The sequence below is a fragment of the Dermochelys coriacea genome, chromosome 9 (genome assembly GCF_009764565.3).
Source record: "Dermochelys coriacea isolate rDerCor1 chromosome 9, rDerCor1.pri.v4, whole genome shotgun sequence".
Taxonomy (NCBI): Eukaryota; Metazoa; Chordata; order Testudines; family Dermochelyidae; genus Dermochelys; species Dermochelys coriacea.
The window spans coordinates 16,829,058-17,081,822 of record NC_050076.1 but is presented as its reverse complement, the minus strand read 5'-3'; the positions used below and the strand labels follow the sequence as shown (position 1 = coordinate 17,081,822).

General features: G+C 41.2%; 5 protein-coding genes, 1 long non-coding RNA gene and 1 pseudogene across 22 annotated transcripts in view; 6 read left to right on the top strand and 1 right to left on the bottom strand.

Annotated features, from left to right (window-relative positions):
- Positions 1-21,806: 21,806 nt before the first annotated feature.
- PHC3 (polyhomeotic homolog 3) lies at positions 21,807-122,565 on the bottom strand. Of its 14 annotated transcripts, XM_043493014.1 has the most exons (17): positions 122,350-122,471; positions 118,796-118,988; positions 115,665-115,823; positions 115,081-115,137; positions 113,126-113,203; positions 109,884-110,042; positions 105,466-105,564; positions 55,878-56,118; positions 53,516-54,390; positions 46,781-46,916; positions 43,197-43,450; positions 42,053-42,212; positions 34,744-34,858; positions 27,985-28,135; positions 27,662-27,893; positions 27,359-27,476; positions 21,807-22,285 (listed from the first exon to the last, which is right to left on the bottom strand). In XM_043493014.1, exons 1-17 carry the CDS (start codon positions 122,361-122,363, stop codon positions 22,264-22,266), a joined length of 3,063 nt encoding a protein of 1,020 aa, XP_043348949.1. In that variant the 5' UTR covers positions 122,364-122,471; the 3' UTR covers positions 21,807-22,263. The 14 variants fall into 14 exon arrangements, with proteins under 14 accessions (XP_043348949.1, XP_038272424.1, XP_043348959.1 ...); XM_038416496.2 differs by lacking the exon at positions 27,359-27,476 and having other exon boundaries at positions 118,796-118,943; positions 122,350-122,565; XM_043493024.1 differs by lacking the exon at positions 27,359-27,476 and having other exon boundaries at positions 122,350-122,486.
- Positions 65,466-67,835, top strand: AKAP4 (A-kinase anchoring protein 4). The gene has a single exon (XM_038416500.1). It carries the CDS (start codon positions 65,466-65,468, stop codon positions 67,833-67,835), a length of 2,370 nt encoding a protein of 789 aa, XP_038272428.1.
- Positions 95,820-97,803, top strand: LOC119861324 (annotated as a pseudogene).
- LOC122455951 lies at positions 103,708-107,623 on the top strand. The gene is made up of 4 exons (XR_006274492.1): positions 103,708-104,108; positions 105,081-105,234; positions 105,417-105,626; positions 105,901-107,623. It is a non-coding gene; the product is annotated as an uncharacterized LOC122455951 (long non-coding RNA).
- Positions 122,566-133,260: 10,695 nt separating the features above from the next.
- On the top strand, positions 133,261-178,617 carry PRKCI (protein kinase C iota). 2 transcript variants are annotated; one of them, XM_038415818.2, is made up of 18 exons: positions 133,261-133,773; positions 143,669-143,790; positions 147,608-147,697; positions 151,567-151,617; positions 153,662-153,747; positions 156,476-156,616; positions 157,828-157,882; positions 160,678-160,736; positions 161,106-161,282; positions 161,570-161,667; positions 162,954-163,040; positions 164,834-164,969; positions 168,022-168,109; positions 169,791-169,916; positions 170,767-170,846; positions 172,764-172,853; positions 173,164-173,279; positions 175,692-178,617. In XM_038415818.2, exons 1-18 carry the CDS (start codon positions 133,646-133,648, stop codon positions 175,777-175,779), a joined length of 1,818 nt encoding a protein of 605 aa, XP_038271746.1. In that variant the 5' UTR covers positions 133,261-133,645; the 3' UTR covers positions 175,780-178,617. The 2 variants fall into 2 exon arrangements, with proteins under 2 accessions (XP_038271746.1, XP_043348962.1); XM_043493027.1 differs by lacking the exons at positions 133,261-133,773; positions 143,669-143,790; positions 147,608-147,697 and adding an exon at positions 147,422-147,427.
- A 17,796-nt stretch (positions 178,618-196,413) lies between these two features.
- SKIL (SKI like proto-oncogene) lies at positions 196,414-231,096 on the top strand. Of its 3 annotated transcripts, none has more exons than XM_038416829.2 (8): positions 196,414-196,587; positions 198,032-198,424; positions 198,893-200,006; positions 206,513-206,610; positions 213,740-213,978; positions 214,219-214,460; positions 219,157-219,381; positions 225,624-231,096. In XM_038416829.2, exons 3-8 carry the CDS (start codon positions 198,900-198,902, stop codon positions 225,783-225,785), a joined length of 2,073 nt encoding a protein of 690 aa, XP_038272757.1. In that variant the 5' UTR covers positions 196,414-196,587; positions 198,032-198,424; positions 198,893-198,899; the 3' UTR covers positions 225,786-231,096. The 3 variants fall into 3 exon arrangements, with proteins under 3 accessions (XP_038272757.1, XP_038272760.1, XP_038272754.1); XM_038416832.2 differs by having other exon boundaries at positions 196,417-196,587; positions 214,246-214,460; XM_038416826.2 differs by lacking the exon at positions 196,414-196,587 and adding an exon at positions 197,131-197,302 and having other exon boundaries at positions 198,032-200,006.
- A 5,759-nt stretch (positions 231,097-236,855) lies between these two features.
- The window catches only part of CLDN11 (claudin 11), a 16,935-nt gene continuing 1,025 nt past the window's right edge, over positions 236,856-252,765 (top strand). The window contains exons 1-2 of the mRNA XM_038416625.2: positions 236,856-237,309; positions 241,376-241,540. Of these exons, the coding sequence (XP_038272553.1) occupies positions 237,084-237,309; positions 241,376-241,540 (391 nt within the window). The 5' untranslated portion in view covers positions 236,856-237,083. The remainder of the gene's footprint in view (positions 237,310-241,375; positions 241,541-252,765) is intronic.

Here is a 252,765-nt window from a genome sequence, read left to right as displayed (position 1 = left end):
TTAGTCCCCAAAGCCCGCCGGGGATGTCAGTGGGCGGCTCCTTCACGGAGCCGTGAGCACGGGCGTGTACTTGGCGCGGTTCACCACAATCCCAGACACCTGCCCCTTTTGCGGCGTGAGGGATACCCTGGCACATGTCTACCTGGAGTGTGCCAGGCTGCAGCCCCTATTCCGGCTCCTCACCAATATCTTATTACGTTTTTGGTTGCACTTCTCCCCTCACCTTCTCATTTATGCACTCCCTATCCGTGGCCCCACAAAGTCCCGGGATCTCCTGGTCAACCTCCTCCTGGCCCTAGCTAAAATGGCCATCTACAAAACCAGAGTGAGAAGGTTGGCCGATGGAGTCTCCTGTGACTGTGGGGCCTATTTCCGATCCTCGGTCCGTTCACGTATCCGGGCAGAGTTCCTCTGGGCGGCGTCCTCTGACTCCCTTGACGCCTTTGAGGAGCAGTGGGCTCTGTCCGGGGTTCTCTGCTCGGTGTCCCCGTCCGGTTCCCTTCTTTTGACCCTTTGACCGCACTCCTGTCCCTGTTATTTTATTAGTTGTCCCCCGGAATTTTTTGGGTATCTAGGTCCTGTGGATCCCCCTTTTAGGCTGGGGGGGACCCTTTAGCAGTGGACGGGCTTCGCCCGCCCACTTCCCGGATCCCAATAAGACTCCCACTGCTCTCCCATAGCCTTCTAGCTTGGAGGGAGGTGGGAAGCTGCTACTCCTGCTGCTGCTAGGCCCTAAGCTCTCCCTGCTGCTCCAGCTGCTCCCCTGGCTGAGCCAGACACCCCCATTCTCTGCTACTTGGCTGCTGGACCCCCCACTCTTAGGTGCTGCTACTGCTGCAACTGCAGCCCCGGGGGGGGGGGCTGCTAGCCCACTCCCCAGAGGGGAGGAGTGAGGGACCCCAGCCACTGCTGTTGTGGATAACACCACCAGCACCACCACCTGAGAGGGGTCCATTCTGCCTGCCTGGACGACCACCTGGAGTTCCTGGAGCTGCTGCAGAGGCCGCTGCCTGGAGCTGCTGAAGCCCGAGGAGGAGAAGAAGAGGATCATCTGCCAGTGGGGCAGCACCTAGAGACTTTGCCGACCACCGTGGAAGGGGCCTAAGACTGAGTAATTTCAAACTGTGCTCTTGTGGTGGGGGTTTTGACTGTGTTTGTAGGGACACGGGGGGTGTGGCGTGGAGCTGCCCCCTGATCCATCTGTGTGTCCCCCCCAACCCCCACCACTGTTATCACCACCGCTGCCCCCTCCACCACCCCCACTGGCTGTATACCATCTGCCTCAGCTCCTGCCTCTGGACTCAGCTGCTTGCTTGGCTTGCCACGCCCTATTTCCACCCTTTGGGCCAGAAGCAGCAGCAAGCTAAAAAAGACTTGTGCAAGTGCACATGGGCACATGTGCCCCCCCTGGACTGCCTATCCCCCAGCTTTGCCCTTTACTACCTGCCCCATTTGCCACTTGCTTTGCCTCCTCTTTTTTGCTCCAGCCCCCCTTACTAGCTTCAGTTTGTTTGCCTGCCCCGCCCATTTCCTTCTGCAGCCTTTGTTTGTTTGCCCCGCCCCAGCCTCTGAAGCTAGCCCCTTGGTTTCCCTGTTCTACCCCCAGAGCGCTTAACCCCTCGCTCCATGTGCCCATGCCCCCTCCCATGCACTTGTGCAATTCCCCATTTCAGTTGCAACCCTCTTCACTGCACCTTCAATGTTGTTGAATCCTGCCCCCCATAGTGCACCAAGAGGAGCCGGAATTTCCACCTTGTGTCGGTGACTGACCCCTAACCCCTGATTGCCCCCCGTCCAGCCCACCCCTTTTGGCGCCCTCCTCCCCTGCCTGCAGCCTAGCGGGGAGGAGTGGTCGACCTGCTTCCACTCTCTCCTCCTCCTTTTGATGTCCTCCCTTTCCTCCTTGCTCATGATGGCGGGGGATGAGACGGGTGAGACCCCTCCAGCAGCCCGAGCTCCCCCTCCCCCGCCTGCCCCTCTGTCACCCCCCCAAGCTTCTACCTCTGCCGCCAAACCATCTGCCATCGCCCCCGCTGGGCTACCAGCAGCGACGGGCACCGGGGTGACCTCCACTGCTACCACATCTCTCCCCCCCTCAGATTTGGGGGGAGTCCCCCCAGCCGGCGGGAAGGGCCAGGGGAAGAAGAAGGGGAAGGGCCCCGCTAAAAAGACCAGGCCCTCCATGGCAGGGGCTGTCCCCGATGCCCCGGCCCCATCTCCAGCTGGGGCGCCCCTCCCCGCTGTTCCCTCCACCAGCTCTGCAGGTGACCCTCCCCCGGCCCCCAGAGCATACGCCCAGGTGGCGGCAGCCCCCCCGCCTGCCGCTACATCATTTCTCCAGCCCCCCGCCTCCGCTACCATCTATAGCGGCCGGGGCCCCTTTCCCACCATGACTAGGAAGCACGGCGTCCGTTGCCTCCTGGTGCCCGCCTCACCCCACGTGGAGACCTATGTGCGGGCGTTGGCGAGGGTGGTGGGGCCCACGGCCATTGTGGCGGCCTCCAAAATGTATGGCAAGGTCGTCTTCTTCCTAGCATCGGAGGCCGCCGCCCAGGAGGCGGTGGAGAAGGGCCTGGCGGTGGGGGGCGTGTTCGTCCCCTTAGAGCCGCTAGAGGACCTGGGCGTCCGCCTGGTCCTGACCTCCGTCCCTCCCTTTCTCCCCAATGCCGCCCTGTTACCCGCCCTTTCTACCTTGGGAAAGCCCATCTCTGTCATCAGTCCTCTCCCGTTGGGCTGCAAAGACCCCGCCCTCCGTCACGTCCTCTCCTTCCGCCGGCAAGTGCAGCTTCAACTGCCACCGGCGGCACGCGACGGAGAGGCACTCGAGGGGTCCTTCCTAGTCCCCTACCAGGGGACCCCTTACAGGGTGCATTATTCCACGGGGGAGGCCCGGTGCTACCTCTGCCGGGCGATGGGGCACGTCCGGAGGGACTGCCCCCTGGCCCGGGAAGAAGAGCCATCCAGGATCCCCGAGCCCCGGCAGGGCACCGGCCACGTCATCGCCAAAGCCCCTGGCTGCCCGGCGCCCGAAACCGCCCCTCCTCCTTCCCAGTCCACCATTGCTCCCGCTCAGGCCCAAGGGGCAACTCCCCCACTATGCCCAGACGAGCGGGAGAACCCTGCCCCCGCTGTTTGCAATCTGGCAAGGCCTGTGGAGGAGGGTGCGGCAGGGACACCGCCCTGCATGGGAGAGGACCCGCCCCAAGGGGAATCTTCCCTCCCTTGTGCTGCCCCACCGTTACCCCCTCGAGTCCCTGAGCCATCGCCTCTGCCCCCTGACACAACCCCTGCTAGCCAGCCCCCGGATGATGCCATGGAGGGCTGGGCCCTAGTCCAGGGGAAGCGGGGCAAGCGGAAGGCTCGAGCTCCGCTCCTCCCATCTGATGCGGAGGCCCCCCGGAAGACCAGGAAGGGGGGCACCGATGCCGAGCCTTCCGCTCTACCTACGGGTGTGTTCCATCCACTAGAGCCGGCTGGGGAAAACGTGGCAGCACTGGAAGATGGTATCTCCCCTCCACGGGAGTCCCTCCCCTCCAAGACCCCCGAGGCACCATCTGAAACCCCAGTGTGCCCCGAAGTAACCGTCGCATCAGGTGCCGACGGGGAGAATCCCGGGGTAGCGGAAAACAATTTCCCCTCTATATATGAGGAGATCGAGGCCCTGGGTCTGACCCCAGTCACCCAAGGGGAGGACGATCCTATGCCAGCGGGCCTCGATCTGGGCGACTTCTTTCCAGCCCCCTTTTCCCCATACTCCCTCCCCGTAACCGTTGCTTCTGCTCCCACCTCCGAGAAGCCCCTGGACTCCTCCATCAACCCGGCTGCAGAAGGCACCCTGCTGAGAGCCACCGAGCCAGTTGAGGCGACGGCCAGTGCCACGCGGCTGGAACCTGAGCCACCAGGGGCATCCCTCGCTGGTGAGGAGCATTCGACCTCCTTTCCGGGAGAGGACCCTACAGAAGAAAGTCCACCTCCTGATGCCGTGGCTGCCAAATCTACCAGACAGCTTGCGCCCGGCATCGGTGAGAGCCCTCTCCTGACCCAGAATCTCACCTCTACCCCTGCCCCTGCCCTTCTCCCGCCCACCTCCCGAGATATTATTGCCACCCCTGGGACAGTCTCCTTCCCCTTTCCAACAGATGACTCCCAGGGAATGGCCTTTGTGTTTGCCCGTCCCGACCCACCAGGGGCTGCTATCCTCCCTCCGCCGCCCCCTATCGCCCCAGCATTCAGGTCAACCCATCAAGAACCCCGTCGGGGGTCCGCACCCTGTCTGCCCGTCCCGCTGGGCCAGGGGGCTGTACCAAGGGCCCCATTGGGAAGCAACCAGACCATAACCCCAGCCCCCCATGCGCTGCGAGAGGAGTTGCGGGAGTTCCTAGAAGACGTCCGTGGCTCCCGCAACAAAGTCCAGCTTGCCCTCCAGCGATGGGGGGACTTCAATCAAATCCTCCGGGCCGCAAGGGCCCTCATGGGGGAGGGGAAAAGGACCGGGAGACAGGGCGCCGCGGCCTACCAGCGGGTCCGCCACTTCCGTGACTCCTTACTCACCTACGGGGTGGGTCACGGACTGCTGCGCGGCCCGCCGGGAGCCACGAGCATCCCTGCCGGCGAGGATCCCCCCCAGCCCTCCTCATGGCACCCTTTACCATCGCAACATTGAACACCCGTGGCTGTAGGATGGGTCTCCGCAGGTCCCAGGTGCTCTCCTTCCTTCAAGAGGGGAGGTACTCTGGTTTTCCTGCAGGAGACCCATACGGATCCGACCGCCGAAGACAGCTGGCGGCTGGATTGGGGGGACAGGGTCTACTTTAGCCACCTCACAGTTCATACGGGTGGAGTGGCGACCCTGTTCTCCCCCGACCTACGGCCCGAGGTGCTGGGGGTCGCCGAGGCTGTGCCGGGTCGCCTGCTGCACCTCCGGGTCCAAATGGAGGGGCTCGTAGTCAACCTCGTCAACATCTATGCCCCAGCAGCGAGCCCAGAGCGGCTGCAATTCTATCAGCAGGCATCCACCTTCCTCGGCACCTTGGATCCTCAGGAGTGCCTGGTCCTGGGAGGGGACTTTAACATCACCCTTGAGGAACGGGACCGCTCAGGAACCGAGCAGAGCCCGGCCGCCGTCGCCGTCCTCCAGGAGATAGTCGAACACCACTCCCTGGTGGACGTCTGGCGTGACCACCACCCGGATGACACTTCCACGTTCACCTTTGTCCGGGTGGAGGCCCATCGGTCGCGCCACTCCCGGTTGGACCGCATTTATTTATCACGCTTTCATCTTACACGAGCCCACTCCTCCAGCATCCGGCCGGCCCCATTTTCTGACCATCACATAGCCACCGTGACAGCCTCCCTCTGCGCGGAGAGGCCGGGACCGGCCTATTGGCATTTTAACAACAGCTTGCTGGAGGATGCGGGCTTTGTGGCGTCCTTCCGGGAGTTCTGGCTGGCCTGGCGAGGGCAGCGGCGTGCCTTTCCCTCGGCACGGCGGTGGTGGGACGTAGGGAAGGTGCGCGCCCGGCTCTTCTGCCGTGACTACACCCGGGGCACCAGCCGACGGAGGGATGCAGCGATAGAGCAGTTGGAACGGGAGGTCTTAGAGCTGGAGAGGCGTCTGGCCGCCAGCCCCAAGGATCCACCCCTCTGCGGAGCGTGCCGGGAGAAGCGGGAGGAGCTCCGGACCCTCGAGGACCATCGGGCCTAGGGTGCCTTTGTTCGATCCCGCATCCGTCTCCTTCGGGAGATGGATTGCGGCTCCCGCTTCTTCTACGCTCTGGAAAAAAAGAGGGGGGCTAAGAAACATATCATCTGCCTACTGGCAGAAGATGGCACCCCCCTCACGGATCCGGTGGAGATGTGCGAGAGGGCGAGAGCCCTCTACGCAAGCCTTTTCTCCCCGGAGCCGACCGATCCTAACGCTTGCAGAGTGCTGTGGGAGGAGCTCCCGACGGTCAGCGTGGGCGACCGAGACCGGCTAGAGCTGCCTCTCACTCTGGCCGAGTTCTCGGAAGCCCTCCGTCGCATGCCCACCAATAAATCTCCGGGCATGGACGGGCTGACCGTGGAGTTCTACCGCGTGTTCTGGGACGTCCTGGGCCCAGACCTAGTCACCGTCTGGGCCGAGTCTTTGCAGAGCGGGGTCCTCCCTCTTTCGTGCAGGTGAGCCGTGCTCGCCTTATTGCCGAAGAAGGGGGACCTCCGCGATTTACGAAATTGGCGTCCCGTCTCGCTCCTCAGCACGGACTACAAAATCGTGGCAAAAGCCATCTCCCTGAGGCTAGGGTCCGTGCTGGCGGACGTGGCCCACCCAGACCAGACCTACACCGTCCCGGGCCGCAGCATCTTCGACAACCTCTATCTGGTCCGGGACCTATTGGAACTTGGGTGTAGGGATGGTCTGTCGTTCGCCCTCCTGTCCTTAGATCAGGAGAAGGCGTTCGACAGGATGGATCACGGGTATCTCCTGAGCACTCTGCAGGCGTTTGGCTTCGGACCCAGGTTTGTGAACTTTCTCCGGGTGCTGTACGCTTCCGCAGAGTGTCTGGTAAGGCTCAACTGGACCCTGACCGAACCGGTCAACTTCGGGCGAGGAGTACGGCAGGGGTGCCCCCTCTCAGGCCAGCTGTACGCTCTGGCGATCGAGCCCTTCCTCTGTCTCCTCCGAAGGAGGTTGACAGGGTTGGTGCTGAGGGAGCCGGAGCTGCGGCTGGTCCTGTCGGCGTACGCTGATGACGTGCTCCTCATGGTCCAGGACCCGGGCGACTTGGTGCGAGTGGAGGCTTGCCAGGCCATCTATTCAGCAGCCTCCTCTGCGCGGGTCAACTGGGTCAAGAGCTCTGGCTTGGTGGTAGGGGACTGGCGGCAGGCGAGCCCCCGCCCACCCGCGCTTCAAGCCATCCGGTGGAGCACGGGTCCGCTGCTCTATCTGGGCGTTTACCTTTCTGCCACGCATCCCTCTCCGCTGGAGAACTGGCAGAATTTAGAGGGCGGGGTGATAGAACGACTCCGGAAATAGACAGGACTACTCCGGTGCCTCTCCCTTCGAGGGAGAGCGTTAGTGCTTAATCAACTAGTCCTGTCCATGCTCTGGGGGTAGTGGGTGGGCGGGGCGTGCCCTCGTGCAGGACCCGGTCGAGATAAACCCGAGCAGCGGGCGGCAAAGCGGCCTTCACCTCCTGAAGTATGCGCCGGCTCAACACCCTGGTCCCGGCCCCGGCTTTCCTGACCTACCTGCGGACATCGATTCTGGAGTTCTTTTGGTCAGGACTGCACTGGGTCCCTGCAGGGGGTCTCCATCTACCTGTGGAGGAGGGAGGGCAGGGCCTAAAATGTCTGCTTACTCAGGTCCATGTCTTCCGCCTCCAGACCCTGCAGAGGCTCCTTTATGGTGCAGGTAATCCGGCGTGGAGCATACTGGCGCACGCCTTCCTGTGCCGCTTCCGAGGGCTCCGATACGACCGGCAGCTCCTTTATCTCCATCCAAGAGGTCTTCCGCGAGACCTCTCTGGGCTGCCAGTCTTCTACCAGGACCTCCTCCGGACCTGGAAACTCTTTACCACGAGCAGGTCCGTGGCGGCCACCGAGGGGGCAGATCTCCTCGCGGAGCCCCTGCTACACAACCCCCAGCTCCGTTTGCAGGTGGCGGAGTCCCGCTCGGTGCGCCAGAGGTTGGTCCTGGCAGAGGTCACAAGAGTCGGAGACCTCCTGGACTATGACCGGGGAGACTGGCTGGATCCCCTAACCTTCGCTCAGCGCATGGGGCTTTCCAGACCTTGTACTCCCCGGCGCATACTTCAGGAGGTGAAGGCCGCTTTGCCGCCCGCTGCTCGGGTTTATCTCGACCGGGTCCTGCACGAGGGCACGCCCCGCCCACCCACTACCCCAGGCCCGCCGGACCTTTTAATTGGACCCCTGCCCCGTGGACCCAACCGATCCCTTCACCCCTTCACTAGAAGCCGGCTGCACGAGATGCAGCCGGTCTGTTTTCAAACCGCGCCAAGAAAACATCTCTACACGCTCGTGCTCCACACCCTTCACGCCCGCACCCTCGTGTCCCGCCCCGATACAAAATGGCGGGACCTTCTGCCACCTTTGGAGGGTGAGGAGCCCCGGTGGGCCAGCCTATATTCCATCTTAGTCCCAAAGCCCGCTGGGGATGGCAGTTGGCGGCTCCTTCACGGAGCCGTGAGCACGGGCGTGTACTTGGCATGGTTCACCACAATCCCAGACACCTGCCCCTTTTGCGGCGTGAGGGATACCCTGGCACATGTCTACTTGGAGTGTGCCAGGCTGCAGCCCCTTTTCCGGCTCCTCACCAATATCTTATTACGTTTTTGGTTGCACTTCTCCCCTCACCTACTCATTTATGCACTCCCTATCCGTGGCCCCACAAAGTCACGGGATCTCCTGGTCAACCTCCTCCTGGCCCTAGCTAAAATGGCCATCTACAAAACCAGAGTGAGGAGGTTGGCCGATGGAGTCTCCTGTGACTGTAGGGCCTATTTCCGATCTTCGGTCTGTTCACGAATCCGGGCAGAGTTCCTCTGGGCGGCGTCCTCTGACTCCCTTGACGCCTTTGAGGAGCAGTGGGCGCTGTCCGGGGTTCTCTGCTCGGTGTCCCCGTCCGGTTCCCTTCTTTTGACCCTTTGACCGCACTCCTGTCCCTGTTATTTTATTAGTTGTCCCCCGGAATTTTTTGGGCATCTAGGTCCTGTGGATCCCCTTTTAGGCTGGGGGGGATCCTTTAGCAGTGGACGGGCTTCGCCCGCCCACTTCCCGGATCCCAATAAGACTGCTCTCCCATAGCCTTCTAGCTTGGAGGGAGGTGGGAAGCTGCTACTCCTGCTGCTAGGCCCTAAGCTCTCCCTGCTGCTCCAGCTGCTCCCCTGGCTGGGCCAGACACCCACCACCCCTGTTCTCTGCTACCTGGTTGCTGGACCCCCCACTCTTGGGTGCTGCTACTGCTCCAACTGCAGCTTGGGGTGGGGAAGGGGCTGCTAGCCCACTCCCCAGAGAGGAGGAGTGAGGGACCCCAGCCACTGCTGTTGTGGATACCACCACCACCACCACCACCACCACCTGAGAGGGGTCCATTCTGCCTGCCTGTAATACCACCTGGAGTTCCTGGAGCTGCTGCTGCTGCAGAGGCCGCTGCCTGGAGCTGCTGAAGCCCGAGGAGGAGAATAGGATCATCTGCCAGTGGGGCAGCACCTAGAGACTTTGCAGACCACCGTGGAGGGGGCCCTAAGACTGAGTAATTTTCAAACTGTGCTTTGTGGTGGGGGTTTTGACTGTGTTTGTAGGGACACAGGGGGTGTGGCGTGGAGCTGCCCCCCGATCCATCTGTGTGTCCCCCCAATCCTCACCACTACTACCACCACCACTGCCCCCTCCACCACCCCCACTGGCTGTATACCATCTGCCTCAGCTCCTGCCTCTGGACTCAGCTGCTTGCTTGGCTTGCCACGCTATTTCCACCCTTTGGGCCAGAAGCAGCAGCCAGCTAAAAAAGATTTGTGCAAGTGCACATGGGCACATGTGCCCCCCCCCAGACTGCCTACCCCCCAGCTTTGCCCTTTACTACCTGCCCCATTTGCCACTTGCTTTGCCTCCTCTTTTGCTCCAGCCCCCCTTACTAGCTTCAATTTGTTTGCCTGCCCCGCCCATTTCCTTCTGCAGCCTTTGTTTGTTTGCCCCGCCCCAGCCTCTGAAGCTAGCCCCTTGGTTTCCCTGTTCTACCCCCAGACCGCTTAGCCCCTCGCTCCGTGTGCCCATGCCCCCTCCCATGCGCTTGTGCAATTCCCCATTTTAGTTGCAACCCTCTTCACTGCACTCTCCACATAACTCTTCTCTCTCTAGCTTCGCCCGCCACTTACCGGATCCCAATAAGACTGCTTTTCTATAGCCATCTGGCTTTGCCCCATCACAAAGGGCATAACGAATGGGGTCCTGCAGGGATTGGTTCTGGTTCTGTCCAATATCTTCATCAATGATTTAGATAATGGCATAGAGAATACACTTATAATGTTTGCAGACGATACCAAGCTGGGAGGGGTTGCAAGTGCTTTGGAAGATAGGATTAAAATTCAAAATGACCTGGACAAACTGGAGAAATGGTCTGAAGTAAATAGGATGAAATTCAATAAGGACAAATGCAAAGTACTCCACTTAGGAAGGAACAATCAGTTGCACACATACAAAATGGGAAATTACTGGCTAGGAAGGAGTACTGCGGAAACGGATCTGGGGGGGTCATAGTGGATCACAAGCTACATATGCATCAACAGTGTAACTCTGTTGCAGAAAAAGCAAACATCATTCTGGGATGCATTAGCAGCAGTATTGTAAGCAAGACACGAAAAATAATTTTTCCACTCTACTCCGCACTGATTAGCCCACAACTGGAGTATTGTGTCCAGTTCTGGGCACCTCATTTCAGGAAAGATGTGGACAAATTGGAGAAAGTCCAGAGAAGAGCAACAAAATGATTAAAGGTCTAGAAAACATTACCTAGGAGGGAAGATTGAAAAAGTTGAGTTTGTTTAGTCTAGAGAAGAGAAAACAGAGGGGACATGATAACAGTTTTCATGTACATAAAAGGATGTATGACAGGGCAAGGCCAGATGGCTACAAAAGTAGTGGGAGAAAGCTATATTAGCTCCAAGCTAAACATATCCCTGGTACCAGGATAAGTTAAATTAAGACACCAGGGGCCAATTAAGAGCTTTCCACAAGGCAGGGAGGAAGCTAGGTTCATTGTGACACCTGAAGCCAATCAGGGGCTAGCTGAAACTAGTTAAAAGCCTCCCAGTTAGTCAGGTGGGTGTGCATGTCAAGAGCTGTGGGAGGAAGTTGTGCTCTTGGAGAGACTGAGCAGTACACACCATATCAGGTATAAGGAAGGAGGCCCTGAGGTAAGAGTGAAGTGGAGCTTGAGGAAGTGGGGGCTGCTGTGGGGGAAGTAGCACAGGGAATTGTATGTGTCATGTTTCTAAAAGGTCAGCTACCATAGCTGATAATATTAGGGTCCCTGGGCTGGAGCCCGGAGTAGAGGGCAGGCCTGGGCTCCCCCCCACTTTTGTCCCCCTGATTCATCACTGAGACTGGGAGACAACAGAGACTGTGCAAGGGAGGATAACTTCTCCTCACCTCCCTCGCTGGCTTATGATGAAAATGGCTCCATAAACTGACCCTTGTCTCTAGAGAGAGAAGAGTTATGTGGAGGGTCACAGTGAGCCTCTGAGGCTAGTGAAATCCGCCAGGAAACGTGGAACACTTGGAGGCAAGAACAGAGCTTTGTCACAGATGTTACAAGGAGGATAGAGAAAAATTATTATTCTTAACCTCTGAGGATAGAACAAGAAGCAATGGGCTTAAGTTGCAGCAAGGGTGGTTTAGGTTGGACATTAGGAAAAACTTCCTGTCAGAGTGGTTAAGCATTATAATAAATTGCCTACGGAGGTGGTGGAATCCCCATCATTGGGGATTTTTAAGAGTAGGTTGGACAAACACCCTGTCAGGGATGGTCTACATAATACTTAGTCCTGCCTTGAGTGCAAGGGACTGGATTAGATGACCTCTTGAGGTCCCTTCCAGTTCCATGATTCTATGAAAACACAGAATTCCCAATAAGTTATTGGAATGTATTGGGGATAACTTTTTGTTTCAGAAACTGGAGGAAGTAACATGGGAGATAGCCATTTTAGAATTGATTCTGACCCACAGGGAAGAATTAGTTGCAAATCTGAAGGTGGAGGATAATTTGGGTGAAAGTGATCATAAAATGATAGATTTAATGATCCTAAGGAAAGGAGAGAGTGAGAGCAGCAGCATAAGGACAAAGGACTTCAAAAAACACTTTGTAAAACTCAGTAAACTGGTAGGTATGATCCCATATGAAAAAAATCTAAGGGATATAGGAGTTCAGGAAAGCTGGCAGTTTCTGAAGGAGACAGTATTAGACATGACTGCAAACTATCCTGATGTGAAGGAAAAACAAGGGAGAATAGTAAGAGTCCAATATGGCTCCATCAGGAGCTCTTTAATGACATGAAAATCAAAAAGGATCCTACAAAAAGTGGAAACAGAAAATTGCTAAGGAGTAGTGTAAAAGAATAGGACAAGCAGGAAGGGAGAAAAACAGAAAGGCTAAGGCTCAAAATGAGTTACACCTAGCAAGGGATATAAAAGCCAATAAGAAGAGGTTCTTTAAATGCATTCAGGTCAACAGAAAGATGAAGGAAAGTATAGGTCCTCTATTTAGCAGAGAAGGAGAGTTAATAGCTGATGACATCAAGAAGGATGAGATGTTTAAATGCTCATTTTGCTTCAGCTTTCACTAAAAAGGTTAATGATGACCATATAGTCAACACAATTAACATTAACAGCAAGGGGGAAGGAATGCAAGCTAAAATAGGGAAATAACAGGTAAGTTTCAGAGTAGCAGCCATGTTAGTCTGTATTTGCAAAAAGAAAAGGAGTACTTGTGGCACCTTAGAGACTAACACATTTATTTGAGCATTGAGCAATGCTCAAATAAATGTGTTAATCTCTAAGGTGCCACAAGTACTCCTTTTCTTTATATTTAGGTAAGTAAGATGTATTCAAGTTGCCAAGGCCTGAAGAAATTCATCCTGCGGTACTTAAGGAACTAATTGAAGCCATCTTGGAACTCTTAGCAATTATCCCTGAGAATGAATGGACAATGGATGAGTGCCCTTCTTCAGTCTCCTGGGACAACATGGTACCTATCCTTAGAAAGGTGAACAAGAGGACAAGTGGAACTATAGATCAGTCAGCCTAACTTCAATACATGGGGAAAATACTGGGACAAATTTTTAAACAATCAATTTGTAAGTAAGTACCTAGAGGATACCAGGGTTATGAGGAATAGCCAGCATGGATTTGTCAAGAATAAATCATGCCAAACCAACCTAATTTCCTTCTTTGACCAGGTTACTGGACTAGTAGATGGCAGGGAATAATAAATGTGACAACTTGATATTAGTAAGGCTTTTGATGACAGTCCCACATTACATTCTTGTAAGTTAGGGAAATGTGGTCTACATGATACTACTATAAGGTGGGTTAAAAGACCACAAAGAATAGTTATCAATGGTTCACTGCCACACTGGGAGGGTGACCCACAGGGGTCACTACTAGGTCCAATACTAGTCAATCTGAGATGATCCACAAATGCTGATAGTCGGGATGCAGAGTGAGGGCAGCTGGCTTCAGCAGTGTTACTGAGAATGCTCAGTACAAGCCACATAGCAAATCTGTGAGGGCATGTGATCCAGCATGTCCCCACCACCACACGTCGCCTCTGTAGTAATATTTTAATTAATGACTTGGATAATAGTATGGAGGATATGTTTATAATATTTGCAGATGACACCAAGATGGAAGGGACTGCAAGCACTTTGGAGGACAGGATTAGAATTCAAAATGACCTCGACAAATCAGAGACTTGATCTGAAATCACAAATATAAAATTCAATACAGACAAATGCAAAATACTTCACTTAAGAAGGAAACCTCAAATGCACAACTACAAAATGGTGAATAATTGGCTAGGCGGTAGTGCTGCTGAAAAGATCTGGGAGTTATAATGGATCAAAAATTCAATGAGTCAACCATTCTGAAAAAGGCTAGTGTTTTGGGATGTGTTACCAGGAGTGTTGTAGGTAAGACATGGGAGGTAATTGTCCCGCTCTACTCGGCATCAGTGAGGCCTCTCCTGGAGTACTATGTCTAGCTCTGGGTGCCGCATTTTAGGAAAGATGTGGATAAATTGGAGAGGTTCCTGAGGAGAGCCACAAATATGATGAAAGGCTTGGAAAACCTGACCTATGAAGAAAAGTTTAAAAAAAAAACAAAACAAAACTGGGCAGGTTGTCTTGAGAAAGGAGGACTGAGTGGGGACCTAACAACAGTTTTATGTTAAGGGCTGTTATAAAGAGGTCAGTGATCAATTGTTCTCCATGTCCACTGAAGGTGGGAAAAGAAGTAATTTGGCATAATCTTTGACAAGGGAGATTTAGGTTTGATAGTTCAAAAGCTTTTCCTACTATAAGTATAGTTAAATTCTGGAATAGGCTTCCAAGGAAGGTTGTGGAATCCCCATCACTGGAGGTTTTTAAACAGGTAGGACAAACACCTGCCAGGGGTGGTCGAGATTTACTTGATCCTGCCTCAGCACAGGGGCTGGACCTGATGACCTCCCAAGATTTCTTTCAGCCCTACATATCTGATTTTATATATGTATGTTTTAAATTTTGTGCAATATCTAGATCAAATACATCTATAAAATATTTATCAATACAGAATGGGATGCATAAAGGAATTGTACACAAATTAAAAGATTCTAATTAAGAAATAGAATAGGAGATTATTCCACAGTTGGAATGTTGTACATATCTTTAGATATTGATTTTACAGATATGGGGAAGGCAGGCAGGCTGATATAAGGATCTTGGTTGTACAGAATGGGTAAAGAAACTAGGCCTGTGTTTTGTTGTTTACGCATATTTTTAAAAAAAGATGCTCAGTGACATTTTAAAAATGTTTCATGATTTATTTGCCAAGATGGGTAAATATGCCTACTTTACGCACCAAAAACGATAATGTATGTGCATACATTTAAAAAAAACTAAATTGCAATCTGACAACAGTCAGAAAGGACAGTTACTTCCTGGTTAAAGCGAGAGGTTTTTTTATAGTTGGAATATGAAAGCAAATGTTTTTAACTAAAAACTATATTCTCTACATTAGTGGGAAAAATATTAACTTGTAACGGCTAACCCAACTCAAGTGAATAGATGTTGGTTGCTCTTCTCCTGTTCTTAAAGCTTTATGTAGCATTTGATTTCTAATTTTAAAGTGAAAAAATAAAACCGATTAAATAATCAAAGTAAACAAATGGAAGTAGCTTTTATTTTTGAAGCACCGAACTCACAATACAACATAGTACTGAAATATAATGATATAAATAAATGATGCTGTAGGTTGGCTAATTTTCCACTTAGACCCACAGGGAGCAATGTTATCACGCAAGAGTGTTCAATAAGAAAAAATGTGCAGATAACAAAAGGTGCAATTACAAGCAAATTTAAGCAGCATAGTATAAGGTGCTTTGATTCAACACTTGTATAATCAGATTATCCATTCACAGACATGTTGCTTAAAGGTAAATTTTACTTCACTCTGTTACAGACTAACAAATATGAAAATCTATAATTCATTCACATGCTGGTTAATAAGAAAGTGCTTTTTTCTTTAAAAATGATACACAAAGTGAAGATGATATTTTACATAGATCACTGTGCTCTTCAACAGTAAAATTTCTTTAACTTAATTTTGGTTTAACATTTACATTATTACTTTAATTATAGACACTGATATTACACTTTAATTATAGACATTGATCTAGTTGCTGAATTTGATACTACATATGCTAAAACTTCTTGGTAAAGAAGAATCCAGTCTGATATCACTCCAGAACAAACACATATTATTCTCTTATATATTAATCCAAATTTGTTTCTGCAAACAAAGTCCAATTGTCAGTTTTAATACATGACTTTACCTTGCATAAAGCTTCTCTCATTCACCGCGTGCCACATCTTTCTGAGGTTTCAATAACCAAAGCGTCCTTTTTTAAGATGTAACCAAAAGGAGGAGCAAAAATTTAAACATATGCAAAATGGTTGGGGGAAGTACAGTTAAAAAGCAAGTGAAATGACTATGGTGTCATTTGCTAAATTACCAATAAACAGTTGAATTTTAAGAACTAGTGCAAATAGGAAAAGGCAATATTTAACAATATGTAGTTTGAAATGTTTGGCACCACAATCACAGCTTCATCCCTTATGCTGGCTTACACAGCATGGAAACGGTATTGTATTTTATATTAAAAATAGGAAAATAACAAATACCTTCAAGAACAACCATGAAAAACACCAACCAATAAACTTAATTTCTAGTTATTATTTGAAAAGATATAGGGCAAACCCTGCCCTACCACATTTCTGAACACTGTTTCTTCAGTCTATATAAACTGGATACACACCAAAAAGGGCTGATAAAATATTTACAAAAACCCAATGGAATTTAAAAATCAGCATATCTCAAATGTATTCATGCACCAGGCATTTAAAGATAATGAAATAAGTAAAACTCTACCTAATCCACAGGTTTATGTATGAAAATACTTCATTTTAACTTCATATGACAATAGGTGACGATTATAAGGTTATTTCCTGTCACATCCATTTTAGCAGCTCCCGTTTAATGAGGTTAATCTAATCTCTAGTCGAATAAGAATTATGATACATCAACTTCTCAAATGGAACAGGAACAATAGATGAAATTATAAAAAGTTAGATTACATTGACAAATCAGATTTGGCTTTTAAAATCTAGATCTAATAGTACGTTACACACTTTTTCTGTCCTGAGATGGCAGCATTCTTAATATTTGCTGCAATCATTTTAAAGGTAATCGCAATTTTTACATGGAAATGTGACAAAGCAAATCAATTTCAATTCACAAACTTTATATTACAAAGAATACTTTTAAAGCAAGATTTAGAAAACTTTAAAATACTTTTTTTTTTTTTTTTTTTTACCCACACACTTTGGGAAAAGGTATCAGATAGGATTTCAACCCTCAGGATGCCAATGTATCCATTGAATAGATAACAGCAGGAAGACCAGCTTCTACATACCATCCCCCTTCTGTGCTTTAACCCAGTGTTGGAGGAACTATCTTTAAATATGAAATAGTAGTTTTCTCTTTATGCTCATTTAATCCTTGTTTTCTTATTTAAAAAAAGCAATTAGCATGTGGAAAATTGTTCACTAAATCCTAGACTGAGATCATAGACTCATGTCATGTAGGATACCAACTTGAGGATAACTATTTATTTTTTTAACATCATAGTTGAACCCCAGTGACCTATGGTAAAACTATCTGTACCCCATTACCCTTCCATAAGCTATCTGTGTTCAAATAAAGGATCTTCTCTCTCTATCCCATTTTCTTCTCTTAGCTGATACTACAGTGAAGCTATAATGCTGCATCTTTGATATAACAATACAACTGCCCATCATGATATGATTAACAGGATTACAGATTCACTGCAGAATCCAATATGTTGAAAAGGTGGTAACTGCAAATATTTCAAATACTGGCAAAATAATTATAGAAAAATCACTGCCAAATGTGCTTTGTGCATTAATTTATGTGCATGCTTGTGTCAGCATTAAAGTCCTCCTTTAACAGGCCACATGCCATCCAAACGCTCTATAGTCATCTAGCCATCATTATTATAAATACCCAATAAATTCATGAGAAAGGTGCTACCTTTATTAAGAACTTTCTGTACCCATCTCATCTTAGATTCCATTAAGAAGCAAATGAATTGATTCAGATGAGACAGAGTAAATCTGCTCTTTAATGAGAGATTCTATTTGCTTTTCAGCTCCAAATGGAAATATTAGGTACTTATTAATCTTTTATTTTTCTTACTAATGCTAACTCACATCTCTCCTGGATCAAACTGGTTTCATCTGCAGAGCAGTTGTACATAATACACCATTCTATACTTGTGTTAATTATTTTTGTGCTTCTATTTCTACTTCCTCATCAGGAGGCTGAAATATGCTGATTTATTATGTGTGAACAATGCTGTACTTTCCAACTGCAGCTATATAAGAATACAGTACTTTAAAAATGTTCATTAAGTATGAATTAAACATTGTACTTATTTAATATTTATTTATCATTGTACTAAGATATTTGTGCTCAAATTATAATTCATATAAAACTCTTCAAAAGGCTCTATTTCTAGATGTTTATTTCATATCTAGATGACATTTTGGATAATTTAGCAGCAAGTAGCTTGCATTGAAAGTCAGATTGAAATTTTCACTCATCCTCTCAATTTCTCTTGAAATATATTCACCCCACTGATTTATGCATGTGCTTTTTAGGAAAAGCTGAATCCACATCTACGTCAACTCCAAGTGAACTGTAAGCTTATTGAAAAATTTAAATAATATGCTGCTTATATATTACCTTTCTTCTCAGAATTTCACCATTTCAACATTAATTTGCCCCATAATAGCATCTGAGATGTATAAATATTACACAATTTATAGAAGGGTAAAAACTGAAGTGTAGAAACGGTAACCAAAGTTACACTATGATTTTAACGTAAGACTTGAATAGAACTCTGAGAGCCTAGTTATCAGTCTCTTGTTCTAACCACTATACAAGAGGCACTGGTGCACACAGCCTGCACTCATGATGTAAAAATCACATATTTTAATCTCTATGGTGATGCTTGGGGAGGAAATCTGGCATAGTTTAAAACTTCTTAAGATGTGTGGTAGAAGAAAACAGCACTATTTCTCTCACTCAGATATTATTATTTGCAATGCAATGAGAACACAAATTAAACAGAGTCAAATTCTTCTCTTCCATAAACAGGTGCAACTCTATAGAGTTGAATTTGCTTATGCCAGCACTAATTCCCTTAATCTTCCAAGACAAATATTAACTGGTCTAATTTTAGTCACTTTTTCCATTAAAAATAGTGAAACTCCCCTCTCTAAGAATGTACTTGGCCATGTTATCTAAATTACATTTAAACCAAACAGGGGAAAACGACCTTTTAATCATGTTTACAAAGAAATTTTTGGCAAAACTGATAAAATGTTCTTACCTTGTGACTCACACTTCCCTGATAAGCACACTGCAAAATCTTGCTCAAACTATAACTTATTTCACTATATCTACACACATCTTCAATAAATAAGAGAAAAGACTTGCAAATACTACCAGTGAGATGTCTTGACTTAATTAAGGTTATTTGGTAGTGCTCAGTTCATTAGCACGTTCAGATACTTCTCTCTTTAGCTTCACTGAAGACCTGATCCAGCACCTATTGAAGTCAAGGGGAATCAACCTTCAAAGACTGCTGGACCAGCCCCTAAATGCCAAAAGCTTCATCCTTTTAGCAAAATAAAGCACAAAACAACTAACTCATAAGTTATTACAATAATAAATAAACAATGCTTGTAAAAACCCTACTGTAACAACTGTACTCACAACTTGAATGTAGGTGTTGACAGGCCCTACTACATAATGAATAAAAATTCATATAAGAGTATGGCCAAAAATGTATAGAGCCTTTAGAACACAAACATCTTTCCTCTGGTTCCACACAATTATTACACATTTAGGGCTCAATACAACTTCCCTTGTCTCCAGAGATAGTTGGCTCAGGCCCTCTTATTCTTAAATTATTGGTATTCTAACACTTTAACTGTCTTCTGATGTACAGTGGGAAGGTTTTATTTCATGTGCATCCTACTGCTTTCAATTGAAATAACGGAGCTGACTTTTACAAGGCCTGGCACATGAGAAATCAGTGAAGCTTTTCTTAGTATAAAGATGCAACAACACCTGTCAAATATGGGTCTAACATTTCAATGTATAGAAGAATCTGAAAATGATACTGAGATTAAACTTTTTAAAATGCCCCCACATTTTCAAAGCAATTTGCAGGGATTTAGCCACACAGTCTATTGGCTCTAATGTAAGTCATATGACTTACACCTATATTAATTCCTCTGAATATGTAGATGTTTTATTCTATTTTAAATCTCTCTAAAATATTTCCAAACTGAAACTATAGCTCATTGTGCAAAAGTGACTTTTTAAAAATTTATAATTACTTCTGTAGGAACAATAAACAACATCTAAAACTGAAAAATAAGAACTTGGAGCTCTGTTCAGCCGCATATCCCAATCAACATTCAATAGTAATAATTTTAAAAAAACAACTCCAAGACCACGCACATTAGAAAATCATAAGCTTCTCTTCCTTTTTGATCAGCTAGTTTTGAAGCAGCATCAATTTAAAAACTGGTCTTACTGAATAAATTATGCCAGGAAAATCCCCAGTGTGGACGCAGTTATACCAATATTAATTACTCTAATCCAAGATAGCTTATTTCACTTTGCCAAACCAGAATAAGTTATAGTTTTATACTAATATAACTGTATCTACACTAGCTTTTTTGGTTGCACTGCTTTAATTATGTTAGCACAGTTAAAGCAGCAAAACTTTTAAGTGTGGACCAGGCCTACAATCCCCAGTTCTCCAATCCATGATATTTTAAAGCATACATAGTGTTTTGTGGCTCTCCCAGCTCTATAAGGAATTGTATATAAAGTGTAGCTCAGCAAAAGAGCCAGAATGAATGTGTACAGCAATCTGGGTTACTTTGAGCTCCTGGCAGTCTGTCAATAATTAGTCAACAAGGATTTATATATATTAAAGGCTAATATATATAAAAAATCCTTGTTGACATGCATATTATATCTATCTATCTATATCTATATCTATATCTATATATATATTAGTCTTTATATACATATAACTGCTAACTGTAGAAGTGTTTTTCTGAATACTGTCCAACAATTCAAGACTAAAACAATAACCAAACTAAACATGCATGTGACACTACAAACAACTGTAGATCTAGGCTACGAGCCTCACGATATAAGATCACATTGTCTAACATACTGTAATTCATTATCAATTCACATGTAACACATGTACTTTCTACATTGCCAAACAAAGAATAACACAGTAATCATACAAAGATTAAAAAATTAGCCAATAGTATTTTTGTATACAAATAATTAACCCTCTCTAGTTTTGACAAATCCGAGATAAATATCAACATATCTTTAGTCTTCTACTAGTTTATCAAACGAGCACAGATAAGATTAAAAAAAAAAAAGCTAAGCAGAACCCAAAGTAGCCATTATTTTACCACTGAAATGAACACTGCCAACTATCTGTACAGTGCACTTTCAGCTAAGAAGTTTGATTTAACCACACTATGATTAGCCAGATTAGACTGTCTTCCCCATACCACTGGGTGTACAGAAAAAAATAAATCTAAAAGTGCCTTGCAAAAAAACCCCAGCTTTTGGCTGTGTATTTTTCTAAATCTTTTGGTGCCCCACTGGGTGTTAAGCTCTCACCATACATTTTGGCATTAAGTAGGTAACTTTGGGCAATCTTAACTTCCATCTTCAGAGGCTGATAGAAAATATCAGAACAGAATCTTTTGATACAGTCAGTTCAAGAAGTTATAATTCAATGCAGTGGTTCTAATGCTGACCTCTAGTAGATAGAAACAAAGTGTTATGTTTAATGAAGGAAAGGGAAGTACACCATTTTCTGCAGATCCAATTTGCTCTTCAAGGTCATCTGTGAAATAGGAGCACACCTTTGACTAATTCTTTCCTTTTACCAGCAACTGTGTGTTGGTCTAGGTTAACTAGCAGGAAGCAAACTAGAAGTATAACAACTTAATGCTGTCTTAGTGCATACCAGCATACAAACAACAAAAGTAATGTATGTGCTTCAGTACTCTCTGGGAAGAGGGTCATGCCATTTGCATGTCAGGAGCTCTACCATTGTGAATGTCAGGATTATGATGAACATCCTACATTTTACAGAATGCTTCCAAATGAAGAAAATACTACAATGGCAAACAGATAAGCTTTAGGCTATAAGAAGAAGAGGTTTGTTACAAATTCCCTTCAAATGATATGCTCAAGACTAAATGAAACTCAGAGCATGTCTAAATGCATAGCATTTTACCATAATCAGTGCTCTTCTGTAATTCCATAGTCTAAAAAATGCTTGTGGGAAAATTTGTTTTTCTGAACATATGAACAAAATTTAAATGATGATCAGTTTGTGTTAAAAACCCCTTAACCTTGTATGATATAGACCATGGTTTTGGGTGTTTGTTTTTTTCTGGTGGGGGGGGGGGGGGACTAGTATAATCTACCACAACATATTAAGTTTTATATAAGACACTCATCCTACCTCACCCTCTGCTTTCTTCTAACAATTCACAAGCATTGCTTATAAATTTGCTAATTACTGGAAGTTTTGGAGGATTATATGATACGGCTGGAGGAGTAAATTTTAAAGTCATTATGTGGGAAAAAAAGATATTTAGCAAAACATCACAGTAATAGGTATGCCATAGTATGTATCAGTCTGTTAGAGAGAAGCTACTGTCTAAAGCTTCCCATTAGGATTCCTTCAATGAGTTGATGCGTGCACAAATTTTCAGTGCAGGTCCAAGCTTAATGTTCATTGCACTCATAAGGTGATCCTCTTTCAACAAGAGAAGGGCCTGTCCATCGATCTCTTGTGCTCTAAATTCATCTGCAATATCTTGACAACCTGTAGTGGAATAAGAAATAGTAGGTTAGAAATAAATGCTGACAGATGCAATGGCCTTGTATACACTGGAATTTTTCTGATTCATAATTCCCAATGGCTGTATTTTTCATTGGTGGAAGTTGTAGTGTAGATGAGAGTTAGACAACGATTGCAAGAGCTCCTGAATTCAGCTGAGTCCTATCTACATTACATCATCGACTGGTGCTACCACTGGTACAACTGTGCCCATTAGAAATTAAAAATCCTAGTGTAAAACAAGGCAATTTTTTCCTGTTTTGTTTACAAGAATGATTGCCATGATCTCAGAGTCCTTTGAAAGGATCTGAGATGCAGACTAAAGAAATACCCATTAAATAAAAACACAGAATCCATCTGGGTTCTCTCAGCAAGAAAAGATGATATTAATATTCTGCAGGTGCGAACAGCTCAAATCTCAGAGGCTCAGAAAAAATTACTTACCTGTAATTTCTGAAATATCCCCAGTTTTTGGGTTCACATGTGCAACTCTGACTTAAATTTTCAGAATTTTTAGCTATGACGTTTTATTAGAACTCCCCCAACAAAAATCATTAATATTACAGGCATTGATCGAAGGGCATATTCTATGTCTGAAGAAGGAAAGATAGTAGACTGGCATGTCAATGGAAGTGAGTTAAGGTAGTTTGGTGCCTTGTTTGAGGAGTACCATAATGCTGCGTTTCCCAGGTTTGTTTGTTTTTTCCTTTCCTTAACTAACAAGGTAACAAGCATTCAGCTCACTGATACATGGTTGCAACTTTAACACAGAAAATTGGGATGTTCAATGGGAAAGACTGTTTCAAATAACCAACAATCTCTCCCACAGTTTGACACTGGGGGAAAGAAAATGATTCTCTGAGAGATGTCCTTATGAACAGTTTTCCTAATCCCATTAAGTGGGGAATTCTGTTATATTTTAACCTGACCTGCAACATTCTTGCTATTTCAATTCCAGCCCAAGAATCTGTTAAGCAGAAACTGTCAATTATGCCAAATTGTATAGTAGCTGTGTCCTATGGAGAATGTATATGTATACATGTATAAATGTCCTCTAGCATCTAGAAGACCACTCATTTTCAGTTGTAACTTGAAGATTCTCCTTTCCCCCTATACCTCATATTTTATATTAATTTAAAAACAATAACTTATTTTCTTAATCCACTTGTCTGGCACATTTCTTTTCATAGCCTTTCCGATGTTTTCTCCCTTAACCTTCCACCCCCCATTCCTGATTTTAATTATTACTCAATAAGTTTTACTGTCTTGATTTCATTTAATGTTTTTGGCTTTTCCCTTTTATAAAGAATCTGTACAGTTATGGGGAAATCCTCAACATGGAGAAGTCCGTATTTGTGTTCCCAACAGAACTGGGCACCATTTTCCCTAGGATGAGAGCAAGTGACTAATTCTGGATCTAGTTGTAACTTCATGTTTAAATTCTATAAAAGAATGAATATTGTCGTCTTTTCAGTCTGATTTATAAATGAGCAAAGGATAGGTAAATAGAAAGTGGTGAAGAAGTGTTAGTTCAGTTTGAGTGGCGTGTTATTGCGTATGAAAGCAATAAAATTTATGAGCTGAAAACAGGAAGCCCTCCAAAAAGAGTAAGCCCACTTTCTATTTCCATTTTAGTACTCTATACACAGATTTGGTTATTTATTAAATCAATTGACAATTTATTAAGGAGATGAACGAGTTACAGTCCAGGGTGATGCAGATTAGAGGACTGTTGAGCTAAATGGTTAGGAAACAGGAATGTCTTGATGGAGAATTCCATAACATAAACTATGTCTTCAGGAACTTTAAGCTACAATTCAGTAACACAATAATTAAGATTGTCTTCTGTGTTAACTGTCGGTATAGCACCTACCACAATGAGGTCTTGATACCTGATTGGGGTTCCTTGACACTAACAAGTATAGAGTGGCATAAAAAGAGGAAAAGAAAAATTAAACATTTCATAATGATCTATACACCCTGATAACACATCAGAGAAAGGATTACATATTCTATTATGCAAACTGGATACAATTAACTTAGGCTTGAATAGAGACTGGGAATGGATGAGTCATTACACAAAGTAAAACTATTTCCCCATGGTATTTCTCCCTCCCACCCCACCCCCCACTGTTCCTCTGATATTCTTGTTAACTGCTGGAATTAGCCTACCTGCTTGTCACCATGAAAGGTTTTCCTCCTTCCCCCCCCTGCTGTTGGTGATGGCTTATCTTAAGTGATCACTCTCCTTACAGTGTGTATGATAAACCCATTGTTTCATGTTCTCTGTGTGTGTGTATATAAATCTCTACTCTGTTTTTTCCACCAAATGCATCCGATGAAGTGAGCTGTAGCTCACGAAAGCTTATGCTCTAATAAATTTGTTAGTCTCTAAGGTGCCACAAGTACTCCTTTTCTTTTTGCGAATACAGACTAACACGGCTGCTACTCTGAAACCATATTCTATTATGAGCATCAAGTGATAGAACAAGGGGTTTTTTAGGCTTAGGTCATGAATTTATTATGTAAATTCTACTACACCACTAAGCATTTCAGATGTAATACAGTGATGCTTTTGTGGGCCCTACCTGAGTAACAACTAGATCACAACCTGTATGCTAAGAACCATTGATGTCGTAATATACTTTCACCATGGATTCTTGATCGTACAGACATACACAGAAAAAAAAAACTTTTAAAAGCATCAGAAATCAACCTTTCAGGTATGACTTGAAGACAGTGGCCTCAATAAGCAGAAATGAAATTAAAACAGCATAGACTACTGGTTCCCACACAGATGACTGCCAAACTCACACCCTTGATGCTACAAATTGCAGGCAGATGTGATTTTTTTTTAAAAGTTCTTATTTATTGAATGAATGTAGCTAAAACTGTCACAAGTAAACCGGAAAGTAAATACTTCTTTGAAAGACTATGTCTGGCCTGGGATCTGAACATGGCAGTTGACAGACATTTACATGCATTTACAGAGATGGACAAGAGCAAACGATTATTTTAAAAAAACAGAATCAATTAATCCTGTTAGAAGAGATTACCTGCTCTTTTTTTTAAGAGGCTAGCTTTATCAGGCACCTAGATAAAGAGTTTTACTAAGAAACCTGTTTTAAAGTCAGTTTTGGAAAATTGAGGAATTGGAGTTTGGATTATTTCAATTCCCTTACTCAAATATATACTGGTTTCAGAGTAGCAAATATATACTAGCATTCACAACCGCCAAAAGAGTGAGTATACTGTATATACCTTGTATTGCACCCAGCTGGTAATGAGTGTTTGGGGTTATATAAAGACCACTAACCTTGGAACAGTATATGTGAAAGCGGAACATCTCTGGAGGAGCATATGCCACAGCAGATCCAACAGTTCTTCTTCTTCTCCAGGAGAAATTAGTGGCAGTAAAAATGTCACAGAAACCAACAGACCCTAAAAAAGCTCCAAGGGAACTCAGGAAAAGCTACGTATAAATGCCAGATGAGGAGACCCTATTCTGTGCTTAGATTTCAGTTCATGGATTCTATTTAGAAGGCGTAAACCAAAGGTATCTAATGGATTACCAAAGACAGAAACTGACAAATCAATGTTGTATAACAAGACTGATGGCCTGTACGGCGTGCATTAGATTCATAATCCAAAATAATATATGCAGTCCAATTACTATCCTGATATTTTTCTGTACAAAGGTCAATCACCTCTGCCAATTTTGTTAGTAATATAGGAGAACATTTTCTAGAATACTGCTTGAAAACATACTGAAGGTGTGATGAGAACCTGGAAGTGCCCAAAAAGATAAGAAATGTAGCCATATAGTAATAAGGAAGGTTTTTGGTATGTTGGGGCCCATCATTTGGATATCTAGAAGATAAATAATTTCCAAGGAGAGCAGAAAACAAGACCTTAGACTGGATTGAAACCTAATGTTAACTGTAGAGAAATTTCTGAACAAGTCTCATTTAAATTCAGAAATCAACATGTTTATCAAACATATATGAGGAACAGATTCAGTATCCTGTAGAAACTTCCTCAGGTAATTGTTTCAAAGTAGAGAACTATACATTAGGATTTTAAGAACAGTGTCCTTGTTTAGCACAGTTGCACAGGAATTTCTCATGCCTAGACTGCTCTGCATGTTTTTTAAAAACGTACTGTAGGGTGAGCCAAGGTAGATAATGCAGCTTAATATACATCCACATATTATAGTCACCAGAAGGAATGTACATCAAGGGTAATTTCTGTGGAAATTAAAACTTTCTACCTCTTTATAGAAGCATCACTTACTGTCAAATTAAATTCTTCTAAATTTGATTTACTTCATAAAAGACCAGTGGCAAAAAGGCAAGTTTTATCACCCAGGGATGAAGATACTTTCCCACAAAAAATCATCCTACTAAAATGTTTGTGTTTCAAGAGAAATTGTTTGCTATCACTATAAATCCCAGAAGCGAGTAAGCTAATAAGAACAGAGCCAACCTGAGTTTAAATGTGCAGAGATGTAAGTGGCATGTTTTGGTGAGAGAAGAATCTTTGATTGCTTCAGGTAGTGAGGTAGGCCTCATCACCAGAAAAGGATAAGATATGTGCCTGGGCAAAACTACATTTCCCCAAGGGGGAATCAGATATGGGGACTAGTCACAGAAGAAAATGCCAAACAAATGTAAAATCACAACTATGAACACTGAACTAAAAGAGAAAATATGTAAACAACAAGACAGGAGACCCATCCTAGATATTAGAATGGAATATTACAATTGTCTGTACGATTTCTAACACATGCATCCTTAGAGGCTACATAGAAAAGGCTCTCTGTATTTCAGGTCCTCTGAAAAGCCAAACAAACTGTGGATTTAATTTTATATAGGAAAAAAATTTAAATCAGTCTTTTATATTATAAAAGATCTTTAATGTTAATCTTTCAATAATATATAAGGAAAGAAGAGCCCCTTTCTTGCTTTCTCTTTTAAATGAAGAATGAGTAAGGAGGGAAGAGATAGAAAGAGAAGCATAAAAGGGAGGAAGTGTGTCTGATTCAATCTCTCTACTGACCTCTTGAGAGAAATCAGACTGAAGGGAGGAACACCTTTACTCTCCATCAGCTGGGATGCCACAGCAGAGGTGGGACTAGTTCTATCGACATGGGGCTTGGAGGGGAAACCCGGTTGTGCTGAGGGAACAAGCAAGAGGAAACAAATCACTTTCCAGCCTCTACTACCAATTAACTAGCATCTGAGTGCTGTTACAGTACCTCTCCTTCATAACCATGCTAAAAAAAGCAAAGAGCTTTAATGTTCCAAAACTGTGTGTGTGTGTGTTTTTTTTTTTTAAAGTGAAAGTATCTACATTACATACCAGGCAAAGAACGTATGAAGGCCCAAACTTCATCAACTGTCCACATTGATGGATCAGCTTGTACAGATGGTAGCAAGTCAACGTTCTCTGGCAGTTTTCTAACTTTTAGTTCCCTAAGTTCACGCTCTCTTTCCCTCTCACTTTGTCTTCGCAGACGAGTGGTCATGGCAGCTGGCACAGCATCATCATGAGAAGCCAAATCATCTTCTGCAGATGGATAAGTAACTGGAAGCTGGAAAATGTAATACAAAGAAACTACACTATTATATTTCTTTTGCAATTCCTAAAATAGTGCTCTAGTTTTAAGTAAGTATTCCACAGACCTGTCTAAGGAAATGCTCTCGTGATGCCCCATCAGAGCCACTTGGTCGACGCACACATCGTCCAAGACTTTGGCTATCTGACTTCCGATTCCAACGACTGTTCTTGTCTGATGTAAACAGCCCAAATTTTTTAGTGCAACTTATGTTGTGCCTAAAGAAACAAAATATATTCAATAGTGTACTGATAACTCAGTAGAATTTTTTTTAAATCAATATAAACAACATTTTATGCTTCCTATGGAAATGTAGTCTGCTTGGTGGAACATGTTTGTTCCAATCCTGTTTCCCTAGAAAAGTTGGGGAGCTGTAATAGTGCTTGACCTGCATGCTAATACTTGTGTACTCCCTTAGCCAGCAGTACCCATTATTCAGATTATTCTTAATTTTTAGTAGGGGCAGAATGCCTATTGAGCCTGTACATATAATTGCTATTATACAAATTACAGGCACACATGAGCATTGATTTTTGCAGTGTGTACATTCTGGGGATAACTACACCACTTTTCCCTCCCTTATCAGAATTTGGCCATTTAATAAACAAAATATTTTGAACAGGGGGCACACACAAATCATGCCTTGACAGATTATGACCAAAAATAATAGGACAAGGTTACTTACCAGTAACTGAAGATCTCCAATATATTTTCTCTGCAGAGCCACACTGTAGGAGCCACAAACTTACTTCACAGATCATCAAACCATTGCCAGCAGTGGCAAAAATCATCAGTGCTCAGTGCATTTCCCACTCAGAGATGTTCTGGCAGGTAAATCTTGTCTACACTGGGAAATTTATAAGATTAACTCAAGTGGGAGAAGCCCCAGTACAGACAATCACTGTCTACACTGGGGCTCCAGCTGACACCACCTTTGGTTTGAAAGGTCCTGCCTGTTAACTATCCTTCTGTTTCTCTCAATTCAGAAGAGCCTAACACAAATTCTGAAGGTAGAGGTAAAATGTCTGGGTCTAGTATGGAGTGGCAGAGGTAATATAATTGGAGAACTTCTGTAACTATTATGAAATATACTTTTTTTTTTTCACCCCTCTCATGAAACCAGCTCCAAAAAGCCCTATTCTGGAGCAAACAGGGGATCCTCAGGACAAGGGCTACAAGGTACTACATGAACAGAGACAAAAGCACTGGTCCCCTCACATGAATATCCAACCTTGTTGCCAAACAGAGACAATTCTTTGTAAAAGCATGAACTGAACTTCAAAGGGCAGCCTTGCCAATTTTCACAAATGACATTAGTTTAGCCAAAGACTAGTAGCTGCGATTCTTCTAGTGAAATGGGCTCTAATGAAAACATTGACTTTAAGGTGTGTCTTTCCTGTGGAGGTAACTGAATTAGACACTCAAGTTGTTTCTCTTGAATTAGTTTAGCTTGAATAAGAGTAGCCAGACTGCAAAATTAATCTCAAGTTGTTGTGTCCATATTAGCATTGCACTCGTTCATGTGTTGCACTAAGATTTGTAGAGGCATATCCTATGGTTCTTTGCACTGCAAAAAGCTGAGCTGCTCTGTGACTTCTTTCCCAAAGAATTGTGAGAGAACATGTTTATTCTTTCTGGGCACTGGAGGAAATTATGGGATGCTACTGAGGACTAATGACACTGAAGTACAGTATGGACTCAAACTAGCTCCAGAATGGTCTTATTAGCAGCTGTTGTGCTAACTTGAGCTGTAGCATGAACCCCTGATGAGCCAGCCAATTCAAGTGAAAAACAGCACCACATTTGAGTTAAGGGGTTTTGTGTTTGCGCGTGGACGGGAAATACTCGAGTTATAACTCAAATTAACGGCAGTGAAGACAAGTCCTAAGTCATTCTGGCACAGGAACACAACAAATCTGAATACATAACTTGATCCATTTTGATGATTTCTAAACTTCAACAGAGACTTTAGGTTTCTTCACCAATGCCACGAACAAATTAGGTGACTTGCAGAAAGGTTTATATTTATCTAAATTTAAAAAGAGATGCACAGCATCCTTGTAACATCTAACCAATGGATTCTGAATCTGGCCTCTCATCATAAATCACAAGACCTAGGAAATTAAAGGTTACAAACTAAATAAATGGTTTGGGATGAAATTTCCTGTAAGATAGCCTAAAGAAGGATCAGCCACAAGGGCATGGATTTATTGAGCCTTATAGCCAAAGTAATGGGAATAAAAATGCAAGCTTCAAAGGATAATGGCGAAAGCAGTCACTTATCAGCAGAGCTGGTCAAAATAGTTCAAATTTTGATGAGAAATGGCAAAGAAATTGATTAAATGTTTGTGGTTCCTCCCCCCCACTTTTTAAAAATAGCTCAATTTATCAGTACACAAAAGAGTTGGTCGGATCAAATTGAAATCCTGAAGACTTCTACAGTTAAAAATTAATAAATACAAGTGTAACAGCCCCTTAAACAGTTTTTCAGTCTCTTCTCACCCCTTTGTATAGTAACCCACAGGTGCATGGTAAACGTAAATGACTGCCAGATGTACCTTAGGCAGAAATCATACCATCTTTCTCAAAGAGAGGGTAACCAAAAGTAACTGTGATTGGTCAATTAGTAGGATCAACATTTTCAGGACTTGACTACTCCTTTAAACATTTCCACTTCGAAGTATAACAATGCCTAGTGAAATGCTTTCTGGATTTCAAAATAAACTTTCCAACCTCTGTTGAGACCAGAGATGGAATTCTATACAGACTATGAATGACTAGATTGTAAAGAGAATTTAGCCAGACCCCTAAAGCAGATGCATAAGAAGTCTCATAAATGGCATTATGAAAGTGCATGAAGCCATCAGTCCTACCACTGTAAACAGATGCTTACTGGGAAGTTCTAATACAACCGCCTTTTGTAGAATCAGCCTTGAACCAGACAAGCAGGGATCCTTCTGGAATCCAAAGAAGCTCCTATACATTGTAGCATCTGAGTTGGACTCAGTACAGACTTTTTTACATGTATCCTCATTCCAAAAGGGTTGAAGCATGTTATCTTGCTGATGTGACTCACGCCTGATCTGACAGAATTCTTATGAGCCACTTGTCCAAATAAGGATACATCTGTGATCCTTAACAACAAAGGCAGACAGCCACAACTGCTCAAATCACTAGGGTGAGGAGCAGAAGGCTTTGGAGCCTCCTCATCATGAGACATCATCTGAGGTCAGCGGAATCAAGAGGTTGACAAATATTCCTCCACTAAATGGACTTTGAGCCTACAAATTCCATTGCCTCTGGCTTGGGATGTAAAAGCCCAAACAGACTGTAGAGTTATAGTGTGTATGCTCGTCATGCAGACACCAAGGATAGTAGTATGATCTAAACTGACACAAGAGAGAGGTGGAGATCACATGGCAACCCTTGATGGCAGAAAAAGGAACAGAGGGATGGATGATTAGGAAGCAGGCCCTTTTACCCATACTGCTGTATTTCCAGAAAGTCTGGGGTACGTATGCCCCTTAGTTTTTTTTCTACTGAAATGATTCTATGGCTTGTAAAACAAAGCAAGGCACTCCTAACAATGGGTATCTGCACAAGTAATTTCTGCTATGAAATTTTTTTTTCCTCACTGGCAAAAGCTTAGTGGGGCTCACCTCAGAAGCTTTTTGTGCATGTTCATATGAATCTTTTATCAGAATCTAAACAGAATGATAGATTTTTCCCATGTCTAATTTCAATCTCCCACCCAGTGTAGGACTATTCCCTACAGTACATAATTCAGTGCTTTATTCAATCTATTTTTAAGTAGCTCAAGTACTGGGGCTTCATTCAGACCACCTTGGGAGACTATTCCACAGACTAACAAACCAGTTGGTCAGGCTATTTCCCTTGACATTCAAGTTTTCTTTTTTACTTTAATCTCATGGTCCCTAACTATGCCCCCTTGAAGAACATCAAATGATTTGTCTCCCTCTTTGGCCTTCAAATATCTGTAACAGTTCTATTATCTTCATAGTCATGGGTTAGTTAGCCAAGCTATACATGTTTAGCTCTTTTAATATTTCATCATTAATCATTCTGGTCCAGCTCCTTAATTTTTGTTGCTCTTCTCTCATTTCTCTCAAAGTTATCAATACTGTGTCATTTTGGTAATGTGATGCTCAGAGTGTCCATTACTGTCTTGTTCCTCTGTGTACACAGCCCAAAAAGTGCATGGGACATTTCTCCTGCCACATCACATTTGTGAACTCATTTAATTTGGTTAATTAAACCAAGTTCTTAATTTAGCCTAAAGGGTTCACCCTTGTTCCATTGCTTCAGAAGGTAGGTAAATAATGGGGAATGGACTTTTCTACTTTCAGCTCAACTATTAAAAAACAAACAATCACTAACTGGAAAATTTAATTCTGAGTATTTTCATTAAATTCTTAATGCTCTTTACACAAAAAGCAGCTTAAGTTCTTAGCATCATGCAAAAAAATCCTGCAGTATTGTAATATCTGTAGTTATAAATGGAAGATATTTAAGATCATCTAACATTTCCCTTACAAGTGAAGGATTGTTCCCTATATTATGGGTCAGATTCTCAGACAGTGTAATCCATGCAGCTTCATTGATTTCAGTTGAGCTACGTTGATTCACATGTACTGAGAATCTGGTCCTATATTTTCTAATCCAACAATCTCATGTTCTTTAGATGTAGGGTTGCCAATTTTCAGCTCGCACAAAACCGAACACCCTTGTCCCACCCCTTCTCTGAGGCCCCATCCCCATGCTCGTGCTCCCCATCCTCACTCATTTTCACCAGGCTGTGGCAGGAGGTTGGGGTGCGGGAGCAGGTGAGGGCTCTGGACTGGAGGTGTGGGTTCCAGGGTGGGGCCAGAAATGAGGGGTTCAGAGTGTGGGAGGGGGCTCCGGTCTGAGGCAGGGGGTTGGGGAGTGGGGGGTTGAGATGAGGTCTCCTGCTGGGGGTGCGGGCTTTGGTGTGGAGCCAGGGATGAGGGATTTGGAGTGCAGGAGGGTGCTCCATCTGTGGCTGAGGGGTTCGGAGTGTGGGAGGGGGCTCTGGGCTGGGACAGGGGCACGGGCGGTGTGAGGGATCCAGCTGGGGGTGTGGCCTCTGGGGATAAGGGATTTGGGGGGTACATGAGGGTGCTCTAGGCTGCGATTGAGGGGTTCAGAGGATGGGAGGGGGATCAAGGTTAAGGCAAGAGGTTGGGGTGCAGGGGGGGTGTGAGGGCTCTGGCTGGAGGTGCAGGCTCTGGGGATGAGGGGTTTGGGGTGCAGGAGGGGGCTCCAGGTTTGGTGGGACTCAGGGCTAGGCAAGGGATTGGGGTGTGGGCTTACCTTGGGTGGCTCCCCGTCAGCGGCGCAGTGGGGCTAAGGCAGGCTCCCTGCCTGTCTTGGCTCTGTGCTGTGCCCTGGAAGTGGCCAGCAGGTCTGGTTCCAGGGTGGGGGATCCAGGAGGCTCCATGCACTGCTCTCGCCCACAGGCACCGTCCCCCCACAGTTCCCATTGGCTGCAGTTCCCAGCTTAGTGCTTGGGGCAATAGCAGTGCGCGGAGCCCTGTGGCCTCCCCACCTCAGAGCTAGACCTGCTGGGTGCTTCTGGTGTGCAGTGTGGTGCCAGCACAGGAAGGGATTAGCCTGTTTTAGCACCGCTGACTGGACTTTTAACGGCCCGGTCGGCGGTGCTGACCGGAGTTGTCAGGGTTCCTTTTCGACCGGGCGTTCCAGTCTAAAGCCGGACACCTGGCAACCCTATTTAGATACCTCAGTGCCTGGAATCCTGAATTCACCAGAAATCAAAAAGAGTTTAAGTTCTAGTGTGATCACCAACATCAGCTCCAATGCACCTAGGAAAAGCAGAGCCACCAAACCTCATCTCTCCTTGGATCTATAGTACCTATGTCTAGCCTTAAGTTTAATAGATTCTATCTATTTACTCAACTAATCTGTGACAGAAACTGTCTGACTTTTTTACTCATAATGATCTCATTCAGTTTTCAACAATTTCAAAAGAAGATCCAATTTGGAGAAAAATGACACATACTTTTCTGTTTTAGAATGGTCAGTGGATAAATCATGCTTTCCTCTCTATGCTCTGGAATTAATGAAAGCAGTTCTATGAAAACTTACAGTAAAATGAATTTAGCTTACTTTTTCATTCTAAATTAAAACTGGTTTTAAACATTCAAACAAGCAAAAAACACAATATAAAACTTCTACAGCAAAAGACCACTAAAAGATTAATATCTCTAGTTAATTAAGCGTAATGGTGTATCTGGAGACTTCAATATTACATTTCTACCCCACCAGCACTGACTAAAGAGCTCACAAATAAAAGTTTGATTTTTTTAAAAAACAAAGTCAAATATAATCAGACCACAGAAGGACCTGAAACCACGTGTTACTTTGTTAATTAAGTAAACAGGTAACTGCTGTGCAGCTTGGTTTATTTGGAGCATCAGAGCAGCTTTAGAAAACATCAACTTAACTATACTTGCTCATTACATTTTTTATTTCTCTTTTATGTATGTAAGTAAAGACTATTCACACTCAGTCTAATAAAGATCTAAAGCCCTACCTATTCTGTGCAGCATTTCAGCTGTGCCAGAACACATCACTCTGTTTTCTGAATTGCTTTTTAGTATATTACACTGTATTCCCTTATCACTGTACATTGTAAAATCTTTGGGGGCAAAGACCCTGTTTGTTATTTAGCATGTATGGTTTAACTATTTTTCAGGGCAATATACAATTTTAGTGTTATATCCTGATTAATAAATATACATCCATTAATAATAATAATGCAGAATACCTTTTGGCACAGGACATGGAGCAGAATCGCTTTGACCGTAGGAACTTATTAGCATATCCCATTTTTCCACAAAACTCACACTTCAGGAGATCATTTTCCATTTCATCTAGTCCCTCTAAAGAAAGGAGTGACATACACACAAGAAGTCAGTTTGAATGATTTAAACATGATGCCATTTAATTTCTCATCTCTTAAGGAGGCTCTTAAAGTAAAATTCAAATATCAATATCAACACATTTAACTGAATGTTTTTAAAAAGGGAAACGGACAACTGATGCCAAACCAATAGATTATACAAATCATTGTTTGACTAGAGTGAAGTGTTAGTTTATCTAACGAATTTAGCCTCTTTTGTTTTGTTTCATTTGCATACTATCCATGAGCAGGTAATGTCCTCAAATTTAATCAACCTTCCACAACTCCCCCCCATGGACTGATCACAAACAGTTCACTGTGAGCATTTGACACTCCATATTCAAAATTCAGTACTATACTTTGATTAATTTTAACAGCAAATTTCCCAATTTACTGACACACAAGAAAACTTAAGGCATTGTACCCAACCATATCATATAACCCATAGAAATTATCCTTCAGCCTCCTGCCCTCTCACCTAGGAAACTTAACTCCCCAAAATATTATAAGAGAAATCAGACTTTATATTATGCCTGGAAAGTTAACAAATCCAGGTTCTGCTGGAACCAGGAGGGAAGCAACTGCCAAAGATGAGGACCTGTCATGTTGTAGACACTGTTAGGTCGACCCAGCTACTGCCTCTCAAGGGGGTGCGTTTACTTAAGTGATGAAAAAATCCGTTCCATTGCTGTACCACGTGTTGCTGCAGCTGTGCTGCTGTAGCCCTTGTAGTGCAGACATACTTAATGATGCAGTGACATCTGCCTGCTTTTGGAGAATTGGAAACAGCTTTTAGACATGCGATCTGCCCATTTCATCTCAACAGATGCTAACTTGCATGTCAGTGAGAATATTCTAAATGTCACATTGTTGTTAACTTCAGAGCATGTAAGAAAGGAGAGGGGCTGATCATATTATGGATAGCTGAACAATCTATTTTGACAGTTTATTTTGGTGCCACTTCTTCCCAACCAAGGAGGAGCTCAGCAGGGCCTCTGAGCCCCTCAAGGGGGAGCCAAGCTCAGGAAGCCCAGCAGGGCACACAAGCCTCATTGAGAGGAAAATAAGCCTGAGAAGCACAGCAGATCATGTGTTGTGCTGTGCAAATGGATGTTTCCAAGTTCCACTGAAGAGGAGCCAAGACCAAGAAGCACAGATAGCATGCCTGGTCATATTTTGACCATCTGCACAATGTACTATGAGCAGCATCTTACCTGGGTGGAGTGGGAAAGAGTACCATCAGCTTTTTCCCCCCACTCCCCAATCTGACCCCTGTCTTCAGACAAGTTATCCTCATGCACAATTATTGAAATATAACACTACTTGTGCTAATGATCAAGAGAGCAAATTTAACATTTATATTCTGCACGCATTCATGTGAGTAAATCTCAACTGCTTACAAAACGGGTGCAAGCATGTTCAAAACAAATTCATTTTAAAATGCAAGTGAACATATAAAGAGGGGCTTTTTGTTTTAGTTTCTGGGGTCCCCCCCATTATTTAGCTATTCCCCCCCATCAGGAAATTCACTGAATACTTCTTACTTCTTGCTCTTTGTCCCTTTTCATTCATATTTAGCGACACAAAATTTCCACTTTGTTTGCAACTATGGTTGCTAATTTTTGGTTCTAGACTGTTCATGGAACTCTAATACTAGCTAACAAAGACTCTAATATAGTAGTTTAACACAAGGGTCAGGTATTTGAACCTTTAATATTCTGACTGGGTTATATTTACTCATCAAGAATCTTGCCCAACGCTCACTATGCTACATTGTTAATAGGATAGCAAACTGGAAAGCACTACTTCAGCATTGTTTGATTTCTTCTTGTTGAATAGATTAACGTGGGGAAAAAACTTTGAGGTCCCAGAATCCTAATATATTATTAAAGCTAAACTCATCTTAAGAATGAAAATATTACCATGTTATATACCAGTTTTATAAACTCGTAAAGTATTACAACTGCAGTAACAATGGAGAAAGGACCTCAATCTCATCTGATTAAAAACTGAAAAATGCATCAGATCTCATCAACTTTGCAACTGAAGTGATGAAAACCACACAAATGTACCCTTAAAATCAATCTCTCTTCCTACAGGAAAAAGGAATATACTGATACAATTCAACCTAGATCACGCTACCTGAAAAAAGAAGAAGACCCTTAGAAGACTGCCGGGAAAATGGGTAAAAAAGAAACTGTTCTTTAGCATATGAAGCACTTTTTTCTTCCTTTTACCCACAGCTTAACTGTTGAACGATAGGAAAAGGGATTAAATTATTTGATCTTGGTGTTTGTGAATGGCTCTCAATGCTGGGTAAACATTTTCTGACTCATCAACTGAATAACTGCAGAATGTTTATGATCCAACAACCAACCGTTAGAAATGATAACTACAATGAAAATGTTTGAACAGTGCTGTAAAATAGATAGCAACTGTCTGCTTGAAATCTGCTCAGGAACAAATGCTTATTTTTAAGGCTACAATTTAGTCATGGAATCCATGACTTCCAGTGACCTCCGTGACTTCAGCAGTCTGGCAGTCCCACAGCTCTTGCCTCCACAGGTGATGGGGGGGAACCCCCAAGCTCCACACGGGGTCAGAGAAACCCTGAGCTCCTGGCTGCAGCAAGCCTCTGGAGTTGCAAGCGGTGGGGGTTCCTTGCAGCTCCCAGCTGAGATGGGGATAGGAGCACCCCAGAGCTTCTGACCCCCACAGGCAGCGGCGGACCCCTGGAACTGCAGGTGGCAAGGGTACCCCACAGCCCTCAGCTGCTGCTGTGGCTCCTAGCCCCTGCGCAGCTGCCTTACTTCAGGCGGTGTGGGGACCCACAGATCCCAATTTTGTCCCGGATATTTTTAGTAAAATCATGGACAGGTCACGACTTCCATGAATTTTCTTTTTTGCCCATGACCTTTTACTAAAAATATCGGTGACAAAATCTTAGCCTTACTTATTTGTTAGTACACAAAGAACCCTAGAGAATCCTGTGAAAAATGAAACAGACAGTATTCAGTGTAACTACCAAATTTAAGATGACTTGCTAATTACTCCACTGAAACTGCAAACACTCTAAAGCATACACCAAAAGAAAGTAAAAGTCCTTAATATTTTTGAAATATCTCACATGAAGTAAAAAATTAGTAATTACCAATGAGTCAGGCAATTACCATCTTGATAGTCTAATAGCTTAATATAAATCAAAAAGTAGAGCGCTCCATACATAAACATGAGGTAGGAGATTTACAAAGCTGTTGCAAGGTAAGTTTATTTGTCTAGAAAGGTATTGTATACAGTATTGTTAAATTAACAAAAAAAGTAACAGAACTTACCACACATATAACAACTTTGAAAGCCTCCTGCCTCTCTTACGCTGTCCATGTCATCAGACTGTACTTCCTGCCTGAAGAATCAGTAAAATGGCAGCTCTCACTGAGAGACATCGGCGTCATTCACAATTATGAAGACAATAAAACAATGATAGATAGTTCTAAAATATTTTGTAAAATATTCTGTCAGTTATCATCTTTTCCTTTACCATACTCCATATCCCTCAAATGTTATGCAACATGCAAGCCAAGGAGTTAAGTAGCTTTCTCAGGAAAAAGACAGGGCTCTGAAAAATCTTGCCTACATGCGATACAGAAAGGCCAGGGGCTCAAATCTCATTGGTTGTACACATTATAGAGTACAGAATGTTCTATTGATGACTACCAAATAGCTGAACATGGTGAAATTGCTGTGTTTTTTCATTTTAAAATATGTAGGAAATGTAATTTAAAAAACTGCATTAAAAGAGTGTTACGGTTTCAAAGTGAAATCCTCAAACATCAGGAAATAACTAAGTTAAGGCTGTCCTTGCAAAATGCAAAAAGGTTTTGGAGGACTTTTATGAGCCATATCAGCAGTTGTGATCTCTCAGACTAAAACAAGTCAGAAAACCCTGAACTGGATGCTTAAAATTAATTTTGTATTTAATTTTTAGCTACCATCTCATGTGTTTTGACTTGCAACAGGACTGCAAACTACTATATCCCATTTCAATAAAGTGTTTCCAAGATAAATAATCACAGGTTTCAGAGTAGCAGCCATTGATGACATCTTCATCATCTGGACCCATGGAAAAGAAGCTCTTGAGGAATTCCACCATGATTTCAACAATTTCCATCCCACCATCAACCTCAGCCTGGACCAGTCCACACAAGAGATCCACTTCCTGGACACTACGGTGCTAATAAGCGATGGTCACATAAACACCACCCTATATCGGAAACCTACTGACCGCTATTCCTACCTACATGCCTCTAGCTTTCATCCAGATCATACCACTCGATCCATTGTCTACAGCCAAGCGCTACGATATAACCGCATTTGCTCCAACCCCTCAGACAGAGACAAACACCTACAAGATCTCTATCATGCATTCCTACAACTACAATACCCACCTGCTGAAGTGAAGAAACAGATTGACAGAGCCAGAAGAGTACCCAGAAGTCACCTACTACAGGACAGGCCCAACAAAGAAAACAACAGAACGCCACTAGCCATCACCTTCAGCCCCCAACTAAAACCTCTCCAACGCATCATCAAGGATCTACAACCTATCCTGAAGTACGAGCCATCGCTCTCTCAGATCTTGGGAGACAGACCAGTCCTTGCTTACAGACAGCCCCCCAATCTGAAGCAAATACTCACCAGCAACCACACACCACACAACAGAACCACTAACCCAGGAACCTATCCTTGCAACAAAGCCCGTTGCCAACTCTGTCCACATATCTATTCGGGGGATACCATCATAGGTCCTAATCACATCAGCCACAATATCAGAGGCTCGTTCACCTGTGCATCTACCAATGTGATATATGCCATCATGTGCCAGCAATGCCCCTCTGCCATGTACATTGGCCAAACTGGACAGTCTCTACGTAAAAGAATGAATGGACACAAATCAGACGTCAAGAATTATAACATTCAAAAACCAATTGGAGAACACTTCAATCTCTCTGGTCACTCGATCACAGACCTAAGAGTGGCTATACTTCAACAAAAAAGCTTCAAAAACAGACTCCAACGAGAGACTGCTGAATTGGAATTAATTTGCAAACTGGATACAATTAACTTAGGCTTGAATAGAGACTGGGAATGGATGAGTCATTACACAAAGTAAAACTATTTCCCCATGGTATTTCTCCCTCCCCCCCCCACTGTTCCTCTGATATTCTTGTTAACTGCTGGAATTAGCCTACCTTGCTTGTCACCATGAAAGGTTTTCCTCCTTCCCCTCCCTGCTGCTGGTGATGGCTTATCTTAAGTGATCACTCTCCTTACAGTGTGTATGATAAACCCATTGTTTCATGTTCTCTGTGTGTGTGTATATAAATCTCTCCTCTGCTTTTTCCACCAAATGCATCCGATGAAGTGAGCTGTAGCTCACGAAAGCTTATGCTCTAATAAATTTGTTAGTCTCTAAGGTGCCACAAGTACTCCTTTTCTTTTTGCAAGATAAATAAGTTATCGATGTGTGTCTGTTCCAATATGTTACTGAAATGAACTACTAAGATGAGAATTTACATCCATTTGAACCTCAAGGCATCTGACCCCAAATAGCGTATGAACGTGACATGAATTTCAGCTTTAAATAAATATCCAATAGTGATTAAATTTTCTATTATGTCATCATCAACAAATATTCCTCTTAGCTTCAGAACAGTTAGAAACACTATGCTTTTTCCCTTCACAAAAACCTGCAATTCTTCTCTCTTAAGCAGTGGCAAACCATGATAGTAAAAACAATGTTCCAGAAATTAATAATTAAATAGGTTGAATTTTAAGCTTGTTTGTCATTGAGATATATACTATAATTACAGTATGTTTTCCCATCACTTCTATATCAGTTTCACTAGTGGGAGAACCACAGATGTGAACAATTCCAATTGGTATAGAGGTCTCTGAGGCCCTTATGAGGAAAGATTAGAAAAAGATGTACATAAGGTACAGCTTGGATAACGAACAACTTATTTGGGGCAGGGGAGAGGACAAGCTAACAATATATGGATATTTGATGAACAGAAAGGAATTATGGTACAAGGAGGTATAAACTAGAAGCTGAGGTGGAAAATTAAGAAAATCATAGTACCAAAAAAACTTCCTGACAGCGTCAGCTGTATTAGTCTGTGGAAGAGACCCCCAGAGGAGATGATGGAATTTGGGACTTTAAAATTAGACTGAAAATATATTAGAAAATGTAAGGTGGAGAATAATTCACCATTGACTGGGGCCTGGACTAAGAGGTCTAAATCTCTTCTCCCTCTATGATCTATGATGCTATCCATACTAAGGCTTGAACATAGGATGTGGATAAATTGGAGAGGGTTCAGAGAAGAGCGACAAGATTGGTTAAAGGATTGGAAAACATGTGTCAGTGATAAACTAAATAGACTGAACACCTGGAATCTAACAAAGAGAAGGCTCAAGGCTGACTTAATCACAGGCTACAAATACCTACCATGGGCAACAAATATTTGATAATGGGATCCTCAGTGTAGAAGACATAGGTGTAACAGGATCCAATGGTGGGAAGTGGAAGCTATACAAATTTCAGACTGGAAATTCAGACTGGTTATTAATCATCAGAGTAATTTAGCCAGGGTTGTAGTAGATTCATTCTTGATTTAAAATTTGCCAGTGATGGAGAATGTTTTTTTAAAAGATATGCTCCAATTCAAATAGAGGTTATTTTGTGCAAGTTCTACAGCTTGTGTTATGAAGATCAGACTAGATGATCACAGTGGTCCCCTCTGGCCTTTGAATCTATAAATCATAGTACTAAAATAATCCATGTTAAAAAAATGTTTGATAACCAGGGTTCTAACAAAACTGTCTGTAACTGTTTTGCAATGGAGCTACTGTCAGCATGGTCTCTTTTTTGAGAACTGTGATAGCCCAAGCTATGCTATACTACTTAGGTAAGTCAACTGCATAGTTTCTCAAAACAGTGTGCATCCACACTGAACACCATTACAATCTGTGTTTGGCTATAACTGTTTGAAAATGGTTTCAAACATCATCAAAAGTGTCGAAAGGATCTAAGATAGAGAAACAGTCCAGATGTACAGACTGAACAGTCTATGCCATAGCATCGAATAATGTGTATTAAATTAAATCTACAAACCTTCTGTAATTATGTCCTCTATCTCTGTGTCTGAGGAGTTCTCTGCATGTTTTGTATTGTTCTGCAGCTCTGACTCAACACACACAACACTCATGACCTGACCCTCCATTAGGAGCCTTTTTTTCGCAGGTTGCTCAACCAGCAGAGATGAACGACTTACCTGTTATAATAAAAGCAGAGCAGTATGAAACAACAATTAGAAGAAAATGGCACATGGTATTTAGCACTTGTAGTTGAGCCACTACAACAGTGTTTGCATTCTTTATCCTATTCATTGTTATGATACATAGTGCCACTCATGCACACATCACTTTATAGACAAATAAAAGGACAAGTTCCTGCCCTATGGATCTTACAATCAAAACTAGACTTAACACAGGAAGACACTATAGTAAGCAAAAGGAGATGAGGAAGGTGAATGAGTCCATGAGAGTTATCGAGTAAAGTGATCAGCAATGCAGAAGACATCACACTTTTCAAAACTACAGACCCAGTAGTCTGGAACTGACCATTTCTGGCTTTAAAAGTTTCCAGTGGTTAGCAACAATCTGCTCTTACAGAGCCAACTCCTGTCAGTGTTTTGTCAGTGACTTTAATGGGATCAAAGTTTGTCCAACACATCTTAACACCAAAATCATAGTATATGCAGAGCACCATCTCAGATATGTACATCAAGTAATTTTTCTATAGAATGGATACAAGTAAAACTAAATATTATGAACAATATTACTAAAACTATTTCATCTCACTATACACATGTCCTCACAAAAACATATATACTTTTTAATAGCCCCCTTTCCCTCCCCCCACAAGAAAAATTCTCTGCTATGGTTCTATTAAAAACTAGTAACCTGCCATTCAGTTATACAGCTGGATGAAAAAAGTAGCATGAATTCGAACTATATACTTAAGATGAACCTGATTCACATATGCTGTAATACATGTAAATATGCAGATATAAAATATGCTGTAAAAGAGCTGTAACAAATTGGCTATAAAACAGAAGGAAAAGAGGGTCGATCCCAAAATTCTGAAAAGTTATTCAGAATACAAAGAACTTAACTATGTAATAGCCACAAATAACTGAACCAGATTTGTTTGCCTTTTAAAACATATGTTAACAGCTTTTAACTTTTACACTTACAGGAAATGGCTCTAAACCCTCCTGAATCACAAAGCCCTCAATAACATGGGTCAGGATCTGTGGTTTAACAATAGCCTGTGGAGGTTTGTTTTCTAGGCTAGGAATGCTATTAGGCATTGATGTGATGTTACTCCTTGTGGCAGCTGCTGGAAGCAAAAGAGGAGGTGGTGGAATAGAGGCATGTGAAGGGTCTGATGGAGATTTAATTACTGAGGCACTGACTGATGATGCCATTGCAGGAAGTCCCACTTGTTCTGGAAAAAATAATTTAAAATAATATATTATACTTTTAATCAGTGTCCAGATATTTTCACAGAGTTATAGAAAGCACAGATGAAAAACACCTACATTACTGCATTCCTGGTCTTGTCAATGCAGATTTTTTTCCCTATGGTTTATATTATAAACTTTAAATTATATCAATGATAGGACAACTTTACTTTCCGTAGAACAGTCTTCCAAGGAAAATAAAGTTATCCTAATAGCCTGCACCATTAGGACATTTTTCCTAACATTCAACCTAAATCTCCCTTTGTTCAGTATCTCCCAGCTATACCCACCTTTGTCCACAACAAACATCTTTAAAATATTTGTATCATACAGTCCTTAGCCATCCATCTAGATTGTAAGTCCACAAGGCAGGAACAGAGACCAACATTTAAAACCTGGGAGTCTACAGCTGGGCTCCTAAAACCATATTGAAGCACTTCACTAGAAATGGTCTGTTTTCCAGGGGTATTGTGCAAACCCTGTTCCTACTGAGCTGCAAATTCATAAACTCATTAGAAAGTCAGGCCACTTCTAATTAGGTGCCTAAATATGGATACAGGAGCCCAACTGTAGGCACCCAGATTTGAAAATTTTGGCCTGTGTCTGCTAGTGGCCGTCTAAGATGTCATGCACACTGTGACGGGGCAAGGTCAGATGGCTATGGAAGAGTAATGGGAGATAGATATATTAGCTCCAGGCTAAACAAATCCCTGGTACCAGGATAAGTGAAATTGCAGCTGCTCCAGGTCAATTAAGACACCTGGGGCCAATTAAGAACTTTCCAGAAGGCAGGGAGAATGCTAGGTTGATTGGGACACCTGAAGCCAATCGGGGCTGGCTGAAACTAGTTAAAAGCCTCCCAGTTAGTCAGGTGGATGTGCATGTCAGGAGCCGTGGGAGGAAGTTGCGCTGTTGGAGAGGCTGAGTAGTACACACCATATCAGGCACAAGGAAGGAGGCCCTGAGGTAAGGGTGAAGCGGAGTTTGAGGAAGTGAGGTCTGCTGTGGGGGAAGTAGCTCAGGGAATTGTGCATGTCATGTTTCTAAAAGGTCAGTTACCATAACTGATACTATTAGGGTCCCTGGGCTGGAGCCTGGAGTAGAGGGTGGGCCTGGGCTGCTCCCCCCCTCCCTCCACACGTTTGCCCCCTGATTAATCACTGAGACTGGGAGACAACAGAGACTGGGCAAGGAAGGATAACTTCTCCTCACCTCCCTTGCTGACTTATGATGAAAATGGCTCAGTAGACTGTGACCCTTGTCTCTAGAGAGAGAAGGGTTATGTGGAGGGTCACAGTGAGCCTCTGAGGCTAGTGAAATCTACCAGGAAACATGGGACCCACGGAAGCAAGGACAGAGTTTTGTCAACACTTATGGTATATAAATAAATCCACTATTATTATTCTAATCTTCATCTCAACGGGTTAATTATTTGTTATGCATCGATAATATTCACTTCTTGTCTCTTATTTTATACAAAAAACCCCCAAAACTAACTCAAAACCAACAAGGTCTGCATATGCCTTAAACTGAAAAACCACAAGTGTATTGCTGTTTCCTTTGTCCTTCCATGCCCTAGTCCCTCTTTACTTGCTGTCACACTCACACATTCATAATGGTCCCCTTGCCAGATACTTCCTCTCATCTTTCCAGCTCAAGAAGCTGATTGGACTGATACAAATCTCTTAAGAGGACTTAATTAAAATAGTAGAATAACTTGCAGTTAAACAGATTTGTAAATGTATAATATATATTAGGATTTTTAATTTACTCTGTGTTTAGAATAAAAGTGTTTGCTGTGAAGTTTCTCATCAAAACAAATGAAGGCCTGGGATAAGATAGGGGTTGAAAGTAACAGGAATTAAGTTAGGCATTCTGTACTGTAGAATACTGACACCTGATTTGATACTTTTTGAGGTTCTACAGTGGCTCTTTGCTAGAAACAGACCTGTGGCTCTGAGGAAGAACACAAAGAAATAGCTGAAGGCTTGGCACCTTTTGAATGAGTGGCACTGCAGGTTTGCTTATGTAATTAACTCTTCTGTTTGCTGAAACTTGAAGAAAAACACATATCTGAGACCATTTCTTTTGGACTCCCCCAACAGACTCAGGTATGTCTGGGTTGTTTAATGACAATTATTCTTAACAGTTATACAATACACACAAAGGGCGCTGTAGTTGGAGTGGGAGCAAAACAACAATAGTGCAGCCTATGCAAAATGATTTCTTCAGTCCAGGCAGAATTCCTCCTAGCCTTCCAGGACGGCATAATACGCTGGCTCCTCCAGACAGGAGTAAAGTATACTTGTACCTGATGTTGGCTAGTATTTGCTTTTGACTGAGTATATAAGGTAACTGATCCTGATACCAGTCAGCATTCTCTCCTGGCATGTGAATGCAATAAATAAATCCTGTCCTGCTGTCTGAGGGAAGAGATTTTCTTATGCCTTCTTCTCCCTGGTCTATTCCAGGACCTGATCCTACAATGTGCAGAGCACCTCCTGTGATGATCAAAATGCTCTGAACTCCCTCTGATTTAGAAAGGAATTGAAGGTACTCAGCACCTCACAGGAGTACTCATCTACCTGCAGGATCAGGACCTAGTGCAACAGAATGGAAGATACAGACAAAGAATATTCTCTATAATTAAACTAAATAAATTATTTACTGGTTGTTTTTGTCTCACAATATGCCATTCTCATGACCTACCAAAAATTGAAGTGAATTGGAATAATTACAATGCAGCTGATATCCTTATAGCATTTTCCAGATCAGCTTATATGATCAGGGCTGCAGTATGTTGGAGGCAGTTCACAAACCAATGAAGATTACTACTGTTATTAAGTAATGAATTAATTGTGGTAGTGCCTATGGGCCCCAATCAAGACAGGTGTTCAATTTGCAAGGTGCTATACAAGCAAATATGGAAGCAGAGTTGCTGCCACAGAGACCTTGTGTCTAAGAGGTCAAATGATATACAAGCTGTAAGTTACTTATCTTTTTGTTTGTTTTTAATATAAAAATCAATTAAAATTAATCAAAAAGCATATTCTCTCTATATAAATAGCTTTCTTAAAATTAAATAATTTTTTCATATATTTCTTTATAACTGAATACATCATTCTACCATCCTGCTTTCTAGTATATTTCATGAAGCTTCATTAACTTGGAGAACTATCCCATTAAACCGTAAAAACAGGTGAAAGTCACATACTTTTGCTTTAAACATTTCAAGCTAGGTAAACTACCTGATCAGAAAGAGATTCAGGCAGAAAAGCTGACCTAATTCCACCAGTCTCTGCACTTGCACTCACCTGACAAAGGCTCCTCGCCATTCCCTAAGGTTATGACTGGTGGAGACAAGGTTGGTGGGGTAGGGGTTCTAACCATATGGACGCATTCGGACTCCTCTGGCATCTCTTCCTCACACACATTCTCCATTTGGTAAATCTGCATTGAACAGATCACTGGTTTAAGAAAGATTTCCATTCCTCCATAGCACCCCAAAACAGATACATGAATGTAATCTTGACAAACAAATTACCAATTGATTTTTAAAAATATATTATCCCCTGTTAATAATATACTTCCATTTTTCCACACTACAGACATGCCCCCCCCAGCCCCATCTATCCATGATTGGATTCTGATGGCATAGTAATAATGAGAGCAAAACTATCAGTCAAATTCTAAGACATGTGTACCATTCTCTTCACAGATAGGTGGTCCAGAGAACTTAACGGGCCCTCCCAATCTCTAATCTCTCTAGTCTTCCATGTTTTATTATATATATTTAAAGACTATCACTAGATTTAAGCAATAAAATGGAATGGCAATCTCGGTAAAGAGGACATGGATTGAAATGGCAACACTTTACATTATAAGATCCCTATTTTCATTTGTTTATAATTTTGCCACACTAACTGTTTCAGCTGAAATGTATTGTGCCAAGTGTGTCTGCCTCATACTGAATGTTTTTGGAAAGTTTCAGCAAACACTGTTCACCTATTTCTCAGAATGAGTTTAGGGGAAAATGCAATGTTTTGCCCATGTTTAAAAAAAAAATCTTGTAACTGTTTCATTGAGAAGTTCTGTTATCCCCATGCTTTGGACCAGAAGTACTTGAAATTTGGCAGGCGGGGTCACCTGGGAATGAAGGATGTGACTTTTACCATCCTTATGAAAGTCCACCCAAATTTGGTCAGGTTATAAACCTCTGAAAATTGCAGTTCGCAGATCGAGGGACGTGATCATTCCCCTCTGTTCGGCATTGGTGAGGCCTCATCTGGAGTACTGTGTCCAGTTTTGGGCCCCTCAGTACAAGAAGGATGCGGACAAATTGGAAAGAGTCCAGTGAAGGGCAACAAAAACGATAAGGGTCTGGAGCACATGACTTATGAGGAAAGGCTGAGGGAACTGGGATTATTTAGTCTGCAGAAGAGAAGGAGAGGAGGGATTTGATAGCTGCTTTTAACTAGGTGAAAGTGGGTTCCAAAGAGGATGGATCTAGACTGTTCTCAGTGGTAGCAGATGACAGAATGAGGAGTAATGGTCTCAAGTTGCAGTAGGGGAGGTTTCGGTTGGATATTAGGAAAAACTTTTTCACTAGGAGGGTGGTGAAGCACTGGAATGGGTTGCTTAGGGAGGTGATGGAATCTCCTTCCTTAGAGGTTTTTAAGGCCAGGCTTGACAAAGTCCTGGAAGGGATAATTTAATTGGGGATTGGTCCTGCTTTGAGCAGGGGGGTTGGACTAGATGAGGTCCAACCCTGATATTCTATGATTCTATGGCCAATGGAGATTTGTTAGAGTTAGGCAGCTAAATTCTCTGAAGATTCTGTACTGAGCATGCTCCATCCTGGGTCTGCAGGGTCTGAGTGAGACCTTCCCATCAATTTCTCCTCCCAGCTGTTGGGGCACTAGGCACAGGAACTGAGAGCAGGATAACTATCTCTCCTGTGCTCACAATGCTCGCCCTGCTGGCGTTCAGGATGCATAGAAAAGGAGGGGTCCTACGGGAAAAATGTGAGATCATTCCATTAAACACTATCATAATGCATACGCACAAGGGGGTCAAATTAAAGGTGGCACAGGAAACCTTAATTCTGCCATTTCCTAACTTTTGAGTGTTTGACTTTGCAAACTTAACATTCTTTTAATGTCATTTTTTTATACTATCTTAGGTAAAGAGTTTACAAATTATACCTTTTCATTAAAAATACAGAGATTCACAGTATCCCATAAAAAGGCTTCATGTTAATAGGGGAAGTTATATTTTACAATCAATATTTCTGAACTGAGAGCAAGAAGCAATTTAGTTTGGAGTCTTTAATGTATGAGGTCTCCAAAATTATGTGCAAACACCAGAGTGCTTTCCTTCTCATACAGCTGCATACTACAGTAAGCAAAACAAGGATTTCAAGAGAACATGCCAAGTTTGTCAGCTAAAGTTGTTATAAATGATTTTCTCCAAAACTATAATGTACATTGAAGTGATTTATTGACAGTCAACTCAGCAGATTAGGGAGTTCAACTCCAAGCTGTCAAGGGACACCTTGCTTCCATCCCCGGGCCTTGTCCCTGCCTAAACTAACAGGGGACTGGGATTAACATTACCTTCCAAATGCAGATCAAACAATAACTACAGTAGTATTTTCCTCAGTCTGGTGATAGCCTGAAACAAAGCCTCTGAAAGGTGTGAATTCCCCTGCATCATTAATCTCACTGGGGTGTTATGTTTAAAGCCTAATGATGATGCTTTAAATGTCAGCATTAGCTATTTCACAACTGATTATTTTAGTAGATGGTGGGAGTGAAGATCATGAGGGTAGAACAGAGTTGCGGCAGAGATGAAAATCCAGAAGGAAGAAAGAGAGACAGAGTTGCAGATGGAGAAGAGAGAAAGAACAAAAAAAGGGAAGATAGAGAAGATAGAGAAACAAAAAGGAAGGAACACTGGTGGTCCTGAATACATAATACTAAATAACATAATAAATAATGATAATTGGTAGCCATCCTCTGATAACATCCTTGGAACAGGACCTTACTCTACAAGTAGTCCTGTTAAAATCAATGGGATTACTCATCATGAGAAAGGGCACCACAATCCAGTCGTAAAAGTTTAGTGCTATATAAAGGTCATATTCTACACTTGATATTTGTGCAAACCTCCCATTCACATCAGGGAGTTCCACTGAGGGTAGTCAGTCCAAAATGTATACTCTGGCCCACAGATTATAATTAAAAATGGAATTCAGTCCTCCACATGGAAAGAGTTCGATACCTCTGTTCTGCTTCAGGAATATTAAGCACGGTCATACAGACAAACAATAGTCCTTTTCCACATAAAAGGTCTGTAAGAAAAATGCATATAGTTTCCAAATATTTGTGGGCAGGGATGAGGGAAAGAATTTAGACGAAGTCCACTGTATAAATAATACATGTCTGAATACATCAGAACAAAAGATCAGAAGCAAATAATACATAATCTTCTTCACATTACAGTTAGAACTGTTGATTAATCGCAATTAACATGTGATTAACTCAAAAAAAAATTAATCACGATTAATCGCAGTTGAACAATAGAATACCAATTGAAATTTAATAAATATTTTTGGATGTTCTTCTACATTTTCAAATATATTGATTTCTATTACAACACAGAAAACAAAGTGTACAGTGCTCACTTTATATTATTTTTTATTATGAATATTTGCACTATAAAAATGATAAACAAAAGAAAGAGTATTTTCCAAATTTACTTCATACAAGTACAATAGTGCAATCTCTTTATCATGAAAGTGTACCTTACAAATATAGATTTTTTTATTACATAACTGCACTCAAAACCAAAACAACGTAAAACTTTAGAGCCTACAAGTCCACTCAGTCCGACTTCTTGTTCAGCCAATCGCTAAGACAAACAAGTTGTTTATATTTATAGGAGATACTTCTGCCTGCTTCTTATTTACAATGTCACCTGAAAGCGAGAACAGGCGTTTGCATGGCACTTTTGCAGTTGGTGTTGCAAGATATTTACTTGCCAGATATGCTAAACATTGGTATGACCCTTCATGCTTCAGCCACCATTCCAGAGGACATGCTTCCATACTGGATGATGCTCGTTAAAAAAAAAATACGTTAATTAAATTTGTGACTGAACTCCTTGGGGGGGAGAATTGTGTCTCTCCTGTTCTGTTTTACCCGCATTGTGCCATATATTTCATGTTATAGCAGTCTTGGATGATGACCCAACACATGTTCGTTTTAAGAACACTTTCACAGCAGATTTGACAAAATGCAAAGAAGGTACCAATGTGAGATTTCTAAAAACAGCTACAGCACTCGACCCAAGGTTTAAGAATCTGAAGTGCCTTCCAAAATCTGAGATGGACAAAGTGTGGAGCATGTTTTCAGAAGTCTTAAAACAGCAACCTGTCAATGCAGAAACTACAGAACCTGAACCACCAAAAAAGAAAATCAAACTTCTGCTGGTGGCATCTGACTTAGATGATGAAAATGAACATGCGATGGTCCGCTCTGCTTTGGATCGTTATCGAGCAGAAACTGTTATCAGCATGGACAGATGTCCGCTGGAATGATGGTTGAAGCATCAAGGGACATATGAATATTTAGCACATCTGGCATGTAAATATCTTGCGACTCCTGCTACAACGGTGCCATGCCAACACCTGTTCTCACTTTCAGGTGACATTGTGAACAAGAAGCAGGCAGCATTATCTCCTGCAAATTGTAACTAAACTTGTTTGTCTGAGTGATTGGCTGAAATAGGACTGAGTGGACTTGTAGGCTCTAAAATTTTACATTGTTTTATTTTTGAATGCAGGGTTTTTTGGTACATAATTCTACATTTGTAAATTCAACTTTCAAGAGAAAGAGATTGCACTACAGTTTTTGTATTTTGTGAATTGAAAAATACTATTTATTTTGTTTTTTACAGTGCAAATATCTGTAATAAAAAATAAAGTGAGCATTGTACACTTTGTATTTTGTGTTGTAACTGAAATGAATATATTTGAAAATGTAGAAAACAACCAAAAATATTTAAATAAGTGGTATTCTATTATTGTTTAAACAGCGTGATTAATTTTTTTAATCACTTGACATCCCTAATTATAGTAGCACTAACTCTCTTTGGAAATGTTCTTTGGAACAGATACAGTTATATTGCTGGCCCATCAGAACTCAAGCTGTGATGGATACAAGAGACCCCTACTGAGTTTATGAAAAACAGCTGGTCACAGAATAGGAAGCTGGGGCGGGGGCAGGGGAAGGACATTTTATTTTTGTATGTATATTGAAATATAATCCTGTACAATCCAAAGAAATTAAACACACTTCTGGTTCAAGTTAAATATTTTTCACAAGCTCATTGGGGATGATCCCAGCTGGCCGGCTGGCTGAACAGTGATTTATACTCTGCCTCTCTTACACATAATATTTAAAAGGTAATGAAGATGTCACAGTGTTTCCCTTATGTATTTTCACCATTTGTTTCAAGTCTAAATAAGCTTAGGCGCATTATTTATCTAATAAACCTTCTCTAAATTATCTTCCCTCCTCCACCATTATGGGAGCATAGAGGGCTTATTCATTTTCCTTGTGTGTACTGGTAAGTATAGATGTTTGATTTACATTCTTAGTTTTTCACCTTTGATGCTCTTTTTGGTGTAAATTCTCACCTGTTTAATATTTCCAAAGACACCAGTTTGAAACATCACACCACGCCTTCAATATTTAATAGATGGACTCATGCAACACCACAAAGAACATACAGTGTGTGAGGAAATAAATGTATTTATGAATATATAAGAAAATATCCTGAATGAAAAATAATATTTTGTTAGTGTGAATGAGTGAAAAATCAATGGAAATGCATAGGTGGATGGTGAGTGAATGAGTAAGTGCTTTAATTATGACAGCAATAGGAGCTGTCAAGTAGGTGCACATCAGGAAAACTAGATGACAAAGGCTCTAATCCAGCAAAACACTTAAGCATGGTTTTATCTTTAAACATGTGAGTAATTGCACTGTCTTCAATGGGACTACTCATGCTTACTGTTAAGCACCTTCTTAAGTGCTTTGATGAATCAAGGTCAAAATGAATGAGCCACAACTGAAAACAACTACTAAAAAATAGTAACAGCTAAGACTAGCAAAGAACTACTTGATTAGGGCAGTGGCTGTGAACACAAAGTGGTCATAAACATTCCCTAAATCTCTCTTGGTGGAAAGGCTTTTCAATTACAGTACCAACTGAACTATCCAAAATTCAGTTACCCATAACTTGCTTTTATGTTCCCTGACGTCTATTATATTGAAAATTCCCAAAGCCTTGATTAGACAAATGTATTTGAATATTAAAATTGCACTGTATTTAATATAGAGGGCCAAAATTTCATAGCCCAGAGGGGAACTTTCCACTGGCATAAACCTGGTGGAGGCAGCTCTTGCACCAACTGTTCCCCACTCTGGCATAAGGGGAAGAAGGGATTATGTTAATGACATTCCACGGGTATGGTGGAGCTATTGATTCCCTGAGGAACCTTATGTCAGTGGTGTAAGTTACAGCTGCTCCTGTGCAGTTCTCTGTTCTCCTTCAAATTAACTCAAGTAGAACTTGCGGTAGGATGCAGAATATGCCCCAAAAGGCTGTCTGGCATTTGATTCATATTCCTGGGCTTCACTCAGTTTTCACTTGGTTTTGAAAAACAACAAAACATTTTCTTCGAAGGATATGGTTTCAAAATGGAAAAGTCAGTTCTGCAAAGACAGTAATATTACTTGCTTATACAGCAATAAAATGAGTGTCAGACTGGAAGCCAGCTTTTCAACACACTACTTTGTTCAGATGCCATGCAGTAATGCCAGTTTTACCAAACCTGTAAATGATTTTGAGAACAGATTCTTCTTTTCTTCCACACACAAGAGATTTTTGTCATCTATGGCCATAACAGAATGTTGTTGGAAAAAGGGTTTTTCACTTTCAGTTAAACATCAAAACCAAAAAGAAAATTTCTGAGGACTTACCACAGGGGTTTCAACAGGTACCGATGGTTGTACTTGAAGGTTTACTGCAACAGTCTGTGGTGGTGGAAGAGTCTGAAATGGCAGCTGGACCAAAGCTTCTGCAGCAGGAAGCTCCTCCTCAGAAACCAAAGTATTTTGCACCAAAACCTGGCCTTGGGATAGAATTTCAGGCTGCATTTGTAAAGATTGCACAGACTGCAAGGGCAGTTGTTGAATCTGGGTTGGAGATGTTGACAGATGTGGAGGGGTTGCAACTGGGATTGGCACGGATTGTAAGGTTGGATATTGCTGGTGTGGTGTTGGAGACACTATCTGCTGGTCTGGGGACATCAAGTTCGGCTGATCTACTGGCCCAATGTGTACTACTGGGGAAGGTGGAACTGTAAGGTGGGATGGAAGATTAAGATGTTGTGCTACTGGTCGTACTGGACTAGTAGTGGGCTGCTGTGGGTTCTGCTCTGACTGTAGAGCTGATGGCATAAGAGGATGTGGTTGTGACTGAATAAGTGCTTGTGGATGAATAATTATGGTGGGTGACTGACTAGGTGAGTGTGCAGGTGTAGGAGACACCACTACTGACTGCTGAGCTGACTGGGACGGAGTAGGAGATATTGTTAAAGGAGGAGGATGTATATGAACAGGTGAGCAGTGTTGTGACTGGACACTATTGGGAACTGGAGGAAGACCATGGCTTTGGAGTGGAATATAGTGCTGTGATGGAGGTGGTTCCTGATTGGGAGGAGTCTGAAGTGTGATTGGCTGAACTTGCTGCTGTTGTAATATTAGCTGATGATGGGAAATCTTTGGAGGTGGCGAATGAAGAGGTATCTGCTGATGTTTTATTAGAGAATGAGGTTGAATTGCAGAATATGAAGCTGTGAGAGGGAAAAAATGACAATTAGTATTTGTTTACTTAAGTTCCAAGAACATTACAATAAATGTTTAAATGAGGAAAAGTTTCACATCAGATGATTAAAGTCAGCACAGAACTTGACCAAGCCTTTCAGATGAGCACAACTTAGAAATACATTAGAAGATACCCTCTTCAATCATATACCATGTCTCAAATATAACACATGAACATAATGCATAAATTCCAAAGTGAAATACAGCAATGAACAATTAAACAACATGTTTTAGATACATTAATGCTTTTATAGAAAGACATCTATCTTTCTGCCACCAGTTCTAAGACTATTGTTAATAAGACTTCTTTTAGTTAAAAAATACCATCCTCAACTTTGAAAAGAACAGCATTTACCTGCTTTAAAATAATTATAATATAAAAGAGGTAAGTACTTTAGAGTCAATAAGGTTTGATTAAAATTGCTAACTTAATGTCGGTCAGTGCAATTTAAAAATAGGTTTTTAAAAATATTGGACTGAAAGAGTTTTAATTTAGAACATTTAGACTAAGCCTGTAAAAATTAAGTGCCTAAGATTATGTAACTAATTAATAATTAGGAACCTAAAAAGTGGCCTCATTTTCAGAGATGTACTTCCCTTCCCACAAAGGAGCCAGTGACTCCTTGTCATAACTGCCTACACTGGGAAATTGAAATGCCTGAGATTTTCCTCTGGGGCATACCCTTCCTTTTCTCTTCTCCATACCTCTTCCCAGCCCTACCTGTTTTCTCTTTCATTTAAAAAATACATTTTAAAAAAATTAGATATCAAATGATAAAGTAGGGGATGGGTTACTTTCCTGATTGACAACAATGGGGGTCAAAAATTCAAGAGCTGTCTGCCTTGCAGCCTCTCTCTCTCTCTCGAAGCCTGAAATTAAGCAGGTCTGGCTCACCAGCCCCACTCAGCCCTCTTACCATGGCAAAATTTCTACTCTTTGAACCAGCCGGAATTATTAAATTATGCAATAGCCAACCTAAGTTCATAGTCTTAGCTTGGTTAACCTCATCCTCTTGCTCCCCACTTTTTTCCTTTTGTTTGTCACACTCATTTTCTTGACTTCTTGTAAACTAGATTATAAACTCTCTGAAGCAGGCACATATCTACCTATGAAGTTTATGCATTGTTGAGCACAATGGTGTCCTGATCATGACTGGGCCTTTGGGTGCTAATGCAACAGAAATATCGTAACTACCACCACCCTGGACAATACAAACACAGACACAATCAAACTCCTTTATGAATTCTTTTTCTCTCTCTCCTGCCCTTCTCTGTGAAGGCATAGAGAATTCTAAGATACAAATATTTTAAACACCACTGAAAGTAATTATTCATCTCCAAATGATTTAAGACCTCAAACGTTCAATGAATATTTGAGACATTAGACACTTGTTTGTGGGCTCTAAATGACAGGGTGAACTTTAACAACCTTTTAAAAGCTAAAACTTCATCACACCTGGTGTTATTAGTTGATGTATACTTGATGTCCGTGTGACAGATGTACTTCGACACTCAGAAGTTGGGCTCTCTCCTTTTCTGTTGCTGTCTGGAGAATCCAGTTGGCTGGCCTTGGTACCAGTTACAGTTTTATTAGTACACAGAGCCAATGACTGAGCTGGACTACTGCTCTTTGGTGGGCCAGTCTGTGAACTACACAATACGCCCAATTTCTGACTGCGCAATGTTAAGTTCTGAACCTGAGAAAAGAACCAAATATGAAAAGTATAGCTACAAATCTAATACATTAAAGACAAAGAAAATAATAATTATTGACTTTATATGATGCATTTCATCAAATGATACCAAGATATCTGTTAAAAAAAATAACTACACAAGTTAGTATCAAGGTATTTTACAAATCACATAATTTCAGGTAAGTAAGAAGACTACCATTCAATTCAGCTTTAAACTGATGACAAAGGAAATATCTTCAAAGTGCTGATCTTTAAAAGCTTTATGGCAAAGGCCTCCATTCTTTCCAATCTTTTGAAAAGAAACTGTAATGGTTGGAAAACAACTTTACTCTGATTTGATTTGGAGTCTGACAAATTGCTCCAATATTGCTGTTTCTTTACAATTTAAAGAGATACATTACTGCATTTTCTCGATACTGTAAAGACGCAATCACCAACATGTGTATATTAAGAGAGGTTGTTTAACTTTAGTCAGGGTCCTTTGTCACAAAACAAGACCATATTCTTCTGAAAGCACCCTTAAATTCAGTGGCGAGCCCTCTAATTATGCAACAACATTAATTTATTCTGTCATAATGAAATACCCTTTATTCCCACCCTCATCCACAATATACATAACTATGTCTCATAGAACATAAAATTAGTCAATGATTATTTTCAAAAACGATTATTTTTGACAATTGATTTTTCTGTTATGTTCTTTAGATGGCCCGGTCTCTACCCAGATCTCAGCTCCCACAATGTTATCCAGGCAATCCAGCTCAGAAGCTCTTTCTCTGCAATTCGTGCTGGAGAAAGGAGAGTTGGTAGCCAGCTTCAGTAACTCACATCTCCAGCTCTCCAATTGTTGGTTGCTGTGCCATTCTCCAGGCAACCCAGCCTAATGCTCCCTGATTGTAAACTGGACTAACCTGTCTCCTCTATCCCTGGCTGCCTGGATACATGCAACAAGGCAAGGAGTGTATTCTGTAATCCACAGGGAAAGCTGGAAATCAAGAGGCAACTACAGGAAGGTCTAGGCATGGCTGCGACACAGAACAATACATGAGGCACATGGCTGCAACAAAGTGGCCAATTCCATAACAAATTTTATGGCATCCTGGAAAAATATCTGACTCTAAGGCTACAAAATTAGGTCGAATTTATAGACGTCGGTTTTATAGAAAGCGTTTTTACACAGTCGATTGTGTGTCCCCCCACACAAATGCTCTAAGTGCATTTAGTCGGCAGAGTGTGTCCACAGTACCAAGGCAACCGTCGACTTCCAGAGTGTTGCACTGTGGGTAGCTATCCCACAGTTCCCACAGTCTCCGCCACCCATTTGAATTTTGTGTAGAAATCTCAATGTCTGATGGGGCAAAAACATTGTCGCAGATGGTTCTGGGTACATACTGTCAGGCCCCCCTCTTCCCTCCCTCCCTCCGTGAAAGCAACGGCAGACAATTGTTTTGTGCCTTTTTTCCTGGGTTACACGTGCAGATGCCATACCATGGCAAGCATGGAGCCCGCTCAGCTCACCGTCACCGTATGTCTCCTGGGTGCTGGCAGACGTGGTACTGCATTGCTACACAGCAGCAGCTCATTGCCTTTTGGCAGCAGACAGTGCAATATGACTGGTAGCGATTGTCACCGTAATCCAGGGTGCTCTTTTAGCCGACCTCAGTGAGCTCGGTCAGGGGCACCTGGGCAAACATGGGAGTGACTCAGCCAGGTCATTTCCCTTTTAAGTTTCATGGCGATTCAGTCCTGACAACACCGTATTCTAATGAGCAGCCAGGAGACGACAATGGCCAGCAGTCATACTGCACCGTCTTCTACCAAGCACCCAGGAGATGACGATGGCTAGCAGTCGTACTGCACCGTCTACTGCCAGCAAGATATATAAAGATAGATGAAGTGGTCAAAACAAGAAATAGACCAGATTTGTTTTGTATTCATTTTCTCCCCCCTTCCTCCGTGAAATCAACAGCCTGCTAAACCCAGGGTTTTGAGTTTTATCCTTGAGGGGGCCATTCTGTTTCTCCTTGATGCAAAGCCACCCCCTTTGTTGATTTTACTTCCCTGGAAGCCATGTTGTCAGTTGCCCCTCCCTCCATCAGAGCAATGGCAGACAATCGTTTCATGACTTTTTTCAGCACAGACGCCATAGCACTGGGAACATGGAGCCCGCTCAGATCACCGTGGCAATTATGAGCACTATAAACACCGCGCGCATTATCCATCATGATATGCAGAACCATAACCTGCAAGAAAAGCAAAACCAGGTGAGAAGGAGGCGACTGCAGCACAGTGATGAGAGTGATGAGGACATGGACATCGACTTCTCACAAAGTACGGGCCCCTGCAATGTGCACATCATGGTGTCAATTGGGCAGGTTCATGGCATGGGACACCAATTCTGGGCCCGGGAAACAAGCACAGACTGGTGGGACCACAAAGGGTTGCAGGTCTGGGACGATTCCCAGTGGCTGCAAAACTTTTGCATGCATAAGGGCACTTTCATGGAACTTTGTGACTTGCTTTCCCCTGCCCTGAGGCGCAAGAATACCAAGAAGAGAGCAGCCCTCACAGTTGAGAAGGGAGTGGCAATAGCCCTGTGGAAGTTTACAATGCCAGACAGCTACCGGTCAGTCAGGAATCAATTTGGAGTGGGCAAATCTACTGTGGGGGTTGCTGTGATGCAAGTAGCCAACGCAATCACTGAGCTGCTGATATCAAGGGTAGTGACTCTGGGAAATGTGCAGGTCATAGTGGATGGCTTTGCTGCAAAGGGATTCCCTAACTGTGGTGGGGAGATAGACAGAACCCATTTCCCTAGCTTGGCACCGGAGCACCAAGCTGGCGAGTACATAAACCGCAAGGGGTACTTTTCAATGGTGCTGCAAGCTCTGGTACATCACAAGGGACGTTTCACCAATATCAAAGTGGGATGGCCAGGAAAGGTACATGACGCTCGCATCTTCAAGAACTCTGGTCTGTTTCAACAGCTGCAACAAGGGACTTACTTTCCAGACCAGAAAATAACCATTGGGGATGTTGAAATGCCTATAGTTATCCTTGGGGACCCAGCTTACCCCTTAATGCCATGGCTCATGAAGCCATACACAGGCAGCCTGAACAGTAGTCAGGAGCTGTTCAACTATAGGCTGAGCAAGTGCAGAATGGTGGTAGAATGTGCATTTGGGCATTTAAAAGCACGCTGGCGCAGTTTACTGAGTCGTTTAGACCTCAGCGAAACCAATATTCTCATTGTTATTACTGCTTGCTGTGTGCTCCACAATATCTGTGAGAGTAAGGGGAGACGTTTATGGCGGGGTGGGAGGTTGAGGCAAATCGCCTGGCCGCTGGTTATGCACTGCCAGACACCAGGGCATTAGAAGAGTACAGGAGGACGCGGTGCGCATCAGAGAAGCTTTGAAAACCAGTTTCAGGAATGGTCAGGCTATGGTGTGAAAGTTCTGTTTGTTTCTCCTTGATGGAGTCCCCTCCCCTGCCAGGTTCACTCTACTTTCCTGTAAGCTAAGCACCTTCCTCTCCCCCCTTCGATCTTGCAGAGGCAGAGGCAATTACACCATTGTTGCTTCACATTCATGCATTCTTTATTTATTCATCACACAAATAGGGGGATAACTGCCAAAGTAGCCCGGGAGGGATGGTGGAGGAGGGAAGCACTGGGTGGGGTGGTGGAGGAGGGAAGGACAAGGCCACACAGCACTTGAAAACTTTAAAACTTATTGAATGCCAGCCTTCTGTTGTTTGGGCAATCCTCTGGGGTGGAGTGGCTGGGTGGCCGGAGGCCCCCCCACCGCTTTCTTGGGCGTCTAGGTGAGGAGGCTATGGAACTTGAGGAGGAGGGTGGTTGGTTACACAGGGGCTGTAGCGGGGACTGTGCTCCTGCTGCCTTTCCTGCAGCTCAACCATACGCTGGAGCATATGAATTTGATCCTCCAGCAGCCTGAGCATTGACTCCTGCCTTCTTTCAACAAGCTGACGCCACCTACCATCTTCAGCTCGCCACCTCTCCTTGGGGTCATATTGTGTTTTCTTGCACTCTGAGATTGTCTGCCTCCACATATTTTGCTGTGCTCTGTCAGTGTGGGAGGACAGCATTAGGTCAGAGAACATTTAATTGCAAGTGCGTTTTTTCCACCTTCTAATTTTCGCTAGCCTCTGGGAAGGAGAAACATATGCAGCTGGTGGAGGGAAAAAAAAGGGAGAGTGGTAGTTAAAAAGACACATTTTATAGAACAATGGGTACACTCTTTCACGGTAAACCTTGCTGTTTACATTACATGGCACATGTGCTTTCATTACAAGGTCACATTTTGCCTCTTATTGAGGGTATGCCGGTTTGGTGTGAGAGATCATTCACGCAGGGCCGGGCAACAGGATTTGGCTTGCAGGCAGCCATGGTAAGCCACAGTCTTTTGGCTTCTTTAACTTTCATAACATGTGGGAATGGCTTCAAACAGCAGCGCCCTCATTTCCCATATGAAGTAGTCATTGCGTTGGCCATTAAAAATGGGTTGGCAATTTAAAAGGAGGGCCTGCGGTTTCCAGGTTCATGTGCAGCAGAAACCCAACTAACCCCTCTCTCCCCCACCCACACACACACCCAATTCTCTGGGATGATGGCTTCACCCCTCCCCCCATTGCATGGCTAACAGCGGGGAAGATTTCTGTTCAGCCACAGGCAAACAGCCCAGCAGGACCGGGCACCTCTGAATGTCCACTTACTAAAACCATCCTATTTCAAACAGGTGACCATGAATGATATCAATCTTCTGAGAGTAACACAGAGAGATAAAGAACGGATGTTGTTTGAATGCCAGCAAACACTGGCACCATACGCTGCAATGCTTTGTTCTGCAATGATTCCCAACTACGTGCTACTGGCCTGGCGTGGTAAAGTGTCCTACCATGGAGAACGCAATAAGACTGCCCTCCCCAGAAACATTTTGCAAAGGCTTTGGGAGTACATCCAGGAGAGTTTTTTGGAGATGTCCCTGGAGGATTTCTGCTCCATCCCCAGACACATTAAACAGACTTTTCCAGTAGCTGTACATCCTGCGAATGCCAGGGCAAATTAATCATTAAACACGCTTGCTTTTAAACAATGTATAATATTTATAAAGCCACACTCACCAGAGATCTCTCCTCCGCCTTCAGGGTCCAGGAACCTGCCTTGGGTGGGTTCAGGGGGTACTGGGTCCAGGTCCAGGGTGATAAACAGATCCTGTCTGCTGGGGAAAGTGGTTTCTCCACTTCCTTGTGGTGAGCTATCTACAACCTCCTCCTCATCATCATCATCTTCCTCGCCCGCAAAACCCGCTTCCATGTTGCCTCTCACTCCTGGGACGGAGTCAAAGTATAGGGTTGAGGTAGTGGTGGCTGCACCCCCTAGAATGGCATGCAGCTCATCATAGAAGCAGCATGTCTGGGGCTCTGAACCGGAGCGGCTGTTTGTCTCTCTGATTTTTTGGTAGGCTTGTCTGAGCTCCTTAATTTTCACACGGCACTGCTGCGGGTCCCTGTTATAGCCTCTGTCCTTCATGCCATTGGAGATTTTTTAAAATATTTTGTCTTTTCAAACGGCGTTCTGCCTGCACTGATTCATCTCCCCATACAGCAATCAGATCCCGTACCTCCCGTTTGGTCCATGCTGGAGCTCTTCGGCGATTCTGGGACTGCATGGTCTCCTGTGATGATGGGCTCTGCATGGTGACCTGTGCAGGTGAGTTCGCCACGCTGGCCAAACAGGAAATGAGATTCAAAAGTTCGCGGGCCTTTTCCTGTATACCTGGCCAGTGCATCTGAGTTGAGAGCACTGTCCAGAGCGGTCGCAACTGAGCAATCTGGGATAGCTCCTGGAGGCCAATACTGTCGAATTGCGTCCACAGTACCCCAAATTAGACCCAGCAAGGCCGATTTCAGCGCTAATCCCCTCGTCGGGGGTGGAGTAAAGAAATCGACTTTAAGAGCCCTTTAAGAAATCGACTTCAACTATTAGCTGTTTTTGCAACCACGAGGGATAGAAACCATTTTTAAAAAACGAAGACAGATTCTAGAGCACAATGCGGCAAATGCCACATTTGCAGAACTGCAACTTTAATTCAGCCTTCTTGTGCATATGCATTACATTACACTCTTTAATTACGTGACCACATACTATTTTTCTCCAGGAACCTGTTTCATTCAGTGCACAGGATAGATGGCATTCAATAATGAGCAGCCTTTCAATATTCTTTTTCTTCTCATTATTCACTGTGTGGCCCCCTGCCTTAGTTACTGCATACTATTCAAACCCTGCTCTGAAGACAGAATTATTAATTTCCTCCTGGGCTTTTCTATGGTGTTCATCACTATATTATCTGCATGCTTCACAAATAATTAATCAATCTTCACAACACCCCTGTGAGGTGAGGAGGTGGTATGATCCCCATTTAACAGGTGAGTAACTGAGGTACAAAGAGATTAAGTGAAAAGTTACCATTTATTTTGGGTGCCCAATTTGAGACACTTAGGAGTTGTGGTGTCAGGACCCAGCCCTACCCACAGCAACACCCCAATCCAGATTTTCCCCTTCTACTCTGCTTGGAGCAAGGAGACTCTTTAGGGAATTTAGTCGATAAGCTCTAGCAAGTCTCTAGTGAGAAGGTGAAAACTGATTATTTTTCCAAAGGCATATATTTTGGTCAAATTTCAGTGGATTTTCACAGGGACAGCAAAAGGTACATCCCTGATATAAAGATTACCTCCTTTCAACTCTCTGCTCCAAAGCATGTGTACTCTAGAGATTCTCAAAGGAAATATTTCTCAAGGATTATTTTACCAAGGCAAATCAACTTTCCAACTTTTCTTGGAAATGACAACCGTTTGGACTGAAATTTCAACAAACACAAACAGAGATAGAGATAGAGAGAGAGTGCATGTGCACTTGGGGCAGACACCCAGCATGGAAAATTTCAATTTAAATGGTAAAAGTTTTGCAAAAATTATAAGCTACTGAAAACAGGGTCTTACAATGGGAAGTGTCAGGCAACCTTAATCAGAGGCAACACTATATCCCCACCAGTAATATTCAATTCTTTTGTGAATCCTATAAAGCCCTTAGCCTCAATGATATCTCGTAGCAATTTTGAAGTATTTTCTTTTACCCACTTCAAATGTGATCTTTTTAATTCCATCTCATGTCTCCTTGTTCACATATTATGAGAAAGAATAAAACAGACACGCCCAGTTTATCTTTGATACACTGTTCACTATTTTATACATCTCCATGTTCTCTACTATTCTTCTCTAAACAATCCCAAACTTTTCAATCTCTCATCTTTCCAAAAATACTTCCATGCCTGCAGTCAATTTGGTTGCTCATCTCTGAACCCCTTCTGCTCCTGTTTTGAGATTCATTATGAGAACTAAACACAATATCCCAAACAATTAGATCACTTTTACCTGGATACCTGTGCCTATCTTCAGGCAACCAAATTTTATCAGTTTGACATCAACCTAAAATGGCTATATGCATGGTTACCAGGCAACCAGAGGCATTTTCCACATACCCAGTGAACTAAGGTATCAAAGAAAAGAGAAAAAAAATACTATTTCTATATATAAATGATACTTTAAATTATTTAATTTCAGAGAGCATTCAGTTATGTTAGTAGTCCCAGAATTTTGTCAACATTTAATTCTTATGGAAGCTTATTTTTTTATCCCCTGGGCCTAAATGACTCTACTACCTGTACTTGACCGGAGTACCCCACTTTTTCTGCATCATCTACACCTGTTATTTGTCAAATGAACTATAATCTACATATTTAGTTGGTATCTAGTACTATACACTGTAATTAGTTGTGAAATATTGGGCAATATTTTTGTACAAATATTTTATACAATTATGTTGTAGGCAATAGCAAAGGCAAACTGAGTTGGAAAAAAGCACATAATGGAAAGAAAATTGCCACTGTTATGAGTATTATACAAAATACTCAACTGCTGACAGTGACAGATATGTCTGTAATGTATGTATGTATGTAATTATTATTTGTAGTATAATCATACCTAGGGACCCAACCTAGATTGGAGACCCATTGTGCTAGGCATGGCACATACACGTAGTAAGACACAGCCCCCGAAGAGCTTACTATCCAACTAGACAAGACAGGCAAAAGGTGAAAGAAAGGAAGAGTTATCCCCAATTTACAGATGGGGAACTGGGAATTAAGAATCAGACTGGTTAAGTGACCTGCCCATGATCTAACAGGAGATCTGTGGTAAAGCTGAGAACTGAACCTAGATCTCCCGAGTACTAGTGCAGTGATTTAACAAGACCATCCATCCTTTCCAGACCTACAAGGTATGCAATAATCTACAAACAGAAATGTCATCAGGGAGATTTAACATTAATCTCACAAACCTATGGTAAATATTTTATAGGGAACAATCCTGCACTGGCAGAGAGATAGATTATATGACAAAAAGTCTTTTCTAAATATAATTCCTACGATTTTATGATTTTTCAATCATCTGACAATAGGGGGATTAGGAGCTAGTTTGGTTTTATAATCTCAGTCACACTCCCTGTGTTTCGATTTAAAGATTTTATTTTATTTCAGAGTAGAGGAAAAAAGAAAGATACACAGGCTAGTCCTAAGGAAAAAAAAGAAGGAAGAAGACAAAAGGAAAAGAGAAGAGAAAAAGAGAATGAGAGAAAAAGCAGGGAATGGAAAGAGAAATAAGACACTTTTCAAGTTTAGAGGTTTTTTGTTCAGCTATTAGTTGTGAGCGCTGATCTTTGTGATGTCACCACCTCAGGGAGAACACCATGAGACTACCACCATCTTCATTCCCTCTTCTAATCAAAAGATAACCTCTGTCTTATACTATCAATTTATTCACTGTATATCCAGAAAATGCAGTTTAATGCAAGTTTCTTTGTTAAGTGGTGCTGACTCCTTGTTTGATTATGTTTACGAAAAAGTGTTTTTGTTTATATGGAAAACAAAACACAAAGAGTCTCCATTCCCTCAGCGCACCTATTGGAAAACACCCTCCAAACCCAAAGGACACAGGTTTAACACAGGCTAAAGGAAAAAAATCTATAGCAGCCCACTGCTAAAGCATTGCCAACGCATCACTGGTTATTAGTGAAACTGGTTCTTTGTGATGTCACTGCTGCTATAGAAACCATGAGTCAACACAGGTGAAGATCCCATCTGGCCAGTAGAAGAGCATGGAAAGCTGAGAGAGGAGGCAACATCTCAAGTCTGGCAGGGTCATCATAGCAGCTCAACTGAAAAAAGAACACTCTACGGTCCTGGGTACGGTCCTATTATCAACCTGCAAAGATGTCTCAGGAAGTTGACTGGTTACACAGCCAGGCAGGTGTGTGTAAAGTAGACCTCTACAACCCCGATGAACAGAAGGACCAGGACCGGAAAGTGATCTGTTTTGTCGACGTCTCCAGCCTGAATGTAAAAGACAAAGATTCAAAAGCAAAGAAAGCTGCTAGCCAGTCCAGCAACATGTCTGAACCTTCAAATGAACTTGATCTGGGCAATCTGGAGGAAAAAGAAGTCATTGTAATAAAGGACAACGAGAAGCATGATCATTCTAAAACTGAAGGAGCAGTATGTCTTTTCAAACAAGGTTCAACTGATGAACTCAGCGTTGTGAGCTGGCTCAACAATGACCTTCAGAAATATGCAGTTGGATTCCAGCATGCACTGACCCCTTCAGATGCCCCTCAGAAACGCAAAGTTAGCCAAACCTTCAATGATCCATCGTTATCCCAGAACAGTGACACATCTTTAAAGTCTGCCGGTGCTCAAAAGGGAAAGAGAGATCCAGATGATGTTTCATACTATGTAAATAAACTCTGTTCTTTGGTTGTTCAAATGGCACGTAAAGAGATCACAGATAAATTGGAAGGCACTGCCAGTAAGTTTATACGTCAGGGGATTCACGGTTCAGGGAAAAATAACAATTCCCGTGGTTCTGTGAGTAAAATCGCATCACAAATGGTGAATGAAGCTGTTGATGCAAGCACACAGGACCCCCAGAGTAAACTACCATCCCCCAGACCATCTCAAGAAAAGACTACCAAGAAGGAAGATATTCCAGGTTCTAAGAGAACATCACTCTTCTATAGTGAGATGTCCAATCAAAATGGTTATAAACAGGGAGGAAAGCCTGGAGATACACAAATGTGTCAGCAAGCAAAACAGTCTGGGCAGGATGATTCTGGTACTTCTGTAAGCAAAGGGTTAATGGTTTATGCAAATCAGGTTGCTTCAGACATGATGTTCTCATTCATGAAGACCATGAAAGTCCAAAGGAAAGATGGTAAGACAACCCCAGCTTGTGTAGTTTTGAAGAAAGTAATCCTCAAACATACCAAAGATGTCATATCAGACTTGATAGACTCAACCATGAAAAATCTGCATAATGTCACAGGGGTGCTCATGACAGATTCTGATTTCGTTTCCACAGTGAAGAAAAATCTTTTCAACATAGGAAGTCAAAAGTCTACTGAAATTTTGGAAGCAATGGTGAAACGCCTGTTTAAAGCCCTAGCAGGGGATGATAAGCAGTCCAGGTCTCAAAGCCTAGCATACACATCACTTAAAACAGGCTCCCAAGACAGCAAATCTCAAGGCATGCAATTTACAGCAATGAAAAGTGAAATGCATAATCAAGGGAAGGACAAAGACCGAGGGGCTAGCAAGGGTCAATCATCATCATCAAGCAAAGCTTCAGAAAAGCATTGCTCAATGGATAAGTACGCAAAAGACCTCATTGTGACTGCATTAATGTTGATACAACAACATCTATTACAACAGACAAATGGCAAAGACTCAGCACGTGAATCAGCTGCCAGTTCATTTGGATATGTTTCTCGTGATTCTCATTTTGAAAAGGCGGAGAGCAGCCATAGTTCCAAGTCCCTTTCAATGGCTGCTGGATCAAGGCACTCAGGGGCAAAGAATGACCACCACCAACTTGACTCCCAAAAGGGGGACATATCAGGTATCCTGTTATCAATCATCCAGAAGGTCTTATGTGAGGCTGGTTTCAATATAGATGACAATTCCAGTGAAACAAACAAGAATTATAAAGAGGCTGCCACCAATGATAGCAAGTGCAGCAAAAAGGCCTTATCTAAACAGCCCAATTCAGCCATGGATCAGTTTGACAATATGGATCAGATGAACAAACAATTTATTGATCAACTGGTGGAATCTGTAATGAAGTTGTGTCTATTCATGGCCAGAAACAACAGCCCAGATTTAGCTATAGGTGACCTGTTGGATGAACAAAATGCATATGGTGCTTCATCCTCAAAAATGCCAGCAGTACCCAGGAGAAATTCACAATCCAAGGGTAATGGAAAACAGCTACCAGGTTCATCATCTGGTTCTGAAGTGATAGTGAACAACCAGAATGCCAACAGCAGCTTACTGAACAAAGAACTCCAGGCTATCCTCCAGTGGATGGCTGCTTCCCACTTCAACGTGCCCAACCTGTCATTCATGAATGAAAATGATGGGGATTTGAAGAAGCTTCCTTTGTTGGCTGAAAAAGCAGCCAAGAAGAGCTATAGTGTTGGTGATATTCTCCAAGAGGTAATGAGGTACTTCGAAAAACAACAGATGGATGCCGCTGTGGGAAACATGCCTCGTTGTGGGCTGATGGACTGGTTGCTTGCTAACCTGTAAGCAAGTGCCGACTCTTCTTCCCTCTCATGTTACTTTGACCCAGCCCAAGCGCCCAAATCAAATCTTTGCTGGCGCAACAAATAAGAACATCACAACCCATTTGCAAGAGACAACACTGCATTGAATTCAACAGGTTGTCATATACTAGCTGGGCAAGATCATCAATAAAAAAAATTTAAAAAAGGAAGACTATTTTATTAAGCACTTCAACAGAGTGTGAGAAATACAAGGCACTAGTCAGAGCAATAAACCTGCTTCCCCACAGGTAGATATGAAAACTAGAGTGGGGTGAGGAGGAAATTAAAAAATGGGAGGCAAAGAGGAGCAGTAAGGGGGGTTGGGGGTGGTGGTGGTCCATCAGAGAGGTTCCTTGTTAGAAGCCTTTGTAGAGTATCTTGGAAAGAATAGGTGTTGTGATTTCTACCAGGGTGTTGTCTCTGGACACTGCTCGGACATTTTATCTTTCATATCAATCTTTGACTAGTTGGTGTCTGATAGATTGGAAACTCCACCCCCATCTTGGACAGAAAAGGAGCTTTCTGTGTCTTCTCCCTCTCAAAGACTACTAGCTCCTGCAAGGAATAAGGGAAAAATGTCTCCACTTCTCTGTCACTCTCCCAGGCTATTTTTAAAATTTTCCTTCACAGTTATAACCCCAGTGCTTGCCTGTGCTGTTACTTAGAGCTTCCTCAAGCAGCATTACATTAAGATCATTTTTGCCAATTTTACTGCTGTCCACTGTCTTCCAAATAATAGTAGTGAAACTGACCATAGTCTTATTAATTTCACTCTGGTACTGTTAAGCAAAGTAGATGTCTTCAAAAAACTTTAAGGACTAGAAATTTCATTATTTGAAAAAAAAAAAAAAAAAAAGAAAGTTTAGATTCTGTGGAAGATGGTATAGATCCCTTCACAGTAAGCTTCTCACTTACCCTGGTGAGTCTCTATTTCAAAGTTCTTACTTCCATGGACAGCATGTATTGTAAAACATGGCAAAAATGGAGTTTAGAAACACATCTATATATTGGGAGAGTGGAGAGATGAGAGGATGCAGTAACCAATTACTACAAATCTTTGAAGATTTCCCAAGCAGGAAATAATGCAAAATAAGGATTAGTTCTTGCCTTGACTTTTATAAGCAACAATACAAAACTAGTTCATCAGATGCTTTCTAAATACTGTTCCCTACCCTACCGCCTTCAAAAATCCCTTCCACTGTGTTAAAGCTTTTTTGTGTCCCATTAACATTTTCTTAGCATCAGAATTTCTTATTAGTTAATTACACAATGGATATCTAGAAGGCATCCAACTGGAATAAACCTGAATACAGGTTTTTGAACGTTGTATAGTTGATATTTAGGAATGAAATTAGCCTATATAATTTACATTGTCTATTATTATTTATACTGAGTGAGTAGAAATTAGCTACTTGCCACAGTTCCTGGACTGGGACCTGGAGAAGAGGGAGGGTCTGGGTTTCCCTAATGGTTCACTGGAAAAGGTGGTACAGAAATACCCTGGTGCAAGGGGGAGGAAGACTCCTGAGTTTGGAGCTGGGCCCCCTAGGATGCATTGCTCTGCACCCTGCAGAGCCTGGGAAAGGGTGAAGAGTCTGCAGGGGGTGTGCCCGGACAGAGGAGAAGTTATATTATATTTCTTTGAGTTTACTGGACTCTGTTTACCCTGGAAGGGTCAAACTAAACATGGACAGAGGGCTGAGTCATGAGAAGAGGCAAACCACCACAGGGCCAAAGCAGCTGTTGGCAAGGGTGGAAACCTACAGTGCCACTCCCAGCCACAAGGGGGAGCACCAGCAATTAAGTCCATACCTCCACATTCCTCAACTTCCCTCTCACAAGTCCCCAACATCATGTCCAGTACCCGTATGCCCTTTCTCTCCACACAAACAAGCAATTCACCCCTAAGATAAATAGATGAAAAAACAGAGTCGAGATGATGTAATATCTTGTAAATTCTGTGAAAAAATGGGACTTCTGGAAGAATTTAAAAGAGGAAAGTAGTGGTGCTCAGGAGAGACGTTCCATATATAGCGGCAGACATGGAAGTTTTAACTCCCCACCCGCCCCCAATCCCCCAATGGGCAGTGTATCTTTAACAATTACCTTTTAAAATTATAGAAATCATATGCAACTGCAAGCACCATACAAACGTTTTAGGAAAATGACAAGACAACTGCCTACTGGACCCTGGTTTCATAACAAATTCCTTTATTAAAGCAATAGAATATTGATAATGTTCTCTTCTGCCTGAGAGATACCAAACTGTATAATGTGGCAAAACCATTAACTTTATCACCTGAGAATCAAAGGAAACACTCTCTCCAGACTAGCAACCATAGGTTTATCTCTGTAAATATGATTCTTATAACATTTAAACTCCTAACAGAGATTCAAAGGAGAGATTCTAAGGGAAAATTGTCCTGGAATTTAAGGTATTTTTCAGTCCCATAAACCAGGATTTTAGGAAAAGTAAACAATATATTAACGTTCATCTGAAAACTAATGTAAAATGAAATAGTTTTAAAAAGGTTGCCGTTTAAAAGCTTTTCAAATCTTTATACCAAAGGCATACTTTCTTCCCAAACTTTCAGAACTACCATCTCCCTGCTCCCCACAATAATTTCAAGTAAATTACACAAGTTTGCTTTGGTTCTGACAAGTTACACTGGTATCACCATTAATTTAACACTGTACTTAAACTACTATTTGTCATTTGGAAAGACATCCAGAATAGCACTGTTTAGAGATGTTACATATGAGGAATAGTTAGCAATCATATTAATAAATGTTGTTTAACTTTTTGATACATTTTTGTTCAAGACTTTTAATTCTACTTTAAACAGAAAATATCTCTATTTTATTAACTCTCTTTATTCTCATCTTTACGTTGCAGTATGAGTTGCTTTTCTGAATTGCAGGGAAAGAGGAAGAGCAACAGTAACAACATTTAATACAGCAAAAGCTCTTAGTTACACATTAAGCCGTATTTTCAAAATGTCTGCACACTTAAAAAAATACAAAACACAAGTGGGAAGTATACCCACCGAACATTTTCAAAGAGAAGTACAACCAGAGTGCAGTCAGCAGCATCTGGCCAAACATGTGCTCACTAGGAAGGAAAGGACAGGTAAAAACATTGCAATGAGCTTCCTACTACTAACCACTCCAAATCACCTGCCTTTCAGTGGTTTATTAGACTAGCTATTTTACACACAAGCCAGACACACAGTCATTTGAAAGCACATCATGGCTGCTGGGCACAGCACCAGAAATATCCTTACAGCTCACATATGGGCCAATCAATAACAGGACCAGGAAAGGAAGCAGAGATGAAAACTCTCAGGTCTTGTATTTTGAACAACATACAACCAAACTGCTAGCAAGAGTCACCAAACACAAGTAAGTAGAAATAAAACCAGTTAAACTGCCATTTTGAGTTTCCAGGGGATGGGGAGATGCATAAAGGATTTATGCTATGCCAGTCAGGGGGAGGAGAGGAGAGGAGCCATCGCCATATGTAGATAGTGATGTGAAATATGACTAATATGTGTAACTAGATGGGAATTTGCAAGAAACACTGTTGGCATCAGAAACCATTTTATTTCCTTTGTCTGTCTAGAACAGTTCAGGAGTTATAGTCCAAACATATCAATTTATTAGGGGAAGTATCTCTCTCAAAAAAAGTGAAGTCCAAAGAGAATAAACTCATAGTGCAGAGTGGCCAATCTGTCCCAGGTGACACAGACTGAATTCATTTTTGCATTAGGAGACTTTTCAAGGACTGAGGAAACCTATGGGAGCAGGAAAGGGCTATGATCTATGAATGTATAGCACTCTTGCAACACTAAACACCCAACACAGAAGCAATGGCAAAGATAACTAGGAGCATGTCATGAGTAGAAAGCTCTCAAAAGGTAGACACTATCATGGCAGTTGAACACCAGGGTGGTAGGGTCTGAAAGCTGATTAACACAATGGACTATAGTCACAGTAGAATCCTTATGTGGGATACCATTGGGAACAGTTCACCTCAGAAGTGAAATGATGCACGACACTGCTCATCGTTTAAAAACTGTGATAATTACTGTTGAATCACATTTTCCCCCACAAAAAGAGTAATTCTGCAATTCCACATACTGTGCAGTTCGACAACCCAATACTCTGGCTAGCTGCTATGTTTTGTCCAGAGGTTTCTATGTCAGAAGTGAGAGCAGGCCAATGTGGGCTGCTGCCTGGCCTGTTAGAAGGGATTCTGACTACTTCTGCGGGGACTTGCTAGCTATTTGAGTTGCCTGCTGTTCCCTGAGATATATTTCTCACAGAGGATCCCTCACTCAACACCTACTAGCCCTTACTCCCCATATCTCTTGCATGGCAGTTTTTCTTGGCTCTTTCTTCCAAGTATATCCATATTTGTTCTGTGGTCTTTGGGGTCCCTTCCTTTCAAGTTCACCCTCCTCTACTGTACAGGAGGGAGAAACAGTTAAACTAAGTGGAAGGTAGAAATGTAAAAAAAATATAAAAACATGCAAATCACTCTAATATTCCCCTCGAAACTGAGGCAACATCTGGTGTTGTGCCCTACAACAATGTACTGAAATAAAAGTATTTGTGGCTTGTGTAAATGAACTCCTTTAGAGGGATGTCGAAAGCAGTCTCACCATTTATGAGCCCAGACCAATTTTTAAGCTCTCAAATACAAGTGGCCTGATATTCAGAAGTACTGAGCATTCACAGCTCACAATGATGACAGTGAGAATTGCTAAGCATCTCTAAGAATTAGGCCACTTTTATTTGAGTGCCTATACATGGATTTAGGTGCCTACATTTAGTTCTATCATTTTGGCCTCTGTCACTAAGATTCATGCATATATGGTCACCAGGCAGTTAGAGTCATTTCCCATTTTAACCAGTTAACTAAGGTAGCAGAAAGAAAAGAAAGAGAATACCATTTCAAAATATAAAATAATGCTTTCCGCTATATTATTTCAGTAATGTGGGTTAGTAATGAGCACTGCACTAGGGGCTAGGAATACTGAATTCTAATCCTGGCTCAAAGACACACTCCCTTAAGTGGCCTGGCTTGTCCAGTCTAAAATCAGAAATAATACCTTCCCTTTCCAAAGAGCTTGAGCAAAGGGAGAAGCATCCTGGAGGTCAGGGAGACAAATCTGAAGGTCTGGATAAATACTGAACTCTTGTTGCCTATCTAAACTGAATCACATAGCCTTCTGAGGTTCATAGACGGCTATGTTAAAGCTTAAGTGGGGACAGAAGAACATTCATACTATTAGTACTACTAAACATTACAAAGAGCATCACATGTTTTACTGACATATTACTAATGAGTATTAATAGTTAAACAAAGGCACAGCTGAGCCACTACTGAACAAAAATTGTTTACCAATAACTCCCAATGCAGTGTATTTAGTCCAGTGAAATATCACCTCCTCAAGGAAAAAGGAATGTTTTCATCCTTGTGAGAATGTGGCTTTGAGCATAAAACTGGTAAGCACGTAGACCGATTCAGGTGGAAATCAGATACTACATTTGACAGAAACTTAGGGTGTAGCCTAACCAGACTATGTCTCTCTAGAGCATTTAGTCCCCCCACTCTCCTGCTGAGGTGATGGCCACTAAAAAGGCTAACTTCACTGACAGGTGCAAAAGCAGGCAGGAGGCTAAAGACTTGCATGGAGGGCCCATACGAGCAGACAAAACTAAATTCAAATTCCTGGTGCACTTGAACCTGAGCAGACAGGAACAATCTATTCAGGAATCTTGTCATGGTAGGATTAGTAAAAACAGTTCTACCATCAATTCGAGGGTGAAGTGTAGCGATTGCTGTCAGATGCATCCTAGTTGGGCTGAGGGCTAAAGCAAACGCTAAGATATAAAGTAGGGCTGTAGATTAATCGCAGTTAACTCACACGATTAACTCAAAAAAATTAACCGCGCTTAAAAAAATTGATCACAATTAATCGCAGTTTTAATTGCACTGTTAAATAACAGAATACCAATTAAAATTTATTAAATATTTTGGATTTTTTCTTCATTTTCATATATATTGTATTCTGTGTTGTAATTGAAATCAAAGTGTATATTATTTTTATTACAAATATTTGCACTTTAAAAATTATAAACAAAAGAAACAGTATTTTTCTATTCACCTCATACAAGTACTGTAGTGCAATCTCAATCACTTTCTTGTGAAAGTGCAACTTACAAATGTAGATTTTTTTGTTATATAACCCCACTCAAAAACAAAACAATGTAAAACTTCAGAGCCTACAAGTCCACTCAATCCTACTTCTTATTTAGCCAATCACTAAGACAAACAAGTTTGTTTACATTTACAGAAGATAATGCTGCCCTCTTCTTATTTACAATGTCACCAGAAAGTGAGAACAGGCATTTGCATGGCACTTTTGAGGCTGGCATTGCAAGGTATTTAGGTGCCAGATTTAAACATTTCATTAAAGTGATTGTTAAAATGTTATAAATACAGAGGTTGAGAAAAGAGTGTCTGTACATCTGGGTATAGTGCTTAGATTATCCACAAATATAAAGTTTGTTTTTAAAAGTCATATATACATATAGCACATAATCAGCAATAACCCAAATTTAGGTGAATTAATTTAAGAATACAGTTTAGATATTAGCATCCAAGTATTCGGGTACATCACACATGAAAAGTTGTAGAGATTTTGTTGTAGAAAGCAAAATATATCAATGAGTGAAGATTGTCCTTCAGTAATTGAGCATTTAGAGTATGTTGTCCATTTAGAAGACACAAAAAGTATTTCAGTTACTTTCCTTACTGCGTTCTCATAGGCACTCCAGCTTCTCTCTCCTGGTATTACCCATGTCCGGTGATACGTTCTATATAGATGTCCCTCGATCACCTGATGAAATCCGACACCATGAGTTGCCACATCAGCTGAGCGTAGTGTTGAATGATTCCGATTTCTCTCAACACTCGCTCGTTACTGGGGTCCCATGAGCCCAAGGCTCCGACAATCAGCACGTGTATCAGAACCTGGTAACCCCAGCTCTCAAGATTTTAGCCAAAGGGGAGTGTTTCTCCTCCTTTCGAGCGTGGGCATTGTGGAGGGCTGGGGTCCTGTTTTCGAGGGCATTGTGATGTCCACCATGATGATCTTCTTCTGGTCCTCGTTGGTCATGACGATGTCCGATCACATTTGGCTGTCGGTTACAGGGATGGTGGAGTTCACGGCAACCTTTCCTATAGGTAATGGGATGGCTCTGATCAGACGATCTTGGATGGCATTGTGTCGCAGCTCCCAGGCTCTGGAATGGGGCTTGCAGCTACACAGGAGATGGGACACTGTCTTGTTGGCATAGCCGCACTTCTTACATCGTTTGTTCTGATTCCCATGGCGGACAGCTCTGTTCAGTTGAGCCAGGCCCAGTGGATGAACCGCCAGTTGGCAAATCAGGTGAAGCTGCCGCCAGAGAGGAAGTGGTTGCTGGCGTCCCACTTGCACGTCACCTTGAACGCCTTGCCCTGGTCCAGCTTTTCCACATACTGGCAGCAGACGGCATCCTTCAGGGTCCTCTCCAGCATGGTTCTAGCTTTCAGAGTGAGGACTGTGTCGTCTGTGTTCTTCACCTGTGGCATCAGGAGTCCCAGTTCCTGGCATTCCTTGCACCACATCCAGCGGCAGCCGATACGCTTCTCCAGTCGTCACGTAGCGTTGCGAACGCAAGTCCAGAGTGAAGCAAAGTCTCCCCCATCTCTTCCAAATTCACCTTCCAGTGAGCCACTCAGGCAACATCTTAGTTGGAGGGGGTCCTGGCGATTCGCTTTTTGATTACATCCTGCAGGGCACTTCCTGTGATGTTCCTCACCATGGCATCTGGGCATGTCAGAAGACAGAAGGTGTGAGTGATCACCGCAATGTTGCACAGCTCACTCATACAAGGGATGTTGGTGCTGCCCTGCCTGTGTGAGATGTACACCAGTTCATTGCTGGCTCTCGGGGGAAGAAACATCCACTTCTTCACTAGCTGCCTGATGGTTTTGTCTGCCTTGTTCAGAGGTACCTTCACCACGGCAGATCCCCTCAGGATGAATGAGATATAGGGGATCAGGAAGGTGTTCAAAGCATTGATCTTTTGCCATGGTGTCAGTAGGGAGGAGCTGATCCTAGCCACATCTCGTAGAATCTCCATGATGGTATCCTCAGGTGTCTGCTGGATGTGGAAACTGTGGGCGTGCCAAGATGTTGGTATGCTTGCCCATCCTTGAGGAAGATCATAGGTTCACCCTGGATCTGAAAAGGCATTGCCTGGACAGAATCACCTCTACTGCCATCATATGCAGGGATGCGCACTTCCTAGCACTGAAGTGGAGTCCCATCCAGTTAGCAGCCTGGCTGATGATGTCGAGCATTTGTTGGAGATACTCGAGGTTGTCTGTGATCAGGACCAGATTGTCTGTGTAGCTGTTCACACTGTTACCATACAGGTCAAAACCACCTAGACCACTGGAGATGGCTCGAATGAGTGGCTCCATGGCTAAGTTGAAAACAATGGGGCTGAGGGAACAATCTTGCTTCACACTGCTACGGATAGGAATTTCAGGTGTCTTTCCTTCTATGGAGCGGATGGTGGTGGTGCAGCCTTCATAAAGTTCCCAGATCAGTTGGAGAAAGTTTTCAGGCATCCCAAACTCTTGCAGCGTAGCAAAAAATGTGCTGGTGGGGCATCAATCCAAATGAATTAAGCAGGTCGATCCTTGCTATGGCACATTGCCTCCATGCCTTTCTGGCCATGTCGATGGCAGACTGAAGGACAAAGTTGTGTTCATAACAGCCTTCACAAGACATGAAGCCTTTCTGGATGGAGCTGATGGCTCCTCAGTTCACAGACCAGATGCTAAATATTCGTATGCCCCTTCATGCTTCGGCCAGCATTCCAGAGGATATGCTTCCATGCTGATGCTCATTAAAAAAATAATGCATTAATTAAATTTGTGACTGAACTCCTTGGGGAGAATTGTATGTCCCCTGCTCTGTTTTACCCGTATCCTGCCATATATTTCATGTTATATTAGTCTCGGATGATGACCCAGCACGTCGTTCATTTTAAGAACACTTTCGCTGCAGATTTGACAAAACGCAAAGAAGGTACCAATGTGAGATTTCTAAAGATAACTACAGCACTCGACCCAAGGTTTAAGAATCTGAATGTGCCTTCTAAAATCTGAGAGGGACGAGCTGTAGAGCATGCTTTCAGAAGTCTTAAAAGAGCAACACTCCGATGCGGAAACTACTGAACCTGAACCACCAAGAAAGAAAATCAACCTTTTGCTGGTGGCATCTGACTCAAATAATGAAAATGAACATTGTCGGTCTGCACTGCTTTGGATTGTTATCGAGCAGAATCCATCATCATCATGGATGCATGTCCCCTGGAATGATGGTTGAAGCATGAAGGGACATATGAATCTTTAGCGTGTCAGGCATATAAATATTTTGTGACACTGGCTACAACAGTGCCATGAGAACACCTGTTCTCACTTTCAGGTGACACTGTAAACAAGAAGTAAGCAATATTATCTCCTGTCAATGTAAACAAACTGGTTTGTCTGAGCGATTGGCTGAACAAGAAGTAGGACTGAGTGGACTTGCAGGCTCTAAAATTTTACATTGTTTTAGTTTTGAATGCAGCTTTTTTAATACATAATTCTACATTTGTAAGTTCTACTTTCATGATAAAGAGATTGCACTATAGTACTTGTATTAGGTGAATTGAAAAATACTACTTTGTTTTTTACAGTGCAAATACTTGTATTCAAAAATAAATGTAAAGTGAGCACTGTACACTTTGTATTCTGTGTTGTAATTGAAATCAATATATTGAAAATTTGGAAAACATCCAAAAATATTTAAATAAATGGTATTCTATCATTAACAGTGTGATTAATTGTGATTAATTTTTTTAATCACGCAATTAATCAAGATTAATTTTTTTAATCGCTTGACAGCCCTAATATAAAGGTAGTCCAGAATTCTTTGAATCATAGTTTGAGTATGTGGGATATTATGTGTAACTGCCCAGATGGAGGATTACTTCTACCTAATCTTGTTTTCTACTATTAAGGAGGACATTCTGGATTGCCACTGAACAGTATGTGTCCTGTGTAGTCAGCCAATGATAAACCATGCTGTGAGGTGTAGCACCTGAGGATTTGGGTGCAGCACACACCTGTGATTCTGAGTTATCAAGTGTCTGGTTAGTGACAATAGCAAGGGTTACCTGGGCTAGACAGCTTTTATAGATCACAATACCAGGGCTGTCTGAGCTACAAGAATCAATTTGCCTCAATCTTGTTTCAACTTGAGAATGACTCTGGGAATCAGGGGCACTGGTGGATATGCATATATAGAAACAGGAAACCATTCAAAATTGACCCAGGGCTATGACCTACTCTGGAAGAGAAATGTCCTGTTCTATTGAGTCACAAACAGGTCCACCTTCAGAAATCACCATACAAAAAACACTCAAGATAGAACCACTGTCTTGAGAGACCATCTGTGGTCTAATTTGAAGTATCTGCTCAAGGTGTCCACCAGGCCATTTGAACACCTAGCAAGTGAGAGGCCCTAAGACCTGCATTTCCAATATGCAGAAATTCCACAACTTGACGGCCTCCTGGCACAGACTGTCTGACCTAGCACACATAAAATACCGCTGTAATGTTGTTAGAGAACCTGGACAGTCCTGCCCTGAATGTGAGGCAGGAACTGCTCACAGGCACAGAATATTGCACACAACTCAAGAACGTATGTGTAAGGTGGCCTCATGGGCAGTTCACAAACCCTGAGTCTGAAGATCTCCCAAATGTGCTCCCCACTCATGGCTGAAGCGCTGTTATCAAAGTGATTGAAAGGAAAGGTTGAGAAAAAGAGACATCCCTCTCCCCCATATAGTCTTGGCTCATCCACCAGTTCAGAGACAGCTACACTGTCTAGAATGCATACCAGCCTGTCCAGATACTGAATCTGAGAGTGACAAACTCACATTAGCCATGTCTACTTTTCCCTGAGGTAGAGCTGGCCATGAGGGGTCACATAAGTACATGCTGCCATGTGACCTATGAGCATGAGCCAATTCCTTACTGTGGTTCGTGGCTGAGCTTTGAGCAATGTATAGAGGTCCCATACGATCTGGATTCTGGGGAAAGGCAGGAAAGCCCTGGCAAAAATTTAATGCAGGACCACTCTAATGAACTCTATTCTTTGTAGAGGCGATAATGTTGACTTTTCTGTGTTTTCTGACTTCAGGCCCAGGGTGCTGTATGTTCAGAGAGTGCGATGGATAGCAGCCTCTACTTGGTGTCTGGAGTGATCTCAAAGCAACCAATCACCCAAGTAAGACTACACAGACATCTTGCTGGCAGAGACAGGCAGCTACCACCATACACACCACCATGCTGTAAACCTGCAGTGCTGATGATAGACAGAAGGACAGAACAAAATGGTGAACTGTAATGATCTCATATCATGAACCTTAGGAACTTCCTGTGACTCGGGTGGATCACCACATAGAAGTAGGTGTCTTGTAAAGTTGAGAGTACCACACCAATCTCCTGAAACTAGGAAAGGGATAACTTTTACTTCTTGTTGTATTTATTTAGGTTCAGAAGATCTAGAATGGGTCTGAGACTCCCTTCTGGCTTTGGGTATTAGAAACTATTAGGAATAAAAAACCCTGCACCAAAGAACATAGTATCTTGCACTTGTTGTCTTAGTAGAGACTCGTAAGAGGGGGCCATGAAGAGGGAGTGGGAAGAGGGAATAGAAAGGAATTTCAGGATATGTCTCAATACCACTGTGCATAGCAGCCATTTGTCCAAGGTGCTAGCCTGCCATGCATGCAGGAAGTTGGACAATCCGTTTTGGAAGGGCAGGGAAAGACTGGCAAGCTCCAGGTTGGTGACTACACTGTCAACAACACAGGAGTCAAACAGGCTGCTTCAAGGCCTGTGGTTGCCCAGACGACAAGAAGAAGGGGATGGAAAACAGAGGCCTCTTTCTCTGTGACCTTTGCCTCCTCTGGAAGTGATCGGGCTGCCTGAAGGTGAAATAATGCTGCCTTAGCTGGAACTGAGGACAATATTTAGTCTTCTTTGTAGCAAGACTGTACAGACCTAACAAATTTAGGACTGCTCTAGAGTACTTAGTGTGCGTAAAGCTTCATATATTTTGGATCAGAATAAGGTACATCCCTCGAAAGGGAAGTCCCTCAATAGTCTGTTTCACCTCTGAAGGAATCCCCAAGGACTACAACCAGGAGGAATGGCACATAGTCACTTCCAACCCCCTAGCCCTAGCCCCAGTCCCAGCCCCAGCCCCAGCCCCAGAATCTCATGAGTTCAAGGAAGCCTGCAGAACTGAACGAGAGACCAACTAATCTTCTGAAACAAGGGGCTGGAACTGTTCCCTAGAGCAGTTGTGTTCAACCTATGGTCAGCGGACCCCTGGGGAGCCACAGATTATACCTAAGTTATCCAAAGGGGTCCACACCTCCATTTGAAATTTTTTAGAGGTCCGCAAATGAAAAAAGGTTGAAAATCACTGCCCTTGAGCTTTCTGGCAGTTTATTTGCAAACTGAGAGACTGCCTCCCAGGTAGGCTACATCTATATTGCACATGCCCTACAGCAGCGTGTAAAGTACATACACTGCATGCCCCCCTAGCATGGTTATAAACATCAGTGTAGACAGTGAGGCACTGCTTAGGCAGATAAAGACATACCTGTATAGGGTATGTAGCTTAAGGGTTCAGCTCTCTATACACTGAAGCAGTGCCTCCCCAGTCTATACTGTTATTTTCAGGGTGTATTCCCAACCTACTGCCAGAGTCTTGCCACACCACAGAGAAAAGCTCTAGCAGCAGGGAAACACTCTGGCAGCTCCCAGCTGCTGGAGCCATTCCCTGCCACAGAGGGTACAGGAGCCTTTTCCCACTGCAAGGAAAGACTTTAGCAGTGGGGAAAGTGTTGCAGGGGGAGGCAGTGGGGAAAGAACCCACTGCGGGAGTCTTTCCCCACTGCCTCCCCCTGCCAGAGCCTTTCACTATCATGTGTGGCTAAACACCATTGTGGACACAGCCTGCTTTTCACTGCCATGTGCAACTATACGTACCCTATTCACCGCTATCAGTTGTGTGCAGCATACACAGACCCTTAGAATAATCATATCTGGACATTAAAGCCCGGTGATTGGTAATGCGGAGTAAACTTGCTGTGGAATGAGTCTTTCCCCCAAAGAGATGTAACTTCTTTGCATCTTTCACTTTGAGGGTAGCCTTAGTTCAGTCTTGTGGCTGCTTCTCATTTACTGAAACTATTACTAGAGAGCCCAGCATAAGGTGTGAATAAAACTGCTCAAATCCCTGGGATGGAACCTGGTATTTACATTCTGTTCGTGGAATGGACAAAGAGGTATGCCACAGGGTCTTGATAGATCTACTCATAAATGAGGCCATCATGCAGCCTATCTTTCACACCAAGGCCACATGTAAAATATCAAATCAATCAATCAGTTTGTGGGTATTCTCTTCCACTAGCTTATGAAGAGAAAGAGCCATTTGTCAGAGGAGTTGGCATACTTTAAAGTCATCTAGTATGGGAGAGCATGTCTCTGGAACCAGGACCTCATCTGGTGATGAGATTGATGCATTAAAAGGAGGCAAGGGAGAAACCTTTTGAGGTTGGTCCTACAATGTTGGGGTAGGCTGCTGTTCCGAAGCAGGCTGAGTTAAATCCAGTAACGCTGAGTCAAAAGGTAGACTGGTACCGAGAATCACTAGCATCTCTCATACATGATCTGTTCCTGTGAGAGAGTGGAAATATTGATTTGTATGATGGGGCATTCAATACAGCCAGTGAGGAGGATGGTATGGCCCAGACCACAGTTGTGCCTGCATCAATTGTCCTAATCTCTGGCTCTAATCTCCTCATATCTCCTTTTGTGGGTATGAGAACAGAGGTCTGAAGGAAACCCTAGACTGTCAGTAGCATGAGATCCAAGAGCCCACTTCGGATTCTGACAAAGAAGTGGAATATTCTGAGAGCCAACACGGTGCAGTACTGGGAGCAGCTGTTGGAGACTGTGACCAGGATCTATTCCGGGAACGTGGTACCAGAGGAAGCATGGATAGCTTCCTAGCTGCTGGTATTGTGTGACAAAACAGAGATAATACAGCAGTGGAGGAGCCTGAAGAAAGAGTAGCAGGCCTGTGGTTGATGGGCCCACAGCAAACTGCCAGAGCTGATGAGAACGGTACCTGGAATGGTGCTGGATGAGGGTCTTCACCCTGAATTAACAGCAATGGTGGCCTGAAAGGTGTAATAGGTCTCTCACTGCCACACAGGCCTCCAGCATAGTCAGTACCGATAAAGGCAGATGTCCCACCATGATCAGAGATGTCTGATATAGTGTCAAAACAGAGGAAGTCGCCAGTCTCAATGGTCTCTTGGAGGACACCAGAGTTAACGTCTCAGGTCAATGAGAATCAGTATGAACCAATAACAGAGAGTGGGGAGCCAAAGGGCATGCTCTGCTATTGGCACCAGAACGAACCTCCATGGAGGAATCTTTCACTGCAAATGTCAAAGAGCCCAATACCAACTTCTTCTATCCTTCTGAGGCTGAAATTGGTCTGATGTCTTTGACCTTGAAGAAGATGGTCCCAGTGATGGGGATCTCCTATGGCTCCTATTTGCCAGTAAAATGGGGGGAGGGGCGAAGTACTCTGGAAAGGAGTCATCAATGAAATCCCCTTGGAGAACAAAGGGTTTCAGATACTGGTCTAAAGAAAACCTCCATAAGAATATATCAAGGGTGCTCTTCCTGCAGCTTCTTTGTCTTGAAGCCCTGGCAAATTGAGCACCTGTCTCTTACAGGGCCATCATCCAAGCACTTTAGATAGGAGGAATGAGGATCACTGCCAGGCATCAGCTTTCAGCAACCAGAACAAGTCTTGAAACCTGGGGACGTTGGCATGGATACTCCCTTGGTACAGGGCAACAGCCTGAACCTTGCCTTACTCAGAAAAATTGACAGGAAACTTCTAACAAAAAGGAAAATAAGAAAAGTGTGCAATGAACAAAAACAGTACCACTAGGAAGAATAAGTATGTATCCATAACTCTGTTCCCAAAGAACGAGGCGGTAAACACAGACTGCTCTGACTACAAATGATAAGAAGGAACTGAAGGAGTGAAAGGGTGTCACAAGGATACAAGGAGTTGTGCTGTGGGTGGGGCTGCATCTGTGGCTACTGCTAGGGGAAACTCTGGCACAGGTACACAAGACATGTAAATACCTCCAGTGTAATGGACATATGCAAGAACTGAAGAAAGTTTATTGTATTGCACAACATACGCGTGTATCAAAGACAAATCGGGTTGGAAAAATAGTAAAATAAAAGGAAAAATATTGCAATATGATATACAATACTTAACAGAAGTACAAAAGGGGTTACTGATATACAAGAATTTTTTAGTTCTGGGCATCTCAGAATCTGGAAGAATACTGACAAATTGGAAGGAGTTCAGAAAAGAGCAAATTATTGGAAGGCTGAAATAAATGATTTATGAGGAAAGATTAAAAGCACAAAATATGTATCTCTTGGCTACATTAGACATAAGAGGAACATGTTGTATGCAGTGTAGTTGTAGCCATGTTGGTCCCAGGATATTAGAGACACAAGGTGGGTGAGATAATATACCTTTTATTGGACCAACTTCTGTTGGTGAAAAAGAAAAGGTTTTAGACCTGAAGAAGAGCTCTGTGTGGCTTGAAAGCTTGTCTCTCTCACCAACAGAAGTTGGTCCAATAAAAGATATTACCTCACCCATCTTGTCTCTGTAATCAGAACATAACAGCTTAAGTGTAAGAGTGTCAACATCAACAAATGGAGAGGAATTATTTAGTGCGATACAGTGCAGACTGGAAGGGATAGATTTTAAGAACTGCCCTAGATTACAGTTTTGGGTTGTACTGCAATCTGAATTAATTGATTCCAGCTAACTCAAATTAGCATTGTAAATGCTAGTCTAGACACTCACAAATATTTGTTTTTGGTTAACCTGAGTTACATCACGAACAAAATTGCAGTCTAGACAAACCATGGAAATAAATGGATAAAATTAATAAAGGAAAACTCTAGTCAGATAACTAACTCCCTGACAGTGGCAGGTATTAGAATATGGAGAAATATGTATCCTAAGCTAAGTGGTAGAAGCCACAGCACTTGAGACATTTAAAATTGAAGAAAGCACTATAATCAATAAGGAACAATCATGCACTGACAAAGGAAAGAACTAGATGATAGAATAGGTTTTGACTATCTGAGATTGCTTGATTTATTGCACCAAAAATATAATTTCACCAAGAGTCACATAATCTTCCTTAGGTTATGTCTACATAGCAGCTGGGAGATGCGAATCCCAGCTTGGGTTAACATATCTGTACTAGCTCTTCTTGAACTAGTATGCTAAAAATAGTAGTGTGACCACGATGGCCATGGCAGTAGCTCCAACTAGCCACCTGAGTACAAACCTGTCTGACGTTCTAGATACATACTTGAGTTGCTAACCCAGGGGTGGGCAAACTTTTTGGCCCAAGGGCCACATTGGGGAATAGAAATTGTATGGCGGGCCATGAATGCTCACAAAATCGGGGTTGGGGTGTGGGAGGGGGTGCAGGCTCTGGGGTGGGGCTGGGGATGAGGAGTTTGGGGTGTAGGACGGTGCTCTGGGCTGGGACCAAGAGGTTCAGAGTGTGGGAGGGGGATCAGGGCTGGGGCAGGGGTACAGGAAGGGGTGCAGGTTCCAGCTGGGAATGTGGGCTCTGGGGTGGGGCTGTGGATGAGAGGTTTGGGGTGCAGGAAGGTGCTCCGGTCTGGGATCAAGGGGTTTGAAGAGCGGGAGGAGGATCAGGGCTGGAGCAGGAGGTTTGGGCATGGGGAGAGGCTCAGGGGTTCAGGCTCTGAGTGGCGCTTACCTCAAGCGGCTCCCAGAAGCAGTGGCATGTCCCTTCTTGGCTCCTATGTAGAGGGGCAGCCAGGCAACTCTGCATGCTGCCCCATCCACAGGCACCACCCCTGCAGCTCCCATTGGTGCTCATAGGAGCCGGAGCGGGGCCATGCCGTGGCTTCTGGGAGCCGTGTGGTGCAGCCCCCCACCCAGCACCCTGGCCGGAGCGGGGCCGAGCCGTGTGGTCCAGCCCCCGACCCAGGGCCCCGGCTGGAGCACTGAAGCGGGGCCAAGCTGTGTGGTGCGGCTCACGGGCCGGCTTAGAACAGCTCGTGGGCCGTAGTTTGCCCACTCCTGAGTTAACCAAAGCTGTCAGCTGTGCTGCCATGGCCACAGTTCTATTTTTACCGTACTAGTTTGCACAGAGCTAGCACTTGTATGTCTACCTGATCTGAGAATCACACCTCCCAGCCACCATGCAGACATACCCTTAGACTTTTTAGGAGACCAGAACTTGATGAGCCAGACGTTTCTGAAAAAACTAGGGAAGACATAGCTGTTCATTGTAAATGGGTTCACTGTTGCCATGCTCACTAAGAAACCAAATCATCTAACTCCCAATATTCTTATGTCATAAAGCCAAATCTAACAGGAACTGGGCTCCCTGCTGGTGGTCTAATGAAGTCAGCCATGATAATCATTATCCTCTCTATGATGGAGGGAGCAGATTACTTTCTTGCCTTACTGTTGCTTTGTATTGTATTGTAGGGTGGCATGGGTAAAGACTGAGTAGCAAAATTCTCTAACATGGTGAAGAGGAAGAGCCACAATAGCTTCAGCAATTCCACTACAAATTTAGTTTCATGTTGGGCATGTCAATTCAGAAGAAAGTAAGTGCAAGTTGCTGTGTCACAGCCAGCATCATGTGCTATTTTGTCTCCGCAGCTGTAGTTCTGCAGTGGTAATGGGAGCTGGGATACTTTCTCACATCCTGTTATTCACTTTGCTCACTCTGGCATCACTCAGAACACTACAATATTTCTTATATCACTGAGAAATTGTTAGGACTTGAGGATTGAGATCTAAGGATATGACAAAGGGTTTTTACAGCAGCAGTTTAGCTAATACATGGGTTGAAAGAGCCACATACCTTTGGGCACCATAACAAAGACTGTTTTCAAAAATTGTGAGAATATTTTATCTTGTAAAAAACAAAGTCTGAAGGATGCTGCCAACATGCTGTGGCCTGTATGGAGGGAGATAGTATTGAATCATAGAATATAAGGGTTAGAAGGGACCTCAGGAGGTCATCTAGTCCAACCCCTGCTCAAAGCAGGACCAATCCCCAATTAAATCATCCCAGCCAGGGCTTTGTCAAGCATGACCTTCAAAACTTCTAAGGAAAGAGATTCCACTACCTCCCTAGGAAACGTATTCCAGTGTTTCATCACCCTCCTAGTGAAAAGATTTTTCCTAATATCCAACCTAAATCTCCCACACTGCAACTTGAGACCATTACTCCTTGTTCTGTCATCTGCTACCTCTGAGAACAGTCTAGATCCATCCTCTTTGGAACCCCCTTTCAGGAAGTTGAAAGCAGCTATCAAATCCCCCCTCATTCTTCTCTTCCACAGACTAAACAATCCCAATCCTCATAAGTCATGTTTTCCAGTCCCCTAATCATTTTTGTTACCCTCCGCTGGACTCTTTCCAATTTTTCCACATCCTTCTTGTAGTGTGGGGCCCAAAATTGGACACAGTACTCCAGATGAGGCCTCACCAATGTCGAATAGAGGAGAACGATCACGTCCCTCGATCTGCTGGCAATGCCCCTACTTACACATCCCAAAATGCCATTGGCCTTCTTGGCCACAAGGGCACACTGTTGACTCATATCCAGCTTCTTGTCCACTGTAACTCCTAAGACCTTTTCTGCAGAACTGCTGCCTAGCCATTTGGTCCCTAGTCTGTAGCGGTGCATGGATTCTTCCATTCTAAGTGGAGGACTCTGCACTTGTCCTTGTTGAACCTCATCAGATTTCTTTTGGCCCAATCCTCTAATTTGTCTAGGGCCCTCTGTATCCTATCCCTACCCTCCAGCGTATCTACCTCTTCTCCCAGTTCAGTGTAATCTGCAAACTTGCTGAGGGGGCAGTCCACGCCATCCTCTAGATCATTAATGAAGATATTGAACAAAACCGGCCCCAGGACTGACCCTTGGGGCACTCCGCTTGATACTGACTGCCAGCTAGACATGAAACCATTGATCACTACCCAATGAGCCAACGATCTAGCCAGCTTTTTATCCACCTTATAGTCCATTCATCCAGCCCATACTTCTTTAACTTGCTGGCAAGAATACTGTGGGAGACTGTGTCAAAAGCTTTGCTAAAGTCAAGGAACAACACGTCCACTGCTTTCCCCTCATCCACAGAACCAGTTATTTCATCATAAAAGGCAATTAGATTAGTCAGGCATGACTTGTCCTTGGTGAATCCATGCTGATTCCTCTAAGTGCTTCAGAATTGATTCCTTGAGGACCTGCTCCATGATTTTTCCAGGCACTGAGGGGAGGCTGACTAGCCCGTAGTTCCCAGGATCCTCCTTCTTCCCTTTTTTAAAGATGGACACTACATTAGCCTTTTTCCAGTCGTCCGGGACCTCCCCGGGATGTTTGAGTCATAGGCCTCCAACAGAAAAGGCCAAGACTTCTGTTTGTGCAAGATTTTAATGTGGGAACAGGGGCAGCTAATAAACTCTGTCTTGTTTTTCGGCAGATAAAAGTAAAGTGGTGTACAAGGGAGGAAGCTAGAAGGAAGGAGAGAAGAGAAATGAGAAAAAGGACCAAATAGCCACTGTGCCAACTGGAGAGTCCAACAATGGGCAGCAGCAGAAGGGGCAGAACCACCTGAGTGAAGCATCATGATCTACGGCCTTCAAAGAGAGTCAGCAACAAGAGTCTCTGGACCACCCAGCCCTTTTTCTCCACAAAGGACAGCCACCAACACAATGCATCTCAGGCTGTGCCCAAAGAGGAGCTGAAAAAAAGAGTACCAGACTTGTACTGTGTCTTCAGATGTATACTACCAAGAAGAAGAGGACCTGAAGCAGTGGCAGGCAACTCCAGCTACCATCACACCCTACAGGAGCAAGCTAACAGATCCTCAAACATTTGCGCTGCTGTACTCTATCTGGAGCACTGCTGAGCAGTTGGTGGATGAAGTCTGTTAGAGGTGGAGAGGTATGTTTTTTACATATTCAATAAAAAAGGGAATAGTGGATTTAGTGGATGAAATTAATGTAGTAAATGTAATATATTTGGATTTTATACAGTTAAACAATTATGGATTTGATATATTCTCTCCTGAATTCATACTCAGAAAACTATGAACATTAGTTTGCAAGAGACAGTAAAAATGGTGGAATTTGGTACTGGATTCTCAAAAACATCAAACTATAAAGATATAAATAGCTAAATAGCTCTGATGAGACTGCTAAATTCTGCACTCAGTATTGAAAAGATATTGACAAACTAGAAGGATTTAGGAAAAGAGCAACAGTAATGAATAGAGGACTAAAGGGAGAGATTTATGAGGAAAGAGTAAAACAATTTAATGTACATAAATTGGCTAAACAACGATTAAAAAGGGTAAATAATAAGGATATAGATTTTCTTGCATAAATATAATTAAAAAAAATGAGATGAAATTAAAAGAGAAACTGAGGACACAAAACACTTCCTGCTAGTTAAATGATTTTGCAAGGAAATATGGGAAGCCACATAATCTGAGAGATTAAAAATTATCCTGGACAAAGCCCTGGAAAATATTTTGAGGGATCAATCCTATTTTCACAGAAAAACGGACCAGATGACATCATCTCCACCTCTGACATTTGTTTCTATGACTTTTCAGTAGTCTGATAATAGATATCTAGAGAATAAGATTATTTAGTATAATGTCCCAGTCATTGTTCCTCCTTCCCTTTAACATGTTTTAATTTTATATTGCCAGATTAAAATATAGAGTATAGACAATGAAATTGCATTGTTCAGCCCAAGGAAATTTCTCTGAGATGTTATATTTGAGGTGTTGGATTAGGCACTCTGTCCACTCAGAGTATGTCTTCATTGATGAAAGGAAGAAGAAAAAAAAAGTGTGTTCTTAACTTGGGTTAGCTAATCAGCCAACTCAGGTTTAAAACAGCAGTGAAGACATGGCAACTCTGCTTTTAACTTGGGTTAGCAACTCAAGTTCCATCCCAGGCTCCCATATAGGTATTAACTCAAGATGCTAACTTGAGTTAAAAACAGAGTCACCATATCTTCACTACTACTGTAACCCGGGTTAGCTAACCTGAGTTAGTTAAGAACATACTTGCCTCCACAAAATGAAGACATATGCTAAGAATCAGTTATTTCTAAGATGTCTTGTTCTGTGTATCATCATCATCATCATTTATTGGTGTTTGCGTTTCCCCAGGCAACAAACCAGGAAGAAGATAGGGATAAAGAACTTGACCAAGAAAGCTTTCCAAGAATGGATGACATCAGGTCTGTGGATGGAGAACTGAGACACGGAATATTCAAGGAAATGGGGGATCAAATCATCTAAGTTGAGAGGTTCCTAAGCATGTGCTATAACTCCCAACATGAGCAACAAGAAGAAGAGGTCAGTTCAAGCTACACAGGAACATCCCCATCACCCTTCAAGGAAGAATGCTCTGAGGATATAAATGAGGGGCACATCCCTCTTAAAGAACAGGAAAATCACCCAGGCTCTCCAACATCAGTCTAATGGAGCCAAGGGAGGAACTTGTTGCACTTTCCTGCCATCTAACTTCTCTTCTGGTCTGTCAGAGCAACCCAATGACTGAAATGTGACTGAAATGTTGTGATCTGGACACATGATAGTGCTTGTTAAACAGTATTCAGAGCATTGCAAGCCCATCAAATATTGGCTCTTCTTTGGTTCTTGAACCAAATGCTTCATGAATCAATCTCAATTTTTTTTATATCTGTTCACTTGAAAATATTTTGCAAATATTACAAACAATTGAGTTTACAGATTATTTACAAAATCTCTTTGGTCATCATTGATAATTCACTTCAGTTACCAGAGTTTGGGTCTGGTCCGTGACTGAATGACCTACCTTTTACAAATTGGAGCCATGCCCCCAGAACTCATTGTAGCTTTGATTCTCTTAGGTAGAGGATGGTCTCTGGGGTGGAATTCTTCTCTTGCTGTTGCCAATATTGAATACCACAGTAGTTTCTGACCACTACCACTACATTCAAAGCATCAAACTGGGCACCTACCAATAGTCTATTGGCACTTCTGCATGCATAATGTTTTCCAATTGTATTATAATGGTGCCTCTGCCTCTTACATGTTCAACTGTGTGCTACGTAAGTCCAACTGTTGCTACTGTAAGGCAGGTGTCTGGCCTTGTTTTTCTGGTTTAAACTCAACTATGTATATTATTTAGTTCAGGGATATTCAGACTGAGGCATTGGAGCTGCAAGTGGCTCTTTAATGTGTCTCCTGCAGCTCTTTGCTGCACATATTAAAAAATTGTGTGATTTAATTATTAACCAATCCAAGTTATTAACCAATAAGGATGCTTTTACTATGTGATTAACCAATTGTTGAATACTTGGTCAGTCATTTTTCTGTGAGTATATAGTAAATGAAACAATGAATTCACACTACTGGGGCTTTTTTGTATAATATTGATCACTAATTTGGCTCCTGAACCACTACGGTCTGAGTATCATTGATTTAGTTAATGATTTTGAATTGCACAGTATTTTCTGACCATCACCACTATGGTATTCAATAATGACTGTCATCTCTAAATCTATCTGCCACATACCAATAGTTACCACTATCTGTCTACGATGGTTCCCAGCAGTGAGTAGGGTGAGAGGAGAATTTTGGCCCATGCCTATGTCTGCCTTGGTAGTGTCTACATTAAATAACTGTATCTTTCACTGTCAACCAGAGGATTAACTCTCTGCTTTGTAGCTTAACTAGTGTTTTGTTCCCATAAAAATAAATAAATAAATTATTGGTGATCATATCAACACCCAAGCCACATCATGACTAGAAAAGTGTTCAGTGGAGGAAAGAAGGATTCTGTTGTCACAAAGACAACATAATGATACCATGCAGAAGACCACGGCCAGTTGTAACATGGATATGTAACAAGCAAGTACTGCTGCTGCAAGCAGTAGACTGCAGCAAACAAGCAAAACAAACACCACACCACCACAGCCATTTCTGGATACAGTGTCAGAAGAAAAAGTAGAAAAACTGAGGCGAGAGCATATGGTGAACTCCCAAATCCAGTCCTCAAACAAGATGAATAAAGAGTATTCAGATGTATTTGGCTTTTATCTAAACAAGATCAGATAAACATGCACTAGGGCCTGCTACTGAAGACCATATGCTCAACCTTTTGTATTTGCGTGCTTTTTGTATCTGCCATATTGTGTTTATTTTAATGAATGGCTGTCTCGCCACATGGCCTATGAAGAAGCAAGTATGCCTATCAGCAAGGACAGAATCCACAGCACAGCAAAGTCATTCAATATACACACTAGGGCCCCAAATCAGCAAAATTTAAGCACACGGGTAACTTTACACACAAATAATCCCATTGACTTCAGTGGGACTATTCATGGGCTTAAAGTTAAGCTCTTGTTTAACTAGGTACCTAGAGCAGCAATCATCTCAGTGGTGGAAAATTGTAGTAAGTGAGGCTAGCTACCCACATCTTTTCAAATGCCAGTACAGGAATGGGTTTGTATTGACAGATATCACCTAGTGTTATGCATATCCCTTCAGCACCCATGAGGCCTTAGACTTGTCACCCATGAGGCTGTCACAGCATTAGGCACACCAAATGCATTTGGTGAATGAGAGTAAATATCACTTTATGAGAGAAATAATTTATAACATCACATTAGTGTTATAACCTTGACTTTTCCAACACACACAGATGTCCTTTGTGATTCAGGTTGCATCTGCAAATACACATTTTTATATTTTGACAGTATATGAGAAATGCAGTGAGAAATCACTGAGTGCTATTACACCTTGCACATGTTTGATTGCTACTGCTTCTGCAAATGCAGCCTGCATCATAAACGGCATTTTTGTGACTTGTGTTATTCCTTATGAGGTTATTATAAATCCCACATAATGTAATTCACTATTATTCAGCAAATGCACAGTGTGTGTGTACATGTTGCTGCTGCTGGCATCAGAGATATGCACCCTGTAATCAGGTGAAAGGAGGGTGCTCATTTTCTGATGCCAATGTGTTTCACTGCAGCACCCAGACCATTCCACATAGTGTAAGAGGCTCTGTCGGGACTCTGCAGTTATCACGCAATATATCATATCATTCAGAAAACATGTCACTATGTATGTGGGAGTTGCTGTTGCTTCCTGCAGCACTGTGCCATCCTGTATAAGTGATGACATTGTTTCAGACTTGTATAATAAAAATTTTGGCTTTTTCAGACTAGAAAAAAAGGTATGTCAGAAAATTATTCACCATTTCATCATCCCCACTTACAAATGAAGTGTGTATCACAGTGAATGAATGTTTAAGACTACACACACCATATGAACCCTGTAAACAACAAACCCATGTATTTCTGGATGTACACTGATGAAAATTAATTGACCATTACCTTCTAACCAGATGATAGTCATGGGTGTGTATTGCATAAAAGTGAATAAAAGTATATTCTGGGTGTGCTACAGTCTTTCCCCTACCAAAAGCTTGACCCTTTTAAAACATTTAATTTCATAACACACTGTACTAAGAATAAGATATTGCATAACTGTGGCCAATGGCAAACTTTATACATCAAAATTTAACTGACACTTTGTCTTTATGTACTCTGCAGAGAGTACCTTCCCTCAGCTCTACCTGTAAAACACATGAAAAAGCAGACTGATCAAGCCATCAGTAGTATGAGATGAGGGATATCCCATCACCAGAAAAATCCTTGCCAAAATCTCCACTAGCAGCTACAGCACCAGCCTCAGCCAACTCTGTCTCAGTGGGAACAGGTGCATCCATGGCATCATCTTCCTCCCCAGCCACATCATGAACAGGAGATTCTCACCCAAAATCAGAAGCAACCTATTCTTCCAAAAACCCAACTGAAGAAGGAAATTTGTCAGCACAGTTCTAAGGAACAATGGCTGACCATTGACAGAAACATTCAAATAATCCAGAAATGCCTCTGACTGGTCATCTCTATCTACACTTGCCCACGACCTGATATCTTCAGCCAGCAATTTCTGTTTCCTCTCTATTTGCTGACTGGCATTGGAAGCCACCTGAAGTCTGCACTTCAAGCTGTGCTGTTGCCTTGCAAAGTAGCTATTCAGAGATATGCTATGTAATATGATCACTCCACATACACATCAAATTATGGTCCCAGAAGTTGATGGAAATGTCATCACCTAGGCAACATCTAGCCTCAATCCTCCTCTTGACTACTGATCAGTATGTGTCTGCTGTATGAAATTGAGTGACAAAGAAGTACACTAATTAGTCACAGGAAGAATTTCTTCCAGTCTTCCATAAAAACTTCCTATCTAAGTAACCTTCCTACTCCCATACTGTTTTTAGATAAAGACTGTATATATACAGGGTGGCAGGAAAAGGACTTCTCAGCAATAATAAAATGAATATGTTCATATGTAAACAAACATATGTATAGTCATATTGAATCTATTCATGCACACTTGCATTCATTTAAAATAATATTGTTTCCTTTCATAATTTTATATATTCATGACAACTAAGGGGCACTGATTCTGTTAAAATGAACCAAAGCTTTAGTATTGGTAAATGACATATTTTAGTATTGGTTCAGCTCTACAGGAAGCCTGTTCTATCTAAAAAGAGCACCTTCTTAATTAACAGATAAGCCTGTGTGTCTATTCAGTCATATCATCTAACTTCAGTGAAAAAAGTAAAGGTTTGAAGAGTTGGGGTTTTCTTTTTGTGTCCCCCCCCCCGCCCCTCAGCTTTTTACACACACACTCCATAGCCTTGCAAAGGCAACATAACTAAGAATAAAGATTCCAAATGTAAATACCCCAACTGATTTTAATGGGATTTGACTCAGACCCCATGTTATCTTGTTCATCATTATAATTGTTTACTAAATTCAAAGCAGCTACACCTGTTCAGTCACTAAAGGCAGAGAGGCTGCATAAGGCATAATGTAAAGATTATGGGGTTGAACGAGCATCATAGAACAAAACTGACATTTATTGCTAGTTGTGGTGATCAGGAAGGAAAGTAATCAGCCTGACATCAGATTCTAGACTCGTTGCAGGACAGGCAGTTAGGAAAAAGCTTTTTACTTGAAAATTGAGCACATTTCATCTAGAATGAAAGTAAAACGAGAAATATAAAATCCCATAATCCCAGTATTACAAAGTATGTTTTCAGAATTGAAACAGATATTAATAATGCATGGTTGTTCACCATGTATTTTAAGGTAGATAAAATGAAAGCTTGTGTTTGAACATGCCAAAGTGTTAGCATGTCTCATGAACATCTATCCTTTCAATACATATAGAAAAATCCCTAAGTATTATTATCCATACAACTTCCTCCCTGTTAGCACCAAAACTACTACAGCAACTATACTGTCATGGGCGCTTGTTCAAGCCCCCATTCCGCAATGAGTAGAGTAACTAACAAGAAGAGAAGTTAATTTTGCTTTGGTTTTTGGGACTTATAAAAAAAATTTTAGGATTGGACAGGACAACAGCATATGTCACATATTTTAAAACATATCTTTCTGGAGGACATGCTGAGTCTATCTCCAAGGTGTTTGTCTCCAGAGGTATCTTCTCCTTTAAAGCTGAACTCTGTGTTGTATTATCAATATACAAATCTCTCTCTCAGGTGAAAGTATGAATATTTCCAGTAAAAATGCAGCTTAATGCTTTATTTGTCAAGTCGTAGGCTGCCTTTATCCTTGGTTATGGTTATGAGAAGTGCTTCTGTTTATATGATGAAATAGACAAAGAGACCACCCTCTTCTCTTGCACCTCCTGTATCTAAATCCAACTTCCCCACAGTGCAGGACAGACTTCTCACAAGCAAAAAGGAAATAAAAATTATAGCATGTCCATGTTAGATAATTGGAAACACATCACTAGTTGTTGGCAAAAATCTCTTCTTTATGATGTCACCACTACTATAGAAACGATGCGTTAACAAAGGTGAAGATACCATCTGGCAGTAGAAGACCATGGCAAGTTGAGAGAGGAGGCAACATCTTGAGTCTGGCAGGGTCATCATAGCAGCTCATCTAACACAAGAACACTGGTTACAGTTCTACTTTTAACCTGTAAAGATGTTTCAGGCAGTTGACCGGTTACATAGCCAAGCAGGTGTGTGTAAAGTAGACCTCTACAACCCCGATGAACAGAAAGGACCAGGACCGGAAAGTGATCTGTTTTGTCGACGTCTCCAACCTGAATGTAAAGGACAAAGATTCAAAAGCAAAGAAAGCTGCTAGCCAGTACAGTAACATCTCTGAACCTTCAAATGAACTTGATCTGGGCAATCTGGAGGAAAAAGAAGTCATTATAATAAAAGACAATGAGAAGCATGATCATTCTAAAACTGAAGGAGCAGTATGTCTTTTCAAACAAGATTCAACTGATGAACTCAGCATTGTGAGCTGGCTCAACAATGACCTTCAGAAATATGCAGCTGGACTCCAGCATGCACTGACCCCTTCAGATACCCCTTAGAAACATAAAGACAGCAACACCTTTGTTGATTCATCGTTGTCCCAGAACAGTGACACATCTTTAAAGTCTGCCGGTGCCCAAAAGGGAAAAAGAGATCCAGATAATGTTTCATGCTATGTAAATAAGCTCTGTTCTTTGGTTTTTCAAATGGCACGTAAAGAGATTGCAGATAAATTGGAAGGTGCTGCCAGTAAGTGTATACACCAGACAATTCATGAAAATAACAATCCCTGTGGTTCTATAAACAAAACTGCATCACAAACAGTGAATGAATCCATTGCAGCAAGCACACAGAAACTCCAGGGTAAACTACCATCCCCCAGACCATCTCAAGAAAAGACTACCAAGAAGGAAGATACTCCAGGTTCTAAGAGAACATCACTCTGCTATGGTGAGATGTCTAATCAAAGTCGCTGTAGACAGGAGGAAAAATCTGGAGATAAACAAATATGTCAGCAAGTAAAACAGTCCGGGCAGGATGATTCTGGTACTTCTGTGAGCAAGGGGTTAATGGTTTATGCAAATCAGGTTGCTTTGGACATGATGTTCTCATTTATGAAGACTATGAAAGTTCAAAGGAAGGATGGTAAGACACTCCCAGCTTGAGTAGTTTTGAAGAGAGTAATCCTCAAACACACCAAAGAAATCATATCAGACTTGATAGACGCACTCAACCATGAAAAATCTGCATAATGTCACTGGGGTGCTCATGACAGACTCTGACTTTGCTTCCACAGTGAAGAAAAAAATCTATATAACACGGGAAGCCAGAAATCTATTGAAATTTTGGAAGTAATGGTAAGACGGCTGTTGTAATGTCCTTGTAGCAGAGCAAAACGATAAGGGACAGTCCAAGTCTCATAGCCTAGCATATACCATGCTGAAAACGGCATTCCCATCAGACTCAAAATCTCAAAGCATGCAGTTTGCAACACTGAAAACACAAACACAAAAGAAGGATAGGGAAAAACCAAAGCCAAAGATGTATACCTGTGCTGAGAAAGTAAGTGAGCATATAATTAAGGAGGGATTAACCATGTTGCATTCCAAACAAACTGCAAGTAAAGCTCCAGAAAAGGTAAGAGGGAGTCAAGAAAAAAGCCAGAAAAGGTCAGCACCTCAATAGAGTCACTAGCAAAAGACCTCACTGTGACAGCATTAACGTTGATACAACAGCACTTAATCCAACAGACAAACAGTGGCAGAGATTCAACCACTCATGATTCGGGCACTTCTTCACTTGGGTTTGTTTCTCGTGAATCTCATTTTGAAAAAGCTGGGAAAAGCCCAAGCTCCAAGTCTCTTGCAATGGCTGCTGGGTCAAGGAATATTCTCCAAGAGCTCAATTCCCAAAAGGGCGATATATCAAGTATCCTCTTATCAATCATCCAGAAGGTCTTACATGAGGCTGGTTTCAATATAGATGACAATTCCAGTGAGACAAACAAGAGTTTTAAAACAGGTTGCCACTACTGATAGTGAGTTCAGCAAAAAGGCCTTATCTACACAGCCCAGTTCAGCCATAGATCAGTTTGACAACATGGATCAGGTAAACAAGAAATTTATTGACCAACTGGTGGGATCTATGATGAACTTGTGTTTATTCATGACTAAATGCAACAATTCTGATTTAGTGATAGGTGACCTATCAGATGAGCAAAATGCAACTGGTGCCTCATTCTCAAGAAACAAATCCACAGCTTTTGATAAAGAAGGGTCAAGGGAAGCTTCACAAGTGAAGTCAAGTGGAAAACAGCTATCAGATTTATCATCCGGTTCTGAAGTGATAGTGAACAACCAGAATACCAACAGCAGCACACAGAACAAGGAGCTCCAGGCTATCCTCCAGTGGATGGCTGCTTCCCACTTCAATGTGCCCAATCTGTCATTCATGAATGAAGAGGAAGGGAATTTGAAAAAGCTTCCTCTGTTGGCTGAAAAAGCAGCAAAGAAGGGCTGCAGCATGGGGGATATTATCCAAGTACTGAGATACTTTGAAAAACAACAGATTGATGCCGCTGTGGGAAATGTGTCTCGTTATGGATTGATGGACTGACTGCTTGCTAACCTGCGAACAAGTGCCAACTCCTCCCTCTCATGTTATTTCAGCACAGCTAAATGCCCATCTTAACTAACTACTGGAATAACAAGAACAATACAACTGATTTTCCTGAGACAACACTGCACTGAATTCCTCAGGTTGTTACGCACTAGCTGAGCAATATCATCAATAAAAAAAAATACCACCCCATTGCCATTAATTCTTTTATTAAGCACTTCATCTGACATTTAAAAATTGCCACACACATACTAGTCTGAGGACAGTACTGGAACAAAGGTAGATAAGATAAAGTGAGGAAGGTATCCACCAGCAAGATGCAGGGGCAATGCCATAATGAGAAACCTAGCTCCCTTGCCATAAGCTGTTGGAAGTGGAAGCATGCTGGAGTTTCGACTAGGGTGTTGATCATGGGCCCAGCTCACAGGTTTGTCTTTCATATCATCCTCTGACTAGCAGGTGTCAGATAAAACCTTATCTCCATCCTCCATTAGTTGCTGGAAAGAGCTTTTTGTCTCTTCTCCCTCCTCAGAACCTGCTGGATGCTGCAGGGAGTAGAGGGTGGGATTGAAGAGATCTGTGTTCCTGTAGCTACTTCCCAGTCACATTTGTGTGTCCTCCCCAGTGAGTTTGCCTCTGCTCCTGCGTAAAGCCTTCTAAAACAGCTGTAGCATAGAATTAACACAATTCTTGTCAGTTCTGCTATCCACAGGGTTCAGAACAGTAGTAGTAAAAATGAGCAGAGTCTTGTTAATTTTACACTGCTGCTGTTTGGCAAAGTTACCAACAGCAGCAGAAGCTCTGGAAAAAGATGCAGCATGCAAAAAATTCATGCAAAAAGATGAAGCAACATTAATTTACGCTCTGTTCATATTTGGAAAGTTTTTTTCAAAACCAGAAAAGCTAAAAAGGTTGGAAATTTTAAAATCAAAATTTAGATTCTGCAGAGGTTAATGGATCCTCCTTGCCCAGAGTGAGTAGATTTTTCAAGCCCCGTACTTCAAGGGACACAGTCAACTTAAAAATAAAAAGCATACATGTATTTGTAAACATATATGTAATATTACAATAACTGAAAGGTTAGAGATTTTTTTTTCAATTTATTTACTTTAACTGTACAAAAATGGCTGTCAAATGAAGTTTCACTATAACAGTTCCCCATTTGTTTAGATACAATGTAACTGTAAACCGCAAACGAGCAGGGTGGCGCAAAGACAAATGTGGTCCCTAACATTACTTTTAACTTTCTTTTCCCCTAAACCAGTGTTTCCCAAACTTGAGAAAGCCCCTGGCAGGCCCGGGCGGTTTGTTTACCTGCCGTGTTCACAGGTTCAGCCGATTGCGGCTCCCACTGGCCATGGTTCGCTGTGCCTGGCCAATGGGGACTGCGGGAAGTGGCGCGGGCTGAGGTATGTATTGGCCGCCGCTTCCCACAGCCCCCATTGGCCGGGCACAGCAAACCGCGGCCAGTGGGAGCCGTGATCGGACGAACCTGTGAACGCGGCAGGTAAACAAACCAGCCAGGCCAGCCACGGGCTTTCCCTGAACAAGCAGCATCCCAAATTTGGAAAACACTGCCCTAAACAATGAATTGATTTCAAGTTGACACTGTCCCTTTAAAGCAATATTGATATTTTCCCTGAGATATACACCAAACTGAAAAGAGAGATAGGGACTATTAACCCCAGTCTCATTTCTTCTCATGATACGATATACCATACATGAATATCAAAGGAAACATTCCCCATGCCAGAGACAACAGTCTATCACAGAGGAGATAGTAGGGAGTTTAATCCCGGAATTTAGGATCTCCAGGTATTTTTAGTCTTATAATCCCAGGATTTCAGGAAAAATAAGGAGAGATAAATAACTATTGTGCAGCTAAAAACTGATCACAAAGAAAATAAGTTCATGAAGGGTTTTCTTTACAAAAGAATCACGTTTCCAAGCATTTATAGCAATGGCCACACTTCTTCCAAATCTTTTGGACAGAGAATAACTTTCCACATTTACTGTGGGGGTTTACAAATTACTTCAATTTTGTTGTTTCTTTATGACAAAATATTAACATAAATGTAGTTTCCTTTTAAAAAATGATTCAGAATTGCATTATGTAGAGATGCTTCAATGTTGCATTTTAATGTTTAACTTGGATTAGTATAGGCACAGGTGGTAGCACCATCTATTATTAAGGTTGCCCAGCAGTTGCATTATAAATACCTTATTCTGAGTTCCATGTAACTTTGTCAAACTTTAAACAGTTTGAACTAAATTTTTCAATGCCAGATATCTACCTCTGACTTTTGTTTTGTTTTTGAAAATTTTAGCCAAAATGGTTCAGCCACTTCTGAAAGAAAGCCTAGGGGTAAATACATTGTTTTGCCCAAATTAAAAAAATTCTGGCAGCTTTTTCTTGGAAAAACTCTAGTGTCTCTGTGCTTTGGAGCAGACACGTGAAATTTGGCTGGAGAGTGAACTTTCTTTCAGGGTTGTGCCTTGTGCCCAAATTTGACCAATTTATAAGCCTCTGGAGAAAAATGACAGTTTATACATGCTCAGCTGACACATCTTAGATTTTAGCAGCTAAATTCCCCTAAGATTCCATAGACACTGGGCATACTCCAGCCCAGGGCTGAGTTGTAATTACGGCGCAGGTATAGCTCTGGAGAGTTGCAGGTTATGCCAGGTCCAGATCCGAGCACCTGAGCTGAAAGCAGGGAGACTGTCTCTCCTGCACTGTCACTGACTCACCTGCTGGGTCCAGGCAGGCTGGAGGAATAAGTTGCCTGGCTCAAATGCAGAAGGGACAAGAGCCAGACCTGCAGGAGGACTGAGGGAAGAGACTGGAATAAGGCGCCTGGGGATGGGGGGGACAGAAACTGGGACAGACTGAGAAAGGTGGGGGAAGGAGATGAAGACAGATCTCACAAGGATGGTGGGGAAAGAACTGGGACTGGCTGGACAAGGAGCTGAGGGAGGGCATTCAGACTGAATCAGGAGCCCAGGGAGGGAGAATGGGACTAAGAACCAGTGGGAATGGTGGAATGGAAACTAGGACTGGGAGTGTGAGATGAGAAACCTGAGGCGCAGAGTTTGGGACTGGCTAGGTGATGAGAATGAGACTGGAACAAGGAGCCCAGGGGGCAGGAAGAAACAGGACTGAAACAGTGAGAGTTTAGAGAGGATGGGGCAGAAGGGGTCCCAGTGGGGAGGGGATCAGAATCTGTGCCCACTGCGGCACATTCACGTCCAGAGCCTGGAACAGAATCCAAGATCCCACTGCAGTCAGGAAGTATCTAAGAATCCCTCCCCTTCTAGTGCTGCTCCACAGAGAGGATGACAACCTATTACAGCTATCAGTTACTCCTTAGCTCAACTGGCAGAGATTTGTGTGGTGAATCTAAAAGTTCTATCCCTGCTGACCACCAATGTGGGTGTCAATATGATGCCAAATGATGGAATTTTTTTTCCAGTCTTTTTTTTAAAAAAAACTAGGAAATTACATGCACAAACTACATTAAAAGAACATTAAGTTTGCAAAATCAAGCACTCAAGTTAAAAAAATGCCACTATTAAGGTTGCCTATGCAACTTTAATTCAGCCACCTTGTGCACATGCATTCTGAGAGTCTTTAATAACTTGATCACATACCATTTTTTCCAAAGGACTCATTCAGTACACAGAATGGGCCTGCTCTGGGGGTGGAGCAGAGTTGTGAAGTGAAGGAGACTGTTGAGGCAGGCATCATACAGACATTTGTTGCAAAACTAGGAAGGTGCATTGTGAATGACACAGGGAAGTGCAGGAAGAGAAAGGATGGTCTCATGATTAAGGCAGCTGAATGCTGCCCTACAGAAATAAAGTTGATACCTGCCTCTACCACAGAGTTCCTGTGTGATGCCAATCAAATCACTTAAACTGTACTTTTCACAGGTGGTCACTAGTTGTGTGTTCCTCATTTTCTGAGTGCCGGACTTAAGACCTTGCAGTCTGATCTGCAGAAGTGCTGAGCACTCTCAGCTACAAGCGAAGTTAATAGGAGCTGTGCTTCGAACATATGAAGTGCTATATAATCAGGCTTGGCAGAAATTGATTTTTTTATCATTTTAATGGACATAATGTTTATTTTTAAACAACTTTTTCAATTATCATCTATTTAAATTTTGACAGTTGAGGAAATTATACGGTGGGTCTGATAATTATTTAGTGTCAGCAGATGTTGAAATTCAAAATGTTAAAAAGCTATATAATCATTAAAACACAAATTCTCAGCATATGATGTCAAAATGTACAATGTAAATACCCTTAAATCACACTCAGTCTAATAAGTTCTCAAGCAACATTTTTCTTACTTTGGTTACCTGTAAATTCCAATTACCAATATAAATATTTTTGTTGGTTTGTGTGTGTATAGTGAAATTGACATTTACCACTAAAAATTTAATCCTTCCAAGCCTTATTAGAATGCTAAGCATTCTGAAAAATTACCAATGGGCACCCAAAAGTAGTAGATATTTTTCATAGAAATGTAGGGCTGGAAGGAAGCTTCAGAGATCACCTAGGCTAGTCCTCTGTGCTGAGGAAGGACCAAGTAAACCTATACCATTCCTGACAGGTGTTTGACTAATCTGTTCTTAAAAACTCCAGTGAGTTTTTACTCATGGACTCCACAACCTCCTTTGGAAACCTATTCCAGTGCTTAACTGTCCTAATAGTTAGGTTTTTCCAAATCTGTAACCTAAATCTCCATTGCTACAGATTAAGCCAAATACCTCTTGTCCAGCCTTAACATATTTGAAGACTGTTATCAGGTCTTCTCAGGTCTTTCCCCGTCATCTTCTTTTCTCAATACTAAACATGCCCAGATTTTTTATCCATTCTTCATAAGTCAGGTTTCTAAGCTTTCTATCATTTTTGTGGCTCACCTCTGGACTCTCAGTTTGTCCATATCTTTCATAAAGTGTGGCATCCAGAACTGGACACAGTACTTCAGCTAAGGCCTCACCAGTGCTGAGTAGAGTGGGACATTTACCTCTCGTGTCTTACATACAACACTTCTGTTTATATTAGAATTATATTAGCCTTTTTCACAAGTGCAGCACATATCTGAATCATAGTCAATTTGTGATCCACTATAGCCCCAGATTCTTTTTCAGCAGTATTACTGCCTAGCCAGTTATTCCTCATTTTGTAATTATGCGTTTGATTTTTTCTTAAGTGTAATACTTTGCACTTGTCTTTATTCAATTTCTTTTGTTGATTTCAGACCAACTCTCTAATTTCTCAAGGTAATTTTGAATTCTAACCCTGTCCTTCAAATTGCTAGCAAACACTCATTACTTCATGTCATCTGCAAATTTTATAAACACACTCTCCACTCCATTGTCCAATCATTAATAAAAATGTTGAACAGTATCACACTTAGAACTGACCCCTGCAGAACACCATTAGATATGTCCCCACAGTTTGACAGCAAACCACTGATAACTTTGAATATGGTCATTGAACCAGATTTGCATCCACCTTATAGTAGCTAAATCTAGACCACATTTCCTTAGTTTACTTTTAAGAATGTCATGTGTGACTGTGTCAAAAGAGTTACTAAAAATCAAGATATATCTATTGCTTTTACCCATCCACCTTTCACCTGCCACACCCCACCCCAGAGAGGAGCAGAATGATAGAATATCAGGGTTGGGAGGGACCTCAGGAAGTCATCTACTCCAACCCCCTGATCAAAGCAGGATGAATCCCCAACTAAATCATCCCAGCTAGGGCTTTGTCAAGCCTGATCTTAAAAACCTCAAAGGAAGGAGATTCCACCACCTCCCTAGGTAATGCATTCCAGAAGAAAAGTCCTCCAAGTGGCATGGAGTGGCTGCAGGGGAAGCAGCCAATCAGAGGGGCTGCAAGAGTGGCCAGTCAGGGGCCAGGAGAGCCATATAAAAAGGAGCTGCAGAGACAAAGGCAGTCAGTTGTTGCAGGAGCTGGAAGAGAGAGGACCATGTTCCTGGCTGGCTGAAAGAGCAGCAGGACCATGGACAGCTCAATGCAGGGACCAGGGGCTCCTGGCTGGCTGTGGGGATTGAGCCAGAACTGAACCTAGGTAGGGCTGCAGGAAAACAGAGCCTCCAAGGAAAAAGCACGGGGGGAGGGGGCATGGTCCCATACCAGAGCCAAGAGAAGGTAAAGACTGTATATTCTGGAAGGGGTTTGTTCTGTTCCACCTACAGACAGTGTGTGTGTGTGTGTGTGTGTGTGTCTGCGGCTGAGTCACTGAAGAAACCATTGGCCAAGGACAGGAGACACTCACAAGATCTGGGTGCCCCGTTCCACAAACTGTGAGACTGCAGGTGCATGCACTTGACCAGTGTGAGGTGAGTGATGACCCTGTTACAGTAAATTTAATCATTTTCAGGGCTTGAGGTCTGTACAGTAAATAAGACACAGGCCACACATTGAACAGTGAGCAGAAAATAAAATATTGAATAGCTACACATTAAGTGAGTATTATCCACTCCGTGGACCAAATGATGCAGTGGTCCTATGGAAAAATAGAATGTGGTCATGTAATTAAAGACTAGTATAATGCATACACATGAGAGGGCTGAATTAAAGTTACACAGGCAACAAATAACCTTAAATTGTGGCATTTGCTAACCTTTGGTTGATTGACTCTGGCCCCTTAATGTTCTTCTCACATAATCTTGTGTGAAATAGGTTTACACAAGTTTTTTTCCCCCCAACCTTTAATGAGCTTGAATTGTGCATAGAATGAGTGTTACATATTCCCAAGGACAAAAGCCTTGGAGTAGCTGTGATTCCACATTCTTGTATTGTATTCTGAGTGTAAGTTGTGGGGGGTTTTTTGAGTCTGAAAAGGTCATTGTGGCAAGACCAATGCAACATCAGAATATTCTGTAATTGAAAATAAGCCTTTCTTGACTATTGTTGAAACCTGAATTTCTATGTTCATTGTATGGTAAAATTACATCTAACCACCCCTGAACAGAATAGCCTGGCCCCAAACAATAAATCTACCACCATGCAAGCAAGATCTTCTGGACGTTTCTCCAACCGTTAGTAATATCTCCACCTTATCCAAGATCAGTTTCAATCAGCTCTCCCATGAACTCCTCTACCTTGATCAGACAGGGAGAGGGTACTGAGACTGAATCCTGGGATCTGAAAGGATGGTCCAAATAGATCCAGGTTCTATTAACATACTGACATTACTGAAAACTCTGCCACTTTTCAATTCTGTGGCTTCATACACATTGAATAATAACACATGCCCATATGTAAATTCATATTTGTAAGAAATAATCCTTTTTATTTTTTTAAATTAGGTCAAAAGTAATTAAATGATACAATGGAACTATGTAAAGAACTGTCAAAAATGTAAACAACATGAGACCCCAACAAACAAACAAACAAAAGGAATGTAGCTGCTTCATAGCAAAGCAAGACATACAATGTAACCTACAAAATAACTATTGCTAGGTGAGTTCTGGAAGACTGCAGTTAACTAATTATTACTGTAACAAAAAATGTATCTATGGTTTGTAACATCTGAAATCCAAATATTCCATGTATTATGTTATGACATTAGAGAGCACATTAAGGACTTAGATACTATTATAATATAAATATGGAAAACATATGCACATTGATATTTCACGTAGGACTCTAGTTCAGTGAAATGGAGATACAAATGAATCCAGGCAAGCTCACCTGAGTAGCTGCAGACTGACAGGAAGAGGAGGAAGATGATGAGACAACAGGAATATCAGACTGGACAGCAGCCACAGTGGTAGCAGGAGTAAAAATCAGCTGGGAAGACAGAAAAAGAAAACTGAAGAATAGACAATTTACAGATAAAAACAAATAGTCAGGTAACAGTAAAACCTTGAAATTTATGAAAAAATGTTTTATAGTAGGGAGTAAAATGCATTACACTTAGGGATACATGAACTCTAATTTAAATTTTTGTTGTCTTTAACTCAACTTCCTATTTTTTTTAAGCAAATGTTTGTATCTCAAACTATACATTATATAAACATAAGTATTTTTAAAAAATTGTTCTGCATTTTAAGGATAATAATACTTATGTTGCCTTCATCCAATTGCCTCAAAAGAGGCTTACTTAATCTTTCTTCCATTTTACAGAGCAAGGAGGTGAACAGAGGCACAAAGTCAAGAAAGTAGAGTCAGATAAAGTTACGGAATGAAGCAGAAACAGAACCGGACACGTCTTGACTCTTAAGAGTCTGCTCAGACAACTGGACTACACTGTCTCAAAATGAATTTTCAAATTAGAGAATGTCATGTTTACTAACATAAATAAATGACTTTTCAAGTATACATTAAGTGTTTTGTGGGGAAAAAAGTGTCACAGCTAGAGACTTAAATCTCTGTTCGTTAAGAGAACGTATACCATACAGATAACACCAATGTAAGCTTCCCCAAAAAGCGCCACCAATATGTCTCAGTCATGACCTGCAAGGTCTTTCTCTAGGGACAGTTCAGACTCTGTCCATTCTATCCTCTCTAGAGCCAGGTGCTGAGATTGCCAATAAAGATTGCAAATGAGTTCTAATGGTGGAGGGGGGGGGGGGTTGGTGTTGTATATTTCAGTTCATCCCACTGCAAGAGCCAGAATAATTTGTAGGCGTAATACTAGAATTCCTCAGAAGAATTACTCTTGCAAAAAAGGCAAGAAAGAGTGCTTTTAAAGGATAGCCAAAGAGGTTGAGGAGGATAACCACTCTGAACTAAGCAGACGACATGTCTGTTAAAATGAGACCATGGAACAGTTAATTCAACAAACAAGGTTTCATAAACAAAAACGTAACGGCCCAAACCCAAGGTTATGATTCAGGAAAAAGTCTTCAAAATTGGGCCCTTTAACAGAGTCCTGTCCCTTTAAGGCCAAAGAAAGTAATGTGAGAGACCAGTCACCCCATTCCATGTGTCTAGGGATGGCAGAGGAAGGCTGAAGGACCACAAACAGCTCAGAGGAAGATCGTCTCAGAATAATTAGTGTCTGAAGGGGGCAGGGATAGGAAAACCCAGGTAATTGCTCTCGGTGGCAGCGGGAAGGCCCAGGCCCATCAGCCTTGTAGAGTGAGAGGAGCAAGGCTCTCCCTCCAGGTGTTTAGGATAATTAGACCCACATGGGAAAGGTCAAGGGAGTGGTCAGATGATGGGGATGGATGACTCAAAAAACAAAGGTTCCAAGCCCAGTCAGGGAGAGCTTGCTGAAGGGAGGATTTAGAGGATACACAGTCCCACAAGGAAGGTTGTGAAAAGCCCTGAACTAAACAGGGGAGTTTGCGGATGGAGGAAGCCAGCACTTGAAGCACACAATCGCAGAAAGGAGGACTTGGGGGCCCCGAACCTAGGGTTGGATGAAAAGGCAGCTCTTTTGAGAGCTGGGTTAATGTTTAATTAATTAGAACCCAAAAGAGTGAGAATATTGTTCCTAAAGACTTTGGAGTGTAAATGAATTGTATTTGGAAACTGAGGTAGGGGACTGCACTGAGATGCCATGCTGCATGAGTGTGTGCTTGGATACTAAAGAGACATGAAAGCGTATCTTCCGCACTTTCCACATCACATCTGAATCTCCCAAGATTCAGTAAATAGCTGCTCTCAAATATCTAAAAGGGAACTGAAATGAAAAACTGCTGATATTTTATTACTGCTGTACACTACAATACCTTACATTATTTACTTGAGTGTCAAATGTTGAAATACCAATATCACTGGCATTGGGGGGAAAAAAACCTAAGTAAATTAGCTGTTCACAATAGCTAGACAACACATACTGAAAAGTTAAATAGACATACATGTTGTGACGTTATCTGATTAAAATATGACCATGCAAATCATCGTTGCTACCACAGTTGTATAATTGCAGCAAATCTTATACAAAGTGTAACACGTGGCCAGAAAGGGTTAAGCATTCTACAGGCTACATGAACCAGAGTCAACCAGTAGAGACGTGTTAGAAAAGTATGTGAATGGTAATTAGGGCCACTCCGTGCTAGATAGGCTAGAACTTTGAAATGCAAACCTGTATTGTTAAGAATTGGATGTGCCCCATTCTTTGCAGTTCACCCTAATTGAGTAACTCCAGTGTGGCTCCCCTGGGACTCTGGTCACACATGTATATATTGTGTCTTTTTCCATCCTATTCAATACATTAGGTATCCACCATTAGCTTTACACATCAGTCTCTTTGAAACTCCTTTTATTTATTTTTTTGCAAATTGGAGACAGCTCCTTCCAGGTGTCCACAATACACTGGTAGCATATACTAGATTGCTGCATCTATGGTTTTAACTACTTTCTTAATAAGTATGTAGGAAATTTAATAGGATAAGAAAAAGCTCTACCAGGGTGTACCTATATTGTTTTACAAATCTCAGGGGGATGAGGGGATTTTTCCTAAATATAATTATAGGTCCCAATTGTGCGAGTCTTAGGCATGTACACCGGACCCTCACTAGAACGTGGGATTTGGGATCCATGCGTTATAGCGGGGACCACGTTAAAATTAATTGCAATTAAAGTAATTAAATTTGGGATCCATGGCCGCGACTGCGCTGTATGCAAATTCGTGCTGTATAGACACGCATTCTCGCGAGGGTCCGGTATACTTAACTTCATACACTGTGAGTAGTCCCACTAATATCAAGAGCCCCTATTATGGAATGCGATCTGAAGTCAGTGGGGAGTACTCAGTGCACAAAGCACATGCATAAGCCTTTGCAGGACCTGGGCCATAGGTTGTATGTAAACAGAAATAACTCTGGCCCTACACCAGCACTGAATACAACCTGGATGGATCTGTGCACTTGTGCAGAGCCCCAATGCCTTTGGTGAGGCTCTGCACAAGGGCAGGGGTCTGCCCATGCAAAGCTCATTGCAGGATGGGAGCCTGTATTTGCACTGTGAACAGCATTAAATTTTTTTAAATCTCCATAATTAAGGTTTTACAACAGTCATCTTTTTTTTACTGTAGAATTATTCAAACTTTGAAAATTACCCTTTGTTTAAAAACATGAAAATACAACACTGACAGGAAGTTGCAAAAATCAAATGAATCCCATATGAATCTTAACAGAATGAAATCTATAGACACAAGTCAGTCTCCAGAGGCAATACTCCATCAAAGCATATTCTTAGTTAAATGTGAGAAAGCTTTAATCAAGAGCCTGTGAACTCTGATGTTAGAAACACGTTAGAACAATCTGCTGGGAATACAGACAGCTACGGTATGTCTCGTCATATATCCACTAAACAAGGACAGATGTTCTTGTCCTATTTTACAAATGTTCATCATCTCATCAAATAACATTGAGCTGTTTCTAAAGCAGAATTTCTTTTTTCTGCTCTCAAAGGACTAAGCAGTCCCTTTGTCTCTGTGGCTCACTGTACTCTAAGACAGGGGCGTGCAAACTTTTTGGCCCAAGGGCCACATCAGGATGCAAAAATGTATGGAGGGCCGGGTAGGGAAGGCCGTGCATCCCCAAACAGCCTGGCCCCTTCCCCCCTCAGAACCGCCGACCCATCCAATCCCTGCTGCTCCTTGTTCCCTGACCACCCCCTCTCGGGACCCCCCGCTCCTAACCGCCCCCCCCGGACCCCACCCCTTATCCAAACCCCCTTTCCCCCCAAAACTTCTGCCCCATCCAACCCCCTGCTCCCTGTCTGCCCCCCGGGACCCCGTGCCCCATATCCAACCCCCCAGCCCCGGCCCCCTTACCATGCCGCTCAGAGCAGCATGTCTGGAGCCACACTGCTCAGCTGGAGCCAGATGCACTGCCCTGCATAAGCGCGCAGCCCTGCCACGCACAGCACTGCCAGTGCAGCAGCGTGGCTGTGGGGGAGGAGAGACAGCAGGGTAGGGGGTCGGGGGCTAGCCTCCCCAGCCAGGAGCTCAGGGGCCGGGCAGGATGGTCCCGTGGGCCGGATGTGGCTCGCGGGCCGTAGTTTGCCCACCTCTGCTCTAAGAACTATTTATGTACAAAAATAAGCTACCAAATTCCCAACACTACCTGAAGCTAAAGATACCTGAATCATTTACAAACAAAACAGTAAAACTTCCAAAATTAACTGTGAACACGGCAACTTGTGAAACTTACCATTTGTGCTCGGAGGTACATTTGAGCCTGGCTTGCACTCAGCGTAGGAGAAGTGCTCCCCAGCAACATAGTCTGTTGGGTTATACTGCTGCTAGTAGTGTTGGAGGTCTGTGAACGGCTTATTAATTGTGGAGGTGTAGGAGAGGTGGAAAGGTTAATCTAAGGAAGTAAAAATGTTACTTTGGTCATGGCCCTTCATCCTAGGTTTTAAAGTCAATCAGCCTTACCAAGCACATCAAGGCAGTGGTAGCATCCAAGCTGTAAAGACTTCAGCAATATTTTGATCCAAAAAGCGTATGACTGCTACAGATTCTCATCAAAATAAGTCAGCTACTGTGTGAACGCTCATGCAGTACCTTCTTTTATAAGTAGCAATATTAATGTGGCAGTATTACACATTTTCATTATAATAATGCAATTTACATGCAGCCATGCTTGGGCAGTTCAATCCATGAATTGAAGAGTTACTTGTCACCATAAGTTTTATTTTTAGTTTTGCATTGAACATGAAACAGAAATAGCTAAAGCATACACAATACAGAAATGTGTGGTCTGTCATTAGTTTAAGGCACCAATTCAAAACAGTGGCATCAATAATCCACACTGCAACACGATCTACTCCTTTTCTCACACCTTAATATTCATGTGGTGCCCCTGTCTAAATTAGGATGGAAAACAAGGAGTTATTTACATATCACTATAGAGGTGCATGTTTATATAAATGAAGTAAACAACAAAAGCAGAGTTCATACAGGTAAATTTTCAAATGAAGAAATTCACAGTATTTTAGTAAAATTGTAAACTAGTGAAGATAAAGAAGAATGTGAAAATGTTGGCTTAAAATTTCACAGTGTCAGAGATAACTTGCTTCAAAGAATTGTGAATTGGCATAATTCACCTGGATACAGATTCTAAATAATTAATGAATCGTGTGTACATAAGAAAAAAAAAAGTAAATGTGGTGCTTAGGTTGCATGAATGTCATTTGGAGGAAGACAAAGCCATTACAAACAAATCCTTAAATACCATTGCCAATTTAAAGTTTACATTGTGCATTGTATTCTTCACATGAAAATGCATAATTCCCAATAATGAATGTTTGGTTTAATGTAAGCATTCTTAATGAATGATAAACTGTCATTGTTGGATCAATAGGTGTTTTTGTGAGTTGTGAATGGAAGTTCTAGCTAAAGAATGAATGCATTGGAGAAGACAGCAATTAATTTATTATGGTTGAACAGAAACAAAAACTAATTAGTTAAAAGGTTATTTAACTATGGATAATTTACCAGAGTTACCACGAAATGAAGAAAAGATAGCATAGTTTTCATCTAATGACGCCAGTTGTTTGTACTATCCAAAGAATTACACTTATTTTATGCTAAATGGCCTTAGAACGTTAAAAGTCAAAGACTTAGTGTGAAGTGTAGTTGTAGCTGTGTCAATCCCAGGATATTTAGAGAGATAAGGTTGCTCTCTCTAAATACTTAGTAGTCTATTATAATTGTTAGTAATCCAACCAATTATTATAAATTAGTTTAATATAAAGTGAGTTACTACAAAGTAAAAAATAAGATTAGCAGTTCAGAATTAAGCTCGTAACTATGAAAAACATTAGGATACAAATATTTTGCAAGCATAGTAATCTGTCACATCTAGTTTTTCAAAGCTATTCCATTATACAATATTCAAAAGTGGAACGTATTGAAACAGTTAAATCTGTCTTCCTGAGACTTACGATTTTTTTTTACTTTGAAGATATTACACTTTCCGGCATCACCACATTAAAATTTTGCTATTCTTGTATTGGTTTTCAAAGAATCAGAATCTTCAAATTATGTGTAATCGCTTGTGTGATTTCTGTATACCGTTATCATGAATGCATACACAAACCAAGTAGTTATACGAGAAGATGGCCAGATATACTTAATTGGCCAATTTGTATACCTAAATGTCATTGTGCATTTAAATTGAACAACGACAAATACCTAGTGTTTCAAAATTAGAAATGTGAAATTTGATGCAACAGCGAGCTTCTGAGATTTTGAAAAATTAAACCTTATGTTTACTTTAATCTGTTCCTCAGCATTTCCAATTAACAGATGCAAGTTAACAGACTGACAAGCACTTGTGTAATAGCTCCCCACTAAACACATGTATTTTATGAGACCATAACTGCAAAAAGCCTTATGTCATACAAATAAGATGTGGCATTTTAAAGGAACAGCATTGAAAATCTGTAATTGTAGAGGCCAAACAAAGTGTTTCTATTTTTGCACTACACCAGTGGTTTTCAATCCCTGGGGTTCCACAGACTATGTCTAAGGGCTCCGCAAAAGGCTGTGGCTACCATTCAACAGTGGTTTTCAACCTGGAGTCTGCAGACTGTCTAAGACTTCCAAATGGGTCCACACCGCCATTTGAAATGTTTTTAAGGGTCCGCAAATGAAAAAAGGTTGAAAACCACTGCACTAAACACAGTGGCCTGTAATCAATAAATAACAATTGGGTATTTGTGTACTTTAACACTGTGCCTCAATCAGAATCTGAAACAATAATTAGTATAAAGGGTAATATTGTGGAAACTGATTAATCTGAACAGCTACCAAATAGAAACTTACTGAATGTGGTACAACCCAGAAATTAATATTTTAAGAAAAATATTAACATTTGGGTGTCTAAAGTGAAGTGCCTAAATCCATATTTAGGCACAACTAAAAGTGGTCTACTCTTTTAAGGTGCTAACTACCCATAACTTGCTCAGCAGCTCTGAAGATCAAGCTACCTTTATTTAACTACCCACATATAGGTTTAGGTTCCTAATTTTAGATTTTCAAATTTGAAAATTTTGTCCAATAACTGTAAAATATTATGCAACTTAATGTTAAATTATGCTTCCTAGAAATTGTACTTAGTGTTTTTTTTAAGAAAAAGGTTGAGATTTTCAAAGGGAAACTGGGCAACTAACTATCTTGGATTCCTTTGAAAATCCCAGACTAATTGGGGTACTAGTTTAAACACAAGATGTCCTTTTAGAGGAGTGTATCTTACATTAATTAATGATTCTATGATCTAATACATCTTTTTACCTCTAACTACTACAGTCTCATTATATACCTACTTCTCATTATGTTGCAATAATTTTAGTCAGATTTATTTATTTTAAACATGAAAAATGTTTTCTTTACAAGAAGTTGCATTATAGGCTAGGCTGGGATATAGAACCTTGTTTGATTACATACCGAGGTCTGTGACATGCTTGACTGCTGAGTGACGCTCCCAGTAGGTGATGCACACTGCCTTCCACCCGACAGGCTTGCCTAAATAGCAAGAATATATGTTAAATACGTCAGCTAAGCAGAAATAAAAAATGCTTAAACAGATATTATTACATGAGCCAACAGAAACTCACCTCTAGTTTTACCCTTTCTCTGAATTACCAGTAAAAATAAATACATTTTACCTAGTAGAGTTAGGGATATGTTTACAGCACAGTGCATTCCAAACTATGGGTCCTAAACTGCATGGTGCCCAATGTCCTCAATTCTCTCTATTGTTGGCTACCTTTGAATCTGTTTACAAATATTCGCTTTTATTTGCATGGCAATCTTGTTTTGCTTTTGGGGGTGAGAGGAGGGTTAGCTGCAATGTGGATAACAGCCTAAAACATATCTGAACAGCAAGGAAACAGGATCCACTTTCTAATTAAGAATACAATCCCACTATATTTACTCACATGAGACGTCCTCCATATATTTTAATATGTTCTCACATGAGTAAGCATTACCAAGTCAAGTCCTGTGTGGACTATATTTAATTGTTTTAAAGTCAAGATCCTTTATTGAACATGGATGCAACATCAGTTACCTTCTTCTGAGTCATCTCAATTATAGGTTGAGATCATATGACTATCTCAGGCAATCAGCGTGGAAGAGGTACACGACTGTGATCCAGCAACTCCCGAGTCCTAATCCTATGTCTGACAAAATAAAGCTGTCTAGCCTTGAGGTCTTTAACTCTTCATGTCTCAGCCTCTCCATGTGTAAAATGATAATTACCTCTCTCACCAGGGTACTGTTCCCTTTCCAATAACCATTGAGGTCAATGGAAGTCTTTCCATTGACTTTAATGAGCATTGGAGAAGGCTTATTGTGATGATTAATGCTAAGGCCTCTACAAATGGCATTGTCTTGTACTTTCTTTTCCAATTTCAGAATTACAACTAAGGTTTATTGTAACTTATTATGTACCCATATTCCTCGGCGTGATTCGTTAAAATTAAGTACCAAAATAAAATAAAAAACACTAATTATTTTTATTTTATCTGTATTAAGGACCATTATGTTCCTTCCCCTGCATCCATATTTTGGGAAGGGGGGGTCGAGGGTTGGAGAAGTTTGGATTTTTCCTATTAACATCATTAAGTCCTTTATTTTACCAAAATGCACTATACAGATAATTATATAATATGTGTAATGGACACCCAGAGCATAGGATGGGCACCTTCTGAGATTCTTACAAAACTAAAAATATTCAAGTGGGTTTGCAGTCCACACAGAGACAATTAAAAAAGAATAAAGTCACTAAAATACTACAATAAATTATTGTGAGATATTTAGACATGCACAATAAAGCTGTTGTTTATGTTTGGTAATGGTTTATGTTTTTCATCCTAGAGTATTAGTTTTACACATGACCCTGGGAGCCCACATTGCAACTGGCAGAGGACCCATCATACTGTAGTTCATATCAGGCCTCACACACACACTACCCACAATGCACTGGTGTCATAATAAGTATCTAAATGGTGTCTTGTAAGGTATTATATGTAAACTGATGACATGCGGTTCCAAAATCATTGTGTGATATGTACAGTTTGTGTACTAAGCGTTGTGTGTGTGTACTGGAAATATGGGCTTGGGAGGCAGTGCATACACTAAACAAAGGAACGTGGATTTGCCTGTCTCACCATCTTGATTGCAGGCAAAGGACAATGAAAGTAAATTTACGTATAAGGTAAACAAAGCCATCAAGCTAACAAATGGAAGGAGGAGGTTAGTGAGCTCACCAGGGGACAGAACCTGTACCTAGGATGCGTTCCTGGCTCTTAAGGCAGAGACAATGGGCTTTGGGTAACATAAGGGGAGCAAAAAGACTTTTAAACTATCCATTATATAAGGGACATAGCGTACAGTACCCTTTCAGCCTGTGAAAGTTGGATCCTGTCATCCGAAAGGTTGGGGATGCTGGTAACCTGATATAAGTAAGAAAACTGCTTAGGCAAAGATTGTATCCTGCTAAAATTAAGGTTTAGTCAATATAAAGTATGTTTTGTTTTGTATATAACCATACCTGTCTCCTTCTCTTGCTTAGAATATCACTAAAGTCTCTTCTTTGTTAATAAACTTTTTCTAAGTTTTACTATGAATCATCTCAGTGCCATTATACTGAAATAAATGAAAGTCTTCAGCTAAGTAAACAGGCTAATATGTACACTGTCTCTTTGGAGGAAGAAAACTTAATAATTTCTGTGAGTGTCTAGTGAGAGAGACCACACACAGAGGGAGGAACTCAGGTTCACTGATTATTACCTGCAAGGCAAGATTAACGCTGGCAGAGTCTTGAGGAGTTTGCTGGTGAAGCAGACAAGTTGCTTTGGCAGAGAGCGGGGACACAGTTTAATCTCCAGCAAAACTCACTCTTGCTGAGGCAGCGGGGTAACATGGTGGCTCACAGTTCTGGATGTCCTAAGCAGAACATCACAACATATTTAAGTCTCACCTGTGGAACAGCTGCCAGACTCTGAAACTGGGTACTGCTTAAGTGCTGCTGTTGTAGAGCAGCAGTCTGCAGCATTAAATGCTGCTGTTGGGCTGCATACATCTGCTGAAGATACTGAGCAGCTGAGCTAGGGGGACGATGCAAGGCCTGTTGAATAACCTGCAATATACCAATAAGTAACAAATCACAATTACAAAATACTGGGGCTGCCAAGCGATTAAAATAATTAATTATGATTAATCACACTGTTAAACAATAATAGAAAATCATTTATTTAAATATTTTTGGATGTTTTCTCCATTTTCAAATATATTCATTTCAGTTACAACACAAAATACAAAGTGTAGAGTGCTCACTTTATATTTTTCATTACAAATATTTGCACTATAAAAAACAAAAGAAATAGTATTTTTCAATTCACCTAATACAAGTACTCTAGTGCAATCTCTATCATGAAAGTTGAACTTACAAATGTAGAATAATATACAAAAAAAAACTGAATTCAAAAATAAAATAATATAAAACTTTAGAGCCTACACGTCCACTCAGTCCTACTTCAGCCAATCGCTAAGACAAACAAGTTTAGTTACAATTTGCAGGAGATAATGTTGCCCGCTTTTTGTTTACAATGTCACCTGAAAGTGAGAACAGGGGTTCTCATGGCACTGTTATAGCCAGCGTTGCAAGATATTTTCGTGCCAGATGTGCTAAATATTCATATGTCCCTTCATGCTTCAACCACCATTCCAGAGGATATGCATGCATGCTGATGATAGGTTCTGCTCGATAACAATCGAAAGCAGTGTGGACCGACGCATGTTCATTTTCATTATCTGAGTCAGATACCACCAGCAGAAGGTTGATTTTCTTTTTTGTGGTTCAGGTTCTGTAGTTTCTGCATAGGAGTGCTGCTCTTTTAAGACTTCTGAAAGCATGCTCCACACCTCATCCCTCTCAGATTTTGGAAGGCACTTCAGATTCTTAAACCTTGGGTCTAGTGCTGTAACTATCTTTAGAAATCTCACATTGATACCTTCTTTGCATTTTGTCAAATCTGCACTGAAAATGTTCTTAAAATGAACGTGTGCTGGGTCATCATCCAAGACTGCTATAACAATAAATATATGGCAGAATGCATGTAAAACAGAACAGGAGACATACAATTCTCCCCAAAGAGTTCAGTTACAAATTTAATTAACGCATTCTTTTTTTAATGAGTGTCATCAGCATGGAAGCTTGTCCTCTGAAATGGTGGCCGAAGCATGAAGGGGCATATGAATGTTTAGCATATCTGGTACGCAAATACCTTGCAATGCCAGCTACAAAAGTGCCATGCAAATACCTGTTCTCACTTTCTGGTGACATTGTAAATAAGAAGAGAACAGCATTATCTCCTGTCAATGTAAACAAACTTGTTTGTCTGAGCGATTGGCTGAACAAGAAGTAGGACTGAGGGGACTTGTAGGCTCTGAAGTTTTACATTGTTTTTGAGTGCAGTTATGTAACAAAAAAAACCCCACAAAACTATATTTGTAAGTTGCACTTTCACTACAAAGATTGCACTACAGTGCTTGTATGTGGCGAACTGAAAAATACTATTTCTTTTGTTTATAATTTTTACAGGGCAAATATTTGTAATCAAAAATAATATACCCTTTGATTTTAATTACAACACAGAATACAATATATATGAAAATGTAGAAAAAATCCAAAATATTTAATAAATGTTAATTGGTATTCTATTGCTTAACAGTGTGATTAAAATTGGTATTAATCGTGATTAATTTTTTTGAGTGAATTGCGTGAGTTAACTGCGATTAATTGACAGCTCTACAAAATACTCAACTATTTTAATCTTGTTAGTGCTATAATCGAAGTTCACCATTGCAAGAAAATAAAAAAACAAACACTCCCCCACTCCCTGAACACCTGCATAACACTAAACTTTCTACATAATTAATGTTCAAGTGAATTATAGATTGTAACTAACACACACATTATGGTCTACAGTATAAGCCTGTTCTTTGACAATCCACATTATATAGCACGTTTCAGCTCAGTTGTTCCCAAATCACTTTACAAATAAAATACATACTATACAGCCCTAATGAAATGCTGGCTCTTCTGATGTAAATGACAGATAAGCAGATAACTGGCACTAAGAAACGTTGCACAACAGCCGGGATCAGAAAGAAAAGACTGGCAAGAACGCTGGGGCAACCTTCTACATCTACTCTTCAAAATCGTGTCACGGGACCTTTGGGATAAAATTCTAGCTCCAATGAAGTCAATGGGAGTTTTACCACTGACTTCAATGAAGCCAAGATTTCATCATTAATGTCTATGCACATTGGTTTTTAAAGGTCTCATCAGAAAAAGCTCACATACAACCTTACAAAATACATGGTACACAATTTATCTATGCAAAAGACCAGAGAGCAGAGCTGACCCTTGTCATGACAAGGCGGTGGTTCCAGGGAATCTAGATATTTCATCCGCTCCACTACTTATGATCGTGATAACAAATCTAGTCTGTATAGTGTAAGATTGAAATCAGCAGCACAGTTTCTACCACTGAAAGTTTTGTAAACAATGAATATTTCATGAAAACACTCAAACAACCCAGACAGTGAGAACCAGAAGAGAAAGAATGAAACTTTTAACTTACTAGCATGCAGCACTGCCCGATTTATTTTTATAAGCCAATACTGTTGCTTATGTTTGAGTTTTTAAATCAGTAAACATTGTTTATGAATTTCTTTCTATTTCTCTCTACACTACATCAGAGGTTCTCAACCTTCTGAGCCCCCCCCCCCCCCCAACATTCTATAATAACTCCCTGGCCCACCTGTGCCACACAACTGTTTTTCTACATATCCAGTAGATTAAAAGCCAGGGCCAGCGTTAGGGGGTAGCAAGCAGGGCAGGGGCACAGGGGGCCCAAGTTGCTCGGGCTTCGGCTTCAGCCTCGTATGGCGAGGCTTGGGCTTCGGCTTTGTGCCCTGGGCTCCTGCAAGTCTAACACTGGCTTTGCTCTTTTATTTTGGAGGCCTCCCTGAAACCTGCTTGTGGCCCCCTGGGGGTCCCGGATCCCTGGTTGAGAACCTCTGCTCTACATCACAGCCAAGTACCTGTACAGCATGTCGGTCGGAGCCACTGTAGACAGATATCTGTGGTGGTTGTGTCCGAGAGGAGGAGGTGGTGGTGATGGTAGTTGTACATGCGGAACATGTTGTTGCATTGGATTCATTCTCCATAGCAGTGCAATGTTCTTTCAGTCTGGCAGGAAATTCAAGCAGTTCATTTATACTAGTACATGATGTACTGAATTTAAAGAAAAAAAAATCTAAAAATCTAAAATCCAAAGAAATAATCATGGACAATTTATGTTAATTCCTAAGAAAAGGACTCATTGTATATCACTTGTGGACAGGCAGACATAGTTTTAAGCTTGTGAAGGTATTCTATTTCAAATTATTAGGTATAATACATTTAAGATACATCAAAAACTACATCAATAAACTACTATTTTAGGAATCACTGTCAAAACTGAATACCACCAAGCTACACATTATATCACCATCCTCCAAAGAAGCACAGTGGGAAAGCCACTGGCTACTTACATCATGCACCTACACCAAGATAAAGTTTCTGAAAAAAAGTAATTGGTGGTTTACTTTTGCCCTCTGGAGACAAGACTGTGGGAAATTTGCTTTTACTTCTTTGCTGCCTTATGCAGAAGAGCAGCGTTGTACGAAGGGAATCTTCTTATCTATTCTGGCCTCTCCTTATCCACCATCTGAAATACAGATTCCATTCACTTAATGTAGATCTCCTCAGCTTTCCTTTCTTTCTTCTGTAGAACTTGACTTCTCTTCATAGAAGCTGTGTTTAAAATTTAAGTAAACTCACTATGAGTTTCTGGTGGAGTTAATATTTTTGTTCCATTTTCTGTTTCAATATGGTCAGAGCAACAATAAAGAGCAGGGCTACTATTTTTGGAAGGAGTAGGATCATAGGAGAACATACTTTTTCTTTTACTTTATGTTTTTAAGAGAAGGTAGCAGACCATAGAAAGCAGTCCTTCAGGAAGTTGCAGTATACTGCAGACAAACAGCATTGCTGAGAGCATAACAAAGCTCTGTAGAGTGCTATCTTACAGCACATAACTTGTAATAATCAATAAATTCTAACAAACATGTGACAATCTAAGACTTGTCACTATGCTGCTTGCCATGACCATTGGGAACCTCATTGCAGTAGTGGGAAAATAACGCAGAATTCTTGCTCCAAAAGCATAGGCCTCCTACTACTTGAACTGAAAGAGAATCTCCAGCTGTAAAATGGGAATAATGATACTTGTTTGCAAAGTGCTTAGAGATCTACTAATGAAAAACGATATGTAAGAGTTAGGTACAGTGTCATCATCATTAGGTGTTATGTATAGGGCTTATAGTACAAAGCTGATCAGTTCTGATACTCTCCAGCAGAGGACAACACCCCTATGTGCACATGCCAGTATCATTCAATATTAAGAAAAAAATGTAACAGGTAAGAAGGCAATGAATATAAAGGCAAACTTTACAGTATTGTATCTCCCTCCTGTGCAGGATCTTGGGTGCACTTCAATGAAACATTTATATTTAAAATTTCTCTTTCCGATTTGAGCAGAATCTTATGTAATTCAACTAAGTTATTAATATAGGGAATCACTCTGGATGTTTAATTTTCATAATTGATAAGTATTTTGAAGGTATAACACTGGCTGTGTGTGATGCATCTGCCTCTAGTGGCTGATCCACAAGAGGCCAACAGGCTATGATTTCTGCAAGATAAGAGTTACTCCTTTATCTTAAATGGTCCCACTTGCTCAAAAAGAGCTTTATTACGCTCCCAACTTTCCCTAGCATTCATTTGTTGAAAATTAATGCAATAATTATGTGAAGAAAATATACTATAATTATGCAGAGTTTTTGTTATGTTTAGTTTGAGATCCAATCTTAAACCCACTGGGTGCATAACTCACTCAAATCAACCCTGCTCTTGTGTTTGTTGCCACTGATTATGTGGACAGGGCTTAACAGAACAGGGTCCTTCATTGGTGGCACCTAGGTACAAACAGTACAGTACAAACAATAGTAATGGAAGCAACATGTGGACATTTTATGTGTGTGTGAAAGAAAAAGAGAACATTATCTTCTCTATTAATTGGTTGCAACATAGAAAGAACTACAGGTATTTCATTAGCTGACAGATAACATGATCTTTTGTTAGCTCAAGTGACAGAGACCTATCATTTTTGAGAAATTTGTATTTTGGGGGCTGAAGAGCCTGGAATCCAGAATCAGTTCAGCAGGTGGGTGATGATTTATGACAGAGGATAACCTCTCCATATTGAAGGTTGAAACCAAAGTCCCTTTATAGGACTGACTTGATCCCATTGGGATAGAGTTGCTACACAAGAGATCTTACAGTGGCACAGCTACCTCGGTACAAGCTCTCTAGTGTAGACACAGCCTTAGACTAGAATTTGGAGCAACCCAAGCAACTAAGTGAACCCATAAAATTACCAGATGACAGAGGCATCAAACACCAAGAATCAGTAGAACAATAGGTTTCAGAGTAGCAGCTGTGTTAGTCTGTATCCGCAAAAGGAAAAGGAGTGCTTGTGGCACCTTAGAGACTAACAAATTTATTTGAGCATAAGCTTTTGTGGGCTACAGCCCACTTCATCGGAGACATGCAGTGGAAAATACAGTAGGACGATTTTATATACACAGACAACATGAAACGATGGGTGTTACTATACACCCTATACTATAAGGAGAGTGATCAGTTAAGGTGAGCTATTACCAGCGGGAGAGAAAAAAGACCTTTTGTAGTGATAATCAAGATGGGCCATTTCCAGCAGTTGACAAGAACGTATGAGGGACAGTGGGGGGGGGGGGTAAACATGGGGAAATAGTTTTACTTTGTGTAATGACACATCCACTCCCAGTCCTTATTCAAGCCTAATTTAATGGTGTCCAGTTTGCAAATTAATTCCAATTCAGCCGTCTCTCGCTAGAGTCTGTTTTTGAAGTTTGATCACAAACCCAAGTAAAGCTTAACAGAGTCCTTGAAACTGCCTGATGAGGCCGAGCCACCCCAGCAGTCTCCACCCTCCCCCATCCTTAGGCCGTGCCCTCAGCAGACTGACCTGTGGTAGAAACACCCCTTTCCTCCCCCCCCCCCCCCCCAGCTCCTGCCACTGCCCTCTCCGTGCCACCACACACCTTACGGCAACCACACTGCTGCCCCAAGACACCCACCCCACGACCCCAGCGCTATACCGCCTCCCACCACGACGAGGCCACCTCTGGGCCAGGCCACCCACCGCCGCCCCCTCAGGACACCCACTGTGCCACCGCCCCCACAGTGCTGTCCCGTGGGGCGGGCTGGCCAAGACGGGGCCCCTGGTGGGGGCAGCGCGGCGGGCAGGAGCCCTGGAGCCAGGAGGTGCCCATGGCCCAGCGATGCCCTGCCTGGCACCCGCTGTCAGACGGGATAGGGGAACGGCTCCCTGCATGAGGCTAGCCCAAGGTCGCCGCGTTATCAGGTCCCAGTTCCCGGCCCGGCCCCGCCCGCTTTCCCCTCCCCCCATCCACCCCAGCGGGACCGGATTCGCCTCGAACGAATTACTCACTCCGCTTCCGCCATCTTCTCTCCTCCCTCACGGGGAGGCACCGCGCATGCGCTCCGCCGCCGGGAGGTCGGAGTCGGGGGGGAAGGGGGAGTTGTGAGCCCCCGGCTCCAGACGTCCCGCCCCGCGGCCCCGCGGCCCTCCTTGGAGCTGTGCGGGCGCTCCGAGACTGTGCTGCGAGCCCTGCTCCCCTCACGCTGCCCAGCCGGCACAGCGTGTGTTGTCCATAAGCTTCTCCTTAGTCGCCACAGACTGAAAGCGGGAGTGGGAGGCGGAGGGCTAATAGCCGTGGCCCAGGGTCGTGGGAGTTTCTAGGGGACTGTTACCATTTAATCAAAAAGGAAAGGAGGACTTGTGGCACCGTAGAGACGAACGAATTTATTTGAGCGTAAGCTTTCGTGAGCTACTTTCCCACTGTGTTTTCCGCCGAATGCATCCGATGAAGCGAGCTGTCGCTCACGAAAGCTTATGCTCAAATACATTGGTTAGTCTCTAAGGTGCCACAAGTCCTCCTTTTCTTTTTGCGAATACAGACCAGCACGGCTGCTACTCTGAAACCTGTCGTTTTAATCAAGTCCTGTATCCCAAAATTGCCTCCAGCCAGGGCCCATGAAAGGTTATCACGGGTCATGGTAAAATGGTGGCCGCGCTTTAGCCCAACACAATGGCACTCCCTCCAGTCCTCCTCCCCAGGGTTTGTTTTTGGAAAAACCTAAAGAGTACACAGGAGGCAGGCTGGTCAGAATTAGAGGGTACCTAGAGCACGGCCCTGAGCCAGGGAAACCTGGATTCCCTTCCCATCCCCACCCTGCTTGGCTCACACCGGGCACGTCACTTGAAGGCCTGATTTTCAGAGGTACCAGCCTTCACATCTCCCCCAGAAATTAATGAGACCTGCAAGAGGTCGAGAACTCTCAAAATCTTTGCTCTCAGTTTCCCCCTTGTTAAATCTCTATAATTAACTGTTTCTATCAGAGATGTTGTGAGGGCTAAATTAGTTAACATTTGTAAACCACTTTAATCTGTAAGTATTTTAAGATCCTGGGATAGAAGGCACTATAGAAATGCAACTAATTTATTTTTAGTGTTGAACAAATATATATCATATATTAATTTCCCCTTTGATACCACACATTCAATGATGATGTTGTGACTCATGACCACATTGGGTTGTGTTATGACATTTTCACACCAAGACAATGACTGCATAATAACAACATGTCATCACCTTGCATAGTGTCATGCTAATTCAGTAATCAACTTAATTCCACCAATCACATTCAAAAAAGCAGTAACCTATGGTACAAATGACACCTTCAAACATAATGCCACACAACATAATCAGTGAAATCAATGGGGCTAAGTATGTGCCTAACTGTTTGTAGGATTGGGACCAATGTAAGGTAGTTACTCAAGATATGACTACGCAGCAAAGAAAAACCCATGGCTGGCCCATGCTAGCTGACTTGGGCTCATGGAGGCTTGGGCTGGAGCCCAGGCTTTATAGAGTGACCAGATAGCAAGTGTGAAAAATTGGGATGGGATGGGGGGTAATAGAAGCCCATATAAAAAGAAGCCCCAAATATCGGGACTGCCGCGATAAAATGGGAACATCTGGTCACCCTAGGGCTTTAGGACCCTGCAGGGCGGGAGGGTCCCAGAACTCTGGCTTCAAACTGAGCCCATAAATTTACACAGTAATGAAACAGCCTGGCAGCTTGAGCCCAGTGAGTACAAGTCAGCTGGCATAGGCCAGCCACCAGTTTTTCTTTGCTGTGTAGACATACCCTCACTGTCCTGCAGAGAACAGTGAGTGCAGCCATTTATGGACTGGTTTCAGAGTAGTAGCCGTATTAGTCTGTATTCACAAAAAGAAAAGGAGGACTTGTGGCACCTTAGAGACTAACAAATTTATTTGAGCATAAGCTTTCGTGAGCTACAGCTCACTTCATCGGATGCATTTGGTGGAAAATACAGAGGGGAGATTTATATACACAGACAGAGAACATGAAACAATGGGTTTTATCATACACACTGTAAGGAGAGTGTGGTGTGTGGTTGCTTGTGAGTATTTGCTTCAGGTTGGGGGACTGTCTGTAAGCAAGGACTGGCCTGTCTCCCAAGATCTGTGAGAGTGGTGGGTCATCCTTCAGGATAGGTTGTAGATCCTTGATGATGCATTGGAGAGGTTTTAGTTGGGGGCTTAAGATGATGGCTAGTGGCGTTCTGTTATTTTCTTTGTTGGGCCTGTCCTGTAGTAGGTGACTTCTGGGTATTCTTCTGGCTCTGTCAATCTGTTTCTTCACTTCAGCAGGTGGGTATTGTAATTGTAAGAATGCTCGATAGAGATCTTGTAGATGTTTGTCTCTGTCTGAGGGGTTGGAGCAAATGCAGTTGTATCTTAGAGCTTGGCTGTAGACAATGGATCGTGTGGTGTGATCTGGATGAAAGCTGGAGGCATGTAGGTAGGAATAGCAGTCAGTAGGTTTCCAGTATAGGGCGGTGTTTATGTAACCATTGCTTATTAGCACCGTAGTGTCCAGGAAGTGGGTTTATGGACTGTGTGTAAAATTATAGGGTGAAGAAGTTAAAAAAAAAAAGTTACCCTTCATATTTTCAGTAAATACGTTGTGAAAATTTTAAAAATCAGTTCTTTTAAAAAACTTTAAAATGACATTTTAGAATTTTTTTTAAATGTCCATATTTTTAGCAGGTATAGTGGTACTGTATCTATCAAAGCTGTGCATGATTTTAATCACTGTCTGCTGCCAGAGAACTGTCTTTCATTCTGAGCCTGATCATGCAAGGTGCTAAACATCTAGATTCCAAGAGCCCTCAATTCTCACTGGGTGAAATCCAGATGCCATTGAAGTCAATGGGAGTTTTGCCGTTTATTTCAATGGAGTCAGGATTTCATCCATTCACTTCAAAGGAAGTTGAGGGTATTCAGTACTTTCTAGGAGGTGCTTAGCACCTCACAGGATATGGGCCTGATTTTGTATCCACTGATGTCAGGGATGAGGAGGGTCTTTTCATTGACTTCAGTGGAAGCCTGAATGGGCCACAGCCACACTAAGAATGCCACACTTAGGGCAGACTGCAAGAAATACGTCAGACAATCCTCCAAACTGGCAGTTTATTCTATAATTTTATTAATCAAGCCAGTAACCAAACAACTTCTGCAATGCCACACTGGTTAACAAGAAGCCAACCATAGTCACCTTTTGGAAATCCTGGATTGCATATAGACAGCCAAGTCGAGTATAGAGAGGGGTTACTGAAAACCTAATTCACCATATGAGAGATTGGTCCTTTTGGATTGGTTAGACACTTATCCCCAGGTCAATATGAGTCTCATTAATCATGCTGGTGCCAATCTTTTAGTAACGAAAGCTAAAGATTTAATAATAAAAGGAAAAAGAAAGCAGAGGGTTACAAATGGTTAAAAGATCAATATACATACAAGTGACTTCGAGCGTTCAGAGTTCAGGATCACAGCAGTGATGGAATAAATTGCTGGCTTGTAAAAGTCTCTCTGGAATCTTCCCAACAGGTCAGAATCGAAAGGCAGCTTAGATGTAAAGTCTGCTGAAGTCTTTCCATGCATTTTCCAGAGTATTCAAATAATTATTTGGAAGATCTCCATCTTACAACTTATACTTTCCTTGTTCAAAGTTTAAGCAGACTTAGCATGGCAGGATCAGGCCCGGGGCTTGTCTTTTATAGCTAGGACCCTACCAATTTCATGGCCATGGAAAATGTGTCAGGGACCATGAAATAAGCCCTGCCCCATGAAATCTGATCTTCTCATGCTGCTGGGAGTGCCCCAGCTGGGGACTCTTAGCTGCTAGTCTGACAGGCCAGGGAGAGACAGGACTTGTCACATTCCCTTGCACCTCCGCTTTTGGTGGGGAGATCAGACCCACCTCCAGAGGCAGAACAGAAGTGAAGGTGATATACCCTCACTTCTGTGCTTTAGCAGCTTCAGGACTCGGCCCAGGGCTTTCACCCTGGTGGCTTCTGCCTAGGCTCGGGGATCCCACACCCTCCCCCCCCCCCCCAGGGCTCTGGGCACCTGGGCTTGGGGCTTCTGGCCCCCGTGGCTGTAAATGGAGCTTCATCACACATTTGGGGGGCCCCCAAATTGGCCAGGAGCCCTGTGTTAATCTGCCAGAGGACTAGTAGCTAGGAGCCCCCAGCTGAGGTGCTCCCAGCAGTTGGGACCCAGCTCTGGGAACCTCCTCTAGCTTCAGGAAGGTTGGTAGCTGCTACCTTCAGAGCCCAGCTCTGAAGGCAGTATAGAAGTGAGGGTGGCAATCCTGTGACAACCCTACAACAATTTTCAAGCCCCCCCCACCCCCACTCCAATTATCCCATTTTGGGTTGGATGTAAACATCTGAAATCGTTAAATTGACTAATTTTTAAACCCTCTGGCCGTGAAATTGACCAAAATGGTCCCTGAATTTGGTAGGGCCCTATTTATAGCTTTTCTAGCAGGCTGACAAACCTCCTAACAGAAATTGTCATCGCAGGGTCTTCCCCCGAGAAAGAATAGGTCATGCATATATTATGTGGACCATTTCTTTGAAGCTAGTCTTCTACTTCCTATGCATACCCAGGTAAACTAGTTACACTTATTCACATAAAGCAATTAGCTGGTCCTTCATTATAACTAGGGCTGTCAAGTGATTAAAAAAATTAACCATGATTAATTGCGTGATTAAAAAAATTAATCATGATTAATCGCACTATTAAACAATAATAGAATATCATTTATTTAAATAGTTTTGGATGTTTTCTACATTTTCAAATATATTGATTTCAGTTACAACACAGAATACAAAGTATACAGTGCTCACTTTATATTTATTTTTGATTACAAATATTTGCACTGTAAAAAAGAAAAAGAAATAGTATTTCAATTCACCTAATACAAGTACTGTAGTGCAATCTCTTTAGCATGAAAGTTGAACTTACAAATGTAGAATTATGTACAAAAAAATTGCATTCAAAAATAAAAGAATGTAAAATTGTAGAACCTGCAAGTCCACTCAGTCCTACTTCAGCCAATGGTTAAGACAAACAAGATAAGTTACAATTTTCAGGAGATAATGCTGCCTGCTGCTTGTTTACAGTGTCACCTGAAAGTGAGAACAGGTGTTCACGTGGCATTGTTGTAGCCAACGTTGCAAGATATTTACATCCTAGATGCGCTAAAGATTCATATGTCCATTCATGCTTCAACCACCTTTTCAGTGGACATGCATCCATGCAGATAACGGGTTCTGCTCAATAACAATCCAAAGCAATCCATGTTCATTTTCATCTTCTGAGTCAGATCCCACCAGCAGAAGGTTGATTTTCTTCTTTGGTGGTTCGGGTTCTGTAGTTTCCGCATCAGAGTGTTGATCTTTTAAGGCTTCTGAAAGCATGCTCCACACCTCATCCCTCTCAGATTTTGGAAGGCACTTCAGATTCTTAAACCTTGGGTCGGTTAGAAATCTCACATCGGTACCATCTTTGCATTTGTGAAATCTATAGTGAAAGTGTTCTTAAAATGAACATGTGCTGAGTCATCATCCGCAACTGCTATAACATGAAATATATGGCAGAATGCGGGTAAAACAGAGCAGGGGACATACAATTCTCCCCCAAGGTGTTAAGTCACAAATTTAATTAACACATTATTTTTTTAACGCGTGTCATTAGCATGGAAGTATATCCTCTAGAATAGTGGTTCTCAAAGCCGGTCCACCGCTTGTTCAGGGAAAGCCCCTTGCGGCGCAGGCCATGGGACGTGCTGGCCGCCCTTCCTGCAGCCCCCGTTGGCCTGGAGCAGCAAACCGCGGCCAGTGGGAGCCACGGTCAGCCGAACCTGCGGACATGGCAGGTAAACAAACCGATCTGGCGCACCAGTGGCTTTTCCTGAACAAGCGGCAGACCGGCTTTGAGAACCACTGCTCTAGAATGGTGGCCGAAGCATGAAGGGCCATATGATTGTTTAGCATGTCTGGTATGTAAATACCTTGCAATGCCAGTTACAAAAGTACCATGCAAATGCCTGTTCTCACTTTCTGGTGACATTGTAAATAAGAAGAGAACAGCATTATCTCCTGTCAATATAAGCAAACTTGTTTGTCTAGCGATTAGCTGAACAAGAAGTGGGCCTGGGTGGACTTGTAGGCGCTGAAGTTTTACATTGTTTTGTTTTTCAGTGCAGTTATGAAACAAACAAAAAATCTACATTTGTAAGTTGCACTTTCACAACAAAGAGAATTGGAAAATACTATTTCTTTTGTTTATCATTTTTACAGTGCAAGTATTTGTAATAAAAAATAATATACATTTTGATTTCAATTACAACACAGAATACAATGTATATGAAAATGTAGAAAAACATCCAGAACATAAGAATGGCCATACTGGGTCAGACCAAAGGTCCATCCAGCCCAGTATCCTGTCTACTGACAGTGGCCAATGCCAGGTGCCCCAGAGGGAGTGAACCTATCAGGTAATGATCAAGTGATCTCTCTCCTGCCATCCATCTCCACTATCTGACAAACAGAGGCTAGGGATACCATTCCTTTCCCATCCTGGCTAATAGCCATTAATGGACTTAACCTCCATTAATTTATCCAGTTCTCTTTTAAACCCTGTTATAGTCCTAGCCTTTACAACCTCCTCGGGCAAGGAGTTCCACAGATTGACTGTGCACTGAATGAAGAAGAACTTCCTTTTATTTGTTTTAAACCTGTTACCCATTAATTTCATTTGGTGGCCCCTAGTTCTTATATTATGGGAACAATTAAACAACTTTTCCTTATTTACTTTCTCCACACCACTCATGATTTTATATACCTCTATCATATCCCTCCTTAGTCTCCTCTTTTCCAAGCTGAAAACTCCTAGCCTCTTTAATCTCTCCTCATATGGGACCCGTTCCAAACCCCTAATCATTTTAGTTGCCCTTTTCTGAACCTTTTCTAATGCCAGTATATGTTTTTTGAGATGAGGGGACTACATCTGTAGGCAGTATTTAAGATGTGGGCGTACCATGGATTTATATAAGGGCAATAAGATATTCTCCATCTTATCTCTATCCCTTTTCTATCTAAAATATTTAATAAATGTCAAGTGGTATTCTATTGTTTAACAGTGCATTACAACTGTGATTAATCTCGATTAATTTTTTAAATTGCAATTAATTTTTTTAGTTAAACACGTGAGTTAACTGCAATTAATCAACAGTCCTAATTATAACATAGTTAAACTGAAGACAATGTAGATAATATTATTATTTTCCTGCAGTATCCTACATCTTTGGTTTTAAGGTTAACTGGACATAGTTGCATACATAATTAAAGTAATTAAGTAATAAAGGAAATTAGCATCTACAAACTAATCTAGTTACATTGTTAAACTTCTAACAAGATATAGGTAAACACAGACACAATACATTTGGCATCTACCTTTGATTTCTTTTACTACAAATGAATTAATTGATGATTGCTAGTCTAGTATAGTATTTCTCAAATGTGGCCACCAGAGGCTTTTCTAGTGGCCACAGCCTCTTAGGCAGTGACTGGGGGCCAGGTGCAAAGCAGTGGCCTCTCTCCCAGGGCCATCAGCAGGGATTTGGCACTTCCCTCCCACTGGAGCCACAAACGCCACAGGAACAGGCAGCCAATGTGAGTTCCCCATCTTCCCAGGGGCAGTGAGGCTTGGGCTTCAGCCCTGGGGTGGGGAGCAGCAGGCTCTGGTTGTGGGGGTTTAGGCTCCAGCCCTGGACCCAGGCTGTGGGTGCTAGCCCTTGGCTCACCCCCCCACCACACACATCCCCTCTGGCCCCCACTGCCTCCCATCCATTGCCCTTGGCCCCTGCTGTTTCCCTACCCACCTTCCCATCCAGGGCTTAATTTGTCCCCTGGCTTGCCAGGGCTGAGTAAGTCTACTGTGAAAATTGATATTTGTATGTTTGTTAATATCACTTTTCACAGCCTCCCAGCTAGCTAGTAAATCTGCTGTGGAAACTGATATGCAAGTTTATAACAAATTGATAACAAATATTACTTTTCGCAGCAGCAGACTTACTAGCTAGCAAGTTTTTTAAAAAAGCAACCAAAGAGCAAAAGAAACAACAAAAGAGACAAGAATGTGCAAAACACCTTATTTGTGTTTCTATTCTGTTTAGGTCTAGTAGAGAATAGAGACAACTGTACATTATTTTTAATGATTGAGTCTGCAAAAAACCTCTACATAAATAAATTACAATGATTTGGACATGTATATGTGCATATTTATTTGGTTTTCCTATAGTTAAGTATTTTAGGAAAAATTGTCAGAACAGCCACTAGCAAGAGTTGGTGGCTGTACTCTGAGGCCACCAAAAATGTATTTTGAGAACCCCCTGGTCTAGTACATCTCCTTGAAATTTACATACAAGTAGATTGACTTGATTACAATTGTAATGCCTTTTGTTAAATTGTTATGGATCATACAATATGGTCATCAGGTTGATTGGTCTGTCAGTGATACAATAACAGAGTGGGATAATTTAAGATTTTGCATTACAGAAGCATGGCAGGCTGATACATTTTGTCTGATGCCTGGCAAGCCAAGGGTTAAAATCTTGTTCCAGGTAGTTAGCAACTAGATTTGTAATAATTTCCCAGGAAACAACTGTTTTCTTATCAAAGCTGATTGTCTGCAGTCACTTGATTCCCCTCACAGGTAAGGTAGTAAATTAACAATAGAGAATGAACTAGAAAATAACATACTGGGAGCTGGAAGAAACAGTAGATGAAGCACGTGTTTGACTAAATTGCAGGTATTGTTACCCTATATTATTTGAGCTCTAGTAAATGCAAGTCTTAGGTTATGGCTATACTACAGACTATGCCAGCATAGCTATGTTGCTGTAGCTGTGCTGACATTACCCCGTAATGTAGATGCAGCCTTTATCGAGGGAACAGATTTTTCCCATTGGTGTAGGAACACGACCACTCCGAATGATAGTAGCTACGTTGACAGAAGAAGACATAACTGTGTCTACACTCGCAGTTAGGTCAGTATAGCTACATCAGTCATGGATTGTTCACACCCTTGATCAACGTAGCAATGTTGACCTAATTTTTAAGTGTAGATCAGGCCTTATTCCTTTGTTTAATGCTGATGAATAGAAGTTCAAAATTATGTTAGGTCCAGATTTGAATGTGTGAATTCCCTTTTTTTTTTTTCTGGGGGTGATTAACAAGTGCACTGACCAGCTTGTCACAAACTGTTGCATTATCCTATAATATTTCACTCCACCTACCTAAAAGCAGTGACAGCAGGAACAAGGTCTGTAGCTGATTGTCAGGAAAGAAAAACAGATCTAGAAACTTCTAACTGTAAGATTGCTTAAAAGAATAATTTAGACAAAGAGCTACCATAGCTCTGTGTTTCCTTCTGGTTAATTATTGATGATCTGTTTTGCTGCCTACAGAAACAGGTTTAAAATTACACCCATATTAGTGGATACAGGGGAAAAAATGAGAATAGATCACCCAGGCTTCCTGAGTATTCTACATTACTGCAGAACACTCCTCACCAAATTACTTGTCTACCCTGAAAAATTGAGTAGATTGTCCTAGCAAATTATTGATGACACTTTATCCTGTTGCACCTGAATGCTGTAGTGAAAAGTGTAGTGCATGCAGGTTTCAATCATTTGTTGAATTCAAACCTGTTAATTAATCATAACCTCAAAACAGTGGTAAATCACATAAGTGCTAAAAAAGGATTTTTGCAGTGAGTTTCAGCAAGTGCTGCTCTAGTTGTCACTTCTGCTCCCAAAACAACTGATATATTACCATTAAAATACCTCATCCCCCATGTATCTCTCTATGTAACATCTTTTATTGGACCAATTTCTGTTAGTGAGAGAGAGTGAGCTTTCAAGCTTACACAGAGCTTGACTCTCTCACCAACAGAAGTTGGTCCAATAGAAAATGTTACCTCACTCATCTCTGTAATATTCTGCATTGCAACAAGGCTACAATGACACTGCATTAAAATAGGAATTGGATTAGGCTCAAATCCAGCAAAGCATTCAAGCATGTGCACAACTTAAAAAAAAAGTGCTCTCCTTGTTTTCACACACCACGTGAGGGAGGAGGCGGAAGTAGCAGTTGTTCTGGTACAACCTACCAATAGCTCATCTTAAGTGATCACTCTTCTTACAGTTTGTATGATAACACATTGTTTCATGTTCTCTGTGTATATAAATCTCCCCACTGTATTTTCCACTGAATGCATCCGATGAAGTGAGCTTAGCTCATGAAAGCTTATGCTCAAATAAATTTGTTAATCTCTAAGGTGCCACAAGTCCTCCTTTTCTTTTTGCGAATACAGACTAACACGGCTGCTACTCTGAAACCTACTAAAGGTAGCAAGCTCCCCATCCTTAACTCCTCGAAGTGAAGAGCACTACACCCTTAAGAAACCTCTATCAGACACTTCTATTTCACCCCAGGCAGATCCTTCCCTATAAAATCCCAACACCCTCTATACCTTCACCCGCACATACTACTGGACTGTGGCAAAGGTAGAGAACAGCAGCAGTGAATGCCCCCTGATTCTGAACCTTAGTGACTACAAGCCCCAGAATTCCGTACGGCTTTTGCCCATTCCCTCTGTAATACACCCCCCCCCCGGCAGCTGTGGACTGTACCAACTGCGGATAACAGAGGCATCATTGCTGTTGCACACCTTCACTTTACAGGATCCGAGAGAAGGTGGTGGCAGTTCCTGTCTTTTTCTGCACAGTTTGTCTCCGGATAAATCGCTTTGGTGCCTGTTTAAGGAGATTGGTGTTTGTTTCCGCCTCCCCCCTTCCTTCCTCAGAGCGTAGAACAGTCTCCTCAACAGGTGCGCACTGGACGAGACCAAGGAGGCAATTGATAGGGGGATTGGGTGGGTGGTCCCCTTGCTGCTCTCGCCGGAAGTAGTGGTGTGTCCCCTTCCCCCCCCCATTGCTGTGGCGTATTGGCTGATCCCGCCTCTTTCCCTCACCGGACTGGTTTGTCCTCCTCCTCCCCTCCAAGCAGTGCTTCGGCCCTGCCTGCCGGGATGGGCCCTTGGCTCGGCCCGTCACGGGCGGGGCTGACTCTGAGGCGCTCGTAGCGGCAGGCCAGAGGCGGGGCGGAAGAGCTTCCGGAAGCCTGGGCGGCGCGCTGCGTGCCCCACTGCAGGGGCCGCCCTCGGCGTCGCTCGTTTCCTCCCTTTCTGCTCCTCCGGTCGCCTCGCGGGGCCGGGGCGATGCCGACTCAGCGGGACAGTGGCGGCGGCAGCAGCAGCACCATCATCATGTCCCACCCGACGCTGGGCGGGAGTAGCCTCGGCGGGGAGAGCGCCCACCAGGTCCGGGTGAAAGCCTACTACAAGGGGTGAGTGAGACGGCCTGGGCGGGGCGCCTGGCGGACGGGAGCTCGGTGGCTGGGGGGGGGGGTACCCGAGTGGGGGGTGGGGAGCACGGGGTGCGAGTGGAGTCTGGGGGCCAGGGGGTTGATTGGGGGGCAGGGCGGTGCTGGGGCGGTTGGGGGGAAGCGTACGTACTGGAGTGGATGGGGGCGGGAGGGGGGCAGCGGCCTGTGCGGGGCGGAGAGCTGCGGGACAGCAGCGGTAGGTGATATGCGTAGGGCCGTGGGGTGGCGGCTACCGGCACTTAATGGGCAGGTAATGGAGCAAGGCCTCAGGGGAGAGGGTGAGTCTACAGTAGGGGAGGGGGATATCGGCAGTCTCTGCAGAAGCTTGGCGCGAGGGGAAATTTGGGGCTTCAGCGGGTGCCTGCAGTGATGGTGGTGGGATTCCGGAGTTGCATTAGCATGGGCCATCAGAGGAAGCAGGAAGGAGTATTTGCTGAAGCTGAAGGAGATCTAAGGGAGATGGGGATTTGCGGGGGGGGGGCACCCTCGTGTAAGTTAGAACTATCACGCTGACTAAATAATGTGAACTTTTGGGCTGGCTGACCTTATGAGTCAGTGATTTGAAAATACTCATGTTTTCTCCCCAATGGTGAAATAATGGGAATGCCCCATTTTTTTTGGAATGTTGTTCTTGGCTGGGTGGGAAGGAGGGGAGCCTATGCTGTTGCTTGTAACAATGTTCGGGGTGGTTTTCGATGCTAAACTTCTGTCCCTTAGCTTATGCAATACACCTATAGACAGTGTTAAACTGTGCTTCAGGCAGTGCTGCCAGTTGCTTGCCAGTTGCAGTATTTTTCAGAAATGGTTCTTAAGCACTCTTTTGAACACAGTTGGAACTAAGAGGGATTGTGCTCCAGGGAACATCTTGGGGGTGGTGGGTGGTGTCTTGTTTTATGAAGCTGCTTGTGGGAAGAGCACTCAGGAGAGAAGTGAAGAGATGAACCCATTCTGGCTCTAGATCATCAGCTGTGCTCATTGCAATGGCGTTACTCACAAATATGAATTTACTTGGGATAACCTTTTCCTTCTTCCCTCCCAGATGTTCTAATCCATTTTACAGCAGCTGACAACTGTTCAGAATGAGCACATTCTGCTTGATTTACTTATAGTATTTTTAGAAATATTTGAATTATTTACTTTATGTACTAAGGTAATGTGTATAGGTCCCGACAGAGATTGTGACTCTATTGTACTAAACAGTGAACAGATACCTAGGAAGAGACAGCATGTGCCCTGAAGAAATCACAATCCAAATAGATAAAACATAGGTGAAAGTTCATGTCAGATAGAGGTACACATGTAGAGACCATAACATTTCTTGACAGAAAGTTGGATGAAGGTAAAGCAGCAATTGTATTAAGTTTGTAGTGCTTTCCATTCAATAATAGTGAATATTTTAAGGCATGTCTGCAGTTTCATAATTTTAGAGGAAAGTTAAAAAGCCATGTGTAGACTGAGCACCATAAACCTTTTCTATATTTGATCGTTGTCACTCAATTTCATTCCTGACCTAATGTGTAAAGGAGTCTGTTTCTGGGCTTCTGTTGACCAAAGTCTGTCTTAATTATGCCAATCAGTGTGATTATTTGAATTGGCATTACTCAAAAAAGAATTTCATTGTTAATGTCTCGTTTATTGACTCTACCTGAGTGGTGTTAATGCAGTCAGTAGTTCTTACTAAATCTGGAACTAAAATGACTCCCACAGGGAGTTGGTTATAAACAAGCTATCTGACTGGAATGCCTTAGTCATGATTTGTATTAAGGTCTTACATTTTGACAGGGGTTTTTTCATCATGGGATCCCCTATTTTGATTTCTCCTTCCCCACAGCCAAAATACTTGTGGCTAACCTACACGCTTGCAGACTTTTCACCTTGCACCATTGAGAAACTTAGTGTGCAAGATATTCCCTACTCCTATTCCAGGCCTCTGCAGGCTTCGGAGCTGAGGACCTGAAATTCTGAACTCCTGTGTGCCACATAGCTTTCTTCAGCAGTGACAGTAACTCAAGATAAAACAGATCTTTTACTCAAACATTTACTCGCTAGAGTGGTCATTGCAGTTAGAGCATAAAATAAATTCCTAAGAGTGGGAGGTGGCAAGAGATACAACTGTTGCTAATAGGACTATTTGGCTATGTTAAGCACCTTAGCCATATTCTTATTTACTTACTAGTAAAAAAAATTTTTACATGGTACTTGTACAGTGACATTAATAAAGAATTCAGCAACAACAAATTAAGAGTCAGCACCCATTGGTATAAGCATGTGGGCTCTCGTGTACATTTTCACCACTTTGTGATTGGAAGGTTGTTGTGATGGGCCCATACTTTAGTGTACTTAACCTATTGTGTGATACCAGTTATCAGTGCTGGGCAATAATAAAGCTTGTATGATCTCTCTACTGTAGAAGTAGAGGAATAAATTATTAGTGACATGGTTTAGAACAGCTAGAAATAGGATATGCAGTAATTATGCTATTGTATGCAATGATGAATCCTGTAGATCTATCATTGTTAAAGGCAAGTTCTGAGGACTTTTATTATCCCTTATCCATCCAGGTTAAGATGAGACTGCAGGAAGTGCTGAGTAGTGCTGACCTTCAATGATTGGCATAGATGGAGAGTCAGAAAATTCTTTACCTATTTTTCAACAGCATAAACTCTAATTTAGACCAGGCTTGGAGCACAGTTAGATGACAGGATAAAGATACTTCAGCCCCCTCAACAGTATAACTTACACCAATGATGAAAAGTTAGATTCCCAGGAAAATTAGTAGTCAGTTAAAATAGATCATGAAGATATCCTAAGTGAATGCATAGTAAAATAAACGGAATTCTTGTTCTAGTATCAAGACTAATTAATCATTAAATATACTGGGGATAATGAAGGACCACAGAGCATAAGTAGTCTTGTCCCAAGAACAAGCAAGAAAATATTTGTATCATGAGCTTCGTGGTATGTTAACTTGCCTTTTCTTTTTTACATTAATATAGCAGCATTAAGTAGGAAAGGGAAGTAACTGTTTAATATATAACCAAGGAGCCAAAACGTAACTCAGCAGATACTTGAATGTGATTTGCTGTATATCTTCATTTTAGAATTCTTTTCCGGATTTTAGTGGTATTGGGCAAATTATAGCACGTGAGTTAGTATGAAGTTAGTAGAGCAGAAAGCTTTTATCCACTGTCTTGACCAAACTTCTTATGGTCTTCTGTGGAGGAATATCTTAAAAGGTTTACTCCTCTTACTCTTTCTTTTCATAAATATCTGTCAGTGCTGTAAATACCTCACTGTAAAAATTAATCTAGGTAGGAGGATGACTGGGTCTTCAGGAATGGTTAGCAATTAAATCTCACTGTGCAGGAGTACGTGATCTTCAAACCTTGAAGCATCCATTATGAGAAGGGTCACTTTAAATCATGCTCTAAAGAGTTCCGATTTAGTACTGGCTGAGAATATTGAAAGAGCAGACTCATTCTGGGAGTCTTATATTGTGACTTTCTGAGTGATGTAATTAGACCTCCTCAGAAGCATGAATGTTTGATGTGGGAGCATGATAAATGCGTGGAGGAGTTTTTTTCCAAAGCATCTAGATGTAAGATTCTAAAGAATTTAGTCTCTATCTCCACTGTGCATAATAGTTAATCTTAGGCTTCCATGGGAGACCAGTGGTATAATAAACAATGGGATAAATGTGTCCGTTGGATTTAAAAAAAAAATGTATCTGTTAAAGGTAATCAAAGGCTGTATATAAAATGACCTTTAAGGATAATGAAGAAAAGCCATTTGATCTCAATTGAAAAGTGGGAGGGCAGCAATAAGGTGTACTGCATATCTTTTTAGATACTATAACAAATCAGTTTTTGAGTCTTTACTGCACGGAATTCCAGGAAAGACAATAGTGATAAACACAATTTTGGTGTAGCTCATGATTTACTAACTCTGTTGGAGAGGCTACTCATGTGAAATGTTGCTTTAAGTTTTTTCTTCCGGGGTGGAGCAGGCCTCTTTTATTTACTGAAGGAGGATCCTATTCATCTTAAATCTTTATAAAGAGAGCTTTTGAATATTTATTTTAAATGCAAGGTATTCAGGCCATGGTCTCTCTGACTGTATTTGTACAGGTCCTTGTAAAATAAGGCCTTGATTTGGGCTTATGGATATTACTGAAATTAAAATAATAAACTCTGAAAAATAGAGTTTTTATAGTGGAGGTGTTTACACCACCATTAAGGGTTAGCAAATAATAGAAATGTAGGCGTCGGAAGGGACCTTGAGAAATCGTCAAGTCGTGGCAGGACCAGAAACCTAGACCAGTGGTCACCAGCAAGTCGATCGCGATCTCCAGCAGTGTAGCTGGGCTGCCACTAAGGCAGGTTTGCTCCCCGTCTGCCCCGGCCCCACACTGCTCCTGGAAGCAGCCAGCATGGCCTCAGTGTCAGGGGCCTCCCTCTTCATGCTGCTCCTGCCTGCAAGCACCACCCCCACAGTTTCCATTGGCCATAGCTACCTGTTCCTGGCCAATGGGAGCTCCAGGGGTGGTGCTTGCAGAGAGGGGCAGTGCGCAGAGCCATGTGCCCCACACCCCCTCCCCAGGGGCAGCAGGGGTGCATTGACCCCTTCCAGGAGCAGCATGGGGCCAGGGTAGGCAGAGAGGCCACCAACTGGGAGCCGCCAGAGGTAAGTGCTGCCTGGCAGGACGTCTCACCCCAGCCCATAGCTCCCTCCTGGAGCCTGCACCCCAAGCCCCAGGCCTGACCCCCCTCCCAGAGCCTGCACCCCAACACTGTCCCAGCTCAGAGCCCCCTCCTGCACCAAACTCCATCCCAGAGCCTGCAGCCCCTGCCACACCCCAACACTCTGCCCTAGCCCAGAGCCTGCATTCACTCTTGGGTGTAACTGTCATTAATGGTGGCAGGATTAGTTAGAGCAGGTTGGAAGATTTCACTCCTGCATGGTGGGGGTGTTTGTTTTCGGAATACCTTGTTTAAATTTGGACCAATAATCCTCTCATTGGGTAACAGCAGAGGGAAGGGGACTTATCCCACTCTGCCATAAGCCATTGCAAATGTCAGGACAATCCAAACTGGCATATGGATTTCAGAGACTTAGAATAGTTGTCTTCTGAAACATAGTTAACTCTCAATCATAATTATGGCAGAAGCTGCCTCTCCTTTATGGCAGAACAGCGCTGTGTTACAAAGTCTGAAGGTAAATACAGGAAATACCACTGAGTGTCCCATTCATCTCCATGGGGTGTTTGCTGTGAAGCTTCGGTTTTACTATTTGCTTTATAGAAGGGTTTACAGGCTCCAGCTAAGGGCTTGTCTATATAAGAGATGTCTGTATGAGATATTTCCAGTTATACTAGTATAAACTATTATGGTTATACCCAGGGCTTAAATTCTCAGAGTATTTCCCAGAGCTCCCTTTCTGCCTACCAGATAGACAAAAAGCTAGTTGAGGAGGCTCCACAGCTGTATCAAGTTGTTTTCATACTTTATTTTCTTCTCTGACTGTACTCCTGAGATCAGTTGCAGGGTGTCTTCCTTTCCTGACCTAAAAAGAAAAGGAGTACTTGTGGCACCTTAGAGACTAACAAATTTATTAGAGCATAAGCTTTCATGAGCTTGAGCTGTAGCTCACGAAAGCTTATGCTCTAATAAATTTGTTAGTCTCTAAGGTGCCACAAGTACTCCTTTTCTTTTTGCGAATACAGACTAACACGGCTGCTACTCTGAAACCTTTCCTGACCTAGGATCTCACATATGGCTCAGCATTGAACATTGTGTGAGACAGTCCTACCAAGCTAATGAAAAGTAGCGTTGATATGGTCTGCACTTTGAGAGATGATCACAAAGGAGTCATGATTATATTCATGTGCGAGAAACCCCATTCACTTGATATCAGTAGATATTGATGCACTTTACAAGAGATTTTACAGGAGCTGGCATTGCCTTCTGGTGACTATACTTTTACTCTCTGAACCCACACACTACCGCTCTCTTATCCAATTGCAATCTATAGCAGGGAGCCTGGACTTCACATTCTCCGTGGAGTATGTTGGCATGCTGCGGCTACTTCCTAGGCTATAGAAATTTAACAGCAGCAGCAAATTGCTCATCTGTTTTGTCTATGAGCCTATGCTGCAAACTTCTGTAGAATTGGGATTGGTTGGTTGATGTGATGTCTTGAAACTCCATCACAGCTTCAGCTTCTCAGGCAAGCCTCTCTTGCTCCCCTGGTGCTTGCAGTCTCTGCTCAAAAACATGAATCTACCTCAGAGTTTTGTCTTGTGCGGTTTGGATGTTGATTTCCATGGACTGTAGCTCAAGTGACAGTTCCACAAACTCTTGTTGAGCGTCAGAAAATATGCCCAGGTTGAGTTCAAATTATATAACTGTCAAGTGTTTCTGGAGTCCGCTGAGCATCTCTCCTCCCCTCCCCCTCCCCTTTACTTTGTGCTTCTGCTGACTGCTCTAAGTGAAAAAAGAGACTATAATTCTTCCAGATCGCTTTCACTGCACGGCTACTTGATGCAACCCACCATGTTCCCAGAACAGGCCCAATTTTCAAGATTTCTACATGCCAAGTTGCCGCACATTCTTGAAGTTCCTTTGCGCTTTTAGGGGAGGCATAATAGAGAGTACAGTTTGTCCATAAAAACACTTTAAAAGTGGTTGACTCCATGAATATCCTGCACGGCGATGTGAACAGGGCAGAGCAGTGCAAGACAATTTAGGAAAATGCAGCTGTATCAGAGTAGCGACTCCATTTTTCTGACTTAGCATAACTGCAGCTCCATCACAAGCAAGAGCCACCAAATGTTCCTTTAGGTAAGCCTCTGTGAATCCCACTACATCCAATTTTTGTAGCAAGATTCTGGCAATAGTTGAGGCATCAGTGACTAGAAGCTCAATTAGGTCAACAAAACACATTCATAGGCTGCTCCATCTCCTCTGTTGCAAATCGTATGTAGACGCTAAGAGTGTAAGCTTGGCTCAAAGTAGTTGACTCATCAATCATTACTGCGATTTTGAACTTACAAGATATTATATTTTAAAATATTTTTTCTTCATTTCCTCCACAACGTGCTGCTGTACGCTAGTGCAGGTGACATTTGAGTGCAGAGTTTGCCCCATATTTAGTCTGTTTAACTTCTGAAGATCAATTTGTTTCAGAATTATCGGAGGGACAATTTTGTTTTATCAGTTGGTACGCAGTATGGAATACTTTGCAAGTTGGTTCAATATGTTGCGACTGCCCTTGCACTTGACACGCTATCAATTTATCTTTCTCTGTCTCACTGTGAATATTTTCTGTGGCTTTGTGACTGAGACTTTGAGAAAAAAGATATGAGCACAGAGGCTTCATTTGTTTTAATTTGCTGTCCCCATAGCTTGAAATATAAGAATTAGCCCAATCTTCAAGCCATGATTTCTGCTCATAGCTCTGAGAAACTGTACTCTTGTTTAGATGCTGCAACCCAGTTAACCTTTTTCTAACATTTCATCATGGGTTTATCCTCCCCTCCCCAATTCTTTCTCTTGGCTGTCTAACCAACACAGCAATAAGTCACTCCTGCCCCATTCCTGTGCGTCATAGTGGTGTTCTTGCTCTTCAGGGATACTCTGTGCTGTTTCTTCATCTTGATGAACAACAGTGTCACTAACTTCCCCCACTCTCCTCCTAATCAGTTTCCTCTTTCTTGTGAAAAATATAGTGCGTTTATTTTTTTATTCATGTTGGAAAATTGAGTACTATACACAGATATTAATCATACATGTAAGTCAGATGCAATTACCCACTGACTTTTGCCCTCATTGATTACATCAGAAAGGTGCGGTAGTTTACATTGTCAGCCACCCGTATCTGTGGTCTGCCAGCCTTTGAAGGGCTCCTGCTGCTCTCCATGTACAGTATATAAACTGTTAATTTGTCATAATTACCCCAAAAATAAATTGCATGGTACTCATGAAAATAAATTGTTGCATAATTTTTATTAAAGATGCATTTTGTATTGCTTACACCAGGGGTTCTCAATCTTTTCCTTTTTGAGCCTCTCTGTCCTCCCACCCCAACATGCTATTAAAAGCTCCAGGGCCCACTGGTGTCAGGGTGGCCTCTGGGTTTCAGCTGCTGGGCTGGAGGAGAGGGGGGCTAAGGGCTTCTGCCCTGTGGTGGGGCTCTAGGCTTCAACTGTGGGGCAGCAGGGCTCTGGGCTTCTGCCCCATGGCCCCCTGAAACTGATTACTGGATCCCAAGAGGGCCGCAGATTGAGAAGCGCTGGTTACACCACACAGCATCAGGCTGGAGTCAAGGTTGGAAAATATTTACTGGAGCTGTGCTCCGAACAGCTCTGGCTGAATTTAAGTCCTGGTTATACCAGTGTAGACTTGAACTGAAAAAAGCCAGTCTTATTCCAGAGTATTTTAAACTGCTTCTGAAAAGACATAACTTTAAACCAAAAAAGGGCAGACTGTTTTATACCAGAGTAAGTGTGTCCACTTGAGCAATTATACCAGCATAAGTTCAGTGGTTTAAATACATACCCTACTTTGTACCAGTATAACTTTTCTGGGTAGACAAGTCCTCAGACTAGGGCCACGTTGTGCTGAGTACCATAGATTGTTCCTGTCGTGAAGAGTTTAAGGTCTAAACAAGGCAGAAAAAGGGTGGCAGAAGGTGATGGCTTAAAAATGTCATGTTAGATCATTAATATATAGAAACCACCAACCACAAACATTAAATTGTGGAAGTAAGTGGCAGTGCTATTATTTGCTCGTCATTTTTAATAAAAAATACTTGGCTTCTCTGGGATTGCATGTAGAGCTTTGTTATAGTACCACCACTGTTTCCTACCCCAGCTCTTCACTGTCAATGGCTCATGTAATTTTTTTCTTGCATCTTTTTTCTGCTGCTCCCCTTTCTCCCGAAACACACTTTTTTTTTTTTTTTTTGGTTCCTCCATCTGTGTTCCTGTTCTTTGCTTCATGCTTTTTTTGCCCCCAAGCTGCTTCCAATAGTTGGAGCTGGTTTCCCACCTATCTGATAGATACCTTCTTAGAACCCACTTACTTCATGAATCCTTCCTTTGCTGGCCTCCTACCCAGTTATTACTGGAACTGTTAACGTTTTGTTTCGTCTGTCAGTATAAGCTCAAAAAGGGGGCAATGATTTCTTCAGTCTTGTCAATTGCTATGTACATCTACAGACTATATGAACATTTCATAACTTGTTACACATTTGTTGCAGAAAGAATTTATAGATTTTATTTCATTATAATTGATGAAACAAACAAGCTTCTTATATACTGCTTAACTAACCTTAACAGAATTTTTTTCTTTCTAGCTATAAATTATAGCATTTCCCTCTTCTCGGTCCAGCTTCTGTTGGTACTGGTTACTTGCATATATAGCTAAAATCTGTTCTGTCTGTTGATAAGTGATTGGTGTTTTCATGATGTCGCATGCATGTTGGAATGATGTAGGATAGGGCCATACATCTTAATCTTTCAAAAGTAGGTGATTACTCTTCCAGTTTTCAAACAGGTAATAAAATCATTTGAAGCCCAGGTTCTAAACTGCAGAAAATAAACCGGAGTGCTAATTAATGCCGTTTTAATGGCTTACAAAGGCAAAATTATTTCCCTAGCACTGGTGTATCCATGTTACACATGGATTAAAACAGATAAGAGTACAAGGAAGCACTTTAGTATGATCTTTTTGGGGAGACTTTTTTGGCTTTGGCAAACAAAGCAGTAGAGTTCAGGAAATGAACAACTCTGTAGTCCTGCATACAACATTGTAGTTTCTGAGTTTGAATAATTTTGTTAAATTTATTTCTCATTCAGGGACATCATGATAACCTATTTTGAACCTTCCATCTCATTTGAAGGACTGTGTAATAAGGTTCGAGACCTGTGCTTCTTTGATAATGAACAACTCTTCACTATGAAATGGATTGATGAAGAAGGTAAAGTGACATCACTTAGTTTCGTCTTGTGGCAATTTAGATCTCCATCCTTCTCCTCCTCCTCCTACATAAATTAAGAAGGTGTAAAAGTTCAGACAACAACCAGTCCTCCCTTTCCTCTGTAAACTTATTTTCTTACTGAAAGTATTTATTTATAAAACATCCATAATGGTGGTATCTGGATTCTATACTAAATAATTAGTTCAAAACAAAAACAATAGTAACCTTATTCATAGCTACCACTGAGATCAAATGTTGCAGAACCTACCCACCCTTCCTTCCTCCAACCCTAGTCTTAAACTATGGAAATGGACTTAAGCATCTTATTTACACTGTCTTAATGCAACTTATCAAATCCTATTGAAGTGAACCCCCCCCATTGTTTTCTGTGAGCTGTCAATCAGACCCCTTTATTCAAAACCTTATTTCTTCAAGGGAGAAGAGTGGTGCTGTAGAATGAAGGAAGAGTAGTAACAGTTCAGCACATACATCTTTCTGAGGAGCCGACTTGTAGAAGAGTAGTATACTTCTCCCATTATACTGATGTGGAAAGTTTGTTATGAGTGCATGCTGGGGATGGACACTAGTGACTATGACTACAAATAATTTTCCGTTTTCTTTTTAAAGAGAAACTGACTCTGTGCACAAATATCTACAGCTGTATGTACAAACTAAATAGATAATATTTCCATTTTGAAGAGAGGGCCTGAAAAACCATAATTTTTCTTTTTTTTTCTCCAAATGTGCAAAGGGGATAGTTTAACTTCTGCATATAAGGAATTTTCTTGGAACTTAATTTTTGTACTCAATCAGAATTGTAATATCGGTATTTTCTGACAATGGTCTTTAGCCCTATCCTAAATTAGAGAAGGGTGAAAAATTGGGCTTATTAATAGTGCTGTGGTTATGTTGAAATCTTTTAGTTTCATATGTTATGCACATTAGTTCATATATGGTGGGATTTTTCAGAAGTGTTCAGCATTGGCCTGACCACTGACTTCGCTGGGAGCAAAGTTCATCCCATGCTGATTGCGTTTGAAAATCCCACCCATATGTACTAAGTATAGCTCTTCAGTATACATTGTTTGTTTGCCTGCCTGCCTGCCAAAGAAAACCCTTAGTCAGGTTAGTTTTCCTAGAAACTTGTAATTTAGTTTATTGCACAAAAATTCCGTTCCCAAAGCTTTTTTTAAAATACCCTCAATACAGCTTGTTTATACTAGTATGTAAACTGACAGCTTATAATGCACATGCTTTTACTTTCAATTATTTTAGAAAAAAGAAAAGGACTTGTGGCACCTTAGAGACTAACAAATTTATTTGAGCATAAGCTTTCATGAGCTACAGCTCACTAGACTAAATTATTCATGCTTGTTGGGAATATAATACAGGAAATATGACGTTTAATAAGCAAGCAGTGAAACTGGCTTAAAACTGCCTGCGTAACAGTTTTATTGGAGTCACATACTCTTACGTGATTTTTCCTTTGTTTGTTACTAGGTCTAATTCTTTTAGCTCTTGTAAAAATAAAAAGCTTGATGTATTGTAACTTCTGTTTTTTTCACACAGAAACCTAGACCTACCTTAGCTGCTAAATGAGGAATTCAAAATGAGTATTTCTAAAGTGTTTATGAATGCATACTATTATATAATTCATTACTTCCAACTTTCTTTGAATGCATGCAAAACAGCAAATGTTGATGTTACTCCTGAAAGGATACTTGCTGCTTATTCCCTGTAAAATCCATCTCCTTTTTTTCTTCCCTTTGTGGCTTTGTTCATGTGCTCTTACGAGATTTCCTCTATTTATCTAATAGCACTTAATTGAATAACCTGCCATGATTCTTAATGTTGGGAGCGCACAGCTGAAATCTGTAGGTCATGTCGGAGCTAGCATAATTTTTTTTTTTTTTCAGAAAACTTTACTCACTGTTAGTGCTCTGTTAGCCTTTCACTCTAGACCTTGGGTGTATGCAAGCAGATGGGTGACCTATTTATGTTGTGGTGCAATAAGTCACTATGCCGTTTTGTGAATGAACATTTTTATTGTTCGTCTTAAAGTTTAAAGGAAAGATTGTGTGTGAATATGGTGGGGAGAACAGCACGTATTTCCCTGGCACACCTAGAAAAAGCTATTGGATGGTAAAGGTTTCATTCTCGAAACCTGTATTATCGGAAGCATTATAGGCATTAAATCTCCTTAGAGATATTTAATAGCATCTGCCCATTCTCTTGTATTTTTGAAACCTGTGACACAGTTCTCTGTTCCTGTTTGTTTGGTAGAAAAACTGGTTTGGTTTGATATTGCAGCACTATTGAATAAAAATAGTTCCTCTGGAGCACATGCATTTATGCAGAGAGTGGGCAGTTCCATGTCCCACAAAGGAACTGATTTCTCACATTGGATGTAGTGAGACGTGAAAATCTGGCTTTAAAGAGCATATAAATTATTTTAGTCTTGACACATCATAGCTTGCAGGAAAGAGGAAGTTTACATTTGCTGCCCAAACATTTTAGTAGGTGATCACCTAACAAAAATTGCAAAGGGTCGGGACTTTACTTGCGATATCAGTGATAAAATCATATGATCATGAGAACGAAAATTTAAAATATAGTCAAATCCACATTTTCTGTAGGTAAGTGTAAGGTAAAAAATGGTCAGGTCTGTTATGACGTCCCCATTCTGTTGTGATTCATGCTGCAAAAGTTAGGGCGAATAGTCCCTTGTGGGCCAAGGAGGGGAGAACTACATATTTATCATCCTTCAGATTTTGAGTTTGACTACCATTCGTTTTATATCTTCATCCAGGTTAATCTGAGGAAAATACTAGAGTATTAGCTGCCTTTTTTTTTTTTTCCACGTTAAGGTTTTGTGTCTGATAGGAAGGATGGAGAAAATATAAAGGCAAAGTGAACCCAGTTTTAACATTGTACATTTATGAAATATTAGAATGTGTGTGAAATATTGAGCAAAATCTTAATAGTCTCGTGGTGAAATAGTACCTACTCAGGCTCGTGAACCCCAAAACCACTCAATATTTGAGAGCTTTAGTGTGCCTTCCTCTTACTGGGCATCTCTTTTGAGGCTGAGGCAGTCCTGATTCTGATGGAAGTTGGAAGTGCACATACCTGCTGTAGGAGAATGTCGTCTTTTTTTCCAGATTGAACTAATTTGTTGAAGAAAGATCTAGAGATAGCAGACAGCCTTCCCATGAAATTCATAGCTCCCTTGAAAGTAATGCTGTGCTACAGCTACAATAATCTTTTCTAGCATCATAGACACTAGATGTATGTGCAAGAACAGCATGTTTAGGAAGAAACTCAGGGTTTGTCTACACAGTGCCAGTACTGTTTGAAACATGACTACATCAGTGCACACTAGGGAACTTTTTAGTGCACTCCAGCAGGGCCCACATGTACAGTTAGTGCATGACACACTGGTGCACACTGAAGTTTTCATCCCAGCTGGTACGCACTAATGCACAGTGTAGACACGCCCTCAGATCTGTAGCCTACATTTAGTCCTACCCAGTCTAAATGGGTGTGATGACAGGTCATATGTGTAAAGACTTGTAAATCAAAATAGTTACTGAGTAAATAAGTCTTAACTTCTTTTATCCTGGAGGGAGTTCAGATGGTGTCTCTGGAATATGATTCTTTCAGGATGACTATTGAAATATTAATATTGAGGCTAATAATAATCTAGATACTAGCATAAATATTCATAGTATTACTGTGATTTAAAATTAAGTGCCGTTAGTCTTGGGAGGACTCCATCACAATGCTGTATTCTCAAATTGAATTGATTCTTTTTTAGGAGACCCATGCACAGTTTCTTCTCAGCTGGAGTTAGAGGAAGCCTTTCGGTTGTATGAGCTAAACAAGGATTCAGAGCTTCTAATTCATGGTAGGATAGAACTTTGTCTTTCTCCTTACGCCCATGGGCCAGTACATATTTTTTTTTCTGTATACGTTAATACTTTATGGCCTCTCATAATATCTGAATATTGAGGATCCTTCTCTATTTTGCAGTTTTCTCCATCTCTCCATCACAAACATCAAAGCTTCATATGACAAAAAGCATACAGTGGCCTCATGGCAAAAAAACAGCCCCAAACTCCCATTGTAGTATGTCAGCACTTCCTTAATTGGAGGATACATACTTCTCATTGTACTACATTAAATACACCAAAATGAAGGATGGATCTGGCCATCACCACTGCTTGCCTGTTTATATTCACAGGAGACTGAGAGATGTATATCATGCAATGTCCTAACATATGTTTCCTGTTCAGTGCTTTAGAGTAGGGGTTGTATTATTAGGAAAAACAAATTTCACTTAGTTTGGGATTGTGGATGAAGCTATCTTTTTTGTTAAACTTGAAATTCTTCGGAAAGTCATGGGTCACGAGAGAAAATGATAGTATGTGCCACAGAATACTTGGTCCGTGCTTCAGTGAAAGTGAGACCACCCCAAAGTTCAGTGCCAGTCTGCTTGGAAGGAGGGGAAAATACCTTCAAAGTCCTGGATTTGGGAATCAATTTATTTCTGTGCACATGAGCAAGAATCATAATTTCTAACTCCAGTCATACTTGGTTATTGCTGTTGTCCTAATTACTGTTTCGTTTTTCAAGATTCCTAAAATGATGCATCTTTCTGCCTCCTAGGACAGAATTCTTAATGTTAACCATCTTCACTATGGGAAGGCATGGGGGAAGAGGGAAAATTCCATGTATTTAATGTAGTATCTGGCATTCACTTCTGAGAGTGTCTGTAGGCCATGAAGTAATGGGCTTAATTGGCAACAAGGGAAATTTTGGTTAGCTATTAGGAAATTGCAAACCATAAGTGTAGTTAAGCTCTGGAATAGACTTCTGGGGAGGTTGTGGAATCCCCATCATTGATGGTTTTTAAGAATCTTTCAGGGGTGGTCTAGGTTTAATTAGTCCTGCCTGAATGCAAAGAGCTGGACTTGAGGACTTCTCAGAATCCCTTCTAGTTTCTACTTAGTTCAAATAGATCACTACCCAAGTCTTTGCATACACGGTGACATACTGTAATACACTGGCTCTCAACCTTTCCAGACTACTGTACCCTTTTCAGAAGTCTGATTTGTCTCGTGTACTCCCGAGTTTCACCTCACTTAAACTACTTGCTTACAAAATAAAACATAAAAATACAAGTGTCTCAGCACACTATTACTGAAAAATTGCTTACTTTCTCATTTTTATCATATAATTATAAAATCAATTGGCATAAATATTGTACTTACAATTTCACTATATAGTATATAGAGCAGTAGAAACAAGTCTGTATACAATTTTAGTTTGTACTGACTTCACTAGTACTTTTTATGTAGCCTGCTGTAAAACTAGGCAAATACCTAGATGAGATGGCATACCCCCAGAAGTACACACATCCCTGATTGAGAACCACTGCCGTAATATGCTTTCATTTCTGCCTTGACTCCACTTCAGTTGTGACAGGCTGAAGTGATTTAAACTAGCACCATGTCTAACTCTGCTCAGTGGTCTACACTAGTGCTTCCTCTGTTACTATTTCCAGTGGAGAGTCCCGGATGCTAGGCAAACTGTGAAAAGTACTAGTGTAGGGAAGACCGTAAATGCCTGGTTAGTTCACCTTATGGTGCTTTAATGTCAGGCTGGAAGGAGGTTACTAGTGGAGTTTCTCAGGGATTGGTTTTGAGACCAATCTTTTTTAATTTTTTTTTATCACTGACCTTGGTACAAAAAGTGGAAATGCGCTAATAAAGTTTGGATGACGCAAAGCTGGGAGGTATTGCCAATACAGAGAAGGACCGGGATATCATACAGGAAGATCTGGATGACCTTGTAAACTGGAGTAATAGTAATAGGATGAAATTTAATAGTGAAAAGTACAAAGTCATGCATTTAGAGATTAATAACAAAAAATGTTGTTATAAGCTGGGAATGCATAACTTGGAAGTAACGGAGGACGAAAAGGACCTCGGAGTATTGGTTGATCACAGGATGACTATGAGCCGCCAATGTGATATGGCTGTGCATGTGGTCTTTGGATGCATCAGGTGATGCAATGTGGTCTTGGGATGCATCAGGTGAGGTATTTCCAGTAGAGATAAGGAGGTGTTAGTACCGTTATACAAGGCACGGGTGAGGCCTCATCTGGAATATTGTGTGCAGTTCTGGTCTCCGATGTTTAAGAAGGATGAATACAAACTGGAGCAGGTACAGAGAAGGGTTACTAGGAGGATCTGAGGAATAGGAAACCTGTCTTATGAAAGGCGACTCAAGGAGCTTGGCTTGTTTAGCCTAACCAAAAGAAGGCTGAGGGGAGATTGGGTTGCTCTCTATAAATGACTGGAGGGAGAGAAATTATTTAAGCTCAGTACCAATGTGGACACAAGAACAAATGGATATAAACTGGCCACCAGGAAGTTTAGACTTGAAATTAGACGAAGGTTTCTAACCATCAGAGGAGTGAAGTTCTTCCAAGGGGAGCAGTGGGGCAAAAGATCTATCTGGCTTCAAGACTAAGCTTGATAGCCTAATTTTGGCAATTAATTGATCTTTGACTATTAGCAGTAAATATGCCCAATAGCCTGTGATGGGATGTTAGATGAGGTGGGATCTGAGTTACTACAGAGAATTCTTTCCTGGGTGTCTGGCTGGCGAGTCTTGCCCACATGCTCAGGGTTTAGCTGATCGACATATTTGGGGTCGGGAAGGAATTTTCCTCCAGGGCAGATTGGCAGAGGCCCTAAGGGTTTTTCGCCTTCCTCTGCAGCATGGGGCACGGATCACTTGCTGCAGGATTCTCTGCACTTTGAAGTCTTTAAACCATGATTTGAGGACTTCAGTAGCTCAGACATAGGTTAGGGATTTGTTGCAGGAGTGGATGGGTGAGATTCTTTGGCCTGTATTGTGCAGGAGGTTAGGCTAGATGATCATAATGGTCTTGTCTGACCTTAAAGTCTATGATTCTATAACGTGGGGTATTTATGGTTGAGGTTCCTGAGCTCGGGTCCATGGCCTGGGGTTGGTCTGTAGAGAGCTTGCTGGTTACATGGTGCTGGCTTCTCAGTTACTGTTGCTCAGTTACCTTATTTGACATGTAAAAATACACTAAACAATTTCCTAATATGCCTTTGCCATATAGGCAACTGCTGTAGCTGCCACATGGACACTGCAACTAAAAATGAGTTGAGAAGTAGCCATCAAAAACGTTAAAATGTAGTTAATCTTGTAGGAAAAAGTCTGGAAAGTCTGATCTATAGATTTGGTAGCAATACAGCTCTTCTTATGAGTACTTGAAGCCAGTTTTTGTGTCCATGATAATATTAGATGAACAAACTTGCATTAATCGTTCATGTTCTTGTGAGGGAAGTATTGTAATCCACATTTTACATGAGGAAATGAAGCCAGAATTCTTATTACTTGCTAAAGGTCACAGAAGAAGTCAGGATAGTCTTAGAATGTGGGAGTTCCTGGCTCCAATTCTTTGCTTAAGCCTAGTCTCTAGCATAGCAAGAGGTCTGCAGTGAACTAATTCAGTACAGGTTGGCTTACAGAACGCAGGAGACCTCTCGAGCAGCTGTTTAAAAGAACCCTTTTCAAGGAACCTCATTGGCTTTACACCATAGATCTTTCATTGACCTTGACATCTGCTTTCTTCCCAGATGATGCAAGTGCTTTTTGTATCTGTTGTATATTTTGAAAATGTATCTTTATAGCTGAAGTAAAAGATTAATCTAAGCATTACTGTTTACCTTGCAGTGTTCCCTTGTGTACCAGAAAGGCCTGGCATGCCTTGTCCAGGAGAAGATAGTAAGTAGGCATTTTTGTAAAGGAAATACTTTCTGTAAATGGTCATTGTATGGTTATCCCAGAACATAAGCTGAACTGATTAAATAGTAGCTTTTTATTTTTCCTCTCTATAAGCTTCGATATAGAACCTAAGAAATTGAAACTGAAATGTGGCTATTACTCTTCTCAGCAGGCTATCCGGTTTTCCCCAAGGGTGGATAGCCATGATGACTAACAGTGCTGTCCAGTCTTATTAGCTGAAATGGCCAAAAAATCAAACTACATTTCAGGCACCTTTCAGGCCATCTCCCGTTGCTGTCTTTCCATGGACTCTGAAAACTGTATATGGTGCTGAAAATGCTTTACAATTCAATGAAATGGTGGAAGACGGAATTACTGTTTACCTCTTAAATTATATTCTTGGGAATTCCTGGTCGTGCCAATTGAAATTAATATTTTGATTAAGATTGGATTTGCCCAGATAACTTTTGAATGGATTATGTAGCTGGGGCTTTCCTTCCCCATGCTCCCCAATATATTTGATTTTTACAATGGTTTGCATTCAACTGCTGCTCTTAAATTAAGATTGCAGACCTGCCCATTCATCCTTGGATGTGGTCCCACCAGATCAGGCTTGTCGTGTTCATAAGGCAGTGTGAGGAATCTTGCAGTGTTGGTATGTGACATACCTTTTCTCTGACACCACAGAAGACAAGTCTCCCAGAGGTTGGGACTTTCAAACACATTCCTACGCAGATTACAGAAAACTAACAGTTTCTGGTATTTTGCAATTAGCTTCCTGTGCTGGGAAAATCTCATGAGAACCAATTCAGACCTTTACAACAGAAGTAAATCCACTTGATGCAAGTTGTGTGTTTTCATCCAACATGAACTTGTTCAAATTTTTGTGCTGGAAGGCACATTGAATAAATATTGTAGGTCTTGCTACACTCAAAGTTGTGCTGTATTTTGTCACTCCTGGATAAGAATTTACCTCATTTGTAACCACTCATGCCTCTTTGTATTACTTGCTCCAGCTTGCCCCCAACATGACAATTTTCTTTTACATGTCAGCTTCTCTTGGACAGTTACCAATTTGCTGGTTGAATATTGTAGGTGGATCTTTGTAGTCCTTGTCAGCAGTAATGAAGTGTTTTTTTTTGTTTTTTTTTTTTTTTTTTTTGGTCTTCTTGGGTATAGCAGTGGTTGTGAATTTATAGATTCAATTCAGCTCCTGCTCTTGAAATTTAAGGTCATGTTACCCAAGTGGTGTTAGTTCTCTACTAGCCCTTAAGAAAAGCCTCAGCTTTAACTTGGGTGCTTAAAGCTATAAAAAAGCATACTATTGGTACAAATTTTATATAGAAAAGTAGCTATATTTTTAGCTATCAAGGTATTGACACTGCATTTGTTAGCATGGTATCTGAGTGAATTGAAACATATTTAAAATTTATTTGATTTGCTTGACCATACACATGGAGAATAAGTGGCAATGCCAGTTTCTAAAAAACTGACTGTTGTCACAAACGTAAGTGGATTTGAGAAACAACTTAAGATGTGGTTCTATGTGGTTCAGTGTTAATCCTTTGCGTTCCTAATGTGGTACTGCCAGTGCAAAATGCATTGTGTGATGGCAGCTGTGGGCCTAAAATATCGGGATTATAGTGCAGCAAACAAAGTGTAAATCGGGGCACTCCTCTTTATTCTTTCAATTTAAATAAAATAGTTGCTTTTTTATTCAAATATTTGTAATACCTGGACAATCTCCAGTCTCTTGGCTCAGCCTTGAATGCTTTTAGACAATAGCAATTATTTGTAATTACTATCAGTGTTTGGAGGTTTTGATTGGTGGGGGCAGCACTCACGTCAGTGAAATGATTTTAGAGTCCTAAATTGTAGTTTCTGTTCATGGCAAGACATTCCCTTTGACATCAAATTCTGCTGGAGTAAAGACTTACAGGATTGGGCCCTTTATTTGTAAATTAGTGTGTATAAAGTGTCCATGAATGTGTTGTGGTGTATTGTTCATGCTTGCATGGATATAATTGTATTTTACTTATCTTAGAATCTATTTATCGTCGCGGTGCCCGGCGGTGGCGGAAGCTCTATTGTGCAAATGGTCATACTTTCCAAGCTAAGCGATTTAACAGGGTAAGACTTTCCATGCATAGTTGAATGCAATGTTAAAACCTTGATGCACTGGCCTTCTCTTCTGTAGTTGTATTATTACTGCCTCCAAAGATTAAAATGTTGATTGTCTACAGAAAATGGACTTTGCCCTCAGTATATCAAATAAGATGGTTCCTTCTATATACTTCCTGGTTATCAGAACTTACATAAAAGTAACTCAAGTTTTCATTTCTGGCTTCAACACCTCTCATTTCTTTGTTTATAGTGCAAGTAGTTTTTTGGTTAATCTATAGCATTTGGTCTTTTGATAACCCTATGCTTTCAGTAACATTTGCCACTTGGGCTATTTAAATGTTACACACTTAAATAGGTAAATTATAACCCAAATTCACTGATTTTTTTTAATCCAAAGCACACCAAAAAATTTAGTATTTCAACAGTACATAACACCAATATTCTTTTAATTTTGTTTGCAGAAGTTAGATGCTGGCACTGATTTTAAATGGCTGTGAGCTGGCAGAGCACTCTGGATACTGAGCTACCAATAGGCATTGTCAGTGTTTTGAACTCCAGGAACAAACAAGTTTGAGTCACTTGTGTTACAGGGATTTCTCTTTATGATTTACCAGTAAGAACTGAGGTGTTCAGCCAGCCCAGCCTCCATATGCTGGAGTAAGAGCAATCAAAAGTAACAAACGTGTATTTGTCATATTAACTGTAAGAAATTATTTACTTTTTAGGTACTTTTTTTCAGACTTGTTTAAAACATTAAACATGGTGTAAGAAAATCTGCAATGTGTAATGAGTAGTATTTGTATAAAACAGGTCCATAGGCAATAATATCTTCTCCCTTTCACCGCTGGACTCAAACACATGGAATTTCTCTCCAACTCCCTCCGTGACCCTCTCCAAGTCTGGTTTCTGCTCTTCGTTCCACTGAAGCAGCTCTTTCCAAAGTCTCTTGAGTGACCTCTAACTAGCCTTCTCTATGGTTGTCTCCAGTTGCTTTGTTAGTGTCATTTTGTGGATTGTCGTCGTCTTGTTTCTATCAGTGGGTATTGCCCAAAGCTCCGATTTTGAGGCCCTCCTACACACACCTAAGTGTACTGAAACTGCTGCTTATGTTAATAGCTTAATTACTACCTTGTGCTCCTCATCTATTATATCCATTAACTCCTGGGGGAATTCTTCACCAAAAAATAATTCTGCACACACTATTTTAAAATTCTGCATATTTTGTTTGTCAAAATAACACAATATAATGTCAGTTTCAATTATTTTGGTAATTTATTTCAAAATACCTGTCAACAAATATGTCTGTAATAATACAGACAACAAAAATTCAGGATATGTTTGACAGTTTCCTTACTAGGCATATTAATACAGAACTTTGAGTAGTAATTACTTTAAACTGTAGTATAGAAATGTATTTCCTGCACCCCTCAAAAGCAGTGCAAAGGGAGTCGAGGATAATGGAGCTGAGGGAGTAGAGTTGCCAATTTTCTATTTGCAGAAAGCCGAACATCCTTGTCCCGCCCTCTGTTCACTACTTCTCCTCCCCCACTCCCAGTCACTCACTCATTTTCACCAGACTGGGGCAGGGGGTTGGGGTGCAAGAGGAGGTGAGGACTCTGGCTAGGGGTGTGGTCTCTGGGATGGGGCCAGAGATGAGGGAGCTAGAGGTTGGGGCTGAGGGGTTCAGAGTATGGGAGGGGGCTCCAGGCTAGGGCAGGGGGTTGGGGTGTGGAAGGAGGTATGGGCTGGGGGTGTAGGCTCCAGAGTGGGGCCAGAAATGAGGGATTCAGGGTGCAGGAGAGGGCTCCCGGCTGGGGAAGGAGGTTGGAGTGAGGGCTCTAGGGTGGGGCCTGGGATGAGGGGTTTGGAGTAGGAGGGGGCTCTGGGCTGGGGCAGAGGGGGTTCAGGGTGTGCAAGGGGGCTCCAGGCTGGGGTAAGGGGTTGGAGTGTGGGAGGGGGGGTGTGGGCTCTGGAAGCAAATTTGGGTGTGGGACAGGGCTGAGGTCTGGGGCAGAGGGTTGAGGTGTGGGAGGGGGTTTAGGGTGTGGGCTCCGGGCAGTGTTTACTCCAGGCTGCTCCCGTAAACTGCCAGCATCTTCCTCTGTCTCCTAAGCATAGTGGTGCAGAATTCCCCCAGGAGTATCACTTGTTTTCTCTTGTCATATACGTAGATTGAAAGCAATTTGTTGCAGAGACCATCTTTCTTTAAGGGTACAGTGACAAGTATGATGGGGCCTAATTGGGGTTTGTATTCTACTGCAGAGATTCTCAACCTTTTTCTTTCTGAGCCCTCTTCCCTCCCGCCCCACAACGTGCTATAAAAACTCTGCTGCCAACTTGTCAGAACTATTTTTTCTGCATATAAATGTCAGGGCCAGCGTTAGGCGGTAGCAAGCACGGCAGTTGCCCTGAGCCTCATCCCACAGGGGACCCCACAAAGCTACATTGCTCAGGCTTCTGCTTCAGCCCTGGGTGCAGGACTCAGGGCCCTGGGCTTCAGCCCTACGTAGTGGGGCTTAGGCTTTCTGTCCAGGGCCCCAGCAAGTCTAATGCTGGCCCTGCTTGGCAGACCCCCTGAAATCTGCTCGCAGCCCCCCCCCACCCCCCGCAGGGGCCTGGACTCCTGGTTGAGAACCACTGTTCTACTGTAATATAAACAATGAAAATGTTGCTGGTTGTTTTCCTGTTTCTAGTGTTCATTTTTAATCTGAATTTTGTTGATTTGTCATCTTAGCGAGCTCATTGTGCAATCTGTACTGACCGAATTTGGGGCCTGGGGCGTCAGGGATATAAATGTATCAACTGTAAACTCCTTGTTCACAAGAAGTGCCACAAACTTGTCAACATTGAATGTGGCCGCCACGCACTACAACCAGTAAGTGAAATTATCTAGTAACTATTCTGAAATAAAACTTCATAGCGTAGTGGAATAGTAACTAGAGAAATGGTCCCCAAACTCTGCAATGCTGAGGACCTCAGTGGCAATTGGACAGGAGCCTGATAACTGCACCCAACTTGCATATCTATGTATTAAAAATAAATGTACATCCCTGCCTGTTGCTTGTATCTGTATTTAATTGATGCTACTTACTATTTGTATGATGCTCTAAATCTTCAAAATGCCATGAGGGAAAAAAATGGTTCCTCACATATCACTGTTGAATGGGAAAGTAGATCTCCAGTTTTACAGATGGGAAAATCTGAGGCACAGAAGGTGCAGTTTGGCCAAAGCCACACAGCAAGTCAACTATGCTTAGCCCATTATATCATGATAACTAGGATTAGCTGTCAGACATCATCAAAATATTGCAGATCAGTTTGTCTTCACCCTGCAATTAAAAAGGAGACAACTACAGCCACATCTTAAGAATTCAAAAGGCTGCATTTTGGGCATCCCTGAACTAGTCAAATGACTAGTAAGACCATTTGACCTTTTCTTGTCTGTCCCATTCCCACTGCTCTACTGGAGTGGGTTGCTATTTCAGTATCTGTCTGAAGTATGAATAAATCTGGATCTATGTAGAATTAATAGAATAGTTCCCAAATAGTTGCCGCCTTCGTGCATTTCTGATATACTTTTTTATAGTGAGGATAATTAACCATTCAAACAATTTATCAAGATTCATTGTAGATTCTTCATCACTGACCATTTTTAAATCAAGATTGGATTTTTTCCCTAAAATATATGGTCTTGGAATTATTTTGAGGATGTTCTACGGCTTGTGTGAACAAGAGATCAGACTAGATCACAATGGTCCCTTGTGGAATCTGTGATAACTATTTGAATTATGCCAATAGGCTGCTGCTTAGTCTAACTTTTAAATTTTAACTAGATTATGTTAATCAGATAAAGATCGTATATGATAGTCTGGTGTTTTTGTTTTGTTTTGTTTTTTTTTAAGTAAAATGTGAAAGGAATAGGGACTGGAGTCCCCTGGTTAACTTGGCTCTGTCTGAAAAGGAGTCCGAGTCTTGGACTTAAAGGGACAAATGCCTCTGCTCTTCTATTTTCAGTCCTAAAGATATAGTTAGTTGTTACAAACTGTAATAAGCAAGAAATGAACCATTACTGTGAACATTTTGTAGGAGCCTGTAATACCTATGGATCAGTCATCAGTGCACCCAGATAACATAGAACCAGGTAAGATAAATGAATAAATGTATTTATATATAAAGTTTCTGCAATTTCAAGTACTTTAAACTGAATTAATATATTATTTCAGAGTTATGATATTTGTTAAATTTAAAACATTTCAGGTGAACAAATAGAATAATTTTATGTTGTGTTGTTGTTGTTGTTGTTGCCATGTTGATCCCAAGATATTGGAGACACAAGGTAGGTGAGGTGGTAGCTTTTTTTTTTTTTATTGGACTAACTTCTGTTGCTGGGATACAAGCTTTCGAGCTACACAGAGTTCTTCCTCAGGTATGGGAAAGGTACTTAGGGATTGTCTTCATGTACAGCGGCACAGCTATACCAGTGCACCTGCACCACTGTAGCACTTTAGTAAGGATGCTACTATGCCTACTGGAAAGCTTCTCCCATCAGCATAGTTAATCCATCTCCCTGAGAGGTGGTAGCTATGCTGACAGGCGAAGCTCTCCCATCAACATAGCATGGTCTACACAGGGGGTTAGGTTGTATAACTACATTGCACAGGGATGTGGATTTTTCACACCCCTGAACAAAGTAGTTATACCGATTACAGGTCTGTAGTGTAGACCTGGCCTTAGAATGTTACAGCTAATTACAAGATCAAACAGTGTAGCATATGTAGTTAGCACATATTCTAAAAAAAAGAAAAGGAGTACTTGTGGCACCTTAGAGACTAACAAATTTATTAGAGCATAAGCTTTCGTGAGCTACAGCTCACTTCATCGAATGCATCCGATGAAGTGAGCTGTAGCTCACGAAAGCTTATGCTCTAATAAATTTGTTAGTCTCTAAGGTGCCACAAGTACTCCTTTTCTTTTTGCGAATACAGACTAACACGGCTGCTACTCTGAAACACACATTCTAAGGAACCATTGAAGGTGAAGTGGCCCATTAACACCCTTGTAGTTATAGGACAAAAAGGAGGGTTAACTGGTTACAGGTTGTTGCAATAAGCCATAAATCTGCTGTCTTAAGACCATGCTTTTTTAAAAAAATGTCTAGCAAAGTTATGAATTTAATCTCCCAGGCTTGTCTTTTGAAAGTGTTGTGCAGGCTTTCCATTCAGGATTAGGACTGATAGGTCAGATAGCGTGATCAATTTGTGAATTGTTCACCCACAGGTGATATGGGTGTGTTGTCTTTTATCATTTCCTGTGATGACTCATTTGAGATCAGTGATTGTTTGGTTTCAACCAAGTAGTTGCTTGGGCATTTAGTGCACTGGATGAGGTATGTCATGTTGTGATAGGCATGTGTAGGAACCATGAATCTTGAAAGGTGTGTTGGGGATGGTGTTGAGCATTGTAGCAGTGAAGATGTCTGCAGGTTTTGCATCTGTTCTGGCAGGGCCTGGTGCAGCTTTGACTTAGTGTGTCCTGGTCTGTGGAGAGCTTGCTTCTGATGAGGTTGGGGCATTGTTTGAAGGCCAGAAGAGGAGGTTCAGGAAAGATGTATTTTTTTTTTTTTTTTTTTTTTTAAGGATGGGATTACCATCATATACGGGTTTTAGCTGTTTGATTTCCCTATATGGGTTCAAGCGTGGGATGGAAGGTGACAACTAGGAGTGTGCATTCGGAGGGGTTTTTATTTCTGAATTGAAGTAGGTCGTCTTGGGGTATTTCGGTGGTGTGTCCTTGTTTTTGGTAAAAAGGAGTATTCCCTGGATTTTCTCCTCAGAGCATATTCTGTGGTATCTGAGTGCCTGGGTGTAGATAAGATTTCTTGGTATGTTTGGGTTGGTTACTGGCTCTGTGAAGGTAGGTCTGGTGATCTGAGGGTTTCTTGTATATAGCTGTCTGTATGGTTTCATTGTTGAAGCTCATTGGGTTTTCCAAGAACTTGATGCTAGTGTGGGAGTCTTCCAGAGAGAGTTTAGTGGATGTGTGGTGGTGGTTAAAGTTGTGGTGGAAATTTGAGGGAGTTTGTCATCTGTCCAGAGCTCAAAAATATCATCCATGTATCATTGGTTTCATGGTACATTTGTGTGGGGTATCATAGCTTGTAGTTTGATACTTGATGGGGACCCCATTTTGAAAAGCTATTAGGAAAACATCCCTTATTCTCTTCTGTTTAGGGAAAGAGGCCTGTTTTTAAGCCTGTTTGTTTAATGCATGTGCACAGATCTTTGTACTACACCTTAATCTCCTATCCTGCTGTTCAAATCAAAAGTTTAAAGATGGAGAACAAATATTTCCCCATGTTTTAGGTTTACACCTCCCTGTAAATAGGGTAACTCTACAAAAGAATGTGGTGGGTGTGGTTTGATTTCTACAAAAATAGAGAGAGAATAAAGTTGACTAGTAGTTAGCATCATGGCAATGTCTTTTATACAGAAATCAAGTTGAAGGGGTATCCAAGTAGGAATAGTAATCTTCACTTTCAAACTTGGATCTAGTCACTATTCTTACCAGTAAAACTAAAATTTAACAGATGCTCCATCTTTCTCTCTTTACCATTATCTGTCTGCAGAAATCACTGCATGAGATCAGCCCAGATAATGCAAACTATCCTATGTTCTAGAGATTCAAATTTTTAACTTGGAGTCTTGTATTAATTATGAATGGGAGATTCTTCAACAATGTGGGGGTGAAATAGTGTCCAAATCTTTTTAGCTGGTAAACCAACTTTTAAATCAATATATTCTATTTTTCTTAGAATATTTGCTGAAATCTTTTCTGCTACACTGTAATCCTCTATTTTTTGTGCACGAAGTTTAAAAAATAGAGAATATCTTTCATTTAATAGAGTGAACACCTTCATTTTTTTGCTTGTTCTTTTAGTGATTCCATATAATCCTTCTAGTCATGAGAGCTTGGACCATGTTGGTGAAGAAAAAGAGGTAAAGTGGTCTGGAAATGTATATCAGTACTAACTTTAAAATCTTGGCACATAGTGACCTACATACAGATTACCTAATTTATCTCATGTACAAACTCAAGTTACTTCACACAGTTTGTGTTCAGACACAGAATTCAATATGCAGGAAAAACTTCAATATGAAACTGACAGGAGAGATTAAGCATTTTAAACTACAAAGCTGTTCTTAAAAAGAGGCGTGGTGGGGGAGAATTATTAATTACTGCAGCAACACAGTAAATGAGCTATTTGAACCCCCAATATTAAAAAAAAAAAATTAAAAATCAGCAGTTACCAATAGATTATTATAATGGCAAGGTTGCTTAGTTGTGTTTAAAATCTTTATTTATAGGCGATGAGTATTAGAGAAAGTGGCAAACCTTCCTCAAGTCTGGGCCTTCAAGATTTTGATTTGCTCCGAGTTATAGGAAGAGGTAGTTATGCTAAAGTGCTACTGGTTCGATTAAAGAAAACTGAACGCATTTATGCCATGAAGGTTGTGAAAAAAGAACTAGTCAATGATGATGAGGTAAGCAATGTTTCTATCAATGGACTAAATAATACTTCCTTTAGAACTTGCACATAGTACCTGTAAGAACTAGATTTGCAACCTTACTATAATCACACTATATATTATGCATAAGGCTGCAAGTTTGTCACGGAGGTAAATTGATACAAGTCTGTTCTAATTTATCCTAAAACTAGATGCAAGATGTAAACATTTGTGTGTCTGACTGATACAGTTTAAATAGTAGTTGACCTAAGAAATGCAAAGAAGAACATTGTTTTCTAAGCTTGCGATGTTTTTATAAATAGGATATTGATTGGGTACAGACGGAAAAACATGTCTTTGAACAGGCTTCAAATCATCCTTTCCTTGTTGGACTACACTCTTGCTTCCAGACAGAAAGCAGGTAAGGTCAGAAACTAACAGAACAGAAGTGTCTACTTGTGACACTTCATGATATTTTTCATACTGGTAAGTATCCCAAAGGGCTATCCAAATACTGAATACAGAATAATTACTAAAAACTATAGCACCATAAACATCTGTGGTGTCTTGTAAACAAAAAGATTCTTAGAAGAAGGGAATTTGAAGGAGGGGTGCTTCGTGAAGGAGGAAACTGTCCTAAGCATAGGAGTCAGTATGATAGAAGAAAAAGCCCAATACGGGAGAAAAGAAGTAGGAGCATAGAGAATGAGAGGGAGTATGAAGAAATGAGAACAGATGTAATGTGTGTGGGGGGGAGGGGTGTGACGTTACATGAGGCCTCGAAGAAGGAAAGGAGCTTGAATGTGATGCAGTTAATAAGAAATGAATGAAGGAATTCAAAAAGGAGTGGTGAGTTGGCAGGAGAGATTACTTTAGTAGTGGTATTGGATAGCTTGGATATGAGAGAGAGAAGGTTAAAATAATAAAGGCAAAAGATGGCCAAGATGGCTTACGCAGCAAGGATAGTGAGAAAATTGCATTTTGTTTGTTGTATTAGAGACCTGGTGGGAGACTGGATATATGGGTGGGGAGAAGTCAAATACAACACTGGATAAATGAAGGATAATTGGGTTGTCAGTGATGGAAATCATGAGGAAACATAAGTTCAGCTTTAAAGTTTGATAACTTTTGAGATGTCTGAGGCAATGAGAGGCACAGCTGGAGTAAGTGGTGGGATTGGGTGTATAGAGGTAGATTTGGGAACCATTCACATAATTGGGAGTAAGTAGTTCAGATAGAGCATTGGTTGTTCAGTGGTAGAATTCTTAGTTCAAAAAGAATTATTTTGGGAAAGCTCTACAGGAGGTCAAACTGGATGCTCACAATGTTCCCTTCTGGCCTTGGAATCTGTATAATTGTTTTTGTGTAACAGTTATAAATGTTGTTTAAAGAAACTTAGAAGCCCTGGTAGTTTAGGAGCGTGGGAAGTGTTAATTACCTTCTTTTAGTAATAAAGGAAGCCCCAGAACAAATTCTGTTTGTTTGGCTATTGAGAGAGGCCCTGAAATATGGAGATATGAACATAAGATGTTGGAATGGGAGTAACCCATTATAATCCATATTCTGAGAGAGAAGGAGAGTCCTTGCTAGACCCTTTCAGAACTTCTGAACAGAAGAAATCAAGCTCCAAGAACTCTGAGGGTAAAAAAGATCAAATGCAAAGCTGAAACAATCAGTTTTTGCATAATATACCTTTGTGTGTTTCAGATTATTTTTTGTGATAGAGTACGTAAATGGAGGTGATCTAATGTTTCATATGCAGCGGCAGAGGAAACTGCCCGAGGAGCATGCCAGGTATGTTTAATCTGAGAGAATATTGTTCACATGAAATCTATTTCTGACATGATGCAGCACTGCAAAGTTTACAATGTTGACACTGGCCTTCCAACTCTTGCATCCTCCAAATGGAAAGAAGCTAAGAGATGGCGATATTTGTCTAAAAAAATTCTCCTTTTTCTGTGAGATGAGTTCCTATAATGTAGCTATTTAATTTTTAGTGCATTAAGCTACAGATACCTTCTTAAATTCAGAATAAAGACAGTAATATTAACCAGAAGTACTTGGTCCTGTTCACACTAGAATCACCCTGAAGTCTAAAGAGTGACTTTGTAATTTTAAATTACAGATAATAGAATTGGAGAAATGTAGTGCTGGAAAGGACCTTGAGAGGTCACCTAGTCTAGCCCCCTATGCTGAGGCAGGATCAAGTAAACCTAGATCACATCTGTTTATCCAACCTGTCCTTAAAAACCTCCAAAGATGGGGATTTCACAACCTCCCTTGGAAACCTATTCCAGTGCTTAACTAATTTTAAAATTTACATAGTTTTTCCCTAATATCTAACCTCAATCTCAATTTCTACTTGTCCTGTCTTCAGTGGACACTGAGAACAATCAATCATCGTCGTCTTCGTAACAGTCTTCAAATATGTTAAGAGCTATCATCCGCTCCCCCTTTGTGTTTCTTTTCTCAAGACTAAACATACCCATTTTTAACGTCCTCTCTTACATCAGATTTATCGGTTTTTTGCTCTGCTCTGGGCTCTCTCCAATTTGTCGACATCACTCCTAAAGTGTGATGCCCAGAATTGGACACAGTAGTGCAGGTAAGACCTCATCAGTTCCAAGTAGAGCGTGACAGTTACTTTGTCTCAGTAATAAATAATATAATAAAACCGTGAATATTAGCCTTTTCTGCAGCTGCATCACATTGTTGACTCATATTCAGTTTGTGATGCACTGAATCTCAGATCCTTTTCACAGTACTACCACCTAGCCAGTTATTCCCCATTTTGTAGTTGTGCATTTGATTTTTTTCCCCTTCCTATGTGAAGTACATTGCACTTGTCTTGATCCGAAATAAATAAGATGAAATTCAATAAATTCTCTAATTTGTCAAGGTCATTTTGAATTCTAATCCTGTCCTCCAAAGTGCTAGCAACTGCTCCCAGCTTCATATAATCTTCATATGTTGTGTGTACTCTCCACCCTATTATCCAAGTCACTAATGAAAATAATGAATAGTACCAGACCCAGAACTGACCCCAGTGGGTCCCACTCAATACATCCTCCCAGTTTAACAGTGTACCATATAGATTGTATATTGATAACAGATGAATAAAGAGGTGTGTGTGTGTGTGTGTGTGTGTGTGTGTGTATATAAATCTTCCTAACTTCTATCTCTGCAAACTACTTCTGTGATCTGAGGGTTCAACTGAGTTCTATTTATGTATCATCACTACTAAGAAAATTCTTCAGCCCCAATTTACATCTGTGCAGCTTCAGTGGGGTCACAAGTGTGACTGAGGTCAGACTTTGTCACTGCAGCATGAACTTGGTGAACAATTCTGATGTGCAAAAAGGAATAGAATCCTATTCTCTCTTAGCCCTGCAGAGCCAATACATCTATCAGCAGTGAACGTATTTTTGCACTTATAAGCATCTATGACTGAATAAACAGTATTGGTTTTCAGAGTAGAATTACATGAAGGACACTTTATTGCTGCACTATTTATTATGCTATAGATGTAAATCTGTTTTGAAAAACTGAGGGACCTTGTGTCATCAATGTATCTATCTTCATTCTAGGTTTTATTCTGCAGAAATCAGTCTAGCATTGAACTATCTTCATGAACGAGGGATAATCTACAGAGACTTGAAACTGGACAATGTGTTACTGGATTCTGAGGGGCACATTAAACTCACAGATTATGGCATGTGCAAGGTGAGGGAGAATTATTTCAAAATAGATAAAATGTGAAACTTCCTGCTTGGGTACCTTGTAACTTATGGTAGCTTATTAACTGACTAAGTCTATTATCAACTTATATACACCTCGTGTGGAAACAAAAGGCTTTATCCCATATGAAATTAAAAGGAGGAAGGAAGAACAAGAAATGCTGAACTGCTCAGATGTGTAAACACTCCTGCCTACAACCCACTGTATATTGGGATCTAAAGCTAATCGCAGAATGTAGCAGGATAAAATAATAAACTGAAAATGGAAAAAAACAAAATGAGCATATTACTCCAACCCTCTGGCTGTGAACGTTTTTCAGCCTTGTGGTGTTTTAAACAGATGAACCCTAATACATTAATTCTATGTACACGCAGATGGGAGTAACAGCTTCCAGTGTCTCTTAGCCAGGAGATGTCCACTCAGTCTTCTGAGAATGGGAAAAGTCCAGTTCTATAAAGGACCTTGGCCGCCTCTCCCATTTCCCAGCATGCCCCAGTCCAAACAAAAGGAACAGCCTTTTGATATTTGTCTTGGAGGCAGGTTAGGAGCGAGGCCCTTTCTAAAATGGTCATCACTAGGCTGCTGGGCGTTGCTTCTGCACCACAAGAGAACTGCCTTGCTTAGTTTTTCCCCACATCTTCCAGAGGAGTTAAATATTCAGACCAGACTTAATTTTTTCCCTGGAATTATCTTCAGGGACTACTTTGCTTACAGGAAAAGCAGACAGAACAGTATGCTTGGGCTGTAGAATGAGGATAACAATTCTTTCAGACACTAGAGGGGAGAGAGAGGTCTCGCCCTAAAAATAGCCACGGAAAATAGGTCATGTAAGGAATATCAGCATGTTTCTAAAGACTGCATTAGTCTCCCCTTTCCAAAATAGCATTGTCCACTTTCATGCTGTGGATGTAATACTGAAACATGAACTTGTCTTTGCCTGTTGTGCACTTTTCAGTTGTAAGCTGGTTGTTAGGCACTGGAGAAAAATAAGTTGCATAGCAGGTGCATGTCAGGGAAATACAGTCACAACTTGTATGTGGAATTCAGCTTTCAAAATGGTCTAGTTTTACTTCTGATTTAAACGATGATGTGCTTATAACATGTTTAGGATTGAAAGCCTGTGTCTGCTTGCATGAATTTGCTCATTCAATTAAAATGGTTGGCAATTAGAATTTCCTCATTGACCACCATTCTGGGTCCGTTCCCCTAAACTGGATCCTCATCTCAGAAAGTTTTATTTGTGCTTTTCAGGTACTTCAGTTTTAAAGGGTAGAGCATTCAAGTTTCAGCTATCTCATTAAAGGCCAGGAATGGAGTTCTGCATATGTGCCACTTAAGCTGGGCTCAGTGTGTGTGTTTTCAGGAAGGAGTAAGAACTACATTGTCTTAAACATAGTGTTAAAAGCTTTTAAGATTGGCATTTTGTCATTCCAAATCCATGGCGGTTTATAAAGTATTTTTTGGGCTGCCGAATCATTGTTTATGGGGTATGTCTCTTATTGTAGTGGGTCTATTTAATGTATATAGGAGCAAGTTTTCAGCCTTAGGGCCTTTCCTTAAGGCTACTGGATGTCCAAATAGCCATGGCAGCAAAAAACACCCTATCCATATGTCACTGACCAGAGGATTGTGTTCCAATCTATTGGACAAAAATCTGGACATGGCAATCAGAGCTGTTGCTTTCAAAATCCTGAAAAAACTACTTTTTTCCTTTTTGTTTTTTTCCTCGGGAAAATAAAAGGCTTTATGAAGTGAAACCCAACATGCTCTGACTTAATGCCATACATTTATTCATTAAAGGTAAAAATGCTCACACTTTCTGAAACAAAATATAGATCCCAGTCTATTAATTAGATCTGCCACTCTTTTGTATCAGCCCTTGGATACCAGTACTTTTCTATTTACTTGTTCAAGCAGTAGGCTGTTGATGTCACCCAAATCAATACAAATGTGCTAAAAGCACACTGTGATGCGGAAGTGGCTGGAGAACAGTGCAGGTCTTTTTAAAATAATCAAAATTCTGAATTCAGTGGTGGTGTGGTCAGGAACGTCACGTCTACAACTTCCCACCATTTTGATGCAACCAATTGTGATACACCACTTCTGCAAACAAAGGTTTGGGATAGGAATCTGGAGTCTGTTTTAAATGCTAGAAGAAAAAACACACTCGTTACTTTCCCTCAGCCATACTTAAACATCTTCTGCCTGTCCTGGGCTTAACCTCTGACCTTCATTGTTGGGATCAGTCCTGTTGGCTAGTAATAGGAACAGAAGCTTCTCTGAATTATTTTTCAGAGTAGCAGCCGTGTTAGTCTGTATTCTCAAAAAGAAAAGGAGTACTTGTGGCACCTTAGAGACTAACAAATTTATTAGAGCATAAGCTTTCGTGAGCTACAGCTCACTTCATCCGATGAAGTGAGCTGTAGCTCACGAAAGCTTATGCTCTAATAAATTTGTTAGTCTCTAAGGTGCCACAAGTACTCCTTTTCTTTCTGAATTATTTTGTCTGTCATTTTGTGGTTTTTAGCTTTTTAGGTTAGATGAAGCCAGATTTCCACTGACACTGCAATTGCTTTAAATTGTTTTAGATCTATGTGGTGCCTTGCATGCCATGGGAAAGCATTGCAATCCATTATACCTTAAACACAGATTTCTGATTGGCAATTAAGATAGTGTTGCCTAAAACATGATTTTGGTTTTTTAATGCATTTAACATAGTGTTTTTATAACTTAAACATCTAGTGTATTAGAAAGGGAATACTGAATTTCATTCTTTGACCATTATTAGAAAACAGTGACAGGTGCAATGAAGACAGAGCTTTTCTTAGTGCACTGTACACTCTCTGCATACAAATCTATTTTTATAGAAGAAATGCATGTAATCTGCATACAAAGCACTATGCAAGTCTAGTAACTTATTTTGGTATGGGTCACTACACAAAGTATAGTTTTATAATGTGTTAGTAAACAGAAGGAATTTTTAGCAAATGGTATAAAACTTTTCCCCTCTATTTTCCTTTCCTTTCCTTTTTTTTAGGAGGGATTAAGGCCTGGAGACACAACCAGCACTTTCTGTGGAACTCCCAACTATATTGCTCCTGAGATTTTGCGAGGAGAAGATTATGGTAATTTGATTTATTTCAGTGTTGCATCATAAAATACTTGAGCTGTAATGCATTTCAGTTATCTTCCTTTTAAAATGATTTGTGGAAGAAAATAAGAATCACCATACTAGATCAGACCCATGGTCCAGCATCTTGTTTCCAGCAGTGGTCGGCACTAGATACCTCATTTTAGGCAGACGTTGAGTAGTCTCCGCGCTCTTCCCACCCCCCTCCCGTTAGGTAGTGGTTTAATTCCTTATAATTGGCATTAAACCCTGAAGCATGAGGTTTTAATATCTTCCACAGCTTATTAACATTAGCTATTATAACTCTGGATTGTTATCCATATAAAAGTCCAGTTAGTCCCTTTTTCAATCTTGTTAACTTCTTGGCCTCAATGACGTTCTGTGACAGAATTCCATGGTTTAGTTATGCATTTTGTGGGGAGAAGGGGGGAATTCGGTTTTGAATTTGCTACCCTTTAATTTCATAGAATGTTCTCTTGTTGTGTCATGAGACAAGGAACAGAAACTCCTAATCTACCTTCTCTATACTATTATGTATTTTCGTCACGTCTCATCTTATTCATCTTCCTTCTAAGGTAAAGAATCATGTCTTTTTCTGGGTCTGAGATAAATTTTGCCTCTCTCCTGTCTCGGTGGTAAAGCATCTGTTAGCTTAGAACTTGTTCATTTGCTCCCCTTTTCACTGTAGCGCTCTCATAAACCTAAGTATTGGGTCACAGATACTATCAAGTAAACAGGTACTTCAGCATTTTAAAATGCATTATCCATATAAACATAAGTAAAATGTATCTAGTGACCTGTAATAGCTATTAAAATTTATACAAATGCAGTATGTACAAGTTCTATTGTAGGTGTAACACTTTTTTTTTTTTATTTTTTATTTTCAGGATTAACTTGGCCACTTTTAGTTATACAAATGCAAAAGGGTATTTTACTAGTCGCAGACACTTCTGAAACATTGCATTACTTGGGTCTTATGTTTCTGGCAAAAGCCTGAGGCTCACCCTATAACCTATCACAGTTGCCTTCCTTCCAGAGAAGGGAGATGGCTTAGTATTGTCTTGTTAGGTATGCCTAATTTTTAGTGACACAAGGCCCTTCCTCTCTTCTGCCAGATTCTCCACAGGCTAAGCAGGCTATCTTTATAGCAGTCCCAGCCTTGAGGAGAATCAAGATATTAGATCTGTTAATTGATCCCTGTCTTCAGCAGTGAACAATAGAATGTGATGTCACCTGCATAAATAACCATTGTTGTTTGTTGCAGTGTTTGACACAAATATCTGTGTAACCTTCCACCAAAAAATGCTGTTAATACACAGCTGAGACTGAGAGTGTTTTATTCCCCCTTAAATACTAAAATTACTATTTAAAGTTGAGAACCTAATCTTTAAGGTTCCAGCACCAACCTTTTAAGTCTCCATTCCTTCTCCTTTCCGAGTACTGCCTTCCATCCTGCACATAATGAACCAGAGGACTTCTGTTGCCATTGTCACGCCCACTTTAAATGTACAGTAGTCTTTAGGTCATAACTTAACCATGGCATGCCTTTGACTATCAAGATGTCCAATTATTCATTTGTAAAATATATCTTGTTCTTCATATAGTTAGCATTGATATTTATTAAAATAAGTCCTCCCTGATAAAATAGTGCTTATTCTGATTTTTTTAAATCCTAGGCTTCAGTGTTGACTGGTGGGCATTAGGTGTACTTATGTTTGAAATGATGGCTGGCAGATCCCCGTTTGATATTGTTGGAAGCTCCGATAACCCCGATCAGAACACAGAAGATTATCTCTTTCAAGGTGAGTAGTGGTGAGGTTTTAACGTACAATAGATTCTGCTTATTGGCAATCCTTTGGCTGACAGCAAAAAGTTACCATTATCTGGCAGTTGCCAAAAAACAAAAGTTAGGTTTGCAGGGCTGCAGCTGGAGGCACTGGAAAGTGCCTTACCTGGCTGTAGCCCTGCAAATCTATCTGTGGGGAGGATGGGTGCAGCTCAGATGCCAGGGCTTTCCCTGAGGAGGGAAGGCTGTGGCCAAGGCAGCAGTGGGGGGTGCTGGAGGACCACTGAACTGCACAGTACTTATCTCCACTGCTGTCCTGCCGACAGCCTCCTCTCCCAGTCCGCAGCACTAGGTCTCTAGCAGGGTTTCCCCCATTGGGTGTGGATGTGGGCGTTTCTGCCCCTTACCTCCTGTGCAGTCCCTGGGCACAAGCAGGTTTGTGGGACTGCACCCACGAAACGAAGCACTGGTACATTGCAGCACCAGCTGCACACAGGTTTTTGGGGTTGCAACCAGGAAAGGCATTGTCCAGTACTTCCTTCCTGGCTTCAGCTCCACAAACCTGTCTGTGGCTATGGTCTTTCTCTCCCCTTTCCCCTGCCCCACACCCACCAAAAAAAAAAAAAAAAAAAGTTCAGTAAGTGGCATGCCATTGCCAGTATCCAAATCCCATTAACATTAGTTAGTGGGATGGAACTGGTTCCTGACAAAATGTTGCTGTTAACAGGAAGTTGTTTATATTAGCGTTGCTATTAAGCGACATCCACTTTATTAAGTGATTTTTGTTGTCTCTACAAAACATTGTTTTACAAAGAAAAGAAACTTTAACCATACGAAGTTCTGATGTCTTAAATTCTCTATTCTAGTCATTTTGGAAAAACAAATCCGTATTCCACGATCCCTTTCTGTTAAAGCAGCAAGTGTTCTAAAAAGTTTTCTTAACAAGGTAAGATCTAAAGCCCTATATTTGGACTAAGGTTTTTGAAGAGCTCCCATTGTCAATTTACATTTATGAGGATACAACTGAAATTAAAATTGCCCCTAAGCTGAAGCTCTGCAGACAAGGTCTGAGCCTGTTCTAAAACAGGTTTCAGAGTAGCAGCCGTGTTAGTCTGTATTCGCAAAAAGAAAAGGAGTACTTGTGGCACCTTAAAGACTAACAAATTTATTAGAGCATAAGCTTTCGTGAGCTGTGAGCTGTAGCTCACGAAAGCTTATGCTCTAATAAATTTGTTAGTCTTTAAGGTGCCACAAGTACTCCTTTTCTTTTTGTTCTAAAACAGAATTCTTAATAGATGGAACTGACATACGTTTGGCTGCTTTTTTTTCTTTACTGTTTAACTGTTTTAAAAACCTGAAACTTTGCAAAAATTCAGACCTAATGGGTAAACCACAAAATAAGACCTAGAAATGCACAGAACAGCCATATTAACCAGGCGTTGGGGAAACAGATACTTCTACCATAATTTTTGAAACATCACTTCTGAAATTCTGTGGTACTTATGGTCTGCTAGATCGTAATCATTCTGAATGATTGGAAGTAGGTGGACATGATGTGTGTGGAATTTTGCATTGAAACAGTATTGCCAGAATATTTCGGAAAGGAACTTCTGAGAGATCACTTAAGACTTCTTATTTCAGAACAAAATGTCTCCCCCCACGTTAGTTAAAGAAGGCCTTGAATGCATGTTTCTGGGCTTGACAAACTTCACTTTCAAATGTGATGACAAAAACCATGTCATTTAATGTCTTTGGTATTTAAAAATAAATTTGCTTGAAAAATTGACATGAACTGGCTGCAAATCCTTATCAACTTTTTCAATAAGTTAAACTTGTATTATAGCAGTGGTCACCAACTGGTCGATCGTGATCAACAGGTTGATCCTAGAGGATCTCTCAGTCGATCGTGCTCTCCGGCGGCGCAGTGTGGCTGCCACTAAGGCAGACTCCCTGCCTATCCCAATCCCACTCCGCTCCTAGAAGCGGCCAGCGCAGTACCGGGGGCAGGGGTCTCCCTCTGCATGCTGCTCCTGCTTGCAAGCACTGCCCCGCAGCTCTCATTGGCTGGGAGAGCTGTGGGGGGCAGTGTGCAGAGCCATGTGTCCCGCTCCCCCCCAGGGGCTGCAGGGGCACGTTGGGCCCCTTCCAGGAGCGGCGTGGGGCAGGGGTAGGCAGGAAGCCTGCCTTAGCCTCGCTGCGCCCGCTGCCAACCAGGAGCCACTGGAGATGAGCATTACCCAGCAGGAGGCTGCACACCAACCCCCATCCCTGAGCCCCTTCCCAGAGCCAGCACCCTAAGCCCCAGCCCTGACCCCCTCTCCCAGAGTCCACACCCCCTCTTGCACCCCAATACACTGCCCCAACCCGGAGCTCCCTCCTGCACCCAAACTCCCTCTTAGAGCTTTCACCCTTCACCCCTTCCTGCACCCCAACCGCTTGCCCCAGGTTCAACTTGGGGTCCTCTAATGGGGTTGCCTGGGATTGTCAAACGTTCTCCACCTATGAAAATTCCCATATTAAATCCAGTTGTGACCTAGACAGTATAGGTCTCAAGCATGCAATATATTTTGATATTTGCACATCTTAACTAAAAGGGGGGGGTATATAACCAAATACAGAAGCTTGTAACTGAATTACAGCGTATATTAGGCAATTCTTCCTATTTCTAAAGGCAGGGTAAAACAGTTGCAGATTTAAATTTGAGAATAGGGCTACTTTGGCCAGTGCGTTAGCCTAATACACCTTGCAGCCTTGACATTAATGTGTCTTATGAAATCTATAATGAGTAACTTTAGCCTTTTATGCAAGAGGTCACACATTCTCCAAGTAATTTTTCACTTTGAAACATTTTCGTTCTTCATAGGATCCAAAGGAACGTTTAGGCTGCCATCCTCAAACAGGATTTGCAGATATTCAGGGACATCCATTCTTCCGCAATGTTGATTGGGATCTGGTATGTAAACACTGATGGGTTTGTTTCTTCTGTTATATGCAGTAGAACTCTGAAAGTTTGTCTTAACTTAGTTAAAAGGGATGTCTTTTTTTTTTTTAACTGTTTTAAACTATACTGTGAAGAGAGGACGTAGATTCCATTAACCCTTTTACATACTAAACATATTAATTTATTTAATTTGCTGATGAAAGAGACATCTCAATTTGTAAGAGACATGAGAAATTTAAGTAATGTTTTCAGAATTCAGTCCTTTTTTAAACATAAATATAATCTCTGATAGGCTGTTACTCATACTTTAAATTATTTCTAGATGGAACAAAAACAGGTGGTTCCTCCATTTAAACCAAATATATCAGGTGAATTTGGTCTGGATAACTTTGATTCCCAGTTCACTAATGAACCTGTCCAGCTCACTCCAGATGACGAGTAAGTAACTCAAACTTAACAAAACCTTTAAAAAAAAAAAAAAAAAAAAAAAAGTTAGTAAATTATAATGGTGCAAGATCAGTTTGATTGGCTTCATAAAAGATGTACCTACAGGGTTTTTATTGCTGTCTGCTGCTGGGGTGTGGGAACTTCCATTCAGTGTGGTTCTCTCTAGGCTTGGAAAAAGTGAACCAAATTTTACACCAAGGCATCATTACAAAAACTCTGGGAGTGGAAAAGATGCTCTCAAAGTGTTTAAAATTTCTATGGAGACAGTCAATGAGTGCTCTTTTGGAGGTGGAGGCTTGTGGGTATCCTCTTCAAAGAGACCTTTTGCTAACACAAGCACAGGTGCTGATTTTCCAATGTGCTGGTGGGTACTCGACCCTTAGCTCTGCTCCAGACCCTGCCTCCACTCCACCCCTTCTTCCAAGGCCCTGCCCCCTCCCCCTCCCCAGCATGTCTCTCCCTCGCTCCTCCCCATTACTCCCAAAACCTCCTGCATGCCATGAAACAGCTGATCGTGGTGGGGAGGGAGTGGGAGGCACTGATCAGCAGGGCTTGTTGGTGGATGGCAAAGACTGAGGGGGCAGGGAGGGAGCTGATGGGGGGGCGCTGCTCAGCACCCACTGTTTTTTCCCCGGGGGTGCTTTAGTCCTGGAGCACCCACTGAGTTGGTGCTTATGAACACACACCATATTTGCAGTCAGGTAGATCTTTAAAACCAAGATTTTGGGGTTTTAATTTCATCGTTTGATTTCTTGGGACGCTGCAGTCTAAGGGTACATGTACACTACCTGCTGGATCGGCAGGTAGCGATCAATCTATTGGATCGATTTATTGAGTCTAGTGTAGATGCGATAAATCGATCCCCAATCGCTCTGCCATCGACTCCTGTACTCCACCGCAGTGAGAGGCGGAAGTGGAGTTGACGGGGGAGTGGCCGTGAGGTAAGTCGACCTAAGATATGTCTACTTCAGCTACGCTATTCTCAAAGCTGAAGCTGCGTATCTTAGGTCGATATTTTCTTCCCCTCTCCCTCCCACAAATGTAGACCAGGCCTTAGAATTTGTCTTTCACACACACTCTCTTGGTATTTGACAGGAAAAAAAGGGGTGTGTGTGTTTTTGTTTTTTGTTTTTTAATTTTTTTTCCAGTCGTGTTAGATGTAGAGTTACCTTAAGAGGATTGAAAAGTCCCATTCAGATGCTGATTAACTCGTATGAAGCTGACAGTGCAGCTTAACTTCCCTGCTGTCCCAGTAGGGCCTGAGGGAGAAAATTCAGTCACAAGCAAGATTTGCCTTTCCTGCCTCCCTTAGTAATTAGCCTAAACCAGACCGCTGTCTTTATTTTAGGAGCTTGAGGTTTTTCTATAGTATTTAATAACTTTGGAACATTATGCATGAGTAACTTGTAAGCACTATCAGTCAATACAAATGTTCCATAATGATGATTGTTCACCTACTGAGGACTTTTTACATGTCTTAAAGACTGACAGCCTGACTCTCCCCACTTATTGTAAATAAGTATCTTGCTTGAGATAGTTGAGGAGTAGTAACTAATTTCTTAATTTTTTTAAGACACCATCCATTCTAGAAGGGTTTAACCTAACAGACCTGTAGAGAGTGCTGTGCCAGGAGGACCTAAGGACAGGAGAAGCCAAGTCAGCTCTCATAAATGGAGCCAGCCTTGTACCTTTTTTCCTTCAAGTTTGGAACACCACCTCTGTATGCAGTAAGAAAAGGAGGATTTGTGGCACCTTAGAGACTAACAAATTTATTTGAGCATAAGCTTTCGTGAGCTACAGCTCACTTCATTGGATGCATTCAGTGGAAAATCTTCCCACTGTATTTTCCACTGGATGCATCCAATGAAGTGAGCTGTAGCTCACGAAAGCTTATGCTCAAATAAATTTGTTAGTCTCTAAGGTGCCACAAATCCTCCTTTTTCTTTTTGCGGATAAAGACTAACATGGCTGCTACTCTGAAATCTGTATGCCGTGTTCAGCCCCCACCTCTCTTCGGTGAAGAGCAGAGACAGCAGCAGCCATTGGGAGGGCAGAATGTGGTATGAAGCCAGAAGTAACTTTGTGTTTAGAGGGCTGGCAGAGAAATAGTTTGTGTGAGGATTTTGCTGCACTGGGATTGAGTGACTAGGCCTACTTTGGTGTCTGGATGAAGACCAGAACAGGGTTGTTGCCTGTTTGTTTGTTGCTTGCTTCCCTGCAACTTCTTGATTCCTGTTCTTCAGAGGACTACAGAAGAATGCCCTCTTTAGGGTTCTAAAGTTTAAGACCAACTCTTTATGGTTTAGTTTCCTTTTTATACAACTTTGATACTCTTAGTTGAGTAATACTGCAAGTAGCAATTTTGTGTTAACTCAAGATACTAACTAGTTTTTATTTTAACAGTGATATTGTGAAGAAGATTGACCAATCTGAATTTGAAGGCTTTGAATATATTAATCCTCTTTTGATGTCAGCTGAGGAATGTGTCTGATCTTTCATTTCTGGACTGTGCCATATATTGCACCTATCACTTGTTTTCTGCATGGATAAACAAATTGCCATTTGGTTGCACTTGCATCAAATGAAAAACATTTTACCCTTGCCACCAGCTGTGGAGTCAGATTTTTTAATTGTGGTTGTTACAACTTGCTATCATGCTGAACTTTGTTAGGCTGCAGAAATTTTTTGAAATGTTAATCTTCCAACAATTTTGCCAAAGTCTAATTTTAATATAGAAGCAGCCATTGGTTGCTAACTCTCAGCTAGTGATTTTTTTGTTTTAACTGCTGTAAGTAATGTAGCTGTCTGCTTAAGGAAAAATCTTCTGACTGCTTTAAGAGCATGTGTTGCATTAGGGTACATAATGAAACAGCATTAAAAGCCATTAATACTTGCATTTTAACAGCAAGACTGACAAGACTTTAGTTCTGGTAACTTCTAAAGCCTCTCTCCAACCTTGTTATGTACACTGATCTTTCCAGGTTTACGGTTGAAGCTTTAGTGTTGCCCCCATACACTCAAATAACAGTAGGACAGCAGTTCTTTAAAATGGGTAGAGTGAAGAAGAGTGGCTGCTTTCTTGGTCTAGGGAACATTGATTCTGTTCCTAGAGAAGATTATGCTCATGTAATTGAATGAATAGATTCTACTCCTGAGCTACTTCTGATTGATAACTAGGGGTAACTTTTTCACACATGCGCACACACACTTTGCTATGTGAAAAGTGAGTGCCTTTCCAAGCCTCTCCCTTTCGGCAAGGGCTGTAAGTGATGTAAAGTGTCAGTTTAAATGAGTGGAACTCACTTCATACTTTTTTTTAAAGGAAAAAATCTGCATAGAGAATTCTTTTTAGCAGAAATGGGCAGTTAATATTCAAGAATGTAGGACCTCATGCTATTTATTCCTTAAGTTTTGGTAGATCTGAAATGGTTATATTACAGCTACAGCCTAGCTAAGGAGAAGACAGTAAAATTAATAGAATCTTATTGCCATGCTGTTGGAAAAGCGTTCCATCTTCCCAGTGGAAAAAAGAGTGTATGTTTGTTGTTCACGTTATCCAGTATCTGAAAAGTGGAAGGGCTAGTCACAGTGACTCCTGAACTTTTTTTTGGTGTTTTTCAATTATGAATAATCTCTTCCAAATCTTAGGTGTCCACAATGGACTTAAACTAACTGGCAGAAAAATTGGAATAAATGGAAATAATTTTAAATAAGAAATGACTTGACCAGAAGTGTGATTCTTATAAATGTCCATATGGATGCCTAAATATTCAAACTATTTTTTTTGAATCTTTGAGGGATATACTGGCTGAAGAGATGCCAAATATATTTTATGCTTGGTTTTAAAACCTTTTTAAGGAAAAGGGATATTAAGAGACAGTCAAATCTATATAAATTCTCCTATAAAGGGCTTAAGCTAAACTGCTAAGTTTAGTAAAAGCAGACTTAATAGAACACTATTCTGAAAACACAACATACCTTAGGGTTTGTCTACACTGTGCTGGCAAAGCACATCAGGGGGTGGGATTTGTAGAGTGCACTAATATTCTGTACTGTGTACACCCTGCTGACATGCTTTAAAAGGTACCTAGTTTGCACTGATGTAGTTGCAAGAGCCATGTAGACAAACCTTTAGCAAGAGTTACCTAAGGTTAATGAGCTTCCTCTCTGCTCCTGCTTTCTCTTGAAAGCTATAGTGCATTGACACTATATAATTTCAGTCTTGGTGGTGTGAATTACCTTCATTTGTACACTTAAACTGTTTCATACACTGACTTAGTAGCTTTAATAAGAGAGGTTGACACTACTTGGTTCATGCCCATAGTACAGTACCTAGCTCACTTTTGTTTACAAGATACATTGTAAGACTAATCTTTTTAAAAAAAATATATTAGGCTACATTTTCAAAACTGACAAGCTGTTTTGGGTGCCTCAACTTTTGGGAAGTACTGAGCCTGGCCCCCTTAGTTTCATGAAAATAATTCTCCTGTAAGATGTCTCAAGTTGGGCCCTTAAAATCAGAAGCTGCTCTTTAGGCTTTAATGTATTTAAATCTTAAAGGTTTTTTTCCACTACACAAGTTAAATTTGGAATAATCTTGAAGTATTTAGCCTTTTGACTTGTAAAGTCGTCATCTGTATAGAAGTCTGGAATTTGTTGGTATTAAACTCAGAGGCTATCAGTGAGGAACGGACTGGGCTCTGTACAGTGACTTAAATTCATAGGATATTCAGTGGAAAAGAGTTTCATATAGGGAAGTGCATTTTCAGATTTTTCATCATGCACATAAAGATGAATGGAATTCTCACTTTGAAGTTTTTGTGCTTCTTGCAAAAACTTTTTTATAGATAATGTTACAAAAGGTGCATTTTTTTATTTATGTATTTTAACCTTAAGATCTGCCTTCTGTTTTAGTATCAACTTAGTTAACAAAAAAGTGATAAATATTTTAAACTGTCACTGCAAGTCTATTTTTTACTTTCTCTTCTAAACTCTAAGTGCCATGACATTAACTGTTAATTTTTTTAAGTTGTTAAATATGTAGAGGCTGTCTTAGCATATTCAGCAGGGAAATCAGGCATGGACAGTCAAGTACAGTAGGTTATATCTTGTAAAGATAAATTGTCTACATCAGGATCATGTGTTTATGTGGAATAACCTCATTTTTGTATGCAAATTGGACTCTGGGTGCTCTTCTAGTTGAATACTGTTGCTACTGTATTTTTCTGCTTCACCTAGAACACTGTTTTGAACATTATACTGTGTAATCATTTCCTGTATTTGTGCACATTTTTTTTTACTTGTCTTTAAATAAAACATTTATATTAGGGCTCTGTTATATGTAATGTTGTATTAACACCAGTATAACATACTCAAGGGATGATGGATAGTTTCATGTAACTGGATTGTATACTGTAGTTGGAATCTCTCTCCAGTTCTATACAAGTCTCTTCTGCAAGCAGTCCCACAGCACACTGACTTGCAATTCATAATTATGTAGCCATAGACCTTCACCCAGGGCCGTCCTGAAATAGTGACCCAACAAAAGAATCAAGTTTGTGTGCAAGAGAAAGGAGCAAGGCTTAGGAGTCCTTAGTGATGCTAGCCAGTGAATGAGCTGCTAGCATATATGACAGGTTTGGAGATAAAATTGATAGTTTACAGTGCTATTTCAAATCGGAAAGAATGGGATAATTTTGTAGCCGTTATGGAGATCATGTTGCAACTGTAACCAAACAATTTGATTAGTGCTGTTTACAAAAATATTACATTAAAAGATATTATGGCAAGGATATTGTGTTTTTAAGAGTGCTAGATCATACTCAGTTCAGCCCAAAGGTGTGCTTGGGTACATCCAAGGGCCCCAGCAAACAGGTTCCATTCTGCTACAAGGAAAACATCTTTTTCTGGTTTCTATTGTGTTGCAGATTTTACTTCTCCTTAGGTGAGTGCTGCAGCCACCTCCTACACTACCTAACTGCCTCCACTAAACATCATAAAAGCAAAAAGCATTCTTTCTCACCAGGAAAGCATCTCATTCTCAAGATAAGTCTGACCTGCTTCTCCTAACTTGTGAGGCCAAAACATAGTCCAAGCCTATGTCCCCCCCTGCCCTTAGAACCTGTTACTTTCCAATATCTGAAGCTGAGTTTTGATGTTAGAGCATTCCCCTGGAGTTTTAAAGGACTCAAAAGACACTTGTCCTCCTTGTGTGATCCTATGATTGATTAAGGTGTGAGGTTGTCAACCTGTGTCTTATGACCACCACACCCTTCCCATGTTAAATAGAAGGGGGGATCTGCAGAGGTCCTATTGTAGAAAAAGTTGAGAACCATTGCTCTTGAATTTCTTTCTAGGTGTGATTTTTTTTTTTGTGTTGCAATGACATCAGCTAGAAGGATAGGTGAAACCACAGTTTTGTTGTGTGGTTTTTTTTTTTTTTTTTTTTTTTTTTTTTTTTTTTGCAAAATTCGATTAACTATATTTTGCCATGACACAACTGGTGCTGAGAACTAATGCAAGTACCAAAAAACCCTCCATGTTTCAAATTGATCAGTTCCTCCTGTTCTTGTGTCCCATCATGAAATAAAAGGATATACATAGGTATCTAAATTCAGGCTTCAGTCATTTTGCTAAAAATAACTTATTGTATGATTCACATTGATACAACTTGACATTTTCTCCTTCACAGGTTTTTTTAAACAGTCTCTTCTTAGATTGTCAAGTGGCTAACATGTTTTTATATGTACATTGTAACATTCTAGTTACTATAATTTATCAAATATTTAAATTGGGTGATATTGTTACATTGCCTTCTGGGGGTGGCTTGGGAAGAATATCAGGCTGTACATTGGAAAAAGGCACAACAGAAAACAAGTAATGCAACTGTTCCAGATTTCTATTCTGGTGGACTTGTGAAGATTTGTGCATGGTATGTGTCCTAGAATAGTCTATCTTCTGCATAGAAATATTGGCTGTGCTTTTTCCACAATGAGGAAATTGATCTAAATGACTTGTAAAGGAAAAGTGAGCTTCTGCTTATTTTTGCAGTATCTAGAAAGAAAATTCACCTTCAAGTTTTGTTCACTAGAAATTCACATGGACTACTCCTGTGGCTGATGTAAGATTGACATTAAGTGCCAGCACTACTAATTAAAACGCATGGACTAATGAATGAAAGCTCTGAGCTCAGCACCTGTTCTTCAATTCAGGGCTGCATGTTCCTGCACACATTTGAGATCACCAAGAAAGACAGACAAGACTTGACCTTCCTCATATTTCAAAGGGGAAGAAAGACATGTAGAACAATCTTTTGGGGGATACTAACAAAGTTTTATTAAGCCTGTGCTATCTATTTATTAAGCACTTGATACACAGTTACTCCTAAAAGATCTGATCCTGCATGCTGCCGAGCACCCTAAACTCTGTTGATGTCAGCGGGAGCTTGTCTCTAGGAGCTTTTCAGCACTTCACAGGATTAGGCCATGAGTGGGGCCTACAACGGTGTTACGCAAGTCAAGTGCTGTAGATGTTACTGCAATATTTATATTACATCTTAAACATTACTAAAGCAACTGTTTTAGCTTTAACTTAGCATGTCTTTTTCTGACAACAAATACTTGCTTGACTAGAAAATGCATATTTTTGTCCTTTCTCTGTATTCAATTAAATTTTATTTTGGCAGTTTCAGAGATAATGTATCAGGAAACATTAGCAAATGCTAAATTTCTCTGTAGAAAATTCCCTTTGTTCACAAATGTGCCACCTGAATGGAATCTGATTCAGAAAACAGTGTGACAAGATTTTTTTTTACACATTTAGCAGTTTGACAAACAGTTTAGTATGTGTGTTAACCAGCTCACCTGAAAGATTCTTTTATTTTAAGTCTTAGTACAACATTAATTGATGTGTCACTTTGCAGGCAGTAATTTGGAATGAAAGTTTTCACTTACGCATTAGAAATGCAGATCAGTTGTCTCACTCTCTCCCCTTCTTAGTGTGTGGGTGAGAGGTATCGCCCACCAGAGACTACATTAGAGAATGTTAAAGGTGACCTGGCATGGGTTTTTTAAAAAGTGTTCTTTTTTTTTTACTTTATTATATTGAAGGCTTAAATTTTTGTGGGTATACTCTGCTTATTTTTATTTTAGAAATATTAGGAACATCATCTCTTGTCTTCATGACTTTTGTAGGACCTCTTGGATGCCTTAGACATGGATCCGTAATCCCACTTCAACTGAAAAATAAACACCCCTTTCAAGCTATATCAATACATCATAAAATACAGAAAAAATCCCATTTATGTATTGCCCTTAAAGGCTCACATAAAGATGCAAGTTGAGGCTGCTTTAGACTTAAACATATCAGTATTTTGAATACCTGAGGGTGTCTGGTTTTGCACTGCACTGTAAGACTGCCTTAAATGAGTTTCCTTAATATCCTAAAATTAATTTGTTTATGCACAGAGATTAGTAGTAAAAACAATTATTTTTTTAACACAACTCATGAACAAGAACTGTAGGCAAATGTATTTATGTAGAACCATTTGTGCTAAAACACTTTACACACTTTTATATGTACAGGCATTAATTTACAGATAAAATGGGATGGCCAAGTGAACTGTACAATATGACAGAAGGCTAGAAAAGTTTTGGACAGGATAGCACATGCTAACTCTTACAAATTCATGCAAACTAATGTCCAGGCAGGACGGTTCCCATCCTCAGTATCCTTCAGGCTCAGCCCTAAAGATGGGTAGATCCAAAATATTTTTATTTGCTATAATCCATTGCTAGGGCCCTGAATCCCTACATATTACATGAACACACAGTACTAGTACTGTTCCAGTTCCCTTCATAGAACTAATTAGTGTCCTAGCCACAAGAATTTACTTAATGAAGGGGAAAAGAAGAAAATCTAAAGTGAAATGTGGTAGAAGTTGTATTTCAGTGATTTTCTTTCTCTGCCACTTAATCTGAATTCTATTTCTTTCACTTTCTTTTGTCAGCTCACATTCACTTCACTTAGAAAGGAAGAAGCATGTACACAACTACAAGATGGAGAATAAGTGGCTAGGTGGTAACAGTGGGATATGGGGCTTATATGGGATCACAAATTGAATGAGAATGTAATACAGCTGTGGAAAAGATTAATATTGGGTGTATTAACAGCTGTATGTAAGGAATGGGAGATAGTTGTCCTCTTCTAGTCAGCACTGGTGAGGCCACAGCTAGAGTATTTTGTCCAATTCTGGGCACCATGCTTTAGGAAATGTGTCCAGAGGAGGGCATGTGGGGAACACTCAGGTTCACATGGAGAACTGCAAATGGGATTTTTGTGTATTTCGGTTTGCAAGTACATCTCATTGACTTTTGGTTTTGACTGATACTTGAAGAAGGGGTAATATGACCTACAGCCAGCAGGGAAGCACCAATTCAGACACTGGTATCTAGCCATTCTGGTTCCATACTTGCTTGGCTTCTAATGTTGCTGGAATAGTTCTAATGTTGCAGTGCTTTCACATTGGCAAATCCAAATAATTTCAGTTTGCTATGCCTTCTATTTCTGTTATCTAATATTAAAAATCCTTCCCTGCTCCCTTCACAGGAAGAAAAAAATGTGTTTAAACAAGCTCAAACATTTTGCTATATTAATTAAATTGTCTCTTTGGGCAATGATAGATTCAGCATTTCTTTGAGACTATTTTAAGCCCTGGCATTTTCAATTATACTAGTTTTTCAGTCTGCAGCAAAACAGTATCACTCAGGCCTGTGTATATATGCCCTTCCCGTACTGGCGCCTGTATCGAGCACATATATTTCTACAGCACCTCCTGCTTTCCCAGGTGTACAAGGAAACAGTCCAAGAGAGGTACAGCTTCACATAGTGTAGGTGAAAGTAGATAGAGGTATATCAGTCTATTGTGCATATACTTACATCTGCTTGTGTTCTTCCACCACAATTGTAGATTTTTCAAGTGTTGGGCACATGGTATGGTTCTGTCTATAGCCCTGGTGAGATCTTCCATGGTGCACAATTCCTCCAGGAGCTGGCAGACCAACAGAGTTCCATGGTTTGTGTTTCACTGCTATCAGGTGTCTGGATTGTTGGAATAGCTCCACTTCTGCATATTGGCTTTTTGACCTGCCAACTGTTATTCAGAGGTGATTTAAACAACTCCAGGTCGACCAATCCCTTTCCTCACATGCAGGAAGGCATTCTGCAACATCACTCTGCATTTTAACATCCTCACTGAGTATTTTGAGACGTGTACTACATTTCCAGTTGTGTAGGTGTTGGTTATGTTTTAAGCAGTTTTGTTGCCGCTAGGAAGCTTTTCCGTGATTTCAGGTTGCTAATCAAGTGGATGAACAAAGGGGAAGAAATTTAATGAGACAAAAAAGGATGAGTGTATTCAGTGGCTCTGTTCTGCACTAAAGGAGATAAGAGGTTTTGGTAAGTTTTCTTCTTTTCTCTGACACACCTGGAATGGAAGGAATTCACCCCACGAAAAGGGGAAACTCTCTTTGGAAGCATTCAAATGTTTGTGGAATGAATCTGTTTCACACATGGACAGTTGGATGCACATAATATTCAATAATTTGGAGGCTTAAATCCTTCAGCAAAGTTAAGGCTTTGCTTTGGCACCTCTTCAACCATAATTTGCCAATAAGTTAAAGTATGGATTGGATGAATGGACTATAAAGTGGATAGAAAGCTGGTAGATTGTTGAGGTCAACGGGTAGTGATCAACAGCTCAATGGCTAGTTGGCAGTTGGTATCAAGTGGAGTGCCCCAGGGGTCAGTTCTGGGGCCGGTTTTGTTCAACATCTTTATTAATGATCTGGACGATGGGATAGATTGCACCCTCAGCAAGTTCACGGATGACACAAAGATGAGGGGAGAGAGAGATACGCTGGAGGGTAGGAATAGGGTGCAGAGTGACCTAGACAAATTGGAGGACTGGGCCAAAAGAAATCTGAGGTTCAACAAGGACAAGTGCAGAGTCCTGCACTTAGGACGGAAGAGTCCCATGCTCCGCTACAGGCTGGGGACTAACTGGCTAAGCAGCAGTTCTGCAGAAAAGGACCTGGGGATTATCGTGGATGAGAAGCTGGATATGAGTCAGCAGTATGCCCTTGTTGTCAAGAAGGCAAATGGCATATTGGGCCTCATTAGTAGGAGCACTGCCAGCAGCTGGAGGCAAGTGATTATTCCCCTCTATTTAGCACTGGTGAGGCTACAGCTGGAGTATGGCGTCCAGTTTTGGGCCCCCTACTACAGAAAGGATGTGGACAAATTGGAGAGAGTCCAGCAGAGGGGGCTGGGGCACATGATTTACGAGGAGAGGCTGAGGGAATTGGGCTTGTTTAGTCTGCAGCAGAGAAGAGTGAGGGGGGATTTGATAGCAGCCTTCAACTACCTGAAGGGGGGTTCCAAAGAGGATGGAGCTCGGCTGTTCTCAGTGGTGGCAGATGACAGAACATGGAGCAATGGTCTCAAGTTGCAGTGGGGGAGGTCTAGGTTGGATATTAGGAAACACTATTTCACTTGGAGGGTTGTGAAGCACTGGAATGGGTTACCTAGGGAGGTGTGGAATCTCCACCCTTCGAGGTTTTTAAGGCCCGGCTTGACAAAGCCCTGGATGGGATGATTTATTTGGTGTTGGTCCTGCTTTGAGCAGGGAGTTGGACTAGGTGACCTCATTGTAGTCTCTTCCAACCCTAATCTATGATTTTATAATAGGCCTACCTTTCTGCTGTCTTAGGCCTGTACACTATGGTAAAAGTAAAATTATGATCCTATGTTGCTGTTGAAACATCTACCACTGAATAAAGGAATTGAGTTCATGCTCTGTTACAGATTAATGATTCCCTCATCTCTGTCAGAGCCCTTTAGTGATAGAAAGGTCAAGTGGTTTTCCTTTTCTCTAGGTTTCAAAAATAAATATCATTATTGGCTTTGCGATGGCAGAACTATTGTTCTACTCTCAGCAACAACTGTTTATACACAGTTATACTGAGCCCCTTTTTACTATTTAAACTTTCTAGATATTTATTATTTTTATATTACAATTGCATCAAGGGGTTCCAATCAGCGGAGAGTCCCTCATTAGCTGCTGTAGAAACATACAGTGTACCAGTCCCCATCTCAAAGATGTGACAATCTAATCATAAATCCATGGTGTTCCCCCACTTGAATAGTGTATCAAGTTCTAGTCACCCCATCTAAAAAAAGCATATAGTGGAATTGGAGAAAATTCAGAGAAGGGCAACAAATCTGATCAAAGATACAGAATGGCTTCCATATGAGGAGACACTAAAAATATTAGGGCTGTTCAGTTTAGAAAAGAGACTAAGGTAGGGATCTGATAGAGGTCTATAAAATCATGACTGATGTGGAAAAAGTGACTAGATAAGTGTTATTTACCCTTTCCTACAATACAATAAACAGGGGTCACCTGATGAAATTAATAGGCATTAGGTTTAATACAAACAAGTAGTAGTACTTTTTCCACACACAGCACAATTAATCTGTGGAACTCATGCCCACGGGATGTTGTGACAGCCAAAAGTACAACTGGCTTCAAAAACAAACAAGATAAGTTTCTGAAGGATAGGCCCATCAATGTGTATTAGCCAAGATGGTCAGAGATGCAATTCCATGCTCAGGCGACCCTAAACTACTCACTGCCAGAAGCAACGATGGAAGAAAGGGGTGGATAACTCCAAATGCCCCATTCTGTACAATCCCTCTGAAGCTCTGATGTTAGCCACTGTTGGAGACGATACTTGGCTAGATGGACCTTTGGTCTGACCCAGTATGGCAGTTCTTAAATTCTTAGGTTCTTAAGCTTAAGACCAGATGCAACAAGAGGGGTGTTTTAACACACAAAACTAGAGGAAGTGACAGCAATATACACATTTGTGAACACACTAGCTAAGTGCACAATTCATAGGAATTTAAGTTGCCATGCAAGGTGGAACAGCTTCAACAGGAGATTGAGAGCCCCTCCCCAGATTACTTTATAGCCCCATAGTTAAGGCACTTATCTTATAAAGACACCTGTATTCAAGTCCCTGCATAGAAGCATAGAGATTTGTACCTAGGTCTCCCACATCACAAATAAGCGTGCTAACAATTCAACTATTGGGTACAAGGAAAGTACCTTCTCCTCCTTGGCTGTGTTTTATGCAGGTTAGGCATGCTCTCAGAACTCCTACCAAACCAGGCTCTGCAGGCAAATAGCAAGGTCACACCTTGTTTGCAAATCCCCCAGGAACTCAGGCATGTGTTAGGCCACCAAGCAAACCAGTAACACTGGGAGTGAGGTGGCTTTGCATACGCACACCAACAGAAATGTGGGCACCTACATTTAGGGTCAGGCAGCAGCTGAACAAGGATTTTGAGGATCTATATTTTGGACTTAGGTAGCTAAAAGGGCAGTTAGGTGCCTAAATCCCTTTGTGATTCCAGCTCTTGTAGAAGAAAGGGACAAATGGACCTGAAGGTTTATGAAAGATTGGCACTATTGGTGGAGTAAAGGGGGTGGTTGACAACGTGATAAGATAGTTTAACCCTGCCGTACGTAGACCCTCTGTGACGGGTCTTAACAGGGGAGTCAGTAATTTCAATCCTGCAGCCAAGGAAATCAAAATATTGTATAGTAGAACCTCAGAGTTATGAATACCTCAGGAATGGAGGTTATTCATAACTCTGAACAAAACGTTATGGTGGTTCTTTCAAAAGTTTACAACAGAACATTGACTTAATACAGCTTTGAAACTTAACTGTGCAGAATAAAACGCTACTTTTAAACATCTAATGTAAATGAAACAAGCTCAAACAGTTTCCTTAGCTTGTCAAATCTTTTTTTTAAACTTTCCCTTTTATCTAGTAGTTTACATTTAACACAGTACTGTACTGTATTTGCTTTTTTTGGGTCTCTGCTTCTGCCTAATGGCATACTTCTAATTTCAAATAAGGTGTGTGGTTGACTGGTCACCTGGTAACCCTGATGTTTGTAACTCTGAGGTTCTATTGTACTAATTAACTGAACATAAGCATGGAAATGTGGGAAGACAGGCAACTAAATAATAGAGGTTGCCTTCAGCTTGAACTGTCAAACTGGGGAGAGGCAATACTCTGTAGGGAGAGTAGCTTGGGCTCATTGCCCTGCATCTTGAGTAGTCATTTACACCAGTGCAAAATTGATTGCCCACTGGCTGTACAACATTATTTTACTTTTCTGATTTGGTAGTGTTTACCAAATGATTACACAAGATACAGGGCAATGGCAAATTGGGTCCTGCCTCAAGCTGCATAGAAGACCTGCTTTTTATAAAGGAGAAGGCTATCCTTTAAGCAGATACTTCAAGCTCCCCTCATCCTGTAGAAACTTGTAATTCATGAGCCAGGTGAACATAGCTCCCTGGCAGGAAACCCACTATATTCAACCCCTCCATCAACAGGACAGGAGCGGGAGGCAAATCCTAAACTCATCTCCTGTCCCCAGAACTGACTGTAGTGTGTTTGGGTGCCATTTTTTTGCCCTTCTCCCACATTGTAACTGATTTTAGTTCACTCTGAATACCCCACTAGGGGTACGGGTAGTATGACACATTTGGGATAAGTTAGTGAAATGTTTCTTTGGGCCACCCTCAAATTTTACTGCTTTATTGTATAGGAAAAGGTCTGTATTTCCAGTTCCCATCCTACTGTTGCACAAATGGAGCTGAGCTTCTTGTGTAGGGGTCTGCGCATAATTGCTAATATTTAAAAAAAACTTTAAGGGACAATGTTCTAAATAAGGTAAAGATCTGGGACTGCTAGTTTTCCAGCAACTGGTAGGGTTTTATGTGGATTCTGATTACCTGAATCACCTATCCAGGGCATTGCAAATACTAAATAATTAATCAGACTTATGGGTAAGTATTATTATCCCATTTTACAGAGGAGGAAGGGGAGGGAGAAAAATCAATGTCTGGTTTTTCAGAGGTGGATCTTCAAAAGGGAGTTGTGGAGTTGTGTAAGTTTCTAGGCAGATGTTGTACAATGAAGTAGAGAGACAATAGATTTAGGGATGCTACTGTTTTTCCTTATTCTAACAAAGTTCCTTGTTCAGTGTTAGAAGAAAAGGACTCTTGAATCTTTACTTTGTCATGTGACAAACCCCAAAGCCTGTATCTGCCTCTCCAGCAACTTGTATGCTGGCAAGTTATTAAACTGATGGAAAAAAGGGAAGAAGTTCTTTATAGGAGAAAGCTTTAAGGTCAACACTGAAAAGAGGGTGGTAGTATATATTTGGGACAGAGTGTGCCTGTGGGCCTCTCAGTGGAAGGGGAGATGTTCTCAGGGGATTAAGGGCTTGGGTTGCTGGATCAGAGCAATTATAGGACTGGAAGGGACCTTGAGAGGTCTGCTAGTCGGGTCCCCTCCATTCATGGCAGGACTAAGTATTATCTAGACCAGGGGAGGCCAAACTTAGAAGGAGCCAGAATTTACCAATGAACATTGCCAAAGAGCCACAGTAATATGTCAGCAGTGCCCCACTAATCCGCTACCCCCCTCCAGCCCCGAGCGCCTTCTGCCCACGGGCAGCCCCGCCAATCAGCACCTCCCCCTCCCTCCCAAGGCCTCTAACCCACCACATTCAGCTGTTTTGCAGCGCGCAGGAGGCTCTGGGGTGGTGGAGGGAGGAGCGAGGGCATGGCAGGTTTGGGAGAAGGGGTGGAGTGGTGGCAGGCCCTCAGGCAGAGCAGGGGGTTGAGCAGTGAGCACTCCACAGCGCATTGGAAAGTTAGCATCTGTAGCTCCAGCCTTGAAGTTATCACCTATGCAAGGAGCTGCATATTAACCTCTGAAGAGCCGCAAGCAGCTCTGGAGCCACAGGTTGGCCACCCCAATCTAGACCGTAACAGGGGGTTGTCTAACCTGCTCTTAAAAATCTCCAATGATGGAGATTCCACAACCTCCCTAGGTAATTTATTCCAGTGCTTAACCAACCTGACAGGAAGTTTTTCCTAAACCTCTCTTACTGCAATTCCAGCCTATTGCTTCTTGTCCTATCCTCAGAGGTAAAAAAGAACAATTTTTCTCCCTCCTCCTCCTAACAACCTTTTATGTACTTGAAACCTGCCCTTTCAGCTTGACTGTGAACCACAGATAACTACTCTCTGGGAATGGTTTTCCAATCAGTTATGCACCCACCTTATAGTAGCTCCATCAAGGTTGTATTTCCCTGGTTTGTTTATGAGGTCATGTGAGACAATATCAAAAGCCTTACTAAAGTCAAGATATACCACAGCTACTGCTTTCCCCCATCAACAAGGCTTGTTATCCTGTCAAAGAAAGCTATTAGGTTCATTTGACACTACTTGTTCTTTACAAATCCATGCTGACTGTTACTTATCACTTTATTATCTCCTAGATGTCTGCAAATTGATTGCTTAATTATTTGCTTCATTATCTTTCCAGGTACTAAAGTTAAGAAGACTGATCTGTAATTCCCTGGGTTGTCCTTATTCCCCTTTTCATAGATTGGCACTATATTTGCCCTTTCCCAGTCCTCTGGAATCTCACCCACCTTCCATGACTTTTTGAAGATAATCGCTAATGGCTCAGATATCTCCTCAGTCAGCTCCTTGAGTATTCTAGGATGTATTGCATCAGGCCCTGGTGACTTGAAAACATATAACTTTGTTTAATGGCAGGTCTACACTACCACTTATGTCGATATAACTTATGGCACTCAGAGGTGTGAATAAGCCACCTCCCTGAGCAACACAAGTTACAACAACCTAAGCGCTGTCCACACGAGTGCTATGTCGGTGGGAGATGCTCTCCTGCTGACATAGCTTCCAGCTCTTGCAGAGGAAGAGTAATTATGCCGACGGGAGGGCTCTCTCCCATCAGCAGAGAGCGTCATCACGAGAAGCACTACAGTGGCACAGCTGCATCAGTTTTAGTGTATACTATCTAACCTGCTCTTAAAAATCTCCAATGATGGAGATTCCACAACCTCCCTAGGTAATTTATTCCAGTGCTTAACCAACCTGACAGGAAGTTTTTCCTAAACCTCTCTTACTGCAATTCCAGCCTATTGCTTCTTGTCCTATCCTCAGAGGTAAAAAAGAACAATTTTTCTCCCTCCTCCTCCTAACAACCTTTTATGTACTTGAAACCTGCCCTTTCAGCTTGACTGTGAACCACAGATAACTACTCTCTGGGAATGGTTTTCCAACCAGTTATGCACCCACCTTATAGTAGCTCCATCAAGGTTGTTTTAGTGTATACTTTTAGTGTATACTATCCCTAAGTAATTTTTAAAGTATTCTTTCCCTATTTCCTGGCATTCATTAAATTATATGTCCAATTGCTACTAAAATTTTTGGTGAAAACTGAAACAAAAAAGTCATTTGGCACTTCTGCCATTTCCTGTTATTGTTTCCCCCCCTCATTGAGTAATAGGCCTGCCGTGTCCTCTTGCTTCTCATAGAATCATAGAATCATAGAATATCAGGGTTGGAAGGGACCCCAGAAGGTCATCTAGTCCAACCCCCTGCTCAAAGCAGGACCAAGTCCCAGTTAAATCATCCCAGCCAGGGCTTTGTCAAGCCTGACCTTAAAAACCTCTAAGGAAGGAGATTCTACCACCTCCCTAGGTAACGCATTCCAGTGTTTCACCACCCTCTTAGTGAAAAAGTTTTTCCTAATATCCAATCTAAACCTCCCCCATTGCAACTTGAGACCATTACTCCTCGTTCTGTCATCTGCTACCATTGAGAACAGTCTAGAGCCATCCTCTTTGAAACCCCCTTTCAGGTAGTTGAAAGCAGCTATCAAATCCCCCCTCATTCTTCTCTTCTGCAGACTAAACAATCCCAGCTCCCTCAGCCTCTCCTCATAAGTCATGTGCTCTAGACCCCCTAATCATTTTCGTTGCCCTTCGTTGTACTCTTTCCAATTTATCCACATCCTTCCTGTAGTGTGGGGCCCAAAACTGGACACAGTACTCCAGATGAGGCCTCACCAGTGTCGAATAGAGGGGAACGATCACGTCCCTCGATCTGCTCGCTATGCCCCTACTTATACATCCCAAAATGCCATTGGCCTTCTTGGCAACAAGGGCACACTGCTGACTCATATCCAGCTTCTCGTCCACTGTCACCCCTAGGTCCTTTTCCGCAGAACTGCTGCCGAGCCATTCGGTCCCTAGTCTGTAGCGGTGCATTGGATTCTTCCATCCTAAGTGCAGGACCCTGCACTTATCCTTATTGAACCTCATTAGATTTCTTTTGGCCCAATCTTCCAATTTGTCTAGGTCCTTCTGTATCCTATCCCTCCCCTCCAGCGTATCTACCACTCCTCCCAGTTTAGTATCATCCGCAAATTTGCTGAGAGTGCAATCCACACCATCCTCCAGATCATTTATGAAGATATTGAACAAAACGGGCCCCAGGACCGACCCCTGGGGCACTCCACTTGACACTGGCTGCCAACTAGTCATGGAGCCATTGATCACTACCCGTTGAGCCCGACAATCTAGCCAGCTTTCTACCCACCTTATAGTGCATTCATCCAGGCCATACTTCCTTAACTTGCTGACAAGAATGCTGTGGGAGACCGTGTCAAAAGCTTTGCTAAAGTCAAGAAACAATACATCCACTGCTTTCCCTTCATCCACAGAACCAGTAATCTCATCATAAAAGGCGATTAGATTAGTCAGGCATGACCTTCCCTTGGTGAATCCATGCTGACTGTTCCTGATCACTTTCCTCTCCTCTAAGTGCTTCAGGATTGATTCTTTGAGGACCTGCTCCATGATTTTTCCAGGGACTGAGGTGAGGCTGACCGGCCTGTAGTTCCCAGGATCCTCCTTCTTCCCTTTTTTAAAGATGGGCACTACATTAGCCTTTTTCCAGTCATCCGGGACTTCCCCCGTTCGCCACGAGTTTTCAAAGATAATGGCCAAGGGCTCTGCAATCACAGCCGCCAATTCCCTCAGCACTCTCGGATGCAATTCGTCCGGCCCCATGGACTTGTGCACGTCCAGCTTTTCTAAATAGTCCCTAACCACCTCTATCTCTACAGAGGGCTGGCCATCTCTTCCCCATTTTGTGATGCCCAGCACAGCAGTCTGGGAGCTGACCTTGTTAGTGAAAACAGAGGCAAAAAAAGCATTGAGTACATTAGCTTTTTCCACATCCTCTGTCACTAGCTTGCCTCCCTCATTCAGTAAGGGGCCCACACTTTCCTTGGCTTTCTTCTTGTTGCCAACATACCTGAAGAAACCCTTCTTGTTACTCTTGACATCTCTTGCTAGCTGCAGCTCCAGGTGCGATTTGGCCCTCCTGATATCTTTCCTACATGCCCGAGCAATATTTTTATACTCTTCCCTGGTCATATGTCCAACCTGTATTTGTATTTTTAAATTAAATTAAATTTTAAATAACATGTATTTGTAGAGTGTTTTCTTGTTACTCTTTATATCTCTAGCTAGTTTAATCTTGTTTTGTGCCTTAGTCTTTCTAATTTTGTCCTTATGTACTTATTTGTTTATATTCATCTTTTGTAATTTGACCTAGTTTCCACTTTTTGTAAGATTCTCTTTTGAGAATCATTGAAGATCTCCTGGTTAAGCCAGGGTGGTCTCTTGCCGTACTTCCTATCTTTCCTATAGTTTGCTCTTGTGCCCTTTTGTCTTTGAAAAACCGTGAACTCTCTTGAACTGTTTTTCCCCTTAGACTTGCTCCCAAGGAATCTTACCTACCAGTTTTCTATGTCTGCCTTCTTGAAATTCATTTTCTTTATTGTGCTGTTTTCCCTCCTACCAGTCCTTAGAAGAGGGGTCGGCAACCTGCGGCACACGTGCCAAAGGCGGCATGCAAGCCAATTTTTACTGACACGCTTCTGCCAGCCAGGGTCCTGGCCGCTGCCCTCGCCCAGCCCACTGCCGGACTGGATGAACAGAACCCCAGGCTGGCAGCAGGCCGAACGGGATTGGAGGCTGGGACCCCAGCTGGCAGGAGCTGGCAGACGGAACCCCAGACTGGTGGCTGGCTGAGCCGCTCAATCCGCCGCCAGTCTGGGGTTCTGTCCACCAGTGTAGTGTATTAAATTTCTCCCCATAGGAATGTGCTGCTTGCGGAGCACCAGGACTGGCAGCCGTAAGTAGTATACCGTAAGTAGCACATTCCTACGGGGAGAAATTTAATACACTACACCGTGGTAGGGAAGGCTGCGCTTCCCCAAACAGCCGGCCCACTTCTCGCCCCCTGACTGCCCCCCTCATAACCCCTGACCCATCCAACACCATCTACCCCCCCAGCTCCTTGTCCCCTGACCACCCCCTCCCGGGACCCCCTGCTCCCTAACTGCCCCCCTCAGAACCCTCCACCCATCCCACCCCTCCGCTCCTTGTCTCCTGATCACCCCCTCCCGGGACCCCCCCCAACCACCCTCCAGGACCCCCCCATCCAAGCCCCTCTGCTCCCTGTCCCCTGACTGCCCCAACCCCTATCCACACCCCTGACAGGCCCCCTGGGACTCCCATGCCTATCCAACCACCCCTGTTCCCTGTCCCCTTACCATGCCGCTCAGAGCATCAGGATTGGCAGCCGTAAGTAGTACGCAGTAAGTAGCACATTCCTATGGGGAGCAATTTAATACTCTACACCTGGCCCCGCTCAGCCTGCTGACGGTCTGGAGTTCTCAAAATATGTTCTCTCACCCCTTATAAAAAATTATACTACAATTAGCTTAAAAACTTCAAAACTTAAAAACTTTGTATATTACAATAATCGTTAAAAATGTATAATGTTAATAAATACATAGGTTTGATGAAACAAAGTAGTTGTAATTATGTGCCTGTGCTTAATTTGTGTTTTCGATGATTTACCTTCTAAAAAAAACATCTCGCATGTCTCACAACCCCACGGGGTGCGTGCACCCCAGGTTAAGAACCACTGCACTAAACTGATAAGATCTGCATTTTAATTTAGTTTTAAATGAAGCTTCTTAAACATTTTAAAAACCTTGTTTATTTTACATACAACAATAGGTTAGTTACATAATATAGACCTATAGAGAGGGACCTTCTAAAAACGTTAAAATGTATTACTGGAATGCGAAACCTTAAATTAGAGTGAATAAATGAAGACTCGGCACACCACTTCTGAAAGGTTGCCGACCCCTGCCTTAGAATAATTAACTCTATCATTTCATGATTACTTTTACCTAAGCTGCCTTCCACTTTCAAATTCTCACTTATTTGTTAAAATCAAATATAGAACAGCTTCTTCCCGAGTGGCTTTCTCTACCTTCTGAAATAAAAAATTGTCTCCAATACATTCCAAGAACTTGGTTGGATAATCTGTTCCTTCCTGTACTATTTTGCCAAAAGCTGTCTACATAGTTGAAGTCCCCCATCACTGCCAAGTTCCGTGCTTTGGATGATTTTGTTAGTCACTTATAAAACCCTCATCCACCTCCTCTTCCTGGGTAGGTGATCTGAAATAGACCCCTACCATGACATCACCTTTATTTTTTACCTTTTATCCTTACCCAGAGACTTTCAACAAGTGTCTCCTATTTCCATCTCACCCTCAGTCCAAGTGTATACATTTTTTTATATATAAAAGGCAACACCTCCTCTCTTTTTTTCCCCCATCTGTCCTTCCTGGGCAAGCTGTACCCTTCTATACCAATATTCCAGTCATGTATATTATCCCACCAACTCTCTGGGATGTCAACTATGTCACTCATGTTTACTGACTAGCATGTCTAGTTCTTTCTGCTTATTCCCCATACTTCTTGCACTAGTATACTCACATCTAAGATACTGATTTGATTTCCCCTGCGTTCTCTCTTCTCTCCTTCTTATCCCTGCTGCAACGGTCCATGCTCACCCCAGATTCCAATCCTTCACCCAGGTCTCCATGTTTGTCTCACAATGGAAGAAAAGGGGAGCTGCATTGTATGTGTGGGGAAAAGTAAGGAGGGGGTCGTTTTGGTGGAGGGGAAGCATCTCTGTGAGGAAGGCCCTGGAAGGGCTTCTTGGGGGCTTGTTGCCATGGGTGGTGGGGAAGGAGATGGGCTTTGTTTAGGAGTCAGAGGGAAGGCATCTGGGTGGGGAGACTATGGTGAAGTAAAAAGAAAAGGAGTACTTGTGGCACCTTAGAGACTAACAAATTTAAGTCCTCCTTTTCTTTTTGCGAATACAGACTAACACGGCTGCTACTCTGAAACCTGTCATTATGGTGAAGTAGGAATAGGCTCTCTGTGAGGCAATGGGGGTCTCTGGAGGGAAACACCTGGGGGAAGGGACTCTCTGTGGGAGAAGGTCTCCCTTGGGGGGCGGGGGGTGCAGACAGAGCTCTTGCTGAGAAGTGGGATATCTGTGAGGTGAGTTTCTGGGTAGGGGAGGGTTGAGAGCTTCTCTGTGGGGTGAGGGGCCTCGGGGTGAGGGTAGAGCTGGCTGTGGGAGAAGGGGGTCTCTGTGGAGGACAGGGCTCACTGGGCAGGCCTAGGGTGAGAAGAGGCTGGGAGCGAAGGAGAAGGGGAGCAGAAGGCTGCTGGGGGGGATGGATTCACTGTGCGTGTGGCAGGAACCCGAGAGACCCGTGAGGGCTGAGGAGTCCCTGTGGGAGGCTGGGGGGGGGTTCCTCACAGTAGGGATGGGGCCTCGGCGGGAGCATGGGGCTCTCTCATGGAAGGCGGGGTCTCTATGAAGGAGGGGGAGGGTGTCTGTGCGAGCGCGGGGGTCTCAGAAGGGGGGGGGGATTTTTCTCACAAGGGGCGGGGTCCCTGTAGGAGCGTTGAGGGTAACTCGCGAAAGGCGGCTGGGTCTCTATGGGGGAAGCTGTGGTCACTCACGGAAGCGGGGCGGGTCCCTGGAGGAGCGCAGGGCTCTCTCAGGGAAGGGCCCCGGGGGCGCGGCGCGCTCCCTGTGGGAACGTGGGGTCACGGAAGGGGGCGGGAAGGCCTTATGGGCGCGTGGGGGGTGCCTGTGGGGAAAGCGCTGCGCACTGGGACGCGAGCTCTCCGTGTGGAGACGAGGGAGGAGGAGGCGGCCCCCCCGCCCCCGGTTTCATTACACCAGCTTTTCGCTCGGGGGGGGTGGGGAGCTGCTCGCCGCAGCCGCGGCGCTACCCCAGACAGTAGGCGGGGCTGGAGGCGAGGGCGCGCGCCTGCCGGGTTGGTGCCCGCGCGCCGCCGTCTCCGCAGTGAGGTCACGAGTGGGCGGTGCGTGCGCGGCTTCTGCTCCGCTGTTGGGGTGTCGGAGACCCCACGATGCAGGGTGAGGCGGCGGGGTGAGGGGACCTGCCATAGACGCGGAGGGCAGAGCGCCCCGGGGGTGGCGGGACGAGGCTGGGGGTAGGAGGAGTGTGCGCGGCGGCGGCGGCGGCGGCGGAGAGGGGGAGGGGAGGTTACTCGTGAGAGGGGTCGGAGTGTCTGGGGGCAAACCCAGGGGATTGTGTGGAGAGGGGCTGCTTATGCCTGCGGTGGAGGAGTGTCTGTGGGGGGTGGGGGTTCAGTCTGTAAGCGTCTGTGGGGGTGGGAGCATTATCCCTAAACTGGGGGAGGGGGCTCCGTGGGGGGGGGGGAGGGAGGGGTGTTATTTCGTGGTTGGGTGTGCGTTCGGGGAAGGGGGGACCCCATGAGGAGCGGGGGTCATGATGTGGGGAGTCCCTGAATGAAGGGAGTTGTTCCTGGTTGGGAGGGGTGGGGTGGTGCAGAGTTGCGTGGTGGGGTTTGTGTGAGGTGGGTTTGTGGGTGGATTGGGCCGGGGAGAAGTTGTGTGTGAGGTGTGCCGTTGAGAGGTGGGGCTTGGGGGGCTACGCGAGAATTGGCAGGGGGTTGGGAGAGTCGGTGGTAGGTTTGAATGCGGGATCACTTCAGTATTTGGGGTGTCTGTGGAAAGGAGGACAAAAGGGCAAGTCCTGCGTTTGACGGAGTCCAGTCAGAGGAGAGCGTGGGCAATGGTTGAGTGAGTGATATAGACTGAGGTGGAGGTGAGTCATGGGGGGGGGAGGCGAGTCTGGGTGGAGTGTGAGAGAGACGGGATGGTGGTGAGTGTTGGGGTTATTCCAGGAAGGGTCAGTGTGTCAGAGGAAAGCATGGGGGAGGAGGTGTTAATCTAAGAGAGAATACAGCGCAGGTGAGCTGTGGAAAAACATATAAGTACAGAGGAAGCAGTAGTGGTGAGTGTTGCATGGCATCTGGTGTGGGAAAGGGTCTAGGCTGTTTCAGTTTAGTTATGTTGGATTTGTTTCAATGGCACTGAATGTAAAAAGTGAAGGTTGAGGTTAGGAGAAAATACCTTCATTTCATATACATATTCAAAGAAAGAGGGGCTAGTTGTCCCCTTTCCCTGTGTTAATCTTCTCCTACTTTGCAGTGCATGGAAGAGAGATGTGGTAATCCCTTTTTTTTCTGGATTCTGTCCCTGGGGTTTACAGAGCATTGAATAGGGTGAGGGAATAGGTGATTTCCCTCTGTGTCCCCTTTGCCACATGTTTGCAGCACTCTGAATGAGTTACATTGCTGCCGCCAGGTTTATGCAGCTGCCATAATAGGGTCTATGATTTTAAATCAAAGTTCTCTGCAAATTAGAGTTATTTAGGGAACATATCCCTATTTTGGTATATTGAATCCATTTCAAGATTGATAGACTGTTTTTAGATAAAGATTGTATTCTTCAAATAAATTTGATGATTACTGATCTTTTCCTCTCTTTACAGGTTATATAAAAGGATTGACAGAGATTTGTATTATTAGCCCAAACAATGAATCTTGCAGATGGCCTGGATCTTATTTTCATTGTCAGTAATTTAGGGTAGGAAAACTGACACATGCTAGGATAATTTTTACTGATGCCGACTCTATAGGGATGTTTAGTTTCCACCAGCAAACCTGGATCAGCCTTTAATTTGTGGATTTATCACTGAATTACCATAATACATTTCTCCAGCACTGGAGGTGTGATTTTAAACTTGGCTGCACAATAAATAAAGCGACTAAGCTCTGTGTTGGATCCTGTGAGTTGAAAGGGATGTGCTGCGTAAAGTGTACACGCCACTGAAGTGATCTTTTGGAAGATTTGCATTAAGACCAGCACTGCTCAGTGAGAACAAGTGAGCATTTTTGTATTTTAATACTTAAATGCAAACATTTATGAAAAGTCAATATGTTTTTTAAAAGAAAAACTTGCAAAAAAGTCTGGTTTTGATCACCAAACCCCAATTTTTCTACTAGATTAATTCATTAGAATGATCTATATATAGTGGTGTAGGGGTATGAAATTATACTCTTTTGTATGTACATTGTGCTGTCCATTTAATAAAAGAGAACTCAACAAATATTTTTAAACCCCCCCAAAAAACCTCTTGTTAACCCTTCAATTTTATGCTCTTACATGCAAAACGGGTTACATTTGTAGCTCTTGCAAGGGTTTAATCTTTTAACCTCTTAAGGAGGTGGCACAACATTTGCTGGGCATGAGATAATTAAAATAGTTGGAAATTGGTGTGTCTTTAAGAAATACAAAACAAACACAACTAGGAAGATGCACATTTCAAATTTATTTATTTAAAATTCTGCAGTTCAGTGATGGAAAGTCCACAAACAGATTTCTCTGTAAGTCCAGGTTCTGACCAAAAAGAGAGTGAAGTTCAAGAAGATGGCAGTCCACCAGTAAAAAAAGTAATGACAGAAAAGCATGTAAATAGCAAAGTACACGCTGTAGTAAATAAGATGCCAACAATAAAGAAGGAAAACGTGGATGAATATGAAGAAACTCGCATGGAGTCTGATGGAGAAAATGCCAAACCAAACAATACTACACTATCTGAGTCTTTGAATTTAAATCCTGGTTTGAAACACACGTTGGCACAGTTCCATTTAAGCAGCCAGAGTTCACTGGGTGGACCAGCAGCTTTTTCAGCTCGTTATTCCCAGGAAAGCATGTCACCCACTGTCTTCGTACCTCTTCCATCACCACAGATACTTCCTAGTCCACTGCTCATTCCTTCAGACAGTTCCACAGAGCTCACTCAGAGTATATTGGAGGGAGAATCTATTTCTTGTTTTAAAGTTGGAGGGGAAAAAAGACTCTGTTTGCCTCAAGTGTTGAATTCAGTGCTCCGAGACTTTTCACTACAGCAAATTAATACAGTGTGCGATGAACTGTATATATACTGCTCGAGGTGCACTTCCGACCAGCTTCATATCCTGAAGGTTTTGGGGATTCTTCCATTTAATGCCCCATCCTGTGGGTTGATCACACTGACTGATGCTCAAAGACTATGCAATGCTTTACTACGTCCTCGCACTTTTCCTCAAAATGGCACTCTGCTTCCTGCAAAAAACACATTGGTCCAATTGAAAGAGACTGGCAGTGCCTTTGAAGTAGAGCATGAATGCTTGGGCAAGTGCCAGGGTTTGTTTGCACCTCAGTTTTATCTTCAGCCGGATGCTCCGTGTATCCAGTGTTTGGAGTGCTACGGAATGTTTTCACCCCAGACATTTGTGATGCATTCGCATAGATCTCCTGACAAGAGGACCTGCCACTGGGGCTTTGAATCAGCCAAATGGCATTGTTATCTTCATGTTAACCAAAAATATTTAGGCACTTCAGAGGAGAGAGAACTGAAGCATCTTTTGGAGGAAATGAAGGAGAAGTTTAGCATGAAAAATCAGAAAAGAATTCACTCCAAAGTAAGTTCAACTACTCTTGAAAAACTTCTGGATCAAAGACGAATTATTTATTTTTAGAAGTATGTTCATTTTTATCAATATGAGTAGGTATCAAGCCAAGTATAAGTTAAGGCCACTATAGATCTTCAACATAGATAATATAAAGCAGTAATGAATATTCCTTTCATGTTGGGGTTTTTATGGTCGTAGGAAACTTGCCAAAAAACTTTTAGTGTAAAAGCTAGGTTTCTTTTTCTTTAAACTGGCAAAAGATTGGAACTTTAGAGCCATCATGGAAACACTAGACGACTTTTTCATTTCAGTTACCAATTTTGTGTGATGTTCTATGTAGTGTGTGTTGCCATGGCTAAACAAATCAGGAGGGAGCCTCAGAATGGAGTGTCAGCTTTAATTCTGTTTGTGTCAGTTAAAGCGAGTTTGTTAGCTTGCCAAGCACCCAATAGCGTGCCATGATTTTTCAATTAATGTAATGGTGCATTGATAAGATACTATTTAAAAACAGAAGACTTTGGTAATGTTTTTTTCTTCATTAAACAGGTTATATATAATATAGATATGCCATAAATGATTTTTTTAAGCAATCTAACAACTCTTTTTTTTGCCAACATCTTGAGTACTATGGAGAGACTTGTAATAATATGCAAATAGTATTGCTATAAGTCTATACATTGCTTCACAAACATAAAGCTAGTCTGTGCCACAAAGAGCTCATAATCTGAATAATACAAATATTAGCCAAAACATTAAACAGTCCCAGTGAAGGAATTATTAGTACTTGAAGAAGTGGGTTATAAAAGATTTGGAGGAGAAGTGAGGGTAAGTAATGGGTGAAGACAGGAGATTGTTTGAGGCACTGGTTGCATTGATGTTTGTGTGCAACTATTAATTTCGCTGTAGAGAGAGTTTAAACTTTGAGGTTTTGAAATGCTTCCCTCTTACTGTTGGGATACATTGTGTTCTTTGAAGCATTTACCTGTCCATTTGCAAGCTACAGGCCTAATCACACACCCATTAAAGTGGGTGTAAGTTTTGCCATCCAATTCAAGGGAGCAGCAGCTGGTCATGAATGTTACAGGTAGTTGGCACCCCTTGGAAACAAGTTCTGAGAAACCATCAGTGTAGGGACCCAGGGGCTGCACACTTTACAACAGTAATGTGACAGTTATTAATAAGCCAATAGAAAATTTTGACATTTTAACATTATAACATGCCTGTAACACATCCTCCTTCCACACATACAATTATTACTAAGCATGCACAGATGTTCATAGTATGGATGGTGGTGTTTTGCTCCTAGAATGATTAACCACTGCATCACTCTATCATTGCAGTGCCACACACTGGTATAGCACCTGCAAAAGTACAAATATGCTTTCTGTGCAATCCCTCTATGCCTTCTACCTCTCAGTGATGGTTTTGACAGCCTAAAGCTGGCTCTGTCACTTCTCAAGCTGGTTGTATGCAGGCCAAAAGTAACAAGAGTGATCTTCAGGTGGTTTCTGCTGTGTCCAGTCCATGAAACCCACCAGCTCAGAGCAGGTCTGAGGGCAGCAGAGGCAGTATTCAGTTTGTGTTGTCTTTTCTTGTTCACCCCAGCAGAATTCTTCTCAGAACTCCTATTTCTTGCTGTTAAAGGAAAAGATAATGAAGCATAGTGCACCTGCAGAACAGGAAAACAATAACACAAACTCAATTTAAAAAAAAAAAAGGAGTACTTGTGGCACCTTAGAGACTAACACATTTATTTGAGCATAAGCTTTCGTGAGCTACAGCTCACTTCATTGGATGCATTTGGTGGAAAATACAGTGGGGAGATTTATATACACACAGAGAACATGAAACAATGGGTTTTATCATCACTCCCCTTACAGTGTGTATGATAAAACCCATTGTTTCATGTTCTCTGTGTGTGTATATAAATCTCCCCACTGTATTTTCCACCAAATGCATCCGATGAAGTGAGCTGTAGCTCACGAAAGCTTATGCTCAAATAAATGTGTTAGTCTCTAAGGTGCCACTAGTACTCCTTTTCTTTTTGCGAATACAGACTAACATGGCTTCTACTCTGAAACCTGTCAGTTTTAAAAATTACAGAATAAAGAATTGAAAGTAATAAAATCAGGCTCCTTGAGCATTGCCACTTCCACATCCCGAGTTGCCTCACTTTTCTTCTGAACTTTTCACTCTCCAGATTCATTCCCCTCACAATACAGGTATGCTTTGATCTCACCTATCTTAAAAAATAAAACACCCTCGATCCGACCTGTTTCACCAACATTATTTCCCTTTTCCCTTCACCTCCAAGCTAACTGAATTGACTGTCTACAGCTGACGTATTGACTTTCTCTCATTCAGCTCAGTTCTTGATTCTCAACAATCCAATTTCCACTCTCTCCATTCCATTGAAACTGCTCTCACTAAACTCTCTAATGATCTCTTCAAGGGCATGTGTACACTACAAGTGCTACAGTAGCACAGCTGCAGTACAGCAGGTATGCTGCTATAGCATAGATACTTGCTATAGCAATGGAAGGGGTAAATAAAAGGGCCCTCCAAGATGCATATTGGGACCAGTGCTCTTCAGCATAAATAATCTGGAAAAGGGGATGAACAGTGAGGTGGCAAAATTTGCAGGTAATACAAAATTATTCAAGATAGATACTAAGACAGAAAATATCATAATGCTACAACATAAATCCATGGTACACCTACATCTTATATGTTGCATGTGATTCTGGTCCCCCATCTCAAAAAAGATATATTAAAAGTGAAGAAGTTTCAGAGACAAGCAATGAAAATGATTAGGATGTGGAACAGTTTCAGTATGAGGCGAGAGTAAAAAGACTGGCACTGTTCATCACAGAAAAGAGACAACTAAGGGGAGGTATGATAGAGGTCTATAAAACTATGAATGGTATGGAGAAAGTGATTAGGGAAGTGTTATTTACCTTTTCACATAACACAAGAATTAGTGGTCGTCCAATGAAATTAGTACAATTTAATACAAGGAAATATTTCTTCACACAGTGTACAGTCAACCTGTGGAACTCATTGACATGGGATGTTGTGAAGTCCAAAAGTATAACGGTTCAAAAAATAATTAGATAAGTTAATGGAGGATAGGTCCATCAGTGGCTATTAACCAGGATGGTCAGAAATGCAACCCCATGCTCCGGGTGTCCTTAAACCTTCAAGTACCAGAAGCATCTGGCACTGACCACTGTCAGAGACAGGACACTGGGATAGATGGACCATTGGTCTGACCCAGTATGCCTGTTCTTCTGTTCATATGTAACTTAAACTCATCATAGCCAAAACCGAGCTGGCATCTTCCCCAAACCATTGCCTTCCTTTCCTTTCATGAAGGCCCAGGTAGCCTAAGTGTCATCACAGCCCTATTTCTGGACCCACATATATAGGCAGTGTCTAAATCTTGCCACTTCTTATGTATCCGTTCAAAGATCTAACCCCTGTCTGTGCAGGCTGCTTAAACTCTTGCCTTGATGACTGTAATCTCCTCCTCCTCTGGCCTTGACTGCTGCAGTTGTCTTCTCACCCATCCCCACTTTGGTCTCCCTTTAGTTCATTCAGAATGCTGGTAAGATCATTTCAGTATCTCATTGCTCTGACCACCTGACCCCTACCTCTTTGCATCCCTCCATTGACTATGCGTCTGATGGATTTTAAAGGTAACGACTATTTAACCCCACCTTACTGAGATCTTATGTTGTTGACCTTCACCTTTGCTCTGTCCATGATCTCTGTTTTGATTGCCTGCTAGTCTGCTTTTCCCACAAGTGCTGCTACACTGCTCATTAGGTATGGGGAAAACTCCCAGTCACAATCTGCAGAGTCAACAGTTTTTCTTCTGAATCTCTCCTTAAATCCTACTTCTGCAGTAGTACTTAAAAACAAACCAACAAAAAACAGCCAACCAAAAACAAAAAACAAACCCCATACAAACCGCTGCCAGCTGAAAATGGCTAAGCAGGTTATGAGCTGAAACCACTATCTACTATGCTCATTTAACTGATACCTTGTCTTCCCATTCCATTACATCACCATTTGTCTTTCCTTCACGTGTTATGTCTTGTCTTACCTTGTGAGTTTTTTTGGGACAGAAAGGGTCTGAGTTACTTGTTTGTACAGTACTTACCACAGTGGTCTTCAGATCCCTGACTGAGGCCCTAGATGCTCCCATAATACAAATATAAATACATTTCTTCATTTTATATGCATACTTTTATTAAGTTTTTGGCAATGACTTTATTTTTTGGGGTTTTTTTAGAAAAGTTCCTGGAAGCATTTGTTTTATATAAAAATCATATTTATATAGCTTTCACAAACATGAGTAAAATGAGGTCAAATTTTAGCTTTGATGGTGTCTTTTTATGTATAATATATTTAAATATTCATTAACTACTTAAAATCTGTGATTTGGTTGGATATGCTTATATGTGCATATACAGTCTATATTTAAATGGACACTTTCCCTCAGGGGCTGAAAATGTTATTAATAGTTTGGTTCAGAATGGTTGGACCTGGACAATGAGTGAGAGAAAATGTTTTTAGGAAAACATTTTAATTATATATTTAAATGTATCTGTCAGAGGCTTTACCAAGTAACATTTTCATTGTATTTCAAATAATTCAGTTGTGAAATAGACACCGAAGGAGAACATGTACATTAAAAAAACTGATCTGATAGCATAGTAATGTATAGCATAATTGTATAAAAGGTCATCTGTAAGTTAAAACATCTGATATAAAAGGTGGAGATAATGTAATCCAGAAATGGTAAAAGTAAAAATCATACTGTACAATAGCTACTACATAAGTAGAAAAATGAGTATAAAGTATTTAAATGATCAGAATGAGCTGACTAATAGACTGGAATCCAGCTTCTCAGGCCATTTGTGTGGAAGTTGTGTGTTCTCTGTATTTCAAATCCTTTACATTTAAGGCAATATTTATTGTCTTAAAAGTTTTTACCATTCTGGGACCAGCTCCTTTGGGGCCTACATCTCCCCAGTGTCCTGTCCTGAGATCAGTAGGGGGCATTCTTGATTTTAGTTCCTAAGATTGAACTTTGGTGGACTGGAGATTCTGATTGGAAGGTTGTTGACTACGGAGCTTGCTCTCTCTCATGGTCTGCTAGAGTTCAAGTTTGACTCTACATGGCGAAGTGCAAGGTACAGTTATCTAATAAGGTATTCTCTCAACAGCTAAGGATGTAATTATGAGAACTTATTTTTGGGATTCCTACTGTAAAGTTGTTATATACTGGTAGATGATATATGTGTGCACACTTTTAAAAAAAAAAATTTCGTAGGTGTTAAAATATGTGTTGCTCATGTGTGTATCAGACTCTTCTCTAGTAATATTACTGCTTTTTGCACAGTGGAGCATTGAATATTGCCAGAAATTGATAAGGAATGTTTCCCAGGCTCCATATTCTTGAAACAGAATGAATAAAAATTTCTCTTCAAATATGAAATGAGGAAGGCTTTTAAGATGTCACTCCTTGGTCATGTCTAAAGTATGTCAGTATTTCAAGATAACATTGTTTAGTCATGTTATTGTGGTGAATCTGTCCCTCCTCTATAAACAGAAATCTATGACTAGTAAAATCCCCTAGTGTGTGATTGGAGTAATTTGCTCTTGCTTTTTTCTTTGTAGACTTCATTTTGCAATAAAGTATGTGACAATTGTGTAAAGTGAGATAAACATTTCATTGCAGCATGGGCCCTGTCCTTGCCCCCATTAGCAATCCTGGGTTCTACTTCCCTTTATTACATATAATTATAGTATGCTTCTGGCAGAAATTTGGAAAGCCAATGAAATCTTTTATGGATTTTTAGGAGTTTTTCCATGCAGTTCAGTATGTAGACTTGGCTTGGGGATAAAGTGCACATTACTACTTTTTCCCTCTTGCTTTCTAGATATAGCTAATATAGATATTGTTAAAGTTGAATTTATGTGTAATACAGTACATTTCTAAAATAAATAAGCAGCATCTTTCCTTTTAATAAAGAAGTTAATATCTGTAGCTTTAAGGTATATATTTGCAGTGTAGACACCTATTCTGTCTTTTTGCATGCCATATTTCAGTCTAAGAGTTATCGGTTACTGAAATGCCATATGTGAAAAATAATCCATTTGTGTTGTGTCTCTGAGCCAATTTTAAACAAGCATTAGTGAATGTTCTATGTTTATATTTAATGCAGTTTCATCTTTACCCATAGTTGGATGGGACAAATTAGAGGTCATGCAGCTTTCTTTGCCCCACATTGCTTCTCTTCATTGGTCTATATTTCCTTTCTCCTCTCTCTGTTCCCCCATCTGCCTTATGCTGCCCAGCTTGAAATAAAATGAGTTTATTGTATAAATGTCATTAATAATTGAATAACATTTTTACTAACTCTTTAGCAAAGCTGACTTCTTAGAAGTTGAAAGATGAGTAAAAACAATCCTAAATTGGTTTTATTTATTTATTTTTTCTTCAGGCAGATCCTCAGCAAAGCCTAGAATTACAGCAGTGGTATCCAGTTATAAAGCATGAAGCAGACCCTGTTACTCAGTCACATTCATTCATCCATCCCAGGTAACTGAACATCTTCTACAGAAATGTGTATGTTAAGTCTAATAGTTTTTAATGATTCAAAGATTATTTTAGGTTTTAAAATGTAATTATAACTTTGCTTGTTAACTGAAATTTTATGGGAAAATTGCAGCATATTGCACAAGGATAAGTTAAGGCTACTGGATTTTTTTAGTGTAAGGTAGTGAAGTTGTCATGCTTAGTGCTAATAAACGAATGATACATCACTTAATAGTAACTTTGTTTTGCTTAATAGAGATGTTTGAGTATTGTTGAACTGGAAAAAATTGGAAAGTGCAATCACACTGAGTCACTTTTCAAAGTAAAAATGGCTTTGTGGTGGATGCTAAATTCTAACCTCTCTGTAACTTAATGTGTGTGTAGAAAGCCACACACCTCATTAATGCCATAATTGAAATATAATTTTCATATATAACTAGGGCTAACTCTTTCTATAGTTTGTATTCTACATTGAAGCAAGGTGAAACCTCAGTCTTCTGATGACATGTGTGTAAAATGCTGTCTACTGCAGTTGATTAGTCGGTTCCCTGATTTCACAAACCAAGCACATTTCTTCAGTATAGCACTCACTTCGTCCCTATAGCAGCCAGAAAAACAGTGTTTTTTCTTTGAGTATGTGTTAATGTGGATTCCACTGTAGGTGCACGTGTGCCTCGTGTGTGAGATAAGATTCCTTTGAATAGTCATGTTTATGAGGGCCACTCATGCACACTGTGCCTCCTTGTGTTTCTGAGTGAGGGACATAAAGGATGGAGTGGCCATGAACCTTCCTCAGTTTCCTCTTACTGCCTGTGGTAGCGAAATGGATTTTAACAAGTGTCCAAACAGGTACTCTTGAGAGCATCAAAACCTCTGTTTTTCACAAAAATGGGTGAAGAACTTCATCTTCTTTACCTTTTCATATTGGACATTTCCAAAATAAAAGAAAAGAACTCCAACATCTCTTCCCCCCTGCCAGACACACCGTGTTATGGCTAGGTGAGGAGCTTTGCAGCAGCTGCCTTTTTTCATGATAGACTAAGCTATCAGGGTTCAAACCCTGCTTGTCCTGTGATGGCCTCATCCCATTTATGGATGGACTCAGTCTATGCCTTTCCCCCTTGGGGGAGAGCCACATCCCAGACAGGTTCTCTATGTGCTGGTCTTTCCCCTCAAGGATTCACAAGTCCAGTAACACTCGGCTCAGGTTACATCTGCTAGAGCAGTCCATGCAGGTCACTTATGATCCAGAAGAGATGCTAACAGCTTGACCGGAGCCAAAGAAATAATTTGCTAGCACTCCTCAAGCAGACACCATACTCTGGGGTTTCAAAGAGAAGGATACATTGAAGAAGGAGCCAACAACATTGGTACTGATAACTTCAGTGATGGTGACTTCTACATCATCTACATTACCTGGGCACCAACTCTGACAAGGCCAGCATGTGTGCCATTAACACCAAAGGGAAACTCTGACAGGGAAAGCAGGTTGGAGTGCAAACACTGTGCCAAGCACCACATTGGACCCCCTCACAAAAAGGACTCAGAACCCTACATCTCCAAAGGTAAAGCTTCCAAATTCCTGATGGTTCCCATATTGGACAAGAAAAGCCAGTCAGCTGATGTAGCAAGTGGTAAAGAAGTCCTGGTGCTGGCCTCACTATTGACCTCAGCACTGGTAGCCAAACTTGTCAAGGATTTGAGCTATACCTAAATAGAGGAACTGGGACATCCGCTGCTCCAAACAGCGACCAGCGCAGGCTCTTCTAGCACTTGGATCATGCCACTCTACAGCCCCACTGTATGAGGAAGTATACTTCATTGCCAAATCATTCTTGCCGATGTTGAATAGAGATCTCTCTCCCCTACTATTGGAGAGTGACCCTAGGGAGAGTTCTGGAGGCTACTAATTCTGGGCCCCACCTCTGGCAAGCCATGAATGGCACTGGGACAACCCTCCTCAACATGGCCAGCAACCTTATAGCATGTCACCTTGGCCATTCTGGCCGTACTGGGGACCAGTGTCAGGTATGTTCCAGAGCAGATGCCTCTCTCATACATGAGGCAAAGGACATCTTGTTTCCAAGTAGTATCATTAGCCAGGCAATTCACTCCAGAACCAGAGGTCTGCATCCAGGAGCAGGTGACAACTGACGGACAGCAAGAATCTCACTCGCCACCTAAGGAATCATTCCTGTCGTCAGATAAAGCAGTAGCACCAGCAGTAAATTTTGAGGCTTTCTGGGACCTTGGTCCCAGATCACGGAGATCCTAGACATTGAAACCACAGTCATCCAGGGGAAGTCCCACAAACTTTTTAATATACTGAGCTCTACAACTCCATCCAGGATCGCTTACCTTTCAAAGAGGGTATAGCTGAGCTGGCAAAGGGACTTTGGCAAACACTGTCTATTTTTTGTCCCACATGTAAATGAATGGAAAAGAGATACAAGGTACCCCTGAAGGACTTGGAATCTTTCTATGCCCACCCAAACACAGGGTACAAAGGATACGCCTAAAGGTAAAGACCCTAAGAAACTGGAATGCTTCGGGTTCAAAGTATATTCTTTTGCCTCACTGCAGTTCTAGGTTGCGAACTACCAGGCCCTGTTTGCAAAATAACTTCCTCACCTGGGATAGGGTCACTCCCTTCCTAAGATCCCCCAGGAGAATAGGGAGGAACGAAAAAAAATCAGTAAAGGGTCAAATGGTTGCTAGAATGTCATTGCAAGTGGCCATGGACACAGCTGATATAAGCATGGGGTAGGAGATGAACGGCCATGGCCATTATGATGAGGTGGTCCTCGTGGCTTCTAGCATCTGGTGTACCAAAAGAGGAATAAACTACCATAGGGGACATGCCCTTTAAAAGGTTGGAGCTCTTTAGCCACAGAACAGACAAAGTGCTCCCTTTATCTGCGGTCATTAGGGACTTAAACACTGGCTCCCTCCTGAAAAACATAAATACCAGCCCCAGAAGTAGAGGACGGTGTCCTTTTCTCCAGCTTGGCAACTTGAGTACCTGCCAAGAGATGCCCATTGTCAACCTCTTTAGTCACAGATCTGGGAGTCGTAGAGACAGCAGGTTTGATAGGAGTGTCGAGAATGACACTGGAGCCAATCCAGAGCTTATTGCTACCTTTGGGAACCCCTTGACACTGGGCATGGGATGCTATAACAGCCTACAAATGGGCGCTAGATACCATCGCCCAAGGCTACCATATCCATTTCTATTCCTTGCCTCCACCCACCTTTCTTCCCCATCCCTCTGCAGGGACCATTCTTGTGTCCTCATTGTTTCGTCTAGGAGCCACAAAGCTAAGTTTCCTGTAACTGTGCGGCCGCACAGCAGGCTATAAAGGGCTGTGCTGGGGGGAGAGGCACCCCTCACCCAGCCCAGGCCCACTGGAACTGCTGCAGCTGGGGAGAGGAACCCCTCCCCCAGCCAGGCCCAGGTCCACCAGAGCTGCCGGGGAGAGGAGCCCCTCCCCCAGCCCAGCCTAGGCCCTCCGGAAGTGCCGCAGCCAGGGAGAGGAGACCCTCCCCTAGAGCCCTCATCCTCCCACACCACAACCCTCTGCCTTAGCTCTGAGCCCCCTCCCGCACTCCAGTCCCCTCATCCCCATCCCTACCCCAGAGCCTGCACCCCCAGCCAGAGCCATCACCCCCCTGCACCCCTACCCTCTGCCCCAGCACTGAGCCCCCTCCCACACTCTGAACCCCTCGGCCCCACCCCCACCTCACATCACCTCCATATTGGTGCACATAACAAAATTTATTCCACACATAGACTTAAAAAATTAGAAGGATCACTGCCACAGAGGTACCACTTCTTGGGTATAGGAGAAGAGGTCTCTACTCCCAATATTTCCATATCCCAAAGAAGAAAAGGGGTTGGTCGTTGTTCAGGATCCAAAGATGTAGGATTGAACAAATACATTCATGGCCTCATTTGCAAGATGGTAACACTTACCTCCATCATTCCATCTCTTCAGGCACAAGACTGGTTCATGGCTTTCGACTTGCAGGATATGTACTTTTACATAGCCATCAACCTGGCCCACAGAAACTACTTGAGGTTCACAGTAGGGCCAGATCTCTACTAATACAACTACTGCCATTCAGACTCTTCACAGCACCAAGAATCTTCACAAAATGCCTAGCGGTGGTAGTGGCGCACCAAGAAGACAGGGCATCCATGTCTGTCCTTATCTGGACTATTAGCTGATCAGAGACAGGTCCTAGTAGGGGATGATGATAAACCTTGAATATGCATTCTGTTTGCTCAGATGAGCCTCCTAGTGAAGTATTGAAAAATCATCTCTCATTCCATCACAGATGATAGAGTTCATGGGAATTATGATCAATTACTGGTAAGAGAGAGTGCACCTTCTCGAGGACAAATTCCTGTTATTGCAATTACTACTACTCAAGATAAAAATCAAGCTTGGCTATAACGATACTGGCCTCCCGTGGTGGGTTGGCCATATGTCAACATGCACATATATGACGCTGCTTATTTTACTTCTTCTGTGGCTTCTGGAACTCTGGCTTATGTCATTCTACTCTCTGGTGAAATGCTGAATGGACAGGAAGATGTTGTTGCCACCTCATGTTGTTGCAGAACTAGGATACTGGCTAGAACTCAACAGTGTATGAGAAGAGGTACCATTCTCAGTCCCCTCTCTGACAAGGATTTAATCACTGATGCATCAGGAATAGAATGGGGAACCCACAGGAACCACATACAAATACAAGGGACATCATCCCTAGCAGACATGGCATACTATGTAAATGTCTTGGACCTCTGAGCCATCAGGCTAGCCCCTGTGGTTCTTTACTTTCTGAGTGTCAGCAATAACCACTTACTAAGCAGACAGTTGTGACTAGTCATGAGTGGTTGCTGTAGAGGTCTGTCATAGAGACTAGTCCCTGGGCACTTCCCATGATAGACCTGTTCACCACCAAGGACAATGCCAAATTCTTGAAGTTTTGTTCCAGAGGTGGCATGAGTCTGGGATTGTTACTATATGCCTTCCTTTTTCATCTGGTCTTTCAGTTAATCCCGTGATCCCCATGATCTTTTCCAGAGTCAAATGAGAGAGAGCCACAATCATTCTTTTAGCTCCCTATGGGCAGAGGTAGTTGTGTCTGATAGACCTGCTACAGATGTCTGTTCAGCTACCAGGCTTCCCAGACCTGTTTAGAAACCTGTCAGAACATAATTTCCAGTGGGAGAGTAGAATTATTAGCATCTTGTCTGTTCAGTAATCCTAAATATAAACAAAAATTTAAAAACGTCTACATTGGTTGGTCTAAGGCACCGTGTTTTGAAAAACATGACCTTTAATAGTAAAAGCTTCTCTTTTGGTATCCTCCCTGACTATTATTCTGTATCTTGATGCACTGATACACCAGACCTAAATTCCCTCAAAGCTGCACGGCCGCACAGCAGGCTATCAAGGGCCATGTAGGCACGCAGCCACAGGGGCCTGGACTGGAGAAGAGAGAGGTAGGGGATGTGCAGGGCCGCAGCGGGGAGAGGTGCCTCTCTCCCAGCCCCAGGGCTGCTGCAGTGGGGAGAGGCGCCTTGACTCCGGCCCCAGCCCCAGGCAGCTGGGGAGAGGTGCCTCTCTCCTAGCCCTGGAGCTGCCGGAACTGTGGAGAGGCACTCTTCCCCAGCCCTGGGCCACTGCAGTAAGAGAGAACTGGGTGGAGTTCTTTCTCCCCACTACAGCCCTGGGGCAGCCTGCACCCCAAACCCTTCCTCTCCACCCCTACCCCGGAGCCCTCACCCCCCTGTACTCCAACCCTTTGCTCTAGCCCTGAGCCCCCTCCTGCACCCAAAACCCCTCATCCTCAGCCCCTCCTCAGAGCCTGCCCCTGCAGCCAGAGCCCTCCCCGCACCCAACCATCTGACTCAGCCCCAAGCCCCCTCGCACACTCCAAACCTCTTGGCCCCACCCCTGCCGTACATCACCTCCATATTGGTGCACATAACAAAATTCATTCCGCGCATAGATGTAAAAAATTAGAGGGAACATTGCACAAGACCTAATCATTAAGATTGGTGGGAAAAAGTTTTCTTCTGAACTGAAAATGTGAATTCTTTCTGTGAAAGAATATATTTGCTGTGTGACTGATGTACTGGTGATTAAATATAAATTTCTTTTTGGTACTGAATGAAATAGTTTGGGAGATTCCAGCAGTTCATTGTAAATAAATCTGGCTCTCAAAAATAATTTTCAGAGAAGAAATGACCCTTTTAACATCCCACTTAATTAACTGAGTAAAGAATATGATTAATCTCTGAGTGCAACTGCTGATTTCACCTTGGTAATCTTCTCTAACAACTTATTACAATGACATACTGTTAACGTAAGAGTTGTAAGAGTTCTAAGGTGTCTTGTAACAGTCTAGAGACTGTGAACCCAGTTTTTAAAAGAAGAATCTTTAATGGGATGTCCATATCGAACATTTGAATCCTCAGATTAATACTTGAGAAATTAAAATGGTCATTTAACATGCATAAGTGCCTTTATATTTTTAATTTTATTTTGTGTATCCAATGAGGAATTTGTACATCATGTTAAAGTAATCAATTGAAAATTGGATTCCTCCACTTGATTTGGTTCTGAAGATCCTAGATTATGTAATCACTGCATAAAGATTCAGTAGATAGCTATGCTTTCTATTATACAAGAACAATTTAAAAGGGAACATAAGAACGGCCATGCTGGGTCAGACCAAGGATCCATCTAGCCCAGTATCCCATCTTCCGACTGTGGCCAATGCCAGGTGCCCCAGAGGGACTGAACAGAACAAGTGATCTATTCCTTGTCACCCATTCCCAACTTCTGGCAAACAGGCTAGGGACACCATCCCTGCAGATCCTGGCTAATAGCCATTGATGGACCTATCCTCCATTAATTTATCTAGTTCTTTTTTAATCCTTTTTATAGTCTTGGCCTTCACAACATCCTCTGGCATTCATTTATTTTCTCTTGCAAATTTTTTATACTTATGAAACATTTAATATTTGAAATCATCTTAAATATAACTTACTGCTGCTTTAATTCACATTTGTTAAATCTTAGTTTTTTTTGTTAATTTTGCTATTCTACTCTTTCAGCCATTACCTTTACATGTGTGATAAAGTGGTTGCTCCAAATGTATCCCTTACATTGCAATGTAAAGAAGCTACAAAAACAGCAGTCAAGATTTCAGAAGCTATTAAATCTTTACCTGGACAGTCACAGAAACCATTCAATAGCGTCAAACACAAAAAAGCTGCCTCCTATCCAGAGCTCTCTCTTGAAGAGCAGGAAAAAATCGACTTAAAAACTAGCACAGAACTGCATAAAAGTGTGGGTAAGTAGATAATGAAATTTGAAACGTGCTTTCGTGTTCTTTCAGTTTTTATACCCAATAATATCTACTTTAGTAAAGATCAAAGGCAAGCCAATTTTGTAATTTTCATATATCACTGCATTCTTTTTCTGCATTCTTATGCATTTTACATAATCTTATAGGTTGCTTTGTATTTTTGCAATCTGGAATTTCAACAAACAAATTTCCACAAGTGTTTTGCTACCTTTTTGTCTTCTAAAGATCCACCTATGTCAACTAATTTTACAGGAAGAGGGAAATCTGAACATGCCACTTCCAAAGCCACTGCAGAATCTAACCAGGTTGAAGTAGGCAATGGTGTACAAACCTCATCCCCAACTCCTATCAAGGACATCAATTGTGAAGATGACAAGGGAAGAATCATGGAGGAAGTAATGAAAACCTACCTTAAACAGCAAGAAAAACTGAATACTATTTTGCAAAAGAAGCAGCAGCTTCAAATGGTATGGTACCAACCTTTGATTTTATCACCAGAAAACTGTTGTTCCTTTTAACTTGTTGGTCCTAGAATCAGTGCTACTGTTACAAATAAAGCACAAGAGATACTTCATATTAGGAAGCTGACATTCACTATATTGTCTTTCTAATGTAAGTTATGTTAACATTTGCAGTATAAACTATAAAACCATTTTTTAATGGAATTTACTGAGTTTCAGATCTTGGTACATGTGTATTGCCAAGATCACCACTTGGGAGAAAAAAACCCACGTGCTTCACTTTCTAATTAATTTTTGGTGCTTAGATATTTCTTTCAATGTGCATTGCATATTTTAATAGAATTCTTTAAGTATAATTGTCAAAATCCACTTTTTAACCAAAATAATCCATAGGTACTATATGGTGTTAATTTGTAGGTTTGGAGGCTAAATAGTCAACCAGTATATGACCTTAATAATTAAAGTATAGCTTAATAGCTGACTGTATTCAAACCTTGTGTTTTTTCTATCACATGCCAGGTAGTTTAAGATCTTGCAGCTGTCTAAACCATTACCAGAATAGAAACTTCCTTTGTCTAATATTGTTTCACTAGCAGTTGAGATAATTTACTCTACATTTAACCATTTCAAATGAGCTGCAATTTGCTAGCTACTTGAACAATAATTATTTGACTCCGTTTTGAATAAAATTTAAGATCACTTCTCACATACTGTCAGATCATGTCTTAGGCTTTTGACCTATTAAGTAAAATTAACAAAAGGGAAGAATTCTTAATGAATAAAACTATGCTTTGAGTTTATATCTGTGGTAGAAAAATTGACGAAGTTTGGTCAATAGAAAATCTCAACCTTCTTCTAGCTGTCATTGGCATTTAGGATTGACAGATAACAAAAGCTTTGACTTTTATCTTTGTGTGTGGTACAATATGATACACTTACTTTTGAAATAATGTATCAGTGCTGTATTCATTGATAGCTAAGATTTAATTCAGCAATAATAAAATGTCATTTCCAGAGTAGTGTAATATATTTTTAAAACACAGTTCAGGTACTGTACTTAAATTTCTTTTTTTTACAGGATATTTCTGTTGTTAACTAGAATTAAACAGATTGGCATTACAAAAATAGTTACCTAATATTCTTGCTAAAGTTGTATTCACACAATTTTTAGGCATGCACACTACATTTGTATACCAAATTTTACACTAGGCCTTACGTACCTGAAAATATAATTTAAAAATAAATTAGGCTGAAATTCAGCCCATTGCAGAGGTTAAGGGTTTGCATGGTGCCAAGGCTTTGTGCAGGCCCTCTGCAGTGGCGTGAATTTCATGCTTATTTAGTTTAGTATGAAATAAAGTTTTGTGTTTGTTTATACCTGAAGTTTGCATCTGTGTTTGCACAAGGACCTTTGCTCTACTTGAGTCCCTCTTAAACCTCGTGATAAAGTTTAGCACTGTCATTGGTGTATAGGTCCTGTTGACACTGTGGTAATCTTTACTCTGAATGAATAAATATTAGCACTGATCCTGCAACTGGTTCAGTGTGGGCAGATCCTTGTTCCTACACAGAGTAAATTGCAAGATCTGGGCTTCAGTAATTTCACAGTGTTAACTTTCTAGTTCAGTTAGCAGGTAAGTACATTCTCCCCAGCCATCTTCATAGAATTACAGATTAAGGCCACAGGATCACTTAGTCTGACAAACATTGAACTTCACCCAGTAATTCCTGCCTTAAATCCAATAATTTATGACTGAACTAGACCATATCTTTTAAGAAAACATCAAATCTTGATTTAAAGACTTTATGCAATGGAGAAAGCACACATTTGATAAGATGTTCCAGTGGTTAAGTGCTTTCATTGTTTTTTTCTTAAAAGTGCATTATTTCCAGTTTGAATTTTTCTAGCTTGAACTTCTGGACACTGGATCTTGTTATGCCTTTGCCTGCTAGATTAAAGAGCCCACTAGTACCAGGAGTCTTCTCCATTTATGTAGGAACTTACAGACTGTGATCAAGTAGCCTCTTATCCCTTACTTCAATAAAATAGATTGAGCTCTTTAAGAGATTGCATCTCCGTCTGTAAAGCATGCCCTCCAAACCTTAAATTATTCTTCTAGCAATTCTCTGAACTTTTTCCAATTTTCAACGTCATCTAAAGGTCTGAACATCAAAACTGAACACACTGTTCAGCAGTAGTCCCACTGAGGCCATATAAAGAGATAATGACATCTTTTTATTTCTATTTGATATTCCTCTTTATACAGCCAAAAGGATTTTGTTAGATTTTTGCCAATGCATAACAATCAAAGCTCATATCAGTTAGTTATCTACCCTGACCCCTAAGTCCTTTTCAATGTCACTGCTTTCCAGGATACAGTCCCCCCATCCCATAAATATGGCCCACATTCTTCCATCCTGGACGTAAGATCTTGCATTTGGCTGTATTAAAACTCAAGTTGTCTGTTGTGCCTAGAATACCAAGTGATCTAGAGTGTTCTGTATAAATGATGTCATTATTTCCATTCCATCAATTTTTGTGCCATTTGCAAACTTTATCAGCAGTGATTTTATCTTTTTTCCAAATCTTTAACAAAAATATATACTGAATAGTGTAGTGCTAAGAATTCATCCCTGTAGAACCCTAGTAAAAACATACCACTCATTGATGACTTCCTACTAACAACTGTGTTTTGACATCCGTCAGCCAGTTTTTAATCCATTTAATATGTGCTATATTGATTTTTATAATGCTTGTTTTTAATTAGAATGTGTGTTAATTTTAATCTTAATTTTTTTCTTCAGCACCAAGAGTTAAAAAATAAACATTTGTCAAAAACCATTGAATAGTGTTTCAAACTCCAGTAGGGTTCAATCACTTCTCATCAGGCAAGTCTGTCTTTTCAGGTGGATTCAGCAAAGGATTGAGTTGCTCTAGGTTATTGTTCATCTGTTATGATTTTGTTCTAGATTTTTGTGAAATTTATTCCAGGGTTATTCATTTGTGGCTAAAAACACTGTACTTGATTGTCCTGGGCCGCTCTTTGGCCCATATACTTTCTGTTTCTTTGTGCTCCAAACCATCAACTTTTCTGTTTAGTTGGTTGTGGTTTGGCTGATCCCACAAAGGTTTTTACCACCGTATGGTGGCTTTTGAAATTTTGACTCTGATTCCATGCACCACAATATAGTTTTTCACCAGTCCTTCCCTCTAGTGCCACAGTTTGGTAAATGTTTGATTTTTATAATGGGCACTAGCACCAGGTATGAGACTTATTTCAGAGTTGCAGGGGAGTTTTATGATTCAATGTCTAGGGCACCAGACTTGGAGTCAGGAGGTTTGGGTTCTGTCATCATCTCTTTCACTGTCTCATTGTGACCTTGTGCAAGTCAGTTTACTTTTCCATATTTCAGTTTTTACAGCTGCAAAATGGAGAAAAATGATAGTTATCTATAACTTTGTAAAGTGCGTTGAGATCTGTGGATGAAAGATGCTACGTATTGGTATTTAAAAAAAATAAACTTTTGTGAAAGTATAAATATTATCTTCCTCTCTGGTTCCATGTAGTACTTTAGTTTTCAGTTAACCTCTTCTGCCAGCTTCAAATATAATTATATTTACTGTTTAAGCTGCTTACAAGGGTTTCCCTTTTGTAGTAGCTTTTTAACTAAATATTCCAGCAAAGTTTGTCTGTTTTTCCCTTTGCAGCAGAAAAATATCTCTCCCCTTGAAAATCTGTTGTCATCACCAGTTTGGCTCTGCTTCTTTGTTAAACTCAAATTAAGGCAAAATTAATTTAAATACAGAAGATTTCTTTCCCTTCTATTTGTGGAAGCAGAGACCTCTGCAGCTCTCCATAGCTAGCCTTAAAACCCTCTCTTCCATAGATACTTATCAGAGAAATAGTAGTACAGGGACTGAATTGAAGAAAAAGCTAAATGTAATTATCGTAAGCTCTAATCACAAACTAAAGTCTGCCCTCTTGACACCCCAAAACAAGATGCTGCTTACATCAGATTGTTCATATCTTCATAATGTGATTCTCTCTCTTTCTTGCATGCTTTGCATGCATTTATGTCAGTTGATCGTTGTCTTTGTTTCATGTTCTTTGACCAGCAATAAAGTAGTTAATTTGCATTTTAACATAGGTATAATTAACTTTAGAATCAACACAACTGAGGTAAAATGGGACAGCTCACACCTCCCAGAGCTGCTATTTCAGGCTGCTTGCAGACTCTGGTATATATCACTAGTTTGATTACACCTGGTTCAAAGACTTAGTTTTCATTTAAAAAACATATTAAAACTACAGAGGAAAAGATGGCAATGTCCAGAAAAAATACTGACTTACTAAGCTGCCACTTGCCAGCCCATTTTGATCTCTGCATTTTTATATAAAAGAACAAATGTAATGTTCTTATTATTTTAATTGGATTATAAAATGAAATTGCTGCTCACATAGGTTCACTTTCACGACCTGTGGGTTTGTTTCTGGAAGCTCTGGGTGTTTGACAATACCACTTTGTTATATTGCATAATGACTACAGAATTCAACACTCCTATTTACACAGCAGCAAAGTTGACATTCTGTTTGTTTCTCCTCAGTATTTCCAGATACCCATTTAAATTAATAGACACAGTTATTTTGATTGTAGTGATTTTAGAATCACTCTGTATATAATCCTCATCATTTCTTGACAGGAAGTGGAAATGTTAAGTAACTCTAAAGTTATGAAGGAACTAACTGAGGAGCAGCAGAATTTACAGAAAGAACTTGAATCTTTGCAAACTGAGCATGCTCAAAGAATGGAAGAATTCTATGTTGAGCAGAGAGACTTGGAGAAAAAACTGGAACAGGTGATGAGGCAAAAGTGTACCTGTGACTCCAATTTAGAAAAGGACAAAGAAGCTGAGTATGCAGCACAGGTAAGGAAAAAAACACTGTTTGAAATCTCTCTTGTGTTTTGTCTATCACCACCTACTTAATTATGAAATTGCCAAATAAAATTAACTGTACTAGGCTGTTGGCAGCTCAGCTTTTAAACTTTACTATGAAGAGTGTGTTACCTGTACCACTGCCAGCTTTCATCTTCTTTGGTCTTTCCTCTCTTGTTCATCTAATGCCAGCACACCTCACCATGCATGCTGACCAAAGTTGAAGAGGACATAGGGTACAGAAACTCTTTACCCTTCAGCATCTCTCCTGAGAGGTTTTGCAGTTCTCATCTTTTGGGGGATGCCTGCATTAAATTACCCATACCACAGTAGTTTAATAAAAACAAGAATTTTTAAAAATGAGGAGAAAATGCAATTAAAACAAAAATGGCTTGCTTAGTACATTTAGATTTGCACTTGTAAACTAAACAAAATAAAATATTCTTATTTTAGTTGTAGAGAAAAAAAGAATACTTATATTTCTTGGAAGCAACCCTTTCTCTGGCCACACTTTGGTTAGACTGACAACATCCCTTGGTGTCAGAGTCCACTATAGGATCAGGTGAGGCCACCTCTACTTTTCATAGAAGCATTTGATTAAGAGTCCTATTGGAGAGGAAGGCCGTAGTCTGGGTTCCTCATCCCATGATTGTCTCCCGATTTGTTACCTCTGGAAGTTCCCCCAGCTTTCCTGTCTCCAACGCTGCTATGTCAAAAGCTGAGGTGATTTTCACTTCTTTAGACTAAATAACTTTTAATCTATATCATTGTTCTTTTCTATAGGAGCTAACGTCTGTCATCCTGCTAGATATATTAGGTAGCATGGAGTCTGACTCTTTTAAATATTTTGTTTATTAATTTTGCTTACCATGAAACTTTAGTTATTTCAGGTCTCAGCTCCTCTGTCATAGAGATCTGGTCATCCTAATTATTTAAAAACAAATTCTAAAACCCAAAGTCAATAAGTTTTGTGGTCAACTTGTCAATAAAATTATATTCTACTTCCCTTTCTATACTAAAACTACCACAAGATGAAAAGCAGCCACTGGCTGAATGAAGAAGTATTTGGTTTAGGATCAGAAATCCTTTCTATTGAGCTTAATTTCATGACATTCTGCTCAGTAGGATTCCTAAACTCTGCTGTCAGAAATAATCTTTTCTGTGTGTAGTCCAGTTTACTAAACATCTGATACAAGCCCCATTACTGCAGATAACAGCATATTCTGATTTATGAAGATAATTGTGTTCAATGTGTTTTTTTTATAGTGTACATTCTTTGGAGGGCACAAATAGTAAATTATTTTCCAAAGGGTTTTTTAAAAAGTTAGAATTATGAGGCTAAACACACTTCTTTCACGTAAACTCCCAATTGTTTAGCTGTGTGGTTCAATGGGACAGTATAGCTCATTCAAGTGTTTTTGTCTGATTATTTCTATGTTACTAGCAATTGATTTTGGCCATACCCGTCAGCATGGGTCACAGAGACATCTGAGTGAAATATAATTCTTCTGAAAAGTGATTTCTTCATAGGCTGGATGTAGCATTCCAGAGATCCTCAGTTCACTGTTTCTATCATAGAAAGCATCTGCAGGCTCTGCTCTCTACCTCTGAAGGCTTTAAATTGTGAGAAATACCCCTCTGCTGGGAAACCAAGAAAAAGTGGAATTCAGAGCTTACCTGGATCATTGTTTTTCCTTCTAGACCAGCCTGAGGGTGTTGTGGGTGGAAGTCCCTTCTTCCTGGCTCCCTCACTGAGTATAGCAAAATGTTCTAGTTTAATCTGCCATTTTACCACACTTGCCACCAGTTCCCTACAAAATACGGTGGAGTAGTTTAGCTAGTATCACTAGCCTGCCAATGGATCCTTCCAAATGGCTGGAATCCTGCAAGAAAGTGAAATCAGAGGCTCTCTTCCTGGCTCCTGCACTGCATACATCACAGTGGCATTATGCATATTATTTCATTGCACCTGTTACCTGCTCTCCACAAAAGCACAGTAGTAGAGTCAAGGAGTCCATGCTAACAGCTTGCCACTGTCAAAGGACCATCTAATTGGCCTTGATCATGAAGAAAGAGGTCAGTACTTAAGGAGAAATGCAAATGTGACATGGTTCTAAATTCAAAGCAGCTGGGTCATCTGTGCCTGGCATACTTCAGAACAATTAGAAACTGCTTACGCCTGTGTCGGTGCCCAGCTCATAGACTCATAGATATTAAGGTCAGAAGGGACCATTATGATCATCTAGTCTGACTTTCCGTACAATGCAGGCTACCGAATCTCACCCACCCACCCACTCATTCCTGCAATAAACCTTTCACCTATGTCTGAGCTATTGAAGTCCTCAAATCATGGTTTAAAGACTTCAAGGTGCAGAGAATCCTCCAGCAAGTGACCCGTGCCCCATTCTGCAGAGGAAGGCGAAAACCCCCCAGGGCCGCTGCCAATCTGCCCTGGAGGAAAATTCCTTCCCAACCCCAAATATGGCAATCAGCTGAACCCTGAGCATGTGGGCAAGATTCACCAGCCAGATACCCAGGAAAGAATTCTCTATTGTATCTCAGATCCCACCCCATCTAACATTCCATCACAGGCCATTGGGCCTATTTACCATGAATAGTTAAAGATCAGTTAATTGCCAAAATCATGTTATCCCATCATACCATCTCCTCCATAAACTTATCGAGTTTAATCCTGAAGTTCTCCAGATTTCATAAGGCCCTTTTGTTAGAGATTATTGGATTATCTATATACATGAGTCAGATACGGAACAGGAGTATAACTGTCATCGCTTCTTAAAGTACCTTTCTGATCAAGCTGGCCGAGCTCCCACAAAAAAAGCCAACAACATCAGCAGGCATCTCCAGTTCCCACTTCTCTCCTAAAAAGAGTTTTGTGGAAGGAGAGGAATGGAGGGGAGGAAAAATAGAAGAAATTCTAAAATATTCTACATGTAAAAGTAATTTAATTCCAAGCCTTTAAAAACCTGATTGGAAAATCATCTAGAAAAGCCCTTGGGAACCTACAGGAGTCCTCCAAATATAATAATTTGCTTCCAAAATGTAGCTCTGATATGGATATAAAACCCCTGCATAGGCATTAAGCACACTCCAGTGGCTGAAATGGATAATGAAACATTTGCCCTTTTAATAGTCCTTAAACCAATGGGACAAACTTGTACATTTTTTTCTTCTTCAGTGTCGGTTCCACCTCAGAGAGAGAGACTACAGAAATTATATTAAAAAGTGGTACTTCTTGGAAATTCAAGAGGTTTCTACTTTTTTGTCTTGTATATTAACAGAGTTGCTTTTATATATAAATCTTTCCTTATCCAAGATCTTTAAGACATGCTGAACTGAATTTTCAGAAGTGAGTGGTGATTTTGTGTGCCTTAATATTTGGATGCCTAACTTGCAATATCTTAAAAGAGCCTGATTTTCAGAGGATGGATGTTCAGCATTTTCTGATAATCAGTCTCCTTAAGGTATCTCAGGTTAGGTATCCATAAGTTAGAGCTCTGTATAAATCACATTTTTAAGAGTGAATTCAGAACAGTGTAAATGGCAAAGTATTGAATTTCCCAGAGTTTGCATTAAATGAGTTTTACAAAAAAATGTAGTCAATTTCAAGGATAGAATGAATTTTACAAGTGAGTTTAATCAATTCATTCTGTCCCTGAAATTGACTAAATTTAGTTGTGAAACTCATCCTTGAAATTGATTAATATTCACAATTTGGGGGAATTTTTACAATTTCTGTGCCCTCTGAAATTGTGATTTATGTAGGGCCCTACCTATAATCAGTAGTCACTTTTGATAATTTAGGCCATTAGCCACAATCTCTTTACTGCCTTTGGTGCATCATCAGACTCTCAAAACAATATTTCTTTATCTTCTTCCACATCACCCATTGTACATAGAACACTATTCCTTAGCAGATGGGGGGAAAAGCCTTTAAAGGTCACCAATTACTAAGTCTTTGGAAAATTGAAAAAAATGCAAAAATGTCATGTTTTTGTCAAAATGTTCCGACCAGCTCTAACAGATCACCTCCTCAAGCTATCAGTTCAACAAAATCTTCATCAGTGTCATTGCCAGAAATGAACAAAGAATTCTAGAGAGAACTTGTAGCCTGGCATTATTGAATCATTTGCATAACTGGTCATCAGGTTCTTCAGTTTACCTTCAATATTAAGTAATGCAATATATTGAACATATTGAATTGACTGTTAAGGAGAGAAGTGTGTGCGTGCTCATGGCGACCAAGTTAACTGGAGGTATGAGTTTCCAGCATGATAGACATGCAACATTGAAATGGAAGTATATAATCCCAAGAGTATAGTGTATGCACTAATCAGTTTGCCAAGAATGATTTGGTATTATTGGGGTCATTGTCTTTGCAACAATAGGTGACTTCATGTAGCAAATTAATTTAAATTCTCTATCACTCTAGTGAGTTTGAACTATAACTATGAATGTCTTGGCTTTGGGGTATTTTACATTATATTTTTCACTTAGCATGGCTTTCTTTATGAAGTAAGCACATTCATAGAATCATAGAATCATAGAATATCAGGGTTGGAAGGGACCCCAGAAGGTCATCTAGTCCAACCCCCTGCTCAAAGCAGGACCAAGTCCCAGTTAAATCATCCCAGCTAGGGCTTTGTCAAGCCTGACCTTAAAAACCTCTAAGGAAGGAGATTCTACCACCTCCCTAGGTAACGCATTCCAGTGTTTCACCACCCTCTTAGTGAAAAAGTTTTTCCTAATATCCAATCTAAACCTCCCCCATTGCAACTTGAGACCATTACTCCTCGTTCTGTCATCTGCTACCATTGAGAACAGTCTAGAGCCATCCTCTTTGAAACCCCCTTTCAGGTAGTTGAAAGCAGCTATCAAATCCCCCCTCATTCTTCTCTTCTGCAGACTAAACAATCCCAGCTCCCTCAGCCTCTCCTCATAAGTCATGTGCTCTAGACCCCTAATCATTTTTGTTGCCCTTCGTTGTACTCTTTCCAATTTATCCACATCCTTCCTGTAGTGTGGGGCCCAAAACTGGACACAGTACTCCAGATGAGGCCTCACCAGTGTCGAATAGAGGGGAACGATCACGTCCCTCGATCTGCTCGCTATGCCCCTACTTATACAACCCAAAATGCCATTGGCCTTCTTGGCAACAAGGGCACACTGCTGACTCATATCCAGCTTCTCGTCCACTGTCACCCCTAGGTCCTTTTCCGCAGAACTGCTGCCGAGCCATTCGGTCCCTAGTCTGTAGCGGTGCATTGGATTCTTCCATCCTAAGTGCAGGACCCTGCATTTATCCTTATTGAACCTCATTAGATTTCTTTTGGCCCAATCCTCCAATTTGTCTAGGTCCTTCTGTATCCTATCCCTCCCCTCCAGCGTATCTACCACTCCTCCCAGTTTAGTATCATCCGCAAATTTGCTGAGAGTGCAATCCACACCATCCTCCAGATCATTTATGAAGATATTGAACAAAACGGGCCCCAGGACCGACCCCTGGGGCACTCCACTTGACACCGGCTGCCAACTAGACATGGAGCCATTGATCACATTGATTTCATATTATTCAAAATATTTGTGCTATATGTATGCTCATTTTTTAACTTATACATATATATGTAGGTAATTTAAATAGTCATCTTCTCTTTAGTTTGCACAGTTCTCTTTGGTTTGAACTAAAGGTAATCATCGCTGACCATACCATCATGTCTTATTCTGGTGACATCCTTAGTTATAGAGGCACATTAAAATTAATGCCTACGGAATAAAGTAGAATTTGTCAGACAAGACAATTAAATGGAGAGAACAAAAACAATGGGATATGAAAAGCATCAGATACTGACCACCAGCAGAGACTTAATATCTGATTACATGTACTAATGATATGATGTGGTATGACAGTTCATATACTAATATGAAAACATATATAAATATACACAATGTGGGGATCTACTTGTATTGTATCAGGGTGGGTATGCATGTATAATACTACATTGTTGCCAGTAGTGTACCAGTACATGGCAACTTTTTGAAAAAGATTCTTTATTTTAAAAAAGTCTTTGTGAACTGATCTGAGACACATTGTTCATCTGAAATATTTTTATCTGATACTTACAACATTAATCAGCTGGTTCATTAAATGAATACTTGGCCTTTACAAATATATATGTAAAAATTGCTCTCTCCTTTCTTTTTAATTATATGTGCAGTTGGCAGAACTGAGACGGAGACTGGATCATGCAGAGGCAGATAGACAAGAGCTCCAAGATGAACTGAGACAAGAACGAGAAGCAAGAGAAAAGTTAGAGATGATGATTAAGGAATTGAAGCTTCAGATTTTGAAATCTTCAAAGAATGGAAAAGGAAAATAGAAGTTGGTAGCGGAAAACTCAGTTGTACCCTTCAAACCGAGTTTTTTGTAGTTGAATTGTGCGCAATTTACCTGTATGATAAGACAAGGTATTTCTAGTTCCCAAACTGAAAACCAAGGTGATGATATATATCTTGATATACATTTTTAGATTTTCTTAACTAATGAAAATCTGCATTTATTTGTACTGGTGTTTTTTCTCAGACAGCTATTAACAATATGAAACCTTTTGTTTAAGAACAGTCAATTTCTGCCTATATTTCCAATGCAGTCTTGAGGACTCTGCACCTTTTGAAAGCAGCATTGTATGTTTAAAATATACTGTGGTCATTTTTATTTTGCTATCTATTGGATATCCAGTTATAGAAATTTATATTTTTTAATTATGATCTTTTCTAAACCTAAAATAGAAAAGCAGAATTTAGGTTACAGTGAGGAATTCAGTGACAATAAGGGCAGCTTTTCATTTGTAAATTAATGCTGCATGTTTGCATGCTGATAAAAGGAGATTTGACCATCAGAAATTTAATAGCCAGAGGTTTTTTTCCATAATTTCATCTGTAAGAATTTTCAAACTATTATTTTTAATAGTTGCTATTAAATGTCCATTATCAAGATGAAAGCATTTCAAAATCTAAGTGGTGGTATTCTGTTGGCACTTTGGAGGATGATAATATTATTATGCATTTCAGTGTGAAAAGGAACAACTGAAATGGAATCCTGTGTATTTTAAAGTTTAAAAATCTCCTTCCCTCTGCTCCCATCCCATCCCATCTCTCTCTCTCTCTCTCTCTCTCTCTCCCTCCCCTCCCCCCTGTCCTTTTCAGGTAACAACTATTGAAGAAAGTCTTTAAAAAAAAAATGGGGGGCTATATTGTAGAAACCCTGAACATTTGGATTATTAACATTGTTTTGAAAATATTAATGCTCTGAAGAATAACAATTGTTATCATTCATATGTGTTAGTTACTTTGATATCCAAAAGTCTCTGTCCTCTACAGATTTTTTTTGGTATGTAGAAACAGGCCTTATTGACATTTAGGTAATTAGTAAAAAGTTTTTTTAAAAAAATCAGATTTTGAGCTATGACACTTTGAAAGTCATTTTGATACTTTATGTGGTTAAATAACATGGCAAATATTACCATAATCTTCAAAAATACGGCATGTTCAACCCATAATATTTAAAAATGGATAGAAGTACAGAATCCCTATATTGGTATACTTGACATTAATGCTGAAAAATCCTGGTCACAAAGGATTGCATTTAGAATCACTTATTATTAGAATCCTGACATATTAAATGCATTATTACAAAATTGGGTGAAAGAATACAGTCTTTTACTTCTTTCCAAAAAGTTTGAAGGATCTCTAATGACAGACTTTAGTTGTTGTTGATTAGAAATACTTTTAGTAGTTCCATGTTCCATAATCTGAGTCCACTGTTAACTGAAATAGTTTTGCTATGGTTTTGTGTCTCTGTTGTTCTCTCCACAGTTAAATTAGTGTTAGATAAAATCATAAGTAAAAATTGTCTGCTTCCATTTTTGTTCTGAATTAGCTAAAATTAAAAATTTTGCATGCATTTCAGTTTTTTCACAAATGTAGCAAATATTGTACAAAGGAAGATTAAGTTAGCATATGTGCCATATACTGCTTGTTCAAGTTTGGAGAGATAAAATTAAGAATATGTGTTTTAGAATTTTAATAAATTCTGAATGTCCCATCTACACTGAGGATTACAGCAGGTTAAATGAAGCAATTTGAAACATCGTGTCCCTTGCTATTATGGATTACAGAGCACAAAATTTTCACTCTGGCATCTTGGGATCATTCTTTTAAAAATAGATATACCTATTTACTCTGGGCAAGCCAAACTATTTAAAGGGGACTATGGGGTGGAGACAAAAGTGCCTGATTGCTCCTAATATGCTTTTGTATTCCAAGTCATGTCTATTTGCTTTAAAGACCAAAAAAAAAAAAAAGTCTTACTACTATATACATAGTTAATACGGCTGTTGGAGAGTGAGCTGTGTTCTAGTCTAGTTTACATACCAAAAATACTGCTGACCACATTCCAACTGCAAAATCCTTATTATTAGATGTTGGAGCCTGAAAGAACACAGCTTGGCTCTCAGGTCTCAGGCTGGAGTACTAGTTACCAACTGGGAAAATACCCTATTTTCTGGTAAAAACTGAAAATGTTTGATCTGAATGTCATTGAGGCAGTAAAGAATCCCATTATGCCATTTCTACTTACTTTTCAGAGTGTATCTTGCACTTCAAACCATGTTGGCTCACATAGTTTAATCATCAGTGTAGATAGGGCCTAAAGGGGTTGTTTAATATTCTTATACTATCTGATTTACCACAGTATTTCATGTATTAGTTGTTGAATGGGTAGAGTCCTCACTGGATAATTATAGTAGTAGTAATATATTCAATTTTCGCTTTTAGACTCTTGCCTACGCTCGGTGATTTCTGCAAAATTTCCCATTGTTGTTGCCACTGTTTCAGCTTACCAGTGGTAACAACCATGGGAGTCCAGTGCTACTGTATGTAGACAAGGCTCCATGGATCTGCCAGCATTGTAATCACATGCTATCTAACTCTGTTCAAAACCTGTCTAAATGATACAGTGTTTAAAATGCTAGTGGCTACAGTCTATACTAGTATTCCCATTACTGCAACCAGAGGTGGAGCTGTGGTAAGTTTTAGCAAAACAATTCCCATTGCAGATATGGCCTCTTAATTATAAAATAATTGGCTCAAAATTCCACTTCAAATCGATTAAAATCTTTTAAAAGGTAACTTCGTAAATATACCATTTAATTCTAAAATTACAATAGTTTTAAATTACTGTAATCTTCCTACATTAAGTAAAGAAATAACCATTTTAGTTCTTTACATAACACAATTCCACATGTGTAGATTTAATTTTATACAGATTTTAAGTAATAAAATATATACAAATGTGCCATAGGTTTTGTGTCCATAGTAACTGAAAGATAGTTTTTTAGTAAATTGTAAATACTGTATAAGTTCTAGAATAAATAGTTTTATGTTGAACAGTTTTACTGACTTAGAGTAGTTATGATAAATTGCTTATCTGACAATGTATGCAGAGACTTGTAATGCCCATTTAGAGAGACTGCTGGCAAAAGTTAATCTGTCAATATGAACTTGGTTTCTTAATCTTATGATGCTCATTTTATATATTAATAGTGAAATTTGTTTTGATTCTAGTTTCTGTATGTTGGTCTTTTACACAGGAAGTTTGTTTTCCAGATTTTCCTAATATTAATTTTTTAGAAAAAGACTAAAATATTCTTAATTTTAAAAGTTTCATTAATGAACACTTAGAAGCAAAGTTGCCTAGAGCACTTTTGGAAGAAAATAATTAGTATTCAACATAAATACCTAGTTTATTAATATACATTTTAATTTAAAGGAAAACTTTCATATATTAGGTGCACTTGACTCTGCAAGAGAAATGTAATGACTTTAGAAGAGTAGTAAAACTTTTGTAATGTTGGAAGCTGTAAAATCACCCAGATTCACAAATGCAATCATTTAACACTAGATAAAGAGAGGTTAGCAAAATCTTGACATTAATTCAAAGAAGCTTTGCTTTAGTTTTTGTTATCCTTTAGTTACCCTTTTAACTTTAGTATCTGGTTAAATATAGTAGTTGTTTTACATTCTTGAAGTAATTTTATTCTATATTTAATATATTAATAGCTTAGGTGTAAAATTATTTGTATATAGTAAAGGTAAAATGCAGTTAGTGAAGTAGGCAAAGTTAGAGGACGTATAAAGCTACTGGTATGTTGGCCTGTCAGGCACTGCTCAGGCCCACCTTTTGGAAGTCACGAGCAACTTTTTATTCATACATTCTTGGTTTTAGTTTGAAAAAAGCATTAAATTAAATTTGAAAAAATAAATTTTCAATTAACTATAATGATGGGATAAGAAATTTTAGAAACATTTTTGTAGGATTAGTTGTGAAGTTGGCCTTGAAATACTTTCATAGTCAGCTTCCTAAAATTTACTTCTTGTTAGTAGGGTATATATTTTGACTAGTCAGTAAAGATATTGACTTTGTATTTTTTCTCCTGCACTTAATCCATGTAATTAATCCACATGACAGAACTTTTTATAGTATGATAAAGTTAACAAAATACTTAAGTACACCTACCTGTAATTCTGTGCTTGCAGTGGTTAAGTAATTTTATCTAAGCTGTCAACAGTAAAATATCTTAGTACAAAAAGCTGCAGATTTCAGTAATATTACATTTGTTTGTTGCATTTGTAGTATGAGAGGCAGTCATACATTTTCCTTACTGGAATGTTGGTTCTAATATTTATATTGGTTACATTTCTCCTTTAGTTCAAAAGGACAGTCAGTTTTCTGCCTAGTAGTCACTTTTGTGAAAGTAAAAGTCACCAACTTACCAACTGCAGGGTACATTTAATGATATGTCTCCATTATTATTAAGGATAGAAATTTTGTTTTCGGCTGAGTTACTGTTCCAGTTGGAAAACGCTTGAAAAATTGGTGGGTTGAGACATTTCTTCATCAAGCACAGCAAATCAAAAGGTTTTAAAAAGAAAGCAAAACACTTGAAAATCAGCTAAATGTAATAAAAATCTATAAAATATTTTTCTTCAAATGTAGATACCTCACTTGAAAACAAGGAAAGCACAGTTGTACTGTATTTAAAATAATTTTAGGAAATATAAAAGTTTGTCTACAAATGTTTTGCTGCAGTTATTTTGCCTTCCAGGGTTATAAGGTCTGTGATTGACCATATCTATTTTTGTGTTTTCATGCTCACTGTTGGAAGTATTTATTGATGCTGACATGGCAGTATAATTAATCTTTCAATTACAAAGAATAACTGATAAAACATTGTAGAATATATCTCTAATCAAGGCAACAAGTGGAATAACTATTCTGAAATTAGTAAAAAGCCTGAGATGAAAACGATCAGTGCATTCAACAATTTTTAATTTTCTGCCAATGATGTACAGTTTTATGGTTAGCATTGCTGTGGTTGCATTACATGACATGCAAAGCTGTCCTCTACCTCACGTGAGATTAACCAATATTTTATATGGTTTTAGTAAAACAAGATGCATCTATCTGGTCACTTAGTTTACAAATTTTGAATTATATTTATTGAAACATGACATACTGTGCTCTTAGCTTATACCTCAATTGTATTTTGTGCTGTTTTCCATTTTCATGCCTTGTAAATATTCTGTATAGATTGTGCATTCAAATACAAATAAAGAAGTGTACTGTCAAAACACTTGTTTTCATGATATTTATTTACAATGCTGTGTGAACTTAACCTTTGTACAAGGCCTTTCTGAGTATTACAGTTCTACACTGTACACTGGAACATTCATGGCTTGTTTTCAGAAAACACATAACCTTCCTGCTACAAAATACTTAGGTTGGTGGGGGGAGAATCCAGGCCCCCCATTAAAAGAATATCAAAATTCCCATTGACTATAGTAGGACCAGGATTCCAAAAACTTTTGCATTCCTAAAACTTGTAGGTCCACTTTTCCATAACTGTCGCTGCCCTTGGAATTATGGAGCCAAGATTTTAAATACCTGGAAATACTGATATTTGTATTTATGTAAATGAAACCTCCTTTGTATGCTTGGCAGATTCTGTCAGGAAAACAGGTCTTTCCCCTAGCTAGCTACTGTAAAAATACAGTATAGTCTCCCTTTGGGAAAGTGAAAACACCAGAAAAATTATTTTAAAAGAAAATTCCACCCCTTTCTTTGCAGCTTGAAAGTGCATAAGGTAAGCACATGTCACTATATGAAATATGTTGGTGACAAAAGAATTTAAAATCACAGTTGGCATTTCTGAATCTTCTGATGCTGGGGAGCCATTATGCTGAGTAATTATTTGTATCACTGTTAATGTGGGAATTGTAGATCAGTTTTCAAAATGCTTTAAAAATAAAAATGTATAAATCCTTTCTATTTTAAAACCACTCTTAAAATTATTTTTAATTTCAAGATCATGTCTGATTATAATCTAAAATGTTTTCATAAATCAGTGTCCTGAATGTCATTTTTCTGTCTCCAACCATCAGAAAGCTCGGATACCAGTAGTAAACTTTAACATGTTGGGACCTGTTCTTGCAAATCCTCTGTGCCAAATTCTCCTATTAAAGCGGAATGTATTCCTATTGTAACATTTAGGGCCTGATTCACAGCCTGTTGAAATCAGTGGGACTCTTTCTGTTGACTTGAATGGACTTTGGGTCAGGCCTTTTTATATACTCCTGGAGTGACTGAAGTTTAAAACAAAGATTCTAGTAAAATGATTTTACTTTTTTTTTTTTAGTTAAATAAAAATTGTGTGTTTTCAGCTGACAAACTATGGAGAATTTCTAGGTGATTTTTCTTTCTTGCTGAGGAAATGTTAAAATATTTATGCTGTATATTATTTTTGTTCTTATGAGAGGAAAAATGTCTTGTGATTATGGCACTGGACTAGAACTTGGCAGATCTTGGTTCTGCTCTTGACCATCACAAAATTTTAGTGTGGTTGTGGGCAAGTCTCTTAATTTTTGATTTTAAAACGGGTGCTTCCTTATCTCACAGGGATAAATTCATTAATGTTTGTGAGGAGCTCTGACATCAGAGTAGAAAAAGTGAATCAGTAACTGTAATTAGATTAATGCAACCAACAGAGTAAACCTGCTAGCACATACAGCTTTGTGGTTTTGCATGTTGTAAGCAGTCAATATACCTGTTGCATGCTTTTTCTAGGTATCCAGGTTAATCAGCAGTCATTAATTCTGAAAAGTTTTTTAGGAAAATTACACAGAGAAACAATCGAAGAGTGAATCGCTTGAATGATTTAAAAATTCAGACTGCCGTCAAAACTGATATAAATATGTTAAATTAATTGCAACTGAGATCACTTGTCAGAGCATACACTGAATGCTGATCCAGGGAGCTCTCCTAAATAACAAGGCATAAAGTTTAGAAGCTTTAAAGCATTTACACTATTGTTGCCTAAGTAATAAATATTGACATTAATGGCAACTGCTTTTAACTTGGCAAATTCATTTACTTTTTAATATTAAAATTACTTATTCACTCATGTCAGTCAAAATATTGTCCTGAAGAATATATATTAAATGCACTATGACAGATCATTCTTTGTTGTTTGTGGTTTGTTGTTTTATTGATTCTGGTGTCATAATCCTGGTACAAGAATCTAGGTGTTGCTCTGACCACGACAAGATACTGAAACTTTAAACAGATTTTTCAAAGATGCCTAAGGTATGGGAACACCTTATTCCTGTTAAAATTAATGGGAAATGGACATCTGTATTCTCTGGCAGGTTTGAACATTTTTGTTATTGTTTTTGTGATGTGTGCAAGAGGTATTTGCCCTAGCACCATGCAAAAATGTTAATGGTTGCCCTGTTTGAGATTAAATGTATAGCCAAAATGTAGGGAAATGCTTCTTGCTTTGTGTTGAAAAATCCAAATACACTCAGAATTTCTTAGGATAATGTACATTGGTATGATATAGGACATTTGTTTCGTTTTTAAACCCCAAAGCCAGTCAACCTACTTTTCATCAATGTTTCAATAGTAATGCTCATATGCTTCTGTTGTATTCCTTGGTTAATTATGAGCTCAAAAAATATCTTGACATTTCCATAGATGTTAGAGATGCTCTCCGGTTAAAAACACCTTTTAAAAAGGTGAATTTCCTTACCTGTATTACTAATAGCAACTTAATACTATGCTGTGGCTGCCCTTGAGCAGTTGCAGAGTGATTTGGGGAGGGAGCTCAGGTTTTTCCCACACCCATGCAGGAAGTAATTAGAATATGGACACGGTATTTCTTGGAGCACTAGGTCTTTTGGCTAGCCAATGTATCTCTCTTTGAAGGAATGTTTTGCAGGATTGCATGGAATTTTCCTGCTTCCATGTCCCTTTGCATGGCTTTCTCCACGTAAGAGATCATTCTGTCCTCTGAAAGGACTCCTGTTATCTTGCACCATGCCCTTCTATCAGTGGGAATAAACAAAGGGATGTTAATAGCTGCAGAAGATTGTCATGTCAAAAGCTTTAGAGAGCTGCATATGGTAACCTGCAGTTGCTTCTTATAAAAGCAGATTTGTGCTCCATGCAATAAGGGACCATGTTACAGCTCTGGAATAGTATCATACCTGGGTTCTACCCAGAGCTGTGCCAATGACCTGCTATGTGACTGTGGGCAAGTCACTTCACCTCTCTGTGACTATTTTCCCTCCCATCCTTTGTCTGTCTTTTCTAATTAGATTGTAAATTCTTCCGAGATGGACTGTCTCTTACTATGCATTTATACAGTGCCTAGCACAATGAGAGACAGATCTCAGCTGGGGACTCTAGGTCATAATACACATAATAAAGTGTTTCAATGCCAGAGCCTTGTCTATGTGAAAGCTACTTAAAAACAGGAAGTATGTTATCCTTTCTTTATGATCTAAAAAGAAATTAGAAGGATGTCCTATTGAAAATGTCTTTGGCATCTCCTACCTTTTAACACACTTTAGGAGAATTTAAAGACAGCCCGGGGAAACTAAATAGGAAGGGCAAAAACCAGGAGAAATTAATCCTGTTAGCTATTGAGTCAGAAACTGGTGATGGTCACTGAAGCTTCCACATTGCCAGCCCTTCTCAGCAAGGTGACCACTAGCTACAGTAATCTCAGAAATGGCAACTACTCATACCAGGAAGACTAGTATATAGGAAGGCTACATATAAACTAAGGACCTTATCCTGCAAATATTTACTAACGTGCAGTTACTGCCCTGAGTACTCATGGGACTACTTAATGAAACTTTTGCAGGATCAGGGTATAAAGCTGTATTTTTTTATTGTCTGCAATTCTGGGCTGCTTATCTCCTAATGTGACTTTCCATTTTTTAGAGTTCACCCACTTTCATAACAGATCAAGGAAACCTACGCATGTTTTAATAGAAGTCTATAGTTTTCAGGTTAATTTTCCTGTAGTTTCACAAGTCCCATCTAATAAAGAGACCACCACCACAGACGGATTTGTTTTAGAAGGTGTGTTCTTCTTGTGCTCTGACTCCTTGGACCACAATTTTTTTCTCAAATCCTTAATTTTTTATTAAATCTATAACAAATTCTGGACATCATACAAACAAGAATTCATACTTAGCCATGTCAAACCAAACAACACAGAAATCCATATGCAACGGCTTTGTTAATTTAAACATACCACAAAAATAAGTGTTTTTACTAAGTCCCCCTCGTTCTGAATCTTATATTATTGTTTATATAGTACCCACAATGTGCTAGCAGCGGCTTTACAGACAAAGGCCCTGATCCAATGGGCTTTAAATCTAAATAACATACAAAGAGGAGCTGGGATGCAATAAAAAGTAAAGTGATTGACAGGGGAAGCTTAGCATGTGTCTTGTTAGTTCTTGTGCTTTTGTGTAGTTTATTTGCTGAGGTGTAGAGCTAAAAGAAATTTTAGAAAAAGACTTGAAGTTCTAATATTTTTCAAAGCTGAAAAATAACTATATCTGATAGGGAAAACATTTAATTTTAATTCTGTCTAAAACAGTTATTAAATTCATGTTTTCTCTCTGTTCATACTTATTTCTAAGATTTGAAAAATGAAGATTTTGGAGGTGAGATTCTTGTTAGAAATTGACTAGTTCATCTCTTTTTAAAGCCACGGGGCATGATTTCTCACAAGCTTGCAAACACTTTAACAAACTATGTGTGGAGGAAGACCTGCTCCAAACAATCTGAATTCATTAGATTTCTCCACTGGAATGACAGTGATGAGCAGCCCATGGCTGCTATTTATTATCAGTATGTAAATGGTAGGGATCAGCTTCCAATGCTTTCCTTAAACAGCTCTAAACACAAATTAAGAGGAGAAAGCATTTGATATAATCATACTTCACATTAGATTCTTCCCTTACACAGTGCAATGGTAAAAAAATTCCACTAGTGGTCTCCACAGGCACATTTTATTTGTACAGACCCAAAGCTTTGCAAGTACACTCAAATCTTCTCTTTGACAGATTCCAAACATTGGCTACTGCAGCACTATGCAATTTTGCTAGAACTCTGCTGGCATTGGAAATACTTTATGCTTTTTGCAAATAAGTATAAGAATAGGAAGATCTCCTGTCTCTCTCAACCTTTCTTGACCTGGTTCAGACTAAGAAGGAAAAGTGAATTTTTTCTTCTTTGACATTAAAAAAATGTATTGCTCCTCTCTTTACAGAATAAATAACCTGAAATGACAAACCTAAGTAATTAGGAGTGAAAAATCAGTTACTCTGGGTCTCGCAATTCAGAAGTGGAAATAATAAGATGCTGTAAAGTAGATCAGTGAGACATTTTGAGTCTGAATTACAAAGTACTTTGAGAACTGGGACACAGTAGAGAGAGTGCAGGAACTTGTCTGTCCTTTCTTTCCATCTACAGAGAAGGCATCAGAAAAGAACCCAAGGAAACATGACTGATCTTCACTAGGCTGCTTACTACAGACAGCTTCTGTTTGGTAAGAGGATCAATTTTTTCTTTCCAGTAACTTTTATCCGCCAGCTCTATTCCCTCCCTCCCTCCCCAGCCCATTACAACGGGAGTGTCTTAGTGTGATGACCTGTAGTCAGCCCCACAATGTTGCTTAACCTCCACTTTCTTCTGCATTTCCAATAGACCAACTATTTGATTTTTTTTTAATTAGAGCTCTGGCCTTTCCTTTTATTAGTTCAGTTAGCTAGAGAGAGAGAGAGAGAGAATGTATTTATAAAAATACAAAGCCACACTCAACTCTCTTACATTCTGACGTGTTTAGTTCTCTGACAGTAACATAGGACCCCCAAGGCAAGGTAATAGAAATGGGATAAGGTCTACACTTTTGAAGCCTTCTCTTCTCCCTGTTGTCTGATTGGCTAGTTTGTCTTTCAGCTCCTTCTTGATTAGCTGGAAGAAGTATTACCCTGTGTTACTCCTCCCATCTCTGTCAGTGGGGCTGGCAGGAGTTCCGACCACTCCAGAGGCTGAACTGATCAGAGGCATCCCTGCCACTAGAGCACCACTCAGGCTCTGCTTACACCAAACTCCAGTCCTATCTGCTGACAGTTTAGGGCAGGTCCCAGCACTTGTTTTCTTCAGCACCAAGGCTGCTCCAGCTTACAAAGCCCAGTCATCTCCTTTACTCTTTACTTTTTGTACTTTTCCTTTCAGCTGCCTGGCTTGACAACTTAACATGGTTGCCACCTGCTTGCACCTAGTTGGATTTGTCTCTAGTTTTGTTGGTTGGATTGGTGTGATCGTGGCAACAGCCACCAATGAGTGGGTCGTGACTTGTGGCTACACCATCACCACTTGCAGGAAGATGGACGAGCTGGGATCCAAAGGGCTGTGGGCAGATTGTGTCATGGCAACAGGGCTCTATCACTGCAAGCCACTAGTGGACATCCTCATATTGCCAGGTATGGGCTCCTCGCTGTCTCCCTTTTGGTACAAAGATGAAGGGAGAAGTGCTGCTCCTCATGCGACAAGTCCTGCTCCAGAGTGAGACCATGGCAAAACTCCAATTGATTTCAACAGTGCAGGATCTCACACACTAATTATAATACACATAGAATTCAAAATTCTATTAGATTGATACTATCCTATATTTACAGCTAATATTAAAGATAGATTATGGCTAATATTTTAATTGTCTTAGATATGATTCTGTTTTATTACTCTGTCAATGATCCATTTTATTTTTTATTCTTATTTGCTCTCATTCTTGATACACTAATTCTTTCTCTCTCTCTCTCTCTCTCTCTCTCTCTCTCGTGGTCTACAACTGAGTCTTCTGGGTGCTACTGCATACAAACAATACATTATAATAATAGGATATGGCCTAGAGTTTTGAATTACACAATTATTTCTATTAACTTTAGATTTTGACTTCAGATAATAATAAAGTTGTTCTTTAAATAAATAAATAAGCTGCTCTTACAAATATTATAAATCTACTGTATTAAAATATTGATGAGTATAATTAATTTTAATACTAGATTATTAACAATTGATTTTAATTTAGAAGACTTAGTCTTGATATTCAAATGCTTTCTGCTCCTATTAAGACTATACAATATAGAACTTTTAATTATACAGTTATTCCTATTTGCTATATTGAATTACTGTTGATATTTGCTAATTGTGTAATTTGCTAAACTAGTTTCACAGTAAAGTCCAAGTTAAACATGATGTGCACTAAGTTTGAATATGTCCTTTTGTGCTAACTAACCAAACTTCTGGACCTCAGCATATGGATTCTTCGTACAATCTTGGCATCTGTAAATAGTTTAGCTAGCTGGTAGCATTATCCATTTCCATCACCATCAGTTTTGCAACACTTCTTTATTGTTCTGTGCCTTTGGCCTCCTTCCTGCAATTCAGGAGGGGTAGGAGGAGGTCTGCCAGCCACTTTTCAGTGAATTGTTTTTCTTTATTTGTTCACATTTTTACAAGGTGCTCTGAAGAGAGTTTCAGTGAAGGTGGAAAGGCCCTGGATTTGTTTCAGATATTGTCAGTCAATCAGTGTTGCAGAGCACTAAATTTTGTTGATCACAGGGTTTCTTGTAGTATCCACTACCATAGTAACTAATTAGACGCAGCTCATATTTCTGTTTATTTTCCTGTGCCTTCATTTTTAGTAAATTTTCCTTCTTGTTTATTGCTAGTATAGTGCCAAACTGCCAACAATATACTTGCTGCTGTAGAAGATACTAAGAAAACCCCTGCCTTGAAGAAAAAAAGTTGTGCAATTAAACTTTCATTGATAGGTAAATAAATCTTTTAGCAGCAGAAAACAATGTCCCTCTTCAACAAAAATAACATATCACAGACCAAAATACTTCTTGCAGTACCTTCTTTAATACCAGTGGGTATACGTCAGGGACTAATTTATCCTGATTTGTCTAATAGCTGAAATCCACACAGTATCTCTTACTGAATGAGTTAAAAGGATTTAAAATGAATGTGTATGTATGCATAACTGGGATTGATTCTAATGAAACCACACAGGGCTTTTCAGTCTCATTTACCATATACTTTTTAAAGACAGGTTTCAGAGTAGATTCATAGATTCATAGATACTAAGGTCAGAAGGGACCACTCTGATCATCTAGTCCGACCTCCTGCACAGCGCAGGCCACAGAATGTCACCCACCACTCCTATGAAAAACCTCACCCATGTCTGAGCTATTGAAGTCCTCAAATCATGGTTCAAAACTTCAAGGAGCAGAGAAGCCTCCCTCCAGTCAACCATGCCCCATGCTACAGAGGAAGGCGAAAAACCTCCAGGGCCTCTCCAATCTGCCCTGGAGGAAAATTCCTTCCCGACCCCAAATATGGCAATCAGCTAAACCCTGAGCATATGGGCAAGATTCACCAGCCAGATACCCAGGAAAGAATTTTCTATAGTAACTCAGATCCCATCCATCTAATATCCCATCTCAGGGGATTTGGCCTATTTACCCTGAATATTTAAAGATCAGTTACTTACCAAAATCCCATTATCCCATCATACCATCTCCTCCATAAACTTATCGAGTAGAATCTTAAAACCAGATAGATCTTTTGCCCCCACTGCTTCCCTTGGAAGGTTATTCCAAAACTTCACTCCTCTGATGGTTAAAAACCTTCGTCTGATTTCAAGTCTAAACTTCCTGGTGGCCAGTTTATACCCATTTGTTCTTGTGTCCACATTGGTGCTGAGCTTAAATAATTCCTCTCCCTCTCCTATATTTATCCCTCTGATATATTTATAGAGAGCAATCATATCTCCCCTCAACCTTCTTTTAGTTAGGCTAAACAAGCCAAGCTCCTTAAGTCTCCTTTCATAAGACAAGTTTTCCATTCCTCGGATCATCCTAGTAGCCCTTCTCTGTACCTGCTCCAGTTTGAATTCATCCTTTTTAAACATGGGAGACCAGAACTGCACACAGTATTCTAGGTGAGGTCTCACCAGTGCCTTGTATAACGGTACTAAAACCTCCTTATCCCTACTGGAAATGCCTCTCCTAGTAGCAGCCATGTTAGTCTGTATTCGCAAAAAGAAAAGGAGTACTTGTGGCACCTTAGAGACTAACACATTTATTTGAGCATAAGCTTTCATGAGCTACAGCTCACTTCATCAGATGCATTTTTACTTTTTTTTTTTACTTTACTTTACTTTTTAAAGAGTTTGTTTTCAAGCAGATGTTCAAATGTACACAGAGTCTATATGTCCAAGAAGAGGAAAATGCTTGAACCCTGGTTTCTCATCTGCATGATAATTAATTGTGTGACTCTTGATTCAAGGCACTGTTTGCAGATATACTGTGTGGTATCATCAGAGTTCCTGAACTCATGAATCCTCTCTCCTATGGCAGTGCTGTCATTTCCTTCTGTTGGACAGGATGGGAATGGGAGCTGGAAGTATGTGTGCATTTCCCCTAGAACCTCCCTATCCCATTAAGACTGTGTCCGGAGCAGATAGGAGACTTCCAAACAATAGGAACAAACTTTGTACCAAAGCCAAACATGTGACCCTTTTAAGAAAAGCAAATTTTAGAATTATTATTATGTATGAAATTACTTTGTTAGTTATAGTAGGAGTGTATGGCACTTCACAGACAAATATAAATGACAAGTGCCTTGTCCTGGGACCCTGACAGTCACCAGCTCTATGATCTCCTGCTGTCTTGTGTTGAGCGGTTGTTGCATGGGTTAACAGAAGCTCAGTAGAGGACATGGTTTACCTGACTGCTGAAGTGGCAGGGAGTTCAGCCTATTAAACCCCTGAATCCTGTGATGTCCATATTGGCCTGAGGGATTCGTGGAATTTCCTATTTGTTAGAACTGGTGCCCATCTCTCAATCCCCCATCTATCTTGGCTGACCAAAGCCTCTGGAAATTTGCCTCCACTGTGTGTGGGGGGCTTCAACAGCACTGGAATATTATACAATGAAGTACAGAGTGGAGCTATCTACTGAAGTTCCATTGATTTGGTGGGGGGTCAGTGCCATGTGTCAGCTGGGTACTGCCCATCCTCACTGCTGGAAGTCCAAACCCCCTAGATACCTCCTAGGAGAAGCTACCATAGGGTTATGAGAAAGAAGTTTGATGTTACAGAGTTGATCATTTCCTTACTTTATGCTCCCTTCAGGATCGATTGGGTTTTGTCCCATATCTCAGCTGTGTCGGGGTGGTTTTATATGATTGCTGTCATTTTGCAGACCACCAGGATGGGCTTTGTGGTGTGGACCAGGGATCACTGTCTGAGAACTTCCATTTTAAATTTCCGCTGTTAACCAGGTTCATTTCTATGTTAGGGATTGGGAACCTAGGAAAATTCTTCCCATGCCAAATTCTTCCCTTGCTGTCCTCTCCTCTGCTCCCCAGCTCCATAGCTTCTTGGTAGTTAGGTAATTAGTAATATAAGAGTGTTTGGCTGAATATCTCCTCCTGTTGTTTTTGTTTATTAATCAAGACTCTGCTTCCTTTCCTGGTCAACAGGCTATGTCCAGGCATGCCGAGCACTGATGATTGCTGCCACAGTGCTGGGCCTCCCTGCTGTTTTCTTGCTGCTGACTGTTCTACCCTGTATTCGGATGGGTCATGAACCTGGAGCTGCCAAGTACCGGCGTTCCCAGCTGGGAGGAGTGCTGCTTATTCTCTTGGGTAAGGTACACATCTGGCCCCTGGACATACTTCCCATCTTTTGATTTAAGGATAACGTGTTGTACAAACTGAGTAGGCAGGAGATTACCTGATCCATCGCTCATAAGACATGGCTATCTGGGCTATGCCTAACCACAGTCTGGACAAGTGGACTAACTACATAGTCTGCTGAAGAAAACAAATGCATAAACATGAGGAGGAGAACAAATAAAAAAAGCAATGAATGATGGCGGGGGGAGGAGAAGGGTTTCTAAACCCTACTGTGCATTGTCTTAAGGAGTCCTTTGGCATCTTGCTCCAAGTAAAGCACCCAGCACGAGTCTACAGTAGGGTGATCAGTAGTGACAGACACAGCAGCTGCCCATGGTGATTGATTTGGCTAGCTAGCCTGCAGTAGTGTTACTATGTTTGCAGGGTAATGCAGGGGAGAGCGGGGACATGAATTAGATTCCCATTGCCAAGGGTGCTGGAACTGGCAGTGCTGCCGCACCTCCGGCTTCAAGTAGTAATAACAAACGCAAAATGCATGGTTTACATCATCAGTACCCGCACTATAAAAAAATTGTTACAGCGCCCCTGCCCATTGCCCCAAAGTTGCCTAGAGAAAAAGATTAGCCCCCAAATTCTCCTTGTCTTAGCTCTGTGCCTGTGAAGTGTCACAGGTGGAATCACATAAAAATAAGTTGAGTGCAAGGGTGAGGAAAGCAGGATTAAGAAGGTACAAGTCTTGCAGGCATACTGGCTTCAATAACAGGGCAGGGTATAAAGTTGAGGGCAAGGACATGTGCCCGCATACCCTCATCAGCTCTTCTCTGTGTGGCCCGTCAGTCTTGCCCTTCCCCCCCTTGACTCTGAGTTACTCTCACAATTTCTTCCCTTTCTCCGTAACTGAGTGGGAGATTGTTTTGACCAGAATCAGACTGTGAAGCTCATTGTCCCAAGTGTAACACCTGTGTATTCTTGAGGCCTCGTCATCTCAACAACAGCCTTGGTGCCTTGTTTTTATCAGTTTGTTTAGCAGGGGAGGCGGGGGGAGGTAAAGTGGCCTCTTTGTGCAAGCTCTGCCTCGTCCTTGGCTTTCTCAGCGTGGCAGCCAGCACTGACATCATGCAGTTGTTGGTTTTTTTTATTTTGTTAAAGTGAACACTGGGTGTAGTTGCCACAGCAGAGGTAGTCAGTGCTGGGGCTTGGGAACTGATGAGTGGCTGCAGCGCATGCCAGGGCTGGGGATTGGAGCACAAGGGTTAGTCAGTTAAAGAGGAGTGAGCACAGCAGAACAGCTCCAGTCTCCCTCGTCCGTTCCGTCCCCCCCGCCCCCGTTATGAGTTTAGCCTTTAATTTGCTGCTCATTCTGCAAATAGTTCAAGCAACTAAAAACTAAACACCTATAAAAACACCATGTGACTTAATGTTTTTGAAGAGCACCCTGGAGAAGTCCTTGGAAGAGGGGCAGCTCCTCTCATCTCTGACCTGAAGGGAATCCCTTCCATAACTAGACTGAGTCTCCATGCCTGCTCAGTCCTCGGGCTCTCTCCTGACAACTCCAACAAGGGTATGATGGTAGGTTTTGCCCCTGTGTGGCGCACTGGGAACTGGGCTGAGTCCCCAGACTCATTTAACAGGCCACTGGTCAGAGGATAATACGGTAATGTATAGTGAGACTGATTCCATGCCTGTGCTGCCAGGTACTATAGCAGTAGATATTGTCATGAATGGTGTCCCTAAAATCGGATATATTGGCCCTGTGTGGGTTTGCAGGTTTGCCAGACCATCCCTATTGTAGGCAGTCAAAATAGAGGGCTAATGTAATGTGTGAACTCATCACTGACCACAGTCTAAAACCTTGGGCACCAAAATAGCCAACCTTGGCAGAGGGGGATCCTGGTGGAGGAGAGGCAGGAGGGGGGAAATAGACCTGACTTGTGTGTCCCAGCTCTGTGGGGTGCAGTGGTTGGCGGATCTGAGTAGAGATGGATCCGCTAGCCCCACCATAAAATTGGGACGAGAGAGGTCTGAATAATGGATTTTTCAGTTCACTACCAATTCAAAATAGTCAGCACAAAAATTTGTTTGGGGTCAAGCAGATGTTTCCTTAACCTGAAACAAAATGTTTTGTTTAGCTTTTGAACATTTTCTCATGCTTTTAGATTTAAAAAAATAAATTCAAGGAAAATCTCAAAAAGTCATTTTGTATTGAAAAAGCAAAACAGTTCATTTTGACAATGCTAAAACAAAACATTTCAATTTTTTCAGATTTTTTTTTTTGACCAAAACAATTTGGCCAAATTGACACAAATTTGTGAAATGTTTCAGTGTCACCAATCTGCATTTTTCACCTAAAAAAGTTTAGGTTGAAAAATTTAGCCTCACTCTCATTGGGACACAGGAGACCAAGCAGAGCTGGATGTGAATTTGTAGGTTCCAGAAATCCTGTGCCTGCATCAGGACCCTCTGGAGCTGCAGATGATGAAAAAGGGTCTGGCTCATAATTCTTTTCTTCTCGAGATTTCAGTTACTTTCTCATTATTTGTGAGGAGTTTGTTCCAGCTGAGTAGCTTAATGGCAGCTGACTGAGATTTCATTCAGAGAGCAGGAGACAGACAAATGGGTAACAAATTACAATGACAATGTTGTGTTAGCCTATGATGCAAAGAACTGAAATCTCCTATTGTAAACAGTGCTGTGCCCTGAGCTTATAGGTAGGATTCTTGGGCCCAAATCACTAGTCACTGACACCGGTTTTACATTGGTGTTATTCCATTTGAGTCATGCTAATATAAATGAGAGGAGAATCTGGCTTCTTAAGTCCAGAGAAAAGCAAAATACATAGCCATAGAAGCACCCACCGCTATACCACACTCTCAGTCAGAGTAAGTAATGGTATATCTACACTGCAGCTGGGGTGGGGGGTAGGGGTGCTGCCAGCCAGAGTAAACAGACACAGACTAATTCTGCTTGAGCAAGTGCACTAACAATAACAGTGTGGATTTTGCAGCATGGGCTATAGCACTGGCTAGCCACCTGAACACAGACCCAGGGCATGGGGCGGGCTTGTAGTCTGGTGACTAGCGCCTGTGCTTCATTGTCCACACTGCCATTTTTAAGCATGCTAGCTTGAGCTGAACTAGCACGTGTTATCTACCCAGTCTGGGATGTACACTCCCAGCTGCAGTGTAGACATACCTAGCAACCTAGTTTCCAACCTAGCAACTCCTTTGAGAAAAGAAAGTGTTAATGTTAAAATGACATGGACCAGTTAATACTCATTAGGCATGATTCTGATCGCTCACTGATTTTTCTCCATTGCGACCAATGGAATAACTCCTTATACACACGCGTGTACATGAGATCAGAATCAGTCCCACTGTCTGTAAGGGCTCAGTCCTGCAAGGTGTTGACTACCCATGTCTATGGGAGTGGAGTGTGTTCAGGAGGATCAAGCCCTGAAGTGCCTAGCAGATGTTTGGTGCTATAAAAATAAAAATAAACAAATTTCCTAACCCATGTTACCAATAATACTATAGCAGATTAAAACCGAACATATTTGCTTTCTCATGTTGTCTGCTCTAACCCCTTTGGCCCTAGTATAGCACCTTCCACTACAATGTTGCTTACTCTGTGCATTTCACTCAGTTCCAACAATATTACTGTAGTCAGTTTTGCTTTTTATTCTGATCAATTTCAAATTACTTTCACTTTCTGGCTCTCCTGCAGTAGCACAGTGCTGCAATGTTTAAATTTTGTGAGCATTGCAGGGAAATGTTTAAAATAAAACTGCTTCAGTTAGATTACAAAAATCATGAATGCATCATAAGCTTTTTAAAATTAATTTTTACACCACCTAAATTTTCTAAGTCAAATTTGGCCAGGCGGTGTCCTTGGAATATGAATACTGGACACAAGTACGTGACTTTGTTACCACTACAGCTTAATGATTTGTCCTCTGGAAAACAAATATGGTGTTGCCAGCCCATAGCATTCAACAGTCATGAGTCAGGCCCCAAAAATCATGAGATTGAGTTAAAATGGTAGTTTTTATTTGCTGTCGGATTATCGAGCCTTTGTGGTTTATGTTTTCAATATGGGGGCAGGAATAGATTGGTGGTTTGAGCATGGGCCTGCTAAACCCATAGTTGTGAGTTCAATCCTTGAGGGGGCCATTTAGGGATCTGGGGCAAAAATTGCGGATTGGTCCTGCTTTGAGCAGGGGGTTGGACTAGATGACCTCCTGAGGTCGCATCCAACCCTGAGATTCTAGGATTCAAGCTTTTTTGAACAACCATGAGGACTAAAAACTTGCTTTTTTCTTAAATGAAGGCTGAAAATATCTCACTTAGTCACATGATTCCTGGAACAAAGGCTTTAAGAATAATACCAAATTTGGTGAAATTTGAGCAGAAATCACAAGAGTTGCCAACACTGTAAATATCCCTATTAATTTAAGAAATTGATGTGTGTTTAGCACTGAAATTGTTAAAAAGAAAAACAGAGGTCATGATACACATTATGGAATTTAAAATAATGACTGAAAACTTGCCAGGAAAATAGTGGGCTCAGATATTCCATTGATTTAATGTCCACTGAAAATAGCAAGGCTGAAGTAAGAACAATTGTACATGTGCACACCTCTCCATCTTGTGTGCTGATGTATATTTTTATGTCTGCTCTAATCCTGTCTGTACTAGGGAATAGATCTGTCACTGCAAACCGCTGTCAGAAGTGGTTCCCTTTGATTCAGTGCTGAAAACAGTTCAACTGCTAGTGTTGATGGAACAAAAAACAGACTAGCAGCCAAACTGTTGGTACCTATTTTGTGGGGATCCATTGCTGATAACAAAAGGTCAATTTTCTAGTGTAGATTGGGTGGGGTCTGAAATAAAGGATGGTGAAAAAAACCCAAATACCTACTATTCTGATTTTGAAAATTAAGATAACTGGAAACCGCATTGGTTATTTTATACATTGAATAATGGAAAGTCTGTAAAAGATTAAATTGGGGTAAGCCAGTTCTCTCATAATAGTCCCATTCTTGGAAGTCTGATAGTTTTGAATGTTATAAAGTCACATTTAAAATAAAATTATCGCAGTCAAAAAGGAAAGATTGCCTTTTATTTTTTAATCTCAAATTTCTGCTAATTCTCAAAAAGAAAAGGAGTACTTGTGGCACCTTAGAGACTAACAAACTGTAGCTTATGCTCTAATAAATTTGTTAGTCTCTAAGGTGCCACAAGTACTCCTTTTCTTTTTGCGAATACAGACTAACACGGCTGCTACTCTGAAACCTGCTAATTTTCAGACACTCTAAAGGAAAACTCCAGATTGTTTCCCCTTTGGGAATCCAGAATCATTTCATTTTGTTTTAAAAGAAGTGTTTAATATAAAAAGAACCCCCAACTTCTATTAAAGAATTGGGAAGCTGCCATTTGGGTAGAATGAGGATCATAGAAACTCGCTCTGGGTAACACTGAATAGGAGAGAACAGGAGACATATTGAGGCAGATTTCAGGGAAATTTCCATGTGCAGTGACATTCTCCCTCCCTAAGTATAACACTGTCTTAACTTATTTCTTCTGCGGATACTTTCCAATGCTTTTATAGTAAGGCAGATAGTGGGCAATATTTTCCTCACTTTCCTGGACAATATGTCAAGCTAGATTCACACTACTCTATCCCCAACCCCCTTTTATGCTCCTATTTAGGTGAATGTACCATCCAATTAAACTAAGTTTATAATGCAGAAGATTAAGAGTTTCAGTGCAATGGTCTGAACCCCTGCAAGCACATGGCTAATCAACACATTAATGGCATGGTTGGGATTTAATGTGGAGGACATGACAATATGAATTTATAGTAGTATGACGGAGCAAGTATAAATGTATGGTGTGTCAATGCCCAGTTTCATTTGTGAGGGTTCATGGGCTGGCTTAGTAAAAATCCTAGGAAGTATTAGCAGGAAAAGAGAAGTAGGGGCAGTTTATATTCAGACAGCTTGTAGGGAAACCTGTTTCACTAAACCCTGAATCCTGCCTAAAAATTACCTACAAAAACTCCTGCTTTTTCCTTTCATTGCTATACAGAGCAAGTTTTCTTGAATCCTACTCTGTCACTTCCAGAGTAAAATCAGAGCCCGCTGACTTGTAGAAATATTGAAATTGTGGCATGTTCTTTCTCAATATTTCCAGGGGGATTTACATTGAAATGTTACCCATGCAAAGTATTGGGAATCCAGCAGAGTTTGAGCACATCCCTCATCAGGATCAACAGACTCATTTAGAGCTGGTGGCAGCTGGTGACAACCAAATGTGGGGAGGTGAAACTGACCCATAGAGTGTCTTTGATTGGCTTGTGTTGCACAGAGTTTCTCAACATTGTCAACATCAAAATAAGGTGGTTTACACATAGTTTATCCACATATACAAGAGATGTTATTGTTTCAATGACCCTGAGAGCTCTTCTCATATCAGAGCAAGTGTTTTCTTGTGTTCTGGGGGAGAGGTCTGGAAGGATAAGGCTCTTATAGTCTATGAATGTAAATATATTTTTTTTACCCAGTGCCGACAGAAAAGAAAAGATGATTGTACCCTTTGTGGGCAACAAAGAAGCTTTTTACATGAGCCATCAGATGGCTTTGCAGATTCTCAGTTGATACATTCATGTTTGAAAACATTAGAAGCTCATGGATTTTCTTGTTTGTTAGAATCAGATAAAGCTGACCTACATGCAAGACAAATGCAAATTCCCCCCCCCCCCCAAAATGTCCTTTAAAATCCCCTTGGCCTTTCTCTTTGTGGAGGCTCAAAATTATTACTGGTTTTATTAGCATCCTTCAAATGTTCCTCTCTTTTGCATAAACAAATATTTTCTCTAATAATAACTGCAGCCATTGGGGTTGCAATCTCTGCTTTCCTGGACAGAGTCTCTCACTAGTTCTCTGCTTTAACCAAACAGTTTTCCTTTTTCTTTCCCCACATCTTTCCCCTTGCAACTTTAATTTTTGACACAGCCTCAAGATATCTTTTAACATGGTTGGTGGAAATCTATAACTCTGCCATAGTCTTGTTATTGTTTTGCTCTGATTCCCTGATAGCCACAAGGACTGAGTCCAGCACAGCTTGCTCCTGCAGGAAATAAAACATTGGCAGATTGATTCTTCTCAGATGTATGAGCCATAAAGAATTATTGTTTTAGGGCCCAATCCTGTGAGTGCCTAGTACCATCAATTTCTATTGCCTTCAATGGGTGTTAAGAGCACTCAGTGTTTGCAGGATCAATGATAGACCCTTAGTGAGGGTGATTATTATGAACTCATATAGCAATGAGCATGTTCAGAATGCAGGGGCATGTTTTCTCATTGCTTTCAGCAGCCATGATCATATTATGCCAAATGGTATTTTTTGACCCTGGTTGCCTATAAAGTGCTGCATTGTTTTTCAGTTGATCACTTCTGGCTTTTAATGCCCTTAAGGGTGTGGCTTCTGGCTGTATGTGAAACTTCCTCTATAACCTGGGGACATTTGTGTTCACACACCAACTGCTTCATAGGCATCACAATCATGCTGTAGACTGGAAAGCCATTGTACCATTCCTGCAACTTTATGAAGAAGTTCTATAGAATTTAATTTTAAAAAAACCCCTTTGTAGTAGATATTTTTGACCATGCAGTAGAATGTAATAGATTTCAATCCTTGTTCTAGAATCCTACAGGATAGTTCAAAAGCCCAGAAAAAGGATCTAATTTTCTGTTTAATTCTATAGGTTTTTAGAATAACTTCTGTAGACCCCTGTTGGTTCTGTCCCTACTAAATTCTATAGATCTTCTCCCACAGGGAAGTGGAATTTGCTCCACAGTTAAAATCTGTCTCACCTTTCTCTGACCCCTTAAAAAAAAAAGTCTGAGCTTCCCCCCCCATGCTATTTTTTAACCTGAATATTGTTGTCCATCTCTCCTCTTACCTTTCCCATCTCCATTCCTTTTTTGGACTTTCTCCCTTGCAGCTGATTCCTTCTTGTTGCTGATTCTGATTTTTCTGAGAGTGTTTTTAATTTGCCTATATTATGTTTATGGTGAAGTACGTTATATGGTGCCCTGAGTGGTGAGGCATTTCCTAAATGCATATATTCCTTTCAAGGAAGAGTATTATAATAATGAGAAAGGGGCCTGAGTCTCTGCTCACTTACTCTGGGGTGACTCGATTGACTTCCCTGAAATTGCTCCTAGTACAAACAAGAAAAGAATTAGGCCTAACCTACATAGCTTATAATTAAGGAATAGGAATAAAAGGTGAGAGTTTTGTTAGGATTGTTTTCTTATGGGTCCGAGGCATATAGTTTTCATGTGAATTGAAGTCAGTTAAGCTATACGGATTTACACCAGCTGAGAATTTGGCTCATAAATCAGTAGAACTATGTTGATTTATTTCAGCTGAGGATCTGACACATACAGTTTACTTGCTTGCCAATATATATTGCTTTTATGTTTGAACTGGAGATGTGTTTTCTTTGCCTCCTATGGAATTTTCCTTATTTCTGAATACCTTCAAATCATCCATTCCAGGAATGACTTTTATCCTTGGGCCATAACTATACTTAGGCTTTGCAGAATTTAATTTTTATTTTAAATCATTTTAATGGGTATATCAATGTTTATTTTTAAACTTTCTTTTCTATTTAAATTTTCATAGTAGCATTTTTCATAGAAAAATGATGTGTTTTAAGCATTTTTTCAATTTTTATCTATTTAAATGTTCACAGTTGTGGGAAATTATGGGAGGCTCAGACAATGTGTGGTCAGACAATAATTATTTAGTAACAATAGAACTTGAGATTCAAAAAGTTAAAGCTTTATAACTGTTAATACACGAACTGTCAACATCAGATCGAAATATACAAAGCAAATATCCTTAAATCAAACTCTCAAGCAGTGTTTTTCCAACATTGCCTCAATTTGTGTATTTATGGTGAAATTGACATTTATTGATAAATACCTAATCCTTCCAGTTCTAATTATGTTGCCTTTGGAATGCATCAGATTGCACCAAATGGCAAGTTTCTTTCTGGTGTCCTTTAAATGTCTGCGAGGATATTCCTACTTTCTCTCTTCCACTCTGCTCAGATCTCTCCTGTAAGGCTTTTATCCTCCCACCTTCAGTTTCCCACCCCTTCTCAGGTTACTCAGTTCAAATACTGAAGATAAGGTTCATGAGAACCCACAGTGGGTCTGAAGGACAAGGGGGGGAAGAGAGGGCACGCTTACTGTTTTCTCAAGGGAAAATAGGCTATGCCTGTCACATCTAACTCCACACATTTAATACACAGACAGGGCAAGACTCTGGTCTCTGTTATGAAAGTGCAAAATATTCCTTCTACTGTGCAATATAAAAGGACTATAAAATATCCGCATACTCTAACTTCTGTGCTGTGTTAATGAAAAGGGCACATTTAGCTTCTTTTCAAATCGGTAGGAATGATTTTTAACATCTGTTTATATCACAATCACGTCATTTTGCATTCTGTGTGATCCTGCTCTCGCTGAAGTCAATGGGAGTTTTCCATGGACTTCATTGGGAGCTAGACCTTGGAAAGTAACTGAACTATTAAGTGTGATCTTTAAAATCTTAAATATAGCCTTAGCTTAGAGTATATAAACGGAGGGAAGCAGAGGGAGAATTAATTTGCCTACCTTGTCAATAGCCCATGGAGTCTACGCACAAATGTTTTCTATGTGCACTAACTGTAAAATATTCAGGCTAGTTACTCTTTATTTGTTGATATGGATAATAGTTTAGAAAATCATACTTATTTACTAGCGATGATCCGCACCAACTGGAAACTCCCTTCATAATTCATAGCTTCATCATGTGCCTCACCAACTGGCTGTATTTTGGGAGGATGGTTTTATGTCAGTAGTATTGTCAAATCTGTGGAGACACTGGGGTTGGGATTGTCTGTAGCCTTGCATGTTGTGTATTCATTTACATCCATGTAAAGTGGGTGATGTTCTGATCTGGTAGCGCTTTGCTCTGGTGTAAATGACTACAGGAGCTGCTGGGCAATGAGAGTCAGGCTCTAAGTGTTTTGCTATATTGAGTTCTGGTTGGATTGTCTGTTGATATTATGCATTTTGATGCCATTTTACCAGTCAGATGCCAGTGCCTTTTTTTGTTTTCTTCAGCACTAAAAGCAACAAAGTAAGGCCTCAAAGCCATTCAAAGTATACCCACTCTCCCCTGCCCTCGCCAACCCAAAAGTTAACTTGGAAGAATGGGTAATTCACTGCTTATCTTTAGAGTTATTGGAGTCAATTGCAAGAAGTCATTGAAGTCAGAAATCATTGACTTCTGTGGGGTCAGGATTTCATACCCACTGTTCCTTCCTCTCTTATTGTGCTTTTAAACTTATTGGCAAGTGACTTTCATTAGTAACACTGAATGGTTTGTAGATAGGCTTGAAAGGGTTAAATTTGAACTGATAAATATTGGTAATTTTTCTCCCTCTCCCAGCCCCCCCAAACTGCATCATAATCTGAATTTCATTAGTGCTTGTGGCACCTTAGAGACTAACAAATTTATTCTCTAAGGTGCCACAAGTACTCCTGTTCTTTTTGCGGATACAGACTAACAAGGCTGCTACTCTGAAACATGAATTTCATTGTAAACCATCAAAATAGATAGAGGAAGCAGCATTAACTGATAGGAAGAGAGAGTGAGGACCTAAAAAGGAATTTGCTATCCAATCCTGCCTAAAACCGAAATATTAAGAAGTGAATATTGTGATCTGTAAGTTTATTCCTGAATCTGTTGCACATCTTGACATTCATTGAATGTTGATATTTAAACAATGGTGAGCGACCCTGAGGTCTTAAGTGTCCTGTAAAAATGTGCCAGTGGTTCAAGGTCTCTAGCAATAAAAGCTACTGCGATCTGCCAGGTCCCTAAACGATTGAAAACAGAATCCTTCCAAATTTGCAGTGAAGTGCCCATTGCCCTCCTGGAAGGGCATTGATGTCAGTGGGAGCTTAAGGGCACTTGCTGTCTCCGAGGAGGTGCCAGGCAGGATCAAGACCCAGTTCTTGAGGAGCTAAGTAGCTTGCCATTTTTATCGACTTTGATGGGAGTTGCATTTGCTCAGTCTGTCTTGTGATCAGGCTAGCTGCAGAACCCTTTGCCTCACATTTATTTATTGTAGTTCACATGACTACATCTATGATTGGACTGGATTTATGTGCT

Bases quoted from the DNA above. Each gene is read 5' to 3' on its own strand.
- AKAP4 (XM_038416500.1), top strand. From the start codon at position 65,466: ATGTCTCAGGAAGTTGACTGGTTACACAGCCAGGCAGGTGTGTGTAAA.
- PHC3 (XM_043493024.1), bottom strand. The intron at 115,138-115,664 runs GTGAGACTTAAA...TACTTATATCAG, and splicing joins GTCTGGCAGCTGTTCCACAG to GTTACCAGCATCCCCAACCT. The intron at 56,119-105,465 runs GTGAGCTTGCCT...TTCTTTTCTCAG, and splicing joins GTCAGTCTGCAGCTACTCAG to GTTCAGAACTTAACATTGCG.
- SKIL (XM_038416829.2), top strand. From the start codon at position 198,900: ATGGAAAGTCCACAAACAGATTTCTCTGTAAGTCCAGGTTCTGACCAA. The intron at 206,611-213,739 runs GTAACTGAACAT...CTACTCTTTCAG, and splicing joins CATTCATTCATCCATCCCAG to CCATTACCTTTACATGTGTG. The intron at 214,461-219,156 runs GTATGGTACCAA...ATTTCTTGACAG, and splicing joins AGAAGCAGCAGCTTCAAATG to GAAGTGGAAATGTTAAGTAA.
- PRKCI (XM_038415818.2), top strand. From the start codon at position 133,646: ATGCCGACTCAGCGGGACAGTGGCGGCGGCAGCAGCAGCACCATCATC. The intron at 160,737-161,105 runs GTAAAGTGGTCT...CTTTATTTATAG, and splicing joins ATGTTGGTGAAGAAAAAGAG to GCGATGAGTATTAGAGAAAG. The intron at 173,280-175,691 runs GTAAGTAACTCA...TTATTTTAACAG, and splicing joins CAGCTCACTCCAGATGACGA to TGATATTGTGAAGAAGATTG.